The sequence below is a fragment of the Mobula birostris genome, chromosome 22 (genome assembly GCF_030028105.1).
Source record: "Mobula birostris isolate sMobBir1 chromosome 22, sMobBir1.hap1, whole genome shotgun sequence".
NCBI classification, from domain to species: domain Eukaryota; kingdom Metazoa; phylum Chordata; class Chondrichthyes; order Myliobatiformes; family Myliobatidae; genus Mobula; species Mobula birostris.
The window spans coordinates 42,482,131-42,725,923 of NC_092391.1; the positions used below are offsets into that span (position 1 = coordinate 42,482,131).

Sequence of the window (243,793 nt, forward strand, 5' to 3'; positions counted from 1 at the left end):
TATGTGAATGTGCGCGATATCTGGAATAAGCTTGTAGCACAGTTGCACATTGGTAGGTATGATGCTGTTGGCATCACTGAGTCATGGCTGAAAGAAGATTATAGCTGGGAGCTTAATATCCAAGTTTGTATCGAAAGGACAGACAGGAAGGCGGAGGGGTTGGTGTTGCTCTGTTGGTAAAAAATGTAATCAAATCATTGGAAAGAGGTGACATAGGGTCGGAAGGTGTTAGATCATTGTGGATAGAGCTAAAGAACTGCAAGGGTAAAAATACCTGAAGGGAGTAGCAAGGATGTGGTCTACAAATTACAATGGGAGATGGAAAATGAATGCCAAAAGGGCAATGTTACAACAGTCATGGGGAATTCCAATATGCAGGTAGATTGGGAAAATCAGGTTGGTGCCGGATTCCAGGAGGGGGAATTTCTAGAGTACCTACGAGATGGCTTTTTAGAGCAACTTGTGGTTGATCCCACTAGGAGATCAGCTATTCTGGATTGGGTGTTGTGCAATGAGCCCGAGTTGATCAGAGAGCTTAAGGTAAAAGAACCCTCAGGGGAAAGTGTCATGAGAAGGCATTCCACTTAGTGTTCTTGGAGCTGTGCCTGTAGGAGATGGTGAAGTTGGATTGCTCGAAGAGGAAGGCCCAGCAAGCCTGACGCGGGTTGAGTTGGTGGGTCTATTATATCGGGGTCCCCAACTTTTTTTGCACTGCGGACCGGTTTATTATTGACAATATTCTTGAGGACCGGCCGACCGGGGGTGGGGTAGGGTTGCCAACGGACAAGAGTAACAGTCAAATACGTTGTGTTTACCCTGAGAAAGACTACAAGGACCATAAAGCCTTGTGCTGGCACCAGTGTGCATGCGTGTACATGCTGATTTTTTTCTACAAGTCATTTTTGGCGATTCTGTCCGGGAGGGGGGGGGTTATTAATCACAACCGGAATATAGGTGATAAGTGGCTAATACATTCAATTTTGTTTCTAAAAGGGATTATCTAATGAATTTAATATTAAACACACAGCGCATATTTTCCTCGCATGAATATAGTGAGAAGTCAATTATCAGGGGAGGACAGGGGAGCTTGAAGTAAAGTGTTGAACGAACTTCCAGTAGAAGTGGTAGAGGCAGGTTCGATATTATCATTAAAAGAAAAATTGGATAGCTATATGGACAGGAAAGGCATGGAGGGTTATGTGCTGAGTGCAGGTCGGTGGGACTAGGTGAGAGTAAGTGTTTGGCACTGACTAGAAGGGCAGAGATGGCCTGTTTCCGTGCTGTAATTGTTATATGGTTATATAAGTCACTTATAAGTAGGAAAAGGGATGAGGTCCTGAAAGGAGAATATAGGGAGCTAGGAAGGGAGTTGAGAAAAAGGACCGCAAAGGTAGTAATCTCGGGATTACTGCCTGTGCCACGCGACAGTGAGAGTAGGAATGCGATGAGGTGGAGGATAAATGCGTGGCTGAGGGATTGGAGCAGGGGGCAGGGATTCAAGTTTTTGGATCATTGGGACCTCTTTTGGCGCAGGCGTGACCTGTACAAAAAGGACGGGTTGCACCTGAATCCTAGGGGGACCAATATCCTGGCAGGGAGATTAGCGGGGGCTACTGAGGTGACTTTAAACTAGAATGGATGGGGGGGGGGGAATCAAATTAAAGAGGCTAGGCGTGAGGAGGTTAGTTCACTACAGGGGGATGGGAACCAGTGCAGAGAGACAGAGGGGTGTAAAGTGAGGGTAGAAACAAAAAGTACTATGGAGAAAAGTAAAAGTGGCAGGCTGACAAATCCAGGCAAGCATTAAAGAGGGCCACTTTTCAGCATAATTGTAAAAGGACTAAGAAAGTTGTAAAAGAGCGCCTGAAGGCTTTGTGTGTCAATGCAAGGAGCATTCGTAATAAGGTGGATGAATTGAAAGTGCAGATTGTTATTAATGATTATGATATAGTTGGGATCACAGAGACATGGCTCCAGGGTGACCAGGGATGGGAGCTCAACATTCAGGGATATTCAATATTCAGGAGGGATAGACATGAAGGAAGGGGAGGTGGGGTGGCGTTGCTGTTTAAAGAAGAGATTAACGCAATAGAAAGGAAGGACATAAGCCGGGAAGATGTGGAATCAATATGGGTAGAGCTGCGTAACACTAAGGGGCAGAAGACGCTGGTGGGAGTTGTGTACAGGCCACCTAACAGTAGTAGTGAGGTCGGAGATGGTATTAAACAGGAAATTAGAAATGTGTGCAATAAAGGAACAGCAGTTATAATGGGTGACTTCAATCTACATGTAGATTGGGTGAACCAAATTGGTAAAGGTGCTGAGGAAGAGGATTTCTTGGAATGTATGCGGGGTGGTTCTTTGAACCAACATGTTGAGGAACCAACTAGAGAGCAGGCTATTCTGGACTGGGTTTTGAGCAATGAGGAAGGGTTAATTAGCGATCTTGTCATGAGAGGCCCCTTGGGTAAGAATGACCATAATATGGTGGAATTCTTCATTAAGATGGAGAGTGACATAGTTAATTCAGAAACAAAGGTTCTGAACTTAAAGAGGGGTAACTTTGAAGGTATGAGACGTGAATAAGCTAAGATAGACTGGCAAATGACACTTAAAGGATTGACGGTGGATATGCAATGGCAAGCATTTAAAGGTTGCATGGATGAACTACAACAATTGTTCATCCCAGTTTGGCAAAAGAATAAATCAAGGAAGGTAGTGCACCCGTGGCTGACAAGAGAAATTAGGGATAGTATCAATTCCAAAGAAGAAGCATACAAATTAGCCAGAGGAAGTGGATCACCTGAGGACTGGGAGAAATTCAGAGTTCAGCAGAGGAGGACAAAGGGCTTAATTAGGAAGGGAAAAAAGATTATGAGAGAAAACTGGCAGGAAACATAAAAACGGACTGTAAAAGCTTTTATAGATATGTGAAAAGGAAAAGACTGGTAAAGACAAATGTAGGTCCCCTGCAGACAGAAACAGGTGAATTGATTATGGGGAGCAAGGACATGGCAGACCAATTGAATAATTACTTTGGTTCTGCCTTCACTAAGGAGGACATAAATAATCTTCCAGAAATAGTAGGGGACAGAGGGTCCAGTGAGATGGAGGAACTGAGCGAAATACATGTTAATAGGGAAGTGGTGTTAGGTAAATTGAAGGGATTGAAGGCAGATAAATCCCCAGGGCCAGATGGTCTGCATTCCAGGGTGCTTAAGGAAGTAGCCCAAGAAATAGTGGATGCATTAGTGATAATTTTTCAAAACTCATTAGATTCTGGACTAGTTCCTCAGGATTGGAGGGTGGCTAATGTAACTCCAATTTTTAAAAAAGGAGGGAGAGAGAAACCGGGGAATTATAGACCGGTTAGCCTAACGTCGGTGGTGGGGAAACTGCTGGAGTCAGTTATCAAGGATGAAATAACAGCACATTTGGAAAGTGGTGAAATGATCGGACAAAGTCAGCATGGATTTGTGAAAGGAAAATCATGTCTGACGAATCTCATAGAATTTTTTGAGGATGTAACTAGTAGAGTGGATAGGGAGGAACCAGTGGATGTGGTATATTTGGATTTTCAGAAGGCTTTTGACAAGGTCCCACACAGGAGATTAGTGTGCAAACTTAAAGCACACGGTATTGCGGGTAAGGTATTGGTGTGGGTGGAGAGTTGGTTAGCAGACAGGAAGCAAAGAGTGGGAATAAACGGGACCTTTTCAGAATGGCAGGCGGTGACTAGTGGGGTACCGCAAGGCTCAGTGCTGGGACCTCAGTTGTTTACAATATATATTAATGACTTGGATGAGGGAATTAAATGCAGCATCTCCAAGTTTGCGGATGACACGAAGCTGGGTGGCAGTGTTAGCTGTGAGGGGGATGCTAAGAGGATGCAGGGTGACTTGGATAGGTTGGGTGAGTGGGCAAATTCATGGCAGATGCAATTTAATGTGGATAAATGTGAAGTTCTCCACTTTGGTGGCAAAAATAGGAAAACAGATTATTATCTGAATGGTGGCCGATTAGGAAAAGGGGAGGTGCAACGAGACCTGGGTGTCATTATACACCAGTCATTGAAAGTGGCCTGCAGGTACAGCAGGCGGTGAAAAAGGCAAATGGTATGCTGGCATTTATAGCGAGAGGATTCGAGTACAGGAGCAGGGAGGTACTACTGCAGTTGTACAAGGCCTTGGTGAGACCACACCTGGAGTATTGTGTGCAGTTTTGGTCCCCTAATCTGAAGAAAGACATCCTTGCCATAGAGGGAGTACAAAGAAGGTTCACCAGATTGATTCCTGGGATGGCAGGACTTTCATATGAAGAACGACTGGATGAACTGGGCTTGTACTCGTTGGAATTTAGAAGATTGAGGGGGGATCTGATTGAAACGTATAAGATCCTAAAGGGATTGGACAGGCTAGATGCAGGAAGATTGTTCCCGATGTTGGACAGGCTAGATGCAGGAAGATTGTTCCCGATGTTGGGGAAGTCCAGAATGAGGGGCCACAGTTTGAGGATAGAGGGGAAGCCTTTTAGGACCGAGATTAGGAAAAACTTCTTCACACAGAGAGTGGTGAATCTGTGGAATTCTCTGCCACAGGAAACAGTTGAGGCCAGTTCATTGGCTATATTTAAGAGGGAGTTAGATATGGCCCTTGTGGCTATGGGGGTCAGGGGGTATGGAGGGAAGGCTGGGGCGGGGTTCTGAGTTGGATGATCAGCCATGATCATAATAAAAGGCGGTGCAGGCTCGAAGGGCCGAATGGCCTACTCCTGCACCTATTTTCTATGTACGTTTCTATGTATTAGTCAATAGCATCATAACAGCCAGGAGCCGTTCTGTTCTTTGTGTAAGATGTGGGAATTCTGTGAGAGCTACAGCCTCCCAGGTGATCACATCTGCATTGAGCTGCAGTTCCTTAGGTACCACGTTAAGTAACTGGAGCTGCAGCTCGATGACATTCGGCTCACATGGGAGAATGAGGATGTGACAGATAGATGCTACAGAGAGGTTGTCACCCCTAGGTTTCAGGAGGCAGGTAGATGGGTGACTGTCAGAAGAAGGAAGGGAAATGGGCAGCCAGTACAATGTATCTGTGTGGCCATTGCCCTCAATAATAAGTCTACTATTTTGGATACTGTTGAGGGGCTGAGCCACAGTGACGGGGTCTCTGGCACTGAGTCTGGCGCTGTGGCTCAGAAGAGAAGAGAGATGAAGAGGATTGCAGTAGTGATAGGAGATTCTATACTTAGAGGAATAGAGATGAGATTCTGTGGACACGATAGAGTCCACCTGGATGGTGTGTTGCCTCCCAGATGCCAGGGAGGCTGGGTTGGGTTCTAAAGTGGGAGGGTGAGCAGCCAGAATTCTTGGTATACATTGGCACCAATAACATAGGTAAAAAAAGGCAAAGAGGTCCTAAGAGAAATTTTAGGGCTCTAGATAGAAAGGTGAACATCAGGAGCTCCAGGCTGTAGATTGCTGCATGTGCCGCACGCCAGTGAGGGTATAGGAGCATTTGGCAGATCAATGCATGGCTGAAGAACTGGTGTAGGGGACAGGGGTTCAGATCTCTGGATCATTGGGCTCTCTTCTGGGAAAGGTACGACCTGACAAAAGGGACGGGATACACCTGAATCCAAGAGGGATCGATATCCTTCCAGGCAGGTTTGCTAGAGCTTTTCGGGAGTGTTTAAACTAATTGGGCAGGGGAATGGGAACCGAATGATAGGGCTGAGGATGGGCAGTTAGTTTACAAACAGAGGGAGTGTGTAGTGAGACTGTTAGTAAGTACAAGCTGATGATAGGGCAAAATTACAGTCAATGGGATGAGATGCAATGTAAAAGGGAGATAACGTCAAAAAGGGTGATGCATACAGGACTGAAGGTGCTATGTTTGAATGCACGCAGTATATGAAATAAGGTAAGTGAAGTAGCCCAGTTAGCGATTGACAGGTACAATGTTGTGGGCATCACTGAGTCGTGACAGAAAGAAGATTATAGCTGGGAGCTTAATGTCCAAGGATATACCTTGTGTTGAAAGGGCAGGCAGCTAGGCAGAAGGGTGGGGTAGCTCTGTTGAAATGAAATCCAGTTCATAGAAGGAGGTGACATAGGTATAGAATCCTTGTGGGTAGAGCTAAAAAACTGCAAGGATAAAAAGACTCTGATGGGGGTTATATACAGGCCTCCGAACAGTAGCAAAGAGGTTGTCTACAAATTACAACAGGATATAGAAAATGCATGTCAAAAGGGCAATGTTATGATAGCCATGGGGGATTTCAATATGCTGGTAGATTGGCAAAATTAGGTTGGTGCTGGATCCCAAGAGGGGGAATTTGAGGAATTCCTACAAAGTGGCTTTTTAGAGCAGCCTGTGGTTGAGCCCACTAGGGGATCAGCTATTCTGGATTGCGTGTTGTTGAACGAACTGGAATTGATTAGAGAGCTTAAGGTAAAGGGACTCTGAGAGGCCCAGTGTTAATAATATGATAGAATTCATTCAGGAATTTAAGAGGGAGAAGCTAAATTCAGATGTATCAATATTACAGTGGACTAAAGGGAATTATAGAGGCATGAGAGAGGAGCTGGCCAAGGTTAGTCGGAAAGGGACACTAGCAGGGATGATGGCAGAACAGCAATGATTGGAATTTCAGGTAGCAATTTGGAAAGTGCAGGATAGATACATTCCAAAGAGGAAGAAATATTCTTAAAGGCAGGATGACAAACCGTGGCTGACAAGAGAAGTCAAAGCCAACATAAAAGCCAAAGAGAGAATGTATAATAGAGCAGAGATTAGTGGGATGTTAGAGGATTGGGAAGTTTTTAAAAGCCAACAGAACACAACTAAAAATTCGTAAAGAGGGAAAAGATGGAATAAGAAGCCAATGATATTAAAGAAGTTATCAAAAGTCTCTTAAGATACATAAAGAGTAACAGAGAGGTAGACATCGGACCGCTGGAAAATGATGCTGGAGAGATAGTAATGGGGGATAAGGAAATGGCAGACTAACTGAATAAGTATTTTGCATCAGTCTTCACTGTGCAAGACACTAGCAGTAAGCTGGATATTCAAGAGCGAATGAAGTTGCCATTTCTAGGGAGAAGATACCTGGGACACCAGAAGGTCTGAAGCTACATAAATCAGCGACCCAGACAGTCTACACCCCAGCGTTCTGAAAGAAGTGGCTGAAGAGGCATTGGTAATGACCTTTCAAGACTCACTAGATTCTGGCATGGTTCCAGAGGACTGGAAAATTGTAAATGTCACTCCACTCTTCAAGAAGGGAGGGAAGCAGAAGAAAGGAAATTATAGGTCATTTAGTCTGACCTCACTGGTCGGAAAGCTGTTGGAATCAATTGTTAAGGTGCTGCACATGAAGCTGCTTAATAAGAGCCCATGATATTACAGGAAAGATACTAGCATGGATAGAGCATTGGCTGATTGGCAGGAGGCAAACAGTGGGAATAAAGGGAGACTTTTCTGCTTGACTAGTGGTGTTCCAGAGGGGTCCGTGTTGGGACCGCCTTCTTTATACGTTATATGTCAATGATTTGGATGATGGAATTGACGGCTAGGAACAACTGGTCGAGGCTGGGTAGTTGGGTGGGTGAACAAGGACTGTGGATGAGAGCTGGGTTTAAATAGGCTGCAGGTGACGAGTTAGAAACAAATGGCAAGTGACTTCTGTTAGTTGGGTTGGGATTGGCAGGTGCCTCCCTGTGCAGGCCTGACAAAAGTTTTAGATAACATGCCAAATCTTCTGAAACTTCTAAAAAAAAAAAAGTAGAGGCACTGCTGTGCCTTCTTTGTAAAGGCAATTATATGCTGGACCCAGGACAGATCCACTGAAATGATACAGCCAAGGAATTTAAAGTTACTGACTCAGTCCAGCTCTCATCCCCAGATGAGGACAGGTTCATGGACTCCCGGTTTCCTCCTCCTGAAGTCAATATTCTTTTATTTTGCTGGCATTGAGTGAGAGGTTGTTATTGTGGCACCATTCAGCCAGATTTTCAATCTCCCTCCCATATGCTAATTTGTCACCACTTTTGATTTGGCCAACAATAATGTTGTCACCAGCAAACCTAAATATAGCATTGGAGCTGTACAGCTTCACAGTCATAAGTACAAACATTTGTATTATGCGAGCAGAGCAAGGGCTAAGCACACAGCCTCGTGGAGCACCTTTGCTGATGGTGATTGTGGAGGAGATGTTGCCAATCCAAATGGACTGGGGTCTGCAAACGAGGAAATCACGGATCCAGTTACACAGGGAGGCATTGAGGCCTGGGTCTTGGAGTTTATTGATTAGTTTTGAGGAGAATGATAGTGTTGAATGTAGAGCTGTAGTTAATGAAGAGTATCCGTATGTAAGCATCTTCACTGCGCAGATGTTCCAGGTTTGAATGAAGAACCAATGAAATAGCATCTGCTGTATTGACCTGTTGTGATGGTAGGCTAATTGGATTGGAACCACGTTGCTTCTCAGGCCAGCCAGGGGTTGATATGCTTCATCACCAGCCTCTCAGAACATTTCATCACCACTGATGTAGGTGCTATTGGATAATAGTCAATGAGGCAATGTTGGTGCAGTCTCAGTGAATCTCTACTATTCCACTAAATAAACACAAAATGTCGGTGACACAAAAAATCTGCTTATTTACGTTTTTTTCAACTCGTATTTCTTAATGAAGACACAGATTATGTGATTTTATTTGGCATTTTCATTTTGCCATCCAGCATATTGTTTTCAAGAGTTTTTTTGTTGTGAGTCATACCATTAAACTATCTTACCTACATATGAATATGAAGGCTGGAAAGTGATCAGTGGAGACACAAGAGGCTGCCACCTGCCTTCAACCTCTCCTCTCTCCCTGGCTCTATCTGCCCTTTTCCCCCCTCCTTATCTGTCACTACGTATCACCATCATCTTCCAGCCTGCAGTTATGTTTTTCCATCAGATGTAGGAGCAGAATTAGGCCATTCAGCCCATCAAGTTTGCTCTGCCATTCACTCATGGCTGATCTATTATCCCTCTCCTGCCTTCTTCCTGTAACTTTTGACACCATTACTTCTTTAAATAAAATTTAGGCATCATGGCGGTGTAGCGGTTAGCACGGCGCCATTACAGCTTGGGGAGTTGGAGTTTGCAGCTCAATCCCGGGGTCCCTGTAAAGACTCTCCGTACAGCTTCTCTCTGGAATGCGTGGGTATCCACCAAGCGATCCAGTTTCCTTCTACAGTCCGAGGACTTACCGGTTAGATTAACTGGTCACTGTAAATTGTCCTGTGATTAACACAGAACAAAGAAACATAGAAACCTACAGCACAATACAGGCCCTTCGGCTCACAAAGCTGTGCCGAACATGTCCTTACCTTAGAACTGCCTAGGCTTTACCCATAGCCCTCTATTTTTCTAAGCTCCATGTAGCCACCCAGGAGTCTGTTATAAGACCCTATCATATCTGCCTCCATCACCACTGCCGGCAGCCCATTCCATGCACTCACCAATCTCTGCGTTAAAAACTTACCCCGACATCTCCTTTGTACCTACTTCCAAACACCTTAAAGCTATGCCCTCTCATGCTAGCCATTTCAGCCCTGGGGAAAAGCCTCTGCCTAGCCACACAATCAATGCCTCTCATAATCTTATACGCCTCTATCAAGTCACCTCTCATCCTCCGTCGCTCCAAGGAGAAAAGGTTGAGTTCACTCAACCTATTCTCATAAGGCATGCTCCCCAATCCAGGCAACATCCTTGTAAATCTCCTCTGCACCCTTTCTATGGTTTCCACATCCTTCCTGTAGTGAGGCAACCAGAATTGAGCACAGTACTCCAAGTGGGGTCTGACCAGGGTCCTATATAGCTGCAACATTACCTCTCAGCTCTTAAACTCATCCCACGATTGATGAAGGCCAATGCACCATATGCCTTCTTAACCACAGAGTCAACCTGCATAGCAGCTTTGAGTGTCCTATGGACTCGGACCCCAAGATCCCTCTGATCCTCCACACTGCCAAGAGTCTTACCATTAATACTATATTCTGCCATCATATTTGACCTACCAAAATGAACAACCCCACACTTATCTGGGTTGAACTCCATCTACCTCTTCTCAGCCCAATTTTGCAACCTATCGATGTCCCACTGTATCATCTGACAGCCCTCCACACTATCCACAACACCCCCAACCTTTGTGTCATCAGCAAATTTACTAACCCATCCCTCCACTTCTTCATCCAGGTCATTCACAAAATTCACAAAGAGTAGGGGTCCCAGAACAAATCCCTGAGGCACACTACTGGTCACCGGCCTCCATGCAGAATATGACTCGTCTACAACCACTCATTGCCTTCTGTGGGCAAGCCAGTTCTGGATCCACAAAGCAATGTCCCCTTGGATCCCATGTCTCCTTACTTTCTCAATAAGCCTTGCATGGGGTACCTTATCAAATGCCTTGCTAAAATCCATATACACTACATCTACAGCTCTACCTTCATGAATGTGCTTAGTCACATCCTCAAAAAATTCAATCAGGCTCGTAAGGCACAACCTGCCTTTGAAAAAGCCATGCTGCCTATTCCAAATCATATTTTGCCTCTCCAAATGTTCATAAATCCTACCTCTCAGTATCCTCTCCATCAACTTACCAACCACTGAAGTAAGACTCACTGGCCTATAATTTCCTGGGCTATCTCTACTCCCATTCTTGAATAAGGGAACAACATCCACAATTTTCCAATCCTCCGGGACATCTCCCGTCCTCATCAATGATGCAAAGATCATTGCCAGAGGCTCAGTAATCTCCTCCCTCACTTCCCACAGTAGCCTGGGGTACATCCCATCTGGTCCTGGTGACTTATCCAACTTGATGCTTTCGAAAAGCTCCAGTGTGTCCTCTTTCTTAATATCTACATTCGCAAGCTTTTCAGTCCACTGCAAGTCATCCCTACAATTGCCTAGATCCTTTTCTGTAGCAAATACTGAAGCAAAGTATTCACTAAGTACCTCCACTATTTCCTCTGGTTCCATACACACTTTTCCATTGTCACACTTGATAGGTCATATTCTCTCTCATCTTATCCTCTTGCTCTTCACATACTTGTAGAATGCCTTGGGGTTTTCCTTAATCCTGTCCGCCAAGGCCTTCTCATGGCTCCTTCTGGCTCTCCTAATTTCATTCTCAAGCTCCTTCCTGCTAGCCTTATAATCTTCTAGATTCATATCATTACCTAATCTTTTGAACCTTTCATACGCTCTTCTTTTCTTCTTGACTAGATTTACAACAGCCTTTGTACACCACAGATCTTGTACCCTACCATCCTTTCCATATCTCATTGGAACGTACCTACTCAGAACCCCACGCAAATATCCCCTGAACATTTGCCACACTTCTTCCGTACGTTTCCCTGAGAACATCTGTTTCCAGTTTATGCTTCCAAGTTCCTGCTTGATAGCCTCATATTGCCCATTACTCCAATTAAATGCTTTCCTAACTTGTCTGTTCCTAAAACCCTCCAAAGTTATGGTAAAAGAGGTAGAATTGTGATCACTATCTCCAAAATGCTCCCCCACTGAGAGACCTGACACCCGACACCTGACCAGGTTCATTTCCCAATACCAGATCAAGTACAGCCTCTCCTCTTGTAGGCTTATCTACATGGTGTGTCAAGAAACCTTCCTAAACACACCTAACAAACTTCATCCCATCTAAACCCCTCACTAGGGAGATGCCAATCAATATTTGGGAAATTAAAATCTCCCACCACAACAACCCCGTTATTATTACTCCTATCCAGAATCTGTCTCCCTATCTGCTCCTCAATGTCCCTCTTACTATTGGTGGTCTATAAAAAACATCCAGTAGAGTTATTGACCCCTTCCTATTCCTAAATTCCACCCACAGAGACTCCGTAGACAACCCCTCCATAACTTCCTCCTTTTCTGCAGTAGTAACACTATCCCTGATCAACAGTGCCACGCCCCCACCTCTTTTTTCTCCCTCCCTGTCCTTTCTGAACATAGAAATTTACAGCATATTTCAGGCCCTTCGGCTCACAGTGTTGTGCCGACCATGTAACCTACTCTAGAAACTGCCCAGAATTTCCCTAACGCATAGCCCTCTATTTTTCTAAGTTCCTTGTACTTATCTAAGAGGCTCGTAAAAGACCCTATTGTATCTGATTGAACACCACCGCTGGCAGTGGATTTCACGCACCCACCAATCTCTGTGTGAAATACTTACGCCTAACATCCCCTGGGTACCTATTTCCAAGCACCTTAAAACTATGCCCCCTTGTGTTAGCCATTTCAGCCCTGGGGAAAAGCCTCCGGCTATCCCAATGATCAATGCCTCTCCTCATCTTATACACCTCTATCAGGTCACCTCTCAACCTCCATCACTCCAAGGAGAAAAGGCCAAGTTCACTCAACCTATTCTCATTAAATTGGGGTTGTCAGGGTTTGCTGGGCAGCTTGGTTCAAAGGGTCAGAAGGGCCTATTCTGTGCTGTATCTTTAAGATAAAATAAATAAATCTTTAAGATAAATTTATCTTTAAGATAAAATAAATAAATAAATAAATAAATCCAATTTTGCAATTGCAGTATAATGCAAAAGGATAAAATTATTATAAATAACAAAGATAAACAAATAGTGCAAACATTAGGGAGAATAAAGGTATTTGTGGACCATTCAGAAATAAAAAGTTTTGCAGCAGTCATTTGTATCTCTAAACACAGCTGTTGGCCACTTAAAAACTTTACCTTGGAAACCGACCAGGCAACTCTTAAGTGGCTCCTCTGCTGTCAAACAGCAGCTGTGGTACTTTCATTACTGTTGAGAGAAAAACATTCTATAGGGATGCATCTCCGCTTATAACAAGGGATTCAATGGGAAATGAGCTTTCTCTTATATGGATATAAGAGAATGGATGATATTCTAGGAATGCAATCCCTCCATAATGCAGGGGCAGCCTGTATTTGTTGTGGGGCAGTTCACTTCCCGAAGAGTTGTATCCTTCTGGTGCAGATTACTGAAGTGCATAGTGAGTTTAGGTTTCAAAAGGCAGATGGAAAAGTTATCAAGGCCACAAGTCCTTCCAAGCTACAAAGTAAATGAGAGTTTTGAGTTGATTATTTGAAAGCATTATGGGATCAGAGGAAAGCCCCGTTTCTTGTAAGTTAAGCTAATTTATAGGGTACATTCACAAGGAGGAGGGAAGGCAGGACGTGGATGGTTTGTGGTTTGTGGGAAAATAAGGGTGTTGGATAGCTGTGTTGCAAAAAGGGAGGATCATATGGCTCTATGCCTCCTTGAACCAAACAGGATCATCCAACAGGTAATCTTGTATTTATTAAGCTCTTAGCACAACAGGTTAATGTATATTAAGCATTTCATGTAGCTTTGAACTCATGAGATGGCAATGGAGATATTTCGCTTCCTTTAAAAGCATGTGTTCCATCAAACCCTGAGATTGCCATGGACTTTTGACTTTACCCGTGAGGACTAACAGGCTCTTTGTTTAACATCTCAGCAAATCTGAGACGGCAGCACTCACTCAACCACTTACTGAAATGACTGCCTGGAGCACACATTAGATTTTAAAGAAAAAAAAACTAGGAGAATTTCCACAATGGCAACATTGTGGACCAAGGAGCCTGTACAGTGCTATAATGTTCTCCTTGGGCTCTGAGATGCTGTTGTAATTAACACACTGGAGGAACTCAGCAGGTCCGGCAGCATCCGTGGAAACAATCAGTCAACGTTTCCGGCCGAGACCCTTCGTCTGGACTGAAGAGGGAGGGGGCAGGGGCCCTATAAAGAAGGTGGGGGGAGGGTGGGAAGGAGAAGGCAGGTAGGTGCCGGGTGGTCGAATGTCACAGAGGGGGAGCAGTGAGAGAGGGTCTCTCACAAACTCCGCCTCTTCGACCACCTGGATAATAATTTCTTGCCATCTTTATTGTCTTGTTCCTCATAAGCACTATGTTGCTTGAACAAATCATTGTGTCTCTCAAGCGCACGTTCTGATAAAGTTAACACTGGGATTTGGGGGATTGGCAATTGTTGGCTGTTTTGCACGTTAGCTTGAAAATATTGTATATAATTGCAGTGCCTCTCCTCTGAAGTTGTGAAAGCAGAGGCACGATAGATATATTTAATCCATTTGATTCTTGCACAAGTTTTTCTCACAACATGGAACATTAAAAAAAAACGCTTGCATTTGTTTTGTTGCTTTTGACATTCAGACTGGAGCAGAGTTCCTGTTATAGTTTGGTAGCTAAATATTCAGTGAACAAAGTCCCACAAATAACAATGGCTGGTTGACCTGTTTCAGTGATTTTGAAAACAGAAGTAGCTTGAAATGCCTAGCAGGTCAGGCATCATCTGCATTTCTCTTTCCATTCATGCAGTCAGGCCAGCTGAGTTCTTTTTCCAGCATTTTCTGTTTTAATTTCAATTTTCCAAAACGTAGTTTTAATTTTCATTTATTGTTTTGGTACTGTTGGAGGATAAAGTCTGGCCTTGAACTTGGGAAGAAGTTCCCTGCTTTCTTTGAGAATTGCCATGGGCTCTGAGTTTACCTTTGAGGGCTGACAGGATTCAGCAGATCTGACTGTGCAGCACTCACTCAACCACATACTAGAACGATGGTCTGGAACACACATTAGACACTACCTTGAAGAAAAAAAACACCAAGAACATTTTTCACATTGGCAAATCAAACCTTTATTAGGAAATACCTGTAAATGCATTTCAACAAATCCAACATGAAATTTCAGAATCAGAAGCTATTCCAGGTCCAGATTTGGGTACCTACTTAAACAGTCAATATTGATCATTTTAATCATTTCTTTGCATACAGTACATGAAAAGTTACATTTTTGAGATGCTTTATAATGTCTGCTGAATGCAGTAAAAAATATATATAGCTAATATCTTTCTCACTAATAGAAATTGCCAGATTCTATCATAGATACAAAAAAAAAACACTTTAAAATCAGACTTCTAATCTCCTGGAGTGCTGATTGTAGTCCATGAAATGTATTGAAAAGGTAAGTAAATCGGTCACATGTAATTATTTCAACATCCATCTTATCTTCACCAATGAATTACTTGTTTAAGTTTGCTTAACAGTACATGTTGTCTGTACAATTTTGCTGTTGTAATCTGAAGCACATTTTATGAAGACAGAACTGACCATCATGTAAATATTTGAAGTATGCAAACAAAATTTTTAATTTAGAAAGTAATAGTTCAATAAGGGGTTTCATTAACAAATTAGTTAGTAGTCAGGTGGGAAAAACAAAAACAAAAAGAGGTAATTGGCAAATAAACAAGCAAGATTTGGAGATATGTTTTTAATGCTGCAAATCTTCGTGACCTGGAAAGATGAAGTAAGTCCAGTCATAATTTCTAAAAGAGACTTGGTTACATAAATTAAAGGAAGAAAAAAAACTGCACGAGCGGTGACAGAGAAGTGAAGTTACTTGAAAGGCCGATTCGGAGGGCCAGCACATACGGTATGGGACAAATGGCCCGCCCCTGTAATGGACAATTCTAGGTGGGTTGCTGTGGTCATTGTGGTTCAGAGGTTTTGTTCACTTATCCAACAGGAAGAGTGGGGATCTTTTAGTTTTGCTCAAAGCAGATGCAAAATTGGCAGGAAGGCCTTTGCTTATCTGGTGGGTTAGTGTGAAAAAAAACTTGCTGTTCTGAAGGTCAAGAGTGATATTTGAGACCAACTCTATTGGCACACTCTTTTCAGGCTGTAAATGTTGTCATGGGTTAGTTTCTGAACAGTTGTCCTTTAACATACAAAAAAAGTACTGATGGGAATAGAGGATACCTGTCTGTAAAATAAACTACGATGATCCTACTATATGGAAAACGGTTCTACTGAGACTAGCTTTCTGGTTCTTGCTACCGCACCTCTGTTCAAATGTGAAGTAGCACCAGAGCCAAGCACAGCATCAGATAGAAGCTGCGAGTTCACAAAACTATCATCTCATCTGCACCCTGTTCATTCCTGTGGAACCTAACCCAAAATTTCCCTCCCCGCCAAGGCAAGAATAGTGAGTGTTAGGGGAGAGCAAGATGCTGCCGATAGCAACAGTTTATTTCAAATGCACCTGATCATGGAGAACTTCCATCATTTGCAATTTTACTCTGGGACTGGGACAGATTGTGTTCTCTTAACAGTTGGCCCTTTACATGTGCTAAATGAAACCGATTTTGGTGAAAAGAATGGAAGCTACAGATTTAGAACTGAAATAACGCTGCTACAGAACAACTGTTACTGTCAGAAGAAAGAAAAAAAACTAAATTAAACACCTTATTGTTCTTGCAAAACTTAGCAGATAGAAGTAACAAGAAAGCAGTGTGGATGATTTCTTGATTTGTGTTTTCAAGAACTTTATGAGAAGAAATTACACTTGATTGATCTGATCATTTGGCCTTTAGAGCAAAGGAGACTTTGATACATGCTAGCTCTTCCTGCTTCCTGGTCAGCACTGCCATGGCCTTGTAGTTCCCAGTAGTCATCCAAAATGGTAATTCAACATAAGGGATGTTGAAGGTGGTGTTTGGCAGAGAGTATTTACCCTGGTTAGCGAAAAAGAGAGTAGTGTTAAGCAAGAAACACTTAAGTCTGACTTAAGCTACCAGTTCTTATGCAGTAATTAATGATAATCTTCCTTATACCATCCAGCCCTCGAATGTTGCAGGTTTTCCTTTCCTCTTCTTTCTGCCACTTTCCTCCTCCCCAGACTGGATCCTTGCTGAGGTTTTACACAGAGCTACTCTTCAGTTCCTCACTTTTCAGTTCCATTTTTCCACAAGAAAATCTAGACCAAGCCCAAGTAACATTCCTATCCCTTACTGATATTTTTCTCAGTCCAAAGTCCGGTACACCTCAAGAACTACTAATATTGGCCATCTCAGACTTCAGGAAGCAAGGTTTTTTTTTCCGCTGCATGTTTTAAAATTGTATTTCAATTTAAGTCGGGCAGTGCAATATTTGTAACCAATTCATCAATGGGCTCACCAAGTAACTTTATCAACCTCTTACAAATTTGTTCATTCATTATTAGGGTGATGGTCACATTAACAGCACTGAATAACTGTGCAAAAAGGAGTTTGCTTGCTTCACAACCTCTTGTTGTGTTCTTTCTTAATCAATTTCCTTTACCTTTTCCATACTTAAAACACAACACCTGCAAATCCCTGATAAAACACTTAGTTCTGGTGTCTTTCACCATAATCAGTCTGATTCCATTGTAAGGTTTTAACACAACATGCAGATGTGCATCTACAGACGGAGGGCAATTCATAATCCGTATACTTCATCCCACTTAAAGCATAACTAAGCTGGGAGACAATCAATCTCCAAGAGGAGCTGGTATCATTATTCCACTCTGCAGTCAGGGCTACAGAAAAGTGATTATTTCAAAGTCAACACTTTGAGTCCCTCTTTCTGGAGTCAATTTTTTTGTGTGTTATGAGGCTAGAAAGATTATCAGGACACTGAGAGGATGAAACGGAGAAATGCAAGCTGAGATATTAGACAAAAACCTAGCTGTGGTAGCAGGTGAATGTGATGGAAACTGAATTTTTTTAATGAGAATGCCGAGTAAGGCATCAAGAGTTTATAAAGCTAGGATGGCAAGTTGTAACCCAACTTAGTTTTAGATATCGCAAAACACTCAGCAGATAAAAAATTCTGGTGGAGTTGAAAAATAATGACATACGTGAGAATTGAATGAACACAGAGATAAAAATGAATGGATGTATTCAGACCCAAGGAGCCAACAGACACGCAGTGATCATGTGACTCTGTAATTGCTATTTTCATTGATGTCGCACTTGACGGTTTCCTCCATCTCTGAGGCACATTAAATATTAAAGGAAAGAAAGGATTTCAGACATTGCTGTGGCAGTGACTAGAACAATTCATAATCTGCTCCAAATTGAGAGCCTTCGCTCCAAGTTCCCATACTTATCTGGAAGCGCTTTGTGATAGATTTTCAGCTTGTCCCAGCTGAGGACCACCTTATGGAAATGATTTCTTTATTTCCAACATTTAGAGAGGGAATGAAAACAAGGCCATTTATATGGAATGGTTGGTTTGCAATGCCAGCTCCATTTTGGTCTGATGAACTGTAAATGTACTCTGTTGTGTTTGCACACTCTGATCAAAGCCAAGTTTTGAGACGTTGATCATATGGTATGAGGAAATGGTCAGTTCGACAGCATGGAAACAGGTCCTTCGGACCATCTTGTCATGCCAAACAAGGCGCCCCATTTGCCAGCATTTGACCCATAAGCTTCTAAACCTTTCCTATCAGGGTCTCTGTCCAACTGTGTCTGAAAAGCTGTTATTGTACCTGCCTCATCCAGTTCCTCTGCCAGATGATTCCACATAGATACCACCCTTCGTGTAAAAAAAAAAAAAATTCGCCCCTCTTGTTCCTCTTAAATCTTTCCTCTCTCACCCTAAACCCAAGCCCTCCAGTCCTTGATTCCCCAACTCTGAGAAAAAGACTGAGTGTATTCACCATATCTATGCACCTCATGATTTTATACATGTTCATAAGACCACTCCTCAGTCTCCTTCACACAAATAAAATCCTAGCCTGTCCATTCCTCAAGTCTTGGAAGCATTCCTATAAATCTTTTTGCAACACACATCAAAGTCACTGGTGAACGCAGCAGGCCAGGCAGCATCTCTATGAACAGGTACAGTCGACGTTTCAGGCCAAGACCCTTCGTCAGGACTAACTGAAGGAAGAGCTAGTAAGAGATTTTTTTGAAAGTCAAAAAAAATCTCTTACTAACTCTTCCTTCAGTTAGTCCTGACGAAGGGTCTCAGCCTGAAACATCAACTGTACCTCTTCCTAGTGATGCTGCCTGGCCTGCTGCGTTCACCAGCAACTTTGATGTGTGTTGCTTGAATTTCCAGCATCTGCAGAATTCCTCGTGTTTGCATTGTAAATCTTTTCTGCACTCTTTCTAGTTTAATAACATCGTTCCTATACCAGGGCAACCAAGTGAACACAATACTCCAAGTGTGGTCTCACCAGCATCCTGTACACCCCAATTTTATACTCAATGCCCTGACTTACAAAGGACAACATGGATGAAGAACTTGCACTCCAAGGTCCCCATGTTCTATACTCTTCCCCAGGGCCCTGCTGTTCACTGAAAAACCAACTTGCAACTGACTTTCAAAAAGGCAACACCTCGCACATATCCGAATTAAACTCCATCTGCCACTCCTTGGCCAACTTACCCAGCTGATCAAAATCCCCCACCCCCATAATTTTTGATAACTTTCTTCATTGTCCACTATACCACACATTTTTGTTTCATTTGCAAACTTACTATTGTACCTTCTTATCTAATTTGTTGATGGAATAGACAAATAACAATAGGTCTGGCATTGACCCAGTCCGAGAAGCAACCTTTCACAATCACCCATTGCTTTCTACCACCAGGCCAACTGGGTATCAAATTAGGTAGCTCTACCCATTTGAAATAAGCACCTGTGTTTAATAGTATTTCCATGGTTATGGGCTTGGGAATTGAACTGGACCTTGCTTCTTGTGTCCTTCACTGCATTCATTGGGGTTGTGCTCCACAGAAATGATCACTGACCACTAATCTCAGCACTGAACTTAGTCCAACTGTTGAAAAATAAACTACAGGCCTGCTGTGGGGAGGGGGAAGAGGGTAATGGAAGATAATGGTCTTAAGCAATTCTTGTTTGTCACTTCCAGCACCTTGGAGGCCTGTGATTTGGGCAGACGACCAGCAGATGGAACTGGTACAGAGAAAACCATCACTGGATAGAAGATGGTGTTGGAATATCCGGAGTAACAGGGAACTCTGCCTACAAAACAATAGGATAAAAGAAAGCTGTGCTCCCATTTGTTGGTGTGGGTTGTGCTCTTGCCTTTTATTTTACACTAAGTGTACTGAGTAACAGAAGGGTACATTTCATTATTGTGTTGAGTGGTTTACTTCCGGACCCATGAAGTGCAATTAGGAAAAGACAATCATCTCTTTCCAAGTCTAGAGAGCTTGCCCATTTTGGAGGCAGCCCCTGCCCATGTACTTTCAACAAAGATGAGTAAAAGCATCAAAGGCTACAGGAAGAGGGCAGGAGAACTGTGCTGAGAGAGGAGGAGACAAATCGGCCACCGTCGAATGGCGGAGCAAATCGACGCTGATGGGCCGAATAACCCGGTTCTGTTCCATTGTCTTCTGGTCTCAAAGAGCAAAAGGGAGCATGTTGCATCGCTGGTGTTTTATAACCACACTTAGTAACAGTTAATTTCACCTGGCACTACATGGCTCATGTTTGAGATCAGTAACGCAAGAAATAGAAGCAAGAACAAGCATTCCAGCTTGATGCCCCATTCAATACAGTCACATTGGTCATGTCCATTCTTTCACCCACAGCCATATAGAACCAAATCTATCAAGCGTGATACCTAAAACATTCACAAAGCCTTTCAAGTAGGGAGTTCCAACGATCTAGAAGCTGCTTCATGAAAAAATATCTCATCCCTTATTCTGCAACCACAGCCCCTAGTCTCGACTCTCTGGCTGAAGGATACAGCCTCTCAGCACCTACTCTGCCAATCTCTCTCAGAACCTTGTATATCTTAATGAAATCACCTCTTTTTTAAAAAAACTTCACTGAAGATCGATTAATCTTGTTTCATGGGACAAATCCTTATCATCAAGTGAATTCATGCTCCAAAGGAATTATATCTTCCTTCAGGAGGAAAATGAACTGTACTCTGAGGCCGAACCACTCCTCTGAACAATCTTAGAAGGCTTGCTTACTTTGGTAGTTAAATCCTTTCCCACTTGCCTTATCAATTGCTAATTGTATCTTTCCACTTCTGATAAACGAATACAGCACTCTTTCTATAATTAGGTACTTTGGAAGTGAGGTCTCTGTTGTAAAGCATAAAAAAGGCAGCTAATCTGCAAACTGCTATATCATTTTATTTCTGAATAAATGATCAGAAAATTAGTTACGAGTGTTACTGATTGAAGGACGAAAGTTAACTGGGATATTTGGGGAAATCCTCTGCTTTTGCTGGCCATTTCCTTTTTCTGGTGATACCTTTACCTGGAGAGGCTGACAAGGGTTCAGATCAACATCTTAGTTCAAATTGCACCTTTTCGTATCAATCTCTAAAGCAGCCTATTGCAATGTAAGCTAACTTTCTATCTTAGTCAAGACTCAAGAGTTACAAATGTGGAACTCCTAGTTCTGTTTCTAAAGTGGATAAACCAATTAAAGTGTGGGACAAATGGTTTCTGTGTAGAGAGGTGAAACTCGCATCTTGTTGCATTCCAAAGGCTTGACCACAACATCTACATTCGCATGGTAGTATAGTGTTTTATTCCTAGAAATGCTTTCTTTCAGAAGAGACATCAAACTGAAACCCCCATGTGTTCTAGCATCCCAAAGCACTATATTAAAAAAGCAAATGGGATGATAGCTCTGATGTCTGAACCGACATCCATACCTTTACCAATAACAATGGTTTAAGAAGGCGCGGTTCTGGTTAAGCTGCCACTGCTGAGGGCAAGCAAGTACTTATCGGCAGTTAACAAAAAAAGAAATGCAACTAAATTCTTTATTAATAACACTTTTTATGTAAAAGAATTATGGTAAATGATCACTGCAAACAAAGAAGAGGTGATCCTCATTTGCCGGTCTTTTTTTTAAAAATGGGTTCTCTTGGGTTTCTTATTTTGTGTCTGCCAGTAAGGTCATGAGTCTCAAGTTTGTATAATGTACACATAACTAGATAATAAATATACTTCGAACATATACCTGTTTTTTTTTTGCTTCTGACTTGGGTAGTATGCAAGCCCTATTTGTAAATTGTGGGAACTTTTTATGTAGAAACTGACAGCCCGATTTGCTACTTTTTCGTGACAACACTTGCAAAATATCTAATTGGCTCCAGAGTGCGTTGTGGTGAACTAACAGGATCTGGAGTGAATGCACCTTTGATCATATAAACTGTAGATCAAGCAAAACATGCACATTCAGAAGCTGGCGATGAATGGAATCACAAGTTCTTTTCTAATTGCACAGGAGATGCATCAATTAGAGCTGTATAAATGATCAGCTCTCCTGCGATCATGCCGCTGATTCTGATGGGAATATGAAATTTCAGAGCACTCTGCCAGTTTCCTTATGGGAAAAATTGAAGAGCATCTTACCGCTTTGAAAGGACAGTGACACGGGAGTCCGTAACTAAACAGAGGTTCTGGGCAGTTTTGCCCAGGTGGGATCAGCATATCGAGCAGTGCACAAACATCTTTGTAAATGCAGCTTCCAATATACTCCAAACATGGAACTTTAACCCAGGTGCCAACTTCTTCCTTGTGCACTGTTAAATTAACCTGTTAAACATAAACTTAAATTTATATAGTGATTGCAACATAAAATCCCCTAAGGGGTTCACAGTTGTTTTCCTCGACAAAAAGCACCATCAAATCACGGAAGAAACAAAAAAAAACAAACTGCAGGAGGAATTCAGCGAGTTGGGCAGGATACAGTGAGGCAGAGGGGTGGTCCACTCACTGGACTCTTCCAGCAGTTTTTGTTTTCCGCTCCAGATTCCAGCATCTGCAATCGCTTTTGTCTCCAACTAAGGGATAATTACAAAAGTGACAAAAGTGTTTGAATAAGTTTCATTAGAGTGGCAAAGTTCAAGGGAGGAATTCAACTCTACGGCCTTGGCTGCTGAAAGTGCAACCAACTACAGCAAAGTAATTAGAGAGAGAGAAAGAAAAATCAGGGATGTACAAAAGGCCAAGATTGGAGTGACATACAAGCCGTAGTGGAACTACAGCTGAAAGGATTTGGGGAGTGGGTTGTGTGAGGAAAGGCAGAGCAGGTACTAGAAGTATTTGAAGAAGTGTGAAGCAGGTCAGGAGCAAAGGTAGATTGCTTTATATTGGGTGATGGGTGAATAGCGCTGTTTTGATACTGCCACAATTGTGGAGGGTAGCAAGTGCGAGGCCAGTTGGGAAAGTATTCGAAATAGTATAGGCTGGAAATAATAAAGGCTTAGATAAAGGTTTTCAGCAGTAGATAACCTGACCCTGCAAAATAAACGGAACAAACAAGGGTAACTAATGATAAAGGATGTATTGGTTTTTGGATCATTGCTACACAGATAGAATGTAACAACCTCACATAAGGAACAACATACTGGAAATAACATAACCATTTGAGCCGATCACAAGCCTGATATTCTGCAGCAATCAAGAAGCGTAATGGAATTCTCTCTGGATTAGTGTAGGCCCAATGCTAGAAGCTCATCACAACCCAGGGCAAAGCAAGTGGCTCGATTGTTAGCCCCAACGACAGATTTCCTCTGGGGTCTGCATGCCCTGGCTTTAGTGTGTCCTGATCAGAAGAATTACTACAGCAGGACCTATTGGCAGAGGCTCCCACACCCAGGAGCTGCGTCTAGTAGAAAGTGAACGGAGGACAGGAACACGACTGCAATTGGGTCCTACACCACTGACTTGGGCAGGACAAGGTCCATCGTGGAACTGAACAGGCTGGGCACAGGGCAATGGATTGATTCTTACCGTTAAAGCTGGTTCAAGGGTAACGCTGGAGGAACCTGTTGCACTGGCTTGAAGGTACCCAGGAAGATTGATTGGATCTGGTTGGATTGAAAGGGCCTCGAGGACAGCAGGGTACTTCTTACTCCCGCAGTTAGCCCAGGAAAAGATGCCATGACTCTGAAAGAGAAAAGCAATGAACGAAAAGTGAACAAATATCTGCTGAGCAGGATCTTAATCTTCCTGAGAGGCTTTAAAGAGTGCATTCTGCAGAATCGTAAGAATCTGGAGGAGAAGATGGCGGCGCCACGCAGCGCACGTGGCCGTTCCGAATGAATATCGTATGTGTTAACTAGGGGGCCGTGCACAATCCTGATTTTATGGAGACAGCCGTGAGAAGCACGGAGGAACACCTGAAGTAACTTCTGAAATGCCTATTTCGCTGCCGCTGCTACTGTGCGATCGAGAATCTCTGGAGGGGAAGGCCCCAAATCCTCGGCTTTGCCTATCGCCTGTTGCCGGGGCCAGAGTCGAAGCGCTCGGCAGAGATGGCGCTCGGTGTCGGAGAGCTGATCGGAGACTCGAAGTTGAACTGTGATCGGATGCTTCCAGTATGCTGCATCGGCAAGTTGGCGGCACTGGAGGTTTACCGTCTGCGTGAGATGATGGGACTTTCGAGAGACTCTGAGACTTTTACCGTGCCCATGGTCTGTTCTTATCAAATTACGGTATTGCTTTGCACTGTTGTAACTACATGTTATAATTATGTGGTTTTTGTTAGTTTTTAAGTCAGTTTGTCATGTGTTTCTGTGATATCGTTCTGGAAAAACATTGTATCATTTCTTAATGCATGCATTACTAAATGACAATAAAAGAGGACTGCGTGTCCTCATAATCTAATCTGGAAATAGCTATACAAGAGCAACCAGTTGCCCTCACCCTGCAGCCCAGCAAATTCTCTCTTTCGAGACCTGCCTCTTTACTATCTTGGCAGTGCATTCCACACCCTAACCACTCACTGTGTTAAAACAAAGCATTTTCTTGTGTCATTTTTACCTCTTTGACAGTCACTTTTTTTTCCCTCTGCTTCCCGTTCCTTGGCCCCTCTGCTAGTGATAACAGTTTCACCATGTCTATTCTATCCATACAGTTTGACATTTTACATCCCTGCATCTAATCAATCCTATTCCAAGAAGCACAATCCATTCTAAAGCCAGTTAACCCTGAATCATTGAGGTAAATCTTTTCTGCAGCCTCTCCGATGCCTTTACATTGTGCTCAAAAGTGGTGCTCAGACTGGACATGTACTCTATTTTCCCAACCAGCCCTGTTGCTTTCAGTGAAATACCTGTGTTTCACCAGATCTTTCTGTTTATGTAGGCCTTTCAGAATGGAGTCCTTTGGCTTGTAATGCCTCATCACCTTCTGTCACTAAAAGTGACCTGCACACACTGTGCCGGACGCCAAGCCTGTTACAGCTATTGTGAAATGCAGAAGGCTTTCTCTTCAGATTCTTTTCTTGCAACAGAGATGTATCAGTTAATCTTTTGACAGCTATGTTTAACGGCATCAAGATTCAGTGATAAAAATAGAAATGGCATCTCAGATAAGAGAACAATTAACAAAATATCCAAAAGTCACTTTTCAACATTGCACATCACCTACTACTCCTCCTCCCACTGTACCAAACTTTTCTGTTCTTGAGATCTATTATCACCTACCTCAGGATTCACCACACTTCTAGCTTTGTGCCAAATACAAATTTGGAAATTTTTGCTCATCACTCTCTGATTAGAAACACCAATGTCCAGGAACAGAGGAGCTGTGGATTCAGCCCAGTCCATGGCGGACAAAGCCCTCCCCATCATCAGGTACATTTACAAGGAGTGTTGCCACAAGGAAGCAGTGTCTATCAACAAGGACCCCCACCATCCAGGCGGTGCTCTTTTACCATCAGGCAGGAGATACCGGAGACCTTGGGGCTCCCACACCACCTGATTCAGGAACTACCCTACAGCTATCAGGCCCCTGAAGCACTGTGGATAACTCCACTCACCTCAACGCTGAACTCGCTCTACAATATATGGACTCATTTTCAAAGACCCAACAATTCGTGCTCTCAGTATTATTTATTTGTTCAAATTTATTACTTGAATAATTTGCCCTCTTGTGCACATTGGCTGTTTGTCAGTCTTTGCTATGTATTGTTTTTCATTAATTCTATTGTATTTCTTCATTTTCCTGTAAATGCCGGCAAGAAAATGAATCTCAAGGTAGTATATGGGTATTTTGATAAAAAATTTACTTTGAACGTTGAACACTTCGATTTTGTCTGTACCTCACGGAACCTTCATACCATCAAACAGAACAAGTGAGAGAATGGCTGCAACTACTTTTACTGCAAGAATGGAACTGAATTGCTGAATATGGCTATTGATTTCACAACTGCAGTAACTGACTGCCTGGCATCCGGCACAGTGTGCGTGGGTCACTTTGTGGCCAAATTAAACCTCCGGAGTTAATGGGACATCTGTCCTTGTTTGGACTCGGCACTTTCTTTTGTGAGAGGACAGAGGCAGTGCTGCCAAAACCACATTAACAAAGAATTTTTAAAAAGCTGGACACTTAGTCAACACATTCTACAGCCCGACGAGGTCAATAAACAGCCTTTTAGAGATGTCAACACTTTAGAAACATAGGAAAGCAAGGATGGGTATTGATCAGAAACCTCTCAAAGCAAAAACAAAAAAAAACACAAAAATTCTAGATATTTCAATGTTACTTTTGGCATACACAGGATGAGGACGTTGCTTTTACATATTACGCCTCTACATCTCTTAGCTTGTAAATAAAGCACGTTATTACATATACCTTTATAACTACTTTTCCAACCTACCATGCTGCTTTAAAGGAACCTGATCAGTCCTACAGTGCGTGTGCATTCTTCTATGTTTGAACACTCATCTGGAAAATGCCGCCCTGACACGGCAATCTCTTGGGCAAAGCAGCATTCCTGTTCGCCATTACTATCCCCTGCTTACCCCCACCCCCCGCTGTCACCATTACAACTGCCTCGCTATTTAACTGCAACCCACCAAGTTGGTGTCACCCAGAAACCATGAAACAAAAATAGCCCCTTTAGCTTGTGTCTCACTCCCTGTGACAATATATCTAATATTAACACAGACCAGATGCTGGCGTTGAGCGACACACAAAATGCAACAGCATCGTCTAGAGAGGAAAATGAACAGTCTACTTTTCTGTCCTGTCGGAGTGTCACGGCATGCTTATACCTCAGCTGGAGAGTACCTCCATTATACTTGGGCGTGACGTTGGTTATAAAATTATGTTCCGCTGCATTTAAAGCCCCCCGAGGCTCACTTCCTCTCTTCCTCTTCAGCCCGCCCCTCCTAGAAATTTCGTTGCTCCTCTCAATTCCAATTTTGGATTTGATCTTCCACCAGTGGCAATTTGCTCATTTCACTTCCGATACATCTGGTCCAAAACAGTTCAATTCTCCAGCTCATCTTCCTCCTTTAAAGCGTTTCATAAAACTACTTACACGATTATGCATTTGGTCACCTGTCCTAATATGTGACTTATTTTTGTTTGATGATGCTGGATTATTAAGTGACAGACATTACATAAGACATGCGGCTGTTTATAATGTGCCGACTTCCCGGATCACAATGAGAGTAGAAGACGTACCAGCGGCTGCTTCCCACCACTCGGCTCTCCATTACCCGCCAGAGACGTAGAGACAAACCCCAGACAAATGATGAACGTAAACGGAATCGTCATTGCACCGAATCCTGTGTCGGAAAAGTGCAGAGAGTAAAGAAAGAATTACAACAGTAAAATGTTAAAACAAGCTCGGCTACATCAACGACCTTTTGCAATCGTGTTATAAACACAAAAGATACTTGCAGGTGTTGCTCGAGCTACTGAAAGCGGAGGGTCCGACCACCCAAACGGTAGCAGCAGCTCCAGATATCAGAAACAAGGACGATGGGGAGCGATGCAAGAGGAGTCCGTTTCCTCTCAGGGACGTGAGCAGAAACGCTTCTTCGCCCTCTGCGGGCTGGATGTCCATGTGTCACACTGGCTGGAGTTAGCACTGAGTATGAGGGAGGAATGTGAGGGTGGAGATGTGAGCTGGGGTCTCTACACATGATCTTCCACTCTGCTGCTGGATCTGACCTGAGCCAGGGCACACATGTAGACCTGATATGTATTGCATCTGACCTTAAATTTTATTGCATAGGATGGCCGTCATGTATGATTTTAAAAAATGATGTTGGTGCCCCAGAATGGAAAAATAAGTGCAGGTAAGTGTTTTTTTTAATTATTATTTTAAATTAATTTCTAGCCCAGAGTGGTGTTTGCAATCATTTTTCTGTGTTTAAATCATTTTGAATTATTTTTAACCTCTCAGCTCATTAGAGACACTCAAAAGCAGTTTGAAGGTATCTGACAGGAATGAGTCGAGAGTCAAGCCATCAAGGCAGTCCGGGAAGAGTGGCCAAGACCTCCAGCCTAGGCGTCTCTTGTGGCCTGTCAGCTTCACTGTGAAAGCTGAAGCCGGGAGGCCTCCTGTGCGCCAGTGCCCTCAGGGTGGCAAAGGTAAGTGCGGTGGGGAAATAGTGTGGGTGGAGGATCGATCAAGGCACGGTGTGACCCATTGTGTGTGGCTCTGCTCACTGCACGTCGGGATGAACGCCAAGCCATGAAGCGGGTGTGGAAGAGATTCACTGTTGAAAGCTGAGAGGGCGGGGGGCACCTGGATTGTCTTCCTTGTTGCAGAGGAAGTTGAGGTGAGAATTAACAGAAGTGCTGAAGTAAAAGAAGAAATAGTCAGCAGCTCAGGCAGCATCTGTGGGGCAGCTTCCCGCTGGCAAAACATTTTAATTTCGATTCCCATTCGCATTCTGACATGTCGGTCCATGGCCTCCTCTTGACTACCCTTAGGGTGGGGGAGCACCTTCTTATATTCTGTCTGGGTAGCCTCCAACCTGATGGTATGACTATCAATTTCCCCTTCCAATAAAAAAAATCCACCTGCTCCCCATTTCTCTATTCCTCATTCTGACCTTTCACCTCTTCTCACCTACCTATCACTCCCCCCGGGTCCCTTCCTCCTTCCCTTTCTCCCATGGTCCACTCTCCTCTCTGACCTGATTCCTTCTTCTTCAGCTCTTGACCTTTCCCACCCACCTGACTTCCGCCATCACCTTCCATCTAGCCTCCTTCCCCTCCCCCACCTTTTTATTCTGGCATCGCCCCCCTTCCTTCTCAGTCTCGAGGAAGGGTCTTGGCCCAAAATGTTAACTGTTCATTCATTTCCATGGATGTTGCCTGACCTCCAGAATTCCTCCAGCATTTTGTGTGTGTTGCTTTGGACTTCCAGCACCTGTATTTATATTTAAGGCAGATGCTTGATTGGTCAGGGCATGAAGGGATATGGGGAAAAGGCAGGAGATTGGGACGGAGAGGAGAATTTGGTTGGCCATGATGAAATCGCGGAGCAGACTTGACAGGCCAAATGGCCTAATTCTGTTCCTACACCTTACAGTCACCTACAGACTTGCTTGTGTTTATGATCTATGTAAAGAGGAGCATTTAATATTCCAGAGCAGAAATGCTTCATTTGAACAGCAAAAGAGAGAAAACAAGTTAGACAAGTTAAAATACATTTAGTTAGAGGTGGGAAAGGTGATGGGTGGAACAAAAGGAATATATCAGTTAGCATGAACCCTGGTGGCTCAACTTTGAGTAATATTCTCACTTTATCAGAAATACTCCTTCTTCTCCACCCATCCCTCTTGCTCACCTAAACTCCTTGTTCTCTCTTCCTTCCAGTTCTGATGTAGGGTCCTGGATTTGAAACATTATCTCCATGGATGCTGCCCTTCCTGCTGAGTGTTTCTATCATTCTCTGTTTTTTTCTGCTCATCTCTACAAGTATCTGATGCTTTTATTGACTTTTACTTAATAGAAATGCTTATAGTTGTAAGGGCATTGACAGAGTTAAGACCATAATACTGTAAGACATAGGAGCAGAATTAGGCCATTCGGCCCATCTAGTCTGCTCCATCATTTGATCATGATTGATTTATTTTTCCTCTAAAGCCCATTGCCCTGCCTTCTCCCCATAACCATGGACACCCTTACTAATCAAGAACTTATCAACTTCCGCTTTAAATATGCCAAGTAGCTTGCCCTCCTCTGCCATCTATCACAATGAACTCCACAGTTCACCACTCAATGGCTGAAGAATTTCCTTCTCATCTCTGTTCTAAAGGGATGTCTTTCTATTCTGAGGCTGTGCCCTCCGGTCCTAGATTCTCCCTCAATTGGAAACATCCCCTCCATGTCCACGCTGTCTGGGCCTTTAAATATCTGTTCGGTTTCAGTGACGTCACCCTCATTCTGCTAAACTCGAGTGAGTACAGGCCCAGGGCTGGCAAATGATCCCCACACATTAACCCTTTCATTCCCAGGATCGTTCTCATGAACCTCATCTGGACCCCCTCTGATGCTATGCTATGGGGCCCAAAACTGCTCTCAATACTCCAAATATCATCTGGTCAATGCCTTATAAAACCTCAGCATTACATCCTTGCTTTTATATTCTAGTCCTCTCAAAATAAATGTTAATATTGCATTTGCCTTCCTTATCACTCACTTAACCTGCAAATTAACCCTTAGGGAATCCTGCACTAGGACACCCAAGTCCTTTTGCACCTCCGATTTCTGAATTCACTGCCTGTTTAGAAAATACTCTATGCCTTTATTCCTCCTTCCAAAGAGCATGACCATACATTTCCCTACACCATATTCCATCTGCCTCTTCTTTGCCCATTCTCCTAAACTGTCTAGGTCTTTCTGCAGACTCCCTGCTCCCTCAACACCGCCTGCCCCTCCACCTATCTTTGTTTGGCCAGCAAACTTGGCCACAAAGCCATTAAACCTGCCATCCAAATCATTGACTTAGTACGTGAAAAATAGTGAACCCAACAAGCGGCCCCCGTAATCTTATGGCCTGGCTTGTCCCTTTCGGTTGAGCTAGGGGATCAATCCTGCTTCAGTGAAGAGTGTAGCAAGATGCACCAGGCCTGCTTAAGCATGAAATGCCAGCCTGGCCTACGATCGTGCAGAACATCAAAGGCAGCGCAATGGGTTGAGTAACTAATTCCACAGTCAGCAGATCAGCTCAGAGCTCTGCAATCCTGTCATATCTAGTTATGAATGATGGTGGACAGCTGAATAAGTACTGAGAGGGGAACCTTGCTGAGGTTGCTGCGTATGGATTTTGGACCATGGACTAGGGACTTCTTTCAGTCCTATCATTTTTATATTCTGTGTTTTTGCTGTTCTTTCTCATTGTTTTTGTGTGGGGGAGGGGAATTTGGGGGTCGATGTTCTTGTTACATTTTGTGCAGGGGAGGGGGATTGGGGGGGTCGATGTTCTTATTGCGTTTTGTGTGGGGGAGGGGTGTTCTTGTGGGAGGTTGGTGGGTTTTCTGTTCCTCTCTGAACTGACAACTTTCCTTTGCTTCGTGGCGATCTGGAGAAGACAAATCTCAGAGTTGTACACTGATAACAAATGAACCTTTGAACACGCTGAGAAGATCTCGCCATTAACAACGGCAGGGCCCAGCAAGTGTACGCGGAAGGTAAGACTGTAGCATTTGTGACCGTGCTCAGCTGGAAGTGCTTCACGTATAAACCATCTCAGCTTCCTTCTGAGATCCCTAACCTTGCACTCTTCACCAGTTTAGTTCACTCCAGCTGATATCAGCAAAACGCTGAGAGCACTGGTTACAGAAAAGATAATGATACCAGACAACATCCCAGCTACATTACTGAAAACTTGTAGTCCAGAACTAGCTGTCCTCTAGCCAAAATATCTCAGTTCCTTACAATTCTAGCATCAATTCAACAATGTGTAATATTGTCCAGATCTATCCTGCTCACAAAAAAAAACAGAAGTAATCCAACCTGGCTAAATATTACCCTATCAGATTACTCTCAGTCATCAACAAAGTGCTGGAAGCTGTCATCAACAATACCATCAGGTAGCACTTCTCTCAACTAACCTGAACATTAGTACCCAGTTTGGGTTTAGCAAGGACCACTTTACCCCAGACTTCATCCAAAGAGCTGAATTCTACAGGTGAGGCGAGAGTGCTTATTCTTGACACTTAGTCAGCATTTCACTGAGTGCGGCATAGTTTCACAGAAGTCACTTGGGATAAAGGAAGGAACACCTCGGTGGTGGAGACATGCCTCAGACAAAGGAATAACACTGGAGGCCAATCGCCCCAGCCTTGGGATATCACTGTAGGAGTTTCTCAGTGGATCTTGCGCCTATTTATTTTCAACCTCATCAGCAACAGTCTTCCTTCCATAATCAGGTTGAAAGTAAGAAAGAAAAAGCATTTCAAGATGTATATTGTATAAGACCATAAGATTATAGGAGCAGAAGTAGGCCATTTGGCCCATCGAGTCTGCTTTGCCATTCAATTCTTCCAGCGATCCCTACTCCCTGCCTTCTCCCCATACCCTTTGAAGCCCTGGCTAATCAAGAACCTATCTATCTCTGCCTTAAATGCACCCAATAACTTGGCCTCCACAGCCGCTCGTGGCAACAAATTCCACAGATTTACCACCCTCTGACTAAAGTAATTTCTCTGCATCTCTGTTCTAAATGGATGTTCTTCAATCCTGAAGTCATGCCCTCTTGTCCTAGACTCCCCTAACATGGGAAGTAACTTTGCCATATCTAATCTGTTCAGGCCTTTTAACATTTGGAATGTTTCTTTGCGATCCCCCTCATTCTCCTGAACTCCAGGGAATACAGCCCAAGAGCTGCCAGACGTTCCTCATACGGTAACCCTTTCATTCCTGGAATCATTCTTATGAATCTTCTCTGAACCCTCTCCAATGTCAGTATATCCTTTCTAAAATAAGGAGCCCAAAACTGCACACAACACTACAAGTGTGGTCTCATGAGTACCTTATAGAGCCTCAACATCACATCCCTGCTCTTATATTCTATACCTCTAGAAATGAACACCAACATTGCATTCACCTTCTTCACCACCAACTCAACCTGGAAGTTAACCTTTAGGGTATCCTGCACAAGGACTCCCAAGTCCCTTGGCATCTTTGCATTTTGAATTCTCTCCCCATCTAAATAATAGTCTGCCCATTTATTTCTTCCACCAAAGTGCATGACCATACACTTTCCAACATTGTATTTCATTTGCCACTTCTTTGCCCATTCCCCTAAACTATCTAAGTCTTTCTGCAGGCTCTCTGTTTCCTCAACACTACCCGCTCCTCCAAATATCTTTGTATCATCAGCAAATTTAGCCACAAATCCATTAATCCCATAGTCCAAATCATTGACATACATTGTTAAGAGCAGCGGTCCCAACACCGACCCCTGTGGAACTCCACTGGCAACTGGCAGCCAGCCAGAATTCCCACTCTCTGTTTTCTGCTGGCCAGCCAATGCTCTACCCACGCTAGTAACTCCCCTGTAATTCCATGGGCTCTTATCTTGCTAAGCAACCTCATGTGCAGCACCTTGTCAAAGGCCTTCTGAAAATCTAAGTACACCACATCTACTGCATCTCCGTTGTCTACCTGCTTGTAATTTCCTCAAAAAATTGCAGTAGGTTAGTCAGGCAGGATTTTCCTTTCAGGAAACCATGCTGGCTTTGGCCTATCTTGTCATGTGCCTCCAGGTATTCCATAATCTCATCCCTAACAATCAATTCCAACAACTTTCCAACCACTGAAGGCAGGTTAACAGGTCTATAGTTTCCTTTCTGCTGCCTCCCACCCTTCTTAAATAGCAGAGTAACACTTGCAATTTTCCAGCTGTGTGTATGTCTCTCTCTTGCCAGAGGTGCCACTGAACTGCTGAATATTTATAGCGTTTTCTGTTTTTACTTCGGACTGCAGTGCCTACAGTGTTGTGCATATCAGATAAAGTTGGCATCCTTTTCATTGTCACAGAATCATGGAATATTTATAGCATGCAAGGAGCCTATGTCTATATAGGAGTAATCCTCCTAGTCCTGCCACATGTCCTCTCCCAGCAGCCCTTTTAGATATTTATCCAGCTCCCCTTTGAACAATTAATTCAGTGAATTCCAGATTCTTTTCTTAAGGCACTTTTGGTTCTATTGCCGACTATCTTCATCCAAACAGACAGTATCCTTCGCGATTTTAGAAACTTCCATCTGCTCCAGGGACGGCAGTGCCAGCTTCTCCATTCTACCTACAGAACTCAAGCTCTCCTTGTCCCTGGAATGGCCTTGATAAATCTCTTCCGCGCCCTTTTCAGCATTTCGCTCTTTCCTAAAGTGGGTCACCCAGAAAGGGGGCACAATATTCCACATGTGGCCAAACCAATATTTTAAAAGGCTGAACATGACTTTCTTGCTGTTATACGTTGTGCCTCCATGTATAAAGCCCAGGATCAGATGTACTTTCATAAACTACATATCTTCTTGTGCCAAGATGAAGGACTCTCCGGGTGGAGGAGCAACACCTTATATTCCGTCTGGGTAGCCTCCAACCTGATGGCGTGAACATCAATTTCTCCTTCCGGTAAAATCAAATCCATCCCCCTTCTTTCTTCCTCTGTTCTCCAACTCTGGAATTTTACCTGCCCATCACTTCTCCCTGGGGCCGCTCCTCCTTCCCTTTCTCCTGTGGTCCGCTCCCCTCTCCTATCAGATTCCTTCTTCTCCAGCTCTTGACCTTTCCCACTCACCTGGCTTCCCCCATTGCCTTTCAGCTCGCCTCCTTCCCCTCCCCCCACCTTTTTATTCAGGCATCTGCCCCTTTCCCTTCCAGTCCTGAAGAAGGGTCTGGGCCCAAAACAGTGACTGTCTATTCATTTCCTGACCTGCTGAGTTCCCCCAGTATATTGTGTGTGTGTTGCTTTGGATTTCCAGCATCCTTAGACTTCCTTGTGTTTATGTTCTTGTAGATCTTTCAGAATTGGGCTGTCTAGTTTAAGTGGCCTTTCCCCATTCTTCCTACCAAGACGTAACTCCTGGGATTATTCAACATTACATTTTACCCTCTGTATATCACTGGTCCATATCTCCTTGAAGTCTCTTCCTATGCGCAAACTAAAGGGCCTGAAGGTAGATAAGTCCCCTGGTCCTGATGGGATGCATCCCAGGGTGCTGAGGGAATTGGTGGAGGTTATAGTAGACGCGTTGTAATCATTTACCAAAATTGTCTCGACTCTGGGCAGGTCCCGGAGGACTGGAAGACAGCAAATGTCACGCCCCTTTTTAAAAAAGGACGTAGGCAAAAGATGGACAACTGTAGGCCAGTTAACTTAACATCTGTAGTCGGGAAAATGCTTGAAGCTGTCATTAAGGAAGAAATAGCGAAACATTTCGAAAGGAGGGGTTCCATTAGACAGACGCAGCGTGGATTCAGAAAGGGCAGGTCCTGTTTGACAAACTTACTGGAGTACTTTGAGGATATAATGAGTGCAGTGGATAGAGAAGAACAGGTAGATGTTGTATACTTGGATTTCCAGAAGGCGTTTGATAAGGTGCCGCACAAGAGATTTATAAATAAGATAAGGATGCATGGAGTTGGAGGAAGTGTATTGGCATGGATAGTGGATTGGTTAACCAATAGAAGGCAGAGAGTTGGTATAAATGGGTGTTTCTTTGGTTGGCAGTCAGTGGTGAGTGGGGTGCCGCAGGGGTTGGTGCTGGGCCCGCAGTTGTTTACCATTTACATTGATGATTTGGAAGAGGGGACTGAGTGTAGTGTAGCAAAATTTGTTGATGACACTAAACTGAGTGGAAAAACAAATTGTACAGAGGATGTGGAGAGTCTGCAGAGGGATATAGATAGGTTAAGTGAGTGGGCCAAAGTCTGGCAGATAGAATACAGCGTTGGTAGATGTGAGATCATCCACTTTGAAAGGAATAATAGAAGAGCAGATTATTATTTAAATGGTGAAAGATTGCAGCATGCTGTTGTGCAGAGGGACTTGGGAGTGCTTGTTCGTGAATCGCAAAAAGTTGGCTTGCAGGTACAACAGGTTATTAAGAAGGCAAACGGAATGTTGGCCCTCATTGCTAGACGGATTGAATTCAAGAGCAGGGAGGTCATGCTGCAACTGTACAGGGTACTGGTGAGGCCGCACTTGGAGTACTGTGTGCAGTTCTGGTCTCCATACTTGAGGAAGGATATACTGGCTTTGGAGGCAGTGCAGAGGAGGTTCACCAGGTTGATTCCAGAGATGAAGGGGTTAACCTATGAGGAGAGATTGAGTTGCCTGGGACTATACTCTCTGGAATTCAGAAGAATGAGAGGGGATCTTATAGAAACATACAAAATTTTGAAAGGGATAGATAGGATAGAAGTAGAAAAGTTGTTTCCATTGGTAGGTGAGACTAGAACTAGGGGACATTGCCTCAAGATTCAGGGGAGAAGATTTAGGATGGAGATGAGGAGAAACTGTTTTTCCCAGAGAGTGGTGCATCTGTGGAATTCTCTGCCCAGGGAAGCAGTTCTTCATTAAATATATTTAAGATACAGTTAGATAGATTTTTACATAGTAGGGGAATTAGGGGTTATGGGGAAAAGGCAGGTAGATGGAGCTGAGTTTACTGACAGATCAGCCATGATTTTATTGAATGGTGGGGCAGGCTCGATGGGCCGGATGGCCTCCTCCTGCTCCAATTTCTTATGTTCCTATCCTCCTCACTCCTTCATTGCCACTGTAAATCTTGTTCCTCTGCAGAGACCAAGGATAACACCATCCTTTCATGTTCTCCCAGGGACCCAAACAGTCAGATTAATTTGTATTTCTTTGTGCCTCTCCTTTACCCACTAGATGTCTCCGTTCCTTCGCTCCTGGTTTGCCCATCCTTTGCCCTTAGTTGTTCCATCGGCTGTCTAAGGCAGGGGTTCCCAACTTAGGGTTGATGGACTCCTCAGTTAATGGTGGTGGTTCACGGCATAAAAAAGGTCAGGAGCTCCTGGTCTAAGGGATTCCTGTAATAAACGGTGAGGGTGGCTGGCTCCAACATGCCTCCTTGTTACATGTGAGAAGACACTGGATCAACAAGCTTAACAAAGACTGATTCTACCCAGTGGGCTTGAGCTTACCAACCTTCTCTTTGTATAATTAGTGAAGGCCTCTGGCATTGCACCTCAGAGAGTTAACTATTTATATGCTGGATTTATCATTTCTCAATAAGGTGGCTTTTCCTGCTTTTTTTGTACACCACATCCCACCTATAACACCCTGCTGTTCTTCAATTTCATTGTTGGTAATCCTGCTTGCCCATCTTCCAACACCAGTTAGAAAGTAGGATTGGTGATCCTTGATTGTTAAGTTGCCTGTTCCAATCCCAACTTGTATCCCAGGATGGAGTAGGTCCTACAAACTCTCAAACCCACTTTTCTGTTTGGTAGGATCGTGGGTTTGGTAAACTCTTCCCCCTCTGCCCCTTTTCTCTTTCTTCCTGATCAACCCAGTTCCCCTTACACACTCCCCATCACCCTGTTTCTTTTCCCTCCTGCACCCATTCCATCTACTCACGATTCACACATGCCTCCCACTTGTTCCCCTCCCATGACGATTCCCATCTTCTCTGTCCACCTCCCTTGATTCCAGGCTCCACCTTCCTTTCCTACCAGAGTCCATCACTTGCAGTCGTCTGTCACCTCCCAGCTTCTGTCGCTATTTTCATATTTCCCTTCCTCCATCTACCTATCTCCCCGCCTTACCCAGATCCACATCGCCTTCCCCTTGCTCCAACTCTCCCCATTGCCACTTTATACTGGCTCTTCCTCACTTCTCCTTTTAGTCCAGCTATAGAGTCTTGACCCGAAATGTTGACCATCCATTTCCTTCCACAAATGCTGCCTGACCTGCTGAGTTCCTCCTACATCTTGTTTGTTGCTCCAGATTCCATCGTCTGCAGCCTCTTATGTCTTCATGATTTAACTGATCTTGGCTTCAACTCCACCTTGTGGTCTGATCACCATAACCATTGAATCTCAAAATCTATCTCCCTCCCTCTATCTCCCTCTCAGGCGCAGATATTTAACAATTCAGTGTCTTTAGTTTTCTGAATAGAGGATTCCCAAGGTTGCAAACATTTGAGAAAAGAAATTCCTGCTCATCTCAGTCTTTAGTGAAAATCCATTTATTTAAGACAGTCCATCCTGTTTCAGGAGCTCAAATCCTGCAATAAGCAGTCAAAACTCAAGTTCCTTCATTCACTGAATTGTTCATGCAGACAGAAAGTTTGTACAACTCTTACAGTGATTATTATGCTTTTTGCATAGTAACATGTCACTTTTATTTTCCACTTCCATTACTCATAATGGATCAGCAATTTCTGATCAATTTTCAGAATTTACCTTGTAATCAATCAATGTTAGGACTCTTCAAGGTTCACTGTAAGTTATTATTTTATTGGCTATATTCTGGTAACTACAGCCGTCAATTATCCCGCTTTCCTACAGAGGTTAATGGCTTTGGAAATCAGCTTGTGGTGCCTTTGAGCTGGAAAGCCTCCCATCTCAAGCCAAGAGGTCAATCAAGCCCTTAGCCCTCCAGCTGAAATCAAATCTGGCTTCTGTAATTGTTTACTGGGACAGGGACATTTGGTGCTTCATCAGCAGTCCTGATGAAGGGTCTTGGCCCAAAACGTTGACTGTTCTCTTTCCCATAGATACTGCCTGGCCGGCCGAGTTCCTCCAGGATTTTGTGTGTGTTGCTTGGATTTCCAGCATCTGCAGATTTTCTCTTGTTGATGCTTTTTCAATATATTTTACCAGCTGCACAACTTCGCAAAGACGCCAGAATAACAAGGTGGAGGAAGGGGAAAGAGGCTAGCTGGAAGACAATAGGTAAAGACAGATGGGTAGGAAATTTTAAGGGCTGGAGAAGAAAGAATCTTCTTCCTTCTTTCTCAATCTCAGCCTGAAACGTCAACAGTTTACTCCTTTCTATAGATGCTGCCTAACCTGCTGAGTTCCAGCATTTTGCGTGTGTGGCTTTCCATGACCATGATTGTTCCGGGCAATTTTCTCTGCAGAAGTCGTTTGCCATTGCCTTCTTCTGGGTAATGTCTTTACAAAACGGGTGACCCCAGCCATTTTCAATACTCTCCAGAGATTGCCTGGCATCAGTAGCCACATAACCATGACTTGCGATACGCACCAGCTGCTCATATTATCATCCACCACTGGCTCCCATGGCCTCACATGACTCTCATCAGATGGCTAAGCAAATGCTACACCTTGCCCAAGGGCGGCCTGTAGGTTGGTGGAGGGAAGGAGCACCTTACACCCCCTTTGGTAGAGATGTATCTCCACCCTGCCACCCAAATTCCTTCACCTGTCATAAATACGCATAAACTCCAAGATTAGATTAGATTAGATTAGATTATGAGGATACGCAGTCCTCTTTTATTGTCATTTAGTAATGCTTGCATTAAGAAATGATACAATGTTCCTCCGAAATGACATCACAGAAACACAAGACAAACCAAGACGAAAAAAAACTGACAAAAACCACATAATTATAACATATAGTTACAACAGTGCAAAGCAATACCATAATTTGATAAAGAACAGAGCATGCGCACAGTAAAAAAAAGTCTCAAAGTCTCTTGAAAGTCCCATCATCTCACGCAGACGGTAGAAGGAAGAGAAACTTTCTTCCTGCCACGAGCTTCCAGCGCCGCAAACTTGCCGATGCAGCACCCTGGAAGCACCCGACCACAGCCGCCTCTTGAGTCCGTCTGAAAACTTCGAGCCTCCGACCAGCCCTCCGACACCGAGCACCGAGCACCATCTCTGCCGAGCACTTCAACCCCGGCCCCGGCAACAGGCAATAGGCAAAGCCAAGGATCTGGGGCCTTCCCCTCCGGAGATTCTCGATTGCACAGTAGCAACGGCAGCGAAGCAGGCATTTAATTCATAAGCAAAAATATTCAAAGAAAGTAATATCCTTATTCTTTTCCTGTATTTCTTAAACTGTTGTCTTTTAAGAAGCTGTTAATTCATAGAGACTCCAGGGCAAATCTAGATTGTTAGCACTCATTTATAATCAATCAAATGTTGAAATGTTACATACTGTATAAAAATATCCAGCATATTCATCATGAAATAGGTCATCGCGTGATGTGGTGAAAGACACTTCTGTAAGTAAGTTGGCATTTACCAGGTATTCAATCAGTTTCCTAACTATCTCCTCCTCACTAAAGAATCTTTTTGTCTCCTAGTGTAGGCGTCAGAAGGAATGCTGCTATTTGAATTTGATTCACTAACCCTCAATTAGATCACTTCTAAACTGCTGAGTAAGTCAACATTACCAATTGAAAGGACGTCTGAGAATAAATATTCAGGCAAGATGCCTCGGTGCATCCAGTAGGCTTCATTAAGTTTCGTTGCTAGCTGAAAATTATTATACTTTCAATGAGTAAAACGTCAGCTGGTTCCTGAACAATCTGATTATATGTATGGAACTTATACATCATCTGTGCTTGTAGTCTGTCACTCCCTAAACTAGGAAGTGTCCTGCTATTTTGCACCCTGTATTCTCCCTAGATAAGGGGAAGGAGATGAAGCTCCCTCTCCTTGAGTAAACACCTTTATCGTAATATGAAATGAACCAAAAGCAAGGGAGTTGTCTGCCTGAGGAATAATAGTTGAGATATGGACTCTGGGGGAGAGCTACGCCTGCAGAAGGTGGCAGATCTTTGAAAGGCAGTGTCTCAGGAAGGCTGCATCCATTACTAAGGAACCTCACCATCCAGGTCATGCCCCCTTCTCATTACTACCATCGGGTTGAAGTACAGGAGCCTGAAGACTTGCACTCAACATCTTAGAGTTAGCTTTTTCCCCTCCACAATGAGATTTCCGAATGGCCCACGAACCCTACCTGAATTTTCCTTGTTCTCCGCTATTTATTTAAATATTTTTCTTGTAACCTAGTTTTATGTCTTGCACTGCCCTGCTAGCAAAAAAAAACAACGAATTTCATGATGTATTTTAGTGATAATATACCTGTTTCTGATTCAAATCCAAAGGACCAAGTGCTTAGAAGATGTTAGCTTCTCAATTAAAAACTTTCAGATACTGTTCCTATTTTCTCCATCTGGTACAAATGTGATCAGAATCCCTAAAAGACTTTTATTGGATAAGCCCTACTTTGGCTTTTGCTGGCAAGAGCTTTTGTCTTTGGGCCCTGGTCTCAGCCATGCTGAGGGGGCATCTGGGCGAAAACCAGAAAGGTGCGTCCTGTATCTCGGATTGTACAACACAGTTGTCCCCAGCTATTAATCTCAGCAAAGGGTATTTAGGAACCCTTTGAGTATCCAAAATTTGCAAGGGTGGTGGTGGGAAGGTGTGGATGTGGTTAATCAGACTTGATTTCCTTTGTGTGGTTTACACTGTGTGTTAGCTGAATAGATGTGTCTCACTTTGGTCAGACAGACGTCATCAGCACGGCAGCAGAACTGACGTCACCCAATACAATACCTTACTACGGTTGCAAGTCAGAAACAAAACTGTATGCAAATCTCCACCTGTAATGCTAACATTTCTGTGGTACAATGGCCCTGTTTCATAGTCAGTTCCAATTTGAATGTTAGTGTTTTCTAGATAGACAAACGATGAGTAATTTGGTGACCCACACAGTGGAAGCCCTCTGTAACCATCATTTCCGAACAACTTAGTACTGTAGCAAACTATGTCGGCTCCCCCAATCTTGCAAAAAGATCCGCACAGATCAAAGGACTTGCAAAAACCTTTTTTGAAAATAAAGTTAATTAACAAAAAAAAGGAAATACGAAAGAGAACATGATTTTCTGTACATTCACAACATTAGTAAGTCTATACATTCAAGTGTTGTGAGTTCTTTACAAGTTAACGAAGTGCTTCTTCCTTGAACTTGAGCCAGAGTGATGACTTCATGACATAACTATTAAAAGTTTGTATTCAATATTTGATATCTTAACTTAACTACTTACTTCGCAGGATTCAGTTCAATATCTGGACTCCATCGTGCATGAACAATCCCAAAGGAATTTTAATGTAATTCCCTTGAGAGCCTTAGGGCAAATATTCCGGGCAAGTTTGCAGCTCACTGCTCCACCCATATAGATGCAGGCATGTTTCTGACTTGGTCTTTGATTCCACTCAATAGATTTTGAAATAAACACTTGTAGAAAATCACTGTCAGTAACATATTAGAAAAGGAAACTGAAGTTATTAATTACTATGTGATAGGAAAATGAAGTAGAGCAAGCCACAAGTTTCTGTGTCATGAGGTAAAGATAATCAGAAACATTGATAAAGCCCAAAGTAAATAAGTCTTTAATTGTATCTGTTGAGTATCCCTGGCATTTGTTCTGATTTTAAATACTTCTCAACTGGATAGGCAAAAACCTGCGTCTGCTTCATTTGTCAGCCATGGTCCTGTGGAAGTGTTCCAGCCTCCATGAATGTATGTTGAAAGCTCACGCTAGAAAATTAATTGCATTGTCTAGACTGTCACTCCAGAGCAATACTAGGGAGTGACGAGGGGAAAATATGAAATATTTGCTAGGATATAGAATGCTGAAAAGGGTGCAACGGTTAATTTTATTTAAGTTGTATATTCCAGAAAGCACCCAGACACAGTTCCAAATGAGACAAGCTTTATACAGGGCCAGAGACTGAAGTCTATAATCAGTCAGATGCCAAGGCTTGTTACAGAATATCCTTACGTAGAACTAAAGAATATATCAACTTAGATCTCTGCCTAAATTTGGAGTATGGATTTAATTTCTACTAAAGTTTTTGTAGTCATCTGCTGTAATTTAATGTAGGATCCAAGGAAACCAGCAATGCAAGTTGTCTTTCCAAGGCTTCTGAGACTCTAGAGAATGAAGTGAAAAGCATTGGCCTATGCCTCTTACCACTACAGAATAAACTGAGGTAAACTTTACTGTGATGTTGCTTCCTATTCTTATTGAATATACTTGTAAGCAGACTTTAGAGTGGATCATTTGGTATTGATGTATGCACAAACGTATTCCCGTAAAGATGCAGCATAAGGTGTCTCTATGTATTAGAATAGCTGGATAATGCCTGGGTCTAGAAGAGGTCAAAATGTATTGTTGTGTACTCCCAAAGTAGTTAAACAAAATTAGTTTTCAAAGACTTCTTTGCTTTTACTTTAGCCTGGGTTTGCCTTGATAAGCACTGCATATTGATTAGAGACCAGGTGAGTTGAACCACTCCCAAGCTCTCCCCGTTGCTGATCTGAAATGAATTGGTAGAACCCCTTAATTGGGACAAGTCTGGGAAATACAAGGCTCCATTTTTTTATGTTCTTGCAACTTTTTACTTATTCATATTTTGTACACTGTGTGTTGCCGCTGAAATCAGCTTCTATTACCCATCCCTAATTGTCCCCAAGACGTTGCCTTCTTGCTGCCGTGCTTCTGGTGAAAGTGATGCCTCAGCGATTTCAGGGAGAGGGGACGACAGTGTGCTACTTCTGCAAGTCAGGAAGATGTGGGATTTTAGATTATGAAGACACACAGTCCTCTTTTGTTGTCGTTTAGTAATACATGCATTAAGAAATGATACAATATTTCCTCTGGTGTGATATCACAAAACACAGGACAGACCAAGACTAAAAAAAAACTAACAAAACCACATAATTATAACATATAGTTACAACAGTGCAACAATACCATAACTTGATGAAGAAGTCCATGAGCACAGTAAAAGTTCAAAGTCTCACAAATGTCCCACATCTCAGGCAGACAGGAGAAGGAAGAAAAACTCTCCCTGCCATACCCGACCACGGGCTGACTCTGAGTCATCCGAAAACTTTGAGCTCTGATCAGCTCTCCGACACCGAGTACTGAGCGCCATCTCTATCCGAACGATTCGACCTCCATCTCCGTCGCCAACAGCAGGCAAAGCCGGGGATTTTGAGGCCTACTCTCCAAAAGGTTCCCGACCGCGCAGTAACGACAGCAGCGAACGAGCGTTTCAGAAATTTTTCCAGATGTTCCTCTGTGCTTTCACGTCCATCTCCATCAAATCAGAATTGTCCATGGCCCCTATTTAACAGATACAATATCATTTTTCACCGGAGGACTGCGCACACGCGGTGCGCTGCTTCTCTCTCCTCCCGCCGAATTTGGATGAACCTAAAGGAGGTGATCATTTCATGGTGGAGGACATGTGTCATCTGGAGTAGCCTGGGCATGTAACTGCAGGGAACTTAGCAGATGGCACCCACCGCAGCTACTCTGTTCCAGAGACAGAGGGCATGAACATCTAGGGTGGGGGATAGGCTACCTATCAAGAGGACTGCCTTTTTTCAGGATGGTGTCCACATTCGTGAATTCAGTTGGGGCTGCACTAAGCTTGGCAAGCAGAAAACATTCCGTCACATTCCTGAATTGTGCCTTGCAAATGGAAAAATGGAGGCGTCAGGAGGTGAGCCTCTCCTAAAGTTCAAAGTTCAAAGTAACTTTATTATCATGTACATTTCTGTCACCATACACTGCCCTGGGATTCTTTTTCTTGCAGGCATTTACCATAATTTTGCTTTGCTTTGTGGTACGGTAGCATTCAAGCCCTTCCACAGCTGTCGGGCATCCTTCCATGATTCGAGTTTAGTCCAGAATTGCCACTTTGCAAGTGAGATGGCTTTCTGGAGATCAGACTTGGATCTCCTGTATTTTACTTGGTCGTCAGACCTGAATACCACTGATCTGGCTCTCAGCACATTGCAGATCTTTTGATTCAGCCGGGGCTTCTGGTTGGGGAGGACTCTGAATGTGGGGACACACTCGTCCACGAGTGACTGTATAAGGTCCATGACAACCGTAGTGTATTCGTTCAGATCCTCTGATGAGTTCTTGATCATGATCCAGAACACCGACTCAAGGCAATCCCATAGCCGTTCCTCTGCCTCCTGCAGTCACCTCATTTTTGCTCTTACCTCTGGACCTTTGCTGTTTAGCCTCTGCCTGCATGCAGAGTCAAATGATTAGATTTCCTGAAATGCAGTTTAGGTATGCAATGGTAGGCATTTCTGATGATAATGAAGTCAAGTGTGTTGGGACCCCAGGTGCTGCAGGTGATATGCTGATAATAATTGGACAGAGATTTCTTACAGCAAGCCTGCTTGAAGTTCCTGACAATGAGCTGAAAGGCATTAGGGTAGGTTGTTTCTTGTTTGTTAATTGTGGCACTCAATGCACCGAGTGCTTGCTTAACTTCTGCCTTTGGCAGTATGTAAACTGCGGTAAGGATCATGGAGGAGAACTCTCTTGGTAAATAGACCAGAAGGCATTTAATCATTAGATGTTCCAGGATGGGAGAACAAGAGTGAGATAAGACTGCTACATCCGAGCACTATGAAGAGTTTATTATAAACACATACACCCTCCCCCACCACCTCTTGCCCTCTTTGAATCAGCAGTTTGGTCCATCTGGTGAATTGAGAAGCTCTCGGGTCTGACCGCTGTATCAGCACGTCCGGAATAAGCCATGTCTGCATGAAACAAAGAACGCAGCCATCACTGCAGGATACCCCGACTCTGACCTCCTCCTGTGGCCATCAGAATCATGTGGTTGGTCCAGTTGAATTCCCAGCCACTGATAAACCAAGGACGTTAATAGATGGGGACTTGAAACACCACCAACATCAAGGCCAGATGGTTTTCAGAGGAGGCTGAGAAGAGTTGGACTATGCCCATAAATCCTCAGGTCATTCTACAGATGCACAGTGGGGAGCATCCTAACAAGCTGCAGTACCGCATGTGGTAGACATGAAGACTACAATGGGTAGACAAAAGTACCCATCGCATCACTGGCACCATGCTACCCACCATCAAGGGATAATTAAACAAAAAGGTACCGGAAAAGGGTCAGCAACATCATGAAGGGTCCCACCAACCCTGCTCATGGACTGTTTGTCCCTCTCTCATCAGGGAGAAGGGGGCGTTGTATCGATGCCAGGACCACCAGACCCAAAAACAGTTAATTTCCCCGAGCAGTAAGGCTGATCAACACCTCCACTCACTAACCCGTCTCTCCACATCCCCAACCACCACCCCTTTATCATTTCCTGTCAGTTACCTAATGTAGACACTCCTGGACTGAGCATCGTTTATGGACATACAATCAATCTATGTTTCCTTTACACCTGAGTACTAGAAATAACATTAAACTATCTTGAATCTTATGGTAAGAGCTACCAACTTTAGCATTCTCCCCACCACCAAAAGCTGGTCATTCCATAAATACATAGGCTATTTTCACCCACATCCTGTTACTGCCGCTGCCTCTTTCACCCACACTAACCCAGTCTCTGCACCATCCCCAGTTCTCTTTCCCCACCATCTCCCCCACTCCACCTTTCCCCACACTCTCTTGCTGTCTTTTTCCCACTCTTTCCCCCATCTCCCCTTCCCCACACTCTCCCGTTTCCCCACTTTACTGAGACTCTCCCGTCTCCCCACTTTCCCCACTCAACCCTGTCTTCCCATTTCCCCACACCATCCCCATGTCCCTCTTTCTCCACATTCTCCATCTCCACCCTTCCCACACACTCTCCCACATCTCCATCCCTTTCCCCCACTCTCCCTGTCTCCCCCATTTCCCTACGCTCTCCCATCTCCTCCCTTTCCCCACACTCCGACCTCATTTCAACCCCCCCCAACACCCAGCCTGAGCCTCTCTCTCTGCACTTTGACCCTGTCAACAAGGTCTTGCCCCAGGAAGGACAAAGGTCCGCTTCCAAAATATGGAAAAATTCTGTAGTTGATGATGCAAGATTAAAGAACTGATTTTTCGGCCCTTTCAGTTGTTGCTATTGGTTTACTGTTGTCACATGCCCTGAGTTCCCGCAGTAGAAAGCTTTGCTTTGCGGGCGGTCCGGGCAGAACATGCTCTAGTCTACGTAAGTACAGTACATGGAGATAGTCAAAAGAAAACGGAATGCAGAATTTAATGCTGCAGTTACGGAGAAACCGAGGAATAAAAAGCCGCATAATTCTCAGCGAGGCGTCTATGGACGTCCTCGAGTCCAGCAAGAGGAAAAATAAAATGCAAATCAGTCACTATATCAGAGCAAATCTTTGTTTTATTTGTATACGACAAACTCACGTTTTAAAGGCAAACTCTCGGTACATTATCACTACTTTTGGGCCCCGCACTTTAAGGACTGATTCTGGAGTGAGTGTTTAGAAACCACCTGAAGGTGAGCTGAGTAAGGAGTGCCTGTTCCAGTATTTCCTGCATTGCCTGCCTGGCCCCCTCCCTCCACAGTGACCTCTGTAGCGATCGCTATTTCCGCGTTCACCTGTTGCCGGCTATGTCTCAGCCAGGGGCCGAGAACCAGGCAGCGGCCCGACCCCCGGCTTCCCCCGCCTGCTTCAGCTGCTCGGCTGCCGGGCAGCAGACGCAGCCGCCGCAGGGGTCGAGCCAGCCGCAGTGCACCTGCCTCCAGGAGGGATGCCCGGAGCTCGCCGCCTCGCCGGCGCCGGAGAGCGGAGTGTGTCCGGTTCACCGAGCCCAGGCGGACTGGTTCTGCTTCACCGAGGGCAAGGCAGTGTGCGCCCGCTGTGTCATCCCGGGAGCCTGCAGCGACCACCTGGGTGCGGGCATCGGGCAGGCGGCCGACCGCATGAGGGTGAGTGGAGAGGGGCAGGGGCAGGGCGGTAGGTTAAAGAGGGCAAGTAGATACAGGCTGAATGAGAACGGGACGGGTGGGGGTGGTAGGGTTGAAGTATTGGAGCCAAAATGATCAGGTACAAGAAATCATAAATTGATTGGGATACAGGTGGATTGTGGTACGGTAGGATTGTGTACAGGTGGATTGGGGTACAAGGAGTTAGGTACAGGTGATTGTATGGTTTACAGGAAATTTGGTGCAGGTCGACTGGGCTACAGTTGGATGGGATGAATTAGGGTATAATTGGTTTCTAGTACAGGGATATTGGGTACAAGTGAACTGTGTTGTAGTTAGATCAGGTTACAGTTACATTGAGCAAAGTGAATTAGAGTATAATTGGTTTCTGGTACAGGTGGATTGGGCTACAGGGGTATTGGGTACAAGTGAACTGTGTTATAGTGAGATCAGGTTACAGGTGAATTGAGCAAAGTGAATTAGGGTATGATTGGTTTGTACAGGTGGATTGGGAACTGGTGAAATGTACAGGTGGATTTTGGTGTAGGGGAAATGTGGTACAGGTAGATTGTTGTACTGGTGGAATATGGTACAGGTGGATTTTGGTGTAGGGGAAATGTGGTACAGGTAGATTGTTGTACTGGTGGAATATGGTACAAGTGGATTGTGGTTCAGGTTAAATAAGAATCCGCAGAGTGTGATCGAGAGGGAGAGCTGTCAAAGCTTTTAATGAGCTACAGACATAGTTTATTTGATTAAATGTTCTGTGCCTTACAAGTCTTTTCTCAATCTAGTTCATCTAGGCTTTTGGTGTGTATTTTACATTCTTTCCATCACGTGTGTACTATCCTCATGCTATTTGCCTCAGCCACTTCCAGGATCTTCCAGTGATGGTTCCACCTTTCAGCACCAGCTGTGCCATCCTGCAGCTCATTGCCCTTCAGGAGTGCATAGTGCATGGACAGTGTAAGTGTGCTGAGGCTTCCAGCAGCTAATGTCAGTGCTCCGTGTGTTCCCGGAGAGGGAGCATGCCGTGCCCACTGACTCTGGTCTTCTGGGATCAGTGGGCACCACAGGGGCTGGAGTGCATCTTGGACAAGGATGATCATGCTTTAGTTTTGGTGTACAGTATGTTTGTAAAGCATGGTGTAGGTACAGTATTGTATTATGTAAGTAAACCTCAATTTGGGTGGAAAAAGTGTTATGTTTTTGACCACTATCAAGCAGAGAGATCATCCTGTGTGTGGAAATATTTTTCCCCACCCTCCCACTAATAGCTCCACCCAGCTTGAGAAAATTTGTCCTTTATAATTGCTTAGTTTAGACTCCCTGGAATTTTAAACAGCTCAACTATATCTCTCTTTGGCCTTGTCCAATCCAGTAGCACCAGCCTATCTAATCTTTCCAAATAGCCTCTAGCTACCAATCCTGGTAATATCTTTATTGGTCTCTACACTCTCTCAAGTCTAATCACGTCTTTCTTGAAATGTGGTTGTCAGAAATGTACTCAAACTGTAGTCTAACTATTATTGTACACAGTTTCAGCATAGACAGCCTCCAGTTGTTTGCCTTTTAATATTATCACTGAGCACATTTTGGCCAGACTAATTGAAGAAGTCTTCAGGAACTTTTCATTGGGGATATTAGTAAACATCTCACCCACTTTCATGCTTGAATCCTGGTTTTGGTCTCCCTCCCAAATGGAAACATGATCAAACAATCCCGAGTGCTCAGCTTGCTACCCTACACAGGAAAAATGATGACTGGGGTGGGGCATCCTAATAGAACAGCACATGATCTTGAAAACAATGAGCCATCCTTCAGCCTACAGTTTTCTCAAGAAAAATGCATCTTGATAGTTATAATTTCTTGACTTTAAGAGTGCGAGTGCGCTGGTGGTGGGAGTTGGGTACAGGGGAGACGGAAGGTGGAAGTTGAGCAGTAGAGGAGAAAGAGTTGAGCAAAAGCAGATGTTCTTGCAGATTTCCTCAATGTTTTCCCTGGGAGATTCGAGACTGGCAAGAAACCCATTGTAGAAACTTCCTCATTCTGTTCACCGTCCTTTTTGTGTTTTCCTTATCTTGGTGGGTGTAGCAAGATTCTTGCTGCCTCATCACTGGGGGAGTCCGTTTCTTCCTTGGAAGCACTCTGCTCTTTGCCGGGGTACAGTAGAGCCTTCGCACAGACATTTTACTAAGACAACTCAGATTCCGATTCATTTATTTATCACGTTTACGCTAAAATGCTTCATTTTAAACCATCTTAATTCCATTTCCCATTCCTATTCTGACATGGCCTCTTCCACTGCCACAAAGCAGTGGAGGCTATCTCAGTAAATATATTTAAGACAAGGTTGGAGAGATTTTTACAAAGTAGGGGAAATAAAGGTTAAGGGGAAAAGGCAGGTAGGTGGAGATGAGTCCATGGTCAGATCAGCCATGATCTTATTGAATGGCGGAGCAGGCTCAACGGGCCAGATGGCCTACTCCTGCTCCTGTTTCTTATGTTCTTATGAGGCCATTCTCATGTTGGAGGAGCAGCACTTTATATTCCATGTGGGTAGCCTCCAACCTGGTGGCATGAATGTTGATTTATCTAACTTCTGTTAATTTACCCCCTCCCCCTTCTTCAATTTCCCACTCAGGCTCCCCTCTTACCTCTTCTCTTTTCCTCACCTACCTTTAATACCTCCCCTTGGCGTTCCACCTCCCCTTTCTCCCGTGGTCCACTCTCCTCTCCTATCAGATTCCTCCTTCTACAGCCCTTTACCTTTTCTACCTATCACCTTCCAGCTTCTTACTTCAACCCCCCCCACCCATCTGGCTTCACCTATCACCTTCTAGCTTGTACTCCTTCCCCTCCCCCTGCACCTTCTGATTTTGGCTTTCCCCTACCCCGCTTCCTTTCCAGTCATGATGAAGGGTCTTGGCCTTCATTTCCATAGATGCTGCCCGTTTGTGTGTGTTGCTCTGTGAAATGCGTTTTAACAATCAACACAACCTGAGGGTTTGCTGGGGGCAAGTGTCACCACACATTCCAGTGCCAACATAGCATGCCATCATGTTCACAAAACCACACACGCAACAGCGACAGAACAGGAGCAACAAAACAACAACAGCAAAACAAACCCTTCCCTCGCACACACACACACAGTCCCCCAAGCCCAGGGCAGGCAGTCTCTGAGCCTCCAGCTTCCAGTGGTCTTCAACTTCCCCAGTGGATTCACAGACTCAGGATTCAGTTCATCGGGCCTTGACTTCTGGACGTCCGATTGACCTTCGGTATCGATCCCAGGGTGAATGAGGATCCTGAACTTCAGGCATCAAACTCCGGACACTTCGATGACCATATTGCCAAACACTTGGTGTCGAACGAGATCTAGGAAGTTGGAAGTACAACGAGATCTGGGTGTCCTTGTTCATCAGTCACTGAAAGTAAGCATGCAGGTACAGCAGGCAGTGAAGAAAGTTAATGGCATGTTGGCCTTCGTAACAAGGGGAGTTGAGTATAGGAGCAAAGAGGTCCTTCAGCAGTTTTACAGAGCCCTGGTGAGACCACACCTAGAGTATTGTGTGCAGTTTTGTCTCCAAATTTGAGGAAGGACATTCTTGATATTGAGGGAGTGCAGCGTAGGTTCACGAGGTTAATTCCCAGGATGGTGGAACTGTCATATGTTGAAAGATTGGAGCGGCTGGGCTTGTATACACTGGAATTTAGAAGGATGAGAGGGGACCTGATTGAAACATATAAGATTATTACGGGATTGGACACGCTAGAGGCAGGAAACATGCTCCTGATGTTGGGGGAGTCCAGAACCAGAGGCTACAGTTTAAGAATAAGGGGTAGGCCATTTAGAACGGAGTTGAGGAAAAACTTTTTCACACAGAGAGTTGTGGATCTGTGGCATGCTCTGCCTCAGAGGGCAGTGGAGGCCAATTCTCTGGATGCTTTCAAGAAAGAGTTAGATAGAGCTCTTAAAGATAATGGAGTCAAGAGATATGGGGAGAAGGCAGGAAGGGGGTACTGATTGTGGATGATCAGCCATAATCACTGTGAATGGCGGTGCTGGTTCGAAGGGCCGAATGGCCTACTCCTGCACCTATTGTCTATTGAACTCTGGTCTTGCGGACTCGTATACCTAGGGGGTCACCAGCCCTCTAGGCCCACACAGAACTCCAAACCTGGAACCTGCCGATGACTCGCTGAAATGGGGAAGGGTCTGGCCCAACATCTGACCATGGATGTCCTTCATTCCACATACATGTTGCTGGTCTTCAAACATGGAGCGCAGAGCAAAGGCCTAGACTCTGCCTGATCTCTAACTCCCACACATCCCCGGACCTAAACCCTAATTTTACCCTTAACTCTCCCCTGTGTCCCCAAAACCATCGCTATGAACCTAAAAGAAACCAAGTCTGAGCCATGAGATCGACCGAGACCGCAGCTTGGCGCCATCTTGACTGAAAGTCACCAATATTCCTGTGTGAACATTATGGATATTCTTTCAGCGCAAAGGGTGGATTGCAGCTGAGACTGATTTGATTGTGGGTTTTAGTGTCCCAGTCAGAGGAAGGAAGTAATATTCTATCATAGCCTTGTTGCCCCAGGAAAAACTTACTCACAGATGCTCGTGTTGAGTTTTGCCAGGACTACTTGGCTCCAGATTTCTTCACAGCCTTGGTCTGAACATAGGCCAAAGAGCTGGATTCCAGAGGAGAGGTCAGAGTGGCATTAAGACAGCATTTGATGGAGCCTGACATCAAGGCACCATAATGGTGGGAGTCAAAGACTCCGGCTGTTAAACTCTTTAGCTTGTTCGAGCTATGATCGTTAGAAGTCAGTCAGTCTCCCCTGCCCTGGAATATCACCACTGGAGCAAAAATATAACCTCCACTGAACCCAAGATACAATCTGTCACGAAATGAGCAAGAATACGTAACTTACACCCTTCACTTTTATTATGCCCCCCCACTCGTGTGACTGGTTACCACAATAAACATAACAAACGCACAACGCAGTTGCTCCTAATGCAGACAGAGAACAGATACAATGGCTCCTGCATTCCAACCCACTAATTGTTCTTAGCATTTCTAAAATTACAAAATTTATGTTTTTTTACTTGTGTATCCCATCCGATTATTTTCGTCCTTGATTGTTCCCTCATTATTCACCATTTGACTGCCTGACTTTCCTTCTTAGCTATTCATCTGTATTTCACTCTGTAACGCAGTGATTAAGGCCACTGACTGTTACTTCCAGTTGTCATTTTGCACTTGCTGCACCTTAATCCATTCACAGTTTCAGTAAGTCATGGTCCAGGGAAGAGTAATTGTGCATGACGCAGCCTTAAAAAGCCCTGACAACAAAATGCACCACAGGATGGATGCCCAGTATGAATTACTCAGTTAAGCATTAAAAACTCTCGCAAATTATATTGAGTTGCATGAGCTGGTGCCAGCTATCATTATTTTAAGTCTGCAATGCTTCTAAAATCTAACTTCTTAAACTATTTATTTATTTATTGAGATCCAGTGCAGGAAGGGCCCTTGTGGCACTTCAAGCCACGTTGCCTAGCAACCCCCAATTTAATCCTAGCCGAATCACGGGACAATTTACAATGATCAATTAACCTACCGACTGGTATGTCTTTGGACTGTGGGAGGAAACGTGGAGAATGCACACACTCCTTACAGGCTGTGGTGGGAATTTTACCTCAGTGCCAACTTTCTTCACTATCCCTGTATTTCCTGATTTCCTCAAAACTGGTGTTCCATTATTGTCTATCATGAATATGCTCAGCAGCTAAACTTCCAAAATACTCTTTGCTAGAGAATTACAGAAGTTTAGATCTCTGGGTGAAGAAATTTCTTTTTATCCGGGTCCTGAATGGAGAGCCCTTTATTTTGAAAATGCGTCCCAGTCACAGCCCGAGGAAAGGTTTCATTGTATTAATAATCCTGTGGAAAGAGGAGCAGAGTTAACGCTTCAGGTCATAGACCCTTTGTAAGAACCGAAAAGGGAGAAGAGACATTGGTTTTAAGTTGCAAAAGAGAATGGTGGTGGGATAGATAGCACAAAGGGAATACTTGTGATCTCTCTGGCAAATATGTCTGATGCCTCTCTCCACTTTCTCAATCTGTCTGCCTCTACCTCTGGAGAAAGATTGTCTACTGATAACTTTTACCAACTCTCAGAGTTATTTTGACTATACCTCCTCCCACCCTTTCACTTGTAAAATGTCATCCTTTTTCTCAGTACCTCTACTTCCATGCATCTGTTCTCCTCAATGGATTTCCCTTCCTCTACCACTGATGCTGCCCTCACCGGCATCTCTTCCGTTTTCCGGACATCCACCCTCATCCCATCTTCCCAGTTCCATAACGGGGAAAAGGTTTTCCTCGTCTTTACCTACCAGTCCACATGCTTCCGTATTGGGCATGTCATTCTCCGTAACTTCCGCCACCTTCGATGGGGTCCGACCACTAAACGCATCTTTACCTCGCCCCCACTGTCCACTTTCCGCAGGGATCACTCTCTCTGTCTCTTCCCACGGATTCCCCCTCCAGGCACTTACCCCCGCAAACGGTATATGTGCTACACCTGCCCATTCACCTCCTCGCTCACCACCATTCAGGGCCCAAACAGCTCTTCCAGGCGAGGCGGCACTTTACCTGCAAGTCCGTCGGGATCATCCACTGTATCTGGTGTTCCTAGTGCAGCCCCCTCTCCATCGGTGAGACCCGACGTAGATTGACAGACTGCTTTGTCGAGCACCATCGCTCTATCTGCAGTAGGCATACTTCCCTGGTGGTCAACCATTTTATGTACACTCCCCATGAGAAAATAGTTAATATACTTGTTATGCTTGCTACAAAAGGCAGAACTCCGTTGTGGCTACCCATTTTAATTTGACTTCCAATTCCCATCCTGACGTGTCAGTCCAGGGCCTCCACTGCCACGATGAGGCCATTCTCAGGTTGGAGGAGCAACACCTCATATTCCGTTTTGCTAGCCTTCAATCTGACGATGTGAGCATCGATTTCTCTAAGTTCCAGTAATTTCGCCCCTGCTCTCCTTTTTCTCTTTCTTTTCTCCTTCTCCTTCTCACCTGTCTATCAACTCCCTCTTGTCTCTGCTTCTTCTCTTTCGCCCACGGTCCACTCTCTTCTCCTATCAGTTTGTTCTTCTTCTGCCCTTTACCTTCTTCACCTATCACCTTCCAGCTTCTCATTTCATCCCCACACATGCACAGGAAAATTGTGTTATCTGATATCGCCAAGTTAGACATCTCATAGGGAACTTGTATACTTAAATGAGATCACTTAGTTGTGGAGAAATACGGCCAGTTTACATTCACTTCTCATTGGACACTAAGCATATCCAGGAGAGACACCACCTCACCCGTGAATCTGCTGCGGTCGTCTATTGTGTCCGGTGCTCCCGATGCGGCCTCCTCTTCATTGGTGTAAATTTGGGGACTGCTTTGTCAAGCACCTCTGCTCCATCTGCCAAAAGCGGAACTCCCCGGTGGCCAAACATTTCAATTCCAATTCCCATTCCTGTTTCGACATGTCGGTCCCATGGCCTTCTCTTGTGCCAGGATGAGGCCACCCTCAGGGTGGAAGAGCAACACCTTATATTCCATCAGGGTAGCCTCCAACCTGATGGCATGAACATCAATTTCTCCTTCTGGTTTAAAAAAATTCCCTCCCCCTCCCCTCTTCTTCTACTCCCCACTTTGGCCTTTACCTCTTCTCACCAGCCTGTCACCTCCCCCAGTGCCCCTCCTCCTTCCCTTTCTCCTACGGTCCACTCCTATAAGATTCCTTCTTCTCCAGCCCTTGACCTTTCCCACCCACCTGGCTTCACCTGTCACCTTCCAGCTAGCCTCCTTCCCCTCCCCCCACTTCTCTTACTCTGGCGTCTTCCCCTTTCCTTTCCAGTCCTGAGGAAGGGTCTGGGCCTGAAACGTCGACTGTTTATTCATTTCCATAGATGCCACCTGACCTGCTGAGTTCCTCCAGCATTTTGAGTGTGTTACTCATTGGACAATAGCCCAATCCAAGCAATCAATCAGGTGAATTTTTGTCGCGTTTCTTCGATTACAAAGATATCCTTCATAAGATCAGATTGGCATCTTCCAGGTGAGTTAGGAAAAAGAAATCTGCAGCTGCTAGAAATCTGAATTATAAGGTCATTGAACTGAAATGTTTAAAGCTTTCCTCTCTCCATGACAGATATCTGATCTCTCGAATATTTCCAGCATTTCTGTTCTTATTGCATAATATTCCTTATGTAGTCTTACCAGGACTCAATCAAGCAGGGAATCTTTGCTCTTGTACTCAAGTCCTCTTGCTGTCAGAATCAGAATCAGGTTTATTATCACCAGCACGTGTTGTGAAACTCATCGTTTTGGAGCAGCAGTACGGTTTTAGACATAAAAAGTCGCAAAAATAAATAAGTTGTGCAAAGGAGGAATAACAAAGCAGAGTTCCTGGTTTCATGGACTGTTCCAAAATCTGACGGTGCAGGGGAAGAAGTTGTTCCAAAAATGTTGAGTGTGGGTCTTCAGGCTCCTGTACCTCCTCCCTGACGGTTGTAGCGAGAAGAGGGCACGTCCCAGGTGGTGAGGGTCTTTAATGATGAATGCTGGCTTCTTGAGGGGTCACCACCTCATGAGGATGTCCTCAGTAGTGGGCAAGGTTGTGCCCATGGTGGAACTGGCTAAATCTCTGCAACCTCTTGGAATCCTCTGCATTGGAGCCTCAAAGTTCAGAAGCTCAAAATAAATTTCTTATCAAAGTGTATAAATATATATGTATGTATGAGTGTATATGTGTGTGTGTGTGTGTGTGTGTGTGTGTTTCCATACACTACCCTGAGATTCATTTTCTTGAAGGCATTCATAGTGATACAAAGAAACAATGGAAAAACTTCACACCACAAAGACGGACAAACAATATGCAAAAGGCAACAAATTGTACAAGTACAAAAAAAAGAAAATAAAAATAGATTAATAAATGTGTAAGTAAGTAGGAAATATTGAGAACACGAGTTGTAGGGTCCTTGGAAGTGAGTCCACAGGTTGTGGAATCAGTTCAGTGCTGGTGTGAGTGAAGTAATCCACTCTGGTTCAAGAGCCTGATGGCTGAGAGGTGATAGCTGTTCTGGAACCTGATGTTGTGGGACTTGAGGCTCCTGTACCTCCTTCCTGATGGCAGCAATGGAAGAGAGTATGGCCTGGATGGTGGGCATCCTTGATGATGGGTGCTGTTTCCTACAACATCGCTCTTTGTAGATGCACTCAGTGGTGGGGAGGGCTTTACGCATGACGGACTGGGCCGTATCCACTACTTTTGGTAGGCCTATCCACTCAAGGGCATTGGTGTTTCCATGCTGGGCCATGATGCAACTAGTCAGTATACCTAGAGAAATTTATCAGTTTTAGATGTCAGGCTTCTAAGGAATTAGAGGCACTGCCATTGCTTTCTTTGTAATGGCACTTATGTGCTAGACCCAGGACAAATCCTCAGAAACGATAACACCGAGGAATTTAAAGCTGTTGAACCCCTCTTGATGGGGACTGGCTCTTCAGGAGACCAGAGGTGGAGACATTTAGTAGCTCTAGATTCCTTGCTGTTATCATTTCAGAGAGCCTCCAGTTTCCTCCTCCTGTAGTCAATAATCAGCTCTTTTGTTTTGCTGATGCTGAATGAGAGGTTGTTGTGGCATCAATCAGTCAGATTTTCTCATATATGCTGATTCATCACCATCTTTGATTAGGTGTTGTCAGAAAACTTAAATATGGAATTGGAGCTGTGCTTCGCGTCCCAGTCATAAATAAAACCAATAGACACATAACCTTGTGGTGTACCTGTGCTGGTGCTGATTGTGGAGGAGAGGTTGTTGCTAATTCAAACTGACTGGGATCTACAGGTGAGGAAATCAAGGGTCCAGTTACTCAAGGAGGTATTGAGGCCTAAGTTTTGGAGTTTGTTAATTAGTTTTGAGGGAATGATAGTATTGACTGCTGAACTATAGGCAATGAAGAGCATCCTGATGAATGCACCTTCACTGCACAGATATTCCAGGCTTGAGTGAAGAGTCAATAAAATGGCATCTGCTGTTGAGCTGTTGCAGTAGTAGGCAGCTGTCGATCCCAGGGCATCATGGGTTTGTGCCTCTGGTGGATTCTGTCCTCTCCAGGGCGCTAGCCTGGCAGGAAGATTTGAGGAACCGGCTGTTGCCCATGCAGTGGGTTCCCCCTCTCCACGTCACTGATGTAGTACAAGGGAAGGGCAAGTGTCGATACAGCTTGGTACCAGTGTTGTTGCTGAGGTTGCCAGAGTGAAGTTGTAAACAACATTAAACTGCCTTTGGGACCTCGGCTCCGGACTTCTTCCTCAGGGTTTGCTCCCGAAGCCTTTCCCATGGGTGGGTATGGCCGCAAGCCAGCGGAGGTTTAAAATCAGAGATTTCCTTCTGCTAGGCAGACTGCCGTCCAAGACTGACGGGCCCCTCCTGCCCGAAGCAACTGGTTTTGAGGTGCCAGTGGTCCGCCTTTGCCCTTCTCTTGTCAGTAGAAACAGTTCCAACAGTTCCACCGGGCCTAATAGCTAAGCCACATTGAAAGCCAAGAGTTGGATTTGGTTGTCAGAGGCTGTTGGAGACGTACGCCATTTGGAGCACTTTATAGGTAGTGGGACCTTATCCCCCCACCACCCCCAGCTATGACAACCTTAGGAACCTGACCTGTTGTGATGGTGGGTACATTGGAGCAGATCCAGGTTGCAGCTCGGGCAGATGACATGTTTCATGACCATCCTCTCAAGACACTTCATCACTCTGGATGTAAGTGCTATTGGACAGTAGTCATTGAGGCAAGGTACCACGTTCTTCTTGGGCACCGGTACAAATGAAGCCTGGTTGAAGCAGATGGGTACCTCAGACTGCTGAAGGGAGAAGTTAAAGACCTCAGTGAAAACTCCAGCCGGTTGATTAGCACAGGTTTTCAGTATTCGGAGAGGTGTACTGTCTGGGCCAGATGCTTTCTGTGGGTTCATCCTCTTGAACAATGTTCTCATACCAGACTGTGATGCATCCACTGATGGGCTCATCTTTATCTGTTAAGTACAACTTCAAACTCTCTCTAAGATTTGTCAAACATTTCTTTTATAAATCCTTGTTGACTAGTTCTAAAATTTATTTTCCAAGTGCCAGTTTACTACTTCCTTAATGACAGATTTTTAAAATTTTCACCCTACCACACGGCCAATTGTTCCTATTTCAGTCCCTGAATCTTTATAATTAAGCTAGGTTGTTGTCCAGCTAATGCCCATTGCCCGAGTATTGGATCATACTCTCAGCAAGTTTTGTGGAGTAGTTTTGAGGTGATGGATCTGCACGAATTATGAACAACAGAGTCTCCATTGATACCAGATCTCACAGTGAGCCACATGGAGAACATCTTGCTCAGCTTTTAATGGTCAAATAGGTTTGCAGAGTGTGTGGTTTAGCTGTGGCTAATTGACGATATGCAATGAACTGTTAACCCACAATGGAGTATAATTGAAGAAAGTTAGTTATGGGTAGACAGAAGGGTGTGAAGTCACTGCATCTGTATGTGGGAAGTTTAGAAACAGAATCAGGTTTATTACCACTGTAGTGGAACTTGTTGTTTTGCATCAGCAACACAGTGCAAGAGATAAAAAAATCGCTCTAAATCACAAAGATAAGTAAACAGTACAGAAATGAATAAGGTACAGATTAGTTGCCATAGTTTCACCTTTCAGTTGCCTATTGAGCAGCCAAGCTTGAGGCTGTCAACCTTGTGCAGGCACTATAAGTCACATGAGCCAGATTTTGTTGAGGAAGTGTACTTTGCAATGTGTTTGAATCATGATCACATTAACAGTGATATTCAATAGTTCACCCTGTGTTTGTGTGCAGCCTAGCTGCTACTGGAGAGCAGGAAATTGGAAGCAGATTTATTCAGGTGACAGGCAGAGTAAAACATTTTCTCTCCAGAACCTCTCCCATCCACAGTCAACCTGGAGGAAGCTTCACATTGATTCACATTGTTGGCACTCACTGTGTTCCGTAATGAAGCTTTCTCCATACAGTCTGCTGTCTCTGGAATTTATCGATCATTTGCCCTGGCTTGAAAATTACTCTGCAAATATTAGAAACAGAGGGAGGCAAAGAATTATGTAGTGCCTGGTTATGTGTTTCTCAGTTAATAAACCACTATGTAATGCAGTCACTGGTCTCTTTACAAGGCCACTGGAACAATGCATAATAGTCATGTGGTGTAGCGGGTGATCACTGATGTGAAACCCAGTTTTCAACTTCAAAAGAAATAAAAATTGAGATAGTTGTAAACAACCTTATCAATCTTTTTTACTGAGTCTGTTGACCAAACTCCAAATCTGCCTCCTTAAACAGCAAACATTTATATCCAAAATATCCACTTGTTGTGGAACATACAAAAACAACAAGTATTTGAGAATTATCTCTGAAGACTCTGTCCCATCCAGAGTCAGCCTGGAGGGACGGAGTTTATTCAACTCCTGACATCCATTGTGTTCCTGATCATTACCAAGCCTTCCCTGTACAGATTGTAGTAGTAAGCAAATAGACTTCAGTATCATTCAGGAAACTGGGTAACCAGCTCTAATTGGTTAACAGAGTAAGAGAATAAAGCTGAAACCAGGCAACTTAAGTATTCTGGGATAGACACTATTCCCTGAAATGTGTGTGTGGGTGACAGAGGCAATGTTGTCAGCCTGGGGCCAGGCTTGAGGACTTCCCCTTGGCGTTTAGAGTGGGCTTGGAGTCCAGTGACCCAGAAAGGGTAGTTTCAGTCCAAATTAAAAAGCAGCAGTCAGTGGATCATTTTCTGAAATCAGTTACAAATTGAACTCAGGTCAAAGTTCGAAGTAAATTTGTGAAAATGTTCAAAGTTCAAAGCAAGCCAGTGAGATCGGAGTGTTCGAGTGGCTGGGTCAAGGATTGGTGTGAAAGGAATGCTGTTCAGATGGGCCTAACTTGGAATGAGCTTTGACCAGTGACGAACGGGATTGAGTAGATAGCTCTGTAGGGAAGGTTTTAAAGCAGATAGAAATGGTGGAAGTCCCCGCGAGGGAATATTTAGTAAGGCTAAATGAATGGATAAAGTGACAGCGCGGGGTATCCACGTGGGTAATGTAACCAGAGTATACCAGCAAGGGACAGAGAGTGCACATATGAGTGTATACCTGGAATTAGGACAGGTGGTAGAGAGGCACATCTGAATACATACAACATTCACTTCGAGGTATATGAATTAATGGAACAAACGGAACTAAATGTGTGACAGGTGTTGTTAAGACCACAGACAGAGTCAGGAATCAAGGTGCTGAGCAGCTACTTGTATTACAACGCAAGAAGTATTGTAGGAAAGGAAGATGTGCTCAGAGCATGGAATGATGATAGTGTGGCCATTGCTGAGACGTGCTTTCAGGAGGGGCAGGACTGGCAGCTCGATATTCCGGGATCCTGTTGCTTTAGACGTGATAGAGTTGGAGGGATTAAAGGGGGAGGAGTGGTGTTACTAGTCAGGGAATATGTCACGCCAGTGCTCAGTCAGGACAGACTGAGAACTCATCCAGTGAGGCTTCATGTGTAGGAATGAGGAATAAGAAAGGTATAACCACGTTAATGGGATTATGTTATAGACCCCACCCCCCAACAGTCTGCGCCAACAGTCTGCGGGATTTAGAGGAACAAATTTGTAGAGGGATTGCGGGCTGTTGCAAGAAACGTAAGGTTGTGATAGTAGGTGATTTTAACTCTCCACATATTGACTGGGGCTCTTATACTGTAAAAGAACTAGATGGGGTAGAGTGTGTCAAATGAGTTCGGGGAAGTTTCCTTAATCAGTACATAGAAGTCCCAATGAGAGAGTGTGTGATACTTGATCTGCTATTAGAGAATGAGACGGGGCTGGTCACAGTTCGTGTCGGGGATCACTTTGCATCTAGTGATCATAATATCATTAGTTTCAAAGTAACTATGGAAAAGGATAGAACTGGTCCTCAGGTTGAAATTCTAAATTGGAGAAAGGCCGATTTTGATGGTATCAGAAAGGATTTGGCAAGTGTGGATGGCACAGGCTGATTTCTGGCAAAGGTGTACTTGGTAAGTAGAAAGCCGTCAAAAGTGAAATTTTGAGAGTACAAAGCTTGCATGTGCCTGTCAGAATAAAAGATAAAATATAACAGGTGTAGAGAATTTTGGTTTTTGAGAGATATTGAGGCCCTGGTTAAGAAAAAAAATGGAGGAGATGCATAGCAGATAGGAACAAATGAGGTACTTGAGTATAAGAAATGCAAGAGAACACTTAAGAAAGAAATCAGGAGGGTTAAAAAAGAAGGCATGAGGTTGCTATAGCAGACAAGATGAAGGCAATCTGAAGAGCTTCTACAGATGTGTTAAGAGCAAAAGGATTTCAAGGGACAAAACTGGTTCTCTGGAAGGTCAGAATGGCAATTATGCATGGAGCTGAAAGAGATGGGGGAGATCTTAAGTGTTTTTTTCTGCACCTATATTTACTCGGGAGACGGACACAGCACCCGTAGAAGTGAGGCAAAGCAGCAGTGACGTCATGGACCCTGTGCAGATTACAGAGGAGGAGGTGTTTGCTGTCCTGAGGCAAATCAGGGTGGACAAATCCTCAGGGGCTGACAAGGTGTTCCCTCGGACCCTGTGGGAGGCAAGTGCAGAAATTGCAGAGGCCCTAGCAGAGATATTTAAATCATCCTTAGTGACAGGTGAGGTACCAGAGGACTGGAGGATAGCTAATGTTGTTCTGCTGTTTAAGAAAGGCTCTTAGAATAAACCAGGAAATTATAGGCTGGTGAGCCTGACATCAGTAGTGGGAAAGTTATTGGAAGGTACAGTATACTAAGGGACTGGATATTTGAGTATTTGGATAGACAGGGTCTGATTAGGGATAGTCAGCATGGCTTTGTGTGTGGTAGGTCATGTCTAACAATTTTATAGAGGTTTTCGAGAACATTACCAGGAAAGTTGGTAAAGGCAAGGCAGTGGATGTTGTCTACATGGAGTTTAGTAAGGCATTTGACAAGGTTCCACATGGGAGCTGGTCAAGAAGGTTCAGTCACTTGACATTCAAGATGAGGCGGTAAGTAGGAATAGACATTGGCTTTGTCGGAGAAGCTAGTGAGTGGTAGCAGTGATAGTAGATGGTTGCCTCTCTGACTGGAGGTCCGTGACTAGTGGAGTGCCACAGGGATCAGGGCTGGATCAGTTGTGGTTTGTCATCTGTATCAATGAACTGGATGATAATGTGGTCAGCTGGATCTGCAAAGTTGTGGATAGCGTGGAAGACTATCAACGTTTGCAGTGAAATCTGGACCAGCTTGAAAAATAGGCTGTAAAATCGTAGGTGGAATTTAATGCAGGTGATTGTGAGGTTTGCACTTTGGAAGGACCAAGGGTAGGTTTTTTTCAGTGAACGGTAGGGACAGAAGAGTGCCATAGAACAAAGGGATCTGGGAATACCGGTCCATAATTCATTGAAAGTGGTGTCACAGGTAGCTGGAATCGTAAAGAAAGCTTTTGGCACATTGGCCTTCAAAAATCTAAGTATTGAGTACAGGAGACAGAATGTTATGTTGAAGTTGTATAAGACATTGGTGAGGCCTAATCTGGAGTATTGTGTGCGGTTTTGGTCACCTACCTACAGGAAAGATGTAAGTAAGATTGAAAGAGTACAGAGAGAAATTTACAAGGATGTTGCTGGGTCTCTAGGACCTGAGTAATAAGGGAAGATTGAATACATTGGAACTTTATTCCCTAGAACATGGAAGATTGAGGCGAAATTTGATAGAAGTATACAAGATTATACTTTATACTTTATTGTCGCCAAACAATTGATACTAGAACATACAATCATCGCAGCAATATTTGATTTTGCGCTTCCCGCTCCCTGGATTACAAATCGATAGTAAATATTAAAAATTTAAGTTATAAATCATAAATAGAAAATAGAAAATGGAAAGTAAGGTAGTGCAAAAAAAAAACCAAGAGGCAGGTCCGGATATTTGCAGGGTACGGCCCAGATCCGGGTCAGGATCCGTTCAGCAGTCTTATCACAGTTGGAAAGAAGCTGTTCCCGAATCTGGCCGTACGAGTCTTCAAGCTCCTGAGCCTTCTCCCAGAGGGAAGAGGGATGAAAAGTGTGTTGGCTGGGTAGGTCGTGTCCTTGATTACCCTGGCAGCACTGCTCCGACAGCGTGCGCTGTAAAGTGAGTCCAAGGATGGAAGATCCTTGGACTCACTTGGAGGGATATAGATAGTGTAAATGCCACCGAGGTTGGGTGAGACTACAACTAGAGGTCATGGGTTGAGGGTGAAAGAAGTGTTTAAGGGGAACATCTGGGGAAACCTCTTCACTCAGAGGATTGTGTGAGTGTTGAACAAGCTGCAGTGTAGGTGGTGGATGCGATTTTGATTCCAACATTTAAGGAAAGTTTGGACGGGAGGGGTATGGAGAGCTGTGGTCCCGGTGCTGGTCAGTGGGACTGGGCAGTTTAAATGGTTTGGCACAGACTAGATGGGATGAAGGGCCTGTTTCTGTGCTGTAGTTTTCTATGTCTCTTTGACAGAGAGACTAGGTTTGGAAATTAAATCTTTAAGGAATTTTAACGTTTGGATGAGGTTCGGAAAATGGAAGTGGAGGCCGAGGAGCCCTGATATTGCAGAGTAGGGTAAAGGCAGTGAAGAGAAGGTGTCTTTATTCCGAAAATCAATCTTCAATCAAGTAATCTCTATTACTTACTAAGGGTAAATTCATGTAAATCCAGATCAGCATACTGATGAACCAATGGACTGGTGCTGGGTCCTTTGTTGTTTGTCATCGATATCAATGATCTGGATGATAATGTAGTTAACTAGATCAGCAAATTTGAGGATGACACCAAGATAGGGGGTGTGGTGGACAGCAAGGAAGGCTATCAAAGTTTGTAGCAGGATCTGGACCAGATGGAAAAATGGCAGATGGAATTTAATGCAGACAAGCGAGAGGTGTTGCACTTTGGGAGGACCAAGGGTAGGTCTTACACAGTGAACGGTAGGGCACTGACAAGCACAAAATTTTTATGCAATGGAAATGGGGTTATTGATGGTTCAGGGACTTTTAGGAAACAGTGATCATCACCTGGTAGAATTACATTCTGTATAAAAATTGAAACTGGTTTAGTGCAGTCTGAAATCAGAGTCTGAAATTTAAATAAAGCAAAAAGAGCACGAGATGCCAACAGTAGATTTGGAAATTGTATTAACAGGGTACGGCAGCAAACAAGAAATGGCTAACTTTTAAAGAAATAATGCAGAGTCCAGAAATCATGTATTTCTCCTTAAAATAACAACATAAAACAAACGGGAAAAGTGGTCCAATTTTGTAATCAAGAGGGAGTTTTAGATCAAGCAGACAGACTTGGAACTGCCAAAAAACGTAGTGGACTTGGGAATGAGAAAATTCCAGGATCGTGCAAGGGAGGGCCGAAGCACTGATAAGCAGAATATGGGAGTAACGCAGTGAGAACAAACTGGAAATTTCTGTACGTATGTGAAAGGATAACTGGGTTCCTCAGAACAGTAGATATATTGAGGAGTAAAGGAATGATAGAGAAATTAAACAAACATTCAAAGTTCAAAGAAAATTTATTATCAAAGTAGCGTATACTACCTTGAGATTCATTTTCTCACTGGTATTTGCAGGAAAAAATATACGATACAATATAATTTTAAGAAAAACTATACATTGACAGCTAAAGACTGACAAGCAACCAATGTGTAAAAGAAGAGAAATTGTGTAAATAAAAAATAATACTGATAACATGAGTCAGTAGGTTGTAGAATCAGTTCAGAGTAGTGTTGAATAAAGTTATCCATTCTGGATCAGGAAACTGGAAACTAGTGGGATGTTATCCAAGGTTTCTGTATCTCCTGCAACACACATCAAAGTTGCTGGTGAACGCAGCAGGCCAGGCAGCATCTCTAGGAAGAGGTACAGTCGACGTTTCAGGCCGAATCCCTTCATCAGGACTAGAATTTTGTTTGTCAGGACTAGAACTAGAATGTTGCTTGAATTTCCAGCATCTGCAGAATTCCTGTTGTTTCTATATCTCCTGCCTGATGGTGGTGGTACCCAAGGCTTCAGTGCCTCGTGCCTGATGGCATTAGTGACAAGAAGGCATGGCCTGGCTAGCAGGTCATTGGTGATGAATGTTGCTTTCTTGTGGCAGCACTCCACATAAATGTACTCCATATTTAACTGAAGAAAATACAAAGTCATGCTGAAAGCTCAATAAGATGTGAGGACCCACTGTCCAGAATAGGTTACAGTGGGGAAATTGGTTGTCATCTTCCAGCATTCCACAGATTATAGAATGATTGCCATAAACTGGAAGATTGTAAATGTGTGTTGTATAATAAAAGGTTGAGGCCTCACACCAAACCCTGTTGTGCATTAATCCGAACATCTAGTCAACCAGGAAAAGACCCATTGATGCCTTTTCTCAGTTTTCCATTGGCTTGTCAATCGTCTGTATTCACCGGTATGTTATCTTACAAACCATGACCTTATACTTTCTCCAATAATCTCACATGCCTTTTGGTAATCTAAGTATATTTCCCTTTTATTTATAGTACATTACTTTAATGTCCTGATGGATTACTATTATACAAAAGAGCTGGCATTCAAAGACTCAACTGTTCCATAAATCTTGCCTTATACTCAGGCTGATTAGAACTTCCCAACTAAACACTTCCCTTAAACTTAGCTCCTGTGAGATTCCATCTTCTGTAGAGTCGTGTGTCCCCCTGCTGGAATGATGCCCGTTGTTCACTCACACACACAGACTGGGCTGAATTGCTGGGAACTGGACAACTACCAGAACTGTGGTCATCGATAAATGGAGTCAGCACCCTCCAACCCTGTTCCCTTTCGCTGCTCGTCTGGCATGAACATGAAAAAAGCTCATAAGCTGAAGGAGAACCACTGAAGGATGGTCTGATAGGTGAATTTAGAATTGTAATGGCGTTGAAAATGACCGATGATCAATGAACTTGCAGGATAGATCAAAACAAAAGACCATGGATAGGCAATTACCATCAATTTCCCCACTCTAAGGTTCAAGGGAAACTTCTTTACCCAGAGAATGCAAAACTCTACTACGTGAGGTGACACTGTTATGATGATAACTGAGGGAACCAGTTGCTTGTGTTTCCATTTCTCACCTGAGGGAATCCAGATTACTTAATTAATTAGCTGTAACTTTCACATTTGCACCTGTATCTCTGTGTTATTTGTTCAAGCATCTGAATTACTTGCACAATAATCTAGCCATTATACCACCTTTCTTTTATATGATGTAACTAATGTTAATAATAATGGGAGATCTTATAAAGATATACAAAGTTATCAGGGGCATAGATAAGGTAAATGCAAGTAAGTTTCTCCCACTGAGGTTGGGGAAGATTAGAACGAGGTACCATGGGTTAAGGGGGAAAGGTGAAATATGGAAGGGGAACTTGAGAGGGAGCTACTGCATTCAGAGGGAGGAATGAGGGTGGAACAAGTTGCCAGTGGAAGTGGTGGATACAGTTTTAATTGCAACATTTGCACAGATAAATAGATGGGAAGGGTATGGATGGCTATGACCCCTGCAGGTAGATAGGACTGGGCAGAAAAATAGGCCAGCCTGACTGGATGGGCTGAAGGGCCTGTTTCTAATCCCATAGTGCTTATGTCTATGACTCCATGAGGAAAGTAACACTTTACTTCAGCTACCGTTGAGCAAAATTAGCTACCTCTTACCATTCCATGAATTTAAAGGATATGTGTTGAATTAAATCTTGTGGTTTAAACACCTTTTCAGTATAACTTGGTGAATAATTGTTTTATTTTCCCTTTCTTTTACTTCCACGACCCCCCCCTCCCTTGGCCACAGAATAAGATGGTTGATGTTTGTGAAAAATTGCAGCTGAGAATAGCCTCTGTGCAGAGGTTCATGGCAGAGACCCTGGACAGTAAAGATCACCGTGTAAAGGTGAGTATCTTCAATCAAAAAAAAACCGCTTCTTGCTGTGGGCAAAATTCTTCCTCATACAGAGAATGTACTGTGCAGGATCCAAAAGGCAATTATTCTGTACCTTTTAATGGGATTTATTTTGTAGCTGATGTCTGCTGGGGAATCACAGGTAGATAGGAGAAAGAACAGGAGTGGGACGAAGTGGATATTCCTTTCTAAGGCCCTGTTCTTGTTGGCTTCCCGTGCTGTGGGAGCAATTTTAATCTAGCTTGCTGGCAGAAAATCTGAGATAGAGTGCAATGCCAGTCACGTATTTGTCTGTGAGGAGTTTGCACGTGCTCCCAGTGACCTCAGTAGGCAGCGGGTAAAGCTACCCACCTAGAATGCTGCAGGAATTCAGCAGGTCATGCGTCAATCTACAGAGGGAAATAAACTGCCAGTGTTTCAGGCCGAGACCCTTCATCGGGATGTTTATTCCCCTCCATAGAAGCTGACTTACCTGCTGACTTCATCAGCATCTTTCTGAGTGGCTCAAGGTTTACAGTGTTTGTAGAATCTCTTGTTCCTCAGAGGGTAAAGCCAAGGCGATGAGCTTAAAATTACCAAGGTTTCCATGATCTTTCATCAGAGAAGCTTGAGACCTCCCTCTCCTTTGGTAAAATTACCTACCATAGCTAACCCAACTCACTTCATTTTCTTGCCCAATCTCTATTTCCATTGTTCCCCCAGTGCAAAAAAAAATCTATTAGCCTTTGTCTTGAAGATAGTCATTGGACCAACACCCTCAAACCTTTGGACTTCAGAATTCCAGAGATTCACACCCACTTGTGTGAGTAAAGTTCTCCTCGTCGCAGTTGTAAATATCCAGCTGAGACCACGATGCCTGCTTCTCTGCTTTTTAGTATTTCGGGAGAACACTGATCAGTGCCTTTACCTGCTGGAATATCCAAGCACTATCTTCAGAGCACAAATAGAGGGGATGTGATACCTCTCACTGTCAATAGCTATAGCTGCCTTTGATTTCAGTGGCTGCTTTTCATTGTTAATGCTGATTGCAGTGACGGGAGTTGACTTCTACAATGGCAGTTCTTCCTAAAATGCACATACTTAAAAACTCTCATCATTGTGCTCTAATCACTTTCTGACACCTCCCCCTTCTCATCTCTATATCCCTCTTACAATTCTCCTTCAAACCAATGCCTTTGTCCAGACTTTAAGTCACCTACTCCGATGAAGTCGCAGAAGCTGATTGTTTCAATTTTGCGTGGAAGTGTGCCAGTGGGACATGTGAAGTTGTTGCATTTGAAACCCTTTTTTTTACTGATCCTGTCTGGAAGTGTGGCTCGTTAGCTCCCAACAGCCACAGAACTCTGCGGTGAGAAACACACCTTTCTCAGCCTTCGTACGTCTAAGGTGTATACCACTTTGGTCCTGCCAAACCCCTGAGGCTGGGATGTCTCGCCCACCTGAACCCCAGTTTGTGTGAATGCTATGTGATTTACTGCCCCCCTGCAATCGTCCATCAGCAAGAAATAACAGCTCGTACCCTGCAGATAATTATCAAGTGGTATATTTAAGAATGTTAACCTAAGCGGTTATTCAAGGAAAGAAAAGAAAACAAAAAGTGTCCATTATACTTAAACAGTCACGTGCACGGCGGAGCTCATATCTTCCAGAAGCCATTGTTTCGATGAATCAACTCCTATTCAGTGTTTCCTGGTAAAAGTTCCCCTCTGGGTTACCGCTGGATCAAGTTCTACGGCCAGTTCTCTCGAGCCCCTTCTCTCTCCGTCTCACGCCAAATAAAGACCTTGACCCACCTCAGTGTTCGCCACACAAAAACTGCTGCCCCAGCTTTCTCTAGAAACTTCTCTCAGCTCCACTCTCCTGGTTGGATATCACACATTCCTAAGCGTCCCTTATCTTTAACGGTAACCCAAACCCTGCCAGCAGAACACACTGCTTCTGCAGAAAGACCATTACATAAAATACTCTACAACATTAGCAGTAAAACCTTTAGCAGAGTGTTACACATTGATTTTTTAAAATTGCTCTTGATGACTTCCAGTGATTAAGGTTATCATTGCTTGGATTAAATAGAACAGCTGCAGCTTATCCTCACTGACACCTTCACTCCTCTCTGGTGACAGGAAAGTGCCAGTGGCTCCAGGGAGGTGATCATCCAACGCTTGAACTTCATTCGTGATGTTTGTGAGAATGAGGAGCAGCGAGTGTTGGATGCGATCCACGATGAAGAGGAACGAGTGCAGCAGAGCATCTTAACCCAAAAAACCTATTGGACGGAGGCCCACCAAAAGCTAGTGGACATTAAAAATTATTTGGTGGACACACTGACCAGAATGGATGATGGGGTGCTTATGGTCAGTGGAAGTTTTCCAATAGTGTTCTGTCAGATTTATGACTTGCTTCTATTTCAAATGAACTGAATTCACTTTTTTTTTACCCTGCAGAAACACCAGAAGGAAATATTTGAAAGGTATGTCCAGCCAATAACAATGAACTGAACTCACCCTGCAAGTAATTCTTAGATAATTTGTGAATGTCTTTGAGATAAAGAAGCTGACATTGCACCTTGTCTGAACCAGTGGTAGCTCTCAAATAGTTCTCTTTCATGTTAGAATTTTTGAACAGAGCTTTGCCTTCTCTCATCTCTTTGATAACAACAGACCTTATCTGAACTCTTGATGTAACATTGCACCTGTTCTGAACTCTCGAATTGTGATATGCTTTGTCTGAACTCTGTAGTGTGCTGTGGCTCAGGGTAATGTGGAGAATTGCCCAGGTCAGTCCCATCCACTAAATTGGAAAACTAAATAGTGGAAAAACTGGAAGAACCTAGACAGACGAGCAGCATCTGTGGAAAGTGAAGCCAATCAATGTTTTAGGTCATAAGACCACAAGGCATCGGAGCATAGTTAGGCTTTCGGCCTATCTAGTCTGGTCTGTCATTCCATCATGGCTGATTTATTATTCCTCTCAATCCCATTCTTTTGCCTTCTTCCCATAACCTTTGATACCCTAACTAATCAAGAACTTATCAACCTTGGCCTTGAATATCGCCAATGATTTGCCCTCCACAGCCACCTGAGTAACAGTTCTTCCTCAGAACTGATCTCCATCACAAGTTCATTGTGGCTAATTATTGGCTAGGTGGCTGTCGTTCGATTGCCAGTAAATTAATGGAGGCTGTTGACAGTGTTGTCAAAGAATATTAAAGCCAGGTTACTTGCACCTCAGGTGTGAGTATAATTTCTTAGCCTTTCAATATTCAATGGCTTTGCCTTTGCTGCTCCAACCATAGATACCTTGAGAAGTCACCATTGAGCAGAAAGTTAATAGAACAAGCCGGAAAACATTGTGGTTCTGGAAGGTTTAGATGGTAGGTATCCTGCAGTAAGAAATTGACCCTCTTCCACCCCAAAGCCTTTCCACCATCTACAAAGCATCTATCAGGATCATGATAGAATATTCTCCCAGATAAGTACAGCACCAAACTTGACACCATCCATTGCAAAGCAATGTGACTGACTCTCATATGCACCGATTTATAAATTCTAATCTTGCCCTGAATCATTAAGGAAATGTCACATTGAGCTGTGTAGTAAACCTGAATGTGGAATTGTGAGTCCATAGCCTGACTAAGGGTGCAAGTTCATATCCTGCAAATCATTCCCTTTGAATTTTTAATGTCAAAAATAGAATTTATTTATTTATGATTGAAAATATATATACAAAGGTAGAAACAGTGCAAAAACCTTTACATTCATGGTTGATATGTTCAATAATGTAAACTTTAATGAACGAGGGAAAAAATCAGAGCACCATTGACTCTCAGGTGGCTTCTTGAGGTGAGACACTCTTTGATTGTTCGAGGGGCTTCCCCACCCAACTCTGACCCTCCGTGGGTGCTAGTGGAAGGAGCCGAGATTGAGGACCTTCCCCACAGAGGCTGAGCACTGGTTGCACTGATTTTCAGCGCATTCCCCAGCATGTTCTCCAACAGCCTGGACTGAGCCAAGCTGGGAGGCAGTGTGAAATGTGAGGAGGATGTTATGAGAATGCAGGGTGACTTGGACAGGCTGGGTGAGTGGGCAGATTCGTGGCAGATGCAGTTTAATGTGGATAAATGTGAGGTTATCCACTTTGGTGGTAAGAACAGGAAGGCAGATTATTATCTGAATGGAGTCAAGTTAGGAAAAGGGGAAGTACAATGAGATCTAGGTGTTCTTGTACATCAGTCACTGAAAGCAAGCATGCAAGTACAGCAGGCAGTGAAGAAAGCTAATGGCATGCTGGCCTTCATAACAGGGGGAATTGAGTATAGGAGCAAAAAGGTCCTTCTGCAGCTGTACAGGGTCCTGGTGCGACCACACCTGGAGTACTGTGTGCAGTTTTGGTCTCCAAATTTGAGGAAGGACATTCTTGCTATTGAAGGAGTGCAGCGTAGGTTCACAAGGTTAATTCCTGGGATGGCGGGACTGTCATATGTCGAAAGATTGAAGCGACTGGGCTTGTATACGCTGGAATTTAGAAGGCTGAGGGGGGATCTTATTGAAACATATAAGATTATTAATGGATTGGACACGCTGGAGGCAGGAAGCATGTTCCTGTTGATGGGTGAGTCCAGACCAGAGGCCACAGTTTAAGAATTAGGAGTAGGCCATTTAGAATGGAGTTGAGGAAAAACTTTTTCACCCAGAGAGTGGTGGATATATGGAATGCTCTGCCCCAGAAGGCTGTGGAGGCCAAGTCTCTGGATGCTTTCAAGAAAGGGATGGATAGAGCTCTTAAAGATAGCAGAATCAAAGGTTATGGGGATAAGGCAGGAACTGGATACTGATTGTGGATGATCAGCCATGATCACAGTGAATGGTGGTGCTGGCTTGAAGGGCTGAATGGCCTACTCCTGCATCTATTGTCTATTGAGCCAGTATGCAGGATTCCCTTGCAGATATCTCGCTGTGATTAGAAGACCAAAGGGTGTCCTTCGCTGAGACATTGACCTTCCAGCCGCATTTGATGTCCTTCTCCCTCCTGTGGTTTAAGTTTCACAGTGTTGCCTACCCTTCCCTGTCACTTATTGTGGTATTTACCCTCTCCCTCTTACTCTCCAAGTAGAGGCTGGCATGAGAGAGAAAAAGCTTGCCTCATCATCACATTCATCATGAGAACCGGTGAACGTCAGTGTTGGCTTTCTGTCTTCTGGGCCCCGTTGTCCTCTCCTCAGCTCCCTCTGTTGGCAAGTTGGTGCAACTCCTAAACTGGCTTCACACACCAAGTGCTGGAGGAACTCAGCAGGCCAGGCAGCATCTATGAAAAAGAGTAAACAGTTGGTGCTTCGGGCTGAAACCCTTCGTCAGGACCCAACCTCCAACCTCTGTCCTAAACTGGCTTAAATGGTTTTGTAGTACTCAACCATTTGCCGTGATTAAATTTCTACAAACACTCAATCAAAATTATTTCAATCCTAAAATGATACATTGAATTTTATTGGAGCAGATTACTTGCTATAGTTAACATTGTACTTGTAACCTTTGTTGAAATATAGGATATTGATCTATGTCACACCATCTCCACCAAATTTAGTCTTTTTAAATGCATGGCTATTCTTATCATAACCACCATCAATGGTGTGAGACCATTATGTTTTTAACCATGGAATTGCTCTTCCAGAACAAATTTGTTGCTGGCGGTTTCAGACTGTTAATTTTCACACCTCTGCTTCCTTCACGAATATTTTTATTATTGAGAAACACGGGCAAAGAAATGCAGATAATACAAAATTAATTTTACTCGTCTGGTTACTGGAGGAAGTGTCCAAAGGGAACATCTTGAATTGCTGAAGACTCCAAAATGATCCCAAAATGTTAGGAACTGTTCTCCACAGTACAATCTGTGTGTAACCTTCTCACCGGGCTCGTACGCAAACTGGGCCCGATAGCTAACTCTGCGAACATCCCTGTGATTTAGCAGTGAGAAGGCCACCTTTCATAAACAATATACGTCTAGGGTCGATATGGTTTGGAGTTCAACCAAACAGGAACGTCATGATGTTTCGATTAAAGAAACCTCGATTTGAGTGAATGCTGAGTAAATACTGCCCATACACAATTGTTGGTCGGCAAGAAATGATAGATCATACTCTGCATACAATTGTAAAGAAAGTATATTTAACAATTTTGGCTTTATTAAACAGTTACTAAGAGAAAATAAAAGGGCCCACTACAGTTAACCCAGTTCAATGTACACATAACCGCTGGAGGTCATGCTGGAGTATTCGGGGTGTTACTCATGTGCTGGACCCACTGCCTGTGTGAAAGCACCCACCACATTCCAAACTTCCCTCAAAGACCACCTGAAGCAAACTGGGTCTCTCTCTCTCAGGAGAAAACAAGAGAAAATCTGCAGATGCTGAAGGGTTTCAGCCTGAGCCGTCAACTGTACTCTTTTCCTAGATGCTGCCTGGCCTGCTGAGTTCCTCCAGCATTTTGTGTGTGTTGCTCTCTCTCAGGAGTATTGGCCCTTCCTCCTTGGAGCCACTCATCTGTACAAAGCACTTCTTGCAACATGGTCTCTCTTTCCAACAGCATCTTCCCTTCCGTCCAGTCCGTAGCTCCCGTAGCTTCTGTCCAGCTCCGTAGCTCCCACCAAAAGACCCCAAACCGTACTACTATACTTTAGAAAACTCCTCCCCACAGCTCTCTAGAACTTTTCCTCACATGCCACAATCCTGACTGGCTAAGTTAGACAACATGGCTCATTATCTTAGCCACACTCACAACACGCAGGTCGACTGCTGTGTTCCTCCAGCGTGTTGTGATTGTTGCTTTGATCCCAGCATCTGCGGAGTATTTTGTGTTTACGATTCATTATCTTAGCCGAAGCCAAAACATACTTTTCACCATGGCATGCTGCTTTTACAAAAAACTGCTAACATAAACTCCCTCATATCATAGCAGTAGAAATCTTAACTAGGCCATTCCATGTGGTATCTGTAAAGGTAATGATCTGAGCCAGAAAGGTTGTGGGGATGTGCCAGGTAAATACAGACTAGTTAGTTTATCTTTGTTTTTTTTTGTGTGGGGAAGTTCAGGAACAATAATTAGGGATATTATTAGAAGTTTGAGTTGATAACAGAGAGCCAGCGTGGGTTTGATTAAGGTAAATTGTATCTGGTTAACTCGAAATTTATTAGGTGAAAGAGGAGTGAAGTTTGCCATGGACAGTCCCAGGCCCGGCTGCTAAAGGAGGAGTTTTGTACATGGGGCTAGCAACCCCATCACATAAAAACGAGAGGAAGAATGCACCAAGAAGATGGGCTACACCTGGCGACAACTCAAAAGTCTGGCCCGGGACAGGGGACTCTGGCAAGCTATTGTTGGTGGCCTATGCTCCACTCGGGGTGATGGGCTTAAGGCAAAGAGAAGTGAATGAGGGGATTGCAGTGGGTGTCTTCGACATGGATTTATGGAAGGCGTTTCATAAACTGCACACTAGAAGGCTGGTTAGCAGATCCGAGGGCCATGGAATTAAAGGGTCACCAATCATGATAGGAAATTAGTTCGAAGGCAGAAAGGAGAGTAGAGGGAATGGTTGTTTATCAGACTGGAGGATGTTACGATGGTGTTCTGTCTGGTACAACTTAGTTTTGTTGATGTACATTAGTCATTTAGACATTGGTGTCCATGAGAACATTTCCAAATCCTTTGATGACCCAAAGGTTCAAATAGTGGAAAACAGTAAGGAGGGTTGGAAAAAACCGTGAGAAGACCTTAAACAGCTGACCAAATGACAGTGGCTGCAATTTAATGGAGAGATGTGCAACTTCGGGAGAAAGACTGTGCAACACAATTGATTAAACAGCACAATTGTAAAGGCTGTCCATAAATACGGGGACATTTCATCTTCCACCCAACATCAAGGCTGCTGTTTCAAACCCGATGAGCAAGATTGAAGCTGTGAATCAAACCTGTTGGGCTGCTGTCTCAGCAGTTACTTGGTGCAAGATGATGTTCTTCTGGCTGTGACTGATGAAACCTCTGATCACGTTGTGGGCTATTTGATAATGATAGTTGGCTATTTGATAGTGGTGTTATACAGATATACCTTCACCCCTTCACTGCCGGCTAACTAACCTGAAACTAGAAATAGTATTGGCTCAGAAGAAGATGTTTGAGGAACCTGAGGCTCAGCTCTACCCCACCAAGCCTTTTCTGGATGGAATATGCTTCAAGGAGCTGATCTTCCAAACTCCTGTGAACATAGACCCAACTCACAAAATCCCTCCTATGAGGTCAACACTGTATTTCCAGGATGAAGTTCCTACATGGGTTTCCAAGGTTAATGTGCCCCTGGGGTGTGGAGAATAAAACAGTCTTGTACACTGGGAATAATTGTTGTCCAATTCTTGATCTAAAAGACCAACGTATCACTTTTCTTGCTAATTGCCCGTCTATTATTTGTGTTCCCCATGCTAGATATTGTATGTCACTTGTATACCAGCGTTTACTAGTTGCTCACTAATCTCCATGTAACAAAAGCCTCTCATTCCTGATAGCATTCCAGTAAATCTTCTCTTTTTTTTGGGGTTTTGATACTTTTCCTGATTCTCAGTGCTCATAGTATAGTTCCAGCCGCGCCAGAGCATGAGTTAAAGTCCTGCTCTAAAGAAGTTTATTTGTGGCATTGATAGAGTTGGTTTCTTGTAGAAGTTAACTTGTGATCTGATGAAAAGAAAAGCCGGGGAACTCACTCCCGAAGCTCTGGCCAATCTTTCTCGTTCAACCAACATTGGTGAAATGGGTTGTCTAGTCCTCAGCATATTTTCAGATCATGATCTCAAAGTGCTTGCACTGTCTCCTCTTTTAAAACACTACCTACATTGCAAAGTTACCTCCTTGGGCGTAGAGCTCTTTGGGATGTCCATAAGGTCATGTGTTAATGCAAGTTCTTCTTTCTGTTGCCCTTGTTCTGAGTAGGCTTCTTCTTTTGTTCCAGAGCGGAGGAAGCAGAGGGGATTCTGGAACCCAAGGACTCAAACAAACTGAACTTCAACCTTGCCTGTGCTCACAGCGACCTCCTTAGTAGCCTTTGGGCATCTGCGGTCATGATCTGTGTTGCAGGTCAGTAAGGGTTCATCCATAATAATATATCGGTAACTTGGTAGGGGTTCTAACAGAGTGAATTACTTTAACTGAGTAGTCACTCAACTATTTCAAAGGATAGTAAAGAAATGCTATTAATTGACCTTTGACACATCTTCCTTATGTTAATGAAGTTGGCCTTCCCCCTATTTAAAATAATTATTACTGGTCCTCTATGCTTTTTCATAACTGCATTAAAAGAAATGGAGTTGTAGTCACAATCTCCAAAATGATCTCTCCACTTGACTAGCGACATCCCGTTGTGATTGGGCTTTTGCTGTATATAGGTCATACCAGATAAGGACATCAAGCTTTCTTCCTGCACAACAGTAGTGGCCTTTTATGATAACTTGGTGATCTCATAGTAACTATTACTGAGGTTAGGCAAGCACTGAGGATGCAGAGGAACAGAGAAAACTTCGCAGTGTGTGACATAGCTCTCGGAAGTTTATAGAGCTGGTAGGTGAAAGGGTTAACTTTATTAGGCATTGAATGAGTGAAGAAGCCGAGCCAGCAATATCTAGACGCTAGCTAGGCCATTACTGGAATATTGTCGGAACAATCTAGGAAGGATTGATGACAGTAAAGGAGACTCAGAAGAATGTATGAGTAAGTTTGATGAAGAAAAGGCTTTATTTAACGCTCGGAATTTGTTGCCGTCACTGAGAATGGTTGAAGGGCATGCAGTACTGGTAACTCAGAATCCCAGGGTACAGAAGGTTAGGGTGAGGCAGAGGATGGTGTAAAAGGGGAGCAGAGATTACAGTACAGTATTAGTCAAAGACTGCGTTACTTCAGTATTGCGAGAGGATATCCTGGTAGGCTCCTGAAACATGGCCAAAGGAGTAGAGATTGGAAACAAAAATGGCTTTATCACTTGCAACACACACACAACACTGGAGGAGCTCAGCAGGTCAGGCAGCGTCTATGGAAAAGAATAAACAGCCGACGTTTTGGGCCAAGACCCTTCTTCAGGGCTGATCCGCTGAGTTCCTCCAGCGTTTTGTGTGTGTTGCTTTGGATTTCCAACATCTCCAGACTTCCTCATGTTTGGCGTCATCACTTTCCTCCCAGTGCATTATAAACCTCCCAATGGTAAAGAGGAGATGGAGAAGCAGATATATAGGCAGACATATCAGAAACCAGCAGTAAAAATAATTATTGCACAGGGGTTTCAATTTCACAAACATTAACCGGGATTGCCTTCATGTTAAATGCTAAGTGTGTCCAGGAGAGCTTTTTGACACAGTATGCAGATAGACTAATGAAGGAAGGAGCATTGCTAGCCCTTATCTTGGGGACTGTAGCTGGTCAAGTAGAGGGATCATTTTGGAGATTGTGACCACAGCCCTATTTCTTTTAATGTGGTTATGAAAAAGCATAGAGGACCAGTAATAATGACCTTAAAGTGGGGGAAGGCCAACTTCATTAAGATAAGGGAAGACCTGGCAAAGGTAGATTAGGAGCACCTACTTGTGGGTAAATTCATATCAACAATGGGAAACATTCAAACGAACAATATCCAGACCTTAAGGCCTACATGTTCCTGGAAGGTTAAAAGCTAGGGGAATCTAAGATGCTGGGAGATGTTAAGGATGGAAAAAAATTGGAAAATAGAAGCATATGACAGGAAAGGGAACTAATGAAAGGAGTAGCTCTACAAGCATGTTAAAAAGTGTTGGGAAACACAAAGAAAATCAGGAAGGTTAGGAGGGGTCACAAAGGATATTGGTATGCAGGATTAAGGTAAATCGGAAGGAGTTCTGTGAGTGATATTAAGGGAAAACAATAACTAGGGACAAAGTAGGGCCAATTAAGCAATCTAAGGATAAGCCAAAGGTTTGTTTGAGGTCTTAAATAACCACTTTTCATTGGTATTCACAAAGGAAACAGAGTTTGTGGTTGGAGAAATCAATGAAGGGATAGTTGAAAATATAGTGTAGGCCTCCTTAAACGTACTCGATGTCCTTGGGGCCTAAGGTGGATAAATATGGGAGGCAAGGAAAGAGATTCCTGGGGCTCTGGCTGAGGTTTTTAACTGGTAGCTCTCCTTTTAAAGGAAGGCAACAGAGAAAAGCCTGGCTACCAGAGATCTGTAGGCCTCATACCACTGGCCTGACAACTATTGGTCTGTGGGCCTCATACCACTGGCCCAGCAACCAGACGCCTGTGAGCCTCACACCACTAGCCTACAAGCAGAGACCTGTAGGCCTCACATCATCGGCCTGGGAACCATAGACCTGTGGGCCTCACACCCACTGGCCTATCAACCAGAGACCTGTGAGCCTCATGCCATTGCCCTGGCAACCATAGACTTGTAGGCCTCATACCACTGGCCTAACAACCGCAGACATGTGGGCCTCATACCACGACCGGGCAACTAGAGACCTGTGGGCCTCACATCACTGGCCTGGCCTAAAACTAGAGGACGTAGATATAAGGTAACAGGAAAATGATTAGAGGAAATGTGACAGGGAACCTCTTCAGCCAGAGATGGCCAGTACCTTGAATGCACTGCCTCAGAGTGATTGAAGCTCTCTAAATGAACACTTAAATTGCTTATGCAAAGAGAGCTCTGGACCAAGTACTGAGCAAAGCAATAACGTGGAAATGTGCCAACTGGTCAGCATGGACAAATTGGGCCGAATGTTGTATGATCCTGTGATTTGATATATGATTGTAACATCATATGTATGATTCATTGGTTCTTTCTCATGTATCTCACTTGTTACATCCTTAAAAATCTCAATAGATTTGTCAAGCATTTCCTGTTGAAATTTGGTTGAACTAAAACAGAATCCCCTGTTTCAGGCACCAAGAACCTTCACATTGATGAGAGGACATTGCACTCATCCTTGGCACTGTCGGAAAATAAAAAGAGGATAACATTTGCAAACAAGAAGGTCTACTTGTACCCAGACTGCCCTGAGCGCTTTGACCATTGGCCCAACGCCCTGGGACTGGAGCCTATCCAAAGTGGACTTCACACCTGGAGAGTGGACGTGGAGAAAAGCGGGGCCTACAAATTGGGGTTGGCATACGGCTGTCTTCCACGCAAAGGCGCCGGCCATGAATGCCGGCTCGGATACAACCCGTCCTCCTGGGTCTTATCCCGGTACGATGAAGAATACACGGTGGCCCACAATGGGCAGGTGAAGACCCTAGACCTACTGAGGCGTCCGGCAGTGATTGGTGTGCTGGTAGACTATGAAGGAGGTGAAATCCTTTTCTATGACCCTGACACCTATGCCATCTTGCATTGTTACAGAACAAAGTTCACTCAACCTATATATGCAGCTTTGGCAGTAGCAAATGAAAGTATTGCAATCATCTAGTAGTAGATGGGTAGATTGTTGCATCGAATGGTATCCCTGATTCTCATCTAATAATTTGGCTTTGGAATTCCTTATTCCTGAAGGCATTCCGATATAATAGTCTAGAAGTCAGCAATTATGCCAAAACTAGTTTCAACTGACCATCAAACATACAGATGCTTCATCTATGGATCAGAGTTTGGATAAGATGTTGACAGTGTCAACATTGTAATTAACCAGGGAAAGGTTGGGTTGTACTTGCTGATCAACAATGCCCTCTTGAAATCAAAATGATTTTCTTGCTGGTGTAATTTCTAATAAAAGTCATTCTTGGGACATGGTGCCTCTGGTCAGGATAGGATTCTCTCCTCATCTGTGGTGGCAAGCTTCTTTATTGATAAAATGGTATTGGATCAAAGCAAGTGATGGTGTTGATAGGAGCTTACCCCACTCCCCCAACCCCACTACCAGACCAGGTTAGACAGGACAACAGATTTCTTTCCCTGAAGGACATTAGTGAACTGACAAATCAGAATCAGATTTAATATCACCGGCATATGCTGAGAAATTTGGTTTTTCTGTGGCGATAGTATATTGCAATACATAATAGACATTAGACAATAGACAATAGGTGCAGGAGTAGGCCATTCAGCCCTTTGAGCCAGCACCGCCATTCACTGTGATCATGGCTGATCATCCACAATCAGTACCTTTTTCCTGCCTTCTCCCCATATCCCTTCACTCTGCTATCTTCAAGAGCTCTATCTAACTCTTTCTTGAAAGAATCCAGAGGATTGGCCTCCACTGCCTTCTGAGGCAGAACATTCCACAGATCCACAACCCTCTGTGTGAAAAAGTTTTTCCTCAACTCAGTTCTAAATGGTCTACCCTTTATTCTTAAACTGTGGCCTCTGGCTCTGGACTCCCCCAACATCGGGAACATGTGTCCAATCCCTTAATAATCTTATATGTTTCAATCAGATCCCCTCTCAGCCTTCTAAATTCCACTGTATACAAGCCCAGTCGCTCCAATCTTTCAACATATGACATTCCCGCCATCCCTGAAATTAACCCAGTGAACCTACACTGCACTCCCTTCATAGCAAGAATATCCTTCCTCAAATTTGGAGACCAAAACTGCACACAATACTCCAAGTAGGGTCTCACCAGGGCCTTGTACAACTGCAGAAGGACCTGTTTGCTCCTATACTCAACTCCCCTTGTTATGAAGGCCAACATGCCATTAGCTTTCTTCACTGCCTGCTGTACCTATATGCCTACTTTCAGTGACTGACAAGCAAGGACACCCAGATCTCATTGTACTTCCCCTTTTCCTAACTTGACACCATTCAGATAGTAATCTGCCTTCCTGTTCTTGCCACCAAAGTGGATAACTTCACATTTATCCACATTAAACCGCATCTGCCCACTCACCCAACCTGTCCAAGTCACCCTGTATTCTCATAACATCCTCCTCACATTTTACACTGTCACCCAGCTTTGTGTCATCTGCAAATTTGCTAATGTTACTTTTAATCCCTTCATCTAAATCATTAATATATATTGTAAATAGCTGCGGTCCCAGCACCGAGCTTTGCGGTACCCCGCTAGTCACTGCCTGCCATTCTGAAAAGGGCCCGTTAATCCCTACTTTTTGTTTCCTGTCTGCCAACCAATTTTCTATCCATGTCAGTACCCTACTCCCAATACCATGTGCTCCAATTTTGCTCACTAACCTCGTATGTGGGACCTTATCAAAGGCTTTCTGAACGTCCAGGTACACTACATCCACTGGCTTTCACATGTCCATTTTCAGTTACATCCTCAAAAAATTCCAGAAGATTAGTCAAGCATGATTTCCCCTTCATAAATCCTTGCTGACTCGGACCTATCCTGCTACTGCTATCCAAATATGCCGCGATTTCATCGTTTATAATTGACTCCAGCATCTTCCCCACCACTGATGTCAGACTAACTGGTCTATAATTGCCTGTTTTATCTCTCCCTCTTTTCTTAAAATGTGGGATAACATTAGCTACCCTCCAATCCACAGGAACTGATCCTGAATCTATAGAACATTGGAAACGGATTACCAATGCATCCACGATTTCTAGAGCCACCTCCTTAAGTACCCTGGGATGCAGACCATCAGGCCCTGGGGATTTATCAGCCTTCAGTTCCATCAGTTTACCCAACACCATTTTCTGCCTAATGCGAATTTCTTTCAGTTCCTCCATTACCCTAGGTCCTCTGGCCACTATTACATCTGGGAGATTGTTTGTGTCTTCCCTAGTTTGAGTCTTACCTGTTCAGCTTGTCTGCCATGTCCTTGTTCCCCATAATAATTTCACCGGTTTCTGTCTTCAAGGACCCAACTTTGGTTTTGACTAACTATCCTCCTTTATATTCTTGGCTAGCTTACCTTCATACCTCATCTTTCCCCCCCCGTATTGCCTTTTTAGTTATTTTCTGTTGCTCCTTAAAAGTTTCCCAATCCTCTGGCTTCCCACTCATCTTTGCTATGTTATACTTCCTCTCTTTTATTTTTATACTGTCCTTGACTTCCCTTGTTAGCCACAGTCGCCCCTTACTCCCCTTAGAATCTTTCTTCCTCTTTGGAATGAACTGATCCTGCACCTTCTGTATTATTCCCAGAAATACCTGCCATTGTTGTTCCACTGTCATCCCTGCTAGGGTATCTTTCCAGTCAACTTTGGCCAGCTCCTCCCTCATGGCTCCATAGTCCCCTTTGTTCAACTCTAATACTGACACCTCCGATTTTCCCTTCTCCCTCTCAAATTGTAGATTAAAGCTTATCATATTATAGTCACTACCTCCTAATGGCTCCTTTACCTCGAGATCCCTTATCAAATCTGGCTCATCACACAACACTAGATCCAGAATTGCCTTCTCCCTGGTAGGTTCCAATACAAGCTGCTCTAAGAATCCATCTGGGAGGCTCTCCACAAACTCCCTTTCTTGGGGTTCAGTACCAACTTGATTTTCCCAGTCTACCCGCATGTTGAAATCTCCCATAACAACCGTAGAATTACCTTTGCGACATGCCAATTTTAACTCTAGAGTTAACTAGCACCCTATATCCAGGCTACTGTTTGGGGGCCTGTAGATAACTCCCATTAGGGTCCTTTTGCCCTTACAGTTTCTCAGTTCTATCCATACTGACTCGGCATCTCCTGATTCTATGTCGCCCCTCGCAAGGGACTGAATTTCATTCCTCACCGACAGAGCCACCCCACCCCCTCTGCCCATCTGTCTGTCCTTTTGATAGGACGTATACCCTGAATATTCATTTCCCAGCCCTGGTCCTCTTGCAGCCATGTCTCTGTTATTCCTACAACGTCATACTTGCCAATTTCCAACTGAGCCTCAAGCTCATCCACTTTATTTCTTATACGTCGTGCATTCATATATAATACTTTTAATCCATTACTCCCCTCACCTTACACATCGATTCCTATTGCACTTGGCCATACTCTGCGATCCCTTCCTGAGCTTTCTGCCCCATTAATTCTGTTGTCTTTCTTAACTTTTCTTATTCTCTCTTTCCCTTTAACTCCATCCTTATATTTCCTCTCCTCCCCCCATCTACATCGTTTAAACACACCCGTGTAGCAGTGGCAAACCTGCCTGCCAGAATGTTGGTCCCCGGCCTGTTAAGGTGCAACCCGGCCCTTTTGTACAATTCATCCGTACCCCAAAACAGATCCCAGTGGTCTAAAAGCCTGAATCCCTGCTTCCCGCACCAGCTCCTCAGCCACACATTCAAATCCCTTATCTCCCTGTTCCTGCCCTCATCAGCATGAGGAACTGGAAGCAAACCAGAGATAACCACCCTGGAGGTCCTACTTTTCAGCCTTCTTCCGAGTTCTCGAAGTCACGCTGCAGAATTTCTTTCCTCCTCTTCCCGACATCATTTGTGCCGATATGCATTACCATTTCCGGCTGTTCACCATCACCCTTGAGGCTGCCCTGCAATCAGTCCATGACACCCTTGATCCTGGAACCAGGGAGGCAACACACCATCCTTAAATCCTGCCTGTTGCCACAGAAACCCCTTTCTGTACCTCTCATTATGGAGTCCCCTACTACCACGGCTCTGCCTGACTTCTGTCTCCTCGGCTTGGCTTCAGCACCGATTTTTGACTCGCAGACCTGTCCGCCTCTCAGACTGGCAGTGTCTTCTGTCCCGACAGCTTCCAAGAGGGTGAACCTGTTTTCAAGGGGTTCATCCCCCAGGGTCTCTGTACTCCAAGCATCCATCCCTTCCTCATCATCACCCCCCTTCTCTCTTCCGGTGTCTTCAGTGTAACGATCTCACTGTAGGTCCTGTCTGGAAAACTCTTGTTTTCCTGGATGAACCTGAGGTCATCCAGTTGCTTCCCCAGTGCCCCACACGGTCCTTCAGGAGCTGATCCTGGACACACTTTTCACAGTTGTAGCAGCCAGAGACACCATCAGTGTCCCTGACCTCCCACATCATGCAAGCATCACACTGAATCAGTTGACCTGTCACTTCTAATAGAGAAATGAATAATAATAGAGAAAATAACTGAATTACACTATATTTTTATTAAAATTAAATACATAGTGCAAAAACAAAGTAGTGTTCATGGGTTCAATGTCCGTTCAGAAATCGGATGGCAGAAAGGAAGAAGCTGCTTCTCAAACGTTGAGTGTGTATCTTCAGGCTCCTGTACCTCCTCCCTGATGGTAGCAATGAGAACAGGACATGTCCTGGGTGATGAGTGTCCTTGATGGATGCTGCCTTTTTGAGGCACTGCTCCTTGAAGATGCCCTGGATACTACCGAGTTTGTTATTTTGTGTCAATATTTGCAAAGCTATATTGACGTTGCCAGCTTTTTATTTTCAGGGTTTAGAAATGATCAGCTTTCTGTGAAATGAACTTGTTCATGAGATTATTAACCCAGTTATCGATCTGCTTCAGTGGAAGCATCAAAGATCCTTGAGAGTAAATGTTGGCAGGACATTTAACTGTCAGGGACTTATGGGAAGGAGGAGTCTTTGGATAACGAGAACAGACATCAGTGGGTGTTCATCCTCCTAAAATGAGCTTTGTGTGGTAGTTACAATCCTACCTCAATCACGTGGTACCTGCTGGAGACGGTTAATCCAAGCCTGGTAGCTGGCAACAGTCATGAAGTTTTCAAGATGGGCAGTTTATGAAAGGACATGTCTTATATTCAGACAAGGTCACTTTTAGTTTAGGACTCAGAACCTCCAGACTTGTTTGAGTTCACTGCAAAGTTTAGGTCTTATTTCCATGTATAATGTGACCAAGTGATCTTGAGTGGGAGAGGCTAGAGAGATGAATAGCATGTCCCCTGCTCCAGTTCTTTCATGCACGTCCAAAGTCACAGGTCAGTGATCCACGATAAGAGAGTTATGTTATGTTGTTTCCCTCACTATGCCTCTATCTCCGCCCCTCTGTCTGTCCCTCTCTCTTTCCCTCTTTCTTTCCCTTCACTTCTTGCACGCCACACTTCTCCCCTGTCCTCATGACCTGCCCATCACCTCTCTCTGGTTCCCAACCTCCTCCCCTTTATTCCACTATCCACTGCCCTTTTCTATTAGATTCCCTTTTCTTCAGCCCTGTAACCTTTTCTGCCTATCACCTCCCAGCTTCTTTCATCACCCACCTTCTCCTCATCTGGTCTTACCCATCAGTTGTCAGCTTGTATTTCTTCCCCTTCTCCTACTCATTCTGGCTTCTGTCCCCTTCCTTTCCACTCCTGATGAAGGGTCTTGGTCTAAAGCATCAACTGGAACTCCCTCCATTGATGCCCTCTGACCTGCTGAGTTCCTCCAGCATTTCCTGCGTGTTGCTCAAGATTTCCAGCATCTGCAGAATCTCTTGTGTCTACATCATACTGTCAGATCATTTAAAGGGACTTAGAGAGGGATGGGGTCAATCCTCTGGGAATTGAACCGGAATCTCCAGGAATTTATGTAATGCTCTGCGCAGCATAAGGAAAAAGTTAATAGGTGTAGCTAAATATATATATATGTTTACCCCTTGGGTGTGAGTAGGTTGGTGGGAAGGGCAAGGAGATGTGGTGGGACACTGTACTTGTGGCTGTGACAAATTCAGCGAGAAATGACATCAGCAGTGGCAGGATTAGGCAAATAGTTTGAAGTTTAACTGAAGTTCTGGTGGATTATATAACTGAAAGATGGTGTCACCCTGTATAGGAAATATAGGGGAATAAAAGGGAGGTGGAGGTAACATGGAGGTCAGGCTACAGGAAGGTCAGTTTACTCGAGAAGTAAGAAATTCCAGGAGATCGTCACCATGGTTCATGCCATTATCTGAAATCTCTCTGATGCTGACACAAGGACTACAGGTGCGGAAATCTGGAGCAACAAACAAGGTGCCAGAGGAGCTCAGTGGGTCAGGCAGCATCTGAAGAGGGAAATGGACACTCAGTATTTTGGGTTGAGACCCTTCACCCTGGACTGAAAGATAGAGGGGAGAGAGAGCATAGAAAGATGGGGAGTAGGTGTTGGGCAAAAGCTGGCAGGTGATAGGTGGACCCAGGTGAGGAGGGGAGAGTGGAAATAGCAAAAGAGGCTGGGAGGTGACAAGTGGAAGTGATAATGGCTGAACACAGTGGAACCGGATGAGGGAGGAGGGTGGAACATTGAACTTAATAAGGGAGGTGGGAGTGCAGATGGCCCAGTGGGTGGAGGGATTGGCAGAGGGAGTGGGTGAAGAAGGGAAAAGAAATAGGGTATTGGAGGTGCTAGGCTTGTGTAGGAGGAACGGGGTAGGTTTGGAGGAAAGAGTAAATGGACAGAGGAACTGGGTAGGTTTGGAGGAAAGGGTAAATGGATAGAGGGGGATAAGTTTACTTGAAATTGCTTTCTGAATTCTCCAGTGCTCTTGATCACCTTTTGGTTTCGATTATACTCTGGAAATGTATTTTTCCAGTGAATGAGCTGATTCTGGACCCAAAAACATCCTCAGCCTGTTACAGAATTGCTATTCAGAGATTCTCAAGGCTGAATTTCTGAAAGAACATCTTGCCTGGACCTTGATATTTAATGATGAATGTATTACTTAGTAGTCTGTTATAAATAACTAAAGTATTTAATACGAAGTTTGTACCTTTTAATGAGTGTACTTCATTCAAAACCATTTCGTCCTTCCGATACTTTCCCCAGCCTTTTCAGTCCTATGCAATCACTGACACCACCCAATACAATGCCATGTTCTTCCTTATGAGAAACTGAGTCACAATGTGAAAGAACAGGGGAGAGGCACAGAGAAGAGTTATTCAAAGTTTATTGCTTTGGAATGACCTCTCATCCCTTTCAGAAAACAGGAAGCAAGTGGCTTCTGATTTGCAACTGGTAAGTGCTGCCGAAAGAAACAACTGACTTGCAGACAAGACAGGGAAAACTGTGGAAAAATAACATTCATTTTCTATTCAGAAGTGGTTGAGACAGAGGCTGGAGACCAATGTGGTGGGATGGTGTCACAATGCAAAAGAGTAGAATCTGCAGTTTTCACAGAATTACAGCTTAAGGAAGGCACTGCCCATTGAACAACACAAGACAATTCACCATGGAATGGTAGAAAGCAAAGACATTAGGTCAGTTCCAGCTTCCTGATGTCAGGATGCTTAGAGAATTGGAGCGATTTGAGTACATTCTTCATTTGAGTACATTTTTCAGCTGAGAATGTAATATCAATCAAATGGCATTGAGGGAATACACTTAGAGGGCATTAGAGGCCAATTATCTCACCAGTCCCCTTCTCCTCTCATCCCCTTGTGGATCTGCAGTTTCTTTTTCTCGCACATCTCCATCAGCTTCCTTTAGATATTTTTATCAGTTCCCTACACTAATGTGTACTTTACAGCGGCCAGTTAACCTCCAGCACATCCATCAGATGTGAGAGGAAAGCAGGGCAGCAGGAGAAAACCCACCTAGTCATTGGAGAACGTTCAAACTCCACATAATACCAGTTGGTCAGGATTGATCCTGGGGCTCTGAGGCAGCAGCTGTATTAGCTGTGTTGCTCTGAAATACTAAATTAGTGGTTCACAAAGCAGGTGATATTACCCCACCCCCTGGGGTTGGTGGGGGTTTCTAAGGGGGTGATAAAGATAAAAGGGTGGTGGGCAGGTGCTTGGTAGCAAGGGGAGGCGGAAGGATTACAGGCTTAATTTAAGAAATCAGTTATTTATTATGAGTATTTGATCTTGAGTGCCTCATAATTAATTACAATGATCACGTAATCATCTCATTGCTTGCTAACCATATATGAATATAGGTCTTCCTTTGGGGCCAAGGCACAAAGCACATTACCAACAGTACACATCTTACTGCACATGACACATAACACAAATAGCACATATGGTTAAGATTTCAGAAAAACATCAGTCTCAAAGGAAAAACAAACTAATATACCCCAAGTGCCTGAGTGGCATGACTGTAGATTGTCCTGGTCTAGCTTGTTCTTCCACTGAGTGAACACTGGAGGGCAGCACTGAATGAACACCACAAGGCAGTGCTGAGCAAATGCTGGAGAGCAGCACCGAATGAGCAACACAAGGCAGTGCTGAGCGAATGTTGCTGATGTTCTCTTAGGCTTTGCTCAGAGTGGGTTATAGTTGTTGAAAAGCAATGTGACAGCTCTGTAATTGTCATATCATCAGAAATCTGGACTGACAAAATGTGTTATTTCTGGGCCTGCCTGCACATTATCGTTATTCACTACTGAAGTACAGAGTTAACTAGTGTGATTCCCATACCCTAATCACGCAGTGATGCAATCCCTGTGAATTAGGGTATGGTGCTCAATGGGGTAAATATAAGAATCTGCCCTTTTGAATGGTCTTCACCGCATTTCTCTCGCCCACAGCAGATATCACTGCCCCACTTTATGTACCTTCAGGCAGAGAGTCAGGTTTTGCCTGAGCTATGATGACATCATAACTTTCCACATTATTGAACACAGCACTTGAGTGGGACTTAAATAATAGGGAATTGAGCATGATCATTAATCCACAATGAAAGGGGCAGAAGTAGACCAAACAGAAAAGAATTGTGGACAGTGTAGTGTGCGTATTTGAAAGATGGATTTATACCAGCACCAAGCAACCTACAGCAGCCAATGTGCTGGTGTGAAAGAGATTTTTCAAATGAGGCAATGAAACCATCCAGGCTCCTTGAACGTTTGAAGAGAATACACTCTGATAAAGCAAAGAAGAACTTGGCTTATTCTCAGTCACTTTGCAAAAACTTTCAGAAATGGAAAACACTTCAAAACATCTTTACCAGCACTTCATGACAAAACAGTGATGCGTCGTGTGCTTCATACAACATTCCACTGCTCATCGCTAAGTCTAGAAAGTCCCATACTGTTGAAGAAGAACTGATTCTGTCAGCAGTAAGGGAGGTTCTGAGTACAGTTTCACGTAAGTCACTAGACCAAATAAATAAAGCAATTTTGCTCTGTGGCAACTCTGTTCAAAGACAAATAGATGAAATATCCCAGAATGTGAAAGACTCATTGTGCAGCATACTTAGAAAAACAGAAATTGCTCAGCAGTTGTTTTAAGTCATGAGGTTTTCGCTTTCTTGAAAAAAACTATACCTAACATATTTACCTTTCATTCTGTAATGCACAAACAACACCTTGTCGCAAAAAAACCAAGTGATTGACTGCACAAGTCATTAAATACTGTTATCACAGAGGTAAATAAAGTGAAGTCACGTGCTGTCAATTCTCCACCATTTCGAGAACTTTCTATTGAGAGTAATGAACAGTTTGACCTCTTGCTGTTGTACACGGAAGTCAGATGGCTCTCAAAAGGAAATTGCCTGAGATGCTTTTATGCACGTTTTGAAACGAATTCTTCAAAGATTCAAATGCTTCATTCAGCAATCAAGTCAAGAATAATAGATATGACATTGCTTATTTGTTAGAACTATTTGCAAAGTTTAATGAAATTGATATTCAATTGCAAGGAAGTAATGTGGATCTTATCAATCAGTCATTTCCAAATTTCTGTCCAAATTATTGGCCGTCGCAACCTTTTTCAATTTCCGAAAATCATACTTAGTGGAGCATAGTTTTAGAGTAGTTGCCCAACATCTTTCAACGTAATGAAACAGACTGCAAATTACTGAACATGGGTTTCTGAGACTGCTTGCAAATGACATTCAGCCTGATGTTGACAAGCTGATACCACTGCGCTAAACCCAACTATCTCACTGAAAGGTGAAAAAGCAATGAAGTAGTGAATAGTTAGACTACTAATGTACACTCTAAAATTGTTGATGAAAATTGTTTTTCCTGTAATTAAATAAATAAATAATTGTATTTGTAGCTTTAAATATATTTGAATATCTTTTACAATTACAGTGGATTCCAGTTAGTTGGACTGCTGGTTAATCAGGGCAGCTGATCTGGAACAACTCTTTTAAAAAAAAACACAAAAACGAATTGAGAAAATAGCCAGGATTCCCTTTGTTATTTGGGACACTGTGGCACTTAATTGGAACAAGAGACTGTTGCCTAATTTTCTAACTAGTATTAGTCACGTGCACTTGTGTTAGATACTACACCATGCTTAGAGCAAACAGTCTGTAAATAGCATCATTTGCATGCATGGCTGTTCAAAATGCAGTGGTCTTTTTGGTTGCTGATAGTTGCCAGGAAATAAGCAGTAAGACAATTCAGAGTTCTTTCGCTCACTGCGGTTTCAAGTATTCAGGCTTGGAGATGAGAGAAATGGCTGGGAGTGAAAATGAAACAATTTCACTATTTCAAAAAGTTAGGAGCTACAAAGATTTGAAGGTGTCAACAATCATCTTGAAAGTTACAATGAAGACGAAGATTTGGAGAATGCAATCTTTGAAAAGATTGTATGAAGGCAGTCCTTTATCTACACTACATGTTTGAGCTGATTTTGTTCATTTACAGTCAATTAAAAGAACACGGCAGTGTACACTGGATGAATTCCTCTGTCAATATCTATTAGGAACTACTACAAAGTCTTATACTATTGTAGTAGTTTTGACAGCATTCTAATTTGTTCTGATTTTAATTTAAAAACATGATTTGTTACTCAGTTAAACCATAGTTTGTCTTTTTATACCTTTTCAATTATTTCTATGAAACTTTGGCTAATTAGGGTAGCTGCTTAACTGGGCCAAAATGTTCTGATCCCAATGTGTCCCAATTAACCCGAATCCACTGCACTTGTCACTGCTTTGAATTTGCAGTTCCTATTTTCTTTCACTGCGGATTGTAAATCAAAGTTCTTTATAGTTCTTCTGTAATGGCTGGACAGGGAGAAGGGTGCACTGAGTATGTGGTCTAGGAGCCAAGGGGGTAGTAACCCCCCAAAAAATTGTGAGTTATCTCGCTAATCTCCTCCTCTCATTCCCCCATGAATCTGCAGTCAATCTCTCTCTCTCTCTCGCATCTCCATCAACATCTTTTTATTACTTTTACCAGTTCCCCACACGAAGAGGAAGAGGAATCCTATCCCTGGTGGGAGGATGGGGTGAGGGCAGATGTGCACAAAATGGAAGAGATGCAGGTGAGAGCAGCATAGATGCTGGAGGAAGGGATACCCCTTTTTACGAAAGATAGGGTTCCTCTTGTCCTCATCTACCACCCCACAAGCCTTCGCATCCAGCACATAATTCTCTGTGGCTTCCTCCATCTCCAACGGGATCCCACCACTAAGCACATCTTTCCCTCCCCCCTGCTTTCAGCTCCCTATGCGAATCTCTTGTCCATTCATCCCCTTCCCCCCACTGATCTCCCTCCTGGCACTTATCCTCGCAAGCGGAACAAATGCTACACCTGCCTCTACACCACCTCCCTCACTACCATTCAGGGTCCCAAACAGTCCTTCAGAGTAAGGCAACACTTCACCTGTGAGCCTGTTGGGGCTACTTACTGTATCCGGTGCTCCTGGTGTGGCCTCCTGTATATCGATGAGACCCGACGTAGATTGGGAGACCATTTTGCCAAGCATCTACGCTCCATCCACCAGAAAAAGCAGGATCTCCCGGTGGCCACTCATTTTAATTCTATTTCCCATTTCCATTCTGACATGTCAGTCCATGGCATCCACTGCTGCCACGATGAAGCCACTCTCAGGTTGGAGGAGCAACACCTTATATTCCGTCTGGGTAGCCTCCAATCTGGTGGCATGAACATTGATTTCTCGAACTTCTGGTAATGGACCCCCCTCCCCCCACTTCACCATTCCCCATTCCCATTTTCCTCTCTCACCTTATCTCCTTACCTTTCCATCACCTCCCTCTGGTGCTCCTCCCATTTTCCTTTCCTCCATGGTCTTCTGTCCTCTCCTGTCAGAATCCCCCTTCTCCAGCCCTTCACCAATTGAATTCCCAGCTCTTTACTTCACCTTCCCCCCCGCCACCTCTCCCGGTTTCACCCATCACCTACCACTTTGTACTTCTTCCTCCCCTCCCCCCACCTTCTTTCTCTGACTTCTCATCTTTTTTCTCTAGTCCTGATGGAGGGCCTCAGCCCCAAACGTCGACTGTTCACTCTTCTGCATAGACGCTGCTGAGTTCCTCCAGCATTTTGTGCGCGTTGCTTGGATTTCCAGCATCTGCAGGTTTTCCCTTGTTTGTGATACCAGTAAGCACATTGGACTGGTGGTGGATAAGCCATTGCCCTAGATTCAGAGTGGGGGGGAGGCTGCATGACTGTGAAAACGTAGTGTTGCCTATCCTCCAGTGGTGTTCTGGAGTCGTCAAGGATGAAGATAAAGCTCCTAGACGTGCCTGCAAAAATATCCTGGGCTCTACTACCACGACTCTACTACCAGACAGAACAAAGACAGCCGGCACGTGATCACACCACCTTAACTTGGGACTGTATTGCCAACCCTTCGTCATCACCAATTGCAGAACTTCCCATCTAGCAGCACCGTGGAGGCAGTTCCATAAGAAGGAAAGCAGGCTTTGAGAAGGTGTCTCATCACCATCTTCTCAAGGGAAATGAGGAGTGTTAACAAATGCTGGCCTTGTCAGCAATGACTAGATCTACAAAAGTTGTTATGTTTAAAAAAATGTGGGTAATTTCCACCCCGAGGAGAGGAGGTGTGGTGCTGTGCATCCAAAAGGCACTGTCTATGAAGCTACCACGTAATAGTGCAGCTAATACCACAAATGATGTCCATTGCTGAGCAGAATCTCCATGGTGTGAGCATGATGTCCATGGGCTGCTGAAGGAGAGCAGCAGCTGCCTGGGCCCCTCAACCGCGGGGTCTCTGGTAGGAAATTCCCCTGGGCTCAATGACTGCACCGGTTCACCAGCTGGCATTGCCCTGAGTGTTAACCCTTTCTTCACTGCACCCTCTGCCCCATTGTTCACGGGGACTCTCAGTGTTAACTCTTTCTTTGCCGGGCCTCCCTTTGTTCAATGGGTCTCACTCGATGCAAATGTTAATTATCGTTATCTGCAATTCACTACGATAGTATTAACCCCTCATTCGCCATTGGGCACCATTTAAAGGCCCTTCATTTGACTGCAAGCAACATTCAGAACAAGGCAGGGTATTTAATGCTACAACTAGAAATAAATGGTTTGATCTAATGACCACTGTAGAGAGGAGGTTCTGGTTGCAATGTAATCAAATACTGACTGGTCATGCTGCTGATCTAATGGGTGGTAAACATAATAATTTCAGAAAAAAACATGAGGAACAACTGTTTCATGCACTTACTTTTATTACTTTTGTTAATTGATCTGCTTAAGCAGTATGGAGCGCACAGGTAAGCAAGGTTAGGAAGAAGCAGAGACTGATTCCATCACTGCTTTTGACGAATACTTTAACATTTTTATTAAAGTGATTAACACTTTTGAGATGCTACAGAATCAGAACGTTATCTGTCATTAATTCGATCTGTGCCTCCCGTTTAAAACATAGAAACATAGAAAACCTATAGCACAATACAGGCCCTTCGGCCCACAAAGCTGCGCTGAACATGCCCGTACCTTAGAACTACCCAGGCTTACCCACAGCCCTCTATTTTTCTGAGCTCCATGTAGCCATCCAGGAGTCTCTTAAAAGATCCTGTAGTTTCTGCTTCCACCACCGTCGCCGGCAGCCCATTCCACGCATTCACCACTCTCTGTGTAAAAAACTTACCCATGACATCTCCTCTGTACCTACTTCCAAGCACCTTAAAGCTATGCCCTCTTGCTCTAGCCATTTCAGCCCTGGGAAAAAGCTTCTGACTATCCACACGATTAATGCCTCTCATCATCTTGTACACCTCTATCAGGTCACCTCTCATCCTCTGTCGCTCCAAGGAGAAAAGGCCAAGTTCACTCAACCTATTCTCATAAGGCATGCTCCCCAATCCAGGCAACATCCTTGTAAGTCTCCTCTGCATCCTTTCTATGGTTTCCACATCCTTCCTGTGGTGAGGTGACCAGAATCGAGCACAGTACTCCAAGTGGGGTCTGACCAGGGTCCTATATAGCTGCAACATTACCTCTCGGCTCTTAAACTCAATCCTACGATTGATGAAGGCCAATGCACCATATGCCTTCTTAACCACAGAGTCAACCTGTGCAGCAGTCTTGAGTGTCCTATGGACTCGGACCCCAAGATCCCTCTAATCCTCCACACTGCCAAGAGTCTTACCATTAATGCTATACTCTGCCATCAAACGAAAGGCTGACTGGAGTCAGTCATTATAGATCCTACCAGCTGCATGTTCCAGGAATCTGCCCTGTGCCCAGCATGGACACATGGTATTGAAACGATTGATTTTGTCATCTACTGACCTGAACTGTAACTTCAATAATCAGTATTTAATCAAAGAGGTTGGTTTCATTTTCACATCTTGCTCTTCAATGAAGTTGACGTAATTCAGAGTTTCAGACTGGCACTGAGACATGAGCAGGGATTTCAAACTCAGCAGCGGAAACAGCTGGTGTTGTAGTTCAGAGTTTCAGCATTTATTAAACGGTCCTTCTCGTCGAGGTGAATCAGGTCGATGAAACTGCACCAGAGACAAAACAGATGTCCATAAGACAGAGAAGCAGAGTTAGGCCATTCAGCTCATTGGGTCTGCTCCACCATTCCATCATGGTCGATTTATTATCCCCCTCAATCCCGTTCTCCTGCCTTCTCCCTGTAGCCTTTGACACTCTTACTAATCAAGAACCTATCAACTTCCCATTTCATTATAACAAATGACTTGGCCTCCGCAGCTGTCTGTGGGACTGAAGTCCACAGGTTTACCATCTTTTGGCGAAAGAAATTCTCCGCGTAACTGTTCTGATGGAACATTATCAGGCATTATCTGCCACTATAAGAAGCGTCCTCTGCATGCACACTCTACTTCGCCCTTTCAATTTTCGACGGGTTTCAATGAGATCCTTCCTCATTCTACTGAACTCCAGTGAATACAGGCCCAGAGCTGTCAAACGCTTCTCATAGGTCAACCTTTTCATTCCTGGGATCATTCTTGTGATATTTCCAAAGCTTGTCCCACATATTTCCTGGTATTTTCTTACAAAAGTGAATGAAACCAGTGGACCTGCTAAGTAACTTTGAGCCGTCGAATGAACCCCAATAAGCCCAATCCACTGTAACGTACTCTCTCTCTCAATGTCCATCAATTCTCCCCAATTCTCCTTCCACCCACTTCCACCTGCGCTGATTTACAGGAACCAGTTAAGACCATAAGACATAGGAGCAGAATTAGGCTGTTCAGCCCATCGAGTCTGCACTGTCATTCCATCATGGCTGGTGCCAGACCCCACTCAACCCCATACACCTGCCTTCTCGCCACATCCTTTGATGCCCTGACCAATCAGGAAACAATCAACTTCCACCTTAAATATACCCAGGAACTTGGACTCCACCGCAACATGTGGCAGAGCATTCCACAGATTCACTGCTCTGTGGCTAACAAAATATTCCTTCTTAACTCAGTTCTGAAAGGTTGCCCCTCAATTTTGAGGCTGTGCCCTTTAGTTCTGGATATCCCATCCATAAGAAACATCCTCTCCACATCCACTCTGTCTCATCCTTTCAACCTCCCAGCCTGCACACCTCTGGGATGTGGGAGGAAACCACAGTCACCAGGAGTAAACCACAGTCACCAGGAGCAAACCACAGTCACCAGGAGATGGTGCAAACCCACACAGCAGTATCGTGGGTCAGGATTGAACCCATCTCTCTGGAGCTGTGAGCCAGAAGAACTAACGTCAATCCCTGTACATTCATTTGTATGAGATTTCAGTCCCCATGTCGGTCTCCCCATTCCAGTCCCTCTCCTTGGCCGAGGTCCAAGATTCACTAGCATAGTCGGCTGCCGACCGACTACCCTGACACAACTTCATCAGATGATCTGAGGTTCTGTTTGCTCTGACAGGATGATGGAACAACATTTTCATGGTAACCATGAATTCCTCTGAATCTGAGCAAATCTCCCCTCTCACGGTCAGGGGAGAGATCTTGAAGGCCATCTTTCCGCGCTCCATAGGGGATTGAATGCAGCAAGAAGTTTAACTTTGAGAAGAGATCAGAAAAATGGACAAGGAGACAAGGGAGCAGTAATGTTAAAGGTGAAGCTAAAGGCAGCAGGGAGGAAGAATTGTAGCTCAGAAAGAAGTGGAGAAATAGCAGGGAGCAGGAGATTGGTGGGGTGAAATACAGAGTTTGGACTGTAATGGAGGAGAAATTAGAGGTGATTGAAACAATATTCATGAGGGACATCAATCACTTTATAGACTTGGTGAACCAAATGAGGAGTAATAGTATTATGCACGACATCCTGGTACGAGAGGAAAGCAACCAGAAGTTGTGATACATGTTGGAACCAATGACATAGGCAGGAAGAGGGATGAGGTCCTGAAGTGTGAGTTTTGGGAACTAGGCAGAAGGCTGAAGAACAGGACCTCAAGGGTGGCGTTCTCAGGATTGCTGCCAGTGCTACGTGATAATGATGGTAAGAATTGGAGGAGATGGCAGTTGAATGCATGGCTGAGGAGTTGGTGCAGGGAGCAGGGTTTTAGATTTTTGGATCATTGGGATCTGTTCTGGGGAAGGTGGGACCTGTACAGATTGGATGGATTGCACCTGAACTCGAGGGGGAGCAATATCCTTGCAGGTGGGTTTGCTAGCATGGTTCAGGAGGGTTTAAACTAATTTGCAAGGGGGATGGGACCCAGAGCGATAGAGCAGTGAAAGAAGTGCATGGAGTAAAGCCGGATCTAACATACAGAGAGGCTTTGAGGAAAGAGAAGCAGAATAAATGGTGTAAAGACAGTAAGGTAGAAGGGCGGAAATGTGTGTACCTCAATGCAAGAAGCATCAGGAACAAAGGTGATGAACTGAGAGCTTGGATACATACATGGAATTATGATGTAGTGGCCATTACAGAGACTTGGCTGGCACCAGGGCAGGAATGGATTCTCAATATTCCTGGATTTCAGTGCTTTAAAAGGGATAGGGAGGGGGGGGGGAAGGGAGGAGGGGTGGCATTACTGGTCAGGGATACTATTACAGCTACAGAAAGGGTGGGTAATGTAGCAGGATCCTTTTTTGAGTCAGTATGGGTGGAAGTCAGGAACAGGAAGGGAGCAGTTACTCTTCTGGGGGTATTCTATCGGCCCCCTGGTGGCAACAGAGATATAAAGGAGCAGATTGGGAGGCAGATTTTGGAAAGGTGCAAAAATAACAGGGTTGTTATCATGGGTGACTTCAACTTCCCTAATACTGATTGGCACCTGATTAGTTCCAAGGGTTTAGATGGGGCAGAGTTTGTTAAGTGTGTCCAGGACAGATTCCTATCACAGTATGTTGACAGGCCGACTAGAGAGAATGCCATACTAGATCTAGTACTGGGTAACGAACCGGGTCAGGTCACAGATCTCTCAGTGGGTGAGCATCTGGGGGACAGTCGCCACCGCTCTATGGCCTTCAGCATTATCATGGAAAAGGATAGAATCAGAGAGGACAGGAAAATTTTTAATTGGAGAAGGGCAAATTATGAGGCTATAAGGCTAGAACTTGTGGGTGTGAATTGGGATGATGTTTTTGCAGGGAAATGTACTATGGACATGTGGTCGATGTTTAGAGATCTCTTGCAGGATGTTAGGGATAAATTTGTCCCGGTGAGGAAGATAAAGAATGGTAGGGTGAAGGAACCATGGGTGACAAGTGAGGTGGAAAATCTAGTCAGATGGAAGAAGGCAGCATACATGAGGTTTAGGAAGCAAGGATCAGATGGGTCTATTGAGGAATATAGGGAAGCAAGAAAGGAGCTTAAGAAGGGGCTGAGAAAAGCAAGAAGGGGACCTTGGAAGGCCTTGGTAGGTAGGGTAAAGGAAAACCCCAAGGCATTCTTCAATTATATGAAGAACAAAAGGATGACAGGAGTGAAGGTAGGACCGATTAGAAATAAAGGTGGGAAGATGTGCCTGGAGGCTGTGGAAGTGAACGAGGTCTTCAATGAATATTTCTCATCGGCATTCACTAATGAGAGGGAACTTGATGACGGTGAGGACAATATGAGTGAGGTTGATGTTCTGGAGCATTTTGATATTAAGGGAGAGGAGGTGGTGGAGTTGTTAAAATACATTAGGATGGATAAGTCCCCGGGGCCTGATGGAATATTCTCCAGGCTGCTTCACAAGGCGAAGGAAGAGATTGCTGAGTCTCTGGCTAGGATCTTTATGTCCTCGTTGTCCATGGGAAGGGTACTGTAGGATTGGAGGGAGGCGAATGTTGTCCCCTTGTCCGGGTAATTATAGACCAGTGAGCCTTACATCTGTGGTGGGAAAGCTGTTGGAAAAGATTCTTAGAGATAGGATCTATGGGCATTTAGAGAATCATGGCCTGATCAGGGACAGTCAGCAAGGCTTTGTGAAGGGCAGATCGTGTCTAACAAGCCTGATAGAGTTCTTTGAGGAGGTGACCAGGCATATAGATGAGGGTGGTGCAGTGGATGTGATCTACGTGGATTTTAGAAAGGCATTTGACAAGGTTCCACATGGTAGGCTTATTCAGAAAGTCAGAAGCCATGGGATCCAGGGAAGTTTGGCCAGGTGGATTCAGAATTGGCTTGCCTGCAGAAAGCAGAGAGTCGTGGTGGAGGGAGTACATTCAGATTGGAGGGTTGTGAGTAGTTGTGTCCCGCAAGGATCTGTTCTGGGACCTCTACTTTTCGTGATTTTTATTAACGACCTGGAAGTGGGTGTAGAAGGGTGGGTTAGCAAGTTTGCAGACGACACAAAGGTTGGTGGTGTCTTAGATAGTGTAGAGGATTGTCGAAGATTGCAGAGAGACATTGATAGGATGCAGAAGTGGGCTGAGAAGTGGCAGATGGAGTTCAACCCGGAGAAGTGTGAGGTGGTACACTGTGGAAGGACAAACACCAAGGCAGAGTACAAAGTAAATGGCAGGATACTTGGTGGTGTAGAGGAGCAGAGGCATCTGGGGGTACATGTCCACAGATCCCTGAAAGTTGCCTCACAGGTAGATAGGGTAGTTAAGAAAGCTTATGGGGCGTTAGCTTTCATAAATCGAGGGATAGAGTTTAAGAGCTGTGATGTAACGACGCAGCTCTATAAAACTCTGGTTAGGCCACACTTGGAGTACTGTGTCCAGTTCTGGTCGTCTCACTATAGGAAGGATGTGGAAGCATTGGAAAGGGTACAGAGGAGATTTACCAGGATGCTGCCTGGTTTAGAGAGTATGGATTATGATCAGAGATTAAGGAGCTAGGGCTTTACTCTTTGGAGAGAAGGAGGATGAGAGGAGACATGATAGAGGTGTACAAGACATTAAGAGGAATAGATAGAGTGGAGAGCCGGCGCCTCTTCCCCAGGGCACCATGCTCAATACAAGAGGACATGGCTTTAAGGTAAGGGGTGGGAAGTTCAAGGGGGATATTAGAGGAAGGTTTTTTACTCAGAGAGTAGTTGGTGCGTGGAATGCACTGCCTGAGTCAGTGGTGGAGGCAGATGCACTAGTGAAGTTTAAGAGACTACTAGACAGGTATATGGAGGAATTTAAGGGGGGGGGGTTATATGGGAGGCAGGGTTTGATGGTCGGCACAACATTGTGGGCCGAAGGGCCTGTAATGTGCTGTACTATTCTATGCTCTATGTACTGTGTATTCAGGATAAATCTGTACTCCAGGGAGCACGAAGCGCAGAATCAAATATCACTGTGATGATTGTACGCTCTAGTATCAATTGTTTGGCGACAATAAAGTATAAAGTATAAATTGCTTACCATGATACAGATGGAGGCCATTCAACCCATTGGGCCTGTGCCAGCTCCCAACAGGCAAACTGAAGTGCATCACCAATTAGAGTGGGCAAAACCTCTGTATTCCCACTGCTGGTGCTGGGAACGGGGAATAAATAAAGGTTCTCTGTTTCCATTGTTATGTAACCGGCAACAATGAATATCTATCAAGACAGGTTTTATGAAAGCAACCAAACATTTATTAAACCCTGATAAACAATAAAAAAACAAAAACCTTAACCGGAAGTTAACCACTATGCAGCCGTTCAACAAATCGCCACTTGGTACTGGTTCTTAAAGCGATAAATGCGAAAACAGTTCTTAAAGCGGTAAAGTAAAATACAGTTCTTAAAATAGTAAATTCGAAAGTCCAACAGATTTATACATTCAATTGGGAGAGACTTCTTTGGAGAAGGATTTCTTCATAGACGTGACTTTCCTGCTGGTTCTGTCCAAAAGGATTCACGATGAAGGAAATAAACGGCTTAAAACAACCGACCTTTCTTCTGGTGAGCAAATCCTGTATGAACTACCTTGCTTTTTTGACAGGAGTTATCTTTACTGCAGGTCACTACTTCTTCAACGAAGACTCAATAAGGTCGATCCTTTGTTAAACTGCCGAACGATACCAACTTCTCTTAATCCTTCAGGTCCTGTACTTTGATAAAGTCTTCATTCTCAATACTACTGAAAAGGTACATCAACAGACCTGGCAGGAATTGCCAGTCCAGCACTATTGTACCTTACAATAGAACGTAACATTCCGTTTTAAAAATGAAACTGCGTCATAAAACAAATACGCAACGGAAGGAGGACACTGACTAATGTTCTAGCTGGAAAACTAACTGCGTCACTAGGGGTCTTCCCTTTTATACCCGTGGTGAACATGTCATCACGTGACCTCACATTGGTGGGATAATTACATCAGGTGACCTCCAAAAGACCATTACATCATTCTCCCAAGAAAATCACAAGATCTTCTTGAGGTACGTAACACCTCCCTCCAAAAAAAATTGGTCTCTTAAGGAACAAAATTTTAACAGTTAACAATTTACAGAAAAAAATACAAAGGTATAAAATTTACAATATTCACAATGTACACAGTATTATCTTTCAGCACTTTACAAACTAATATACAGTAGGAGTGATACAAATGTTAAAATACCACTCCATTAAAAAATTCTTTGTACATTTAACATCTAGATAGACAATCAGCAATCACATTATCTTTATCTTTAATATGAGTGAACAAAATATTGTACTCCTGTAACATTAAACTCCAATTTAATAATCTTCTATTTTTGTTTTTCATCTTACTCAAAACACTAATGGATTATGATCGGTATAAACTGTGAGTGATTTATGAGTAGTACTAACATACACTGCAAAATGTTGTAAAGCCAAAACAAGGGATAATAATTCATTTTCTATTGTTGAATATTTTCTTTAATGGGCATTAAATTTCTTAGAAAAATAAGCTACCGGACGATCAACTTCATCACCATCATCTCTTTGAAGTAACATTGCTCCTGCAGCTTCATCACTAGCATCTACAACTAACAAAAATGGTTTTTCAAAGTCAGAAGATTTGAGTACAGGTTGACTACATATTATAGTTTTCAATTTATCAAACACTTCCTGACAAGACTCTGTCCGAACAAACTTTTCATTTTTCTTCAGGAGATCAGTTAGTGGAAGAGCAATACTCACAAAATTCTTACAAATTTTTCTGCAATACCCTACCATACCGAAGAATCTTCTGAGAGTTTTCTTACCAGTTGAAGTGGGTACTTCTAAAATTGCCTGAACTTTTGCTTGCACAGATGCTAATTTTCCCAGACCCACAACATAACCCAGGTAAGTCACTGTGGCATGACCAAATTCACTTTTAGCTAAGTTAATAGTTAAGTTAGCTTTTGAAAGTCTCTAAAATAGTTTTTCCCCCGCAGTAATATGTGCTTTCCACGTATTACTTCCTGTAACTAAATCATCAATATAGGCATCTGTATCTTTTAATCCATGAATCACACCATTAATCATCCTCTGAAAAGTACCTGGTGCATTCTTCATCCCAAATGGAAGAACATTATATTCATATAACCCAGATGGGGTTACAAATGCAGAAATCTCTCTACCTCTATCTGTCAATAGAACGCACAAATAACCTTTTAACAAATCAATCTTTGTAAGGAATTGGCCTTGTCCAACTTTATCCACACAATCATCTACCCTAGGGATTGGATATGTAACAGTTTTTGTCACAGGATTCACCTTCCTGTAATCTGTACAAAACCTAATACTATTGTCTGGCTTAGGCATCATAACACATGGTGAACTCCAATTCGAATTAGAATGTCTAATAATATCATTCTCTAACATATACTTAATTTCTTGTTCAGCAAGTTCACATTTTTCCCTGCTCATTTGATATGGATGTTGTTTTATGGGTTTTGCATCTGCAACATCTACATCATGTGAAGCTACGGTGGTTCTTCTAGGAACGTCTGGAAATAAATCCCTATATTTAAAAATTAACTGTTTCATCTGCTCTCTCTGCTCTGGCTGTAAATGAGCTAATTTCTCATCAATATTTTCTAGAATTTTTGAATTTGGTAACCTGGCTGAAATGATGTTGGGCTTAAAATGAGTTTCAGATGAATCATCCATTAAGTTTTTATAAAGATCAGACTCATTATTGACCACAACAGTCATAGTAGCAGCTTCTCTCTCATAATACGGTTTTATCATATTTACATGACACAGCTGTGTTGGCTCTCTTTGATCTGAGGTTTTTATCAAGTAATCCACATCATTTACCTTAGATTTAATCTCATAAGGACCATGAAATTTAGCTTGTAATGGGTTTGGTTGCACCGGGAAAAGAACCAACACCTTATCTCCAGGCTTAAATAACCTCATTCTAGCTTCCTTATCATACCAAGTCTTCATCTTCTCTTGAGCCAATTTTAAATTTCCCTTTGCCAAGCTACAAGCTTTAATATAATCTTTCTTTAAATTTTAAAACATAATCTAGCAAATTAGTGTGTACCTCTTTATTAATCCATGTTCCTTCAACAAGGCCAAATGTCCCCGAACTCTATGACCAAACACAAGTTCAAAAGGACTAAAACCTAATAATTCCTGTACTGCCTCCCTTGCTGCTAAAAGTAGTAAATGTACACCTTCATCCCAGTCCTTCCCATTTTCCACACAATACGTCCTAATCATAGTTTTTAAGGTAGAATGGAATCTCTCCAAGGCTCCTTGCAATTCTGGATGATAGGCTGATGAGATAATCTGTTTTGCTCCCCAGTTTATAAACTATCTGCTGAAACAATCCCAATATAAAATTACTACCTTGATCCAATTGTATTTCCTTAGGCAACCCAAAATAAGTAAAGAATTTTATAAGAGCCTTTGTCACAGTTTTGGCTGTTATATTCCTAAGAGATACTGCCTCTGGAAACCTAGACATTGTGCACATAATAGTTAACAAATGTTGATGTCCAGTTTTAGTTTTGGCAAAGGACCTACACAGTCTACAATGATTTTTGAGAACGGCTCACCAAATGCTGGAATTGGTTGCAGTGGGGCCACTTGAGTAACCTGATTAGGTTTACCCACAATTTGACACGTATGACATGTTCTACAAAATGTCGCCACATCCTTTCTTAAACTAGGCCAATAAAAATGTTTAAAAACCTTGTTCATACTTTTCTTTACACCTAAACGACCACCCGAAGGAATACTATGAGCCATAGTTAAAATCTCATTTCGATAAACTTTAGGAACTGCTACCTGGTGATTAACTTTTCAGTCCTCACTAGCATTCTCATTAATACTCCCTTTTCAAAATAATATCCTACTGCCACGTTCTTAATTTCACTATCTGGAAATGCTTGTTCCTTTAATTTAACTATCTCAGGATCTCTACCCTCCGCTGCTATCATCTCCTTCCGAGATAAAGACAAATCTGCATGGTCAGACTTACTACCAAAATCCTGACCAAATAATAATCGGCGGGAAAATTACATCAGGTGACCTCCAAAAGACCATTACATCATTCTCACAAGAAAGTCACAAGATCTCCTTGAGGTATGTAACACCATTCAGAGTTACACCAGCTCCATTACCGTCCATTTTAGTTTGCTCTGGATGGTGGCAGCATCTGAATTTGAAATTCGGCCTCATCTGATTTAGATGATTGGTATTGGCTCCCTGGTGCAAATTCCCTTCATGTAGACAGCTGGAAGGCCAACACTGGCACAGTGCATTGAGTGGTAGCCTTGTGAGTCGAATGGCTGTGAACTAATCCCACTCCAGTGACCAAGGTACAACAACGTAAGTTGTCACTGGAGCACATTGCAATGTTGGATCCTGCATAGGTGAGATGTTAAACCACGGCCTGAGGAACTCACTCAGGAGGACGTAGAAGATCTCAGTGCGGGGCAGTTCTTGCTCGTAACCTGATATGATTCCCTGTGGTGACCATTGCTGACCCTGTTTACCACATTGTTATCTTAATCATTAATATAGATGATAACCAATGTAGCCCCCCCAGCCAACCTCAGGGTCGCTTGGCTCACTGTCGTCTAGGGAAACAGCCCTCGGCCCCGCCAAACTGGGTAATTAGTTTGTGTGGATGCTGTGTGATGTACCCCACCCCACCCAAACAACAGACAATACACCAGATACAATTAAGTGATTTACAGTTTATAGATATTACTGGAACTATATAATTAAGAGAGAATAAAATACAAAAGGAAAATAAAAGGCACCACACTTATCAAAGTTCAATCTCTTCGTGCACAAACAGTTGGAGCTCAGGACCCTTCTTCCTCACCCTTCAACCCCTTGGACCACCTCCACCGGCCGCCTGGGACCAGCAACGGTGATCGACAGGACGCTCCACACGAGTCTGTCTCCTCTCCTCGCTGAACGCCTTCCTTGGGGTCCGACCCCATTAGCAGACATCACAGCACCTGGTCCATCCTCTGTCTCTCTCTCCCACCTTCTGCCTCCAACACCCCATGCATACAAATCTTCCAGATACACCAAAATCATAACAACTATCCCAATTGGCTTGTAACATCTTCTTATCAACCCCTTACCCAAAACAAGCCGCTAGTGCAAAAACTTTCTCAGCATTTAACATAACAAAGAAGCATTCCCAAGTATAACATAACAAAGAAGCCATTTAATTAACCTATGCAGTAAAAGATGAAACCCCCTTACACTCTCCCCCAACCAAATAAAGTCATGTCCTCATGACTTCTAAATAACTCGCCAATCAGTCCTGCAGACACGCAACACACACATACACAGATACACACAGTGATAGTGCTCCCCAAACAGTGGACCTTACGCCCGTCCCATGGGTGCTACATAGGCCAACCTATCTGGGAGCTTCTTAACCCTCCAAGACCTCCGTACCCCCTCACCTAAACCCAAAAGACTCAGACACTACTAGGGATACCTTGGGCCTGCTTGCCAACTCCTCTCTCACTCAGGCCACCATTACTGCTCGGAGCCCCCTGTCCCGTGTCCCGGGCCCCGCTTCTCCTCCTTCCTGATCCTGCCATAACTCAGACTGCCCATAGCTAGCCCTCCCCACTACAGCTGACTCAGTGGGAGAAGGGCCAAAGGTCTCTTCCTCAATCACGGAGAAGTTAGCAAAAGGCAGCAGGTACCACATGGGCAGCACATCATCCTTCGAATCCATATTCTTCCTCATTTCTTCGATCGGTAGCTGCTGTTGAAGTTTCTCCAAACTGAAACATTTAGCCGGGGCAACCCCTTCAGTCTCCAGCAGTCGAGACATCAGCTTCTTCAGGGACTCCTTCAACTCTTGCCATAGCCTCAACAGTTCTGATTCAGGGTTCTTGGCCAACTCAATCTGGGACGCAGCTACCCCACCAGCTTCTTCCACCCTGACCTGAAAAGCAGCAGTTAAAGGATGTTCAGCCTCCAGTTTTTTCTTCTTGATGACATCTTCCAGGTCAACTTTCAGTTTTTTCACTTCATTTAAACTCGCAATAGTCATCTTCAGGTTCCTTTCAAGCGTCCACCTCCCTTTTCTGAGATCTGTCCTCCATTTCTTCACCTCCTCAGGAGTGTAGTCAAACTTCCCTCCCTGGGCTCTCGGTTTTCTGTAGGCCTTAGTCAGAACATTTCCTTGATCTTCCCCAACTTGTAAGTCTTCCAATCTTTTCTGAATCGACGTCTTGAGTTTCTGCTGATCCCTTCGAAGGTGGGTCATTGTTTCTTCTCGCTGGATTAATTCATCAGTACATGACCGCACTGTCGGCTCGGAATTCTGTTGCTCCTTCTCCATGTTGACGAGCGTGAATTCCAAGTCTGCAATGGTCGTCCCACAAACGCGGCACTCAGTCTCCCGCCAGCATTTCTGAGCACTCAGTTCAGCAGTGCAAATCCCCTCTCTCTCCTGTGTCTCATTCAGATTGATGACCTGGGTTTCCATCCCCAGGTCCAACACCAGGAAGTTCAACTCGTATGTCGGGTCATTTTTCTCACATTGAACCAAATTCCTCCGGCGAACAACTCCTCCACATTTGACACTTCGCTTCTGTCGCCCGGGCTCAGCCACTCGCCTCGCTTCATAGTCCCCCCAGGCGAATCCAAGCTCCAGGCGGTCATCCACATACGCCAAAACTCTGCACACCTTCACTTCCCCCATGGTCTTCCTCATGCCCCGCATTAAGGATGCAGGGGCTCCGGATATGCCCTTGGGCATCTTTTCAGATTGGAAGAATCCTAGGGAACTAATAATGGCCAACTTCAGCTTGACAGCCACACTCCTCAGGACCTGGCGACATCCACTATTCACATCCAGCACATTAAGCCACGTCGTATAATCCACACACACGCTGCCTCCATCTTCCATGGTGCCAAGGTCCAGTTGCCATGACTCTCTCTCACTGAGGTGTCTTCAGCAGTCAACTCCTCTCCCTCGTGGTAGTTCAGAACATCTACTAAGAGGGTCTACCCTCAGCTACTTTCCCCAGGCCGTACCACCGCTGGGTCTCGCTTAAATTCGGTACTGGCTCAAGGCTGCTACGCATGTCCTCAGGAGCAACTCGGCACACTGGGTGCCCAGACAGTGCCCCCAGGAACTCCAAAGTCATTAACCAATCATCGTCTTCTGGATAACTTCTGGCACTGGTACCCAAAATCTCCGGTGCCCTTGCGGTTGTCAAGGGTAAATGCTTCAGACACCGGTTGTAAAACGAACTGTACAACAACTTCACCTGCGCCCCGGGGTCGAGGATGGCTTTAGTATCGCTTCCTCTATCCATAACGACACCCTGGGGTGTGGTCCCTCTAAGCCTTCAGGAATAGGGTCTTTTCCTTCCGGAAATTCATTGGTACATTGCTGGAAACGTGCTTCCCCGGAGACCCAAAGCCGTTCCCCCACTGGGCCTCCACTAAGTTTCCCGACACCTCTCTGATCAGCTGAACAACTGAAGGAGGGACTGATCCTCTGAAATGATCCCCCTGACACTGCAAGCAACTTAGCCGCCCTCCTAGCCAGAGAAGAAACACTGAAAACTTTCCCCCCTCTTTCAAATAACTGACATCTGTCACTACGGTGTAAGTGAACCTGACAGCTCTAACACCATCACCAGCCCGCCTAATAAACTTTCAACCAATCCCTGTCGCTCTCCCTCAACCGAGCACTGCCACTCATCTAACAACCGAGAGATCCGCTCCGCCCGCGTCTCGCACGTCTCTGCCCCTCTTGGGGTGGGCACTATCCCAAGCAACAGGCGGAGCCTGCCAGAGCTAGAACATTTATTCGCACACACTACCTCCAAATCAGACCACTCTTTCCTCTCTCTCCCAACAGCATGGATAGCCCCGAGTGCCAGCTCCAACTCGTCAATGCCAGCCTGAACTTGAACAAAGACCGCACCCACCACGCATACAGCAATAACCAGCAAATAACCCACAGAGTCACACATTACAGATTTAAACAGGGCACCCACACAGTATACCAGTAGACCCAATCCCGGCCGAGCCCCCAGTGTAGCCCCCCGGCCAACCTTTTTACCACATACAAACTCAGTGGGGCTTGTTGATTGTTGTATTTCACTGCCATGAAAGTCATTCCCACAGGAGTTATCTTTTCTCTGGTATAAGTTCTTAGCTGGATTTCTGCAGGCTTCAGTTTAGTATCTCTGAAATGTTGTTCAAACTAATTTTGTGGAATGACTGCAGTAGCTGAACCAGTGCCCAATTCCATTTTAATTAATTTGCCATTCACTTCTGGCATAAGCCACAGTGCTTGTCCAGTGTTAATTTCACACTATAAATTACAAGGCTGCACAATCTTACGTTACTCTCATCATTATCAGATCTGTCATTGTGGAGGAAAATATTGAAAGTCAAAGATTTTGATATATAAAGGGTTAATATTGGGTTTTTGAGCGCGAAATCCAGTTTGCAGCTTAATTTGCTATAGATATGGCCTTGGCTTTCAGCAGTGTCGATTCTTAGAATAAATATTTGCAGTTGCTTATCTCTTAAGATTTAAGACTCAGGGATATGATACAAACTGTCTGTTGATACAAAGTTGCACACAGGACTGAACGTTTAATTTTTGGCTGTTGCTATGGGTATAGTTTATCACAAGAGAACTGCATGTGCACCTAGCTTAACTTTTCTAATTCACAAGGTTAATCGAATAGTTTAACTTTCTTTTGTACTTCATAAACGGAGCTGTGTTCTCTATTATTTGGAGTTAGAGATTACACTCCCCACGATATCATGAATAAAGTTCTCTTTACTTCAAAGTCTGTGTCTGATTTACTTGCAATAAATTTTAATTGAATGTCCTTAGCAAATTGATTTCCCTAACAGTCATCAACAGCATGCAAGTTTGTCCTCTTTGTGAGGCAGAACTTGAATTTTTATCTTTTTCTCTTCACTGTGCAGTCCATTTATTTTTGTCTGCCCAACATACTCCTTGTAATTTTGTCTAAAACTAAATTATGTCGCGTTCATCCAGATGATAATCCCTGCAGCGACAAATGCAAAAGGGACGAGGCTTCCCTTATTCACATGCACTGGAACGTGCCCTAGCTTGGAAAACTAATGGAAAGAGGTTTTCCACACTCTATCCCAAGTACTTAATTATAATTTGGAATCTAACCCTTCGATTGTTCTTTTCGGCACCTCCGGAGAGGGGGACACGCGTCTAAGTCTGACGAAATGTTGCACGCCGCCTTTTGCCTCTCTTTTGGCCAGGCGCGCTGTCTTGCTCAGGTGGAGGGATGCTGCCCCGCCCACCCACGCTCAGTGGCTCAGGGGCATCATGTCCAGTCTACACCTTGGGAAGATCCATTATTCAATTCTTAACTCGGACATAAAGTTCCAAAAGGTGTGGGGACCCTCGCTTGAATATTTTCAGAATTCCCAGCCAAACTAAAGGTCCATCCTTTCTTCCTTTCCTCTGCACATAAATCCCTGACTTCCAACATTTCCTGGTAAAATTCTACGGACCCAGACTTATAATCATACAACAGTCTACGTATTAGGAAAATACACCTTCTCTATACCACTGTAACTCTGTGGGGACAGAGGCTCTGTTTGAACCTTTTTGCTAATGTAATGATGGCTTGGAGATGGGGATTGGGAGGGGTGGGTCAGGGCAGGAAGGCAACTGAGTGGTAGCCTTGTGAGTCTAATGGCTGTGAACTCATCCCACTCCAGTGACCAAGGTACAACAATGTAAGTTGTCACTGGAGCACATTGCAATGTCGGATCCTGCACAGGTGAGATGTTAAACCATGGCCTGATGAAGTCACTTAGGAGGACGCAGAAGATCTCACGTAAAGAAGTGCAGGGCAGTTCTTGCTCGTACCCTGATATGATTCCCTGTGGTGACCATTGCTGACCCTGTTTACCACATTATTATCTTAATCATTAATATAGATGATAACCAATGTTATAGATTATCAGCAGTAGATCTAGGATCGATCCCTACAGCACATCACTAGTCACTGGCCTCCAGTCAGAGAGACAAGCATCTACTTTCAATCACTGATTTCTCCTACTAAGGCAATGGTGGATTCAATTGCTACTTCATCCTGAGTGCCAGGACCTTAAACTTCTCGACCATCTCCCAAGCAATACGCTGTTAAAGGCCTTGCTAAATCCGTGTAGAAAATGTCCACCCTATTTTTTTCATTAGCCTTCTTGATAACCTTCCTGAAAATATGGATAAGATTGGTTAGACATGACTCACCACAAACAAAGACCATGAGACTAAGCTTAGTCTTGGATAACCCTGTCTATACATCCTGTCCTTAGAAATCTGCCAGTAATTCGCCCACGACTGATGTCAGGATCACTGCCTTATAATTTCCCAGACACTCTGAAAGGTTTTCTTGATCACCAGAATTCGCTATCATCCAGTCCTCTGGCACCTCACCCATGGCTTAAGGGTGTTTTAAATATCTCTGCCAGGACCCCTGAAATTTCTGCACGAGCCTCCTCCAGGGTCTGAGGGGGCATCCTTGTCATATACTAGGAGTTTAGCCTCCCTAATTCACCCCAGGATAGCCAGCACCTCCTGTTCCATAACCCAGATTTGGTCCATGATATCATTAGTATTTTACATCAGTTCTATAGGCTCTTTGCCTTTCTCTATAGTAACTATTGAAGTATGGAGACAGCTGTGGTATTATCCAGCACCTTTTAGTCAGTTTCATTGCAGGGGATGTGGCATGCAATTGGTGGATGGATCGCCAATCATGTTGTAGTTGTATTTGTCCCAGCCAATCATGTCCCCACAATGCCGGTCCTTCTCTTTTTACCACATACAAACTCAGTGGGGCTTGTTGATTGTTGTATTTCACTGCCATGAAAGTCATTCCTACAGGAGTTATCTTTTCTCTGGTATAAATTCTTAGCTGGATTTCTGCAGGCTTCAGTTTAGTATCTCTGAAATGCTGTTCAAACTAATTTTGTGGAATGACTGCAGTAGCTGAACCAGTGCCCAATTCCTTTTTAATTAATTTGCCATTCACTTCTGGCATAAGCCACAGTGCTTGTCCAGTGTTAATTTCACACTATAAATTACAAGGCTGCACAATCTTACGTTACTCTCATCATTATCAGATCTGTCATTGTGGAGGAAAATATTGAAAGTCAAAGATTTTGATATATAAAGGGTTAATATTGGGTTTTTGAGCGCGAAATCCAGTTTGCAGCTTAATTTGCTATAGATATGGCCTTGGCTTTCAGCAGTGTCGATTCTTAGAATAAATATTTGCAGTTGCTTATCTCTTAAGATTTAAGACTCAGGGATATGATACAAACTGTCTGTTGATACAAAGTTGCACACAGGACTGAACGTTTAATTTTTGGCTGTTGCTATGGGTATAGTTTATCACAAGAGAACTGCATGTGCACCTAGCTTAACTTTTCTAATTCACAAGGTTAATCGAATAGTTTAACTTTCTTTTGTACTTCATAAACGGAGCTGTGTTCTCTATTATTTGGAGTTAGAGATTACACTCCCCACGATATATGAATAAAGTTCTCTTTACTTCAAAGTCTGTGTCTGATTTACTTGCAATAAATTTTAATTGAATGTCCTTAGCAAATTGATTTCCCTAACAGTCATCAACAGCATGCAAGTTTGTCCTCTTTGTGAGGCAGAACTTGAATTTTTATCTTTTTCTCTTCACTGTGCAGTCCATTTATTTTTGTCTGCCCAACATACTCCTTGTAATTTTGTCTAAAACTAAATTATGTCGCGTTCATCCAGATGATAATCCCTGCAGCGACAAATGCAAAAGGGACGAGGCTTCCCTTATTCACATGCACTGGAACGTGCCCTAGCTTGGAAAACTACTGGAAAGAGGTTTTCCACACTCTATCCCAAGTACTTAATTATAATTTGGAATCTAACCCTTCGATTGTTCTTTTCGGCACCTCCGGAGAGGGGGACACGCGTCTAAGTCTGACGAAATGTTGCACGCCGCCTTTTGCCTCTCTTTTGGCCAGGCGCGCTGTCTTGCTCAGGTGGAGGGATGCTGCCCCGCCCACCCACGCTCAGTGGCTCAGGGGCATCATGTCCAGTCTACACCTTGGGAAGATCCATTATTCAATTCTTAACTCGGACATAAAGTTCCAAAAGGTGTGGGGACCCTCGCTTGAATATTTTCAGAATTCCCAGCCAAACTAAAGGTCCATCCTTTCTTCCTTTCCTCTGCACATAAATCCCTGACTTCCAGCATTTCCTGGTAAAATTCTACGGACCCAGACTTATAATCATACAACAGTCTACGTATTAGGAAAATACACCTTCTCTATACCACTGTAACTCTGTGGGGACAGAGGCTCTGTTTGAACCTTTTTGCTAATGTAATGATGGCTTGGAGATGGGGATTGGGAGGGGTGGGTCAGGGCAGGAAGGCAACTGAGTGGTAGCCTTGTGAGTCTAATGGCTGTGAACTCATCCCACTCCAGTGACCAAGGTACAACAATGTAAGTTGTCACTGGAGCACATTGCAATGTCGGATCCTGCACAGGTGAGATGTTAAACCATGGCCTGATGAAGTCACTTAGGAGGACGCAGAAGATCTCACGTAAAGAAGTGCAGGGCAGTTCTTGCTCGTACCCTGATATGATTCCCTGTGGTGACCATTGCTGACCCTGTTTACCACATTATTATCTTAATCATTAATATAGATGATAACCAATGTTATAGATTATCAGCAGTAGATCTAGGATCGATCCCTACAGCACATCACTAGTCACTGGCCTCCAGTCAGAGAGACAAGCATCTACTTTCAATCACTGATTTCTCCTACTAAGGCAATGGTGGATTCAATTGCTACTTCATCCTGAGTGCCAGGACCTTAAACTTCTCGACCATCTCCCAAGCAATACGCTGTTAAAGGCCTTGCTAAATCCGTGTAGAAAATGTCCACCCTATTTTTTTCATTAGACTTCTTGATAACCTTCCTGAAAATATGGATAAGATTGGTTAGACATGACTCACCACAAACAAAGACCATGAGACTAAGCTTAGTCTTGGATAACCCTGTCTATACATCCTGTCCTTAGAAATCTGCCAGTAATTCGCCCACGACTGATGTCAGGATCACTGCCTTATAATTTCCCAGACACTCTGAAAGGTTTTCTTGATCACCAGAATTCGCTATCATCCAGTCCTCTGGCACCTCACCCATGGCTTAAGGGTGTTTTAAATATCTCTGCCAGGACCCCTGAAATTTCTGCACGAGCCTCCTCCAGGGTCTGAGGGGGCATCCTTGTCATATACTAGGAGTTTAGCCTCCCTAATTCACCCCAGGATAGCCAGCACCTCCTGTTCCATAACCCAGATTTGGTCCATGATATCATTAGTATTTTACATCAGTTCTATAGGCTCTTTGCCTTTCTCTATAGTAACTATTGAAGTATGGAGACAGCTGTGGTATTATCCAGCACCTTTTAGTCAGTTTCATTGCAGGGGATGTGGCATGCAATTGGTGGATGGATCGCCAATCATGTTGTAGTTGTATTTGTCCCAGCCAATCATGTCCCCACAATGCCGGTCCTTCTCTTTTTACCACATACAAACTCAGTGGGGCTTGTTGATTGTTGTATTTCACTGCCATGAAAGTCATTCCTACAGGAGTTATCTTTTCTCTGGTATAAATTCTTAGCTGGATTTCTGCAGGCTTCAGTTTAGTATCTCTGAAATGCTGTTCAAACTAATTTTGTGGAATGACTGCAGTAGCTGAACCAGTGCCCAATTCCTTTTTAATTAATTTGCCATTCACTTCTGGCATAAGCCACAGTGCTTGTCCAGTGTTAATTTCACACTATAAATTACAAGGCTGCACAATCTTACGTTACTCTCATCATTATCAGATCTGTCATTGTGGAGGAAAATATTGAAAGTCAAAGATTTTGATATATAAAGGGTTAATATTGGGTTTTTGAGCGCGAAATCCAGTTTGCAGCTTAATTTGCTATAGATATGGCCTTGGCTTTCAGCAGTGTCGATTCTTAGAATAAATATTTGCAGTTGCTTATCTCTTAAGATTTAAGACTCAGGGATATGATACAAACTGTCTGTTGATACAAAGTTGCACACAGGACTGAACGTTTAATTTTTGGCTGTTGCTATGGGTATAGTTTATCACAAGAGAACTGCATGTGCACCTAGCTTAACTTTTCTAATTCACAAGGTTAATCGAATAGTTTAACTTTCTTTTGTACTTCATAAACGGAGCTGTGTTCTCTATTATTTGGAGTTAGAGATTACACTCCCCACGATATATGAATAAAGTTCTCTTTACTTCAAAGTCTGTGTCTGATTTACTTGCAATAAATTTTAATTGAATGTCCTTAGCAAATTGATTTCCCTAACAGTCATCAACAGCATGCAAGTTTGTCCTCTTTGTGAGGCAGAACTTGAATTTTTATCTTTTTCTCTTCACTGTGCAGTCCATTTATTTTTGTCTGCCCAACATACTCCTTGTAATTTTGTCTAAAACTAAATTATGTCGCGTTCATCCAGATGATAATCCCTGCAGCGACAAATGCAAAAGGGACGAGGCTTCCCTTATTCACATGCACTGGAACGTGCCCTAGCTTGGAAAACTACTGGAAAGAGGTTTTCCACACTCTATCCCAAGTACTTAATTATAATTTGGAATCTAACCCTTCGATTGTTCTTTTCGGCACCTCCGGAGAGGGGGACACGCGTCTAAGTCTGACGAAATGTTGCACGCCGCCTTTTGCCTCTCTTTTGGCCAGGCGCGCTGTCTTGCTCAGGTGGAGGGATGCTGCCCCGCCCACCCACGCTCAGTGGCTCAGGGGCATCATGTCCAGTCTACACCTTGGGAAGATCCATTATTCAATTCTTAACTCGGACATAAAGTTCCAAAAGGTGTGGGGACCCTCGCTTGAATATTTTCAGAATTCCCAGCCAAACTAAAGGTCCATCCTTTCTTCCTTTCCTCTGCACATAAATCCCTGACTTCCAGCATTTCCTGGTAAAATTCTACGGACCCAGACTTATAATCATACAACAGTCTACGTATTAGGAAAATACACCTTCTCTATACCACTGTAACTCTGTGGGGACAGAGGCTCTGTTTGAACCTTTTTGCTAATGTAATGATGGCTTGGAGATGGGGATTGGGAGGGGTGGGTCAGGGCAGGAAGGCAACTGAGTGGTAGCCTTGTGAGTCTAATGGCTGTGAACTCATCCCACTCCAGTGACCAAGGTACAACAATGTAAGTTGTCACTGGAGCACATTGCAATGTCGGATCCTGCACAGGTGAGATGTTAAACCATGGCCTGATGAAGTCACTTAGGAGGACGCAGAAGATCTCACGTAAAGAAGTGCAGGGCAGTTCTTGCTCGTACCCTGATATGATTCCCTGTGGTGACCATTGCTGACCCTGTTTACCACATTATTATCTTAATCATTAATATAGATGATAACCAATGTTATAGATTATCAGCAGTAGATCTAGGATCGATCCCTACAGCACATCACTAGTCACTGGCCTCCAGTCAGAGAGACAAGCATCTACTTTCAATCACTGATTTCTCCTACTAAGGCAATGGTGGATTCAATTGCTACTTCATCCTGAGTGCCAGGACCTTAAACTTCTCGACCATCTCCCAAGCAATACGCTGTTAAAGGCCTTGCTAAATCCGTGTAGAAAATGTCCACCCTATTTTTTTCATTAGACTTCTTGATAACCTTCCTGAAAATATGGATAAGATTGGTTAGACATGACTCACCACAAACAAAGACCATGAGACTAAGCTTAGTCTTGGATAACCCTGTCTATACATCCTGTCCTTAGAAATCTGCCAGTAATTCGCCCACGACTGATGTCAGGATCACTGCCTTATAATTTCCCAGACACTCTGAAAGGTTTTCTTGATCACCAGAATTCGCTATCATCCAGTCCTCTGGCACCTCACCCATGGCTTAAGGGTGTTTTAAATATCTCTGCCAGGACCCCTGAAATTTCTGCACGAGCCTCCTCCAGGGTCTGAGGGGGCATCCTTGTCATATACTAGGAGTTTAGCCTCCCTAATTCACCCCAGGATAGCCAGCACCTCCTGTTCCATAACCCAGATTTGGTCCATGATATCATTAGTATTTTACATCAGTTCTATAGGCTCTTTGCCTTTCTCTATAGTAACTATTGAAGTATGGAGACAGCTGTGGTATTATCCAGCACCTTTCAGTCAGTTTCATTGCAGGGAATGTGGCATGCAATTGGTGGATGGATCGCCAATCATGTTGTAGTTGTAGTTGTCCCAGCCAATCATGTCCCCACAATGCTGGTCCTTCTCTTTTTACCACATACAAACTCAGTGGGGCTTGTTGATTGTTGTATTTCACTGCCATGAAAGTCATTCCCACAGGAGTTATCTTTTCTCTGGTATAAATTCTTAGCTGGATTTCTGCAGGCTTCAGCTTAGTATCTCTGAAATGCTGTTCAAACTAATTTTGTGGAATGACTGCAGTAGCTGAACCAGTACCCAATTCCATTTTAATTAATTTGCCATTCACTTCTGGCAAAAGCCACAGTGCTTGTCCGGTGTTAATTTCAGACTATAAATTTCAAGGCTACACAATCTTGTAGCCTTGAAATTTATCATTACCAGATCAGTCATTGTGGAGGAAAATATTGAGAGTCAAAGATTTTGATAGATAAAGTGTTAATATTGGGTCTTTGAGTGTGGAAACCAGTTTGCAGCTTAATTTGCTATAGATATGGCCTTGGCTTTCAGCAGTATCAATTCTTAGAATAAATACTTGCAGTTGCTTATCTTGTAAGAATTAAGACTCAGGGATATGATACAAACTGTCTGTTGATACAAAGTTGCACACAGGACTGAATGTTTAATTTTGGCTGTTGCTACGGGTATAGTTTATCACAAGAGAACTGCATGTGCACCTAGCTTAACTTTTCTAATTCACAAGGTTAATCAAATAGCCTTTATTTTGTACTTCATAAACGGAGCTGTGTACTTTATTATTTGGAGTTAGAGATCACACTCCCCACGATATCGTGAATAAAGTCTGTGTCTGACTTACTTGCAATAAACTTTAATTCAATGTCCTTAGCAAATTTATTTCCCTAACGGTTATCAACAGCATACGTTTGTCCTCTTTTTGAGGCAGAACTTGAATTTTTATCTTTTTCTCTTCCCTGTGCAGTCCATTTATTTCTGTCTGCCCAACATACTCTTTGTAAGTGTCCTAATTTGTTGCACTTTCTGGAAGTTTCACATTTATATCAGTATTTCCAGTATCCAGGCGTGAACTCCAGAAAGCCATTAGGGGCACCAAGAGGCAATATCGAGCCAAGTTGGAAGCCCAGGCTAACAAGAGGGATGCCAGTAGACTATGGCAGGGTCTAAATGAGATCACTGGGCACAAAGAAAAGGCTGGGAATATCAATAACTGTGGCGCTTCTCTTCCTGACGAACTTAACATATCCCACGCAAGATTCGAACAGAAGAGGAGCGTCCCGCTCCCTCCGGATGAACCGGACCTGGTGGCATCGAGATTCATCGTCACCGAGGAGGACGTTAGAAGGGCCTTCCTGAAGATAAATCCAAGGAAGGCGATGGGCCCAGATGGCGTCCCAGGATGGGTTCCCCGGGCCTGTGCAAGCGAGCTAGCTGGAGTGTTTGCTGACATCTTCAACTGCTCCTTGCTTCAGTCTAAGATCCCCTCGTGTTTTAAGAAGGCAACGATAATCCCAGTGCCGAAGAGGAGCAAGGTGGCATGCCTGAATGACTATCGACCTGTGGCTCTGACATCAATTGCTATGAAGTGCTTCGAGAGATTGGTTATGGCACACATCAACCACAGCCTACCGGTCAACCTCGATGCTTTGCAATTCGCCTACTGGAGCAACAGGTCAACGGCAGATGCCATCTCTCTGGCCCTACATTCCTCCTTAGAACACCTGGAGAATAAAGATGCATATATAAGGCTCCTTTTCATTGACTACAGCTCTGCCTTTAATACCATCATTCCAAATAAACTGATTCCTAAGCTCCGGAACCTGGGCCTTAGTACTCAGACCTGCAGCTGGATCTTCAACTTCCTCACAGACAGGACCCAGGCTGTAAAAATAGGGGACAAGCTCTCCTCTACAATCACCTTGAGCACCAGTGCCCCACAAGGCTGTGTACTCAGCCCCCTGCTGTACCCACTGTACACCCATGATTGTGTAGCCAAGTTTCCATCAAACTCAATATATAAGTTTGCTGATGACACAACAATTGTAGGCCGTATCTCGGGTAATGATGAGTTTGAGTACAGAGAGGAAATTAAGATCCTGGTGGCATGGTGCGAAGACAATAACCTATCCCTCAATGTCAGCAAAACGAAGGAATTGGTTGTTGACCTCAGAAGGAGTAGCGGACCGCACAACCCAATTTACATCGGTGGTGCGCAAGTGGAACAGGTCAAAAGCTTTAAGTTCCTTGGGGTCAATATCACAAATCACCTGACTTGGTCCAACCAAGCAGAGTTCACTGCCAAGAAGGCCCACCAGCGCCTTTACTTCCTGAGAAAACTAAAGAAATTTGGCCTGTCCCCTAAAACCCTCACTAATTTTTATAGATGCACCGTAGAAAGCATTCTTCTAGGGTGCATCACAACCTGGTATGGAAGTTGTCCTGTCCAAGACCGAAAGAAGCTGCAGAAGATTGTGAACACAGCCCAGCACATCACACAAACCAATCTTCCGTCCGTGGACTCACTTTACACCGCACACTGTCGGAGCAGTGCTGCCAAGATAATCAAGGACACGACCCACCCAGCCAACACACTTTTCTTCCCCCTTCCCTCCGGGAGAAGACTCAGGAGATTGAAGACTCGTACGGCCAGATTTGGGAACAGCTTCTTTCCAACTATGATAAGACTGCTGAATGGATCCTGACCCGGATCTGGGCCGTACCCTCCAAATATCCGGAACTGCCTCTCGGTTTTTTTGCACTACCTTACTTTCCATTTTTATATTTTCTATTTATGATTTATAATTTAAATTTTTAATATTTACTATCGATTTGTAACCCAGGGAGCGGGAAGCGCAGAATCAAATATTGTTATGATGATTGTATGTTCTAGTATCAATTGTTTGGCGACAATAAAGTGTAAATTATAAAGTATTTGTTTAGTGTATGTGAGCCCCTGCCACATTGCATGTAATGTTGAATCTGGTTTGCGGGTCTGGCAAGCGAGACAGAAGATGAACTGACTTCAAATAGGTATATTCATCATTTATTTACAAACAGTAAAAATTCAACCAAACATTTATGTTCCCAAAGTTACAGCCCTACAAAGCTGAATACTCAACAAACATACTTATTTAGAAGTGCGTGTAGAGCACACCCTACCAATTGTCATGTGCGTCCTTGTCTAAAACAAAGGAAGAAGAAAGCAAGTCCCTTCCACGTGCTATTTTATATACCCAAGATATTTGAAACTGGACACCAGGATCAATCCAATGGGAAAAGCAGCTGGAGCTTCTATGCTAACCAATCATAATGGAAGCGACTTTCGACAATCAGAATAGGGTACACCCACACAGGACACAGTAACACAATTGTTCGGCCAGGCCGGTTCTGCTTAGACACTGCATTTTTATTCATGCTCACTTTCATTCCTGACTGCAAGTCAATTGCATCTCTGTCTGCGGTTTTTGATGTACTGCTTTTGATTCCACTTATGAAAGCGTTCCACTACAGCGTTCTGCAATCACCAGCGGCTTCATTTCTAAGTGTTCCGGCATCACTTTGACAATATCAGGAATGCTCATTTCTGAAGGTTTGGTTGGAGGAATCATACTTCAAAGTAAACTGTATACCTTTAAACCTCATGCACTTAGCAAAGTAGGTACTTGTTTCTCATTTCCTATTTCATTTGTTTCAAAATACTGTTCCCCTCAGCAATTCCAACCTTTCGACCTCAAACGTGGAACCCGTCAAGGATGCCCTTTAAGCCTTTTACTTTTCGATCTGGTCATAGAGCCACTGGCGATCGCGTTCCCCAGCTGTGCGGATCTGACGGCGATTTGGAGGGAGGGAGTTGGGCACAAAGTCTCCCTTTACGCTGACGATCTTTTACTTTTTATATCAAACCCGATCACCTCCTTACCCCCCATGTTCTCACTCCTTAACAAATTTAGCCAGTTTTCAGGATACAAACTTTATTTACACAAGAGCGAACTTTTTCCAATAAATGGAGAAGCAAAGGCGTCAGAGTTCCATAACCTCCCTTTTGAGGCAATGAATAACCAACTTACTTACCTCGGTGTCACAGTAACAAGGAAACATAAGCATCTTTTTGGAGAAAATTTCATGAATTTGTTAAATCACACAAAACAGAGCCTAGCACAGTGGTCACCCTTGTCCATGTCCCTGATGGGCCAAATTAATGTTGTCAAAATGAACATCTTTCCTAAATTCTTATACCTTTTTCAATCCATACCAACTTTCATTCCTAAAGCCTCCTTTGACTCACAAGACTCAGTCATAGCGTCCTACTTATGGAAGGGCAAACCTCCCTAACTGAATAAAGTCCATCTTCAAAAATGTATAAGTGTTGGGGGCATGGCTTTGTCCAATTTCCGCTTATATTACTAGGCAGCTAATATACGCTGTCTCATCTTTTGGTCTCATTTTTACAATCAATCTGACTGCCCAATATGGGTGGCAATGGAGCTGAACTCTATTAAAAATTTCTCCATCTCCGCACTTCTTGGATCCACACTCCCTTTTCATACGCTTAAACCAATTGTTAATCCTGTTATCAGGCACACCTTGAGAGTATGGGCTCAGTTCAGAAAGCATAGCGGTCTCCTTGGCTTCTCTCTTTCAAATTCTATGTTATATAATCATCTCTTCCAGCCTTCTATACCTGATCCAACATTTCAAGACTGGTACAGAACGGGCATCAGGTGCTTTAAAGATCGTTTTATAGACCACTGTTTTGCATCATTTGAACAACTGTCTGCAAAGTTTAACTTACCCAACAAACATTTCTTCAGATATCTGCAAATTAGACATTTTATCAGCCCTTTGATATCAAACTTCCCCCCAACACAAACGTCGTTGATGTGTTTCTCTGCATGAATCCATTGTGCAAAGGTCTAATATCTACCATTTGCAACAAGCTAGCGGTCCTGAAGCGAGCACCCCCTTGACAAAATTAAAACTGCCTGGGAGCAAGATTTAAATTCCTCACTGTCAGACAATGTATAGTATTCAGTTTTTAAGTTAGTTAACTCAACCTCTTTATGTGCCCGCCACTGCTTGTTACATTTCAAGATTGTACACAGGGCCCATACGTCTAAAACTAAATTATGTCGCATTTACCCAGATGTTCATCCCTGCTGCGACAAATGCAAAAGGGGCGAGGCTTCCCTTATTCACATGTACTGGATATGCCCTAGCTTGGAAAAATACTGGTAAGATGTTTTCCAAACTCTATCCCAAATACTTAATTATAATTTGGAATCTAACCCCTCGATTGCTATTTTGGCACCTCCGGAGAGGGGGACACACACCTAAGTCAGACCAAATGTCGCACGCCGTCTTTTGCCTCTCTTTTGGCCAGGTGCGCAGTCTTGCTCAGGTGGAGGGATGCTGCCCCGCCCACCCACGCTCAGTGGCTCAGGGACATCATGTCCCGTCTATACCTTGAGAAGATCCATTATTCAATTCTCAACTCGGACATAAAGTTCCAAAAGGTGTGGGGACCCTTTCTTGAATATTTTCAGAATTCCCAGCCGAACCAAAGGTCCATCCTTTCTTCCTTCCCTCTGCACATAAATCCCTGACTTCCAGCATTTCCCAGTAAAATTCTGTGGACCCAGACTTATAAACATACAACAGAATACGTCTTAGGAAAGTACACCTTCTCTATACCACTGTGGCTCTGAGGGACAAAGGTTCTGTTTAACCTTTTTTGCTAATGCAATGATGGCTTGGAGATGGAGAATGGGAGGGTTGGTCGGGGCAGGGAGGCAACTAAAGCATGATTGTACTATGGGTGCATCTCTTTCATAGATGTGAATTGTACACTTGATACATTTGTTATGAGCTGCACAAACCTCCTTTATACTATGTTCTCTTTATTTAAAAAACCAAAAAAAAATTTGAATAAAGAAATACTGTTCCTATAATTCAGTATACCTGAGCCAATTACACATTTTGTAATCAAACTCATCAATCTTCCTGATGTAGCCAGCCAGTTCTGACTTTTAAAAACAAAGATTATTATCACCTGTACTCACTCCTTATGAACCCTGAATTTTTCCATTTTCTGGCTTAAAAAAAAACTTAATCTTGTCTTCCCTCCCAAAGAATATGTGCTTCCCTATTTTGGATGTTGCTATCGCTGCATTTGATTTTATTTTGATCGCCTCACTCCACTTTGAACAGGTCTCAGGCTTGTTTTAAAAATACCTCATAGCCAATGTTATGTTTCATAATTTCATAGAATAGAACAGTAGTACAGCACAGTACAGGCCCTTCGGCCCACAATGTTGTGCCGACCCTCAAACCCTGCCTCCCATATAAGCCCCCACCTTAGATTCCTCCATATACCTGTCTAGTAGTCTTCAAAATATTTGTTTTCTCTTTCCAATATTTTTATTAATATATATATATACAATATTTGAAAGTCTTGATTAGATTCAAAGATTGAACATTGAATCTTCTCTAAATTTAAACATGACATCACATCACATAACCATTGGGCATGAATAGGAGGGGCCACATCTTTCCATTTAAGCAAAAGCGTCCTTCTGGCCATAAGAGACATAAAAGCCAAAATGTGCAATTCAGATGGCTCCAAAATAATATCATTAAACTATTAGACCACAAGATAAAGGAGCAGAAGTGGGCCATTTGGCCCATCGAGTCTGCTCCACCATTTTATCATGAGCTGATCCATTCTCCCATTTAGTCCCACTCCCCCGCCTTCATTTCCTCCAGCAATACCAAATAAAGCAGTCAAAGGATTAGGCTTGAAATTTACTTTAAAAAGTGTCGAAAAGGTTTGAAATACTTCTTTCCAATATTTTCCAAGACTCAGACATGTCCAAAACATATGAATGAGTGAAGCTTCTCCATTATTACATTTATCACAATATGGAGATATATCTAAATAAAAATGGGACAACTTACCCTTAGTCATATGGGCCCTATGGACCAGTTTAAATTGAAGGAGAGAGTGACGGCACATAACAGTGAAGTGTTGACCAATTTAAAAATTTGATTCCACGTTTCCTCAGAAATTGAAGTCTGTAAATCTTGTTCCCAAAGATTTTTAATTTTATCTTAAGGAACACTTCGCATTCTGAACAGCATATTATAAATATTAGATATAGGTTCATTATAAAAAGGTTTCAGATTAAAGATTACATCTAGTAGATTCTTATCAGGACTTTTAGGAAATGTACTTATTTGAGACCGTAAAAGATCTCTTATTTGTAGATATCGAAAAAATGCATTTTGGGTGAACTATATTTAGTTGACAATTGTTCAAGCGAAAAAAGAGTTCCCTCTACAAACAAGCCCTGAAAGCATTTAATACCTAATCTATCCCATTCTTTAAAAGCCATATCAATCATAGAGGGCTTAAAAAATAATTAGAAGAAATGGGACTTGAAAGAGAAAATCTCAATAAGCCAAAGTATTTTCGGAATTTTATCCAAATCCTCACAGTGTGTTTAACTACCACATTTTCAGTTAACTTACTCAAAGACAGAGGAAGTGAGGATCCAAGAAAAGAAACAATAAAGAATTTATTAACAGAATTAGCTTCCAAAAAAACCCACATTGGGCAATCCTCACAATTTATATAATATAACCAAAATGTAAGATTTCTTATATTAGCTGCCCAATAATAAAATCTAAAGTTTGGTAAGGCTAATCCTCCATTCTTTTTGTCTTTCTGAAGATGAATTTTATTTAATCTAGAACGCTTATTCTTCCATATATAAGAAGATATAATAGAGTCACGAGAATCAAAAAAGGATTTAGGAATGAAAACTGGCAATGCCTGAAAAAGATATATAAATTTAGGTAATATATTCATTTTGATAGAGTTAATTCAACCAATTAACGATAACAAAAGAGGCGACCAATTTGATAGAATTCTTTTTACATGATTCAATAGAGTAAGAAAATTTTTTAAAAATAGACACTTATAATTTTTAGTGATTGTTACACCTAAATAGGTAAATTGGTTTCTTACAATTTTAAAAGGAAAGTTAGAATTTATTGGTATCAAATTGTTCAAAGGGAAAAGTTCACTTTTATGTAGGTTTAATTTATAACCTGAAAACTGGCTAAAACAGGAGAGTAAAGAAAGAACATGGGGTAATGAAGTCTCAACATTAGAAATAAACAGCAGCAAATCATCAGCATACAATGAGACTTTATGAATAGCGTCTCCTTAAAATACTGGTGATATCATTAGATTCTCGGAAAGCAATGGCTAAAGGTTCTAAGGCCAGATCAAAAAGCAGAGGGCTCAAAGGACAACCTTGTCTAGTGCCACGTTGAAGCTTAAATAGTTTGGAATTATGAAAATTAGTGATAACCCCAGCAGAAGGGGCTATCTAATCCATTGAATGAAAACAGGTCCAAAATTAAATTTTTCGGAAGTTTTAAATAAATAATTCCATTCAACTCTGTTGAAAGCTTTCTCAGCATCTAGGGACACCACACATTCCGATACCATGCTAGAAGGAGATTAAATAACATTTAATAACCAGTGAGTATTAAAGTGAGAATATGGAGTTTTGATAAATCCGGTTTGGTTATCAGAAATGACAGATGGTAAAATATTTTCAATCCTATGGGTCAAAACTTTAGATAGGATCTTATCATCAACATTAAGTAAAGAAATTAGTCTATAAGAAGAGCATTCAGTTGGATCCTTATTCTTCATAAGAATGAGTGAAATGGAAGCCTCATAGAAAGATTGAGGGTATCTACTCGACTTAAGTGAATCCAAAAAAAATGAACATAAATGAGGTATAAGCAGTGAGGAAAAGATCTTGTAAAATTCTCCAGAAAACCCATCTGGACCCAGAGCTTTCCTCAAAAGTAATGAGCACACAGCCTCAACAATTTCCTCAAAATAAATAGCTTGTTCCATCAACTTTCTGTTGTCGGCAGAAATTGTAGGAATATTTAGTTAATCTAAAAAATTGTTCATTACAGTATCATCCTTAGAAGATTCAGAACTATAAACTTTAGAGTAAAATTCTCTGAAAGTATCATTTATTTCTAAATATTCAGTTGTCCTATCACCATTAGCTTTGCATATTTCTTTAATCTGTTGTTTAGCACTAAAGGTTTTAATTTGATCAGCCAATAGTTTACCTGTTTTATCTCCATGAATATAAAATTGACTTTTATCGCTTAGGAGTTGGGTTCCAATTGGGTAAGTTAAAAGAAGATCATATTTAGTTTTAATTTCAACACATCTTTTATATAAAGCAGGTTCTGGAGCCAAGGCATATTCTTGGTCTAACTGTTTCAGCTGATTAACTAAATCACTTCTCTCTTTATTAGCGTTCCTCTGAATACTTGAAGTATAAGAAATAATTTGTCTTCTAATATACGCCTTAAAGGCATCCCATCTGATAAGACTAGAAGTCTCCTCTAACTTATTCTCTTCAAAAAAAAGGTAATTTGTCTCTCCATAAACTTTAAAAAATCTTTAACAGATAACAAAGATCTTTTACCCTCAAATGGAAAACGAAGCCCACACTGTTTCTAAAATGAATAACTAAATATAAAATGAATAGTGAGAGCTTCAGAGTCAGTTGACTCGAGAGTCCAATTTCTTAGGCAAGGCCAAATGCATTCAGGCAGCAAGGCGTTACTGTGCTGGGTTCAAGTCTCGACAAGCACTGCAACGGGAAGAATGGAGTTAAATACTTTAACAATGAAATAATAATTAGCTGACACGTGCATATTCATGAGCGCAATTGCCGTATCTGCTGCACTGCTGAATCCGTGGTTGTGACAAGAGCACCAAGCACTGACTGGCCATGAGTAATGAGCACCGAAAGTAGCAACTAGTCTCAGAAAAAAGTGAGAAGTGACTGTTTCATGCTCTTATTTTTACTCTTTTTTAAAATTGTTTTGCTTAAGTTAAGTGAAGCATTCAGGCAAGCAAGGTAAGGAAGAAGCAGAGACACTGTTCATATGCATAAAATTCTGTACAGTTTTGAGCTGTTACAGAATTACATTATCAGTCACTAATTTAATCTGTGCTCTGTCTAATGCACTTTACACACTTTGGGGTAATTCAGTGTCTCAGACTCGCACTGAGACATGAGCAGAGATTTCGAACTAAGCAGCATAAATTTCACTTGTTAAAGCATCATCAGCAATTCCTTATTGTCAGCACATGTAGACGAACAGCCAACATTGTGGTTCAGAGTTCCAGCATTCATTAAACGGCCCTTCTCTCCGAAGTGAATCGGATCGATCAAACTGCACGGAGACAGAACGGTTGTGTTAAATGGAACGAAGTGCCGTGTTGTCTGTTCCATCTGCCCTGGCAGAATTCCTGTGCCGTGGATCACATTCACCCTGTTATGGGATCTCTCGTCAGTTATTACACATGAGTCGTGTAACAAATCTCCTTGTCTTTCTCTGTGTGTCATGGTTCGGTCCATAAAGTCCGCATTCCGGTTCACAGTCGATCCCTTATTCCAGGTTTTCCTGTTTTCCCTTGTTCCATTGGTTGCCCTAATTGAGGCACCTGATTCTCGTTTTGGGCTGGCACATAAATACCTCTCAAACCAAAGATTCCCTGCTGGACTGTTCCCTTCTCCTTCCTTCTGAAGCCTTGTCTGCATCCTTGTCAAGTTCAACTGCCAGAGTGAGACTGGAGCCTTGCCACGCCAAGATAAGGAACTATCTATTGTTGAGTTTGGAACTATCTCTTTGTGTCCCTGTGTTTAGTGTCCGTGTCAAAGAAAAGTCCTGGCCTTAGGTCCTGTTCCCAAGGAGGGGTCCTGACTCTGTGTTCTGTGTTCCTGTGTTCCAAGTTCCATTATTATTCAAGTAAAGGCCTCTTGTTCTCGTCCAGTCCAGGAGTCCCTCATCCAGTCCAGGAGTCCTTCACCCAGCCCGGTGCTAGAGATTCCTCCTGTGCTGGATTGTCACCATCTGAATCCTCAGCAGTTTACCTCGGCAGTTCCCTCGGCAAGCATCCTGGCCCTGCATCCTAGAAAGGGTCCCAGCCCTGCGCTCCAAGGAGGAGTCCCGGCTCCGTACCCAAGAGCCAAACCAAGCTGAGTCCAAGAGCCGAGCCAAACCTAGTCCAACAGCCATGTCCTGCCCTGGAGTACCTCATCCAGTCCACGTCCAAGGGTCTGAGCGTCCAGTCCAAGTCCAAGGCTCTGTGTTTCTGTGTTCCAAGACCAAATCCAGGCACTGTGTTCCAGCCCTGTCCAAATCTAAGTTTCATGTCCTCATCTAGTTCCTGGCCTCGCCCAGCCCAGGAGTTCCTCGCCCAGCCCGGTGCTGGAGATCCTTGTCCTGTGCTGGAGTACCTCGTCCTGTCCTGTACCCATGTTCTGTCCTTGCCAAGATCCTAGTCCCTAGTCTTAGCCTAGACCCGGGTTCCGGTTCCGAGTCAAGACCCAGGTTCCGAGTCCTTGTCCAGGCTCTGGTTCCAGAGTTCCGTATTCCTAGTCCAAGCTCCTTGTTCCCAGTTCCATGTCTGCGTCCCGTGTTTCCAGTCCAAGTCCTAGCCCAGGCCCTGAATCCTAGTCTCGTCCAGTGCCTGTGTCAATGTCCAGTGTCGTTTCTTCCTTATTCACCTTGATATCTTGATAAACCTAGTCCTGTTCCTAGCATTTCAGTGTCTGTGTCTTGCATTTGGGTCTGCTCCCAAAGCCCCCTTATAACACTGTGCTGCAATGAAAACATTTAATCTCTAATGTGCATGATCTATATAATGAATTGCATTTTGTTCGGTTGTTGGAAGGTCTCTCGCTCTCTGTTACACTTTTTCTCTGTGTGATATTATTGAGGAACCTGACTGTGCAAACACAAGGGAACAGAAACTATGAGCTTTTCTGAATGCAGTTTCTTGGCAGCAAGGACATTGATTTAAAGACCCCTACAGGAGACCAGGAATGGTTACAGGTGATCAGGTTGCTGGTAAACAGTGGGATGGTGTCTACCCTGGGAGTCGTGGACTCTGAAACACTAAATTAACTCAATTTCACTCGAGTACAAGATGCACCTATCATAGACAGAACACAGACTGAACTGGTGAAGGACAATGTCATAATTCTGTAACAATTCAACTCTGTACAAAAGTTTATGCACGAGTGATGGAATCAGTGCCTCTGCTTCTTCCTTACCTTGCTTGCCCGAATGCTCCTAAGCAAAGCAATTTTAAAAAGAATAAACATAAGAACATGAAACATGAAACAGTTGTTTGTCACTTTTTTTCCTGAGATGTTTTTCCTGAACATGTAGGGACATGTTCAGCACAACTTTGTGGGCCGAGGGGCCTGTATTGTGCTGTAGGTTTTCTATGTTTCTATTAGTTGCTACTTTCGGCACCCATTCATCACTATGATGCAGAACGGTCAGTCAGTGGAAAATTTACATTAATGAACACATCTCATGTTATGTGGTTGCAGAGAGTCTAGGAGGAGACATTGTCCAAAGCTGAAGGATGAATTGGTTAACTACAAAGTGAGAAGGAATTTCCTTCCCACAGTCTTATGCCGATGCAATTCTCCTCCATAGAAAGCAGTTGAAGACAAATTATTAAATATACTCAAGAAGTTCACTGGACTCCGGAGAGACTGTGAATACTGGAATTTGTCTGGATTCCTACCACTTTGTACTCTTCAAAGGGGTATCCATGGGGATTCACCTCGGCCCTTGCTACGATTGCTTTCCTTTGGTCATGTGAAGCTGTCTAAATTCTAAACTCACAAAGGCACCCTTCACTAAATCTTTCTCAGCTACTTCATCGACTGTATTTGTGCTGTCTCCTGTAATCATATGGAAATCCTCAATGTTATCACGTTTGTTACTACCATTTCTCCTCCTCACCGTCGAGAGCATTCTGACAGGCTGCATCACTGTCTGGTATGGGGGATTGGTGGGCTACTACACCGGATCGAAAGAAGCTGCAGAGGGTTGTAAATCTAGTCAGCTCCATCTTGGGCATTAGCCTACAAAGTACCCAGGACACCTTCAGGGACCGGTGTCTCGGAAAGGCAGCGTCCACTATTAAGGATCTCCAGCACCCGGGGCATACCCTTTTCTCACTGTTATCATCAGGCAGGAGGTACAGAAGCCTGAAGGCACACACTCAGCAATTCAAGAACAGCTTCTTCCCCTCTGCCATCCCATTCCTAAATGGACATTGAACCCTTGGACACTACCTCATTTTAAAAAAAATACAGCATTTCTGTTTTTTTGCACGTTTTAAAAATCTATTCAATATACATATACTGTAATTGATTGATTTATTTATTTTATTATTATTTTTTTCTCTCTTCTATATTTGCATTGAACTGCTGCTGCTAAGTTAACAAATTTCTCATCACATGCCAGTGATAATAAACCTGATTCTGATTCCATCTGACCATCATCCTTCCTCCCCTTATCTGGCTCCATGTCACCTTCCTGCTGCTGTCACTACAGTCTGTCTCCTCTCCTAATGCCTAGCTTCATCTGTCCATCATCCCCCTCAAACTTCCGAATTTTACATATCAGCTTAAGACACAGGAGCAGAAATAGATCCTGGGATTTCACATCACGGATGACCTCACCTGGTCCCTTAATAACATCTCCCTGAACAAGAAGGCACAACAGCACCTCCACTTCCTTAGAAGATTGAGGCAAACAAGGCTCCCACCCCCATCTTAATCACGTTTTACAGGAGCACCACTGAGAGTGCCCTGGCAAGTTTCATCTTCATCTGGTATGGGAGCAGCCCAGCATCAGAATGGAACTCCCTACAAAGGACTGAAAAAATGGCTGAGAGGATCATGGGAGTCTCCTGACCCTCCATCCAGGACATTTATCAGGAGCACTACATATGCAGGGTCACTAGTATCATAAAAGAGGACCCGTCCACCCGGCATCCTCTTTTACTTTCTACCATCAGGCAGGAGACTATGATGCATCAAAACAAGGACGGCCGAGATGAGAAGCAGTTTCTTCCCCTGGCCATTATGTTTCTGAAGTCCTGGCCTCATTGTATTCAATGTGTCACTGGTTAATCAGTTCTGTACCTTCCAATATTTAAAATTAATGCACTTTAATTTATTTATGTGTGATCCATCTGTACATTTTATCCGTACCTTCATAAGTTTTCATGTGTTATGTGTCTTACTGTGCTCTACACCCTGGTTTGAAGAAACATTGTTTTGTTTCTATATACAATATATGATTATATACATGTATATATTTAAATGACAATAAATTTGACTTGACTTAGGCCATTGGGTTTACTTTGCTGACCAGCTTCAGTCTCCCTCTGTCCTTTATAAACTGGTTATTTTCCCTTTAAATTTTCGATCTTAATGCAGGGTCTCCACTAGAAAATTCAACTATTGTTTTTACCTCCAAAGATGTTGCCTGACTTGCTGACTTCTTCCAGCAGTTTGAGTTTTTTGTTTAAGAAATTGACATTGTTTGCAGGGCTTGAGGGAAGAAAGCTGGAACAGGATTTGCATGATTGGACGTGATCATTTGACCAGCCAGCTCCTACTCTGATTTTATATGGAAATAAAACTAACTCAGTGGGAAGTGGGGGACATTAGCTAATGACCTGGTGTATTAATCACAATATCAATATAGCTTCCTTTTCTGTAATATATTGTCTGCACATGAATATGCATATGGACAATGAAGTAAAGACACAGGTGGTCAAATGTTTGGTTAAAGAATGAACTTAACAATAGGAAAGGCATTGCAGTTTGGCAGGGTGGGGGGGAGGAATGGAACTCTAGGGGGCAAGGTTCAGGGAGTTTGAAAGTTTGCAGTGCTATTGGAGGAATTTTAAAACAAGAATGAAGTGTTTACTTGCAGGCAATGGTGGACAAAGAACCATAAGACCTAGGAACAGAATTAGGCCATTTGGTCCATCGAGTCTGCTCCGCCAACTCATCAAGGCTGATCCAATTTTCCTCTTAGCCCCAGTCTCCTGCCTTCTCCCCAATCAAGAATCTATCAACTTCTGCCTTAAATATATCCAAAGACTTGGCCTCCACAGCTGACTGTGGCAACAAATTCCAGATTTAGGGTACAAATGCATGATGGAAATTTGGATAAAAGCAACATAGTTTTGGATGAGTCCACATTCAATGTGGAAGGTGGTGAGAAAATATTGCACAATTGGATTAAGAGGTAATGAAAGTTTGCAAGCAGGTATATTAATACTATGACAGAAACGTCAGTATTACAAAGCTGTCAGTAAATTGTCTTTGTAATAAAGCTGCACGCAAAGATCCATCTAATCCACCCATTTTAATGGGGGATGAAGTTTCATCTCCCTGTCTGTATTTAATTCCACTCTAAGTCCCTTTGATCGCTCAGGCAGCTGAATGGTCCTCTGTTCCACACACTTCTTCAAATCCTCAGAGCTAGCGCAAACTTTTGCAGTTTCTATTTATTGTTGGCCTACTTGAACCACTATATCCTGTAGAAAGGGGGAATGTGGATAGTGTCTGTTGGTCTAGTTTGTGCAATGTAGATTTGAATGGCATTTTGATTCAAGAGTGAAGGGATATGGGAGGAAGGCAGGAGAATGGGGCTGAGGGGAAAAGTGGATCAGCCATGATGAAATGGTGGAGCAGACTTGAATGGGCCAACTCTCAAGTTGAAGGTTTTTGGAGAAGACAGAAAGCTGTTAATCTATAATGACCACCTGGGAAACTATTAAAGATTTTATTATTTTGCCCATGGGAGTCAATGGTAAAATAGCATTAACTACACTTCCCTGGGTGCCGTGCTGAGTAGTTTGCCAGGATATTCCAGAACGTGGCAGGATCGAAGTCCCTCATAGATGGTTGCAGCTAAGCGTATAGCAGACTCTCTTCCCTAAAAAACACTGCTGAACCCATTTAGCTTTTTGAGATTTCCATGCATCTTATTTTTAATAAATCCATTTATTTCTGATTTTGTTTGCAGACTGCTGTGATGAACTGTGATGTGTTTCAGATAGGTAGATACTTTATTGATCCCAAAGGAAATTACAGTGTCACAGCAGCATTACAAGTGCACAGATATAAACATTAGGAGAGAAGTAGAAAGAATAAAAAATAAGTTACCACAGTCTTGCAGGAGGGGTCATCACTTACCTGGCTATAGGTTGACTTATTATAAAGCCTAATGGCTGAGGGTAAGAATGACTCCTTACAGTGCTCTTTGGAGCAGCGCAGTTGTCTTAGTCTATTACTAAAAGTGCTCCTCTGTTCAGCCAAGGTGGCATACAGAGGGTAAGAAACATTGTCCTGAATTGCTAGGATTTTCCGTGGGGTCCTTTGTTCTACCACAGCCTCCAGTGGGTCCAGTTTGACTCCTATAACAGAGCTAGATTTTCTAATCAGTGTACTGAGCCTGTTAGATGATTAGACCAGGGGAAATCAAAGCATGGCTTCAGTACTCTTTTAAGTGTAGGGAACTTTGTGCCTTAGTGAACTTTCTAGTTAAGCAACAATACGTGTGCATAAAGTGGTATTTAATTACAATATGGAGTGCCCATCAAGTCCACAGTAGCTCAGTGCATTCTGTTAAGGTGGAGCACCGATTTCTCAGAAGGCACTTTATTCTTAACATTTACTATCTTACCATTCCAATCTGTTAGCATGGCTGTACACACTATTACCCAGTAAATGTTTCCAGACAGAAACACTTATCTCACATTCTCTCTGCATCATTCCATTGAAACAGGTTGTAGAGACACTGATTTAAAGTAAGATAACATTTTTTCACACTGAATATGAGAAACCGATCAAAGAAAAAAACATTTCAGAAAGGAAGAAACCACAACAGCAGAATGTTAATCGCAGGATTCTTTTTGATAAACGTCATCAACTGATGACACACTACCAGAAATGTTTAGAATTCTTCTGCTGTTTGCCTAGACAGAGAGCATCTACTAGGAATCCAGACTGGTCCCTCTGCCTCATTACTCAAGTTTTTACACAAGCTCACACTGCTCATTGTCCCAGGAAGAAATCCTACTTGAGCCTTCCAATAGCTGTCAGAATTCTGAATGTTAGGGTTCGTTCAGTGAGAGTGCTGATTTGGACACGCGCACATGAACAGCACTAGGTATTCAGTTAATGAGACCACACAACTGCTGCAGGGAGTGGAGGATGTGGGCCTTGGGCACCAACCCCTTTGCAGCAGAGAGTTCCTCTTGTCTTCTGCAGATCAGGTAGCTCTCCATTCCGATGGCCCTGGCTGCCAGGTAATCCATCCCCACATCATCTCCAATGTGCATGGCCTGCTTGGGTTCCACTTGGGCAAGGCTCAGGGCTGCAGCGAAGATCCGTTGATCTGGCTTGGCAGTTCCAACATCTTCAGATGTCAACACAAACTTGAAGTACTGCCGCAGGTTACAATTGGTTAAGATCTTCTCCAGGCGGCGATCGAAGTTGGAAATCACTGCCATGCTGATTCCCAGGTTCCTGCAGTGTACCAGAGTGTTCTCCACATCACTAAACACCTGCCAGTTGCCAGCGCTGCAGAACTGACGATAAAGATTCACTGCCATTGGGGACAGTACCTGCTCATTGCTCACTCCACAGTGACAGAAGGTCTTTTTGACCACGTCTATCCACCACTGCTGGGAGCTCAGACCCTGGTCTTGGCCATAGTTGGGGAACAGCTTGTCTTGCATTTGGAGTGCAGCTAGAAATGATTTGTCAAGAGCTCTGGCCTCCAGCTGGATTCCATGGAGCTTGGCCTCTGAGGAGTACAGCTCGCCAACTGAGTGGCGAACACGGAGTAGAGTGCCTTTCACATCCCAGGTCAGGAGCTGGGGCCTCATCTTCACATCAACCAGTAATGACCGTGATTATCTGTGAAAAGTTTAAAAAACTGCAATTACACAATGTATTTCAAGACCCTAAGACATTCTTAAGGGCTTCACAGCCAGAACAACAGTGTTTGAATGATGTTGCTGCTTAAGCACAAACTACAGTAGATAATTTTTGCCCAGGATATTCCATTGATAACAATAACCTGAATATCGTGCAGTCAACATTTTGTGGGCTCTACAACGCACTGACATGACTAGATGTCTGAAGCAACTCTGCAACCTCCACATGCAATGTCTAGACAGGACATGCTGTAAGAGCTCAATGGCTTGGGTCTGATAACTACAGAATCACTGATGTACACAGAGCTGCTAAAGTCAGAACTCACATAATTAGTTTCAAAGAGGGAATGAAAGATAGGATTTAAAAAAAGGTAAATTATTGACATTGTCTTCTTTCAAATATGAAATAAAAATTTCAAAAACCCTGCAGTTTTCAAAATAAAACATTCATAGCTGGCTACACCGTTTTGCTCCAGTCCTAAATGTTTCTAGCACGTTGTGTGGGTATCCAGTAAGCGGTTAACACCACGTCACTTCCTTGTATGGATTTCAGTGCTGACTCTCAGGGTGAAGAGTAGATTTGCTGGTGTGATCAGAGGGAAGATTGTAAAGGAATCTTCTAAGATCTGCAACTTAGCCAACTGTAATCTGGATGCTGGATTTGAGGTCTTGATCTCCGAACACATTTTTCTCAGGTCAAAAACCGTACTGGTCTATTGACACTGGATGTTTCATGACAGACCAATTTTCTCATAAAGTTCAGGGAAGGAATCGATGATAGATAGGGGTTCAATCACCAAGTGTCCACACTTGCAAGAATTGCCCACATGCTGTAATTCATTGCCCGAAACTGGTGTGATCTTGTTCTGTTTTGAAGTGATACAGGTTGACTATTCCCCTCCATATTGTACATTAACTCTGTTCCAGTTAGCACCTTAGTCAGTAAGTATCACTGGGGATATTTATTGGTGTGATATTGGTGCCTTGCTAGTTTGCAGTTTGCAAGGTTCCCTACCCTCCTGTATGCATCAGAGATATGGAGAACTGACAGCATGCACTATGAAGAACTACCTCCTGCAAAATGTTCTGGTTCCACTGGCAGAGTAGGCAACCAATGTGTGCATTATTTCCCTTGCACCATGATGGCATCTCTAGCACTGAGTCATACCCAACGCTTTGTATACAAATATAACAACTTGTATTCCGACAGCATGTTTAAAGTCTAAGGTCAGAGAGTATTTTTAGGTCGTGTCAAAACAGGTGGGGACATATTACGACATATAAGATATGCTCTCACATCCTGGAAAATCTCTTCTGCCTCCCCTTTAAAGCTTCTATATCTTTCCTATAATGAGGTGAGCAGAACTGAGCACAATATTCCAATATGGTCTAACCAAGGTTTTATAGAGCTGCAACATTACCTTGTCGCTCTTGAACTTGATCCCCTGACTAATGAAGGCCAATAAATCAGACCTTCTTAACTACCCTATTAACTTGTGTGCAACTTTGAGGGAACTATGGACACGGGCCCCAAGATCCCTCTGATCCTCTACATTGCCAAAAATTGTGCCATTAGCCCTGTTTTCTGCATTCAAATCTGACCTTCTAAAGTGAATCAGTTTATACTTCTCTGGATTGAACTCCACCTGCCATTTGTCAGCTCAGTTCTGCATCCTTCCAACATCCCATTGTATCCTACAACAACCTTCTACACCATCCTCAACTCCACCAACCTTTGTGTCATTTGCAGACTTACTAACCTAGCCTTCCACTTTCCCATCCAAGTTATTTATAAAAATCACAAAGAGCAGGGGTTACAGAGCAGATTCCCCTGGACACTTTTCGTCACCATACGCTCCAACTACAACCACCTTCTGCCTTCTAGGAATCTTCTCCAATAATATGCCTAACACTGAAGTAAGACTCACTAGTCTATAATTCCCAGGGTTATTCCTACTCCCTTTCTTGTACAAAGGAATAATGTCTGCCACCCAAATCATCTGGTACTTCTGCTGAGGCCAGTGAAGACGTAAATATTATCACCAAAGACACAGCAATCTCTTCCCTTGCTTTCCATAGTAATCTGGGGTATATTCTCTCCAACCCTGGGGACTTTTCTATCCTAATGTTTTTCAAAAGTTCCAGTGCTTTCTTTTTCTTAATGTTGACATATCAGCCTGTTTTACACTGTCCTCACAAATGTCAAGGTCCCTCTCACTGGTGAATACTGAAGCAAAGTATTCACTGAACGTGGCCCCCACCTCCTCTGACTTCAAGCATGTTTTCTCTTCTATCCCTGATCAGTCCTTCTCTTACTCTAGTCATCCCCCTGTTCTTCACATATGTATAGAACGTCTTGGTGTTTTCCTTAATCCTACCTGACAAGGTCTTCTCATGCCTTTCTAACTAATGCAAGTCTATTCTTAAGCTCCTTCCTGGCTACCTTGCATCTCTCTAGAGCCCTGTCTGATCCTGGCTTCCTGAACCTTAAGTAAGCTCCTACCTTCCTCTTGACACGAAGTTCCATATTTCTTGTCAGCCATGGTTCCTTTCCTGTCTCAATGAGGCAAGACTATCCAGAGCCCCATGCAAGAGCTCTCTAAACAACATCCATATTTCCACTGTACATTTCCCTGAGTATATCTGTTCCCAATTGATGCTCCCAAGTTCCTACCTAACAGCATTATAATTCCCCTTTTCCAATTAAATACTTTCCCATACCATCTGCTCCTATCCCTGTCTAAGGCCATGGTAATGGTCAGGGAGTTGTGGTCACAGTCTCCAAAGTGTTCACCCACTGAGAGATCTGACACCTGATCTAATTTCATTGTCCAGCTCCAGATCAAGTTTGGCCTCTCCTTTAGTCAGTCTGTCTATTTATTGTGTCAGGAATTCTTCCCAGACACACCAAACAAATTACACCCCATCTAAAATGTTGCACTAAGGAGGTGCCAGTCAATATTAGAGAAGTTGAAGTCACCCATGACAGCAACCACATTGTTTTTGCACCTTTTCAAAATCCACCTCCTGAATTGTTCCTCAGTTTTTCTGCTGCTATTGAGAGCAGGGACACTGGGGCACTCAGCACTGTCTGTCTATTTCCTTTCCTTCTCCTGACAGTTGCCTAGCTACCTGATTCCTGCAACTTAGAGGCGACTACCACCCCGAAGGTCATCAGCTGCAGCTCCAGTTCCCTAACACAGTGTGTAAAGAGCTGTCGTTGGATGCATTTCATGCAGACGCAGTTTACAGGGAGACGGGAGATCGCCCAGAGCTCCCACATCTGACATGAAGAACACAGCACTGACATTGGTTCGACCCATTCTCTCTACACTACTAAGCAGCAATGAACAACAAAAATGCCATGGTGAGGCCAAACTCAGATTGGAGGAGCAACACCTTATATTCTGTCTGGGTAGTCTCCAACCTGATGGCATGAACATCGATTTATCAAACTACTGGTGATGCCTTCCCCCTTCACCATTCCCCATCCCCCTTTTGCCCCTCTCACCTTATCTATCACCTCCCACTGGTGCTCCTCCCCTTCCCTTTCTTCCAAGGACCTCTGTCCTCTCCTATCAGATTCCCCCTTCCCAAGCCCTGTATCTCTTTCCTCAATCGACTTCCTAGCTCTTTACTTCAGTCTGCCCCCCCCCCCCTTCCTGGTTGCACCTATCACCTACCACCCGTACTTCATCCTCCCCTCCCCCCACCATCTTACTCTGACTTCTCACCTTTTCTTCTCCAGTCCTGATGAAGGATCTTGGCCTGAAATTTCAACTATACTCTTTTCCATAGATGCTACCTGGTCTGCTGAGTTCCTCCAGCATTGTGCGTGTGTTACTTGGATTTCCAGCATCTGCAGATTTTCACGTTTGCGATTGACCCACTCCATCAATGGCCACTCTGCTTAAACTGAATTCCCTTTTATTGGTCCTTGCCAACTGCCGAATTACCCAACGATCTCAAGAGCGCCTAATGACGCAAATGGCCCCACTACTTTCATAACTCGTACTCAAAATCCAGTCTAACAGCTCTGCTGATTTCAAGATAATCAATTACTCCATTTACCACACCTTTACACATTCAATTACCCAGATTAAATCATCCAAATCCTCCCTGCAGCTGCCATATGATTCATACAGCCTCCAAGTGCTGTAATCTGAGAAAACTTAGTCTCGCTAACAAATTATTGATAGACGGTGTACGGCTATATCTCCAGACTGAACTCTGCAGCACCTCACCAGATACATCACCCAACCCCAAAACAGTTCCTGATCTGCGGACTTTTCGAACCAATTTCTGTTTATTCTAGCACTTAGAGCTTCGTTTTATTTTCACGTTGCACAAGAGTATACAATGAACATAAACTCACGTTTTCCAAGCCAAACCCAGTAAGTTTAGTAAAATTTAAAACCTTTGGCGGAGGTCAATACTCCAATTACTTTTTTCTCTCGAATCGGGACTGTTCGAAGCTTTTCTGTGCTATTTGAAACCTGCCTACTTGTTATATTTGGGATATTTACACGACAAAACAAAGACTCAAGGCCGATTCGATCCATTACATCGTATCCCCGTCTTGTCTCACCATTCTGGAAACCGCAACCCAATTACATTTAACGATTCATTGTTGTATGTCTACAGCGCAAATTCCCGGAGGCTCACGGCGGAACATCGGGCCCGCCGCCTCTCCATTCCCCGCCGTCTCCCAGCAACAACCAACCGCGACTCGTAATCGGTCAGCGACTACACTAGCGTCGCGTTCATTTGACGTAAGGCTTCGATGCTGCTTTTGACCAATACATCTCAAGAACTCCCTCCCGTTTACTGTACTTGTCATGAAACTAATTCACAATCACATCGAGACAGTTTTCGTCGAGCAGGCGACTGATTAGCACAGGATGGTAAAACCCTAAGAGGTTCAATTTGCACACATGCGCATTGCACCTCTTTCGAGACCCTTAGCGGAGGTTCGTGCGCATGCGCGGTGTTAGGCGGCCGGCGATGGCGGCAGCAAGGCGGGAAGCGCCGGAACTTGGTTTGTCAGCCGCTTGGAATCGGCTGAGTGTTGGTTTGGTACCCGGCTCTCTCGGCTTGGTATGATGACTAGTAACTGAATGGAAACACAGATATTTCCTGGGATGGAGGGAAGGAAGGATGTGGAAGAGGGGGAATGTGTGGAGGGAAAGAAGGAGACAGGGGAGGGATAGTGAAGTGAAGGAAAGATGGAGTACAGGAGGGAGAATGGTGTTGGGGAAGGAGTGGTGTGGAGAGGAGGTTGGTATCTTTTTGTTTCAGCTTTATCTCTTTCCTATTTACAGTACCGTGCAAAAAGTTTTAAGCACGTAGCCCACCGTTACTTGTCAAGAAACTAATTCATAATCACATCGTGACAGTTTCTGTTGAGGAGGCGAGTGAGCACTAGGGTACCTAAGACTTTTGCTTAATTCTGTATTTGTAAGGTGGAGTGGAGAGCGAGTTTGTAGATCTGGCGGGAGTAAAGGTTGTTGGGGCTGGCGAAGCTGGAGCGCTGCAGGAGGGGTGTGGGACAGGGGGCAGAGATAGAGTGCCGGGGGCGGGTGCAGACCCACCCAACCCTGAGACACCAGGCAAAGTAATTTGATTCCAAGCAATTGGTTTATTGATCATTACAGAATGTTTCTCTGGTGCTTCCTGCTTCCTCTCCTCTGCCTGCCCCCTTCCCATTCTCAGTCCACAATAGAAACCCGTATCAAATCAAGTTTATCATCACTTACATATGTCATTTTTTTGTGGCAGCAGCACAGTGCAATACACAAAATTACTTCTGCGCTGTGCAAAAATCTTAGGCGCCCTAGCTATATATGTGCCTAAGACTTTTGCACAAAGCTGTATATGTGTGATAGTATTATATTTTAACCAATTTAAGAAATATATGAAATAAATTATCATAAATTTGACTAATTCACTCTTAATTTTGTTGTGTGTGCAAGAAGCTATATGCACAGTAGGAGTGATGACCACTATCTTATTGTTTGGAGATCCTGATGGCTTCAGCGTCTGGCTCACTGGTCCCTGGATTCTTTGATGCTCCGAGTCACGGGGTCCTGTTTAAGTCATGGTTTTGCATTTTCACTGGAAAAAAATATTCTACTCTAACATATTAAAAAAAGTTCATTGGAAGTGTGTTAGAATACTGATAGGAATGGCACCCAACTGTCCTAAAGGTCTGTCAATCCAGCACTGCCAAAATTCCCAAGCATGCTGGATTAATGGAGTTTTACTGGTATTTTCTCCCTTATTCCAGTTATTTGATCAAGGTGTGTTTCAGTTTGCTGCATTTAAGATTCTATTAATCATCATTGCATTGGAGAATTATCTTGTTCACTCTAGAAGATCAATTTGTCATCTGATGTTCTAATGACTTTTTGGGGAGGTGCGATGAAATTGAGTTCATGGTGTTTAATTTTTTTTTCTCAGGACGTTCCTGGATTGGAAAGTCATGAGTTACTTGAGGATGAACTGCGAACTGCATTGGAAATTTTATGCCACTATGGTTTGCAATCAGTGCTTGTGGATTGGTTTATGGAGGTGCTACAGATAGACCTTCAGGAAAAAATTGCAGCAGAGTTCTGGGACTTTCTTACACAAAGGGAGAACATGGTGACAGAACAACAGCGCTCAAAGCTTCTGCATGATGCTTTTTGTACATTAAATCAGAGGTTAGCACCGTATCTACGTAGCCTGAAGTATTTGGAGACTTGGCTTGAAGAAGGACTGATTAACACTGTGGGACCTGGAACACTCAGGGACAAAGTCTACAACATGGTTAAAGCTGTGTTATTCTTCTCGAGTGTTCAACCCTTCCAGGAGATTATACATGAGTTTTACACTCGTGCTTTCAGTATCTATGTTCACCGTGACAGGAGTTTGCAGAATAGAAATAGTTTGAGTGAAGATGATGAAGAAACTGTGGATGAAATAGAACTGATGACATGTGCGGGCTGCTGCTCAGAGAAAGAGAAGTGCTGGTGTAGCACTGCAATGGAACAGTTTACAGAGGTCAATCGTATATTGTAGGTACCCTAGTTTTTAAGCCAACATTTTTTTTTAATGAGAGGGGACTTGCCCCTTGTTCTGAATTTTGTGGTACTTGTCTGCTAGACATAAACAAGTGCTGGTGAGGTGACATAGCCAGCCGAGGGGAAGGAAAAGCAAAGCAGCAAAAATTACTGAATGGATTGACAACTCCACAATAAAGTTCAGGTCCAGAACCTTCATGAACCTTGTTTTTACAAAATCATCCTCAATGTGTCACATAGAAAATAAGCCTAAAACATACATTTATTGAAATAAAAACTAAAACTCCAGATTATAATACCGATAGCATGCAAATAACTACGCAAAAAATCCTTAAACACTAGAAACACCTATAAAAAGACTATAATTGTATAACTGTCCGTAAGTACCCAAAGAATATTAATCATTACAGTAAGAACAGCAAGAGTTACTTTGTTTTTTTTTTAAATTGAGAAACTGCTAATCCCCAAAACAGACTTTTTTAGATGTTAGACAGTACTGTAATCACTTTTCTAGTGAACTTTGTAAGTTTATAGGGAGTGCAGGAGGGTCCTGATGAATTTAATGGGAGTGTATGAAACCTCATCCAGTGAATCAGGTATTCAGCTACCTGGATTTCTAAAAAAAATGGATACAGGTTATTGGAGTTTTGCTGTATTTTCTGAATGTTGATAGATGGGGAAGAAGGGTAGTTGTAACTAGATCCAAGTTTCCTTGTACACTGAGACACAAGACACTGCAGATGGTGGAAATCTGGATCACCACTCTCAAAACACTGGAGCAACTCAGCGGGTCAGGCAGTATCTATGGAGGGAAGTTAACATTCAGTGTTTTGGACAAGACCCTTCATCAGACCTTTCCATTACTAAGAGAAGAGGGCTTCCCATTGGTTTGGTTTCAACTTAACTTGAATGACATGTTGTTTAAAATGTGTGTAAATTGATTACTTTTTTTAGCAAGGGAGTGTGGAATAGGCTTTTCTGGCTCTTAGAGCCGTGCCTCCCAGCAGCCTCCGACTTAACTCTAACCTGATCACAAGACAGCTTACAATGACCAACTAAACTACCAACTGGTACAACTTTGAACTGTGGGAGGAAACCAGAGCACTCCAAGAAAAACCACGCAGTTACGGGGAAACATGCAAACTCCTTAGAGACAGCGGCGGGATTGTGTGACGAAAAGGAGGCCATAGACACATTGGGATGGGAATTAAAATGGTTGGCCATCAGGAAATTCTGCTTCTTGCAGATGGAGCTGAGGTGAGCCACTGTGAAACTACACTTTTTGCGATGGAGCTGAGGTGGAATCTGTTGGGATTGTTTACTGCATGTGGTGCTCCTGGTATGGCCTCCTCTACGCTGGTGAGATCCGACTTAGATTGGGGGGGACCACGTTGTCGAGCTTATTTAAAAACCAAATTACAAGAGTCTAAAACAGAATTTTAAAACTATCCTCTTCAGAAACTGAGAAGTTCCTTATCTCAAAATAGAAAAGTCTGGGGTTGGCCATCCAATGTAGTAAAAATCAGTTAACCTTGAATTGATAAAAATCACAGCTCTGCCAGAGTATTCATCAACCTCAGTATCAAACTGAAGACCGGGCTCATCCACAGCTAACAGGAGCAATATCTACTCCAGAGCAAAACAAAAATAATTAAAGTCACCTCTGCTAGTTCTTATGGCCAAGCTAGTTGGTTTCAAGAAGTCATGACTACAAGAAACACTTTTATAAGAGGGATATATATACTTGTAATCACGCATGCGGGAACATTTTTATCCCAATTAAACTCCCACTTTGGACTGAGAAGACCTTGACCTCCTAAGGGACTTTTTCTTTCCATTTTTACCATTTTTTTTTCACTGGCTGATATTTATCACGCTTACTCAGCTTCTAAGGAGACTCAATTAGCCAAGAAGAAAGAAAAAAAAAGAAATGAGGAATAAATATAGAGATTGTGAAATGAAGAGTTCTTGGAAAGTGAGTCCATAGATTGTGGGAACAGTTCAGTGATGGGGCAGTGGTGTTGAGTGATATTAACCTCTCTGGTTCAAGAGTTTGATGGTTGAGGGGTAATAACCATTCCTGAACCTGATGGTGTGATCCCTGAACCTCCTGTACCTTCTGTCTGATGATTGCAGTGAGAAGACAGCATGACTTGGGTGATGGGCCATCCCATATGATAGATGCTACTTTCAAATCTTCGCAAACTTCTGAGGAAGTAGAAGTGCTGCTGTGCTTTCTTCATAATTGTACTTATGTACTGGGCCCAGGACAAGTCCTCTGAAATGATAACACTGAGGAGTCTAAAGTTGCTGACCCTCTCCACCTCTGATTCCCCCAATGAGGTCTAGCTCATGGACTTCTGGTTTCCTCCTCCTGAAGTTAATATTCAGCTCCTTGGTCTTGCTGACGTTGAGCATGAGGTGGTTGTTGTGGCACCACTCAGCCAGATCTTCAATCTCCTTCCTATGTGTTGATTCATCACCACCTTTGATTCGGCCTACGACAGTATCAGTGAACTTAAATATGGCATTGGAGCTGTGCTTAGACACACTGCATAAGTGTAAAGTGAGTAGAACAGGGGGCTAAGCACACAGCCTTGTGGTGCACCTGTGCTACGGAAACTGTGGAGGAGATGTTGCCAATCGGAACTGACTGGGGTTTGCAAGTGGGGAAATTGAGGATCCAATTGCACAGGGAGATATGGAGGCCAGGATTTTGAAACTTATTGCTTAGTTTTGAGGAGATGATGGTACTGAATGCCGAGCGGTAGTTGATAAAGAGCACACTGCTGTATGCATCTTTGCTGTCCAGATGTTCCAGAGTTGAGTCAAGAGCTGATGAAATGGCATCTGCTGCAGACCTGTGGCATTGGTATGCAAATTGGAGCTGATCCGAGTCGCTTGAACTTGGTAGAAATTCTTAGCGGATTTTCCACTGTAACTGATAGAAAATTATAGAAAATTGGAGCTGTGTTACTGAACTCCAGAGGGAGTCATGTCGAAGTGTAATCAGAAAGATGGCAAGGGGGTGCCTCCCTGTTTAGAGTTTTGTATAAATGGACCTTGAAGTGTTTTAGATCATCATTTATGTCATGACTGCACTGCATCACTTGAAGGACCACTCTGTAAATCTGGGACTTTGGTGCTGAACTAGCAGATTTTTCAGATTGTTGGATGTTATTCTTAATGATACCCCAATTCGCCTTTAATATCCAGTAGTTTTTAATGTCACATGGTAATGTAATAGGTTTTCCTGTGATCCTGTTAAATCTAAAGGAACCAGAGCGTCGGTGTGTTTAAAGTGGGTGTGGGATCTGTGGTCCCAGTGTGTTGGGAGTGCAGGAATCTGTACTGGTTAAGAATTTTATTGCCTGTGAATCTGTAAATCCTCAAAGGATTTTGGCTCAGTGACAAAGAAACTTGCATTATTAAATATTGTGGGAATTGTAGGTGATTTCTCCCATGTTTCTGCTGCTTTTGTACTCCAGATGCTAATGGGTTTGTGAAGTATTCAATTTGTTAGCAAGAGGGGTAGTTGATGTCAATAAATAATTGTGGCATCTTCCAGGTAGCTTATAAAATGCATTGTGATCAAAATTTAAATAGAATTTAATTACGTCTGTATTCCTCAATGTAAACGTTTAGTGAGGGCTAGATTTTGGTGGATATGTACTTAAGTAAATTTATTGAAATTACAAAATGAGGGTGGCTATTTTGGCCTTTTGGGTCCATGCTGGCTTCTTGGAGGTCAATCTCATCAGTTCTATTGCCTGTTCTCTTCCTCCTGCTCTCCCTAGATTCCAGTGACTTATTCTCTCACATGTCATCACTCCTTTTTTTATTCTTTTTGCTGTTCCCTCAAGAGGTAGTTTGGAGTAGCCAATTAAGCAAGCATACCCCCGGAGTATTCGGTACAGTTCTGGTTGCTCTGCTATAGGAAGGATGTGATTAGCTGGAGAGTGTGCAGAGAAGATTCACAAGGATGGTCACAGACAGCGTACTTGATGTCAGAGTCAAGCACAGTTCTCCAGAGCTGTGAAGCTGCTGTACAACCTAGGAATTGTCAATGGCACCAGTTTGCTACGCTTAACGTTGTTCATTTGCTTTTGTCAGGCATTCACTGAACCTGCTAGAACGTATCAGTGCTGATGCCATCACCACCATCCTGCACAAGATGATAGAGGAGCATGTGGGCAGGTTGTGTCGTGGAGAGTATGAAAATTCCTTTCTGTCTCAGCTTGAGGAGGTAATTTTATGTCATTTGATTTTATCTCTTCAAATCTGGATGATAAAATGTTATAACTGATAGTTTTGAAAAGTATATTGGTGACTGTTAATATATAAGTAATCATCAGCAAGTTTGTCTTCATGCAGATCTTTTGTCTTGGCCCAAACGATCCATGTAGCCAAACTTACCGATTTGTAGATTCAGAGCTATACGATGAGCAGTGGTATGCAGAGCATTGTAATAAATCTGATGGGGGTGAATGAAAGAAAAATTAAAAACAAAATAGAAATTAGAAACTTTACAAAACTTCACCACCATTTCAAAAAAAAGGTGGAAAAATCTTTCAGACTGGTGTAGCAGTTTCAGATGCTGATAACCTAAATATTTCCATTTCAAAGGTTCATTTATTATCAAAGTATACAACTCTGAAATTCTTCTTCTCTGGATAGCCACAAAACCAAGAAAGAAAAGAACGACAACATGATTATCAACCTCCAAATCCCTCCTCCCAGCACAGAGAAAACAAACATAAACAGGCACATTGAACCCCAAATCACCCACCCCCGCCCACAAAAAAATAAAAAAACCTATAAGACGGTGGGGGGGGGGGGGGAGGAGTCTATAGTCCAAGTCCATAACCAAAATGCAGGAAACCTGGTAACATTCTCCGGGCACAGTGGCAGGCCTTTCCCTCTCCGGCAGTGAGCGATCCCACCAGCTATCAAAAGGCAGTCTCCCCTCTCCGGCAGCAGAGCGATTCCCCCAGTGATAAAAAAGGCAAGCAGCTGGTGCCCACCTTCTGCATTCGCCTCGATGTTTCAATTTCCCTTGTTACTTTAATTGGTGAAATGGAGTTGACCATTGGCTTGCGCCCTGTCCCGCAGACTTCTTGCCACGAGGTTCCTGCATGCTGCCTCTGCCTCCTGGAATCCTTTGGAGACTGCAGAGCGCTGAAACACCCAAACAATCTTCGAGAAATATATGGCTTCATGATCTGTCCAGAAGATGTCGACTAAAGGAGCATTGTATACAGGCTCCATCTTGGCTGGATATTCATTCAGAGTTGTTTCATATCTTCCTGTGGTTAGCTAGATTCGGGGCGGATATCATGGCAGTGTAGCTGTTTTGCACCTCACAGTAAAGCAGGAGAAAGGGAAGAGTGCTCTGGGTCTTGGCTTTCATGCAGAAAGGCCACTAAGGTATAAAACATGAATCTAAATCCATCGTTCAGACCTTTTTTAACATTTGTTATGAGATTCAGGAATGAAGTTCTGAGATGAGTTAATGAAATAGGAGCAATAAATCTACAGAGGAGGAGCTCCAGCTCTGTTGTTTTACTGAGTATCTTGGAAAGAGAATCACTCCTGTAACATAAATCAGATGACTAATTAGGAACCACAGACTAATTATTTCATATGAAATGGGTGAATGACCAGAGTGCAATTTATACAGAGAGTTTTACTTCCTGATACTTGGATCTTAAAACAAAAAATTATTTTGCAGATTTTGTTCTTCCCTAGATTTTATGTTGCACAGGTGCTTCTGAAATGACTTCCTCCTTTCTTAACCATAGCGTCCCCTCTACCATAGTGGGTAGATGTCCAAGCTTGTATCTCATCTATTTCCTCAATTCCGCACTCATCTGTTCTCTATTAGAATTATCTTGGTCCTTCCACTTGCCAGCCTCAGTATTCAATGGATCATCCTTTGTAATTTCTGTTAGTTCCAAAAAGATTCCACTACCAGGCACATCAGTACTCCTTTTTCAGCATTTTGAGGGGATCGTCTCTTTGCAATTTGCTGATCCATTCTTGTGTCTCTGCCTGCCACTTCCCCTGCATGATTCTTACCTGTGATCTTCTACGTTGGAGAAGCCACACGCAGATTGGATGACCCCTTTACAAAGCCCTTGTGCTCAGTCTGCAGTAATGACCCTGTGCAAGGATCTGGACGCTCAATGTAATTTGCTACTGCAGTACCACAGAAGAGGCAATTCTTTACCCAGAGAGTGGTGAATCTGTGGAATTTGTTGCCGCAGGTGGCTGTGGAGGCCAATTCGGTTATATTTAAGACAGACTTGATAGAGTCTTGATTAGTCAGGGCATGAAGGATACTGGGAGAAGGCAGGAGATTCGGGCTGAGGGGGCAAATGGATCAGCCATGATGAAATGGTGGAGCAGACTCATTGGGTCTAATTCTGCTCCTATATCTTACGGCTTTACGGTAATGATGTGTTTGGTGGAAGAACCCCTTTGAAGATGTGGAAGTTGTGGTAAGGACAAGAGGAATTCTATCCCTCTTAACGTGGTGGGAAGATGGAGTGAGCACAGATATCCATGAAATGGAGGAGATGCAAGTGAGTGCAGACTCGATGGAGAAGGGAAAACCCGTTCTTTGAAGAAGGAGGAACATTTCTATGTCCTGGATAGGAAAGTCTCATCCTGGAAATAGACGTGGTGAAGACGAAGGAACTGAGAAAAGGGAATAGCATGTTTACAGGAGACATGGTGGAAAGAGGTATAGTCAAAATAGAATTGGTAGGTTTATAAAAGATGTTGGTAGATAGTTTGTTTCCAGAGATGCAGACAGAGATCAAGAAAGTGAAGTGAGGTGTCAGAAATGGATCAAGTGAATTTAAGGGCAGGCTGGAATTTGGAGGCAAAGTTGATGAAATTGACAAGCTCAGCACGAGTGCATGATGCAGCACCAATGCAGCCATTGATGTAGTACAGGAAGAGTTGGGGAAATAAATCACATCAATCACTCTTGGGAGTCTGGGATAAAAGGGGACCTAACTTTGAAATTGGAGGGCATTTGGGAGAGATATTAAGAAACATCTCTTCACATAAAGAATGATACACTTGAGTCGTTTGCTGTAAATTAATAATTTTAAATTTTTCATTGAACTTGATATTTGCTGGCCAAAGATATGAACGAGATGTCCTGTTAGGATGTAGTGAAATAATGAAGCCATCGAACATTGGGAAGGTTTGAAGGGCTGAATGGCTCATTTTTGTTCCTGTATTCTCAGTTTAGGATTGGAGTCTTAATTCTACATTCTGAAGTGGATCAAAAGTGGTGGAATGCATTACTCAGCAAAGATCATTATGACATGGGTTCTTTCAAGACATTATCACCCTGAAACTTAACAGTTTCTTGGCCCATAAGTTGTTGGACTTTGACCATCTCTGACATTTCTATCAATAGAACTTTGTGGGGATCAGAGTTGAGTGCCTTTGCTTTGTCACAGTGTAAGTGTGGGCTAATGAAGGAATGAAGATCTTAAGCTGTTAGCTGGTATTCTCTTTTTCTCTTCAGTGGTTGGAGTCAAAAGTGATTTGTTGGCTGAGTATGGTTTTCCTGCAGAAGGCCAGCATTAAATCAGCTTCTCCTCAGACAAGCAGCACACTGCAACGCTGGAGAATACACCTACAGTTTTTCCTCTATCAAGTTTATGCTAATATGAGGATTGAGGAACTCTTCAGCATCATTCGAGGCAAGAGGAAACAATTACACTTTTCTTAATTAGGTGTTTCAACCCATTTTTAAAATTTCAGTACCTTCAATGTTTTTGGTTTGTGTGTGGATTTATACTGAATTATTTCTGGTTTGTTAACAAGAATTTTGGAGGGGCAGGTGCCAGCATCATGTTCCAAAAATATAAATGGCCTCTTCCAGCTACCATGTGATCACTAGATCACATTTTCTTTGCTTTTTCCCTCCTGTGGAGCCAGTGAAAGAAACAACTTTTGGGGTTCAGGCACCACAGTTTTATATTGTGTGGTAATTTTTGAGATGGATATTGTGGTAATATTGGTAATAAGTTTTCCATGGAAGTTGCTAATCTGTGTTTTACTTTGAACTGTAGACTTCCCAGAATCCAAGGCTGCATTGCAGGACCTGAAAGTTTGTCTAGAAAGGACCAATCAGAGACAACAATTGCTTTCATCACTGAAAATGGCCCTGGAGACCCGGCTTCTCCACCCAGGTGTCTGTTTAATACGTACATTCTAAAGTATACAACGTAGCATGAGTAGTGTTTGGGAATAAGATGCCTATTGTTCACATTCAAACCAATCATTTCTTGTTCTCAATGTCTAATATTTCCAGAAAAACACACAGAAAATTTTAATTGAGTTGTTTTGGAGTGCTCAGGCTAGTGTTCTGTCACTCAGGTGATTGGCAGGGAGTCAGTAATATATTTTGTCTTCATGAGGTATTCTAAAAAGGCATTTCAATCATCAACATTAAAAAAAAAACATGATTGTGAAATAAAGATTTTACATTTATGTGAATTAGCTTTCCATAAAAGTGTTTGGATACGTACGTTTATTTCCATAAATGTAAAAAGAATTGCGATAACGAATGGTTAAAAGGCTACCTAAGCACAGGCTGATTCTCTAGTCATGCTGTTTTGGTAATTGTTCATGTTATTAAATGCTCGTAGGGTATATTAAATTGTGAAAGAGGAAGAGCTGCTTTCTGGCTATCAGAATTTTATAGAGGGTCATCTAATTGAGTGAATTTAAAGGAGCATAGTAACTTGGAGTTCTGAGAGTAAGTACTTAGAATGTGTGGTGCTTGGGGTACTGGAAGTTTTTAAGAAAAATAGACTGGCTGGAGATTATAGTGGTGAGCTGTGTAGACATGGTGGGTGAATAGACAAAAGCATGGTAGATACAGTTTAACGTGCAGTTATGCACTTTGGTCTAAAAATAGATATTTCAGTAAAACTCTTCTAGCACCATTTGGATTTTGGTCTTTGCAGACTGGCATATTCTCTGAACTATTGGGTATTACTCCTACTAATCCCCAAAACACGCCTTTTTTAATCACTTCTAGTGAACATGGTGAGTTTATAGGGAGTGCAGAAAGGGCCTTGATGAATTTAATGGGAGTGCGTGAAACATCATCCAGTGAGCCAGATATTCAGCTACCACGAGTTGTAAAAAAAAAGTAGGCTATTGGAGTTTTGCCGTATTTTCTGAATGTTGATGGATGAGGAGAAGGATAGTTGCAAAGAGATCTAAGTTTCCTTGAACACCAGAAACAAAAGACACTGCAGATGGTGGAAATTTGGATCACCACTCTCAAAACACTGGAACAAATCAGTGGGTCAGACAGCATCTATGGAAGGAAATTAACAGGCAACATTTTAGGTGAGGCCCTTTATCAGGACTTTTCTGGTTCCAGAAGAGCTATTCCATTGGTTTGGTTTCTACTTAATTTGAATGACGAGGTTTAAAATGTGTGTAAATTGATTTTTTATTTTCTATTTTATTTTGAACTGCGCCACCCGGCAACCCCCGATTTAACCTTAACTTAATCACAGGGCAATTTACAATGACTAATTAACCTACTAACTGGTACTTCACTGGGCTGTGGGAGGAAACCAGAGCACTTGGAAAACCCCCCCACATTTCGCAGGCAGACTGTACAAACTCCTCACAGAGGACAGCTGGAATTGAACTCTGAACTCCGACACCCTGAGCTGTAACAGTGTCGTGCTAACTACTAAACTACTATGGCGCCCTGTTTCAGTATTTAATGGCTGGTGTTTCTTTATTTAGGAGTGAATACTGCTGATGTGATAACACTGTACATTTCTGCCATCAAAGCCCTTCGTGAGTTGGATCCATCCATGGTAATTTTGGAGGTGGTATGTGAGCCAGTACGCAAGTATCTAAGGTACAGTGTTGCATCTGTGGTTACTATGAGCAGAACTGTGTTTTACTGAGTTTGCTGATCATTACCTCACCATAGAAATACTGACCACCTTGAACATTTTACTCTACAATGGACTTTGTTTAATTTTGTTCTAACTGAATTGGCAATCTTGGTCGGTGACAGTGTGGTGGTACGGCAGTCCGATTTCACAGGAACTTAAGAAGCTGCCGGGAGTACCGTACTCAGCTCAACAAATTACTGACACTATCTCCCTATATGAGGCGCCACCTCAGAAAGCATCATCAAAGATACCCACTCTCCCATGTCATGCCACATTCTCGCATCTGCCAGCATGCAGGGGGCACAGTAACCTAAAGTTGCACACCACTGGGTTCAGGAACAGCTACTTCCTTTCAACCATTCAGTTGTTGAACCTGCTGGCAAGACCCTGATCACTACCTCAGTTTAGCAATACTGTAACCACTCTGCATGACATTACTTTCTTTCTTGTGAAAATTGTGTATAATTTATATTTTCTTATGCTGCCTTTCTAGTACTATGTGCCTGTGATATTGCTGCAAATAAGGTTTTTATTGCACCTGTGCATGTGACAATAAACTCGACTTTGATGTTTTGACTTTTCTCACTCTGGTTAATTATTGCACTTTTTGTGGATGAGTAAATTAACATGTCACAGTTACTGTTGGATTACAAACAAGTTATCAGCAGTTATGTGGTTAGAAAAGTGCACTTTCAAATGGTGAACATTATGCTCAGTTCAATACACTACAGGTTTGCTGGACACAAGCCTGAAACGTCGACTGTACCTCTTCCTAGAGATGCTGCCTGGCCTGCTGCGTTCACCAGCAACTTTGATGAGGTTTGCTGGAGTTGAGATGGAATGTATTACTTTGAATTGTGATGGAAATAGGAGTTAATGGAGTTTTTATTATGGGCCTAATGTTTTGCTTTAAAGTCTGGGTAATTCTTGCATCAGAACAAAATGCTGTTTGGATGCTTCCTTTCTTTTGTAAGGTGGATAACAATTTAGCAGGAAAAACCAACAGCTTGAGAGATGTGAGTGTTAGAATGTAAACATACAAGATAGGAGCAGGACTTGGCTATTTTGCCTCTTGAACCTGCTGTGCCATTCCAGAGGATTGTAGCTGATCCTTCCTGACCCATCTCCATGTATCTTGATTTCTCTTACCGATGTGCTGGTTAGTAAGATAATTGGCTACAGTAAATTATCTTTGATGTGGGTTAGTAGGAGAGTTAGAAAGGAGTTGATGGGTATGCAAGAAAAATAAGATGGGGACTGGGATTGATGGGAATCCTTTGAGAGTTGCCTTAGACTCAGCAGGCTGAAGTAGCCTCACAAGTTATAAAGGAAAATGAAAATATTGGAAACTTTGCTGTACTCCATAGGAAATATGGTCACCTTTAGTCAAGAAACCAGAATTGTATAGAATTCCCTGAAGATTTCTGTGAGACTTCATCAAGATCTTGTATTATTGCTGTAAAACATCGTTATCCAATGTGTCTTTCCTCTATAAGTACACTTGCACACTACCTTTCAGTGATGTATACAAGAAGAAGTCTTTTTGAACACAAACACTTTCTTTTTTCATTATGAAAACATGTTTACGGCTACCTAGTTTTTTTCTGAGTTGTACTCCATTTGCTATATTGTTGCCCACTCACTCAGCTTGCCTTTATTATCATGAAGCCTTTTTACATCTTCATTCTTGCTCAGTTTTGCCTCATCAGCAGTCTTGAAAATATGACATTTACTTTCCTTAAATACATCACTGATACAGATTGGTCCCAACTCCAATTCCTTTGGCTCATCACAAGTCACAGTCTGTGGACCTGGGAATGACCTTTTTATTCCAACTTTGTTTTTTTAAAATTAACTCTTAATCCACACTAGTATCCAATTACATGTGTCCTTTATTTGTTCGCCAACTTCCTGCATGGAAGTCTTTTAAGATCCGTATACACTGCAATAATTGAGTCCACTGCATCCATTTGACTAGATTCATTCTTGAAGAATAGCAATAGATTAATCAAACACTAATGGTTTCATAAATCCATATTGATTCTTTGCAATGCTGCTTTGGTTTTCTAAGTGCCCTATTATGGCTTTAATTATATATTCTAGCATTTCCTTGCTGTCAGGGTGAGCCATTAATATTTCCATGTTTTTTCCTTTTCCTCATTTCTTATATAATCAGCTCTGCTATACTCCAGCCTGTGGGAACAATCCACAATGAACAGATACAATGTGCAGGAAACAATCAGCAGGTTGTGTGTCATCTATGGATATAAAAACTGAGTTAACGTTTCAGGCTGGAGACCTTCCTCAGAATCTGTGTAGTTTTTGAAGTTGGTAACCACCATGTCTTTAGGCACTTCTTTCAAAGTTCTGCAATACTGATTAAATCCTCGAGGTTTATCATCTCATAAGCTTTTCTGGTTGTATTTCTTTTCTACTATTAATCTGTTTTGTTTCTGGGCTCTTGATCCTTCAGAATTTCTAAAAGTTTGTCATGTTTGAGGAATGTTTGTTTAATTCCCATTATTTCACTTTTCTGTTTCTATCTGTAATTTGCTCCTGTTGATCTTTTCCTTTTTGTAGACCAACAGAAGCTCTTACAATCTGATTTGTTTCTTTTTAGTGTAATCTAATAATTCAATATTTGCTTTATCAATTTCATGGTCATAGATTGTTGAATTCTAAAGGAAATTCCGATCTTCAGGCTTGCTGCTTTTTTTTTGGGTTGGATTACTGGCCTTCCCCAGGTTATGAGCACCTGACTTGTATCCAGCAATACACGAGTGAGCATTTGGGAGGCTGTATTTGCTGCCCTGATGTGGGGCTGCAGACACCTGTGATCCACAAACTGGCATACTGACACAGATAAAATTGTTCCACAATCGTTCCTCATACGATAACCCTTTCATTCTCGGAATCAGCCTTGTGAACCTCCTCTGAACTGTCTCCAATGCTAGCACATCTTTTCTTAGATGAGGAGCTCAAAATTGTTCACAGTACTCAAGGTGAGGCCTCACCAGTGAGGCATCACATCCCTGCTCTTGTATTCTACACCTCTTGGAAAAAAATGCTAACATTACATTTGCCTTCCTCACCACCAGCTCTACCTGCAAGTTATCCTTTAGGGTGTTCTGCACAAGGATTCCCAAGTCCCTTTGCATCTCAGATTTTTGGATTTTCTCCGTTTAGAAAATAGTCTGCACATTTATTTCTACTGTCAAAGTGCATGACCATGCACTTTCCAACATTGTATTTTATTTGCCACTCTCTTAATGTCTTAAGTCCTTCTGCAGCCTACCTGTTTCCTCAACACTACCTGCCCCTCCAGCTTCGTATCATCTGCAAACTTGGCAACATCTATTCCATCATCTAAATCATTGATATACAACATAAAAAGAAGCAGTCCCAACACAGACCCCTGCAGAACACCACTAGTCACTGTCAGCTAACCGGAAAAGGATGCTTTTATTCCCACTTGCTGCTTCTCACCAATCAGCTAATGCTGTAACCATACTAGTAACTTCCCTGTAATGCCATGGGCTCTTAACTTGGTAAGCAGGCTCGTGTGTGGCACCTTGTCAGAGACCTTGTGGAAGTCAAAATATACAACATCCACTGCATCCCCTTTATCTATCCTACATGTAATCTCAAAGAATTCCGACAGGTTCTTCAGGCAAGATTTTCCCCTAAGGAAATCATGCTGACTTTGTCCTATCTTGTCCTGTATCACCAAGTACGTAACTATTGACTTCAACATCTTCACAACCACTGAGGTCAGGCTAACTGGTCTATAATTTCCTTTCTGCTACCTTCCTCCTTTCTTAAAGAGTGGTGTGGCATTTGCAATTTTCTAGTCTTCCGACACCTTGCCAGAGTCCAATGATTTTTGAAAGATCATTACTAATGCCTCTACAATCTATCGCTACCTCTTTTAGAACCCTAGGATGCAGTTCATCTGGTCTGGGTGACTTGTGTACCCTTGGGTGTTTCAGTTTTTTGAGCACCTTCTCCCTGTAATACTACTTTTCTACCCTCACACCCTTCAACATCTGGCACACTGCTAGTGTCTTCCACAGTGAAGACTGATGCAAAATACTAATTTCATCTGCCATCTCCTTAGCCCCCGTTATTATTTCTCCGGTCTCATTTTCTAACAGTCCTATATCTACGCTCATCTCTTTTATTTTTTACAATCTTGAAAAAGCTTTTACTATCCACTTTGATGTTTGCTAGCTTTCTTTCATATTTCGTCTTTTCCTTATGATTCTTTTAGTTGCTCTCTGTAGGATTTTAAAAGCTTCTCAATCCTCTATCATCCCACTAATTTTTGCTTTATTGTATGCCCTCTCTTTTGCTTTTACATTAGCTTTGACTTCCCTTGACAACCATGATTGTGCTGTTTTGACTATTTCTTTGTGTTTGGAATGCATCTATCCTGCTCCTTCCTAATTTTTTCTAGAAACTCACACCATTGCTGCTTTGCTGTCATCCCTGCCAGCATCTCCTTCCAATTTACTTTGGCCAACTCTTCTCTCAAACCTCCTTTACTCCACTGAAATACTGCTATGTCAGACTTTACTTTCTCCCTATCAAATTTCAAGTTGAAATCAATCATATTGTCATCACTGCCTCCAAAGGGTTCTTTTATCTTAAGCTCCCTGATCACCTCCGGTTTATTACATAACACCAAGTCCAATATAGCAGATCCCCTAGTAGGCTCAACGACAAACTGCTCTAAAAAAAACATCTTGTAGGTATTCAACAAACCTACTCTCTTGAAATCCATTTCCAACCTGATTTTTCCCAATCGACTTGCATGTTAAAATCTCCCATGACTATCATAACATTGTTCTTTTGACATGACTTCTCTGTTTCCTGTTGTAATCTGTGGTCCACATCCCAGCTATTGTTGGGAGGCTTGTTTATAACTGCCATCAGGGTCCTTTTATACTTGCAGTTTCTTAACTCAACTTGCAAGGATTTAACACCTTGTGATCCTGTGCCACATCTTTCTATTGATTTGATGCCATTCTTTACCAACAGAGCCATGCTACTCTGCCTACTGACCTTCCTATCGTTCTGATACAACATGTAACCTTGGACATTCAGCTCCTAATTACAACCATCCTTCAGCAAGGATTGAGTGATGGCCACAACATCATACCCGAAAATCTAATAGTGCAACAAGATCATTCGCCTTATTTCTTATACTCTGAGATGTCCCTGACCCTGGCACTTGGGAGGCAACATACCATTTGGATGTCTTGTTTACGTCCACAGAATCTCCAGTCTGTTCCTCCGACTATCGAGTCCCCTAGCACTGCAATGTTTCTTTATAACTAATTTATCATTTATTTTTATTTGTTAACTCCCAGGACTCGTGAGGATACTGTGAGACAGATAGTAGCAGGTTTGACTGATGATTCAGAGGGTTCCAGTGATCTTGCGAACGAACTCTCAAAAGCAGATCCAATCACTTTGGAGCACGGACAGGACAGTGATGATGACATGTCTGATCCAGAGAACTGGCTCCCTGATCCTATTGATGCAGATCCAGGTAATCTGAAATTTTCCAAAAGGAAGGAGAAATGTATGCATAGTTTTTAAGGAGACCAGCTAGATAATAAAGAAAACCCAAGTCCCAACAGAACAGGTTCATGTTTAGGTTCTAACAACAACTGAATTTGGTATTAATAATCCTGAATCTATAAAATATTGACCAGTTATTGCTATTTCTTATCGAGTAAGCAGTTTAATTCATTGTTACTGATCAATTAATATGAATGCTTGTGAAGGGTTGCAGCTGGGGGTAGGGTGCATAAGAGGGATAATAAAGTACATGACTCAATGACATTTATAGGAATATGCAGATTCTATTTTCGCACATCTTGGTAGCTGCCCAGAATATCCACACCCAAAGCAGATCTGTGATCTGTGGCATTATTTGTTTTTAGATTAAATGGGTTCAAAACCCTAATGATGAATTGTATTTGTAGATTAAGGTGAGTTTTTTTTACAAGGTACTTGCATTTTTATGTGCAGAGTTGAACTAGATTGCATAGTGATTATTTGCTTTGAATTTCTAACTCTTTAATCTGTCTGCAAACAAACTTTAGATTGGGAGTTGTTCTGGTAGACTTTAATCACCCAAGTGATTTCTCAGTAATGCTTCCTTGTCTTAATTATTCTGATATTTCATGCAGTTTCTTAACAGAACCTAAATAGCAGAAGCAAAGCTCTGAAATACCTCACCTCGTGTAAGAATTTGGTTATATTTTTTGATAAAGTGTTTGAAGGAAAATGTGATGTAACTTGGCAAGCCAGTCTTAAATTTAAAGCAAAAATCTGGAAGAACCTTTTGCATATTTGCCACTAGTCTATTTTTCTTGAACTAAAATGACTGTAGTCCTTCTAAATTTCATTTTCAGGGAAATGTGGTTCTAAGCGCAGGTCTTCTGATATTATTACCTTGTTGGTCAGCATTTATGGTAGCAAAGAGCTTTTCATCAATGAATATCGCACTCTCCTGGCTGACCGAATACTCCACCATTTCAGCTATATCACTTGCAGGTATCAAGATGCTTGTTTTGTTCCACTGACCACCATTCCGTACCATATGATGCCTGATTCAATAATAGTCTCTACTAACATTGAATAGTCTAGGCACTAGTTGTGTTCCCTGCTTTTGGTGACTAATAGCAATATTGCATTTCAATTCCCCTGTTCCCCTGTTGCATTTTTAACAATTGCAATAATTTTTTCTGCATATGATATTTAATGGGCTAAAGCATCCAAAGGTATTTTGTAAGACCATTATCAAACAAAGTTTGATATTTAGCCTTGTAGTGATTGAAAGCTTGGTCAAGGTGGTAAGGTTTTAGGAAAATCTTGAATACGGATAGAGCTGTATCATTCTTCCAAATAGTATAACTTCATATTTTCTGACATTATACTCCATCTGCCAAATACTTATCTGTTCAATTAACCTTGCTATATTCTTCTGCAGGCTCCTTGTGCCACTCTTGCAACTTGCTAACTCACCTGTCTTTGCATTGCCAATAAATTTGTTTACAATACACTTAAGACTGTTCAAATCATGTTGTCCTTGAGAATCTGAATGCAACAATATCTGTCCCCGATCCAATAGAATCTGCCATTTCCCTTGTATTCTCTGTCCGTCGGTGATAGCCCTGAAGTTTAGGCACAAATGGTCAGTCTCTATCTGACTATTAGTATACTTGGAAAAATGAGATACAGTTTCCTTGTCACAAAATACAATTTCATGAAATGAGCTATAATGAGAGATTATCAGGGTTGTAAATGTATTTTATTATTTTATGCTAAGATGAAGAAAGCTTACAGTTATAAAGAACCTTAATAATTGTGCAACTCATGTTCTCAGTATTATTTTTATTTGCTCAGTTTGTCATCTTTTGCATTTGGTTGTTTGTCAGTCTTCTTGTGTAGTTTTTTTATTGATTATGTTGTACTTCTTTGAGAGTGCCTGCAAGAAAATGAACCTCAGGGTAGTATATGGTGACATATATGTACTTTGATAATAAATTTTCTTTGAATTTTGAACTTCCAAATTCTCCAGTCTCCTAGTGATTTTTAAAAAAATTCAAGTGGATTTTGCTACAAGACTAGTATTTTTGTCAATCCCCGTTGGCCCTAAAAGATTGTGAACTATTTGACTTATTGAAGTGAGCTCTTTAGCATGTTGGTGGAGTCAACTGCTGAGTGCAGTACACTCTTGGGCAGTGTACTAAATCTTCTTTCCTGATTTATTTTTTTAAGTTCATGATTCCCAGTCTGTCAGGGAGTGTAATGGTTGTGACAGTTTGCTTTGGTTTGTGTGGCAGAACAGGACATATCTGCCCAATGGACTTCATTGTGATTGTAGTTCTCATAGCTATTCATGCATTCAAAACAGTATTTCCTGTCTCTGACTTTAAAACAATGACCTTTAGTTGAAGATTCTTCCACAAAAGAAACATCATGTTAAGATCCCTCTCATTCTTCAAAACTCCTGCAGGTAGAAGCCCCTGTCCAACCTTTCTACATAAGTAAAAGCTCAACTATTCCAGGGAGCAGTCTGTTAAAACTTTAAACTGCTATTCAGTGCTTCCCTAAACAAGATCAATATGTACAGATGTGGTCTCATCAGTGTTATTTACCGTATAGCTGAAGTGCAAAATGCCTAAATTTTTATTCACCTTCCCTTACATGATCCCATTCTATCAGCTTCCTCAATTACTTTCTGTACCTGCATAATAGCCTTTTGTGATACTTAACTAGGACACCCAAATCCTTCTGTGTTTCACAGCTCTGTAGTCTCCCACTCTTTAAATAATATTTTCCCTTCCAAAATGGACATTTCCCCACACAATGTTTCATTTGCTACGTTTCATACATCAGTAACTTCCATATATCACCCTCCCCCTCTGAGATTCATTAACCTACTATTCATTTATTATGTGCACTGGCCCTCCCTCCAACCCCTACTTCTCTGCTCATCAGTTGGTAATGGTTCCACCTGCCTTTCGTCTCTTCCCTAATGTTTTCTATTATCACGAATAGTCCTGTGTCCCCACATATCACCCTCCAGCAGTAACCTCCACCTTTATCCCCACCCCCAACCTCATTCAGATTATTCTTTGAATGGTGGCCGATTAGGAAAAGGGGAGGTGCAACGAGACCTGGGTGTCATTGTACACCAGTCATTGAAAGTGGGCATGCAGGTACAGCAGGAGGTGAAAAAGGCGAATGGTATGCTGGCATTCATAGCAAGAGGATTCAAGTACAGGAGCAGGGAGGTTCTACTGCAGTTGTACAAGGCCTTGGTGAGACCACACCTGGAGTATTGTGTGCAGTTTTGGTCCCCTAATCTGAGGAAAGACATTCTTGCCATAGTGGGAGTACAAAGAAGGTTCACCAGATTGATTCCTGGGATGGCAGGACTTTCATATGATGAAAGACTGGATCGACTAGGCTTATACTTGCTGGAATTTAGAAGATTGAAGGGGGATCTTATTGAAACGTATAAAATTCTAAAGGGATTGGACAGGCTAGATGCAGGAAGATTGTTCCCGATGTTGGGGAAGTCCAGAATGAGGGGTCACAGTCTGAAGATAAAGGGGAAGCCTTTTAGGACCGAGATGAGGAAAAACTTCTTCATACAGAGAGTGGTGAATCTGTGGAATTCTCTGCCACAGGAAACAGTTGAGGCCAGTTCATTGGCTATATTTAAGAGGGAGTTAGATATGGCCCTTGTGGCTAAAGGGATCAGGGGGTATGGAGAGCAGGCAGGTACAGGGTTCTGCGTTGAATGATCAGCCACTGAATGGTGGTGCAGGCTCGAAGGGCCGAATGGCCTACTCCTGCACCTATTTTCTATGTTTCTATTCCATCTGCCTCTATCAATAATCCACCTACCTCTCCATCTCCGCCCCTCCACGCCTGGCTTTGATCTGTCTCACTGCTCCTTGGTTCAGCTGTCACCTCTGGCCCCTGTTTCACCACTCTCCTCCTCTCTACTGGCTATTTCCCACCTCCACCCTTAGTGCTGATGCAGCGTCAGTCTCTCTCTGACCGTTGGCAGTCTCCCTCCCCTCCCACCACCGCTACAGCTGCTGCTCGTCCACGTGCAGATTTCTTCCAGCAGATTTAGTCCTTAATGGACCCCTTGGGGCTTCACAGTTTACTTTCCTACATGCTTTTGTGCCGTCAGCAAATTCAGCAATCGTACCTTCAATTCCTTCGTTCAAACTATTTATAGAAAAAGGAAATATTAAGGCCACAGCAAGGATCCTTATGAACACCACTCAATACATCTCGCCAGCTAGAAAAATAGTCATTCTACTCATGCTCAATGGCTTAGTGATATTATGTCCTGCTTAGACCTTGAAAAGGTTCATTATTCACTTCTTAATTCGGACAAGTTTCATAAGGTGTGGGGACCTTTTCTTGAATACTTTCATAACTCCTCTTTAGATTAAGTTTATCCTTTTTTTTGTACTACAATCCCTTACTTTTAGCTTTTTTTCTGTAAGTTTTACGGTTTTTTGTTGTGAATTACATTATAGTTTTGGTAGTCAGCATTATATTTTCTTTTTTTATATATATTTACAGCTCTGTGGGGTTGAATGCTCTGATTAATTTTTCTTTTATACATAGAAATGGTTGGCCTGGGGTTTTATAGTGGGAGGGTGGGGAGGACACTAATTTTATATGATTTTATTTTGGGTGCTTTTTCCTTATTGTTATGAATTATATATTGGACACGTTTGTTTTGCACTGTATAAATCTCCATTTTGTTGATGGTTTTTTTCTGTTGTTGTATTGTAGAAACACATAAAAAAATTAATTAAAAAAAAAAGAAAAATAGTAATGCCTACCTGCTTTTCACTGCATCTCAGTAGACCGGTGCCTGGTGCCTTGACCAGAGTGTCAGCACGGGTACAGCCTTGAGACCCCCCCCCCCCCCCATCTCAGTATTGAGTGGTTTTCTGGGGGCCCAGCCCATCTCAACGCCAATCTCCCGATGGACATGTTCCACATTGTCTTGGTGGCTCACTCCGTACCAGGCAGTGTAGGGATGAGATTACTTTAACTCTGTTTTTCCATTTCTAATTAGCTTTATTTTATACTCTTATTTTTTCATATTAATCATCATTTTTGCTGTGTTTTCTATTTGGTTCAGCCTGTGGAAGTGGTTTGAATTGCTATTTCTTCTAGGTTCAACAGAACTCTTAGTGTTGTGCGAATCCTGATTACTGACATGTGATTTTTGCTGCAGGGAGATACGGAACCTGGAGCTACTGAAGCTACGCTTTGGAGAGGCTCAGATGCACTTTTGTGAAGTCATGTTGAAGGTCAGTGGAAGGGACTAGCGTTTAATCTGATTTTATGTTACCGACAGTTGGGTGTATTTAAAGTGGAGGTTGACAGTTGAGAAGGCGGACGAATGGGTTAAGAGAGATAATAAATCGGCCATGATGGACTGACGAAGCAGTGGCCTGAAAGGCCTAATTCTGCTCCTATGTCTTATGATCTCTGGGTTGAAAATGTCTGGCTGCCTCTCAGATTTCTGGGGTTCTGAACAGTTGAAGATGCCAGTGTGAGACACGTAAGCTCGAATAGAAGAGGTAATTGACTGAGCGGTAGGTAATTTTGCAAGTGGTCATTTCCTTTGATACTCTGCTTCTTTTGTGTTTTTAACATTTCTGTATGATTACTCAGATGTGTTTATTACTCCAGATAAATCTCTGGGTTGGGGAGAGCTATGTAGTCAAAAAAGCACTGATTCATTTTCATTGACAGCAGCTTTCTTTTTGAACAATTCATTTTAAATGGCTATTACATGGCTTAAATATAAATTCTCTGGGCTGTTAATTTATTTGTTTGGTTTAAAAGACAAGTACCCTTTAACATAACTACTGCTGGACAGTAACTATTCTGTTAATCTTCGGGTTTTGTTCTTCAGGATGTAGCAGATTCTCGACGGATAAACAGTCATATTCACGAGGAGGAACAAGAGGGCCCCTTACACCTAAATGCAATGATACTCTCTGGGGAGTTTTGGCCTCCATTAAAAGAGGAGAAACTAGAGCTCCCTCCTGAAGTGAAGGAAGCAATGGATGCTTATACCAAGAAGTATGAGAAGTTAAAAGTAAGTACTGTGTATCTGTAAAAATTACCTTTCTTTAATGATTGCAGAGATCCAGTGCAGGTTAAGATTGGAGAGGATGGGCTATGGTTTTTGAAGCTTGTTACTGACAGACTTGGAATAGAAGTCCTATCTTCAGTGTTACCTTGCGTACAAAAGTTGAAGTGGTTGCTCTTTCAAGTAGCAATGTTACTTGAGGTATTATCTCCCACCCAAGGACTCAGTTGGTCAGCTGTGTGTTGTTAGTCCAGTGGTAAAAGAAGGGCCTTGTAACTATTTCCTTTCAAGGAGCATGTCGTTTCTTTCCTAAGTCACGGTCTAAGACCAAATGTTAGTGGGAAATAAGACACATCCATTGCAGCACTTGCACAAGAAGCTGATGTCTTGATTTTAATTATCAGCCTAGGTGCACGGTGTTTGTGATCACTCATTCTTCGTGAGATTGATCTGTTCAAGTGCTTTGGTATCACATGCTTCCTGTTGAACTATATTGTCTGTATGAATAGGACTTTTCAATTGAAGATAGTTTCCGGACTTGGAACTTCTGGTTATTTTATGGAGGCTTAACATTTTAAAATTTCTGTATGTCTTATGATGGAGGGTGCTAAGATAGCAATGAGGGAATAAAGTGATGCAATTACAAGCATTTTGCTCCTGTGTGGATTAACATTTGGAAACTCTGGAAAAGGTTTAAAGCATTTTGATTCTCTTTGGTAAGCCATTAGATAATTGCCTTTAATTTATTTTTGAGAGTTATTAGACCGTCTGCTCCTTGAGTATTGATGCTGTCACTTTAGCCTTGGGGAAGCTATCTTAATGCCAATTCAGATGACTAACTGCTAATGATATTGATTTTTATTTTCTCTCTGCATCTCTTAATTTTGGTAAGATGGTGGCATGCTTGGTCACAGCGGCCTCTTCAGGTCCAACAAGTGGTACAGTTGTGTGGCTTAAACGTTTCTCTTGTAATTGCAAGACCCTGTTGGACATTGGTAATATAAAGTACCGCAAGTTCGGTTCATTGGTGAGACCACTGGCATGGGAGCTGCGTATTCTCAGTTATTGCACAGACCAGGCCCACGTGCCATGGTGTCATCTGCTAGGGCGCCCCGGAAATGCGCGGGAGAGAACTGAGGTGCAGCGGGCGCAATGGAATCCATGCTGCGTTGGGGGCTGCTTCCCCCCGTCGGTGCTGCTGTCCAGTGTTTGTCCCCTGGAAGACAAGCTAGATTGCCTGCACTGACCCAGTGCAAGACAAGCTGATTTGCCTTCATCTCACGAACCAGTATGAGATGAGGAACTGCTGCGTACTTGTTCTTGCAGAAACGTGGCTCCAGAACAACATCCCATGCACCATCAGTGTTCAGGCCATGCCACTCAGGGACTTGTGCTAATGTTATTTTTTTTGTGATTGTATGTGCTATCATAACTATATCTACTGTTTTGCACCGTGGCCCCGGAGAAACGCTCCTATCATTTAGCTGTATACATGTGTATGGTTGAATGACTATTAAACTTGAACTTAATTTCACTTGGTGGTTTCAACTTGTGCAGGCCATGAGATCTTTGAACTGGAAACCTCACTTGGGAAACGCTGATCTGGAGATTGAGCTGGCAGATAGAACGTTGTCTGTGTCTGTTTCCCCCGTCCATGCTGCCATTATAATGCACTTCCAACAGAAAAGTAAGTATCTGTACCAGTAGTGAGGGATATATTTAAAAAGATCATCTCTCCATATTTTATCCCAATTAAACAATAGAGTAATGTTAAATATTTATCTATAGTGGCTGGGTAGAATGTCGTATCAAGAATCTTCCTGGAGCACAGTACCTTCTGAGTGTTATATGTCCTTGCCACTTCCCCTTCCTCAATGCCACCATACAGGAAATCTTTATTCTAGTTCAACTCATGCTTATTTCTCTTCCTTGGGTCATTATTAGCACGATTGACTAGTGATTAAAAAAAAAGACCAGTAGAAACTATTGAAGCACATTTGGGTTCTGTGGGAAGCCAAAGTGGAAAAAGATTCTGCTTTTTCTTGTGCTCTTCCTGCTAATTCTCTTCCATCCCTACCTTGCCTGAAGACTTTAACTGCTAATAAGGATATGATTTTACCAACGTTAATCACTCCAGTAGGTGAATAAGACTGGCAATGTTTAATGGTCGTGGTAGCCAAGTCCTGTATTTATAAAGGTGGAGGGATTCATTTTGCATTTTATAGGGTTAAAAAACCTGGCTAATAGAGGTTTTTGAAAAAGACAAGTTTTCCCCCATTGTTAACTTATAAAAAAAATACTTATTGAGATTCAGCACAGAATAGTTCCTTTTGGTCCTTAGACCCGCGCCAGCCAGCAGTTCCCCTGATTCAGACCTAGCCTAATCACAGGACAGTTTGCAATGACCAATTACTTTACCAACTGGTATGTCTTTAGACTCTGGAAGAAAACCAGAGCACCCAGAGGAAGCCCACATGGTACAAACTCCTTACAGGCAGTGGTGGGAATTGAACCCAGGTCACTGGTTCTGTAAAGAGCTGTGCTAGCACTACCCTATTGTGCTGCCCCAACTTGATCATGTCAAAGCCAGTTAAACCATCCCAAGTGATTTCATTACATGCCGTTATTTGTACTTTGGAACTTTTATACTGTTTGATCCATTACTAATTGAGTGGGTCATTAAAGGGATCCAAGAGAAAAGGTGACTTTGACATTGTAAACAAATTACAAACAAGAGAAAATCTGTCAAAGCAACACACACAAAATGCTGGAGGAACTTAGGCCAGGCAGTATCTATGGGAAAAAAAAGTACAGTCGACGTTTTGGGCCGAAACCCTGGTTCCTCCAGCATTTTATGTAAAATATAGTAAAAATTACTTTCCAAATTTCTAGTATACCTTTGAGGAGTTTCAGAGAATTATACAATTTTGAATCAGGACATATTGAAGACATTCATTAAACATGGACAAGAGGATGAAATAATTGAAAGGTTTCTTGAGTGAGTACTGAGTGTCCTTGTGTGTGTATATCTGCAGGTACGTGGAGTCTGGATGAACTCAGTGATGTCCTCAAAGTTCCACTCATTGCCCTGAGAAGGAAAATCGCACTCTGGCAGCAACAGGGAGTCCTAAAGGAAGATCCGCCAGATACATTTACAGTGATTGAGGAAGAACAGAAGGACCAGCAGGAGAAAATGGTTTTGATCGACAGTGATGAGGAGGGAGACTCTGCTATGGCTTCCCAAGCTGACCAGAAGGAAGAGGAATTGCAGGTTAGAGCTATTGGGTGCTTGCAAAGTACATTGATGACGTGGGGGTTTTCTTCATCAGCACTTTACAGTGCACTGACATTCAGTTGTTCACAAAATCCTTGAACATCATGAGCCATAGGTTAGTCCTGAAGACATAAGAGACTGCAGATAATGGAAAACACCTCCAGATGAAGGGTTTCATTACGAAATACAACTGTGCATTTTCCTTCACAGATGCGGCCTGAATCAACATGTCTCCCAAAGTGCCTCCCAGCCCCAGTGTATTTTTAATTTGACCATTGTAGCAATGTGATCATGAGTTTGAAAGTGTTTTTGTGATGTCAGTTGAAAGGTAAACTTTGGCCAGGATTCCAGGAGCAGTACTTTAAAATAACACCAAGAGATCTGCAGTATGTGACTGAGATCACAGGTAATCTCTGAGCTCTCGTGGGAAGAAAAGTCATAGACATACTGGGTAATAGCACTGGTGTGGATCAGGATTCCAGCAGGAATTTGTGGCTTAAGGGGTCAGGTTAGTAATACTGCAGATGGTGTTATCCTGCCTTTTAAAGAAAGCTGTTCATTTTGTCTTCCAGCTTTTCTGGACGTACATCCAGGGTATGTTGACAAATCTTGAGAGCTTACCACTGGAGCGTATTCACACCATGCTCAAGATGTTTGTAATGACAGGGCCAGTATTGACTGAAATTGACATGCAGGAGCTGCAGGCGTTCTTACAGAAGAAAGTGAAGGACCACCAGCTAGTCTACTCTGGTGGAGTGTACCGGCTTCCTAAATCTAACTGCTGAGCATGGGGCTCATGCACAAAAAGGTAACTTTATTTATGCCAGGTTTTGTCTGATTTTAAGAATGTGTTGACCTTGGACTGTTTTATGTCCAAAAACATACCTGCCACCTTCCATCATGGTTTTGGAAACACTAGAAAAAAATCATTCAGCTGTTCACTAACAACATCTCATAAATTCAAGATAATCTTTAAATCTACATTTTTAAAATAGCTATTCCTGTATACTGTTTTGCTACTGTATATTATCATATCTTCAAAATATCACAGGGCATTTTTGACACAACAGCATAATGTCCATGAAGTCTTGTTGTGTGGAGCAGTTCCAAAGACTTGGCATGTCAATCATTTAGATTTACTGCCTTCTCAATGCCAATGAAGATGAAAAGCATAGAAAATACTGGAAATACTCAACAGTTCAAGTAGCATACGGGGAAAAGGAAACAAGCTGATATTTCAGATCAAAAACCGGTTGTCAGACTGTGACCCTTTCCACATGTTGACTGAGCTGCTGAGCATTTCCAGCATTTTCTGTTTTTATTCCTTGTACTGATTACTTTTTATAACTGAGCAATGATAATGTATGTTGCTCCAGGAACAGTTTCACCTCTTGAAGGATATGAAGTCATCTTAGCGACTGGTACAAATGAAATTAATGATTGATGCCATAGTGTTTGTTTCAAGGTCATTCAAATAAAATTCACAAAACGAAACAGCAGTGTGCATTTTTCATCTCTCAGAAACATACCCAATCATACCATTTGCTCATCTTATGGAGTGAATTATTGAAATACTTTTTTGTAATAAATATTCATGACCAAGCAATAGTGGGAAAGAAGACATTCTGTGAGGGCCTTTTTCAATAATTCTTGTTGGCGATTGCTCTGACAGTGCAGGTAGAAAGATGTTCCCTTACAACTTGGATTGACTTGGTGGATGACAGTTGACTGTCATCGTGGAAGCACCAGCTGGTTACTGGGCAGCGGAATTGCATTCTGTGTGAGGACATTGTTTGGGAAGCTGGTGGATGCAGAAACTGACTTTCTGAGAGAGGATAGGGTTTTCCTGCTCTGCAATGCAGATGGAACTGCCATAAAACTATTTGGTCAGTGGCCTATACAGCTGCCTTGATGCAGATCTCACAGCTTCTGTCAAAGCCTCCAGAGATGTACCAACGAATGCTGTGAATTGAGGTTGGTTAAATTCTGCTCCTATTAACAGAAGACATTTCTGACTGGAGCAGTTTACTCCAGAAAGACCGTAGGTTCTCCTCCATGGAAAGAGAAGTGCGCTGACAAATGCTGTACAGGGCAAGTATCCAGGTCAATTACAGAGTAGAAATGAGCTCCTGGATTGAATTTCTGAGAGAGATTGAAAATGGACTGTGACATTTGCACTATAGCATTTCTTGCATCCTGGTGGGGCAGTTAATAATACCTGTGGCATTTGCACGTGCATTCACTTCAGATTTTCCATGTTTCCCTATTGCAGTCCTCAGCTGTGCTTTGTGAAGTACTGATGTGAAGCCCCTTCCCTCCAGGGAGTTGGCATGTTAGTTTAACATATGCGTCTGGCCTGACTGTATCTCTCCAGATGAAATACATCCCACCAGCCAAATTTATTTTGCCTTTGCATGGCCTCTCCCAGGGCCTTAGCTGAATGGCGTTCCTGTTTGGTGTGGATGTGTGATATGATAGATACTGTGATGTCCCCTGAAGGTGGTGACAATTCAGAAGGACTATGGAAATGGTTAGTGCCTGGTGTAGTTATGCAGCAGCCATGAGGAATGGAAGTTAGAAATCCAGAAGTAGCTTCAGGAGGAAATAATGGCTCATTGCCATTTCCTTGAAAATAGAGTTGAGCATTAATACTGGCCTTTACGGCAACTCCTAACCCCAAAAGCTGAAGGTTGAATCTGAAGTTCACTTGGGTAGTTTTTATGCAAAATCTGCTTAACAGTGAACCAGAGAAAATATGGTATATCCCCAGTTAAGTGTCAAAAGGAGTCTAGTCTTCCAATTTTTTCTAAAACTTCAAAATCACTACTGCTGAGAAATCAAAATCTTTTGTGTGTCATCTTAAAGTGCTTTTCCCAGCAGTGGGTTGCTGGAGAAACATTTTAACAGCCACAAAAAGTTGCTAGCAAGATTTGTGTTGTGCTGTAGAGATGGAGTTAAGTGTTTGTGCTGTAGAAATGGAGTTGGTGTTTGTGCTATAGAGGTGGAATTAAGTGTTTATGCTGTAGAGATGGAGTTAAGTGTTTGTGCTGTAGAAATGGAGTTGGTGTTTGTGCTATAGAGGTGGAATTAAGTGTTTGTGCTGTAGAGATGGAGTTGGTGCTTGTGCTGTAGATTGTGGTGTTTGAGTTCTTTAGATACTCTACTGTGGTCAACTGATAGGACAGGTTTCCATTTTTTAAACTGCCCTGCCCTACCCCACCCACAAAAACAATTGAATTTCTTCAAACTGCACTCTCTGCTATATTACTAACTTGAAAAAGCACTGCTGTGAGTTCTAATGTAGATCCCTTACTTTCCAGAACAGACAGAAGGAATCAGATTTTGAACTTCTGACTTGCTGTCATCAACGACCTTAATCAGAAGAAGCTTTATGTGGAAGAATTTGCCATTTTCCTGTAGATTATTGGAGGAACAGCAAGATCTTTGGAAGCTCTAGACCTTGATCTTGCTGTCCTGGATTCACCTCAGTTCTTCTGTACCCAAAATCTGTGACAATAATACGGCCATGGATGTCTTTGGTGAATGAGTTAATGTCAACTGCATGAACCTGAGTAGTTTGATCTATATCACAGATGGACAGGAGCAAGATTATCCAGCGGTAATTACTATCACTCACCTGTGCCTGTCAGAAGCCATTAAATGTTATGTCTGTTACCTTGTTCAGTGCCATGCTTGAGTTTAGAATTTCTAAAGATACCCATCTAAATTTTATGTGTATTTTGCCACTTTATGCTCAGCCTGTGGAATCCGTGATTTCTGTGTTTTTACTTCTCTGACCGTGAATCTGTTTCAGAAAGAGGATAGATTCTTATCCCTCAGAGTCTCATCATCTTCTAAATTAGTTTTCAGGTAGTAAGATCACCCTTAAATGAAAGGAGTGACCTGAGCTCCATGGTTGAGGATTATTGAGCAATTCTCCATTTTTTTTTAGATTAGATTATGAGGACACTCAGTCCTTGTTTATTGTCATTTAGAAATGCATGCATTAAAAAATGATACGGTGTTCCTCCGGTATGATATCACAGAAACACAAGACAGACCAAGACTAAAACTGACAAAAACCACATAATTATAACATATAGTTACAACAGTGCAAAGCAATACCATAATTTGATAATCGCAGACCATGGGCACGGTAAAAAAAAAAGTCTCAAAGTCCCGATAGCCCCAACATCTCATGCAGATGGTAGAAGGAAGAAACTCTCCCTGCCATGAGCTTCCAGCGCCGCAAGCTTGCTGATGCAGCATCTTGGAAGCACCCGACCACAGTCTGACTCTTGAGTCCATCCGAAAACTTAGAGCCTCCGACACCGAGCACTGAGCACCATCTCTGCCGAGTGCTTCGACCCCGACCCCGGCAGCCAAACAACAGGCAAAGCCGAGGATTTGGGGCCTTCCCCTCCGGAGATTTCGGATCACACAGTAGCAGTGGCAGCGAAGCAGGCATTTCAGAAGTTTCACCAGATGTTCCTCCGTGCTCTCACGTCTGCCTCCATCAAATCAGAATTGTGCACGGCCTCCTACTTGACAAGATTACAGATATACAGATTTTCCCCTCTTGTGTTCAAAAGGGCAAGACAATACTAAGTGGCTGATTTTTAAAATTCAATTTCCTGCTTGAGTAACAACAGCACACACAAGTATTCAATTGTTGTATGAGATGCCTTTAGTGTCTGTGGGGTGTCAGAATGTGTCACTGGCAGGAGTTGCTCTGTGCCTCTGCATGGGAACATATACTTCAGCAGAACCATCCATATAGTCAGTTACCTTGACACTTGTACTGCTTTGTTTCACAAAGGTGACAGCTATTGCCTGCACTCATCAGAGCTACAGTAGCAATGTACTGTGAATGTTGCAGTATATAATCACCAGTGAATGCTTCAAAACAAGTATACCATCTGAGGAATTTGCAATCTTGGTTATCTGTTTCGTGATAAAGGTAATTTTATTTGCTTTGAGTTCACTAATCTTTGAGTACTTGTTTGGAGAAAATCTCTGAACAGTTTTTTTAACAAAACTTTAATATTCAGTTACAATATCCAAATATTGTAATGCATGATTTATCTAATATGGATGCTGGAAATAGTTTGTCCACTTTCATTCACTGTGCTGAAGACATAAAGGCTCCATGTATATACTGCAAAAAAAAATCAAATCAATCCACATGGATACTCAAGCTTGTTGAGCCATTTAAGAAGACAGGTTGCCAAATTTATTTAAGCTACAATTTTTGTTAAATACAGCCTCAGAAAGAGGAGTTACAATACAAATGGCTGTGGTAATAAACTGGATTTTTCCAGTATTGCAGTTTGCTGTCCACTGCCTAAGAAGGTCCCGAACTAGACGTGCTGTCCTTTGGTGTTGGGCCATCAGTACTGTTCTGTACTGGATACTAATACTTAATGCCAGCGATACCAAAACATTTTTGTGTTACTGCCTACTTGGCTCCCAGACCACATCCTCAGCACATCCTCCCTTTCTAGCCATTACATAAAAACTAAAAATAAAATCGATTTATGATGCACAGTGAAAGAAAATAGGAACTGCAAATTCAAAGCTGTGACAAATAATTGCAAACATTATTCAAATTTATTTAAAGCTACAAATAAATTTATTTGTTTTAATTGTAATTAAATAATTTTCATTTCCAATTTGAGTGTACATTAGTACATTGCTTTTTCAGCTTTCTGTGAGATGGATGGGCTTGGTGCAGTGCTACCAGCTTGTCAAAATCAGGCTGAATGTCACTCAGATCCGGATGCTCAGTAATCTGCAGTCTGTTTCGCTGTTTTGAAAGAAGTTGGGTGACTGCACTGAAACAGACTCCACTAAATATGATTTTGGAAAGGCAATAAAGAGCACCTTGACCTTTTTCCACAGTACAGTATAGAGTTCAGAGATTTTTTTTTCTGCAGCCAAAAGTCTTCATGATTTTTTGAACCTCCGCTTTAACTCAGCCATTTTGTAGTGAGATAAGTTTTTCCTCCATTGTTCTTGTTAATTTCTCATTACATGTGTTCAAGAATGGATTTATTACCCAATCTGGAATTTGGACTGAGAGAAGATCCTGAAAAATCTCAGACATGTCTTTATGTGGCTCACCCAGGTGGGCTCAGTACACTTGAAAAGTTTCGTCTGGTATTTCTTTCTCTCCCAAGTCAGAGAGGCTTGGAAATTGGAAAGGGGACAATGGCCAACGTTGCACTTAAATATAGTTAACTTGGACAGGAATGTGGAGATAACTGATTTGACTTTGATAAGATTCACATCACTTTGCAACTGAAGAGTGATTTCATTAAACTTTTATGAATAATTTTGACAAATAAGCAATGTCATGCCAGGTATTCTTGAGTTGGTTACTGAGTAAAGCTTTTGAGTCTAAAGAATTTTATCAGAGTTTCAAAAAGTGCATTAAAGTGTTCAGGCAGTTTCATTTTGAGAGCCATCTGACTTCAGTGTGCAACAGCACTGGTTCAGACTGTTCATCATTCTCAATAGAAAGCGCTTGAAATAGTTGAGAATTGAGAGCATGGAACTTGTTTTAATTCCCACTGTGATAATTGATCATTTAGGTTTTTTTGCGACAAGATATTGTATGTAAATTACACACTGAATGCTAAAAATGTTAGGTGCAGCTTTTTTTTCAAGAAATTACTAACCCAACAGTGACGTCCTGTCATTGACGGTGCCCCATTGTTGCTCAAGCAGGAATGTTGGAGAGTGAAATGTCCTTCTCTTTGAAAAATTGCTCAACAATGTGAAATATTGACTGCCCCTTCATGTATGTTTCTAGTCCTCTTACAAATAACTCTTGAACCATGTTTTCATCTTTTATGAAGCGATCATAACCAAGAAGCAAGGGTTTGTTGCCTTGCAAAGCTGACTCATCCAACTGCAGAGCAAATTCTGTTCTAAGTATTTTTGCACAATGTGTCTTCCACATTCTCAGATATTTGATCTATTTGTCTTGGAACAGAGTGGAATTAATTGGTCTGGTGACTTGCGCAAAACCATAACTAGAACCTCCCTTACTACTGGTGGAATCAGTTCTTCTGCAATTGTATGGGGCTTTACAGATTTAGCAATGAAGTGTATGAAGGATGCGAACCATCACTGTTTTACTGTGAAGTGCTGGCAAACATGTTTTGAAGTGTTTTCAATTTCTGAAAGTTTTCACAAAGTGACTGAAATAATCCAAGTTCTTGTTTGCTTTAAATGTGTATTCTCTTCAAATGTTCAAGGATGTTGGATAGTGTCATTGCCTCATTTGGAAAAAAAAACTCTCTCACATCTACTCATCTATTTTTGTTCTCCAGCCCTGCTGAAGGGTCTTGGCCCGAAACGTCAACTGTACTCTTTTCCATAGATGCTGCCTGGCCTGCTGAGTTCCTCCAGCATTTTGTGTGTGTCGCTTAGATTTCCAGCATCTGCAGATTTTCTCTTGTTAGTGCTGGTATAAATACATTTTTCAGATACTCCACACTATACTGTCTACACTTTTTCTGCCATTTACATATGGATTATTTTCTAAGACTAACCGCAAAACATCCATTAAGGTGGTGGCGTCCTCAGACGTAGTCGCTTCTACGGGGTCAACCAAAGGTGTTATTGTCTTTTTAAATGTACTTTTTATGATTGCAAGACCCTGCTGGACTTAAGAACTTAAAGTACCACAGGCCTACCCCATCAGCAAATTGCTTGTTGGTGGAAAAACTGAAGGAGCTGGACTTGGTGTGGACTGTGATGCCTGCAACAGAGACATTTGTGCTTGAAGGAGGTGTGCAGTCAAACAGCAAGTGATTGATTGAAAGACCCTGTTAGACATTGTTGGTGTGGAATGCTGTAAGTCCAATTCATTGGTTTCCTGGTGAATGTCAGAGCCGCATGGCCTCAGTCATTGCAAGCCTCAATGCCACAGTGTTGCCTGTTTGCAGTCGCCCAGGGGAGGTGTCGAAGTCAGGTGCTCCACCAGAGTGCCAGAGGCAGCGTAATACATTCTTCATGTTGGAGTTGGTGCTGCCCCCGTTGTTTGCTTGGTAGAAGACAAGCTGTATTGTGTTGAACTGCAGACTGCTGCAGCATTCATGGACTCTGGGACTAGTCTTTTTTTTTGTGTGATTGTATTTTACTGCTATCTTAAACGTGCTGTAAGTGCTATATGTGTTGTGTTGTGTGTGACTGTTGGTACTGTGTTTTGCACCTTGGCCCCGGAGCAGCACTGTTTTGTTTGGCTGTATTCATGAGCAAATGACAATTAAACTTGAAGTACTGCAATCAATGAAGGGGAAAGTTATGACATCATAATAGCTTGGGCAAAACCTCTCTGCCTGAAGGTACACAAAGTAGGGCAGCATTTTCTTGGTTGTGCCATGGGTTGGAGAAATGGGGTCAAGACCATTTGAAAGGGCAGATTCTGAACTTTACCCCATCGAATTCACTGTGTCACTGTGATTAGAGTATGGGAATGATAACAGCTAACAGTACTGAATGGCAGTAATGCAAAGGCCAGGTTAGGAAATAACACAAGTTTTTCCGTTCAGACTTCTCATGACATACCAAATACAGAAGTGTCACATTGCTTTTCAACCACTCTAACGTGCTTTGATCAAACATACGATGGGTTAGCAAGAGATGAGATGGTTATGTGATCATTGTAATCAATTATAAGGCACTGAGGATCAAATGCTTGTAATAAGTAATTCATTTCTTAAATTTAGCCTGAAATCTTTCAGCTGCCTGTCCTGCTATCGAGTGCACTCCCCCCCATCACCCCCTGTATCTTAATCACTCCCTTAGAAACTCCCATTGCCCTGGGGGGGGGGGGTGATATCACCCACTTTGGAACCACTGCTCTATACTAAAGGAATTCCATTATCAAAACTTCAGCTAGGGTGCCAAAGGCAGTGAATAATGCTGGTCAATATCATGCACCCTGGAAGCAGTACTGATGATTCAATCTGTGACCTTTTCACAATTTTCTTTGGTTTGGCTCAAAAGCAAAAAAGGAGTTGTGGCAACAACAGATCTTGCTTAACGATTTTCTTGCTGGCTGCAATATACAAACCATACCTCTATGGCATTGTAATTGATGCGTGCACAGAATCTGCCATTTTATGCTCCCCCACCTCTTTATTCTGGCATCTATCCTCACTCTTTCCAGGCCCAATGATGACTCTTGGCTCATCTCCCTCTATTGACGCTGCCTGGACTGCCAATATCCTCCACATTCGTATGTGTTGCTCAATATTTCCAACATCTACATATCTTTTGTGTGTCTGTGTACAGACAAATCCTGTTAGAGACTATTCCAGTGATAATGGTGCTCCTCCCCAGTCTGTCTGAAAGCCGTGCAGTCTCAATAAATCAGGTATCAAGACCGTCCTAGTCTGCTGCATGAGTTACATAAAAATGCAAGGGAACTAGGGTAAATTGCAGGTTTGTATTTGAAACTGGCTTGCTCATGGAAGACAGAATAGGGGTGGAAGGCTGTCATTCTGTGACCAGTAGTATTCTGCAAAGATCAGTGCTGGGACCTCTGTTTGTGATGATACATCAATGATTTGGATGAATATGTAGAAGGGTGGATTAGTAAATTTGTGGATGAAACCATGATTGGACTTGTGGACAGTATAGGACTATCAAAGTATACAATAGGATATAGATCGGTTACAGTTATGAGCAAAGAAATTGCAAATGGTATTTAATCTGGACGAGTGAGGTGTTGCTCTTTGGGAGGTCAAACGGAAGGAGGAAATATGTAGTTAATGATAGATATTTTAATAATATCAAGGTATCGAGGGATCTTGGGGTCCAGATCTATGGTTCCTTGAAGATGGCTACACAAGTGGATAAGTATCATGACATGCATCGCTTCCTTGATGGGGGTGTTGAGTCGAGGAGTGAGGAGTTATGCTGCAGCTGTATAAGACTTTAGTCAAATCGTACTTGGGGTACTGTTTGTATTTTTGGTTGCCCCAGTATAGGAAGGATGTGGAGACTGTGGAAAGAGTGCAAAGATCTTTACTCGGAAGAACATAGAAAAGTACAACATAGTGCAGGCCCTTTGCTCACGATGTTGCACTGACCTTTTAACATACTCTGGGAACAATCTAACCCTTCCCTCTTACATAGCACTCCATTTTTCAATCATCCATGTGCTTATCTATGAGTTTCTTAAATAACTCTAATGTATCTGCACCCCATTCTGTGTAAAGAACTTACCTTGGACATTCTCCCTATACTTTACTCTAACACCTTAAAATTATGCCCACTTGTATTAGCAATTTCACCATGGGGATAAAGTATCCAGCTATCCACTTGATTTATGCCTTTTACCATCTTATACACTATCAAGTTACCTCAACCTTCTTCACTCTGAAGGGAAAAGTCCTCGCTCACTCAACCTACCTTCATAATATATGCCCTGTAGTCCAGGAGCATCTTGGTAAATCTCCTCTGCACCCTCTCTAAAGCTTCCATATCCTTCCTATAATAAGGAACACAATATTTCAAGTGTGGTTGAATCAGGGTCTTGAACTCAATCCCCTGACTAATGAAGGCCAACACACCATATGTCTTCTTAACAACCCTATCAACTTGTGTGGCAACTTTGGATGTAGACACCAAGATCCTTCTGGTCCTCCACACTGCCAAGAATCCCGCTGTTAACCTGGATTATAGAGTATGAGCTATAAGGATATTTTGGACAAACTTGAGTTGTTCTTCACATTTTGGAGGCTGAGGGAGATCTGATCAATGATTAAAAGAATTATGAGAGAAATAAATCTGTTCCCCATCCCCATTTCTGTTAGAAATACTAAACACCAGAGGACATGCTTATAAAGGTGTGTGTGTGCGTGCGTGTTGGTCGGGGGGGGGGGGGGAGGCGCAGGAGGCATAATTTAAAGTTGATGTTGGGCAATTTTTTTCCCACAGTGTGTGTTAGGTCTTATGGAAAGATGGGGCTCCAAGATTTCAAGTCTATGCAATCTTGATGCTGGTTTCCTCCTTGCTGTTGGGTTAACTGAAGAAGTTAAAGTTGATATCAAATTAAAAGAAAGGGCATTCAATGTGGCAAATATCAGCAGTAGGCCACTGAGAATATTTTAGAAATCATCTAAGGATGGATGATTTAAAGAGAAAGAAAATAGATTGAGGATAATCTGAAGAGTAGTTGTATCAGACGTTGGTGAAGCTTAATTTGGAGTATTGTGTGCAGCTTTAGTCACCTACCTACAGGAAAGATGTAAACATGAGGAATTCCGCAGTTGCTGGAAATTCAAGCAACACACATCAAAGTTGTTGGTGAACGCAGCAGGCCAGGCAGCATCTCTAGGAAGAGGTACAGTGGACGTTTCGGGCCAAGACCCTTCGTCAAGACTAACTGAAAGAAGAGCTAGTAAGAGATTTGGGAGGGGGAGATCCAAAATGATAGGAGAAGACAGGAGGGGGAGGGATGGAGCCAAGAGCTGGACAGTTGATTGGCAAAAGGGATATGAGAGGATCATGGGACAGGAGGCCCAGGGAGAAAGAAAAGGGGGAGGGGGGGGGAAAACCCAGAGGATGGGCAAGGGGTATAGTGAGAGGGACAGAGGGAGGAAAAAGAGAGAGAGAGAGAAAGAATGTGTGTATATAAATAAATAACGATGGGGTATGAGGGGGAGGTGGGGCATTAGCGGAAGTTTGAGAAGTCAATGTTCATGCCATCAGGTTGGAGGCTACCCAGACGGAATATAAGGTATTGTTCCTCCAACCTGAGTGTGGCTTCATCTTTACAATAGACGAGGCCCGTGGATAGACATATCAGAATGGGAATGGGACTGTGAATGTAAACAAGGTTGAAAGAGTACAGAGAAAATTTAAAAGGATGTTGCTGGATCTGGAGGACCCGAGTTATAAGGAAACTTATTGAGTAGGTTAGGACTGTATTCTTTAGAACGTAGAAGATTGAGAGGAGATTTGAGAGAGGTATACAAAATTATGAGGGGTATAGATAGGGTAAATACAAGCAGGCTTTTTCCACTGAGGTTGAGTGGAACTACAACCAGAGATCATGGCTTAAGGGAGATGGGTGAAAAGTTTAAGGGCAACATGAGGGGAAACTTCTTCACTCAGAGGGTTGTGAGAATGTGGAACAAGCTGGCAGCACAAATCAATTACAACTCACACTTAACATTAATTCTCCACTACACTCTAACTGGGCGCCTCCTGGCCCAAAAATACTGTTAGTAGATCAACCACAAGGCTTCTCAACCCCATTCTCCTGCTGCCTTCCAGTAACCTTTGACACCCTTACTAATCAAGAACCTACCAAGCTCTGCTTTAAATATACCCAATGACTTGGGCTCTACAGCCATCTGTGGCAGTGATCAGAAGATCACATTAAAAACCAAAACTCTAAACACACTGACGTGACATTCACAGGCAGATTTCAGGGTCCCTTGGAGGTCAAAATTATTCTCACCAGAGGTAGCAAGAAATAATCAGCTAGGAACAGACACATCTCCATGTCCTAATCTCACCAACCATGTGGAAACTGTGCTGGCCATTGCTGGGAGGGGCAGTGCTTATGCCATGCCTACCATCAAATACAAAGATGTCTTTAAAGCTAATCCTCTCACTTGTGTTCAACTATACACTCAACCTAGTCTTCTGATTTACAAATTGTGCAAGTAAGCAGTTTTAAATTTCACCTACTCCTTAAATCACAAAGCCTTGCCCCACCCAATCACTTCATTCCAATATGGCCATACTGTACAAGAGCACCAAGCCGAAAGGATGAAGAATACCACATTGTCTGACCTTCTGTTGCTTCCAGCTGAGATAAAATTGCTCACAACACTCCAAGTGAGGCCTTACCAGTGCCTTATAAAGCCTCAGCGTTACGTCCTTGCTTTTATATCCTAGTCCTCTTGAAATGAATGCTAACATTACATTTACCTTCTTCACCACTGATTCCACCTACAAGTTATCCTTTAGGGAATCCTGCATGAGGACTCCCCAATCCCTTTGCATCTCAGATTTTTGAATTTTCTCCCCGTTTAGAAAATAGTCTATGTTTTTATTCCTCGTCCTCCTCAGATGCATGTTATTCTGATTTCAGACTTGCACCAGTTGTAAGACTTCTCTTTCATCTCCTCCCTTTGATCCTGGTGTGAAGGATTCATTCATTCAACCTCTTTGCTCCTGCCTGAGCTACCTCAGGCCCAGATGAAATTTATTCTGTTTAAAATTGATAAGTTCTGATTTAACAGAATTTAGAATTGTCATTATTTATTTATCCACACATGACAGTCAGACTCTGATTGATTATCTTGGAAAACTGTTCAGTGTCTAGTGGCATGCTCTAGGAAATAAGTATCTTTCAAAACAGTCATCATTCTACAAGTGTGACATATGTAATTTGCACTAAAGGTACCTTTTTTTTATTGTACTACTAGTTTTCTATAATAAAGCCAGCATCAATTCTGCAAGTATGATCTGACCAAGGTTCAGCACAAACTTAGCATAACCTGATTTTTTTCAATCCTTTCCCTCTTTAAAAAATCGAAACAGGTCCATCTACATTAATTCTTATTTGCCCATGAGATCTATGTCCTCCTTTGTTCCATTTAACTTTGTAATTACATCACCACCTCCTCTGCATTCCCAATATCCATTGAGAACTTAACCTTTAGAACTCCTTCTCCTCAACTTAAATTTACATCCTCTTGTTTTTGATATCCCTGTCATGGGGAACAGGATTTTTGATCATCTACCCTATCTATTCTGAACTTTGTATATTTCTCTCAGGTCATCTCACAGTCTCTTTTGCTTCAGGTAAGACAAGTCCAGCCTATCCAGTCTCTCTCTTCCTGTGACTAAAATCCTCCAATCCAGGCAACACCTTCAACACCACCAATTTCACCAATGTCATCTGCAAACTTGCTAGTCATTCATATCCAAGTTGTTCGCATATCACACACACCAAAAAAAACGGAAGTTGCTGCACCAATCCCTGAGGTACACTACTGGTCACAGACTTCCAGTCAGATAAAAATCCCATTACCACCAATCTACTCATTTCTTAAGCTATTTTATCATGTAACTTAACATTCCTTGTTACCCATGACTACACTAAGATGAATCATTCTCCTGTAAAAACAATATTACTAGCATGCATTAGGTAATAGGTGGATGCGGCAGGAGCAAACTGCACTACGGAGCACGTGACTGTCAGCCTAGAGCAGTTAATACGTAATGAAAGCTGTGAACTGATTTATTACCATAGTGAAATGAATTAGAATAAATACTTTTTCGTGCATAAAATAGCAACCAAACATTTAAAATATGAACTGGTGTGCAGTAAACATCATGGTGTACTCTTAATTTGTCAACAAGTAGCCGTCAGAATGAAACTGATACTTTAGCAACAGTTGAGGTAAACACTTAGCTATGTCTGGTTGGTGGGAGTGAAGCCAAGGGAGAGAAATGCAACTGGACAGAAAAGCCCTGTGCGAGTGCGAGAAACTGATACACGGATAGCCAAGATGAGTTAGAACTTGATTCCCAGGGAAGAAGCAACAGCTGCAACACATCACTGAGTCCCAAACTTAGCAAGAAAATTCCAGAACATAGTGAGGGTTGAGCTTTGAGAGTGTAAAACCAGGCACTGGTAAAGCAGTGAGTGTAATGACATTGTAAAGAAGAGTGACACCCAAGTGTTTCAATCTGAAGGAGTCTGACTGTGACAGCAGTGTTTAGCCTGTTGGTGAGTGTGACAACAGTTTAATCTGTTAAGTGAGTGTGACAGCAGTGTGTTCAATCTGTTGGTGAGTGAGTGTGACAGCAGTAACACCCCAGCTCCAGGCTCTGACTTTATTTTGATGATACCACCACCTGTGTGAAAGGTTTTGCATGTTATATGAAGCGCGCTAAATTGTGATGGACACAAAGTTCTGGAGAAATTCAGCTGGTCAGGCAGCATCTATGCAGTGGAATAAGCAGACAACATTTCAGGCTGAGACCTTCATCAGGACTGGAAACAAAGAAGGAAGAAGCCAGAATGAGAAGGGGAGGGGAAGGAAGGAGTACAAGCTGGGAGGTAATAGGTGAGATCAGGTAAGGGGCAAGGTGTGTGGGTGGAGGAGGGGGATGAAGTAAGAAGCTGGGAGGGGGGAAGGTGAGAAGGGAGGAGGATGGGTGCCAGAGGGAGGTGATGGACAGATGAGTGAAGAAAAGGAGTGAGAAGAGAGCCAGAATAGGGAATGGAAAAAGAGAAAACGGAGAAACTACTTGAAGTTAGAGAAATAGGTGTCCATGCTACCAGGTTGGAGGCTACGCACAGGGTTTCAGGTGTTGCTCCCCCAACCTGTGTGTGGCCTCAATATGGACTGATGTGCTGAAATGGGAATGGAAAGTTGAATTGAAATGGCTGCCACTGAATCCTGTCTTTTGTGGTGAATGGAGCAAAGTTGCTCCCATTCCAACATGTCGCTCAAGATTTCCAGCAGGTGCAAAATCTCGTGTTTAGATTCTGATGGACTGGCCCTGGCTCATTTCCTCTATCATCTCCATCTGTAGCTGCAAGGGAGTCACTGTCAGAGGTTTCAACAACTGCTGTTCTCAGACAAAGTTGTCAAAGTTAACTGAAGACAAGACAAAGGCAAATGGGTTCCAAGCAAGTTGGCTAATGTGTGGTGGTGAAAGGATGCTGATCTGATGGGAACTATTTGACTGTTGGCGTTCCATATTGATTGGTGCTAGGACCTTTGTGGTATATATTTTGTTGTTGTTCAGTTGTTTCAGTCGAGTCTGACTCTTCGTGACCTCATGGACCATAGGGTCCACTGAGTTTTCATGGCAAGATACGGAAGTAGATTGCCAGGCCATTCTTCCGTGGTATATATTATAACATGCTGTAAGGTTTCACTGATAATGTAATGGTTTCTCTGTAGCAGCAGTGTTTGGGTTATGACTAGAGATAACGGGGTTTGGAATGCTGTTGTTCTTTCTTGTGAGTCTGGAAGAGAGATTTTTGTGGTCTTTTGTCGGGGAGAGATAAGGAATGAAGACACGAATGGAGAGAGCTGGTAGGACGCCGGAGTGGACTTGGAACGAGGATCCGAAGGGCAGCGACGATCGGACAATTTCTTAAGTTTGGCCAGGCCAGGGGCTATCACCCCCTATATTAAACTGCTAGCCGAAGCCAGAGTTACATATTAGTGACCAGAATATGAAATAAGGAATAATTGCTAAGCTTTTAGATGACATAAAAATTACTGGTATTATGGATAAAGAGGAAGATTATTCAAAGTCACAGGATATAAATCACATGGAAAGTTGGGCAGTGTGTTTGACAGATGGAATTTAATCTGGCTAAGTGCAAAATGATGCATCTTGGAAAGCCAGATATGGGTAGGTCATGATGGAATATTGATTAACAGAGATACCTTGGAATTCAGGATCTATGTACCCTAAAAGTGACAACACAGGTAGATAGGGTGGTGAAGAAGGCAGGTTTGTCTTTACAGGTCAGAGCATAGAATATAACATATGGGATGCTATGTTGCAACTCTACAAAGTGCAAATTGAAAGAATGTGTTCACAGAAATGCTGAGGAGATTCACCAGGATGTTGCTTGGATTGTTGGACTTTAATTATGGGAAGAGAATGGATATGCTGGGGCTTGTTTCCCCTGGAATGAAGGAGGCTGACTAGGGACCTGATCGAGATATATGAAATTAGATGGAGTATAGAGAGTCAGATAGTCAGAATATCCATTGTAGGGTTATCAAAAACAAGAAGACATAGATTTAAGCTGAAAGAAAGGAGAAGATTTATTTATTTTTTTTTACAGAGAGCAGTTGTTATCTGGAACTGGCTGCCAGAGGATGTCATGGAATCACTTGCAATCACTATCTTTAAGAGTCACTTAGCACTTAAAAGAGAAGGCATAGGACTAGGATATTCCACTGAAGCACAAGACTCAAAGGCTATTTCTCAGGCTGATGAGACTGGAACTGGAGAGAATGGTTTCAGAATAAGGGTCACATAATTAAGAATGACTAGAGGAGAGATTTTGTTACTGAGGAATGAGCCAGATGTGTGACCTACTCCAGAAGGAGGTTTGAAAATATCCAAGTATGAGATTAACAGATGGACCATGTGAAATAGTGTTTGATCTCATTGAATTATGGAGCAGGTTGCACCTCTTTTTATTTTCATGCAACCTGGAAAGAAAACCAGTATTCCCTGGCAACTACCACCCTTGTTAGACTGGCTGGTGGAAGCCACACTATTGAGATTTACTGCTATAGGAAAACAACTAGTAAAAAGGTGAGTACCCTGGTATAGCTTACTGGTGAACTCAACTTGTCTCTACCTGTGAATCAGACTATCACCAATATCTTCCCCTTGCCTCTTAAACCAATTGCCTAGCCATCACATTATCCAGTTCCAGCTGCTTTAATTTAGGCAATGGTCTTGTGCAGAATTTGTAACAAAACAAAGCACATTAAAAATATCGGAGAATCATAGAAAAGTACAGAAGAGAAACAGACCCCCTTTGGCCCATCTAGTCCATGCTGAACCACTTAAATTGCATTCTCCCATTGACCTGTACTGGGACCGTAGTCCTCCATACCTCTACCATCCACGTACCTATTCAAACTTCTCTTAAACATTGAAATCAAGGTTGCATGCTCCACTTGTGCTGGCAGCTTGTTCCACATTCTCACAACCCTCTGAGTGAAGAAGTTTCCCCTTAAACCTTTCACCCTTGGCCTATGACCTCTAATTGTAGTCCCACCCAACCTCAGTGGAAAAAGCCTGCTTGCATTTACCCTGTTTATACCTCTATCAAATCTCCTATCAATCTTCTACATTCCAAGGAATGAAGTCCTAACCTATTCAATCTTTCCTTATAATTCAGGTCCCTCAGACCTGGCAACATCTTTGTAAATTTTCTCTGTACTCTTTCAACCTTATTTACATCTTTCCTGTGGGTAGGTGATCAAAACTGCATACAATACTCCAAGCAACACTCACAACACGCTGGAGGAACTCAGCAAGTCAGGCAGTATTCATGGAAACTATCAGTCAACGTTTCCACGGATGCTGCCCGACCTCCTGAGTTCCTCCAGCGTGTTGTGAGTGTTGCTTTGACCCCAGCATCTGCAGAGTATTTTGTGTATACAACATTCCAAATTAGGTCTCACCAATGTCTTATACAACTTCAACATAACATCCCATCTTCGGTACTCAGAACTTTGACTTATGAAGGCCAATGTGCCAAAAGCTTTCTTTAAGACCCAATCTACCTGTGACGTCACTTTCAACAAATTATGGGCCGGTACTGTATTCCCAGATCCTTTTGTTGTAGCACACTCCTCAGTGCCCTACGTTCACTGTGAAAGACCTACCCTGGTTGGTCCTAACAAAGGGCAACACCTCACATCTGCCTGCATTAAATTCCACGTGCCATTTTTCCAGCTGGTCCAGATCCCTCCACAAACCATGACAGCATTCATCACTGTCCACTACACCCCAAATCTTGGTGTCGTCCACAAATTTGCGGATCCAGTTCACCACATTATCATCCAGATCGCTGATATAGATGACAAACAACAGTGGACCCAGCACTGATCCCTATGACATTCCATTAGTCACAGACCTGCAGTCAGAGAGACAACCATCTACTACCACTCTCTGGCTTCTCTGACAAAGCCAATGTCTGTTCCAACTTACTACCTCATCTTGAATGCTGAGTGATAGAACTTACTTGACTAACCTCCCATGCAGGACCTTGTCAAAGGCCTTGCTAAAGTCCATGTAGATAACATCCACTGCCTTGCCTTCATCAACTTTCCTGGTAACTTCCTCGAAAAACTCTACAAGATTGGTTAGACACTACGTGCCACGCACAAAGCTATGCTGACCATCTTTAATCAGTCCCTGTCCATCCAAATACCTACTCTTAGAGTACCTTCCAATAATTTTCCTAGTACTGATATCAGGCTTACGGGTCTACAATTTCCTGGTTTATTTTTAGAGCCATTCTTAAACAGAGGAGCAGCATTGGCTGTCCTCCAATCCTCTGGTACCTCTCCTGTCGCTAAGGATGTTTTGAATATCTCTGCTAGGGCCCCGGCAATTTCTGCACTTGCCTTCCTCAGGGTCTGAGGGAAAACCTTGTCAAGCCCTGGGTATTTATCTACCCCAATTTGCCTCAAGACAGCAAATATTTTCTCCTCCTCTGTAATATGTATAGGGTCCATGAAGTTGATGCCGATTTGCCTCACTTCTATAGACTCTGTATCTATCTCCTGAGTAAATATAGGTGCAAAAATTTCATTTCAGATCTCCCCCATCTCTTTTGGCTCCACACATGGATTACTGTTCTGATTTTCCAGAGAACCAATTTTGTCCCTTGCAATCCCTTTGCTCTTTACATATCTGTAAAATCCCTTAGGAATCTCCTTCACCTTGTCTGCTAGGGCAACCTCATGCTTTCTTTTCAGCCCTCCTGATTTCTTTCGTAAGTGTTCTCTTGCATTTCATTTCTCCATAAGGACCTCATTTGTTCCTAACTGCCGATACCTGCTATGCACCTCATCTTTTTTCTCTTAACCAGGGCCTCAACATCTCTTGAAAACCAAGATTCTCTACTCCTCTTATATTTTACCTTTTATTCTGACAGGCACATCCAGGCTTTGTACTGTCAAAATTTCACTTCTGAAGGCCTCCTACTTGCCAAATACACCTTTGTCAGAAAACAGCCTGTCCCAATCCACACTAGCCAGATGCTTTCTGACACCATCAAAATTGGCTCTTCTCTAATTTGGAATCTCAACCCACGGACCAGACTTCTCATTTTACATTGAAACTAATGACATTTTGATCACTAGGTGCAAAATGTTCCCCTACACAAACTTCTGTTGCCTACCTTGTTTCATTCCCTAATAGCAGATCCAGTATCACACTCTCTCAGTAGGACATCTAAGTATTGATTGCGAAAACTTTTCTGAACACATTTGATGAACTCTATCCCATCTAGTTCTTTTACAGTAGGGGAGTTCCAGTCAATACATGGAAAGATAAGATCACTTACTATCACAAAAAGTCTTGTATCACAGTATCTGTTTCAGGGTCCTTCGAAGTAACTTCCAACCTGGCTGGCAGTTTTGAAGCATGGTTCATTTGACTCCAGCTGGGACACCAACTTCCCACAAACAACAGCACGATAATGACCACTGACATAAACTAGACTGTGGCTAACCCGCCTGCTCTTCAAGATAATAGCTTGAAATCTTTAGCACACACCTGAGAGAACTATTGCCCCTGCCACCATACAACCACCCCTCCCCAAATAAAAAGCCTGTGCTGAAGGTCTCAGAAATTGGAATTTGAAGCTAGTTTCACTGACCTGGAGGTGGGAGTGTTACAGCTGAGCCTCACTACTGTCACCAGATCAGTGGCAGTTCTGAGTTTGTGTGATTATCTGAATGTGTTCATTGATCGCAGTTGGTGATGATGATATACCTTCTAACTGAGCTTGAGTGAGATTAGGTTAATATTAGAGAAGCTTTTCCCTTATCTCTGTTCTTTTATTTCTATTCTGGTGTAGGTCATCCTAACTGGACAAGAGCCGGTCAACTAGTGGAAGTCTGCCCCCCTGAAGTTAGAGTCTGAAGTCACCTTTATATTTCTCTCTGCCGTGGAGTGTCATACATAGCTTTCAGTATGGAACGTCCACAGGATCTCACCAGCAATGACTCAGATCCCGAAGCACAAGCAAGTGGCCTGGGTCACTTCAGCAAACCTTCCAGCACCGACCCTCGATCTGGGATTATACGGTTGTTTCGCCTGATCCCAACTGCAGGAATTACATCAGGGAAAAAACGGGCCTCAGGATCTTGCAAAGCAGCTTTTCAGAACATGGGTCCTTGCAGCATAATTGTCATTCTCTTTGTGGCACTCTTTCTCATTCTGGGCCTCATCCTTCTGTTCTGGAATTATTATTGTTCCATTGTTCAGCATTTCTGTGCTGACTAAAGGATAATGTAAATAAATCACGGGGGAGCAAACTGGGATATGGATTCAAGACTCCACATCTTAACAGAAACTGTCCCGCCAAAGGGGCTTGGCCCGAAGCGTGGACGGTACTTTTTCCCATAGGTGCTGCCTGGCCTGCTGAGTTCCTCCAGCATTTTGTGTGTGTTGCTTCCACTTCTTAACCGCCTTTTAATCAACATTTGCAAACAACTTGGCCTTGTTCTCTGGACAAGGACAGCACAGGTTGGGCATTGCAGGCAGATGTGGCTAGATCCTACTCCCTCTTAGTGGCATGAAGAATCCAACAGTTTTAATTACCTTCCACAATTAAGACTAGTATTTCTGTATCACCTTCCTCAATCTCACAATATCTTAAAGTGCTGGAGCTAATGAAATGGTCTCTAGCTATAGTTACTGATGTAATCATGGCAGCTGAATGTGGGGAATCTCAAAACAACTGGCAGGGGACAGAGAATTTAAGACTTACAATAACTAAGGTATTTTTCCTGCATAATTTTCAGAAATAGAAGTGTTTTTAATAGTTTTAAGTTGATTTTAATAGTGCAAGCTGAAAATGCTTAAGGCTGTATATTACACAATTTAACAGATTATCCTTGCACAATGTCAATAGAATGGGTTGCTTGTCAGTGGTCTCCTGTGGTGAAATTGGCTGCCTTGATTACTGAGAGCCAATGAGGTTTGACTACTGTGATGAGGTTACAGAGAAACAGTCTTTTACCCAAAACAGCTCTTTGTCCTGCTTGTCATTTGCCAAAGTAACTCTTACCTAGTTCTTTAGTTCCTGATTGAAACTGTGTTATTACCAATGAAACTGTGTAATACTAATTGTGTTCTTTCATATATCATTTATGTTATAGCTAATTCAATTCTGGAAATACATATTATTGCAGAACTAGCTGTATAAAGAAATAAGAAACTATAAAAGAGTAAGACATAAGATGCTACAAATTCAGTGCACTGATATGGCTTCTGACTCTAACAATCTTTTTCATACTTTATCTCTTAACTGAAAATATAGTTTGAACTTGCATCTATTTCTGTCCTAACTTTGTTTCTGAACACCACTCACTCCAGTGACCCCTTGTAGCAGCTCATTCCCGTCTGTCCGGGTGACTAATCCAGTCTGCACTTAGTTTACAAGTTGCTAAGTTACCTTGCTCCACAACCCTGATGGAACATAGAGCAATACCCACAATATTGTGCTGACCTTTTAACCTGCTCTGAGATCATAGAGCACAACAACACAGAAACAGGCCCTTTGACCCATCCAGTCCATGCAAAACTATTATTCTGCCTAGTCCCATTGACCTACACCTGAACCACACCCTCTTCCCTATATAGCCCTCAATTTTTCTATCATCTATGTGCCTATCTATTACAACAGGATTGTACATAATACATTTTAATAGTTGAGGGAAAATGTTGTATTAGATATAATAGTTTCATTATAATATAAAAACACACCATGACAATTGATTGATTGATGTGGACTGCACCCTTTTGATTGTACCATCTGTGACCAGCCTATTCCTTAAGTTCATAAATTGTACTTTTTATCAACTTATGGAGAAATTGTTTGACTGCAAAGAACACTTGAGTTTATCCATGCCTTGTCTGTTGATTTGTAAATTCTGTGGCTTGTCTACTACATGGGTTCCCTGGAGATTTCTAATAAATAAATTTGTCTGATGGTTTTGTTTGTGCCTCTGTATAAACAACTCCTTTCACAGATTCTTCAACTATTTGTTTTAAAAGTTACTTCAGGAAGTTTCATGGGCTCTTGTGCCATCTGACAGGTTTAACTCTGTTTACCATCAGTTAAATGCAATATTGTTACGGATTTGTCTTCCTCAAGTGACCAGTGCCCTGACAGTTTGTGGAATTGGTCGCTTCTTCCCGATCCACAACCATGTACATTAACTTATGTTGCTACTGCTCCTGTTGAAAGTTTCTCCTTCACTGATCAGAGTGGAGTACAAACTTCCAACACAAGCAGCTACATCTCTCTACGACTTTATGATTTTGTGATCTGATGTTATAATGCAACACTGTGATAATGAAAGAACAATTTTTGTCATGCACCCTACATTAGGGAGGTAGAGTACATGACAGAATTTGATTATGTTTACATGATTAGTGCATTGGGCAAGTCTTTTCCCAGGATTCATCTCAACCATAGTCCGAATCAGACTCTGGTTCATTGTCACCGGCTTGTGTTGTGAAATTTGTTAACTTGGCAGCAGCAGTACAGTGCAATACATGATAATATAGAAAAAATAAATAAGTAAATCGATTATAGTAAGTATATGTATATCAAATAGATTAAAAATAGTGCAAAAATAGAAATTATATATATAGTGTTCATGGGTTCAATGTCCATTTAGGAATCCGTACGGCAGAGGGGAAGAAGCTTTCCTGAATCACTGAGTGTGAGCTTTCAGGCTCCTGTACCTTCTTCCCGATGATAACAATGAGAAGAGGGCATGTCCTGGATGATTTGGGTGGGGGGGGGGGGTCCTTAATAATGGTTGCCATCTTTCTGAGGCACTGCTCCTTGAGGATATCTTGGCTACTACAGAGGCTAGTACCAAGATGGAGCTGACTAATTTTACAACCTTCTGTAGCTTCTTTAAGTCTTGTGCAGTAGCTGCCCCCACCCCCAACCATCTCCTGCACCCGACAGTGATGCAGCCTGTCACAATACTCTCTGTGTACTCTTCTATCTATAGAAGTTTTGGAGTGTTTTGGTGACAAACCAAATCTCTTCAAAGTCCTAATGAAATATAGCTGCTATCTTGCCTTTCTAGCTGTATCGATATGTTTGGACCAGGTTAGGTCCTCAGAGATCTTGACACCCAGGAACCTGAAATTTTTCACTCTCTCCACTTCTGATCCTACTAAGAGGATCGGTTTGTGTTCCTTTGTCTTACTCTTCCCGAAGTCCACAATCAGCTCTTTCGTTTTACTGACATTGAGTGCAAGGTTGGTGCTGTGACACCACTCCACTAGTTGGTATATCTCGCTCCTGAATGCTCTCTCTTCTCCATCTAAGATTTTACCAACTATGGTTGTATCATCAGCAAATTTATAAATGAGTTATACCTGGCCACACAGTTATGCGTAGAGCAGTGGGCTAAGCACACACCCCTGAGGTGCACCAGTGTTTGCATCATGGGGTAACTTTGTTGCTTTATGTATCTCATTTAAATTCCCACAGTACATGCTAAGTGACATCAAAGTCATTCAGCTCTTTGGTTATTTTAGTCTGGATTTGAGATATCAAACAAGTATCACATCAAAACGTGCTTCCGTATACTTGCAGGTTAAAATTAGCTAGTTGTTTTGACCAATCAACACAAAGTTTGTTTTCCGTGGCATAAGGTTAATAGGATTCTGCATCCTATTAACATTATCTGAAAAGATTCAATAAATATAATTGGACACATTCGATTTTCTTCCCCTCAAGTCAAGATTTTAAAGTTGTGATTGCACAGCACATCCCATTTGCCTAGGAAGCCAAATTAAAATTCTGTACATCTCAATGTAGAGTGAATGACAAAATTTGAGGTTTTACAGCAATCTGACCCTAAGACCCAGTGTATCCTCTTCGAGATAGTACCTCTCATAAGACCATAAACTATAGGAGCAAATTAGGCCATTCAGCCCATTGAGTCTGTGCTGCCATTCAATTATGGCTGATTTATTGCTCCTCTCAAGCGCTTCCTCCTGCCTTCTCCCCTGATGAGTGCCATCCCACAGAAACCAAAACCAGCCTTCGCAATGCTCACACTTCTGTCACATCCGGGATGCTCAGACATGGCTCTCTTAGTAATCAATGTGTTCTGTCTGAATTATGAGGGCTCTTGATCATGGGTAGATTTGCTATATTGAGTAGACTGCTACTGTATTCCTTTGAGTCCAAACAAATGAGAGAAGATCTCATCGTAGCAAAATTGCTAAAGGGCTTGACACCCTACATGAAGGAAGGATGTTTTCCATGGCTGAGGGATTTTGGACTGAGGAGCACAGTTTCAAGGGCTAATCAATTACAGCTGAGGTGGGGAGATAGTAAACCCTACAGGGTTGTGGATACTAAGTTGATGTGTTCATTCACAATAGAGCTTGATAGATTTCTGGACATTTGTGGGATGTGGGGTTGTGATTATAATGCTGGAAATTGATACTGAGGAAACCTATGACCTAATTAGGGAGAGCCAGCATGGCTTTGTGCGTGGTAGGTCATGCCTTACCAACTTGATTGAGGTTTTTGACAAGGCGACAAGAAAAATTGATGAGGGTAGGGCAGTGGATGTTGTAAGGTGTTTGACAAAATCCCTCACGAGAGGCTAATCCAGAAGGCAAAGATGCATGGGACCTGCAGTGAATTAGCTGTTTGGATTCAGAACTGACTAGCGGACAGGTGGCAGTGGTTGAAGGGACTCATTTGAGCTGGAGATCTGTAATTAGTCTAGTTCCACAGGGATCTGTGCTGGAACCTCTGCAGTCGTGATGTATATAAGTGATCTGGATGACAATGCAGATGAGTGGGTTAGTACATTTGCGGATGATACCAAAATTTGTGGAGTGGTAGATAGTGTAGAAAACAGGCAAAGAATAAAGCATGATATAGTCGCAGATATAGGCTGAGAAATGGCAGATGGAGTTAAACCCAGATAAATACCAGTTAATAACTCATCAGGTGATTGATAAGTTTGTGGCCCAAGGTAGAAGGAAATGAGTTATTAAGTTCAAAATTTCAACATAATCACTCAAAGATTTGAACTTCATATGCATGTAACAAGAGCTGTATAACTCATCTCCTTCTACCTTAGGCCACGAAGTTATCAATCACCCCTGCTGTGGACACTTTCTGGAGGTCCAAGATTCGTATCCTCCACGCTCACTGGATTAAGTGTGTAAATGTAGGAGGGGACTATGTTGAAAAGTAAATGTGCTAGGTTTTCTAAAATTGACTCCTTCTACCTTAGGCCACAAACTTATCAATCACCCCTCGTACTGTGCGTTGAAGGTGAGAGAGGGTAGGTTCAAGGGGGAATACAAAGGGTAATTTTTTTTACTCAGAGTAGTGGATGCCTGGAATGTGCTGCCTGGTATGGTGATACAGGTAAATGCATCACAGGCTTTTAAGAGATGTTTGGATAGGCATATGGATATAAGGAAGATGGAGGGATATGGAAATGGTGTAGGTAGGAGAGATTAGTGTTTGGTGTTTTTGATTTTCTTTTTAGCTGGTTCAGCACAACATTGGGCCGAATGGCCTGTGCCTATGCTATATTGTTCTATGTTTTTAATGACCTCAAAAGGGCCAGGTAGCCTATTCCTGCTTCTAGTTCTTATGTCCCTATTTATTTATGTGGCATTCTGCAATGGAATGTTCATTAAAAAGCTGTGATTTTGTAAACCTAAAGAATTGTATCAGAATATAGTGTTCAAATCAGGTCGCTACTTACTCTCCAAATCTGTCATGATCCTCATCTCAAATAAATATTACATTTCCTTATAATGTGCTTCTGAACTTTGTCAACAGCAACAATTACATATTCTAAAAGCTTTGGAGTATAAATGGTTGCACTGAAATTGTGTGTAGTGTTCATAATTTTCTGCATCCAGTTTTATGTTATCACATTTTAATATTGTTCTCTCAGATCCTTATGGATCCATTTAAATGATAATACTCCTAACCTGTGGAACACCATGCATGCTTTGTTGTTTCCTGATAACTTCTTGCTTCCTGTATTTAGTTATGCTAATTTCCAACTGAATGTTCTCATGTACACTAGTAGGGGGCAATTTATGAAAGTCTGGAAATGCCTCAACCTGGGGGGGTAAGGTCATTGTTTTCCACAAATCACCATTGTTAAAAACAAGCAAACTTTTTCTCACAACAGAAATAATATTCTATTTGTGATGCTTAATACAAGCAGGGAAAGAGAAAGAGATCTGGAAGTGAACTGAAATGAAACTGAACATTTGAAATCAGAAATTAATTTGTGAAAATTCCCATCTTAGAAAAACTAGAATTTCCAGATTTACCCTTCACCAGAAAACAAACATGAGCATATTGTCAGAGGTTAAAGTAAAGTATTTATTCTTTGCTTGAAATCTCAGACTTACACTGGAAGTCACAGACAACCAGATGACTGCAGTTCACTTCGTTTGCTCAATATTCTAATTTAAAGATATATCATGGCAGAACCTGGAACAAAAAAAAAGATTATTGTAAACATAACAATTGTTATTTTTATTGCAAGCATAAATTGGGTTTCTAAGAGCTATACAAATGCATGTTGGGCCAGATAGAAACTTGTGAATTGAAAGGAAATTATAAATATAATGTAAGCTCCTTGAAATTAAATACACAGGATTCCTCCTAGATCAGTGAAAACTAGTTTTAACCTGTGATAACAATGGCCACCAATAGTTCTGTCTGCAATGGTTCCAATATACAGCCCATGACTAATCCTGTAGCTAATACATGAGCATATGAATGAGGAGCAGGAGGGGTCAATCGTCCCCTCCAACTTCCTCCTCTAATAAGATCATGGCTGATCTGTTTGTAATCTCAGCTCTGCATTCCTACCTAGCCTTATCAATGACATATCTACTCTTGCCTTTTATACATTTAAAGACTGCTTTCACGGACTTGAAGAAGTGAGTTCCTGACTCATGGCCCCAGAGCGAAAAAATATGCTCACCTCTGTCTGAAATGAGAATTCTTTATTTTTAAACAGAGATTCTAAGTCTAGAAACATCCTCATCATATGCACCTTTTCAGCCTGCCTAATCATTCTCTTAAGACAACCTGCCTATTCCACTGTTCGATCTAGCAACTTCCCAGAGCTGAATCCAATGTATTAGTATCATATTGGACCACATATTAATCAATAAGCTTCAAGACCTTGGCCTCAGTACCTCCTTGTGCAATTGGATCCTCAAAATCTTCACTTGCAGTCCCCAGTCAGTTCAGATTGGCAACAACATCACCTCCACAGGTGCACATGAGGTTGTGTGCTTAGCCCCCAGCTCTATTCGCTTTACACCTATGACTGTGGGGCTAAACACAGCCATACTTCAGTTTGCTGATGACACCACTGTCATTGGCCGCATCAAAAATGGAGATGATTCAGCATATAGGAGGGAGATTAAACATCTGGCTGAGTGGTGCCACAACAACAACCTCTTACTCAACATCAGCAAGGCCAAGGAGCTGATTATCAACTTTAGTAGGAGGAAACCAGAAGTCCATGAGCCAGTCCTTATTGGGGGAATCAGAGGTGGAGAGGGTCATCAGCTTTAAATCCCTTGGTGTTATCATTTTTGAGGGCCTGCCCTAGGTCCAGCACATAAGTGTAATTATGAAGAAAGCAAGGCAGCAGCTCTACTTCCTTAGGAGTTTGCAAAATTCGGCATGATATCCAAAACTGTGACAAACATCTATAGATGTGTGGTGGAGAGTATATTGATTTGGCTGCATCACAGCGTGGTACAGAAACACCAATGCCCTTGAATGGAAAATCCTATAAAAATTAGTGGCTATGGCCCAGTCCATCATGGGTAAAGCCCTCCCCACTAAGCACATCTATAGGAAATGTTTTCACAGGAAAGCAGCATACATCATCAGGGACCCCCACCACCAAGGTCATTCTCTCTTTTCGTTGCTGACATCAGGGAGAAGGTACAGGAGCCTTAGGACTCATACCACCAGTTTCAGTAAGTTATTACCCATCAACCAACAGGTTTTTGAATCAAAGGGGGTAACTTCACTCAACTTCACTTGCCCCATCACTGAACTGTTCCACAACCTATGGACTCACTTTCAAGGTCTCTTCATCTCATGTTCTCAATATTTGCTGTTTGCTTGCTTAATCATTAATTAATTAATTAATTTCTTTTTGTATTTGCATAGCTTGTTGTCGTTGCACACTGATTATTTGCCCAGTTGGTCCAGTCTTTCATTGACTCTACTATGGTTATTGGATTTATTGAGTATGCCCACAAGAAAATGAATCTCAGGGTTGTATATGGTGACATATATGCACTTGATCATAAATTTACTTTGAACTTTGTACTCCAGATGTGGACTCACCATTTCCTTATATTCCCAAATTTTGTATTCAGTCTTGCATAGACTCCAGAATGTTGCTGTAAGGAACTATCCTGAAAACATTATGAATTCCACCTGTTGGCTCCAATTGCCCACCTGATTTTTTCAGTCTTTATGTAGATTAAAATCTTCCCTTATTATCACTGTACCTTCCAGACAACCTCCCATTTATACCTGGTCTTGAATCAAAGCACTTCTACAGTCTGGTTTCCCAAACTTAAGTTAACTCTCTCTATTAAGTAGCAGAGCCACTCCTCTACCTTTACATTACTTCCTGACCTGTGTCAAGTACGCTTCAACGTTCAGGCTCTGATCCATTCAGATACAAGTACGTTTGTACATTGAAGAAGAAAGCCCTTAACTCTGAGTGGAGTTATTGGGACGTGATGGCGTGTTTTTTTTTAGCAGGCTTTCTTATTTCTACGAGGCCGAGTTGCTAGCTCGACGCTCAACCCAGCACAGATTGAAAGTATGCAAGGGAGCCGGCTGGATTCAAACTTGGGAGCCTTCGCTCCGAAGTCCGGCGCTGATGCCACTATGCCACCAGCCAGCTATACAGGTACATTAGTTCTATATTATTGTTATAATCTTTAGCCTCAGTTACTGCTTTAATCTGAGATTTGTATATTCTATCCCTTCTGAACACAATCACTTTTTCATTTCCATTTAGTTAGTTAATGTAATCAATGGCTTTCTCTTTAGCCTTGCCTCTGCTTTTCAGTTTATCTAACATCTTTGCAACTTTGATCTCTTGCCATTATTTGGTTTCTAAGTGAGGCTTTCATTGGAAGAACCCACAGCACTGACAATTGAAACAACTTGATGGTTTCTACCTATGAAACGAATTCATCATTATTTTCCTCAAAATTCATTTTATCATAATCTTTTGAACAGAACATCCTATATATGTACAAAAAAGAAAAAAGTGAATAATGCATAATTTCATAGTTTATACAAGCTTGTTAACTATCCAAATATATTTTAAACTATTTTGAACATAACTAAAACAGAAAATTTTAAATTTCACTCAAAATGTTATGCTAAGGGTTAACTCTGCTGATTGTTAGAGTCCATGGTCAGTTTCTTGTGGAATCTCTGTACTTAACCAAGCAATGACCCTCAAATAACGGTCTGGATCTTATGCAGATGCAAACAAATGAATCTTAAAGTATTGTACTTCGATAAGAAATTTACATTGAACTTTGGACTGACTGGCAATCTGCCCAGGCTCACTGTCTATCAGAGTGGACACAAACTGAATAGCTGTGAGTATCTGATCTTTACAAATATTCAATAAGAGTTGGGTGATACTAAAACAAAAATACTTCCACCTTCTACGATCTCGCTGAGCAGATGTTACACTGGCCAAGGTGATTCTGCTCTGATTATTGGGAACTTCTCTGAGAATTCTGGGATAACTTAAATTTTGAGTCCATCTGATGGAATGATGAAAGGAGATATCTAGTTGTTGCTTTAGACATTCCTTCCCTCTATCATCTCTGCCTTCTGGCTACAGTGTGCATCATCTAATACATAACAACAATATACCCAACTTTATTCAACTGCACCTGGAAAACTAACAGATGATTTTGACCTGAGAGATGCATCTGAGATTCTACATTGTTATTGGATCAAAGTATGAGAGCACTCTATCTAATTAAACTCTGTTGTGTAACAAGAAGATGCTTGCCATCATCGTCTCGGTGTTAACTGAGCAACCATTATGTACCGACAACTACAATGTACAGATTGCAAAAGTGATTAACAACCATGCCTGCACAGCAGTTTCCACATTACCTCTCTTACTAATCATCCTGATTATCCTTGATTACTACATGAGAACACAATAGGTAATTAAATCCATATTACAAACCATACACATCCAACAGGACCAAAATCATATAATTAACGATAATCAACATGCGTGTCCTTACAGCTTGCTTTCTTGCTCTCCTGTCTGATTTATTGCAATGGAGGCAGCCAAACTGGATGAAGGCTACTCATTTCCAGTTAATGGGTTCATAGATAGTTTGTTCCTGTTTAATCTTGACCTCGGACTCCACTGTCATGAAATGAGTAGAAGGCTAGTTGACGGCCAGGGAACAATAGGGCAAAACAGCCTACTTAACTGGCATGCCACCACCATGCCTAACATTTACTCCCTCTACATTCATTACATTGACACTGCCTTCTACAAAATACACTGCAATTACAAGGTAAGATTACTCCAACAGCATTTCCCAAACCCGTGACCACCACCAAAGATGTTGACAACAGACACATAAGCTATTAGCATCTGAAGGTTTCACCCCAAATTATACACCATCCTGGTACATTTATTATCAAAGTATGTATGCAATATACAACCTTGAGATAAGTCTTCCCACAGACAGCCAATAAACAAAGAAAGGAAACCAGGGAACCCATTCAAGAAAAAAATCAAAACCCAACATGCAAAGAAAAAAGAACAAATCAAGCAAATGGCAAAAAAAAAACAGTGATAAACACAGAATATAAAATAGCAAACCACAAATCATCAAACCAGCCCAGGCATATTCAGTTCAGCTTAATCTAGTTCCATGTCGTTCATTAACTTCAGGCTGCGAGTCAGTCCACCCCAATCAAAATAGCACCAAAAAAAGGAGCAACCAGAAACCAATAACATATAGCGTGAATACAGAGACCAATCCCCAAGCTACATGGATTAAATCTTGCTCAAGACTCAGGACTCCAGTACCATCCTCTGGCAGCATCAAGTGAGGCGGGGGAGAGGGGGAGACCATTGGAACGCAGGGACCTTCCTCCAGGAACAGCAGATGAGAAGGTGAGAGAGACTGTCACACACGCAGACACCTTCCTCCAGTAGCAGCAAATGAGAGGCTGGTAGGTAGTGCTGAAAACCCTCTTGCATTCTGCTCTCACCTCAATGATTTCAGTCTTCCTCAACACTTTAATCGGCAAGATTGGCAAGAAATGGAGTTGATCATGGACTCCAGGTTGCATACTTCGCTCAGAACCACATAGAACTCTCTCAGGGACAGCAAGGCACTAGATTGTTCAATCAGGCCAAAATCACACTACCAAAATGTAGGACTCAGGTTCCAACAGTAGCAGAACCAAATTTGAAAGAAAAAGAAGTGAATAGTTTTGTGAATCGTCTGAGGGATGTTGCCCTTGGTCACCTTGTTTGCTGGTGCCATCTTCCCTGCACTTATTAATATATAACCTCCACTTCAGTGTTCTGGTCTTTCACTAGAGGGGCAGCAGTTAGATCACCAGTGACACCACATCATATAAAACAAACAATACTTTCATTACTCTTATAGTGTAACCTGGTCTCTTAAATCAATAGCCAAAAATTGTTTTTATTATGTTAATTTAAACATAGAAATGCATAGTTGGCATGTGGCCAAGTGGTTAAGGCATTCATCTAGTGATTTGAAGGTTGCTAGTTCGAGTCTTGGCTGAGGCAGCGTGTGTGTCCTTGAGCAAGGCACTTAACCACACATTGCTCTGCGACGACACCGGTGCCAAGCTATATGGGTCCTAATGCCCTTCCCTTGGACAACATCCGTGCCGTGGAGAGGGGAGACTGCTGGTCTTCCATACAACCTTGCCCAGGCATGCGCCCTGGAAACTTTCCAAGGCGCAAATCCATGGTCTCATGAGACTAACGGATGCCTATTAAAGAAATGCAATCCAGGGACAGAAAGGTTTCAATGTATTCATTGGCCAAAAGCTAGTGGAGTAACACACTATCTATATCTTGCTACACATAATTTTAATTCAGGCAGCTACATTTTCCTCCTTGGAATCTAGGAATTTGGTTTTCTTAACAATAGAAGATTAAGGGGCAACCTATGTTTATGCCCTTCCTTTGTGGGTTCAGGAAGACCAAGATTATCCATTAGGGCACAAAAGGAAAATATTGACCATCAATGTGTCAGACTCATTTCCCCTTTCATCCCATGCTCACGACTCAACTCCAAGAGAAAAGTAGCATCCTTCCTCTTATTTCAGGAAATAAATCATTAATGAGGTCCATAGGCCCGATTCCCTGTTGTAGTTGAATATTACACCCCACTGGTTTCAAATGACAAGGTTTAAAAACCTGACCTACTAGCTCCTTTGTACTTACATTGCAGTAGTTGGTCATCTATTCATCTCTGGCATTCTTTTCGGGATTGTTTTCTCATCTCTGAAAGACCTATATTGCATAGTTTGAAAATCATATTTTGCATCCACATAAATGCTGTTGATCAGATATTTGCTTTACTTTTGCAGGTAGTGGGTTTAATTTGAGCACTTACATTATAGAAGACAGTAAGATGGAGGGTTAGCTCTGAACTGCTTATCAAAGTTTTGGCAGAGTCATGGAAGAAATAAGTTGCCTCCTGCTTTTCCAGTTAGACAGGTGAAAATACCCTATCAGTGCTGGGTTTATATTTTTCATCTGTTAATGCTTGGTATTACAGAGCAATAATCCATCACAGCCCCACATTTGGCTCTTATTATGTTTGAGCATTATTTAGCTGTTTCCCTCTTCCCTGATTAAAGTTTGGTGAAGAACTTCATTACAATTCTCTGATCTTCGCACATTATCAGATCCTGCCTTGCCCAATGAATAACAGATTCCCTCCAGATTCTTCTTTGAATTTTCCTCATTTCAACAGTCACTTTTCCTTCTAATTATTTTTGTCATAATCAGCTACAACACTTTTTGGTTCAACTTCTGTTTCCATAGTAATTGTTCTTGTCCAGTTAATTTTCCACACGTACCCGTATCATCAGTCACTTTCCTACTTCTAAGGACAAACCTAAACTAAGAATAACTCAGGTTTGCATGATTATGCTGAGTACCAAGTTTCAATAAGAATTGAATCAAATTTCTTGACTGTTTAACAGTGGCTCCTACTCTGCGCTGCTATGATGCTGTTGCAGATAGCATCATTATAAGGAGGCACAAGAGAATTCAAATGCTGGAAATCTGGAGCAACACACAAAGGAGATAGAGGAGCTCAACAGGTCAAGCACCATCTATGGAGGGATTGGTGATGGGTCACAATGAGAAATATTCACTGTTCATTTCCCTCCAGATACTGTTTGACATGCTGAGTTCCTCAACTCCTATGTGTGTAGTACCCTTTGTAAGTTGGAGAGTCCCACCTTATGTGCAGCCCACCTGATGCCAGAGTGAGGGATATCTCAAACAGCTTTGAATGAATTCTGAAGGGAGAGGGATCTACTTAATTGTCATGCCTGTTTTGGGACAAGATAAGGAAAGAACAGAAAAGGAAAATATACTTTTTTAGAGAGCAAACTTCAACTCCATGGTCTAGAAGCTCAATTAAACAACTCTACATGAGTAAAATATGCTTATTACTCTGCTCATTAAGAACAATTAGAGAGGAAAACAAATGAATCATGAACAGATTAGCGTAATGTCTGTTGTGAATATTGGAATTTATAATTAAAGCTAGAAAGATTAGTATAAAGATTCTACCTTCTGAAGTTTCTAATGTTCAGAAAGAGGCAGAAAGAATCTGTCAAGGATAAGGCTTGCCTAACGAATCTAGCTCACTTTTTGGGGAGGTAAATGATAATCAAAGTTGTTTTAATACACTTTTAGTTTGTGTGTTTCATTAAAAATATTAAAGTCTAAGAACTGTTAAAGTCTATGAAATGACTGACTTTGTGAGGAAATAGATTGAGCAGCATTAGACAGAGTAGAGGTAATGAGATGATGATACCCATTTGGTAGGATGTGACTAATGCTGTGACAAGTATTGGTGTTGTAGCTGCAACTGTTTGTCCTGTTCATAAATGTCTTGGCTAAAAGGATAGAAAAACACACATTCAAGTTTATTTATAATACCTAGATAGGTGGCTATGCACGTGCAAGAGATATTAATAGATGAAAGGTAAACAAATAGTTGTACAGACGAGTATAAATAAGATTATGAACTGGGTTTTAAATTAATGGGGTGGGGACAGATTCTAGTAAAGGATTTTGACAGAGCAATAGTAGAGGTTGGTCAAGGTGAGAATGAAAATCAAATCATGACAGGTAGTGTCAGAAAATAGCAAAAGTATGCAGCAGAAAATATATCTTGAGTAAGTGAAAAATTTAAAAAGCCAAATCTCAAGGTCCTTTACTTGAATACATATAGCATTTAAAACAAAATAGATAAGCTGACAGCTCAATGAAAAACAATGCTGATCTCAGAGCTATTACAGACATGGTTGCAGATTGACCAGAAATTGGGAACCAGTTGATGTTCCAAAAGTAGGGGCAGAAAGGAAAGAAAGTTGAGTAGTGTTTTTAATTATGGAAGGTATCAACATGGGTTATATGTATAAATGTATGAATTGCATACGTCATCATGCTGCCATGTGATTCCTGCGTGCTTCACTTAAACATGAAGTTAATCTTACATTTTGGACTCCTGCGTCTTCTTTAGTTTAATGTCTTGAATTTACAAAACATATCAGTGACAACGAGGTATTTTTAAAATGAACCCAAGCCGGCTATCGACCTGTTAGAGCAGTAAGAAGCTTGAACTAAAAAGAAAGCAGTGTAGCATATGTTCTTTGGAAGAGAAGACCCAATTGAGTTTTTTAAAAATAGAAAATGGAAGAATTCATGGGTTCATAAGGAGTGAGCATTGGGAGACAATAATCATAAATAAAACAGCAGAAATAGCTGGCTACATCAGAAAGATAGACACATTTGATTACACTACAGACACCTGGATTTTATATACTGAGCAAATTCAACAGTATTTTGAAGCAAATGAACTGGCCAATGAGAAACAAGTTCAAACTTGCAGAGTGGGTTTAAAAGAAGTTTGTTTGGAAGCTTCACTGCTCCAACCAAACCAGCAGAAATGTCCTTTGCTGATATTGTGAAAGTAATATGTAATCCAGGGAGCAGGAAGCGCAGAATCAAATATCACTGTGATGATTGTACGTTCTAGTATCAATTGTTTGGCGAAAATAAAGTATAAAGTAATGCAGGAACATTTAGAACCAAAATCATTGTTGATTACAGAATGCTTTAGGTTGAATCAAAAAGAAGGGGAGTCTATTTCAGCATATGTGGCTCAATTGAAGTGATTGTCTGAGCATTGTCCATTTGGTAATGGGCTTAATGATACACTAAGAGATTGTTTAGTTTGTGGAATCTTACAAGAAAGCATTCAAAAACTACTCCTAACTGAAGCACAACTCATATTTAAAAGAGCAGTTGAAATCACTTTTTCAATGGAAGCCACAGAGACGCAATTTTGTTGTACTCAGAAATGAAAGTGAGTGTGAACAAAATTGCAATGTAACAGAAACTGGCCTGGCTGAACAAATTGTGTTACCATTGTGGCAGTGGCTCACATATCTCAAACCAATACAAGTTTAAAGGCGAAACTTGCAGACCAGCTAGCTGAGATTCACATTGACATCTTCAACATCTCCCCGAGCAGCGCCGTCGTTCCTACGCGCTTCAAGGCCGCCACCATTGTCTCTGTGCCGAAGAAGTCTTCAGTGTCCTGCCTCAACGACTACCGTCCCGTTGCACTCACATCCATCATCATGAAGTGTTTCCAGAGGCTCATCATGAGGCACATCAAGACCCTGCTGCCTCCTCACTGGACACCCTGCAGTTAGTGTACCATCCCAACTGTTCAACAGATGATGCCATTGCCATCACCCTCCACCTGGCCCTAACCCACCTGGACAAAAAAGACACGTACGTTCCAATGCTGTTCATAGACTTCAGTTCAACATTCAACACAATCATTCCTCAGAAACTGATTGGAAAGCTGAACCTACTGGGCCTGAATACCTCCCTCTGCAACTGGATCCTAGACTTCCTGACTGGGAGACCTCAGTCAGTCCAGACTGGAAGCAGCATCTCCAACACCAACCCACTGAGCATGGGGGCCCCCCAGGTTTGTGTGCTCAGTCCACTGTTGTTCACTCTGCTGACCCATGACTGTGCTGCAACACACAGCTTGAACCACATCATCAAGTTCGCCGATGACACGACCGTGGTGGGTCTCATCAGCAAGAACGATGAGTCAACATACAGAGAGGAGGTGCAGCGGCTAATGGACTGGCGCAGAGCCAACAACCTGTCTCTGAATGTGAACAAAACAAAAGAGATGGTTGTTGACTTCAGGAGGACACGGAATGACCACTCTCCCCTGAACACCGGCTCCTCTGTAGAGATCGTTAAGAGCACCAAATTTCTTGGTGTTCACCTGGTGGAGAGTCTCACCTGGTCCCTCAACACCAGCTCCATAGCAAAGAATGTCCAGCAGCATCTCTACTTTCTGCAAAGGCTGAGAAAAGTCCATCTCCCACCCCCCATCCTCACCACATTCTACAGAGGTTGTATTGAGAGCATCCTGAGCAGCTGCATCACGGCCTGGTTCAGAAATTGCACCATCTCAGATCGCAAGACCCTGCAGCAGATAGTGAGGTCAGCTGATAAGATCATTGGGATCTCTCTTCCCGCCATTACAGACATTTACACCTCATGCTGCATCCGTAAAGTAAACAGCATTATGAAGGACCCCACGCACACCTCATACAAACTCTTCTCCCTCCTGCCATCTGGCAAAAGGCACCGAAGTATTCGGGCTCTCATGACCAGACTATGTAACAGTTTCTTCCCCCAAGCCATCAGACTCCTCAATAACCAGAGCCTGGCTTGACACCAACCTACTGCCCTCTACTGTGCCTATTGTCTTGTTTATTATTTATTGTAATGCCTGCACTGTTTTGTGCACTTTATGCAGTCCTTGGTAGGTCTGTAGTCCAGTGTAATTTTGTGTTGTTTTACATAGATCAGTGCAGCTTTGTGTTGTTCATGTAGCACCATGGTCCTGAAAAACGTTGTCTCGTTTTTACCGTGTATTGTACCAGCAGTTATGGCCGAAATGACAATAAAAAGTGACTTGACTTGAAATGCAACAAAGTAGGTCACATACAAAGAGCATGCTGGGTAGACAAAAATAAATGGTCTGCACAGGAAAGAGAAAAAGAGAAAAAGTCAAGTAACTCACACAAAATGCTGGAGGGAGGGTCAAGTTGCACTTTCAAAAAGAGCACTAATTTGCATGCTGTTGATTTAAAAAAAACATAATGAGAGTGATACAGGACTGTGTAGCCTTGAGATTTACATTGTGAAAATTAAAAATAGACAAGCAATATGGCTTACACCAGAAGTGAACAGCAAATTAATTAAAATGGAATTAGACACTGGTCCAGCTGTTTCAGTCATTTCACAAATGTGTTTCAAAGTTCAAAGTAAAATTTATTGTCAGAGTACATATATGTCACCACATACAACCCCGAGCTTCTTATTTTCTGTGAGCATATTTAGTAAATCTATAGAACAGTCACTGTAAACAGGATCTGTAAACTGTAAACAAACTGTGCAAATACTGATAATAAATAAACAGCAATAAATAACGAGCATGAAATAACAAGATAAAAAGAGTCCTTAATTGAGTGCAGTTATCCCATTTTGTTCGACAACCTGATGGTTGAGAGGTAGTAACTGTTCTTGAACCTGATGCTGTGAGTCCTGAGTCTCCTGTACCTTCTACCTGAAGGCAGCAGTTAGAAAAGCGAAGGCCTGGGTGGTGGGGATATTTGATAATGGATGATACTTTTTTACAACAGCATTTCATGTAGATGTGCTCAATAGTTGGGAGGGTTTCACCTGTGATGCACTGGGCTGAATCCACTACCTTCTGTAGGATTTTCTGCTCAAAGGCATTGGTGTTCCCATACCAAGCTGTATTGCACATTCCACCACACATCTATAGAAGTTTGCCAAGGTTTTTGATGACATGCTGAACCTCTGCAGACTCCTGAGGAAGTAGAGGCGTTGTTGTGCTTTCTTCACAATTATACTTATACGATGGGTCTAGGACAGGTTCCCTGAGATAGTGACACCCAAATGTTTCAAGACCCTCTTCACCTCTGATAATCCAATGATTACTGGCTCTTGGACCTCTGGTTTCCCTCTCCTGAAGTCTACTATTATTTCCTTGGTCTTATTGACATTGAGTGAGAAGCTGTTGTTATTACACCACTCAGTCATGTTTTCAGTCTCCCTCCTGTACATTGATTCATCACCACCTTTGATGCAGCCCACAACAGTGATACCATCAACAAACTTGTATATGGTGTTGCAGCTGAACGTAGCCACACAGTCATAGGCATAAAGCGAGTAAAGCAGGGGCTAAGTACACACCCATGTGGTGCTCCTGTGTTGATGGAGATTGCAGGGAAGATATTTTTGCCAATCTAAACTGACTGAGGTCTACAAGTGAGGAAATCCAGGATTCAATTGCACAAAGGATATTGAGGCTCAGGTTTTATAATTTACTGATTAGTTTTGAGGGATTGATGGTATTAAACGTTGAGCTGTAATTGATAAAGAGCATCCTGATATATGCATCTTTGCTGCCAGATGTTCCAGGGTTGTGTGAAAAGCCAGCGAGATAATATCTGGTGTAGACCTGTTACTTGGTTAGGCAAATTAGAGCGGATCTGAGTTGCTATTCAGACAGGAGCTAATATACTTCAGCACTAACCTCCCAAAACATTTCATCACTGTGGATGTAAGTGCCACTGGGCAATAGTCATTTTGGGACCAGAATGATTGAAAGCTGCTTGAAGCAGGTGGGTACCACACACTGCCGGTGCATGAGATTGAAGATATCTGTGAATACACCAGCAGTTGGCCAGCACAGGTCTTCGGTACTCGGCCAGGTACTCAGTACATTCACTCTCCTGAAGGCAGCCCGTGTGCCATCTTCAGGTACTGAGACCAAAAGGTCATCGGGAGATATAGACATAGGGGGGCATGATGGTTCCTCCCTTTTCTGGTGATCAAAGCGAGCATAGAAGGCAATGGCCTCATCTGGAAGCCAAGCTCTGCTGTCCCCTGTATTGCAAGATATAGCTTTGTAGGAGGTTATGACATTTAAGTCCTGCCACAGCTGCTGAGCAGCCCTTGTTGATACCAGTTTATACTTTATACCTTATTGTCGCCAAACAATTGATACTAGAATGTACAATCATCACAGTGATATTTGATTCTGTGCTTCCCACTCCCTGAACTACAAATATTAAATATTAAAAATTGTAAAAATTAGTAAGCATTAAAAATTTAAATTATAAATCATAAATAGAAAATAGAAAAATGGAAAGTAAGGTAGTGCAAAAAAAAAACGAGAGGCAGGTCCAGATATTTGGAGGGTACGGCCCAGATCCGGGTCAGGATCCGTTCAGCAGTCTTATCACAGTTGGAAAAAGCTGTTCCCAAATCTGGCAGTAGGAATCTTCGAGCTCCTGAGCCTTCTCCTGGAGGGAAGAGGGACGAAAAGTTTGTTGGATGGGTGGGTCGTGTCCTTGATTATCCTGGCAGCACTGCTCCGACAGCGTGCGGTGTAAAGTGAGTCCACGGATGGAAGATTGGTTTGTGCACCGTGTTCATGATCTTCTGCAGCTTCTTTCGGTCTTGGACAGGACAACTTCTATTCCAGGTTGTGATGCACCCTAGAAGAATGCTTTCTACGGTGCATCTATAAAAATCAGTGAGGGTTTTAGGGGACAGGCCAAATTTCTTTAGTTTTCTCAGGAAGTAAAGGCGCTGGTGGGCCTTCTTGGCAGTGAACTCTGCTTGGTTGGACCAAGTCAGGTCATTTGTGATATTGACCCTGAGGAACTTAAAGCTTTTGACCTGTTCCACTTGCGCACCACCGGTGTAAATTGGGTCGTGCGGTCCGCTACTCCTTCTGAAGTCAACAACCAATTCCTTCGTCTTGCTGACGTTGAGGGATAGGTTATTGTCTTTGCACCATGCCACCAGGTTCTTAATTTCCTCTCTGTACTCAAACTCATCATTACCTGAGATACGGCCTACAACTGTTGTGTCATCAGCAAACTTATATATTGAGTTTGATGGAAACTTGGCTACACAATCATGGGTGTACAGTGAGTACAGCAGGAGGCTGAGTACACAGCCTTGTGGGGCACTGGTGCTCAGAGTGATTGTAGAGGAGAGCCTGTCCTCTATTTTTACAGCCTGGGTCCTGTCTGTGAGGAAGTTGAAGATCCAGCTGCAGATCTGAGTGCTCAGGCCCAGGTTCCGGAGCTTAGGAATCAGTTTATTTGGAATGATGGTATTAAAGGCAGAGCTGTAGTCAATGAAAAGGAGCCTTACGTATGCGTCTTTATTCTCCAGGTGTTCTAAGGAGGAATGTAGGGCCAGAGAGATGGCATCTGCCATTGACCTGCTGCTCCGGTAGGCGAATTGCAAAGCACCGAGGTTGACCGGTAGGCTGTGGTTGATGTGTGCCATAACCAATCTCTTGAAGCACTTCATAGCAATTGATGTCAGAGCCACAAGTTGATAGTCATTCAGGCATGCCACCTTGCCCTTCTTCGGCACTGGGATTATCGTTGCCTTCTTAAAACACGAGGGGATCTTAGACTGAAGCAAGGAGCAGTTGAAGATGTCAGCAAACACTCCAGCTAGCTCGCTTGCACAGGCCCGGGGAACCCATCCTGGGACGCCATCTGGGCCCATCGCCTTCCTTGGATTTATCTTCGGGAAGGCCCTTCTAACGTCCTCCTTGGTGACGATGAATCTCGATGCCACCAGGTCCGGTTCATCCGGAGGGAGCAGGACGCTCCTCTTCTGTTCGAATTTTGCGTGGGATATGTTAAGTTCGTCAGGAAGAGAAGCGCCACAGTTATTGATATTCCCAGCCTTTTCTTTGCACCCAGTGATCTCATTTAGACCCTGCCATAGTCTACTGGCATCCCTCTGGTTAGCCTGGGCTTCCAACTTGGCTTGATATTGCCTCTTGGTGCCCTTAATGGCTTTCCGGAGTTCACGCCTGGATTCTGTGTAGCGACTGGTTTTCCGGACCTAAAAGTTGCAGCTCTAGCCTTTAAGAGGGACTTGACCTCACAATTCATCCAAGGATTCCAGTTAGGGAATACCCGGATCGTCTTGCGAGACAGACAGTCCTCCGTGCATTTCCAAATAAAGTCCATGACAGCTGAGGCATACTCATCGAGGTTAGCTGCCAAGTCCTTGAATACTCACCAGTCACCAGTGATTCAAAGCAGTCACGGAGGACCTCATCCGTTTCCTCCGTCCAACGCGACACTACTTTTGACACCGTGACCTCCCGCTTCAGTTTCTGTTCGTAAGCCAGGAGGACGAGTACGGCCTGATGGTCCGATTTTCCAAAGTGAGGTCGTGGGACGGAACGGTAGGCATCCTTGACTGCTGTGTAGCAGTGGTCAAGTATATTCGGGCCTCTAGTGGAGCAGGAGACATGTTGGTATAACTTTGGTAGCGCCTTTCTGAGGTTGGCCTGGGTAAAGTCCCCGGCTGTAATGAGCAAAGCCTCCGGATACCTGGTCTCAAGTTCACTGATGTTGGCATACAGTTTAGTCTGGAATCTCCACTTCATCCAAGAGATAGCTTTCCAGAGATCATACCTGCACCTCTTGTAGCATTCTTGATCTCCAGACTTGAAAGGCTCTGTTTCTTGAATGTGTCAAGAGATTCCAGAATTCATTATTCATCCAGGGTTTCCGATTGGGGACAACACTGAATGATTTCATGGAGACACACTCATCCACAGCTGTTTTAATAAAGTCTGTAATGACCCTGGTGTAGTCAAGCAGGTCTTCAGATGAGTTCTTGAACACGGCCAGTCCACTGACTCAAGGCAATCCTGTAATTGTTCCTCAGCCTCCTGCGCCCACCTCTTGGTTGTCTTGATCTCTGGAGTCTTGGTCTTTCGGCTCTGTCTGTAAGAAGGTAGTAGGAGTACAGCCAAATGATCTGACTTGCAAAATGTGGTCTTGGAAAGGAACTACAGGCATTCCTTACGGTAGTGTAGCAGTGGTCTAGTGTATTGGGATCTCCGGTGCAAAACTTACATGCTGGTGATAATTGGGCAGGGTTTTCATTGAACAGACCTGGTTAAAGTCACTAACTATAAGTTGAAAAGTGTCAGGATGGACCGTTTCTTGTTTACAGACAGTGTCAGGCAGTTTTGAGAGTGCTTGCTTATAATCAAGCACTGGAGATATGTAAACTGCAGTCAAAATCACGGATGAGAACTCCTGAGGCAAATAGAATGGTCTACATTAAATCGTTAGTTGTTCTAAGTCAGGGAACAAGAAGTTGACATAACTCCAACATCTGTGCACCACTGAGAATTGACTAAAAAGCACACACCACCACCTTTTTCCTTACTAGAATTCATGATAAGGAGTTGAGAAGCATTTCAAAGATACTAAAACCTGTAGATATCCAACCAAGAACTATCACTGGAGAAAAGATAACTCCAGTGGGAATGACACTCGTAACAGTGAAATACAACAATTAACAAGCCCCAACCAAGAGCAGAGATCAGATCATAAAGGAAGCAATAGAAGGATTAATAAGAGAGTACTCCAGTGAACTAAATGCACCATCCCAAAATACACATCTGAGAAAAAAGAGCAGGAACAAGGGGGAGAAGCAAGGATCGAAATAGATCCAGAGAGAAAAGCCAAGAAAAGGTAAAGAAAGGTGTCCAGAGTTGGCTTGGAAACTCAGAATCAACTCCTACAATCAACACGGAGGAGGACGCAAGTCTCAACTGCCAAGCAGAGTGATCCCCCTTGTTATCCCGTAAGAGTAAGAAATCCTCCACAGTGATTAAATTTTTAAGCCAGAATGGGACAATTTAAAATTTACTGTGCTGTGGATGTTGGAATATAGCAGTTGTATTAAATGGTATTCACACAAAATGCTGCATGAACTCAGCAGGCCAGGCAGCATCTAGGAAAAGAGTACAGTCAATGTTTTGGCCCGAAACGTCGACTGTACTCTTTTCCTAGATGCTGCCTGGCCTGCTGAGTTCAGCCAGCATTTTGTGTGTGTTGCTCGGATTTCCAGCATCTGCAGATTTTTCTCTAGCTTGGTATTACATAGTACACTGTGTATGTAATTGAGATGCATTCTATTGAGTTGGAGTTTATAACTACACACAGAGGAGTGTTGTGTATTTAATATTTAAGTAATATTTGTGTAATCTTGTGTGTATTAAATTATTAATTATGGGTTATGCTGTCCTTGTAAATACGTGAATTGCATACATGATCATGCTATCATGTGATACATGCTCATCTCGCTTAAAGTAAACATGAAGTTAAATTCAAATTCCAGACTTCTGTGTCTTCCTTTGAATTAGTTTAATGTTTTGAAGTTACAAAACATAGCATTAACAATCACATTGGGACAGAATTTCAGATGCAGTTTTAGGGCAAAGCAGTGTCCTCAATTTAAATAAGGGCAATTATAAAGATACTAAGGTTGAGACGGCTGGAAGTGACTGGGAAGAGACAAAAAAAGGACTAGTAATGAGCAGTGACAAATATCTAAGCAGCTATTTCATGATGTTCCACAGAAGTTTCTCATGATTGAATTTTTTGAGGATGTGACTAAACACATTGATGAAGGTAGAGCCGTAGATGTAGTGTATATAGATTTCAGCAAGGCATTTGATAAAGTACCCCATGCCAGGCTTATTGAGAAAGTAAGGAGGCATGGAATCCAAGGGGACATTGCTTTGTGGATCCAGAACCGGTTTGCCCACAGAAAGCAAAGAGTGGTTGTAGATGGGTCATATTCTGCATGGAAGTCGGTGACCAGTGGTGTGCCTCAGGGATCTGTTCTGGGACCCCAACTCTTCGTGATTTTTATAAATGACTTGGATGAGGAAGTGGAGGGATGGGTTAGTAAATTTGCTGATGACACAAAGGTTGGGGGTGTTGTGAATAGTGTGGAGAGCTATCAGGAGATACAGTGGGACATTGACAGGCTGCAAAACTGAGCTGAGAAGTGGCAGATGGAGTTCAACCCAGATAGGTGTGAGGTGTTTCATTTTGGTAGGTCAAATATGATGGCAGAGTATAGCATTAATGGCAAGACTTTTGGCAGTGTGGAGGATCACAGGGATTTTGGGGTCTGAGTCCATAGGACACTCAAAGCTGCTATGCAGGTTGACTCTGTGGTTAAGAAGGCATATGGTGCATTGGCCTTCATCAACCATGGGATTGAGTTTAAGAGCTGAGAGGTAATGTTGCAGCTATATAGGACCCTGGTCAGGCCCCACTTGGAGTACTGTGCTCAATTCTGGTCACCTCACTACAGGAAGGACGGGAAACCATAGAAAGGATGCAGAGAAGACTTACAAGGATGTTGCCTGGATTGGGGAGCATACCTTATGAGAATAGGTTGAGTGAACTCGGCCTTTTCTCCTTGGAGTGACGGAGGATGAGAGGTGACCTGATAGAGGTGTACAAGATAATGAGAGGGATTGATTGTGTTGATAGTCAGAGGCTTTTTCCCAGGGCTGAAATGGCTAGCACAAAGGGGCATAGTTTTAAGGTGCTTGAAAGAAGGTACAGAAGAGATGTCAGGGGTAAGTTTTTTTTACGTAGAGAGTGGTGAGTGCGTGGAATGGGCTGCCAGCCCTGGTGGTGGAGGCGGAAACTATAGGGTCTTTTAAGAGGCTCCTGGATGGATACATGGAGCTTAGAAAAATAGGTAGTTCTAAGGTAAGGACATGATTGGCACAGCTTTGTGGGCCGAAGAGCCCGTATTGTGCTGTATGTTTTCTATGTTTCTACACCAATAAGCATTCTTAACAACCCTATCAACTTGCACAGCAACTCTGAGGGATCTATGGACGCGAACCCCAAGATCCCTCTGTTCCTCCACATTAATTCAAGTTAGATCATGCTAGTGATCATTTCTGGATGAAACAGTACCATCCTGACTGTCTGCTATGCACTTACATCTGCTATTTATTATGGTGGTGCCAGATGCATACACAATAATATAATCTACTTTTCTTCCTTTATATAACACTTGAAATAAGACATAAATTGAAGTTTGTGGAACACGCTATGGCTTTCATTGTATAATCATCAAAAAAAAAACAAGAAACCCATTATGGTGAGATGGGCAGCAGGACACCAGTCGTCAGGTTCCCATTCTGACATCAATATCCTGCACACTACATATACGAAGTTAGATCATACTGGTGATTACTCCACTTTTCAATACTGAGAACATATGAAACATTGCAGCTTTATGAAACTCTATTAGGCTGCATCTGGAGTGCTGCATTCGATTATGGTCACCCAGGATGCTGCCTAGATTAGAGGGCACGTGTTGTAAGCAAAGGTAGGACAAACATAAGTTGTTTTCTCTGGAGTGGTGGATGCTGAAGGATCTAGATGGAGTGGGCAGCTGGTATCTTTTCCCCAGGGTCAAAATGTCTAATAATAGAGGGCAAGCATTTAAGATGAAGGAGGGAAGTTCAAAGGAGATGTGCGGGACAGGTGGGTGCCAGAATGCATACGAGGGGTGATGGTGGAGGCCAATGTGATAGAGGTATTCAAAATGCTCTGAGATACGCACGTGAATGTGCAGAGAATGGAGGGATATGAATGTTGTGTAGGCAGAAGGGATTAGTTTAGACAGTCATTTAATTTCTAGTTTAATTGGTATGGCAGGTAATTATGGACTGAAGGCTCTGCCCCTCTGCAGTACTGCTGTATGCTGCCACTGACCACTGAATCACTACTTTTATCATTTAAACTCTGTAGATCAGATCTCTAGGCTGCAACATCTGCATCACTGATCATCCCCACTCGAGATTTGTAACATGGCACAACTAGGGCAGAAAATCAGCTGGGGGCCACCTACACATATTCAAAATTGTTAAGTCGCCCATCCTGTGTATTCTTCCCCACCTGTAAGGCAGTCTTTCATATAGCTGCTCTGAAGCTGACATGCAGAGTTCTTTTAAAGTCTGAAACCCTACCAATGATCACTGTGACAAAGATGTGGAAGATGGAAACTTTTCATCTAATCCTACACAATATAACCCTGTGATAAAGGAAATTTGCCCTTAAGAAATTAACTCTTATGGAATTCATGTGAAAAATTACATACAGAAGACTAATTTACAAAGGACGATGATTGCACAGTGGGAAGCCACAAAGCATTTGCTTTGGGAAACAGCAAAGCAGTAATTTCTATTTATATTTGTATATAGATACTTCATTAAACATCCCATTTCTTCTTAAACAACAACCATTTCTTTTTTTGCCTAGAATACAAGCTAAATTCCTTTATCTCTAGACTGGATACCTGCAGGGACGATACTGTTGAGAGGAGCATTTCCTGTAGAAATTCACCTCCACTCATAACATGGAATTCAATGGGAGATAAAAGGGACTTGTATTGTGGAAAATGGTTTTCTAGGAATGTAATTTATCAGTATTGTAGTGAAACTGAATTTATAACAATACAGAAGGAGACCACTGGCCCATCATCCAATGTTATTTCTGAGCGGAGCAATTCTATCAGTCCCATTCCCCAAATTCATATTTCCTTTTTTGATTTAAGTATCCTTACAAAGTTTTCATTGGGCTGTATGTGCTATTAAGCTAAGATCAAATCAGATGCACCTGGAAACCTGTAAAATTCATATAAGATAATTAAGAATAGTTTTTTTAAACTTACAATGTAGAATACCTTGGTTCCTCAGTAGAAGATGCCAAATTTCGCATACTACCAAATGAATTGAGATGGGATTGATATTCCACAGAAGCATGAAAAAAAAAGGAAAATGAGTTGATGCTTGGCTATGAGATTGTTGCTATGTTTTTAATAATTTTGTATACTTACTCCAGGTAAATGCAGAGGCACAATTTATTTATGCAATAGAATTAACGCACTCAAAGTGCTGAACATTTATTATTAATGATGTGAAATAGAGAAATTTCCCAGTACTGATGCTGATATTAGACCTAGAGGAAGAACCGCAGGAGGAACCCTGTACTGTTGCAGATCTTGCCGAATTCCACAACAAAGTGCAAAAATATGTCCAGTTCTGGCTGGGCCATGTATACACTGTCCATGGACATGACAAGGAGAAGAAGACAAACCAGAATGGGTTTCAATGTTCAGCTAGTGTACAAACACAAGAAAAAGTTGATGCCAAACTGCATTTGATTCCAATGGAGCAGCTATGTTATTTTCATTCTGCAGTAATGCAAGATTTCCAATCACTGTGGATCTGTGAGGTGATTTCAATTTATCTCTGGCAAGAAATTGACACCTTTCGCAAACATTTTTGTTTTCTGTGAACTGTGGAGTCCAGTAGCAGGTGGCACGTGCCCAGTCCATCACATGCATAGCCTTCCCACCACTGATGGCATACACAGGATGTGCTGCCTTAAGAAGGTGGCGTGTATCATCTTGGATGCTCACCATCCAAGTTGTGCCTTCTTCCTGCTGTTACCATCAGGCGGGAGGTACAGAAGCCTGAAGAACTACACCACTATGTTCAGGAACAGTTAATTTCCTACCGCCATTAGCTTTTTGAACTGACCCACACTGCTCTAACACTATCTCAGTAACATAACACCTCTTGTACTACCATGTCTGACGGTTTCTTTCATTTTGCACTAAAGAGATCTTGTTTTGAACTCCTTTTCTTCTTTCTCTCTCTCCCCACTGCCTTGTATAATTTATATTTTGTGTGCTGTCTGTAATGCTCTTTGCCAAGTAGGTTTTTCACTGTACCTGTACCACACATGACTTTAAAATTAGTAGTGGACTGCCTAGGAGAGAAGTTAGGGAACACTTTTACCTGCATAATGTGGCAGAACTTTGGCACTCTCTTTAATAAACAGCAATTGCTATGTCAATGCAAGATTTATCTCTGGAATGATTTTGGTACATTCCACTTTGTGTGTATATTTTAGGTGGGATCCCATAAGGAGAAGAGGAGCCAAAACATGAAAATGACACTGCTCTCTTTATCCTACCCCTCGAGTGCAACTGTATGGTGCCAAAATTGCAAGTGTGATACATCAAACTGAGAAATACTCCCTACACACACACACAGCTCTACAGTAACACTGGTACCTAAAAGTCAATGCCAGTGAAGATGGGTAACTGTGAAGATATAGAAGATGGTTTCCTTAGAAATGTTAACACAGGGAAACTGAGGTAAATTTTAACTTCTGGCTTGCTGTAAAACTAATATTGAGAATCAGCTATGTGTAACAGAATTGATTTTCACTTCAAAGAAAATGGATGTTTTCTGTACCAAGCAAGCAATTACAACAAAAATCTAATATCCAAGGAATAACTTGAAAATCTATCTATTATTTGGAATTTTTACTGATGCATTCATTATGACAAAATCTGATTTATTGCATGTACTATTCCCAAGTATGCTATTTTGTTGGGATTATATAAATAAACCTAGTAGATGTTTCAGGAAGATAAGACTATTGCACGTTTTAGACACATTCTGGAAAATGATAGGTTATGGATTATAATTTTGAAAGCAAGGTTTCTGCATTATATTTAACACACCATTAAAAACATCAATATTTTTCTGGAAGTGTTTTCAAAATCAGTCTTTACTGTGAATAGATCGGAATCAGCATCATTGTTAGACATAGATATACTTTCATCCTGATTGCAAATCCAGATTGCTTATGTTACTTGAAATATCAGCAGAATTAAAAAAAGCTTTACATCACACAACCAAGATTAAATACTATTATTTCATGCTCTGAAATAATACAAGAAGACCCAGCTTCCCAAGGATATTATTGGTGTGCAATAAATCCAGCTTTGCCAATCACCCATGTCTGAATAGCAAAATTTAAACAAGCTAATTATGAAAAATAGCAACATATATCTACTGAAAAAATGACTCTTGATTTCACAAACACAGCAAAATAAATTATTGTGTAAACTTTACAAACATAGATTGAATATAATGTAAAATGCAAGCATAAATGACTGGAAAAGGCTACATGAATGTTAATATAGCTGTAGATTAACAGTTTGTATTTCATGTTTTACCATTTTATTTTCAGCTGCTCATAGCACCACAATATACAGTGAAAGTGCAGTATAAAAGGTCAACCCTCAATGGAATTTTTCATTCCAGTTGTAGTTTTACTGTCTCCACTTGACAGGTATTCAATATTTTTTGAATAATTCATGATTTTGAGTGAAATACTCTTATGAAGTAAGTGTCAGTTATAACACCACTGAAGATAAAGCATTTCTATTGGGTTTAAAGCCTCTTGAGATGAATAAATTAACACGATTCAGTCTGGATCCTGCTGTTGAAGTTTCCATGGTAAAGTCTACATTCCAATGAAGAATTATACAAAACAAGGCAATAGAAACTATAATTTTGCCCTGTTTTTTCATGATTTTAGATGATAAGATATAGGAGCAGAATTAGGCCATTTGACCCAACAAGTCTACTTCACCATTTCATCATGACTGATCCATTTTCCCTCTTAGCCCCATTTTCCTGCTTTCTCCCCCATATCCATTCATACCCTGACTAATCAAGAGTCTCTCAACCTCTGCCTTAAATATACGCAATAACTTGGCCTCCACAGTCACCTGTGGCAACGAATTTCACAGATTCACCACTCTGGCGAAAGAAATTTCTTCTCATCTCTATTCTATCCTGAGGCTGTGTGCTCTGGTCTTGGACTCCCCCACCATAGGAAACATTATCTGTTGCTATTTCTGGTACACAGCCAGATGCATTGTTGAATCAAATATTAACTGTATTTCATGCCCTCGTTATTTATTGCTATTTACTTACATTTGTGACCTGGCTGGTGGCGTAGTGGCATCACTGCTGCACTTCCGGACGAAAGGTCCCGAGTTCGAATCCAGCCGGCTCCCCTGCATGCTTTCCATCTGTGCTGGGTTATGACCTGGTGATCTTTTTGGAAGCTCACCCGGCAGAAGGCAATGGCAAATCACTGCTGTTACTTGCCTTGTACGCGGTTCCCCGCTACGTCAGAGAGGCATGGAGGGAAATTGTCTGCTAACCGGAGAAACTCCGGATGTGACATACCTTTCCTTACTTATATTTGTATTTGCACAGTTTGTTGCCCATTGATCCTGGTTACAGTTACTGTTCTATAGATTTGCTGAGTATGCCCCAGAAAAAGAATCTCAGGGTAGTGGGTGGTGACTTGTATGTACTCTAATAATAAATTTTACTTTGAACTTTTTAACTTTGTCAAACTTTATAGGGAAATTTTCTGACTCTAGGGAAAGCATCAAAATTTGGAAATATTTGTCCCAGTGCTCAGATGCTAATGGAGTATCGAATGGTAGTGGATATGCAGAGAGATCAATCCACTCCTTGTGGAATTCTCCTGAAGATCCCGTGCCACTCTAGGGCGGGTGCTATTCAACATCATGTTCTAAGACCATCTGCAGTCACCTCTAGTTAAAGTGAGCAGCTTTGCACCAGCCTTGCTACAGCCATTAGGGTAGGCATGCTTTAGAGTATCAGATTGGGTAAAGAAACAGAAGACCTGTGTTATTAACATAAACAGGAGTAATTCATTGAATAGTGAATAGTAAAAGAAAACTTCAGACTATAGAAATTGTAAATAAAAACAAAAAGAAAATGCTAGTAGCACTCTGGAGTTCAGACATAATCAGAATCAGATTTAACATTACTGACATATGTCGTGAAATTTGTTGTTATGCGGCAGCAGTACGTTGAAATGCATAATATTAAAATCTGTGAATTACAGTAAGTATATATATAATGAATTAAATAAGTAGTGCAAAAAAAGCAGTGACGTAGTGTTGATTGGTTCAATGCCCATTCAGAAATCTCTTGGCAGAGGGGAAGAAGCTGTTGCTGAATTGTTGAGTGGGTGCCTCCTCCCTAATGGCAGCAACGAGAAGAGGACGTTGTTACGAGACGCTCCCAAACACACCAGCTTCCGAGATTTAAACGCTCTAACTCTCTGGAGTACGGATAGCTGGCGCAGCCTCTTTAAGGGCATAGGATGTTCCCGTTAATTGATAATCATGTTTTGGGCACCAAGAATTGAGTATTTAAGGAACACCTGAGCAAAGATTCAGAGCTCAATTGTAAGCCTACCAGTGATTTCGTCTAGTGTTTGTTTTGTGCTCAGTTTCTTGATCCCGGGTCTCGACTCCAGCCTTGGGTCCAAGCCATTCTCATCAAGGACTTATTACAGGCATGTCCTGGGTGATAAGAATCCTTCATGATGGATGCCACCCTCTTGAAACATTGCTCTTTGAAGATGGGCTGGATGCTACATGAGTTTACAGCTTTCTGCAATTTCTTTTGATCCTGTGCACTGTCCCACCCAAACCAGACTGTGAAATAGCCAGTTGGGATGCTCTCCATGGTATATTAGTAGAAATTTGTGAGTGTCTTTGGTGACATACCAAATCTCCTTAAACTCCTCATGAAAAATAGCCACTGTTGTGCCTTCCTTGTAACTATATTGATATGTTGGGGTCAGGATAAATCCTCAGAGATGCTGACACCTAGGAACTTGAAATTGCTCACTTTTTCCACTTCTGATCCCTCGATGAGGACTGGTATGTGTTCCCCCATCTTACTCTTTCTGAAGTCCACAAACAGTTCTTTAGTTGAGCGCAAGGTTGTTGCTGTGACACCATTCGTCTAGCTAAATATCTCCCACTCTTGTACATCTTCTTGTGACGATCTGGAAATCTGCCAACAATAGTTGTGTTATCAGCAAATTTATAGACGGCATTTGAGCTGTGCTTAGCCACACAGTCATAGTGTAGAAATTAGATCAGTGGGCTAAACACACATCCTTGAGGTGTGCCATTGTTGATTATCAGCAAGGTGGAAGTATTATTTCCGATTCGCACAGACTGTGGTCTTCCAGTGAAGAAGTTAAGGGATCCAGTTGCAGAGGGAGGTACAGATGATAAAGTTTTAAGGGGATTCTCAGATTCCTGTAAATAATGGTTAAGGTTGAATACTGACTGTGCCTGTGTATTCTGGTTTGAGAATGGCTGCAGTGTGTTTGAGCAGCTGCTTCTTTTGAATGGAGATAAGGATTAAGAACTCATACAAAAAACCCACAAGAGGATGTCTCCTGACTTTTCACACATTTTTTGTTTCGACAAAAGGTGGAGATAAGGAACAACACCTTATATTCTGTCTGGGTAGCCTCCAACCTGATGGCATGGACATTGACTTCTCTAACTTCCATTAATGCCCCACCTCCCCTTCATACCCCATCCGTTATTTCTTTCTTTCTTTCTCTCTCTCTCTCCTTTTTCTCCCTTCGTCCCTCTCACTATACTCCATGCCCATCCTCTGGGCTCCCCCTCCCCCTTTCTTTCTCCCTACACCTCCCAACCCATGATCCTCTCATATCCCTTTTGCCAATCAACTTTCCAGCTCTTAGCTCCATTCCTCCCCACTCCTGTCTTCTCCTATCATTTCGGATTTACCCCTCCCCTTCCCACTTGCTGAGACAGAAGTTGATTCTCGCCTTAACCAACCTCTCAAAGCACTTTATCACTGTAAATATGAGTACTACTGGATGACAGTCGTTAAGACAGCTCATCCTGCTCTTGGGCACTAGTATGATTGTTTCCCTTTTGAAGCAGGTGAGAACTTCTGACTGTAGCAATGAGAGATTGAAAATGCCTTTGCTATTGCAACTGACACAACATGCAGTACAAAAGTAGACATATAATAATTAATCCATTAGGATCAATTTGTCTTCTGTAGCATCCAATCAATGTTAAGCTTAGAAGCTAAAATAATACAGAAGTCCAGTCAATGCAACCTGTCCTTATCCTATGAATATCCAGAAGTAGGGACATGGTCTCAGGATAAAAGCTTCATACCTGTAATGGAAGAAAACCTTGTGACTGAGATGAGGAAGATTTTTTTCTCTTAGCGGGTTGTGAATCATGGAAATACTTCACCACAGAAAGCTGAAGGTGTTGAATTATTAAATATGCAAAGCAAAGATAGATCTTTGGACTATGGGAGAATCAGGGTGTGTCACGATCAGGTAAGAAATGGAATTGAGACCAATGATCAGAAAATTTATCACCAAAGCCTAATCTTGCTAATTTTTTATACATAAACACTTGGAATTCTGCAGATGCTGGAAATTCAAGCAACACACATCAAAGTTGCTGGTGAACGCAGCAGGCCAGGCAGCATCTCTAGGAAGAGGTACAGTTGACGTTTCGGGCCGAGACCCTTCATCAGGACATGCTAATTTTTCTTATGTTCTAATTGAATCTCAATAACTACCAGCATCTGTGCCATAGTACCCCATTGTGATAACATTCGTGGGCATGACTTAAGGATTGAAGGGCACCCATTCAGAACAGAAATGCAAAGGAATTTTTTTAGTCAGAGGGTGGTGAATCAATGGAATTTGTTGCCACGGGCAGCAGTGGAGGCCAAGTCATTGGGTGTATTTAAGACAGAGATTGATAGGTATCTGAGTAGCCAGGGCATCAAAGGTTATGGTGAGAAGGCAGGGGAGTGGGACTAAATGGGAGAATGGATCAGCTCATGATAAAATGGCGGAGCAGACTCGATGGGCCGAATGGCTGACTTCTGCTCCTTTGTTTTATGGTCTTATGGTCTTATGCTGGTGGGTAGCATTCAATATTTAAGGAAGGTGAACCTGATCGTACAGGGGTTCAGTTAAATTCAAAAAAGGGGCTGAGTGGAAGCTGTGTTTACATGGGGAAGATTCCGGTTACCTGGAATTTGTGGTTTTGCAGACGGGTTTGTGGTGGAGTGATTGAGGCAGAGGTATACAACTGCACAAGTGGTGATGGAAAAGCAATTAACATTTCCATTTAAAGTCATCCCCACACTGTAGCCTTCAGGTTTCTGAAAGTATGAGCTTTTTTTCTGGCTGTATCACCCATGTTCTCATTAAATATAATACTTTCACAGTCACTACTGGTGCAATGATAAGTAGGAAAGCAAATGTAATGAGGGGATACAGGAAGCTGGGAAAGATTGACACTTGGAGGGCTCTCTCAATCACTCAAACACATTCTCCTTATACATGAGTATGCAGAAGCCAGGGCAGGGAATCAGAACCAAACAGTTACTAGCTCCTCTGCAAAGTACTGGAGAAATTACTTTTGTGTCTGATTGCTATCGAGCAACTTTAATGATACCAACAATATTTACTATACTGAATGTATTATTGAGCCAGGTGTATTTTTACAAGTAGGTTAAATGACTTTGTTTGGCTGGAACACTTTAAGTTTTTACATGAACATACCAGGCGAAACCATCATTAGAATTTAAAACCTGAGAAGATTAAAAGATCTACTTTACTCACTGTGATGACATTTGCAATTTATGAAGAGAATTTGATTGTTTCAAAATTCTGCTGGTGTAGTCACTTTGAGGCCTAGGATGAAGTTAAAGGAAAACATTTGAGTTACGTATATTTTGTTTTTTTGCTCCGTTCATATAAAAATAACAATAGATCAGTGTTCCATATAACTCTTGATTTTATGCAAATGCAGTATTATTTCCATGTGAGAATCTCTTAATTTGAAGCTGTTTGTGAGGGTTTGGTGTTATATTGTAAGTCAATGTTTAACCAAGACAATAGATATAATTTAGTTTTCCAATAGAAATTGTTCTTTTGGTCATGTTTGTGTTACGGAAACTGTTGGAGCATGTGACATACAGCTTGGAACTTGATCAAACGATCGAATGATAGTGCTATGCTGTGTCCGGAGAGCTGCCTCATGGATATCAGAGTCAGGGATCTGTAAAGGACTGAGAACTCAAGCCGACTCATGGAAAAGACCAGAGGTGAGACACAGGGTCATGAATTACTGCTGATAGAGACCACTGGGTTGGAAGCTTTCAGACCTGGTTAGTAATCGCTCACTACGGAGGCCACTGAGGTGAATGTGGAGCAGGTCAGCAATCACTCCGAATGGAGGCCGCCATTCAGACCAGGTGTGAGCCATGAGTCACGGAAGGATGGACTATTCAGTGCTCTGAGATTTATGTGATTGGACTGCACTTTAGATTAGTATCCTTCAGTTTTACAACATTTTCTTTCTTGTTGCAGATTGGCAGGTGGGTGATCTTTTAGTTGTGTGTGTGTGTGTGTGTGTGGGGGGGCTGATGCTACTGTAGCTGTTCTTTCAACATCTCAAAAACTTTACACGTAATTGGTGGAAAACGAATACTTCACAAAGTGAACATATCACTTGATTTCATTCAACTATTATTGAAGATTAGCAATATTATCTTACTATAAGTAAATATATAAGTAAATCTCATGTAAAATTGTTAAAGCCTCCCAAAGATTTTCCAGTTGACAAATGAGTAAGATCCTGCAAGATACCAGGCCATTGCCTATGTAATCAGAATGACTTTCTCTATGTCAATAGCAGTGAAAAGGGTGTAACTTAGATGATGTTACATGTTATGAACTCAGTTGAGGCAATGCACTTTCACTCAACCAAAAGCTGTCTCTTTAGATTAAAAGTAGGCACCAAGGGTTTACAGGATTTACAATGTGTTAAAGACAAGCTTAATTCATTATAAATGCAAAGAACCAGCACGGCAGGGCTCATATCCTTATTGGATCTGGTTGAATATTACTGAAAGCTTTTACCAGTTTAACCACTGTTCAAAGTCACTGCTTGATGAGATGCTTAAAAAGTAATGTAAAATGGAAATAGAACCTCCCTTCTATACAACAGAAGAGCAAACAATTTATGCAAGCAGAGCTTAAAATCAAATCCTTATTACAAATATGATACAGTGAGGACACAGAAGCATGTAAGTGAGGCCTCAAACTATTCTGTGGGCAGTGATACCCATGGATACAACATAGAGAGCATCTAGTAAAAGCCAGTAACATTAGCATCTTGCACTTTAAGTGAAAGTGAACATAAGCACAGAAGGCTTCATCATTAGAAGTTAATTTTAGGAAGATCTTTTTAACTCTACTCAGAATTCACAAGCTCCTATTAGCTATTCTAAATTTGAAGTTACCAATTCATGATATAATTATCAGGTTCCCAAACCAAATATAATCACTGACGCTTAATCCAACTTACCATACAGAAGATTCTGATGTAAGTGACAGAAGCATAACTTTTACTTGAAAACAAGTGAATCAGGATTTTTCAGTCATACTACAGAAATAGCTAGACAACATTGAAAGACAATCTTCTGAAAAAGGTCTATATGCAAGCCCTCAAAGGTGGAGCAGGTCACTTGAATAGTCATGTCCAACGTACTGAGGAAATGAATCTTAAGTGAATTGCACTCAGAACACGTACCTGCACTGTAAATTGAAGATTTTCACTAGTGTAGATAGAGATTTAGGAAACATACAGTAGTTTGAACATGATGACTTTGTCAAGAATGCATGATTAAACTGGCTGAGACAAGTCTACATACATGGAGGTGACTGAAACAACCATTCCCAAGAGTTTACATTAAATTTTGCCAAAAATGTTTGATGACTTTCCAGTCCTATTTGTTGCATGCTGAAAAGACAGATGTTTGATAACACCAGAATATATATTCGAAAATTGGATTGAATACATAGAATACATAAAATAGTACTGTCAGGCAATTATGTCAGCTCATGTCATATTTTTCAATGCTTTAGGAGAACTGAATTAAAACACAAAAACTTATGTTGCATAATTACGGAAGCATTGGAGCCAGAAGAGGTAATAGTTTATTCAGTCTGTAATTCACTCATTAGAACAATGCAGTTTGTCCAACTCTTTCTTCCTCTCTGAATTGCTCTATAATTTTTCCCACTCAGATTCTTATCCTGTTCTGTTGTAAATGCTGCCATTCAACTTACATTAATAACAACTTACACTAATCGCTTGCTTAATTAAAAAATCATGTACCTTTGGTTCTTGTATCAATCAACTTCATTTTCACTCTCTAGTTCTTGATCAATTAACATGTTTGCACTCTTCATGATCTATAATACCTCTATATCACAATCTCCAAGGAAACAATACCAGTTTCTATAGTCAATCCACAGAATGAAGTCCCCTTTTCCTAGTATCATTTTAGTAAATCATTTCTGCATTTTTGAAGATTTCTCATTTTTTTTCCCCAAAGTGTGGCACCAGAACCCAAGTTGTGGATGAACAGATGTTTTATTAAGCTTCATCATGAGTCTCCTGTTCTTGCACTCTACACTTGTATTTATAAAATCTTAGATTCTTATACATTTTGTAATCATTTTCTCAACCTGTCCTTCCACATTTTTGTACATACACCTGAAGAATCTCAATTCTTGAATCTTTTAGAATTGTGCTGACTTGTTTAAATGACATTTTCACATTTTTTTCAGAACAAATTATAATACTTCGTCTTTCTCACCATTAAGTTTCATCAGTGAGCTCTCTGAACAGTTGGTTTATATCTTTTTGGCTTATTGTTACTGTCCTTGTACTTTTTTTTAGATTATGAAGACACGTAGTCCTCTTTTACTGTCATTTAGTAATGCATGCTTTAAGAAATGATGCAATACTTGGCCTTGAAGTTTGCATCATCTGCAAATTTGGAACCTGCCCTGGACCCTGAGGTCTAAGTCATTAACATTCCTTATCATAGTATATCAATTGTATTTCTGTTCATGATTGTTGGTTACTTCACCAAAGAAAAATCTCCATTAGACACAATTTCTTTCACAACGGTTTTCCTGTTCGGATGTCTGTGATATAGAAACATAGAACCCCTAAGCGCAATACAGGCCCTTCGACCCACGACGCTGTGCAAAACATGTACTTAAGTTAGAAATTACCTAGGGTTACCCATAGCCCTTTATTTTTCTAAACTCCATGTACCTATCCAGGAGTCTCTTAAAAGACCCTATCATATCCACCTCCACCACTGTCGCTGGCAGCCCATTCCACGCACTTACCACTCTCTGCATAAAAAAACCTCTGGCAGCCTTCCAAACTATCCACAACACCCCCCAACCTTTGAGTCATCAGCAAATTTTCTAACCCATCCCTCCACTTCCTCATCCAGGTCATTTTTAAAATTCACGAAGAGAAGGGGTCCCAGAACAGATCCCTGAGGCACACCACTGGTCACTGACCTCCATGCAGAATATGATCCATCTACAACCACTCTTTGCCTTCTGTGGGCAAGCCAATTCTGGATCCACAAAACAATATCCCTTGGATCCCATGCCTCCTTATTTTCTCAATAAACCTTGCATGGGGTACCTTATCAAGTGCCTTGCTGAAATCCATATACACTACATCTACTGCTCTACCTTCATCAATGGGCTTAGTTACATCCTCAAAAAATAACTGTCTGTAACAATCCGTAAGAGTGCAGCTGAAAGTTCTTGATACATTCTCAAGCAAGCTTTAAAGTAACAGGTTTTTGAAGGTTGATTGAGCAGTCACAAGTCAATACTTACATTTCTTATTCAAGATTCACAGACAGCCATAATCCACCACATTTACTTCACATTTAAGTTGATCCACCTTAGTTTTCAAAGAACGTACTGCAGGCTAGCTTAGAGGAGAGGGAAGAAAGCGTCAGCAGTGTGCAATCCAATAGATAAGATTGATTATCTTGGATGTTTTTGTTGTGATCTCAAGACGCTGCTGGACACTGGTAATGTAGAATACTGTGAGTCCAATTTATTGGTGGAAGCGCTATGAGCAGACCAGGCCTCATTCATGCTTCGGGGTTGCCTATTGTGGCTGCTGGGGAAGGAGACACCAGAGCTGGCTGTGTGTCGCTGGAATCTGTGCTGAATTGGAGGCTGGCCCTTCCCATCAGTGCGGCCCTTCCCATCAGTGCTGCCCTCCACTGTTCAGTCAGTGGGAGCCAAGCTGGATTGCGTTTGACTACAGTTGCACTGCACGATATAGGAACTGCTTCAGGCTGATCTTGCAGAATTGTGGCTCCAGGACAACATCCCATGCACCATCAATCTACAGGGCATGACACTCAGGGACTTGTGCTACAGCAGAATGCTTTACAGTACAGCTGCAGAAGCAAAAGGAAAGTGATGCAAGGTCCTGACTGAAAACGTCAACCACCCCTTTGCCGCCATAGATATTGCTTAACCAGCTGAATTCCTCTAGCAATTTGTTCTTTGAAAGTGAATATGAAATCAGGAAAAATAGAAATGCTATTCTTAAATTCATTTTCAAAGAATATGGGATACTCTGTAGCACTTCTGACTGCTGATACTCCCAATCTATCCTGGTTAACATTTGCCCATTAGGAGTGCTTCCTTTCCAGTTCAATCGCCTCCCCTGCCAATTCCTGAATTAACTTCTCTCAGACTCACCTGAAAGCTACTAATGGCAATGCAGTGATACATCTCACCTTCCTGTATATTAATGCAGCCTGTACCCTTAAATTAGATATGGCCAGGTGGGTCCATGACTCTGTTGTCTGGGTATTGCTCCCCTCTGTCCCCTGAACACCTAAAAAACGCTCTCTGGCACTGTAGCAGACTAGGTCCCACCATTCTCAAGATGAATGGCAGTCAAATGAAAGTAGAATCACTTTAATCTGGCACACTTAGAGACTATAAAAAGTTGCAATATCAGGGGCTAAAAGTCCACTATTGATTATTTATTGGTGTTGAAAAGCTTGTCAAGATATTGCAATTTAAATTAGATTAGATTATGAGGACACTCAGTCTTCGTTTATTGTCATTTAGAAATGCATGCATGCATTAAGAAATAACACAATGTTCCTCCAGAGTGATATCACAAAAAAAAGACAAACCAAAGACTAACACTGACAAAAACACATAATTATAACATATAGTTACAGCAGTGCAAAACAATACCATAATTTGATAAAGAACAGACCATGGGAACAGTAAAAAAAAAGTCTCAAAGTTCAGATCGACTCCAGATAGTCCCCGATAGCAGGCGGCCGAAGGGCGAAACTCTCTCTGCCATAAACCTTCAGGCACCGACAACTGGCGATGCATTGGAAGTACCCGACCCCAGCCGACTCTGAGTCCGTCCGAAAACTTCAAGCATCCGAACAGCCCTTTGACACCGAGCATCATTTCTGCCGAGCGCTTCGACCCCGTCCTGGCCACCGAGCAACAAGCAAAGCCAAGGATTTGGGGCCTTCCCTTCCGGAGATTCAAGATCACACAGCAACAGCGGCAGCGAAAAAGGCATTTCAGAAGTTTCTCCAGATGTTCCTCCGTTCTCTCACGTCTGTCTCCATCAAATCAGGATTGTGCACGGCACCCTACTTGACAGATTACAGATATCATTCACCGGAGTGGCTGCGTAAGCTGCGTCGTGCTGCCATCTTCTCCTCCTCCTTCAAAACAATTTGGATGTCTTCATGAAATAACTGCTGATAGGGTAAATGAGAAGTTGTTTTCCCTGGCTGGGGGTCCAGACTAGAGGTCAGTGTCTCAAAATAAAGGGCTGACCATTCAAGACAAAGATCAGAAAAAATTTCTTCAGCCAGAAGGTGCAGAATGTTTGGCATTAACTACCCAGGAAATCTTCACTGGCTTGAGTATATTCAATTTAGAAATTGATAGACTTTTAGGTACTATGAAAGGTTAAAGTATATGGGGTTAATGCATCAAAAATGTCTGTTGAATCTCCAGGATTAGCACCAATGCATGACAAAGATCATATAAAATTTATAGCTATAGCATTCAAAATTCTATTCCCTTGATACCTCAGTCCAAATCCTCTCTGGATCCCCTTAACACACTCTGGAACATGTTGGATTTTTAATTTTTCTCAGCTCTGATGAAAAGTCATTAACCTGAAATATTAACTTTTTTTCTCTTCATTGATATTGCTTGATCTGTGGAGTATTTCCAGCATTTATTGTGACTATTTCAAAATCTAATTCACTTGTTTACTTTTTAAATATGGCGGGAGAGATGGCGGCATGACGACAGCGCGCGCGGCCACTTCGGTGATAAATATCTGTTATCTGTCAAGTAAAGGACCGTGCACAATCCTGATTTGATGGAGACAGATGTGAGAGCACAGCGGAACATCTGGAAAACTTCTGAAATGCCTGCTTTGCTACCGCTGCTACTGTGTGGAAACCGGAATCTCCTGAGCTGAAGGCCCCGAAATCCTTGGCTTTGCGTGTTTCAGCAGCCAGGGAGAGGTCGAAGGCGCTTGGCAGAAGATGGCGTTTGGGAGGCTGTATTGGAGAGGCTGCTCGGAAGCTCGGAGTTTTCGGATGGATGGACTCAGGGTTGGCTGGGGTCGGCTGGTTCCAAGATATTGGCAAGTTGACGGTGCCTGGAGGTTTATGGCAGGGAGTTTCTCCCTTTTGCCATCTGCTATTGGGGACTCGGGACCTTGAGACTTTTTTTTTTACCGTGCCCACGGTCTGTTCTTTTATCAAATTATGGTATTGCTTTGCACTGCTGTAACTATATGTTATAATTATGTGGTTCTGTCAGTGTTAGTCTTTAGTCTGTCTTATTTTCTGTGATATCACTCCGGAGAAACATTGTATCATTTCTTAATGCATGTATGCATTTCTAAATGACAATAAAAGAGGACTGAGTGTTCTCATAATCTAAAAAAATATAACCTCAGTGTTCTACAATAAGTGCAAAGGTTCAAAGGTTCATTTGTTATCAAAGTATACAACTCTGAAATTCTTCTTCTCCGGGTAGCCGTGAAACCAAGAAAGAAAAAAAAGGCAGCACAATCATCAACCCCCAAATCCCCCTTCCCCACACAAAAAAAAACACAAACAAAAAGTGGAACAGACACATCAACATCCAAATTCTTCCTGTCAGTTCAAAAATCGAATAAAACTTTATTATATTGCCTCTGCCAGCTTCTGATGCTCCAAAGAAAACAATTACACATTGTCCAATCTCCCCTTAAATCTATTACTCTCTAATCCAAGCAACATCCTGGTGAATGACTCCTGTATACTCTGCAAAGCCTCCACAGTTTTCCTGTAATGAGGCAACCAGAACTGTACACAATACTCCAATTATGGCCCGATCAGCATTTTATACATTTGCTATATGACTTCCTGACTTTTTTACTCAACATCCTGACCAATGAAGGATAATTTTGCCATCTACTTGGTTTGCCACTTAAGGGAGAAATGGACTTGCTGACCATGATGCAAGTTTAGACTACATGACTATTTGCCTGAGGAGCATAGGTGTATAAATTATACACCAATGCTCCTCAGGTCCTGACATTTACTGTATATTTTTCCCTAAAATTTGATCTCCCAAAGTGCAACACTTCACACTTGTCCAGATCAAGTGGAATCTGCCATTTCCCTGCCCACATTTCCTACTGGTCTATATCCTGCTGAATCTTTTGACAACCTCCTTTGCTATGCACAACTCTGCTGATTTTTGTATTACCTGCAAAATTGCTAATTAGCCCACCAAATCTTTATCCAAATTATTTTGATACATCTCAGAAAACAGAAATCCCAGCACTGATCCTTGTGGAACATTGCTGATCACAGACCTCCAGTCAGAAATAACACCTTTACCACTACCTTCTGTCTTTATGACCAAGCTAGTTTTTAATCTAATCTACTGACCACATATTCCTTAATCTTCTGGATTAATCTACCATAGTACCTTGTAGAAAGCTTTACTAACGTATTTACCATATACAATATTCACAGTCCTGCCTTTATCTATCATTTTATCACTTCCTCAAATCTCCAAGTTGTTTGTAAAACATAATCTCTCCTGTACAAAGCCATGCTGACTATCCCGAGTAAGTCTATGCTGTTCAAGATATAAGTGGATCCTATCCCCAAGAATCTTCATCAATAATTTCCTTACTACTAATACAAGGATCACTCACATTCTTGCTGTGTCTTTACTTTCCTCCCTCCTTGAGGATTTATCAACTTTAGTTCTCTTCAAGAGCTCCAACTACTTTTCATTCTTAATAGCAACCTGCTCTAGAAAATCAATGTTCCCCCTCCCTAATTTTGCTATCCTCCTTTTCCTTGGTGAATACAGATGCAATACAATCATTTAACATCTCACTTACTTTCTCTGACTCTAGGCATAAATTCCCTCCTCTGTCCTTGAGTGGTCCTACCCTCTCCCTAGTCACTCCTCTCTTTTTAGCATTTCTATAAGATGCCTTGGGATTCTCTTTAATACTACACAAAGGATATTTCATCGACTATCTTACCACTCTTGATTCTTTTATATTCCACAAAGGCATTATCTAATTTCAGCATCCCAAACCTTACATATGCTTCCTTTGTCTTTTTGACTAAATTGGTAATTATATCAATAACATGACAGATTTAATCTATATTGATAAATCTGCTGACATTATCAATTAAATATTATATAATATAATGGGGTGGGGAAATGTCTCTACCAAAGGATGTGTAAGGCATTCCTTCCCTCTGCGAGCCTCAGGTCACCCTTGGTCAAGGTGTAGCCCTTGCTTAGACCCCTGCGAAGCCATGGACAGTCGTATGAGCAGCTGCTGCATATTATAGGTCCTGGTTATGCAACTACTGATGCCAGGCAGACAATCTTTCAAGAGTACTGATAATGGCTGGGGTCACCTGTTTTGTAAAGACACTGCCCAGAAGAAGACAACGACTAGTCACTTCTGTTGAAAAATCTGCCGAGAACAATCATGGTCATGGAAAGACCAAAATTGCCTGTTTCTTATGACATGACACAACACAAATAAATGCTAATACAGCAATAAATGTAATTCTTTCTGATGCACGAGTATCCCTTGTAACAAACATCCCATAACGTACTGTCTTATATGACTTGCTCTCATAACTGCAGCCTGTATAAGGTTGTCACAGGTAGATTCTCATTACATTTATAATTCTGAAATACAGTAGACAATCAGTGTAAGGTGGGTCAGTCTGTTTCAGTTTATCAATTACAATTCAGTAAATAAACTGATATATCAATAAGTCTGAGGGAAATGAATCTGGGAAAATAAGTAATTACTTAAATAATTTCTGGTTTTGATACAGTCAAGGGTTTTGGTAATCAATAATTAAAGGACCATTGTTAAATAAGACATCAGAGCATATAAGAGACATCCCATATTAATATGAAATGACTCTGACTCAAATATTTTTGATATATTTCACCATCTGATACAGTACATCTGATAATCCCCATCAACTCATGCTATTGCTCTCTGATATTAGCCAGTCTCTGTAAAGACAAAATATCCATATTGATATTTGATACTGTATTGTTATACAGTAGTTTATACTTAGTTTTGCACTTCTTTGCAACAAAAATTTCACAGATGTGTGTACTAACATCAACATGTAAGTGTACTCCATAGCACTGAATACCAATACAACCATGTTGTTAACAGTAATATATTCAAAGATGTTCAATATACTGTGTGCATCTTAGTATCCAAGTGCTCTAATTTTTGAAACTATTAATACAATTTATTTTATTCTGCGGTAAGTACTCCATGTAATTCAGTAATAATGCTTTCTATAATGTGGGATAACATTTTATGATGCTCACTCCTCCCACCCCAATGCTCAGTAGTAAAACATGCTATTCCACCCTGTAAAAATATTTCCGAAGTTGCTAAGTCCTATTGTGTTCCTTAATGTTTGTAAAAATGTGCTAGTAATAATTCACTGTGTTGTACAGGTTCAACATGTTCCAACTGACTTAAATGCTCATGCATTCCTTGCTTCTCAATACATTTACATCTTAGTCAACTCTTTTGTAGTGCTCAATTATCAGAAATACCCATGTAAATTAGGGGATTTCAATAGGGAGTGATGAATTCACTACCTATTTAAAGGGCTAAGGATCAGAATACTTTGTAACAGCTACATTGATCAACTTAGTTTAGCTAGCTGGCTCTTTTGAGATTTCATCTTTGTTTTGTCTTCCTGAGATTCCTCTTGAAGAGCCAACGTTTTGTCGAATGTCACAGCATGGTCAGCATGGGTGAGGACATAGTCTCTGGATGTGCATAGAGATGTTCAGCTCTTTTATGGAACTGGCATTATACAAGGGATATATATTCAGAGATACAGCATGGATAAGCCCTCCAGCCCTTCCAGCTGCATCACCCAGAAACCCCCAACAACCCCAATTTAATCTAATTATGGGACAATTTACAATGACCAATTAATCTTCCCAGTATATCTTTGGACAGTGGGAGGAAACTGGAAGATTCGGAGGAAACACATTTATCCCATGGGATGGACTCCTTACAGATTGCCGGTACTGAACTCCTTACTCTGACATCCCAAGCTATAATAGCATCATGCTACACTCACAACAAGCTGGAGGAACTCAGCAGGTCGGGCCTGACCTGCTGAGTTCCTACAGCTTGTTGTGAGTGTTGCTTTGACCCCAGCATCTGCAGAATATTTTGTGTTTACGAATAGCATCATGCTAATCACTACGCTATTGTGGCACCAAAACTATATGTCACAGCTTTGCCAAGGCTTGACATGATCTATCACATCTGCAGTAGTTAGCAAGCTTCACTAGAGCCTTTGTTCTAAATCCCGTCGAGAAAAATTGGTGGGACTGAACAGCACAGATAAACCTGTAGGCCTGTTTGTTAATTCAATAGCCTGTATCTCAAAATCCTTATTGACCCGAAGCTGAATTTCAATCCCTGACTAATAAATAAAATCCTGTATTTCACCAGCACCCAACCCAGTACCGATTATTCTAGCACAGCCACAGTAACCTTTGCTCTCTTCCACATTGCTTCCAGTGTCTCCTCCCCTGGGCAGCTGCAACAGTGATTCACTTTCAAAGAATTATGGATCTGTATTCCAAGATGCCTCTGTTCTACCGTACTCCTCAGTACCCTACCATTCACTGAGTAAGTCTTAACCTGGTTTGTCCTCCCAAAGTGCAACATCTCACAATTGTCTGCATTAAATTCCATCTGCCATTTTTCAGCCCATTTGTCTAGCTGGTCCAAGTGCCTCTGCAAGTTTTGGTAATAGTCTTTCTTGCTGCCCACCACATCCCCAATCTTGGTTGGTGATTTACTGATCCAGTTTACCAGATGGTTGATATAGATGACAAACAACAACGGATCCGGCACTGAACCTGGCAGCACACCAGTAATCATCAGCAACTACTTACTATCACTCTCTGGCTTCTCCCGTGAAGCCAATGTGGAATACAACTTATCATCTCATCCTGAATGCCAAGCGACTGAACCTTCTTGACCAACCTCCCAAGCAGGGCTTTGTCAAAGGCCTTGCTAATGTCCATGTAGGCATCATCCATTGCCTTTCCTTCATCAACTTTCCTGATAACCTCCTTGAAGAACTCAATGTGATTGGTTAGACACAACTTACCACATACAAAGCCATGTTGAATCTCCCTAATCAGGCCCTGTTTATTCAAATACTTATATATTTAGTCCCTTAGAATAACTTTGGCTCACCAGTTTATAATTTCTAGGCTTATTCTTAGAGCCCTTTTTAAACAATAGAACAACAATGTATTAGTCCTGTCTGATTTCCATGAAGGGCTGCAGTGTGGGGCTTCTGTGTGGGACCTCTGTTGTACAGCAGTCATTATGACAACGCTCACATAACGTTTACTGTGGAGAGGCATGTGAACATCACATATCCTGCACAATGAAGAAGGGCTTGGCAAAAGGCTTAATGTTTGCCAAACCTTCATCACAGTTCTCACCTCATCTGCTAAGAAGCTTTTGAGGCACCAACCTTTTTTCCAGGTAGGTACCTTCTTTATGTATTTTTCTTTAGTAATCATTCCTACTGCTTCCCCACTTGCTGCTGATGATTGTCTTTCAAACTAGCAATATTATTTTATGTATTGTGTGTGTGAGTTATATGTACTGTTCTTTGCACCTTGGTCCAGAGGAACATGTTTTATTTGGCGGTATACATGTGTATGGCTGAATAACAATAAATTGAACTTCAACATGAACTTGAAAGCAGATTCTACTTCTCTCATTGTTTGTCTGACCAACAAGCCACTATTGCCTTCATAGGCGACCCCAGCTTTCACCTCAATCCGCTCCACAAGCTGTCACCACTTCTTTACTTTTGAATTTCCTACCTCTTCAAAGTAGATGCTAACTTTCCCTACCATCATTTCTACAGTGTTCCCCCGACAATTCTCTACCCTAGCCTCTAGACTCCATTCTCATCTATCCCAAAGCACCACCTCTCCTGGAAAAGAAAAGCAAACAATCTAAAACAAGTAAGGCAAAACAACTTATGGTAAAATTTCTTCATTGTTGCTAATTGTAGAAATTAAATTCAGTTTTGTCAGATGGGAATTACTTAGAAATAATTCAACCCAGCCAGCCTGTGTTAGTGTTTATGCTGGTCACATGTTCTTTCAACCTCTTTCCAATCTATATAACACAGCTTGAAATGTTGTCATTATGCTGTATAAGATTTGGTGTCAAAACGGTTGTTGTGACATGTCTAGTGTGGTATTGTAGTTGGAAGTGCTTGTTGCTCTTTCAGCTTCCACTGCTGGCTAGCAGTCTCGTGAAAGACAGCTGAATGTTTAAGTCTCTCCCTGCCAGTACATAGCCTCTCCAACAGCAAGCTTCATGTAGTGCCTCCTCACTGGCGACACATGGAAACTGAACTCCTTTCGGACTCAGGCTGAACTACAGAGGATGGGGAGGAGGTCCGGCCCCTGCACCCATAGCACGCAGGCCCACCGGTGTGTGGACACGCCCTGGTGCTCGTGAAACAGATTCCTAGCTTTGGGTAAATAGCCCCACTGTCTCATGGGCAGCCTTGGGAGAGACAAAGGCTCTGGGAGGAAACACAGACAGAAAATCCAGAGTGTAGCCCCTAAAGTGGCTGGATATCATTGAATGTCAAGTAGCTCCTGCAGTCAAGCTGGTGCCAAACGTATTGCTTCATAAGCTTTTCTTTGGACTACTTTGGTGAGGCTGAGAGGGAGATCTTAATGACTGAGCATGTCAGGATCTCCATTCATTCTGTCCAGGCTTGTGATGATGATGATCATCACCCATTGTCCTTCATGACAGATGGATGCCAACCACTACTGTATAAGATTCCATATTCTCACAGTTCATGGATTAATATTAATAGCTGCCCATTATCTCATACTTTTTTTCCTAATCTATGTCTCATTATCATAATCCATCAGCTACTCTGCCTTATCTCTATTATTTGTCATCTCACTCAATCTCTCTCTCTCTCTTTTAGGACCCTGACCTGGAGTTACACGCTGACTACGGTTCTTTGCGGGAATGTGACCCGCTTCTCAGGGTTCCATAACTGGCCGTTGTTCGGCATGCCAAAGGCTCGGCCTTAGAGTCCAACTCAAATTTGGAAGCCTAGGATCGAGGGTCGGTGTCACGACAAGAGACCCGTGTGTTGTTGGGGGAGTCAGGATATCTGCTGTGTGCCTAGAGACCAGAGATCTTTGTGATCTCTAGGCACAGAGCTCGAAAAAAGTGATGTAATGAACTTTTAACATCATAAACTAGCGAGTTGTTTGTTATGTCTCTCTACTCGCTGGGAAAATGGAGACACCTCCTTCCCCCTTATCAGGGAGAGAAAACCTGCGGTGTGTCGAATACCAGGTGAAACGCGAAGTCGTTGGGGTAACTGCAAGGCTGTGTCTTTGCTATTGCTTTGCTCACGCTCCAGTGCTCAGTGGCAGTGCCAATGCTTGCTTTTTTTGCCGGTGGGAGAAGGGGGGATTGTTGCTCGCTGCCGCTTACGTGAGAGGGGAGAGCTGGGCAGGTGACTTTGGGGTTTCAACATTTAGCTGTCGTTCTTTCTTTGGGGCACTCCTCTGTTTTGGTGGATGGTTGTGAAGAAAAAGCATTTCAGGATGTGTATTGTATACATTTCTCTGACATTAAATTGTACCTTTGAACCATTGACCTTTACTTTCCTCTAAAATAAGTACTTTCAGCCCTGTGAAGAACAACATGAAACTAGAGATAAAAAGATGGAATGGAAAGATCTTTCTCTTGTTTGATAATTCCTAGAAAAAAATCAGTATAAACTTACCTAAACTCTCCAGTTACAGCTATAGCTGAGAGTTATGGTTTTAAAAGTTGGTTGAAACTCTTTTGTCCAGCATCCTGTGTGCCGGCAATTCCTGTAGTCTAGCATGTTTTGTATCTGTAGTACAGAGCTGTACAGTTTAACTATTTCTAACTATGATTTAAAATTAACCAAGATCCATTTTAATCTGGGGTGAATTAACATACCAGTTCAACTTTTGTGATTTTAGATGATGGCATTTCTGACTTGTGGAAACTTTAGGTCATAGAAGTTCTTAGAACACTTAGATTCTGAAAGATTTCTCCCAGAAGTCTTCAGGGAACATGCTCATCTTTCCAGATATCCAAGGAACAATGAGTCTGGGGGCCAAGTGCTTCCAATTAATGGTATTCTAAGAGTGAGAAAGTTCTGATTGAAGTTAGAGATGGAATCAGATTCACATCAGCTCTGGCAGGGTTTGCAGGCTATTACTTTTTACATGCCCGACAGCATGAATGGCTGTGATACTTCACTCCCAGATGAACTCAACACCTTTTATGCATGCTTTGAAAGGGAGAATAAAATTACATCTCTGCATATTCCTGTAGTATCTGGTGATCCTGTGATCTCTGTCTTGCCGGCTGTCATCAGAACATTTTTCAAGAGGGTGAACCCTCGCAAGGGTCCAGGGCCATGTAAACCTGTGGCAACCAGCTGGTGGGAGTGTTCAAGAACATCTTCAATCTCTCGCTGCTGCAATCGAAGGCTCCCAGCTGCTACAAAAGGGTGACAATCATACCAGTGCCCAAGAAGATTAGGATGAACTACCTCAATGACTATCGTCCATTTGCACTCATTTCTACTGTGAAGAAGTGCTTTGAGAGGTTGGTCATCACCAGAAGTAAATCCTGCCTAAACAAAGACCTGGACTCACTGCAATTTGCCTGTCACCACAATAGGTCCATAGTGGATGCAATCTCACTGGCTTTCCACTCAGCACTGGATCACCTGTACAACAGCAAGACTTACTTTAGGCTGCTGTTTGGTTACACCTCAGTGTTCAACATAATCAAATCCTCATTTCTAATCAACAAGCTCCAAAATCTGGGCCTCTGTACCTCCAAACAGCAACTGTATCCTTCACCTCCTCACCAGGAGAACACAGTATGCATTGGAAATAACATCTCTTCCTTGTTGATAATCAACACTGGTGTACTTCAAGGATTTGGGCTTAGCACTACTCTACTCTCTCTACATCCACACTTGTGTGTCTAGGCACAGCTCAAACGCCATTCATAAATTTGCTGGTGACACAACTATTGTTGGCAGAATCTCAGATGGTGATGTAAAGGCATGCAGGAGTGAGATAGATCAGCTGGTTGAGTGGTGACACAACAAAAACCTTGCACTCAACATTAGTAAGACCCAGGAATTGATTATGGACTGTAGGAAGGTGAAGTCAAGGGAGCACAAACCAGTCCCATCGAGAGATCAGCAGCAGAAAGGGTGAGCAGTTTCAAGTTCCTGGGTGTCAACATCTCTGAAGATCTATCCTCGGGCCCAACATGTTGATGCAATTAAAAAGAAGACACAACAGAGGCTATATTTTATTAGGAATTTGAGGAGACTTGGTATATCATCAAAGGCTTGCAAACTTCTTCAGATGTACCACAAAGGGCATTCTAACTGGCTGCATTACCATCTAGTATAGAGGGGCCACTGCGCAGGATCAGAAAAAGCTGCAAAAGGCCTCCCCAACATCAAGGACGCATTCAAAAGGTGATGACTCAAAAAGGTAGCATCCATCATTAAGGACCCCAATCACCCAGTACATCCCTTCTTCTCACTGCTACCATCAAGGAGGTGGTACAGGACCCTGAAGACACACACTTAATGTTTCAGGAATCTTCATCAGGTTTCTGAAGGGACAATGAACCCATGTTCACTACCTCATTATCTCTTTTTTTTGGCTCTCTTTTTGCACTACTTATTTAATTTTTATATCTATTTCTTATTGTAATTTTTAGTTTTATTATTATTACTTTGAACTTTGATGACTGCTGTCAAAATCTTGGTACAGATTTGTTTTCATCCCACTGAAATAGGCCTTTGCTTACTTGATTATCTTTACTTTGGAGTAGTCCTTTCCCAATGCTATTTGAAATCTTGATCACTGTTTCCCAGATATTCCCCATTCATACTTGCTCTAATTGGCGCAGCTCATTTCTACAAACCAAGACCATCTTTCAGTTTGGGCTAGCCACATATTCAATCAAAGATGTTTTTTTCTGTCCAATAATTATCTCTCTTTTCTCACGTCTAATTGCTGTTGCAGTCTATATTGAGGTAATGAATTCCCCTATTGTCATAAGAATTTTTGGAATATCCCTCCATATCCTTCACACCTGTGGGTAGCTTTTATAATTTCCCATAGGTAATCAAAATTTTTTTTTGTTTATTGAAAACAAGGGGTTTAACAAGGTTTTCAAGATTTCAACCAAAATGCTAACAATTCTCATCCTCCTACAGATACTGCTCAATGTGCTGAGTGGGAGGGTTAGTCTAGTGTTATTTAGGATAGTAGTAAAGAGTGACCAAAAAAGGAATTTCTGAAAAAAAATTAAGAGAACATCCTTGATCTATTTGTTTATGGCCCAACAGAGAAGGAACCATGACTAAACCTTCTGCTGAGGAATGTAGTAGCCTAAGTCGATCAGTTAATAGTGTGATAACACTTGGGCTAGAATAACATAAAGCTTAGATTAGCAATGAAGAGGACTAATCTGGAGCAAGATGAATTTGAATCTAATTGGAACTGCATTATCTTTAATGGGATGAGAGGGGGGATCTGCCCAGAGTAGAGTAGAAACAAGTAAAACTGTTCAAAAAAACAATGAACATATTTAAATTATTTGTACCACAGGTTAGGTACATTTCCAGAAAGTGAACAGGAAGGATCAGTTCCAGAGCTGTCTGGTTGACAGTAGCAACAGAGACAATGACAAAACAGAAAAAGAAGTATGTGATGAATTTCTCTTGTACAATGCAAATGGAAAGTTAAGAAGAATATATCCAATTGAGAAGCTGGGTTATGAAAACAATCAAGAAGAGAATGTGAGCACAGAATGACAGTAAATATAAAGAAGAATACAAAATATTCTAAAGGCAAATGAATTGTAAGTAGTTAACATGAAGAAATCAGGCCTGATTAGGAACCAAGAAGGCTATCAATGCATTGCAATTGAGAAAAGGGCTGGATTACTTAATATCAGTCTTGACAAGGAAGAGGATACGTGGCAATATCTCAGCAGAAGTAGTGGTGACCATTGTTGTGTATTTAATACTTCAACAATATTTGAGTAATCTTGTATCTATCAACACAAGAAAATGCACAGATGCTGGAAATCCAAAGCAACACATACAAAATGCTGGAGGACTCAGCAAAGTCAGGCAGCATCTATGGAAAAGAGTAAACAGTTGATGTTTTAGGCCAAGGACCGTATATCTTGTGTGTGTGTGTGTGTGTGTGTGTTTTAATTAAGTATTCTTGTTCATTTAAATAATTAATTACCAGTTATGTTTAAAATGATGTTAATTGCATGCTACCACGTGATACATGTGCGCCTCAATTAAAGTAACTTGAAGTTAGGCCAGCATTTTGGACTCCTGTGACTTCCTTTGAATTAGTTTAATGTTTTAAGTTGCAAAGCATAACACTGGTACAAGGTATTTTTAAAGCAAACCTGAGATGGCTAGAAACCTGTTAAAGTACAGCGAGACGTTTGGACTAAAAAAACCACAGCAAGCAAAAAAGGCAGCACAGCACATGCAGCGATGTCGAGTTAAAAATGGCTGTTAATGAAAGAATTTAGGGTTAATAATCATTAAAAATTAGAAATGGGCGGCTGCTTTGGAAAGTTTGATGAGTTTGGTTACACAACGGATAATTGGCTCATGCATACTGAGTTACCGGAACAGTATTTTGTAGCAAATTAAATAGCCAATGAGAAATGACTGCCAATTTTGATAAGTGCATTGGTTTAGAGGCATACAGTTTGCTTTAAAGAAAACATTCAAAAACAGCTCCTAACTGAAGCACAACTTATATTTAAAGGAACAGTTGAAATCGCTGTTTCAATGGAAACCACAGACAGATGCAACTGAGTTGCACTCAGGAATGAAAGTGAATGTGAACAAACTTGCATTGTCTAAATGGAAACTGTGTTACTGTTTTGGCAGGGGACTACATACACCAAACAAAGGCAGATTTAAAGGCAAAGCTTGCAGGAGAATTAACAAAGCAGGACACATACAAAGAGCACGTCAGGCAAACAAAAGTAAATGAACTGTGCAGGGAAGAGAAAAAGATAAAAAGTCAAGTTGTAGTTTCAAAAAGAGCAATAATCTGCATGATGTTGATGAAAAATCTAATTATGATGAGAGTGACACAGAAGTGTACCCTTGAGATTTACAGTGAGAAAATTAACAATAGGCAAGTAATATGGCTTATGCCAGAAGGGTAAATTAAAATTAATCAAAATGGAATTGGACACTAGACAATTAACAACAGACAAGCAATATGTCTTACATCAGAAGTGTAAATTAAAATTAATTAAAATGGAATTGGACACTGGTTCAGCTGTTTCAGTCATTCCAAAAAATGAGTTTGATGGGCATTAGAAACATACCAAACTGAAAGCTGCACATAATCAATTAAGAACTTATACAAGAGAAAAGAAAACCCCTAAGGGAATGACATCCATTACAGTGAAATCTAACAACCAACAAGCACATTGAGCTTAAATGTGGTAAAAACAGGAGGACCAGCATTGTGGGGACATGAGTGGCTGAGTCAACGACAACTTGATTCGAGATCCATCCACCATTTTCATGCCACAATCCCTGCAATAAAGTCAACTGAAACTGAAAGCACCACAGAAAGCATTCTTCTCGGGTGCACCACAACCTGGTATGGAAGTTGTCCTGTCCAAGACCGGAAGAAGCTGCAGAAGATCGTGAACACGGCACAGCACATCACACAAACCAATCTTCCGTCCTTGGACTCACTTTAAACCGCACGCTGTCGGAGCAGTGCTGCCAGGATAATCAAGGACATGACCCACCCAGCCAACACACTTTTTGTCCCTCTTCCCTCCGGGAGAAGGCTCAGGAGCTTGAAGACTCATATGGCCAGATTTGGGAACAGATTCTTTTCAACTGTGATAAGACTGCTGAACGGATCCTGACCCGGATCTGGGCCGTACCCTCCAAATATCCCGACCTGCCTCTCGTTTTTTTTTTGCACTACCTTACTTTCCATTTTCTATTTATGATTTATAATTTAAATTTTTAATATTTACTATTGATTTGTACTCCAGGGAGTGAGAAGTGCAGAATCAAATATCGCTGTGATGATTGTACGTTCTAGTGTCAATTCTTTGGCAACAATAGAGTATAAAGTATAATTAAGAAAGACCATAAGATATAGCAGCAAAATAAGGGCATTTGACCCATTAAGTCTGCTCCGCCATTCAATCATGGCTGATCCTTTTTCCCCTCCTCAACCCTATTTCCCCGCCTTCTCCCCGTAACCTTTGATGCTGTGTCTAATCAAGAACCTATTGACCTCTACTTTCAATACACCCAATGACCTGGCCTCCACAGCTGCCTTGGTAACAAATTCCACAAGTTCACCGCCCTTCGGCTAAAGAAATTTCTCTGCATCTCTGTTTTAAATGGGCACCCCTCTATCCTGAGGCTGTGTCCTCTCATTCTAGACTCCCCCACAATGGGAAACATCCTTTCCACATCTACTCTGTATAAGGCTTTTAACATTCAAAAGATTTTAATGAGATCCCCACTCACCCTTCTAAATTCCAGCGAGTACTGACCCAGCGCCATCAAATGTTCCTTGTATGATAACCCTTTCATTCTCTGAATCATCCTTGTGAACCACCTCTGGACCCTCCAATGCCAGCACGTCATTTTTTGGATGAAGAGTCCAAAACTGTTCACATTACTCAAGGTGAAGCCTCACCAGTGCCTTATAAAGCTTCAGCTCCTGTATTCCTCGCTTTTGTGTTCAATACCTCTTGAAATGAATATTACGGATGATGTCACAACTATCTCCATGCTGAACACCATGAACCATTGCCCAACAGAGGACAAACAGGTTTTTGTGTAACTTCTTTGCCTCTGGTTAGGAAGCACATTGGACCAAGGTAGGACCATATAGCTCAAAGGAGTCATGAAAGTGTTGAAAGCTGGGGTTCGACTACAACAGTTTTTGTAGGCAACATAACTGAGAAAGCTTCTGATATGTTAATCAGGTAGGTACTTGTGAAATGTGGCGATGTTTTAAGCCAGAAGAGAGTTCAAAGAGCTTCAGGGAAGTTGTAAGTATTCAGCTTTTTTGAGTATCAGAATCTGTATGAACTTCAAGTGGTAGACAAAAAGCTGCTTGTAAAAATAGATGCAAAGACCAAAGCTCAGATGGATGAATGGAAGACCAAAAAGGAGTCAACGGAGATACAAAAACAGAGGATTCGTCAGATGATGTTGTGGATGAGGAAACCAAGGAGACATCAGATTGTAAGTGGAGCAATAGATGGATTAATAAGAGAATACTCCAGTGAACTAAATGGACCTTCCCAAGATCAAGATACACAAACTTGAAAAAGCAAAAGGAGGGAAAAGATGGAGAGAAAGAGAAAAGGAATATGAGAAAGGAAAGGGATCGAAGTGGATCCAGAGAGAGAAAAGGAGAAGAAAGGTGTCCAGAACTGTCAGAACCACTTCCTACAGTCTCAGAGTTTGAGATTGTTTCACAGCCACAAGACTCACCTGCTAAGCAGAGTGATCTCCTTGTCAGGAAGGACATTATCCCACAAGAGTAAAAATTCCTCCACAACAATTAAATCTTTAGACCTGAATTGGACAACTTAAAATGTGGATATCTATATATAGTAGTTGTATTTTATAGTATACTGTGTATATAGTTGAAATGCATTCTCTATTGAGTTGGAGTTTATACCTAATCAGGGAGGAGTGTTGTGTATTTAATATTTCAATAATTTTTGAGTATTCTTGTAAATATTGTTTAAGTAATCTTTTTCACTTAATTAATTATGGGTTATATGTAAAAATATGTTAATTGCATGTTATCATGCTACCATGTGATATGTGCATGGCCCACTTAAACTTGAAGTTAGACCAACATTTTGGACTCACGTGCCTTCCTTTGAACTAGTTTAATGTTTTGAAGTTACAAAACATAACTATGATATCATAAGAGG

At 42.3% G+C, this 243,793-nt stretch overlaps 4 protein-coding genes and 1 long non-coding RNA gene across 13 annotated transcripts; 2 read left to right on the top strand and 3 right to left on the bottom strand.

Annotated features, from left to right (window-relative positions):
- Positions 1-14,704: 14,704 nt before the first annotated feature.
- Positions 14,705-27,648, bottom strand: gm2a (ganglioside GM2 activator). The gene is made up of 5 exons (XM_072240557.1): positions 27,542-27,648; positions 27,321-27,426; positions 23,637-23,792; positions 22,254-22,436; positions 14,705-16,604 (listed from the first exon to the last, which is right to left on the bottom strand). The coding sequence occupies exons 2-5, from the start codon at positions 27,411-27,413 to the stop codon at positions 16,449-16,451; spliced, it is 588 nt and encodes a 195-aa protein (XP_072096658.1). The 5' UTR covers positions 27,414-27,426; positions 27,542-27,648; the 3' UTR covers positions 14,705-16,448.
- Positions 27,649-46,978: 19,330 nt separating this feature from the next.
- Positions 46,979-90,252, top strand: bspry (B-box and SPRY domain containing). The gene is made up of 6 exons (XM_072240558.1): positions 46,979-47,337; positions 67,353-67,451; positions 69,584-69,814; positions 69,905-69,930; positions 76,452-76,576; positions 79,409-90,252. The coding sequence occupies exons 1-6, from the start codon at positions 47,020-47,022 to the stop codon at positions 79,930-79,932; spliced, it is 1,323 nt and encodes a 440-aa protein (XP_072096659.1). The 5' UTR covers positions 46,979-47,019; the 3' UTR covers positions 79,933-90,252.
- A 42,209-nt stretch (positions 90,253-132,461) lies between these two features.
- hdhd3 (haloacid dehalogenase-like hydrolase domain containing 3) lies at positions 132,462-139,294 on the bottom strand. 5 transcript variants are annotated; one of them, XM_072240567.1, is made up of 2 exons: positions 138,911-139,294; positions 132,462-134,364 (listed from the first exon to the last, which is right to left on the bottom strand). In XM_072240567.1, the coding sequence occupies exon 2, from the start codon at positions 134,331-134,333 to the stop codon at positions 133,617-133,619; it is 717 nt and encodes a 238-aa protein (XP_072096668.1). In that variant the 5' UTR covers positions 134,334-134,364; positions 138,911-139,294; the 3' UTR covers positions 132,462-133,616. The 5 variants fall into 5 exon arrangements, with proteins under 5 accessions (XP_072096668.1, XP_072096666.1, XP_072096665.1 ...); XM_072240565.1 differs by having other exon boundaries at positions 138,760-139,294; XM_072240564.1 differs by having other exon boundaries at positions 138,973-139,293.
- A 55-nt stretch (positions 139,295-139,349) lies between these two features.
- On the top strand, positions 139,350-189,101 carry anapc2 (anaphase promoting complex subunit 2). 4 transcript variants are annotated; one of them, XM_072240561.1, is made up of 16 exons: positions 139,350-139,481; positions 140,844-141,439; positions 145,559-145,691; positions 148,992-149,169; positions 149,542-149,661; positions 151,244-151,361; positions 156,774-156,955; positions 157,827-157,968; positions 162,197-162,272; positions 162,884-163,069; positions 164,621-164,750; positions 166,099-166,334; positions 166,910-167,145; positions 169,658-169,956; positions 171,157-171,297; positions 186,964-189,101. In XM_072240561.1, the coding sequence occupies exons 1-13, from the start codon at positions 139,365-139,367 to the stop codon at positions 167,120-167,122; spliced, it is 2,427 nt and encodes an 808-aa protein (XP_072096662.1). In that variant the 5' UTR covers positions 139,350-139,364; the 3' UTR covers positions 167,123-167,145; positions 169,658-169,956; positions 171,157-171,297; positions 186,964-189,101. The 4 variants fall into 4 exon arrangements, with proteins under 4 accessions (XP_072096662.1, XP_072096661.1, XP_072096663.1 ...); XM_072240560.1 differs by having other exon boundaries at positions 169,658-171,297; XM_072240562.1 differs by lacking the exon at positions 171,157-171,297.
- LOC140186377 (uncharacterized) lies at positions 170,618-226,262 on the bottom strand. 2 transcript variants are annotated; one of them, XR_011882853.1, is made up of 6 exons: positions 225,940-226,262; positions 221,839-221,910; positions 214,163-214,210; positions 199,676-199,744; positions 193,548-193,629; positions 170,618-170,881 (listed from the first exon to the last, which is right to left on the bottom strand). It is a non-coding gene; the product is annotated as an uncharacterized lncRNA (long non-coding RNA). The 2 variants fall into 2 exon arrangements; XR_011882852.1 differs by lacking the exon at positions 170,618-170,881 and having other exon boundaries at positions 193,505-193,629.
- Between the last annotated feature and the right edge of the window lie 17,531 nt (positions 226,263-243,793).

Coding starts and splice junctions, on each gene's coding strand:
- gm2a (XM_072240557.1), bottom strand. CDS start 27,413: ATGACGATTCCGTTTACGTTCATCATTTGTCTGGGGTTTGTCTCTACG. Junction 22,437..23,636: donor CCCTTGAACCAGCTTTAACG/GTAAGAATCAAT, acceptor TATGTTTAACAG/GTTAATTTAACAGTGCACAA. Junction 16,605..22,253: donor GTCACTGTCCTTTCAAAGCG/GTAAGATGCTCT, acceptor TTCGCTAACCAG/GGTAAATACTCTCTGCCAAA.
- bspry (XM_072240558.1), top strand. CDS start 47,020: ATGTCTCAGCCAGGGGCCGAGAACCAGGCAGCGGCCCGACCCCCGGCT. Junction 47,338..67,352: donor AGGCGGCCGACCGCATGAGG/GTGAGTGGAGAG, acceptor CCTTGGCCACAG/AATAAGATGGTTGATGTTTG. Junction 76,577..79,408: donor GGTCATGATCTGTGTTGCAG/GTCAGTAAGGGT, acceptor CCCCTGTTTCAG/GCACCAAGAACCTTCACATT.
- hdhd3 (XM_072240567.1), bottom strand. CDS start 134,333: ATGAGGCCCCAGCTCCTGACCTGGGATGTGAAAGGCACTCTACTCCGT.
- anapc2 (XM_072240560.1), top strand. CDS start 139,365: ATGCGCGGTGTTAGGCGGCCGGCGATGGCGGCAGCAAGGCGGGAAGCG. Junction 141,440..145,558: donor ACAGAGGTCAATCGTATATT/GTAGGTACCCTA, acceptor TGCTTTTGTCAG/GCATTCACTGAACCTGCTAG. Junction 156,956..157,826: donor TCCTATTGATGCAGATCCAG/GTAATCTGAAAT, acceptor TTTCATTTTCAG/GGAAATGTGGTTCTAAGCGC.